The following is a 288,358-nucleotide window of genomic DNA, read 5'->3' on the forward strand; positions in this document are numbered from 1 at the left end:
CAACGAGCTCAGCATGCGTGCCGGAAGCAGCGCCAATGCAGTCGTCGATGTAGCGAAGGAAAAGTGGGGGACAGATACCAGAATAGGCACGGAACATAGATTGTTCCACAAACCCAACAAAAAGGCAGACATAGCTAGGACCCATACGGGTGCCCATAGCTGCACCTTTAGTTTGGAGGAAGTGGGAGGAGCCAAAGGAGAAATTATTAAGAGTAAGGACTAATTCCGCTAGATGGAGCAGAGTGGTGGTAGAGGGGAACTGATTAGGTCTGGAATCCAAAAAGAAGCGGAGAGCTTTGAGACCTTCCTGATGGGGGATGGAAGTATATAGGGACTGGACATCCATGGTGAAAATAAAGCAGTGGGGGCCAGGGAACTTAAAATCATCGAAAAGTTTAAGAGCGTGAGAAGTGTCACGAACATAGGTAGGAAGGGATTGAACAAGGGGGGATAAAACCGTGTCGAGGTATGCAGAAACGAGTTTGGTGGGGCAGGAGCAAGCTGAGACAATAGGTCTGCCAGGACAGGCAGGTTTGTGGATCTTGGGTAGGAGGTAGAAACGGGAAGTGCGAGGTGTGGGAACTATAAGGTTGGTAGCAGTGGATGGGAGATCTCCTGAGCGGATAAAGTCGGTGATGGTGTGGGAGACAATGGCCTGGTGCTCCTTAGTGGGGTCACGATCGAGGGGTAAATAAGAGGAGGTATCCGCGAGTTGTCGCTGTGCCTTGGCAAGGTAGAGGTCAGTCTCTTACTAATTCTTCCTTCAGTTAGCCCTGACGAAGGGTCTCGGCCTGAAATGTCGACTGTACCTCTTCCTAGAGATGCTGCCTGGCCTGCTGCGTTCACCAGCAACTTTGATGTGTGTTATTTGATCACATACATGAGCAAATTGCTGATGCTGGAAATCCAAAGCAACACACATCTTACTGAGTAGTATCTCCCTGCTGTAATACTTGGAGAACCCCATTACACTCCTCAGAATAGTCCCTCCAAATCTGCATGGTCACCTGCTAATCCAATTGATATTTTGGGCCTTCATCGGGACTGGAAAAAGGTGAGAAGTCAGGATAAGAAAGTGGAGGGAGGGGAGGAAGAGGTACAAGGTGGTAGGTGATCGGTGAAACCCTTAGAGGGTGAAGAAAAGAGCTGGGAAGTTGAGTGGTGAGAGTTAAGAGGCTGGAGGAGCGGGAAGCTAATGGGGAGAGGGTAGAAGGTCATGGGTGAAAGGGCAGGAGGAGAATCACCAAAGGGAGGTGATGGGCAGATAAAGATTTAATGTGAGAGAGGGAAACAGGAATGGGGAATGATGAAGCAGAGAGTGGCAATTACTGGAAGTTTGAGAAATCGATGTTCATGTTATCAGGATGGAAGCTACTCAGATGGAATATAAAGTGTTGCTCCTTCAACCTGAGTGTGACCTCATCACGGCTGCAACCTGATTTTCCCAATCTACTCTCATACCACTGTAATTTCCTTCACTCCACTGAAATACTGTTACATCAGACTTTATTTTCTCCCTAAACTTCAAGTTGAACTCAACCATATTGGGATCACCACATCCTAAGGGTTCCTTTACCTTAAGCTCCCTAATCGCATCCGGTTCATTTACATTACACCCAATCCAGTATAGATGATCCTAGTAGGCTGAAAGACAAACTGCTCCAAAATGCCATCTCGTAAGCATTCAACAAATTCACTCTCTTGAGAACCTGATTTTCCCAATCTACCTGCATGTTAGAATCTCTAATGACTTTCATAACATTGCCCTTTTGACAATCCATTTCTATTTCCCATTGTAATCTGCAGTCTACATCCCAGCTACTGTTTGGAGGCCTGTATATAACTGCCATCAGGGTCCCTTGCAATTTCTTAACTTGAACCATAAGGATTCAACACCTTCTGATCCTATGGCACACCTTTCTACTGATTTGATGTCATTCTTTAACAGCAGAGCCATGCCACCACCTTGGTCTACTTTCCTTTGATATATAATACTTTGATAACCCTTTCATTCCTTGAATCATTGTTGCAAACATCCTCTGAGCCCTCTTCAATGGCAGCACATTTTCCTTAAAACTGCTCACAATATTGCCTTATAAAGCCTCAATATTATGTCCTTGCTTTTATATTCTTTTCCTCTTGAGATGCAAGATAACATTGCATTTGCCTTGGTGAGACTAATATTCGGAGTTTCTCCCTGTTTAGAATATAGTCCATGACCGTATATCTTCTACCAAAGATATAAAGTGCATGACCATGCACTTTCCTACACTATATTCCTTCTGCCTAATTTGCCCATTCTCTCAATCTGTCCAAGTCCCTCTGGGGCCTCTCAACATCTGTAACATCTTTCCAACCACTGAAGTCAGTATAACTGGCCTATAATTTCATTTCTTCTGTCTCCCTTTCTTCTTGAAGAGTGGAGTGATTTTTGCAATTTTCTTGTCCTCTGGAACCATGCCAGAATCTAGTGATTCTTGAAAGAGCATTACTAATGCCTCCACTATCTCTTCAGCTACCTCTTCTAGAAACCTGATGTATAGTCCATCTGGTCTACATGATTTGTCTATCTTCAGACCTTTCAGCTTCCCAAGCATCTTCTCCTTAGTAATAACAATGACTTTCATTTCTGCCCCCTAACAATCTCAAACTTCTTGCATATTGCTAATGTCTTCCACAATGAAGAATGTGCAAAATACTTTTAAAAGTTTATCTACCATTTATTTGTCCCCAATTACTACCTCTCCAGCATCACTTTTCAGCAGTCCAATATCCATTCTCATCTCTCTTTTACTCTTTATTTATCTGGGAAAAACTTTAGGTATCCTCTTTTGTGTTATTGGCTAGCTTATCTTCATATTTCATCTTTTCTTTCTTTATGTTTGTAGCCCCCCCCCCCCCCCCGGCCACCCTCAGGTTCGCTCGGCTCGCTGTCGTCTAGGGAAACAGCCCTCGGCCCCGGCAAACTGGGTAATTCATTTGTGTGGATGCTGTGTGATGTACCCCATGCCACCCAAATAACAGACAATACACCAGATGCAATTAAATGATTTACAGTTTATAGATATTACTGGAACTATATAATTAAGAGAAAATAAAATATAAAAGGAAAGTAAAAGGTGCCACACTTATCAAAGTCCAATCTCTTTGTGCACAAAAACCGTTGGAGCTCAAGGACCTTCTTCTTCACCCTGCGACCCCTCGGACCACCTTGATCAGCTGCCTGGGACCAACAACGGTGGTCGACCAGACGCTCCACACAAGTCCGTCTCCGTCTCCTCGCCGAACGCCCTCCTCGGGGTCCGACCCCATTAGCGGACATCACAGCACATTGTCCATCCTCTGTCTCGCTCTCTCGCCTTCTGCCCCAAAACCCCGCGCATACAGTATCTTCAAATACACCAAAACCAGAACAACTATCCCAATTGGTTATTAGTACCCTCTTATCACCCTCTAAACCAAAACAAGCTGCTAGCGCAAACTTTCTCAGCATTTAACACAACAAAGCCGCATTCCCCACATTAACATAACAAAGACACCATTTTAATTAGCCTCCACAGTAACATAAAAGTCGAAACCCCCTTACACTCTCCCCCCACCAAATACAGTCATGTCCTCATGACTTCTAAATAACTCGCCAACCAGTCCTGCAGACACACAACACACACATACACAGATACACACAGTGACAGTGCTCCCCAAACAGTGGACCTTACTCTCGTCCCACGGGCGCTACATAGGCCAACCTATCTGGGAGCTTCTTAACCCTCCGAGATCTCCGTACCCCCTCAGCTAAACCCAAAAGGCTCAGACACTACTAGGGATACCTCGGGCCTGCTTGCCAACTCCTCTCTCACTCAGGCCACCACTACAGCTCGGAGCCCCTGTCCCGTGTCCGGGGCCCCGCCTCTCCTCCTTCCTGATCCTGCCGTAACTCAGTCTGCTAACAGCTAGTCCTCCCCACTACACCTGACTCAGTGGGAGAAGGGCCAAAAGTCTCTTCCTCGATCACGGGGAAGTTAGCGAAAGGCAGCATGTACCACATGTGCAGCACATCATCCTTCAAATCCATATCCTTCCTCATTCCCTCGATCGGTAGCTGCTGTTTAAGTTTCTCCAAACTGAAACATTTAGCCGGGGCTACCCCTTCAGCCTCCTGCAGTCGAGACGTCAGCTTCTTCGGGGACTCCTTCAACTCTCGCCACAGCCTCAGCAGTTCTGACTCAGGGTTCCTGGCCATCTCAGTCTGGGACTCAGTTACCCCACCAGCTTCTTCCACCCTGACCTGACAAGCAGCAGTTAAAGAACGTTCAGCCTCCGGTTGTTTCTTCCTGAGGACGTCTTCCAGGTCAACTTTCAGTTTTTCCACTTTATTTAAACTCGCGATAGTCATCTTCAGGTTCCTTTCAAGCGTCCGCCTCCCTTTTCCGAGATCTGTCCTCCATTTCTTCACCTCCTCGGGAGTGTAGTCAAACTCCCCTCCCTGGGCTCTCGGTTTTCTGTTGACCTTAGTCAGAACACTTCCTTGATCTTCCCCAACTTGTAAGTCTTCCAATCTGTTCTGAATGGACGTCTTGAGTTTCTGCTGATCCCTTTGAAGGTGGGTCATTGTTTCTTCTCGCTGGATTAATTCATCAGTACATGACCGCAGTGCAGTACAAATCCCCTCTCTTCCCTGTGTCTCATTCAGATTGACGACCTGGGTTTCCATCCCCCGGTCCACCACCATCTGTCCCAACACCAGGAAGTTCAACTGGTATGTTGGGTCATTTTCCTCACATTGCACCAAACTCCTCCGGCCAAAAACTCCTCCACATTTAACACTTCGCTTCGGTCGCCCGGGCTCAGCCACTCACCTCGCCTCATAGTCTCCCCAGGCCAATCCAAGCTCTAGGCGGTCATCCACATACGTCAAAACTCCACACACTTTTACTTCCCCCATGGTCTTCCTCATGTCCCGCGGGAAGGATGCAGGGGCTCCGGATATGCCCTTGGGCATCTTTTCGGATCGGAAGAATCCTAGGGAACTAGTAAAGGTCATCTTCAGCTCAACAGCCGCACTCCTCAGGATCTGGCAACATCCACCCCCCAGATGCAGCACATTAAACCACATCGCATCATCCCCACACACGCTGCCTTCATTTTCCACGCCGCTAGGGTCCAGTTGCCACGACCTCTCTCTCACTGAGGTGTCTTCAGCGGTCAACTCCCCTCCCTCGTGGTGGTTCGGAGCATCTACTAAGAGGGCCTCACCCTCAGCTACTTTCCCCAAGCCGTACCACCACTGGGTCTCGTTTAAATTCGGTACTGGCTCAAGGCTGCTACGCACGTCCTCAGAAGCAACTCGACACGCTGGGTGCCCAGACAATGCCTCCATGAACTCCAGGGTCATTAACCAATCATCGTCTTCTGGATAACTACTGCCACTAGTACCCAAAGTCTCCGGTGCCCTTGCGGTTGTCAGGGATAAATGCTTCAGACACCGGTTGTAAAACAAACTGTACAACAACTTGATCTGTGCCCAGGGGTCGAGGATAGCTTTAGCATCGCTTCCCGCTATCCATAATGACACCCTGGGGCGTAGCCCCTCTAAGCCTTCAGGAATAGGGTCTTCTCCTTTTGGAAGTACATTGGTACATTGCTGGGAACGTGCTTCCCCAGAGACCCCAAGCCGTTCCCCCACTGGGTCTCCACTAAGTTTCCCGACACCTCTCTGATCAGCTGAACAACTGAAGGAGGGGCTGATCCCCTGAAATGATCCCCCTGGCACTGCAAGCAATTTAGCTGCCCTCCTAGCCAGAGAAGACACACTGAAAACTTTCCCCCCTCTTTCAGATAACTGACAGCTGTCACTACGGTGTAAGTGAGCCTGACAGTTCTAACACCGTCACTAGCCCGCCTACTCAAACTTTCAACCAATCCCTGTCGCTCTCCCTCAACCGAGCACTGCCACTCATCTAACAACTGAGAGATCCACTCCGCCCACATCTCGCACGCCTCCGCCCCTCTTGGGGTGGACACTATCCCAAGTGCCAGGCGGAGCCTGCCAGAGCTAGAACATTTATTCGCAGACCCTACCTCCAAATCAGACCACTCTTCCCTCTCTCTCCCAACAACATGGGCGGCCCCGAATTCCACCTCCAACTCGTCAATGCCAGCCTGAACTCAAACAAAGACTGCACCCACAACACGTACAGCAATAACCAGCAAATACCCACAGAGACACACATTACAGATTTAAACAGGGCACCCACACAGCATACCAGCAGACTCAATCCCGGACAAAGCCCACACAATGTAGCCCCCCGGGCCACCCTCAGGGTCGCTCGGCTCGCTGTCGTCTAGGGAAACAGCCTCGGCCCCGGCAAACTGGGTAATTCGTTTGTGTGGATGCTGTGTGAGGTACCCCACCCCGCCCAAATAACAGACAATACACCAGATGCAATTAAATGATTTACAGTTTATAGATATTACTGGAACTATATAATTAAAAGAGAATAAAATATAAAAGGAAAATAAAAGGTGCCACACTTATCAAGGTTCAATCTCTTTGTGCATAAAAACCGTTGGAGCTCAAGGACCTTCTTCTTCCCCCTGCGACCCCTCGGACCACCTCAACCGGCCGCCTGGGACCAACAACGATGGTCGACCAGACGCTCCACACGAGTTCATCTCCGTCTCCTCGCCGAACGCCCTCCTCGGGGTCCGACCCTGTTAGCGGACATCACAGCACATCGTCCATCCTCTGTCTCGCTCTCCCGCCTTCTGCCCCAAAACCCATCGCATACAGTATCTTCAAATATGCCAAAACCATAACAACTATCCCAATTGGTTAATAGTACCCTCTTATCACCCTCTAAACCAAAACAAGCTGCTAGCGCAAACTTTCTCAGCGTTTAACACAACAAAGCCGCATTCCCCACACTAACATAACAAAGACGCCATTTTAATTAGCCTCCGCAGTAACATGAAAGTCGAAACCCCCTTACATGTCTTTTTAGTTGCCTTCTATTGGTTTTTGGAAGTTTTCTAATCCTCTACCTTTCCACTACTTTTGCTATATTATACATAGTATTCTCTTTTGCTTTTATGTTGGCTTTGACTTCCCTGTCAGTCACAGTTGCCTCATCCCCCCTTTAGAACACTTCTTTGGCACGTATCTGTCCTGTGCCTTCCAAATTGCTCCCAGAAGCTCCAACCATTGCTGTTCTGCCATCATCTGTGCCAGTGACCTCTTCCAATCAACTTTGGCCAGCTCATCTCTCATGCCTTTGTAATTCCCTTTACTCCACTGAAACACGGACACATCTAACTTTAGCTTCTCCTTCTCAAACTGCAGAGTGAATTTTATTATATCATGATCACTGTCTCCCAAGGGTTCCTTTATCTAAAGCTCCCTAATCAAATCTGGGTCGTTACATAACACCCAATCCAGAATTGCCAATCCCCTTCTGGGCTCAACTACAAGCTGCTCTAAAAAACCACCTCATAAGCAGTCTACAAATTCCCTCTCTTGGGATCCAGCACCAGTCTGATTTTTCCAATCTACCTGCAGAGTGAAATCCCCCATGACTATTGCAACATTGTCCTTTCTCATGCCTTTTCTATCTCCCAGTGTAATTTGTTGCCCACATCCTGGCTACTGTTAGGAGGCCTGTATATAACTACCATCAGGATCTCTTTACTCTTGCAGCTTCTTAACTCTAACTACAATGATTCTATATCTTTCAATCTTGTGTCACCTCTTGTGATTTGATTTCATTTTTTACCAACTGACCCACGCCACCCCCTCTGCCTACTTGCCTGTCCTTTTGATACAGTGTGTATCCTTTAGTTCCCAACTATGATCTTCTTTCAGCCATGATTGGGCAATGCCCACAACATCATGCCTGCCAAACTCTAACTGTGCTATAAGATCATCTACCTTATTCTGAATATGCATGCATTCAAATAAAACACCTTCAGTCCTATATTCATCACCCTTTTCAATTTTGGCTCCCTGTTACACTTTAATTCATCCCACTGACTGCAATTTTGCCCTCTCATCTCCCTGTCTTTCCTGACGGTCCCACGACACACTGCATCTAGTTGCATATCAGCTGCCCCATCCTCAGCCATATCACTCTGGTTCCCATCCTGTGACAAAACAGTTTAAACCTTTCCCAACAGCTCTATCAAACCTGCCCAAAAGTATTTTGGTTCCCCTAAGGTTCAGGTGCAACCCATCCTTTTTGTACAGGCCATTCCTTCCGCAGAAGAGATCCCAATGGTCCAGAAATCTGAATCCCTGACTCCTACACCAATTCTTCAGCCACAGATTCATCTGCAAAATCATCCTATTCTTACCCTCACTGGTGTGTTGCACAGGCAACAATCCAAAGATCACTACCCTAGAAGTCCTGCATTTCAGCTTTCTACTTAACTCCCTATAATCTCCCTCAGAACCTCCTCCCCTTTCCTACCTATGCCACTGGTACCAATGTGTCCCATGACTTTGAGCTGTTAAAACCTCCCCCTTAGAATGCTGTGGACATCCCTGTCCTTCCTTCTAACAGGAACATACCTTTCCCGTATGCCATGTTACTTTGAGTTAAAGGCTGTTGCTGCAGCTGACCTTATTCTTAATGGCTCCTATTTGTTGACAGGATAATAAAATGTTTTAAAAAAGCTCACTCAGACTCATCACTCTCCCTCTAACGTCAGTACAAGTGAGGCTTCAACAGCTTACAATCTCGGAGATCAGAGCTCTCACTATGTCTGGAGCAGTCTCTGCCACTGAAATAAATGAATGCTTCTTGACCATTCCACATTCTTTCCTGGTTTAGAAGGTGCAGAACTGAAAGCATTTGTCTCTTATGTACCCTCTACCATCCATATACATTATACTTTATTGTCGCCAAACAATTGATACTAGAACGTACAATCATCACAGCCATATTTGATTCTGTGCTTCCCACTCCCTGGATTACAAATCGATAGTAAATATTAAAAATTTAAATTATACATCATAAATAGAAAATAGAAAATGGAAAGTAAGGTAGTGCAAAAAAAACCGAGAGGCAGGTCCAGATATTTGGAGGGTATGGCCCAGATCCAGGACAGGATCCGTTCAGCAGTCTTATCACAGTTGGAAAGGAGCTGTTCCCAAATCTGGCCGTACGAGTCTTCAAGCTCCTGAGCCTTCTCCCGGAGGGAAGAGGGACAAAAAGTGTGTTGGCTGGGTGGGTCATGACCTTGATTATCCTGGCAGCACTGCTCCGACAGCGTGCGGTGTAAAGTGAGTCCGAGGACGGAAGATTGGTTTGTGTGATGTGCTGCGCCGTGTTCATGATCTTCTGCAGCTTCTTCTGGTCTTGGGCGGGACAACTTCCATACCAGGTTGTGATGCACCCTAGAAGAATGCTTTCTACGGTGCATCTATAAAAATTAGTGAGGGTTTTAGGGGACAGGCCAAATTTCTTCAGTTTTCTCAGGAAGTAAAGGCGCTGGTGGGCCTTCTTGGCAGCGGACTCTGCTTGGTCGGACCACGTCAGGTCATTTATGATATTGACCCCGAGGAACTTAAAGCTTTTTAAAGATTCTGATTTTTGGCTACCTCTTCCTCTAAAGATAACCAAGAACTCCCACCGGACTCAAGTGACTCAGTTGGGGGTTTCAATGGGAAATATGATCACACTGCTTTATGCACAAAGCCCCATTAAATTGATGCCTATACTGTTAAACAGAAACCCAATCTCGTGCACAGATGCCAGCTACAAAGGTGAGATTGAGTGTTATAATTTTATGCAACATGACAGCCTAGAGAGAAATCTGCACCATTTTCTTGCATTAAATATGATAGAAAACTCTCTAAAGATTTTTCAAAAATTAACTGTGAGGTATGGTATTAATGAGTTTTAACAAAAATTTTAACTTGCTTCTTTGAATTCAGATACAGGTTCTCATTTGAACTTTGCCATTTTCATGCTAACATTCCAATCCTCTGGTTTGTGGCAAATCTCACATTTTTAATGGCTGCTGGACTGACTTCAGAATTGCTCATTTCACATTCAGTTTAATGGAAACCATTCAGCTGTCTTAGTTCCAATGACTAGTGGTGCCATCACTCGAGTCGAGTATGATGTTCTCCTGAGGGGTTGTCTATTGGTAGGTACTCAGGTGGCTATAGTGGCCAATGTGGAATCCACATGTTCTGCTGCAGTGTGAGTAAGAGTAAGTGATGGCTGTGGTTACTGGTTAAGTTACCCGGTTGTTCAATCTCTCCTTTTGCAGCTCTCATGTAGAATGGAGAACAGCTATGCATGACTTTGTTAAATGTGAGGAGGCTGATGCATAGGCAACCACCACACAGTCCTTGACAGATTGAGGTTAGGGTCCAGTGGCACTGGAATACAGCTTGACTGGGGAGCCTTCATAGTAGTCATAGTCATAGTCATACCACCTTCATCATCTTTAGCCAGCTCTCTGTTGAGGTTTTAGTTAGATAGCTCTTTGAGTGAAACTTGCCCCTTGGCCTTACTGCCATTGGCGATCAGACCAGGAGCAAAACTCCAGACGCATCACTCTCGGGATCTCGGGAACGCACTACAACAAGGTGACAATCCTCAGAGAAGCAATTCCACTGATTCGTGATGCCTAAACTCCACGTGTAATTCTAATCTTCAGCACATATAGAAGTTGTTACTCAGAAATAAATCATGGTCTTTCCTGCCATGATCATCTGTGTTGCTCAACAGTTGGCCGGGATTTTATTTCATACAAATAAAATTGTTCATCTGCCATGACAATCTGTCATATTCAAAAAGATATTCCCATGCATACTCCTCAAACTTGCTGCTATTTTATCAGTGATTGGGTAGAATTTTTTTGTACACATTTCCAAATCTAAGGCACATGGAATCCAAGGGAAGCTGACCAACTGGATTCAAAACTGGCTTGGTGAGAGAGTAGGGTAATGTAATTGGTGGAAATGTAAATGATTTACAACCACCAACATTAAGCTGGGGTTCACTTTAAGAGGCTGGTCTGACGCGATGATGTAATTACATGAAGTTCTGTTACCACGCTTTGTGTTGAGTGTTTGGATTCCAATAAATGAGTTGTTATAGTTATTCTTAAACATAAAATGGCTCACATTATCTGCAAAAACCCGCACTGGTGACCCCAGTGCTCTAGGACATTCCAGATTTATTGAACCTGTCGCACAATGCAGTCGCTTTGAAACTGCCGGAGTTTCAGAGGCAATTCCACTATGTGGTAGCATCACTCAGAAGTTACACAGTGGTGAGTCTACTAAAACAACCACATGAACTCGATAAGTACCGATCGCTGAAAACTCACCTTTTACAGACTTTTGGAGTATCAGAGTCTGAGCACGCCAAATAGCTGCTTTCCTTGCCCCGCTAAGACATCGGAGATAACAGACCACACACTATCTCTCCTGGGATATCACCATCCTTGTTTTATTTTTAAAGAACTCTTTATGCTGCAAATGCCTGATCATATTTCGGCAGAGCTTAGCAATGATGGTGCTGAACAGTGACTCCTTTGCCCAGAAGCTCAGCATTTGGCTACATCACACCACAATGAATCACCTGCAGTGGAATTGGCCTATGCAAGTGGTTTCACCGTTCCTTAAAAGCTGCTCCAAGGGTTTCCCTGTCAGATGAGCGTTGGCATGGTTATCACCCATGGGTTCTGCTGGGGCTCAGTACTGCTCCAGAGAATCTACAGTCGTCTGTGGTTGAGTTATGAGTTATGAGGCAGCTGTTATGAGTGCCAGCTGATTTTATTCCTGACACTATTTCTGCCTGGTCGGCCTCTCAACAGCGTTCTACCCTCCTCAGTAAATTTGATTCCTTTGCACCTATTCCTACGTCCCATCATAGGTTCCTTTTGACCTACATTCTGCCTTCCGTGATGATGCACACCAACATCCCCTCGGCCCCTTTAAGGTGGCCCATTCTGAGTTTTGGATTTGAAGAGTTGGAGGATTTTGCTACTATGCCCATGCCATCACAACATGACCATGAGTGTGTCGACACTCCTCTGGACAAGCTCGCTGTTCCTCCACTTGTGGAACATAGGACAGCTTGTCCAAACACAACGCCAGTTTTAGTGAAATCTGGGGAGGGATGCGGAGTAGGATAATGTAATTGGTGGAAACGTTCTTGATTCACATCCACCAACATTGAGTTGAGGTTCACTTTAAGAGATGGTCTAACGTGGTGACATAATTACATGAAGTACTGTTACTGCACTTTGTTCAGTTTGTGGATTACAATAAATGAGTTGTTACAGATTTTCTTAAACATAAGATGCCTCATGCCATTTTTTTGCGTGAAAACCTACAGGAGCAGGTAGAGGATGGCAATGCAAGGCTTATAAGCTGTGTACTACTCTGACATTTCTTGCAGGCATTCATAGTGGAATAAAGAATTACAATAGAATCAATGACACACGAAGACCAATATGCAAAGGTACCTTTGGGTTTGAGCCCATAAATCTCTGAAAGTGGCAACACAGAGTGGTGAATGAGGCATATAGAATGCTTGCCTTTGTTGGTCAAGGCTTAGATTATAAAAACTTGGATTTAATTTTGCAACTTCACCAAATGGCATCCATAAATCTGTTGATGATATAACCATTGTTGGCAGAATCTCAGATGGTGACAAGAGGCCAAGCAGGAGCAAGATAAACTAGCTAGTTGAGTGATGCCGTGGCAACTACCTAGCACTCCATGTCAGTAAGACCAAAGAGCTCATGGAGAGTAAGATGAGGGAACACAAACCAATCCTCACAGAGGATCAGAAGGGCTACATCACCGTCTGGTACGGGCGGGGTGGGGTTAATCCGGCACAAGATCGAAGTTGCAGAAAGTTGTAAAATTAGTCATCTCCATCATGGGTACTAGCCTCCGTAATATCCAAAACATCTTCAAGAAGTGGTGCCTCTGGAAGGTGGTGTCCATCGTTAAGGACCCCCATCTCCCAGGACATGCCCTATTACCATCAGGAAAGAGGTATAGGAGCCTGAAGGCACACATTCAGGATTTAGGACAGCTTCTTCCCCTCTGCCATCCGATTCCTAAATGGACATTGAACCTGGGAATACTACCTCACTACTTTTTTTATTTCCGTTTTTGCACTACTTATCTTAACTTAGCTATGTGATATATACATACTGTACTTCAAGTTTTTTTCTAAAGTTATCATATATTGCATTGTACTGCTGCTGCAAAGTTAACAAATTTCACAACATATGCTAGTGATTTAAAACCTGATTTTGGTCTAATTATGAGGGGTATAAATAAGGAAAATGCAGCAGGCTTTTACTGGTTGAGGTTGGGTGAGACTAGGACCAGAGGTCATGGGTTAAAGGTGAAAGTTTAAGTGTTTAAGGGGAACATGAGGGGACTTCGTCATTCAGAGGGTGGTGAGAGAGCAGAATGAGCTGCCAGCACAAGTGGTGGATGCGGGATCAATTTCAACATTTAAGAGAAGTTAGGATAGGTATACGGATGGGATGGGTGCAGGGGGTATGGTCCAGGTGCAGATCAATAGCATTAGGCAGAATAATAAACAGGCTGAAGGTCCTATATCTGTGCTGTAGTGCTCTATAATTGTTTGACTCTATTTCTGTATAACTCTCATATGCCAGAAATTGGAGTGCAACAATTCAGCTACAATGTAAATATGCAATATTGTGCTTCATCCACAGCAAGATACTAGTTCAAAGTCATTTTCATCTCTACCTTCTAATACTGCAGTTTGTGACATTCCCAGCTTCCCACTTCCCCTTCACCCCTGGTTTTACCTATCATTTGTTAGCTTGTTCTTCCCCTTCCTTCTTATTCTGGCTTCTTCCATCTTCCTTTCTAGACCTGATGAAGAGTCTTGACATTGATTCATTTCAACTTCTGGAGCAACCTTTCTGGTCCAATGAGCCGTACTGGTCAGCAACACATATATTTAACACCAGCTTAATCACAGGACAATTTGCAATAATCAGTTAACTTACTGACTGGTATGTCTATTGAGGAAATCTTATGTCCCTTGTGGGTACCTGAGGAAACCCACGCACTCACAGGAAGGAGGTACAAACTTCTTACCTCCAATGTAATAATGTCGCACTAACTGCTATGCTACCCGAGTGCCTGTCCAATTCCCTAGTAATGAAACTTCTGCAGGCAGTCAGTCCCAGATCGCAACTGCTTTTTGATTCAATACATTGTTCTTACATTTTTATGCAATGTTTTAAATATTCTGAAAGTGATGGAAGTTAACAAAAACTTAAAAACAGGGAAAGCTACAGCAGAAGGGATAAGTCTTTTAGGTAATGTCAGAACTATAGTCAGGATGGAATGGCCGGGAAATCTGTGTGAATAAACAGAATGTTGTTTATTTGCTGACTTAGAGATACAGTGTGAAACAGGCCCTTCCTGTACCACCCAGCAACCCACCAATTTAACCCTCGGACAAGTAACAATGACCAATTAACCTACTAACTGCTATATCTTTGGACTGTGGGAGGAAACTGGAGCACCTGGAGGAAACTTACACACTCATAGGAAGGAGGGGCAAATTTCATACAGAAGATGCCAGAATTGAAGTCCGAACTCCGACTGTAACAGCCTGAGCTGTAACAGCATTGCACTAACCACTTACTGTCCTACACAAGGTTGGAACATTTACCCTATCAATATCCCTCATAATTTGAGAGTATTATGATTTAGAATGCAACCTCATTTTAATCTACATATTGCCATTTCTTTGGGTCAGCAGCACAACAGGCAAAACAAGGAGGGAGTCAGCTGGAAGAGAGGAAGATGTGTCTCCCAGCTGAAAAGGGGGTCTCTCTGGAGGGGAACTGAACACCAAGGTACAGAAGTATATTCATATATCCGTCTCCTTTGGAGAATGCATCAGGATTTCCTTCTTCCTAAAGAATGTGGTGACAGAGATGGAGCACACCTTGGAGTTAGGAAGAACGTTAAGGCTTGCCTTCCCTGTGAATGGGAATGGGGCTTTTTTGCTTAAGGCTCTTTCCAGTCTGGTGTTAAAAACAGGAAGTAGCACATTGTGGATATATTTGTAACATGTACATTTATAAGGCTCTTGAACAGACCATGAAGATGAACTCTTGATCTCAGTATATCTCATTGTGGCCCGTGCTCCTTAATTGTTTATCTGCACTGCACTTTCTCTGTAATTGTAACACTATGTTCTACATCCTGTTTTTTTTTTCTTTTGTACTACCTTGGTGCTTTTCTATAAGGGATGGACTGCCTGAATGGCATACAAATGAAGACCTTTGACCTTCATTAAAGCAGAGTCCCATTGGCAATGATTTGAGAAGGGCTATGTTGTTGTAGCTGAACTCACACTTCGGATAACCTCAAATGGAACTTGAGACATTGGCCATCAGGTACTGGACAATGGGGGAAAGTGGCCGCTCTTCCCTGCTGCACACGAGTGGCTCCAGATACTATATACATGGTTGGAACTGAACTGACCAGTGCATTCAGCCTTCAAGCAGAACTATCGATTCCAATTTTCTTGGTTGAACCTTTTCTCTCATCTGTGCTCATGTGATGACTGTACTGATCTCTAGGGCACTGACATCTGGGCCAGCCTTCTCCCACTGATTTGCTACTCACAGACCCCACCTCTAAGCTGACCACTAGAGTTTTCAAGGTATCTGTTTCTGTACAGTTGCCTGTCAGTGTTAGATTTCAGTGACTCACCACAGGCATTGACCTACAGATTAGGCAAAGTATCAAGTGCAGAGTGGTGGCTGTCAACGTTAGATTGCATGATGTGGACCTTTCACTGTTCCACTCTTACTGCTCACCAAGTTAAGAGGAAGGTTTCTGAAATGAGAACAATAGTATTCAAGATTCAAGTATTCAACATTATTTAATGTTATTTCCAGTACACAAGTGTAAAGGAGAATGAAATAATTGTTACGTCCAGATCCGATGCAGCACAACAAAAACACAAGATAAAGAACCCAACAATAAAAAATACAATAAATATAAATACATAAGATAGCTTGTTGTATGTCCATAAAGTGACGCTAGGCACAGGAATGTCTGTACATAAGGTGACTGACAGGAAATGATAAAATAGTGGTGTTGTCAGTGTGGTGGCATGGGTTAATGGATGGAAGTGTTGATCAGCCATACTGCTTGGGGAAAGGAACTGTTTTTGAAGCTGATGGCCCTGGTGTGGATGCTACGTAGCCTCCTCCCTAATGTGAGTGGGACAAACAGTCCATGAGCTGGTTGGATTGGATCCTTCACAGTACAGCTGGCCCTGTTTGACACCTTTCTGTACATTTCTCCTTGCTTGATGGTGGGGGGGGGGGTGTAGATGGGTACCAGTGATTATTGGGAAGTTTTGTCTGTCCATTATACAACCTTCCTGCAGTGCCATACTGCAGTTTCCATACCATGCAGTGATGCAGCATGTCAGGATGGAAATCTGTAGAATGATGTGAGTATAGATGTGTTTAGTCTAGCTCTCTTCAGCCTCCCCAGGAAAGAAGGATAAGATCGTGTTGGGGGTCAAATACTTGTGAGGCCCACAGTTAGAGTAGAGAGAACCTATAGTGACAATAAGAAAGTGGGATTAGAGAAAAAGGATTGGGCAACATCTTTTCTCTTGTTTTTCAACATCATCATTATGTGCCTTGTCATGTGATGTGGGTGACCATGGCCTCATGACCATGATAGTTCTTGACAATTTTTTTCTACAGTAGTGGCCTGCCATTATCTTCTTCTGGCCAATATCTTTACAAGACGTGTGACCCCAGCCATTATCAATACTGCTCAGAGATTGTCTGCCTGGTATCAATGGTCGCATAACCAAGACTTGTGATATGCACGGGCTGCTCCTATGACCATCCACCACCTGCTCCGTGGCTTCATGTGACCCTGATCAGGGGGCTAAGCAAGTGTCACAGCTTGCCCAAGGGTGAAATGCAGGTTGGCAGAAGGAAGGAAAGAGCACCTTACACCTCCTTTGATTGAGATGTTTCTCCACCCTGCCACCCTATTTCTGTTGTTACTTCAACCAAAAACTCTATCAACCACTTCATTCTGTCTTTGGGGTGAATAAGATGATGCCTTTGGAACCACATTTCTCCATGTTTGCTGCTGTTGATGATAATTAATCACTATCTTCTTTCTGGAGGACAGAGGGAAGACTGTGCAATGATTGAATCATTGGCCAACTGTGGTTGTGAGGACTTTTGGGCTATCTAAGCACAAGGCTCCATGCATCCCTACTTGGTAGAGGTATCTGTTCAGTGAATGTTGCCCTTGTATAACATAGAACATTTTGAGATAAGCAGGATGTTTAGTAATTAGACTTAGCTGTGTTTGGTGAGCTAAGTGTGACTATTTAGCATTTTTAGCCAGTTTGGATTCCCTGTAATAAATAACAAAATTGTCAAAAACTAGTTTAGAGCAATATTAATGTGACTTACACCTCAAAACAATTGCTAAAATGGAGTCTGCATAATCCAGTTTCACATATCTCCTGACTCAAGGTTCAGGTTGGGACAACAAACCTTAAGGGCACATTCTCTAGAACAGCATAAATAAGCCAATAGGCTGGTCCTGGACTTATTTCATATTTTACTGGCATAATTTACATATTACTATTTAACTATTTATGGTTTTATTACTATTTATTATTTATGGTGCAACTGTAACGAAAACCAATTTTCCCCAGGATCAATAAAGTATGACTATGACTATGACTAATAGACATTGATGTCCCCATGGAGGACACGGAGGAGGCAAACTGCAGGAGATTAAGAGGTTGGTTCTACAATCACGTAATTCCTGATCTTCATTGACTGAGGTAATAAAGAATACAGTAAATGTTGGTTAATCACTGACAGCATAGTACCAAGTTGAACATCCAATTTAATGTGTCCTTTACTGTATGAATTAATCAAGTGATTAACGCAACACTAGTACCCAGTATCATCCCTATAGTGCTATAGGACCACTCAAACTAAAACTTCACTCCATCTTAGAAGTTTCTTTCCCATAGGCAGTTAATCATTCTAGCTATGCACTCCCATCCCCCTCTATCTATTACCCCTGTAAGTGCACTGCAATGTAAACACTTTAAACCACTTTTTACAAAGCTGTTTACATTGTAAATACATGCTGGTATTTACGGTATCTATTTACACAACTTAACAGTGTCCACACTTTCTGAGGAGACTGGGGTGTACAGGGCTCCCCACCCCTATTCCAATAACTTTCAATAGGAGCACCACTGGCTGTATCATTATGTAATGTGAAGGCTGCAAGGCATCAGACCACAAGACCTACAGGATAAGATCACTGGGATCTTCCTCCCCGCTATTTGTGACATTTACCAGGAATGTTATAGATGAAGTGCCCAAACCATTGCTGAGGACTGCCGCCATAGATCCCTCAATCTCTTTGACCCACTCCAATCAGGAAGTATCAGGACTAGAACTGTCAGACTGCACTGTACAGCATACATTGTAAATATCTGTCTTGCACAGACTGGAACAGCATTGCAAACTTGTTGTCCTGAGCAATGACAAAAAAAGTTCTTTTCTAGTCTTTATATAATTCCTTATTCTGTATAATTGTTGAACGTTGTTTCATTTTGTTGCATGTCATGCCAATGCACAATGACAATTTCCAAATACATATAAGTAAAGTTGATCCTCCATTTTTGCACCCAGAGGAGTGTCCTTCCCAGCTCACTTGTGCAGGAATTAACAATTAAGCTTGATGGATTTTATGTCCTTATGGCAGAGATTCTCTTCTGTTTCATTGATATCTAAATTGTTTAATTACAAATGAAAATGGGATCTATTTGTGTACTGAAGCACAGTGATAGCATTTAACTCAGGATGGTACTGATCCATGGTATTTACAGTTTAGTTATTTAAAAAATTTTCAAAATGTAGAAAAGTAGAGCAATATCTAAAATGTTTTTCATCAAGATATGCTTATATCTTTGCCACTCCATAAATATGGAAAGTGACACGATGATGATAACATGCTTACAGCATATTGCGGTCAGAATTATAAACCATTTATAGTATGTAAACAGCTGTTTGCTTGTCTGTTAAGGTTACAGTTAGTACAGAGCTTTTTATAGCAATCTTCCTCCAGCTAAGTTCAGTACATCTCCTCAACTATCCATTCATATTTGCATCAAGTCACAGTGGCAATATTTTCCGAGAGCTAATTTCTTTGCAGTAGACAGCCAGCAGCTAGCCACAACCCACTCCCTACAAACTCCTGACACATTCTCCACCGCCTCTCCATTTGTAATAAAAGTCCAACATGTGCAGTGAATAATAGACCACCCAGCAATGGTCATACCTTCAACAACTCTCATTCGTGAATAGAAAGAGCTAGCACTTCATGAATGCCCAGCAGTCTTTGGGATCGGGAACAAACACATGCACATCAGTATTTGTATCACTGATAGAAACACTCATCTTTATCCAAGAGTAGTCAACAGTGTCACCTTCATTTAGAAGGCTGAGGAAATTCCAGTGATGTCTTTGGGGTGACCAATGATATTGCATGATTGTATCACCTGTAGAGAAAAGTGAGGTAAATCTTAAATAGGGGGGGAGCATCACAGTGAAAGTCGGATTTCTCTTTCAAGGTGGTCATTTGGGTGGCTGAGCAATGCTGTCTCTCAGCTTTAGTCACCCAGTTTCAATCAGATCACCATGGTCTGTACATGTTCTCATTTTGACAATGTGATTTTCTTCTGCGTGCTCCACTTTCCTTCCACATCGGAAAGACGTGCGGCTTAGGAGGATAATTGTTCACTGTAAATTGGTCCAGGTATGTCAGTGAGTGGTTGAGTGAGAGCTTATCGGAATAATATTAATTAGGATAAGATTACAGGCCATCCTCAGGTTATGGACACTCCTACATATGAACAGGCTCCCATAATATTAAATTGAAATGACCACCATACAGTATATTATTCTTATATAATTCCTTGCTATTTTATGTAAACATGTTTTATAAAATTCTTTATTCTGTATAAATGTTGATGTTGTTATTTTTTGTTACATGTATCACCAACACAGCACAGCAATTTCTTTATTCAACATGGTGAATAAAGTTGATCCTTAATCCTTGGTATGCAGACACACTCATTTCAATGAATGGCAGAACTATTTTACTCTCAGTCTTTACTTTTAGTAAACATCCTTCTATATCAGTCTTAGGTACTTTTGAGCTATTGATTACAATATTGTGAAGATGTGATTACCATATCAATTGATTTTGGGGTATTTTTTGACTTACAGTATACTCATGGATTTGTAAAAGCAGAACCGATTCCTTACCCAGGAACTACCTTTTCCTCATTATGATCTGGTGTTGGATGCTAACAGCAATACACAAGGCTGAGCTGATTTCCCTTCACGTGTCCACTGTCATGAACAACTGGTGTCAATTAACTCTGAAATATGCATTTATTTGCATTACAATGTGTTGTTGAGATGTTTGCCTGCTCCTTAGGTCCACTGATGTAGGCCAGCACCATGGTGCAGTTGTGAAGTCACAGCCTCACAATGCCAGAGCCTGGGTGCAGTCCTGACTATGTTGAGCTTGTTACAATGTAGGATTCTCCCACATTTCAAAGACCAGAAGATTGGAAGGTTCATTACCCATTGATATTTGACCCTAGTATGTAGGGGTGGTAAAACCTGGGATGAGAATAGAGTGGATTTAGTGTGTTTGATGGAGAGTGCAGATGGTGGATCAAAGGGCCTGTTTCCATGTTGTACCTCTTGAATTCTATGACCCTGAGGTATCATTTAAATCATGTGAAATATCTGACGTGATTCTTAAGCAGAGCCTAAAATTGTAAATCTAATACATAGCATTTAAAACTAATGGGTATTGATCACCAGTGATAGTTAAGTGGAAACTGACACTACAACACCAGCCATTTTCTAGGAGAGTTGATTCGAAAGGTGACATAATATTGCTGCAGGTAGTGATACTGTCCACAGTTCCCACAGCCTAGGTTCAATTCTGAGTTCAGGCATTGACAAGATGAAGTTTGCACCTTCAAAGTTCAAAGTAAATTTATTATCAAAGTACATTTATGTCACCATATGCTATCCCTGAGATTTATTTTCTTGTGGGCATTCACTAAATACAAAGAAAGTCAATGAAAAACCTCACAAAACAAAGATGGACAAACAACTGATGTGCAAAAGATGGCAAACTGCAAACATAGGATGAAAAATAATATAATAAATAAATATGCAATAAATATTGAGAACATGTGATGAAGAGTCCTTAACGTGAGTCCATAGATTGTGGAAATATTTCAATGATGGGGTGAGTGAAGTTCAGTGAAGTTATCCCCTCTGGTTCAAGACCCTGATGGTTGAGGGGTAATAACTGTTCCTGGAACTGGTGATATGTGTCTTGAGACTCCAGTATCTTCTTCCTGATGAGAGCATGGCCTGTGTGGTGATGGTCCCTGATGATGGATGCTCTTTTCCTGTGAAACCTTCTCCCTATGATCACATGGGTTTCCCTCTAGTCCAATTTCGTCCATTATCCCAAAACCATAATGGTAAGTTGATTGGCAGCTGCAAATTGCCTCTACCATTGGAGGTGACAAAAAACTGGGAGGAGTTGATGATCAGGTGAGAAAAGGGTGCGGTGAGGTAAGTGGAGGAATAGGACTACTGGATGTGCCCTGATAACCAGTGACCAGCATGTTGTTAGGAGGTATGAGATGCAGAAATATGCATAGATGTCTTTACAAGCTTTCCATTCAAACAAATCCAGGATTTTCTTTTACTGAAAGCAAATTGTTTAATACATGCTGATGAGAGGTCATTTTTGGCCTCTGGGTAGGAGCTAGAGTATTATTGTTGCTTCCCACATCTTCTTATTGGCATAAGAATTACTGCACTTGAAATGATGGCTAGCTAACACTTCGAGTATGCTGTCCATTTCTGGCCATCTCAGTACAGGAAGGATGTGCAAGCTTTAGAGAAGGTGCGAGGGAGATTCATTAGGGTGCTGCCTGGATTGGAGAGCATGTCTAATGAGGAAAGGTTGAGCAAGCTGGGGCTTTTGTCTCTGGACTGAAGGAAAATGAGACGTGATTTGATAGAGGTGTTCAAGATGATGAGAGGTATAGATTGAGTGGATAGCTGGAAACATTTTCTCAGAACAAAAATGGCTAATATGAGGTGGTATAATTTTAAAGAGATTGGAGGAAAGTATAGGGGGGATTGTCAGAGGTATATTTTTTATATGGAGAGTAATGGTTGTCTGGAGTGTGCTGCCAGGGATGAATGTGGTAGCAGATACATTAGGGGCATTTAAAAAAATCTAATTAGGTATGTGTAGATAGAACAATGGAGGACTATGTGGGAGGGAAGTGTGAGATTGATACTAGGGCTGGTTAAAAATCGGCACAACATCATGGGCTGAAAAGCCTGTACGATTCTGTAGCTGTTCTATGTTCTAACCATATAGAATATCTTCCTTTTATCTATGATTACTCCACCTACAATGTACAGTACACACCCTTTGGCCCACAATCTTTGGTGCCTCTACCACCATCCCATGCTGTATGTAAAAATACTTACTTCGGTTAACCCTCTGTACTTTCCTCCAATCACTTTGAAATTATGTCCCCTTGTATTAGCCATTTCTGCCCTGGGAAATATTCTCTGCCTATCCATGCCTCTTATCATCTTGTACACCTGTATCAAGTCACCTCTCATCCTCCTTAGCTTCAACGAGAAAAACCCTAGCTTACTCAATCTATCCTCATAAGACATGCTCTCTAATCCATGCAGCACCCTGGTAAACCTCCTCTTTAAGGTTTCCACATCCTCCATATAATGAGGCAACCAGAAATGAACAAAGTATACCAATTGAGTTAAGAGAATGCTGAAAATCCTAGAAGAAACAGGACTCCTGAAAAACTTCTGAAGTTCAGGTAGTATTTGTAGAGGGGAAGAGAGTGAACATAGAACAGTATGGCACAGGAACAGGCCCTTTGACCACAACATATTATACCCAATTAATTAAACTAGTAGTTAAATGCCTAACTAAACTAATCCTTTCTGCCTACACAGTGTCCATATCCCTTCAGTCTCAGCATATTCATGTGCCTACTTAAGATGCTCAGGAACATCTCTGTCACACTTGCCTCCACCACCATACCTGGCAGCACGTTCCAGGCATCCACCACTCTCTGTGTGAAAGAAAAACCTTCCCTGCACATCCCCATTGAAAGTAGTCCCTTTCATCTGAAGTACACAACCTGTAGAATTAGAAAAAGTGTTAACTCTTCAGGTTGATGACCTGTCTAAATGCACATTTACAACACATATTCTCATCGGGCAGTATACTAGAAAATTGATTAATCAGGATGAAAGGTTATGGGGAGTAAGCAGGAGAATGGAGTAAGGTTATGGGGAGTAAACATGGATTCTTGATTACCTGACTGGCAGACCACAGTACGTGTGCTTGCAACACTGTGTGTCCGACAGAGTGATCAGCAGCACTAGGGCTCCATAGGGGGCTGTCTTGTCTCCCTTTCTCTTCACCATTTACACCTCAGATTTCAACTACTGCACAGAGTCTTGTCATCTTCAGAAGTTTTCGGATCACTCTGCCATAGTTGGATGCATCAGCAAGGGAGATGAGGTTGAGTACAGGGCTACTGTAGGAAACTTTGTCACATGGTGTGAGCAGAATTATCTGCAGCTTAACGTGAAAAAGACTAAGGAGCTGGTGGTAGACCTGAGGAGAGCTAAGGTACCGGTGACTCCTGTTTCCATCCAGGGGGTCAGTGTGGACATGGAGGATTACAAATACCTCGGGATACGAATTGACAATAAACTGGACTGCTCAAAGAACACTGAGGCTGTCTACAAGAGGGTCAGAGCCATCTCTATTTCCTGAGAAGACTGTGGTCCTTTAATATCTGCCGAACGATGCTGAGGATGTTCTATGAGTCTGTGGTGGCCAGTGCTATCATGTTTGCTGTTGTGTGCTGGGGCAGTAGGCTGGGGGTAGCAGACACCAACAGAATCAACAAACTCATTCGTAAGGCCAGTGATGTTGTGGAGATGGAACTGGACTCTCTGACGATGGTGTCTGAAAAGAGGATGCTGTCTAAGTTGCATGCATCTTGGTCAATGTCTCCCATCCACTACATAATGTACTGGGTGGGCACAGGAGTACATTCAGCCAGAGATTCATTCCACCGAGATGCAACACAGAGCATCATAGGAAGTCATTCCTGCCTGTGGCCATCAAACTTTACAACTCCTCCCTTGGAGAGTCAGACACCCTGAGCCAATAGGCTGGTCCTGGATTTATTTCATAATTTACTGGCATAGTTTACATATTACTATTTAACTATTTATGGTTCTATTACTATTTATTATTTATGGTGCAACTGTAACGAAAACCAATTTCCCCCTGGGATCAATAAAGTATGACTATTCCTATGACTATGACTATGAATGGTGTTGAGAGGGGTAATAAATCAGCCATTGTAAAATTGCACAGCAGACTTGATGGACCCCAACGGCCGAGCCCTGCGCCTGTGGTCTAAATTAAATTTATACATCTCAGTGATTTATCTGCAATATGCATTCAAGATCCTGATACGCTTTGCTGACAAAAAAGAGAAAATCTGCAAGTGCTAAAAATCCAAGCAACACAAAATGCTGTAGGAACTCAGCAGGCCAGGCAGCATCGATGAAGACGAGTGAACAGTTGATGTTTCAGTCTGAGACCCTTCATCAGGACTGGAGAAATAAGATGAGAAGCCAGAGTAAGAAGGTGGGAGGAGGGGAGGAAGAAATACAAGGTGATAGGTGATAGGTGAAACTGGGAGGGGGAGGGGTGAAGTTAAGAGCTGGGAGGTTGATTGGTGGAAGATATAAAGAGCTGGAGAAGGAGGAATCTGATAGGACAGGACAGAAGGCCATGGAAGAAAGGGAAAGGGGAGGAGTACCAGAGGGAGGTGATGGGCAGGTAAAGAGATAAGCTGAGAGAGGGAAAAGGGGATGGGGAATGGGGAATGGTGAAGGTGGGGGGAGGGCATGTGTGGCCAATACTAGAAGTTCAAGAAATCGATGTTCATGCCATCAGGTTGAAGGCTATCCAGACGGAACGGTGCTGCTCCTCCAATCTGAGTGTGGCCTCATCCCACAGTAGAGGAGGCCATGGAGTGACATGTTGGACTGGAGATGGGAAGTAGAATTAAAATGGATGGGAGATTCTGCTTTTTCTGGCAGATGGAGCATAGGTTCTCGGTGAGGCGGTCTCCCAATCTATATCAGGTCTCACTGATATACAGGAGACCACATCAGGAGCACTAGGTACAGTAAATGACCCCAACAAGCTCACAAGTGAAGTGTTGCCTCACCTGGAAGTACTGCTCAGAGTTCTGAATGGTAGTGAGGGAGGAGGTGTAGGACCTGCCAACCTATCGATTTCTTGAACTTCTGGTAGTGGGTCCCCCTTCTCCTTCACTATTCCCCATTCCCATTTCCCTCTCCCAACCTATCTCCTTACCTGTCCATCACCTCCCTCTGGTGCTCCTCCCCCTTCCCTTCCTTCCATCATCTTCTGTCTTCTCCTATCAGATTCCCCTTTTTACAGCCTTTTACCAATCAACTTCCCAGCTCTTTTCTTCACCCCTCCCCCTCTCCTGGTTTCAACTATCACCTACTGCCTTGCATTTCTTCCTCCCCTCCACCCACCTTCTTAATCTGACTTCTCTTCTTCTTTCTCCAGTCCTGATGAAACATCGGCCACTTTACTGTTTTCCATAGGTGCTGCCTGGTCTGCTGAGTTCCTGCAGCATTTTGTGTGTGCTTTGCTGGCAGATGGGAAAGAAACTAGAAGACTGGTAATCAAACAAATTTTGTCAAGCTTATTGGCAGACTGTGATTATTTAAAAGGGACTTCCGATTAGTGCTCATGGTTGGGTGCTTGTGTTTCACGAATGAGTCATCTCGCGCTGTCTCTCGGTCAAGCCACTGATATTCTGTGGGAATTCCTATCAATAAACTCTTGTTTCTGTCTCTGCCTGGAGTCTGTTATTGCCCACACTCAGCTCAGTCTGACACAATTGGGTTAGACTTGGAATTAACAGAGCGAATTAAAATCTTGCAGAGAAAATCGCATTAAAACAAGTGCTTCCTCTACCTTATTGAAGCAGAAAATGCTGGAACTGCTCAGCCAGTTAGGCCGAACCTGTGGGAAGAGAAAATGTTTCAGAATCTTCGATGTTGAAGAATCTTTGTTAGAACAATCTGCTTTATTTCAATGTAAACAAATAGTTATACTTGCATACATTCACCCAGTTCCTACTTTCCATCAACTGCTCCTTCACCAATCCATGCTCTTTGTTTGTCAAACTTACTCATTTTGTATCTAATTTATCAAACAAATTAAATGAATTCAATAAAAAATCATTTACTTTTAATTTCATTTCTATGGGTCTTCATTTTGGACTCACTTTGACTTTAAAAAGCAACTGCTGGATGTTGAAATTTTTTAAAAGGTAATAATCTCAGAACTAGTTACCCAGGTGTGGGAAGTGGAACAAAGTAAATTATAACTTGACAACTGGCAACTGATAAGTTAACGAGACAACTGGCTTTCTGTTGTACTGTTAATGTCTGTGATTTTTATGAAGACTCTCAGTAACTTCTATTTTACTTTAATTGATCTAATGAGCTGCAGTCACCAAGTGAAATCAGATGTAATCTAATGGTTCCAGGAGTATGGAGAATTGTTTATTTTATTTTCCCTAATCATTCTTTCCAAGCTAACAGGAAGAGAAAGGCACCTTTAGTCACTAAGGGGTATCTCATACAGTGTGTGAGAAGGTTGGCCTTCATTTGAATTTACTTCCATTGCCTTCAATGGGACCATCAGATTAAAGAAACTGCATAGCAGGGCTTAATGGGCCAAATGGTCTTCTTTAGTGCCACAGTGCAATTATATTGATCCAGCACATTGACTTTCCAGCATTAAACTTTCCACTGTATTGATGGTGTATAAGGGTATCACTGTTTAATGCTTCTGTTGTCTCTGGGTATCTTTGAAAGTCATTTTCCTGAGACCTTCCACAGCTCAGCCATACCAGGAGCTGGAATATTGCACAGAAGTTGTGTAAGATGTTGATGAGGCCTAATTTGGAGTATTGTGTGCTTTTTGGTCACCTACCAGCAAGAAAGATATCAACAAGACTGAAAGACTGCAAGGAATTCACGAGGATGTTATCAGGACTTGAGGTCCTGAGTCACACAGAAATGTTGTAAAGGTTAGGACTTTATTCCCTGGAGCATGGGAGAATAAGAGGAAATTTGATAGAGGTAAACAAAGTTATGAAGTGTATACAAATAATAAATGTAAACAGGCTTTTTCCACTCAGGTTGGATGAGACAACGGCTCGTATGTTAAGGATGAAGGGTGAAATATTTAAGGGGAACATGACGGGGACCTTCATCACTCAGAGGGTGGAATAAGCTGCCAGTGGAAATGGTGCATCTGGGTTCGATTTCAGCACTTAAGAGAAGTTTGTTTAAGTACATGAATGGGAGGGGTATGGTCCAGGTTCAGCTCGACGGGACTAAGCAGATTATTAGTTCGGCACGGACTAGATGGGCCGAAGGGCTTGTTTCTGTGCCGTGGTGTTCTGTGACTTTAAAAGCTTCATCGAGGAACAAGTGCAGCTGTTACATTGGAGTTCTCACCTTATTCAAGATCTGTTAATATTTTTAAAAAATGATGGAGATGCCAGATTAAATCTGAAGAGTTCCCAGTGGGGAGGGTTACCAGGAATATCTCTCCGTCAACATGTGACAGAGTAAATTTCACAGCCCTAAACTATGCGATAACGCGAAGTGCCTCTCTCTCCGACTGTTTGGAAAAAATTGTTACGGAGCTGTGAGATTGAGACTAATCCAGGTAAACAATTATTAAGTGCAACAGGGGCAGTTCCAGCACTGCCGCCCTTGTAGGATCACTGAGGATATGTTTTATCCTGTGCCTATAGCGGACGACTTAATAGGTAAAGATGTTTTATATAAAACCATGAGTTCCGCTTTCAACCACACCTAGAATGGCAGAACACGAGGGAATCTGCAGATGCTGGAAATTCAAGCAACACACATAAAAAATGCTGGTGAACGCAGCAGGCCAGGCAGCATCTATAGGAAGAGGTACAGTCAACGTTTCAGGCCGAGACCCTTCGTCCCGAAACGTCAACTGTACCTCTTCCTATAGATGCTGCCTGGCCTGCTGCGTTCACCAGCATTTAGAATGGCAGAACACTGTTCTCCTTTAAGAATTCCGCATCAGTTAAAAACGAATTGGCCGTGGGCAGTGGAATGTCGAGACCTTTGCGAAGGGTCTGCTTTGATTGGTGGATATCTAAACACAGGGCGTGTCTTGTCATTCATGAAACTTGAAACTGTTTGCATGGTGGGTTCACATGGTGGAAATTTCCACTATCTGCTGTTAAATGCTGAGGATATCTCTTCCGAAATAGTAATTCTTCGTTGCCCTCGTCTAGTTACTTGATTCACATTGTAATTTTAAGGTGGGTTTGATTTACTCTAAAATGCTTTTAATTAAAACAGTATTTATTGCTTTATTCTCCAATTGTAGTACAATTCAAATGGTTTCAAACTGAGCAGTAGATTTTAAGCGGGAAAAGGGTTTTGTACTGTTTCTGGATACATTGCTGCTAGATGTTAATTAGTGGTTTAAAATGCAAATGAGTATTTATAAACGATTGCCAAATGTGTGAGTATAGACATTTAAAGCCACGTTGAACTCAATTATGTACGATAGCAAAGTAAGAATTGTAAAGCCAATATTGTATTTGGTTGTACTTGAAAAGAGTGCTTTAATTCACTTTCTATACATCTTATTCCATGTGCATCCGCGCGCTTGAAACACGCCTAGTGTATATAGCTGCTTTCACAGTTTCTGAGGAAAATTTAGGGATCTCCGCCGAAGCACTTTTATTTGTGAGAAAGGTTACCGCACCGTAATCGCCTTTGTTCGAAATACGATGATTATGAGTTTTTTTTTAACCAATTCTCTAGTGGATTCTGCCTAAGTGAGAACTGTTTATTGTGTCATGTAGGGAGAGGCTCTGTAATAGGGAGGTTGTCTTTTTTTTAAAAAAAAGTGTAGCGGTTGTCTTCTGAAGGTGTGGTTATAAATGTTTGATGTTTTAGTATATATGGATGCGATGCTAGGTTGTAGAAGACCGCAGTATTATTTTTGTTCCTCGATGACGGTTTGTCTTTGAAGGTTTGGAAGAACAACTTATCTCTTAGCAGCTGACCTCAGTGCGAGGCAGCGTTCTCCACTGCTTGATACAAGCCTGTACAACACAGGGCGGCGGCGAGCGTCCGTCCCGCGAATAGGCAACTCCTCTCGATGAATGTCCTTTCCTGTAGAAGGCAGAGCGCACAGGGTTGGTACTTTCCCGGAAAAGCAGCACTCGATATTTTCATCCAAGCTTTCAGTCGCTCCTCCTTCACTAAGTCTTTCTATTTGCTAGAGTTCGGCATTCTCCGTCATCCTGGAGTGTAAATGCACAATCCCTCACAGCTGGTTTAGGGTCCATCAGTTGCTCCCTAAACCCCTCCGCCTCGCTTTTCTCCTTTAAGATGTTCCTAGAACCCCACCTCTTTGTCACGTGCTCTAATATTCGATGAAAATCGAAAGGTTGCTGGGAATCTGAAATAAAAACAGTGTTTGAAATACTCAGAATCTGTGGGGGAGGGGGAAGAAACACAATTAACATTTCAGGACCGTGTTTTTGCTTAAAATACAGGTCTCACGCCTGATTCTAACACGAGATTCTGCAGATACTGGAAATCCAGAGCAACTGACACAAATGCCAGAGGGACTCAATAGGCCAGGCAGCATCTATGGAGAGGAATAAACTGTCCACGTTTTGGGCTGAGACCCTTCATCATGAAGGGATCGACCTGAAACATAAACTGTTCAAAGTAAATTTATTATCAAAGTGTCACCATGTACTACAGATATGCAGCCGTTCACAGGAGAACAAAGAAATACAATTGGGTCAATGAAAAACTACACACAAAGACTGATAAGCAACCAATATGCAAAAGACAAACTGCAATTATTTTTTAAAAGTAAATAAATAATTCTGAGTACGTGGCTTATTCCCCTCAATCGATGCTGCCCGACCTGCTGAGTTCCTCCAGCATCTTGTGTGTGTGGTCCTGAAACATTAACTGTTTCTCCCTCTGGAGATGTTGTCACCATCAATCCTGCTAATTTATCAGAGCAACTTCAGTCTGATGATCAGCTTGGGAAGCTCTGTTCTCTGAAATGCCCTGTCATAATGCAAGTTGCTGGTGCTCTCACCCACTTACCCTGAGATTTGTGATCACTGAACCTTGACAACAGAGGAGATCAGAAAGAAGCCAAGGAGGCTGTGGGTGTGGTCTCTGCTCCTCATTCATGTACCACACCCAACATGCCTCCACAACTCACCTGCAGCTGAAGAGATTGGAGAGAGGCTATTGATGTTGTGACCATTTGTTTCTGCTCCTCGTTCAGATACTCCCCCCCCCCCCCCCAATGTACCTCCACAACCCACCTGCTGCCAGGGGAGAGAGAAGCAATTGATGCTGTGAGACTGGATCTCCACCTCTCATTCATATACCACACCCCAACACACATCCGAAACCCAGCTGTAGCCAAAGGGGAAATCGGAGAGAAGCAATTGATGCTGTGAGTGAGGTTTCTATCCCCCGTTCATATACCACCTCCAACACGCATCCGAAACCAGCCTGGTTCCAAAGTGAGCTCGGGTTCATCTGCCCTGGTTGCCCACATCGGAGACAGAAGTGTCCTGCTTGGTTCACCCATATAGACCGTGATGGCATTCTATATTAATCCTATTCACCTGCATCAGGCCATATCCTTCTCCTCCTTTCCTATCAAGCAGCTTTCCCTAATATTAAATCTTTACTCTGTTCAGGTAGTTTATAATTTGAACCAAAACATGAAAAATATAAGGGGAAAACTAATTTCCACTTTTGCTAGGCATCTTTCCCCGATAGTGGAATCTGACCACATGGTGATTAGCGTAACACTTCATAGCGCAAGCTGTGGATTGGGATCCAATTCCCACCACTATCTGTAAAGAGATTATACGTTCTCCCTGTGACCAAGTGCTCCAGTTTCTTCCTACATAGACGTATGAGTTGGTGTTACTAAGTTGAGAGCATGCTATGCTGGTGCTGGAAGCATGGCGACACTTGTAAGCTGTTCCCTGGCAAATCCTTGATGCAAATGATGCATTTCACTATGTTTCAATGTAGTGTGACAAATGAAGCTGATCTTGCACGTCATTGCGTCAGTGGAATAGTGCTGCCTTGTTGCTGCATGCTCTGAGAAAAGTCATATCTAAATCTAATTGCACAGTTGGAGATAAAAGAACCTCTGGTATAATGTATGCAAGACTTGTAATATTTCTGATCTTACCAGGCTAATATTTTCTCCTATCCAAAATGGATCTATAGTGCTGTCGTGTGGAATTCAGTTGCCATTTTCAAAATACTTTGGCATATCTGCAGAATTTTGATGGTGACCCCTTTTCCTCATTCTTACTTGCATGTCACTGTTTGTTAACATAATGAAACCCATCGTTCTCTAGCATTGAATGGCTGCTGTACCTCGATTACACATTGTAGTTGCTTCATTAATCAAGAGGAAGGGGTAACCTGAGTGGCAGTATTCAGTGTTGTAGTTCTTCCCGAAGGATGCTGGATTTGCTATCCCCACAAGTAACTACTCGAACACTTCAATTCAACATGCTCTTTTGCACCAGGGAATGCTGCATTTGATTCCTAATCATCTAGGAGTGGTGAGATTTGCATGGTAAACACCGTGTGGACTTGAAATCAAAGATGGTGTGTTGACCAATCCATTCAACTGCCTCTGGAACTGAAGCCAACTCGGATTCTCTGCTCTTTCAGTGGGAATGCAAAAACAGAACTTCAACTGGGAATAAAAGCTCTGCTTGGGGGGGCATAAGGTAGGCATCCAGGTAACATGACCTACCCACCAGAGTTGGTGTTGCTTTATCATGATGGAAATGCTGTTCGTGTTCGCCTGCTCCAGTGTGTCTGTCCTTCCAGCTGATTCTCAATCTTTTGTAAGGTTCTGTGGTGGTTAGTCCAGGGCTTTTAGGTGTCTGTGGAAGACAACTGCTCTAAAGTTCAAAAGTTTTGTTTGGTTTTGTAGGTCATATTCTTCAGACCTTTTCCCCCTAATCTTGCATGGTGTGTGGAAATGATACCTCTGGTGAGCAGAGGCTAAGTTCTTTGATCTCCACTGCTTTATCCATTTCGACCAGCTATCCTGGAGGCTTCTATGTATGGCAAAGCTGACTTAGTCTAATAACACAAATGCAGGATTAAAATAGGCATGTATGGAATACCATTGAAACGTAAGTATCTCCAATGCACAGCTCCATACCATTACCTGCCATCGTCCCAGATGCTGCTAAATTCTTGCAGTTGCAGCATCAAGTTGGATAAGTCGCCAGGACCGGATGAGATGTACCCCAGGCTACTGTGGGAGGGGAGGAAGGAGATTGCTGAGCCTCTGGCGATGATCTTTGCATCATCATGGGGACGGGAGAGATTCTGGAGGACTAGAGAGTTGCAAATGTTGTTCCTTTATTCAAGAAAGGGAGTAGAGATAGCCCAGGAAATTATAGACCAGTGAGTCTTACCTCAGTGGTTGGTAAGTTGATGGAGAAGATCCTGAGAGGCAGGATTTATGAACATTTGGAGAGGTATAATATGATTAGGAGTAATCAGCATGGTTTTGTCAAGGGCAGGTCGTGCTTTATGAGCCTGATTGAATTTTTTGAGGATGTGACTAAACACATGGATGAAGGAAGAGCAGTAGATGTAGTGTATATGGATTTTAGCAAGGCATATGATAAGGTACCCCATGCAAGGCTTCTTGAGAAAGTAAGGAGGCATGGGATCCAAGGGGACATTGCTTTGTGGATCCAGAACTGGCTTGCCCACAGAAGGCAAAGAGTGGTTGGAGATGGGTCATATCCTGCATGGAGGTCGGTGAACAGTGGGATCTGTTCTGGGACCCTTACTCTTCGTGATTTTTATAAATGACCAGGATGAGAAAGTGGAGGGATGGGTTAGTAAGTTTGCTGATGACAGAAAGGTTGGAGGTGTTGTGGATAGTGTGGAGGGCTGTCAGAAGTTACAGCGGGACATTGATGGGATGCAAAACTGGGCTGAGAAGTGGCAGATGGAGTTCAACCCAGATAAGTGTGAAGTGGTTCATTCTGGTAGGTCAAATATGATGGCAGAATATAGCATTAATGGTAAGACTCTTGGCAGTGTGGAGGATCAGAGGGATCTTGGGATCCGAGACCATAGGACACACAAAGCAGCTGTGCAGGTTGACTCTGTGGTTAAGAAGGCGTACATTGGCCTTCATCAATTGTGGAATTGAATTTAGGAGCTGAGAGGTAATGTTGCAGCTGTATAGGACCCTGGTTAGATCTCACTTGGAGTACTGTGCTCAGTTCTGGTCGCCTCACTACAGGAAGGATGCGGAAGCCATAGAAAGGGTGCAGAGGAGATTTACAAGGATGTTGCCTGGATTGGGGAGCATGCCTTATGTGAATAGGTTGAGTGAACTCGACCTTTTCTCCTTGGAGCGACAGAGAATGAGAGGTATATAAGATGATGAGAGGCATTGATCGTGTGGATAGTCAGAGGCTTTTTCCCAGGGCTGGAATGGTTGCCACAAGAGGACACAGGCTTAAGGTGCTGGGGAGTAGGTACAGAGGAGATATCAGGGGTAAGTTTTTTACTCAGAGTGGTGAGTGCGTGGACTGGGCTGCCGGCAATGGTGGTGGAGGTGGATATGATAAGTTCTTTTTAACAGACTTTTAGATAGGCACATGGAGCTTAGTAAAGTAGAGCGGGGGTCCCCAACCTTTTTTGCACTGCAGACCGGTTTAATATTGACAATATTCTTGTGGAGCAGCCAATGGGGTGGGGGAGCACATGTTTAATTTCAACAGTGCCTGACGGAATGAGGAAAGGTGCAGCTGAATCATATCGTTTCATATCACCAAATCATATTGTTTCCTCACGGCCCGGTAGCACATGCTACCTGGTGGTTGGGGACCACTGAAATAGAGGGCTATAGGTAAGCCTAGTAATTTCTAAGGTAGGAACCTGTTCGGCACAACTTGTGGGCGGAAGGGCCTGTATTGTGCTGTAGGTTTTCTATGTTTCTATGCCTTTGTTACCTACCGATTGAATTACTTGCTTTCTCCAATATCTGCATCTTTTACTCTCTTCAGCTTACTGTCAAATTTGCTGGTTCTTCAATCCCAAGTCCTGCTGTACTAAAACTTGGACTGTGTTAACATCCATTTTTTTACAATTCAAGTACCATTGAGCTTTTCACATTCTTTATGAAGAAACTAGTAAACATCCCACAGCTAAAACCTTTGCCCCACAGTCTGGTTTCATAATGTCACTTGTGAAGGTCCCATTCACTGGAAAACTTTCTTCAATTTATTTTAGATAAACCTATTATATGACCAAAGTGCATGTTCACCTAGGTATATGACATTTACTAATTGCTGATAAACTCCTATTAATGAAAATTGCAATTGTTTTATGTTCATAGGTTCAGTGTAAATTTATTATTAAAGTTCATGCATATCACCATACACCACCCTAAGATTAATTTTCTTGCAGGCACTTACAATAGAAGACTGAAATACAACAGAGTTGATGATAATCGACACAAGATTGACAAACAACCAATGTGCAGAAGAAGGGAAACTGTGCAAAGTCAAAGAAAACTACAAATAAATAAAATCAGAACAGAAATTGTAGTATCTTTAGGTGATTATCTTTTAATTGCTGCAGAGAATCTCTGATTTCTTGTTAAGACATTAACATTTGATTGAACCATTTAAATGTTACATATATCATCCCCATACCCCACACACACCACGCACACAAAAATCAGAGGGCAGGGTACCCTGATGGCGATTGTATCAGCTTTGTCTAGCTGGCCTAGTATTGGCACAAGATATCAAGGCTATACAACAAGGGCCAAAGCATCCGTGACAATCAAGATGCCTTCCTCAGCTGATCCCATTTGCCTGCATTGGGCCCATATTCCTCTAAGCTTGCCCTATTCGTGTGTTTGTACAAATGTATTTTAAACACTATAATAGTACATGTCTATACAGCTTCCTCTGCTAGCTCAGACTTTTCCACACGTGATCAAAATTTTCATTTTTCACATTATGCAATGTATTTCTATTTTTCATTAACTTCTGTTCATTACACAAGCAAAGTCACTTCTCAGAACTTGCTGTGACACGCAGGTATCCACACATAGCTTGGGAATCTTCCCAGGCCTTGAGGAATTTTCCATTTGTAACATCATGTCTGTGCTCAAAAAAAATTTCAGATTTTGGATTTTCAGATGAGGGATAGTCAACCTATAGTTTAGTTAGTCTGGCCCAAAATTGTGAGCTGAAATGCTTGTTCCTGGGCTGTACTGTTCTATGCTCTAATTAATATATGAACAAATTTTATTAATGTTATTCAGCAGGTCAGACAGCATTCTAAAAGAGGTAGCTGAATAGATTGTAGAGGCATTCATAATGATTTTGCAAGTATCACTAGATTCTGTAATGGTTCCAGTAGACTGGAAAATTGCAAATGTCACTCTACTCATCAAGAAGGGAGAGGGGCAGGAGAAAGGAAACTATGGACCAGTTAATCTGAACGCAGTGGTTGGGAAGATGTTGGAGTCTATTATTAAGGATGAGGTGTCGGGGTACTTGGAGATTAATGATAAAATGGGCCATAGTCAGCATGGTTTCCTCAAGGGAAAATCTTGCTTGATAGACCTGTTGGAATTCTTTGAAGCAATAACAAGCAAGATGGACAAAGGAGAATCAGTTGATGTTTTGTACTTTGATTTTCAGAAGGACTTTGACAAGATGCCACACATGAGGCTGCTTAACAAGCTATGAGCCCATGGTATTACAGGAAAGATTCTGGCATGGATAAAGCAGTGGTTGATTGGCAGGAGGCAAAGAGTGGAAATAAAGGGGGCCTTTTCTAATTGGCTGCCAGTAACAAATGGTCTGTGTTGGGAAAGCTTTGTTTTTTATGTTGTATATGAATGATTTAGATGATGGAATTGTTGGCTTTCTTGCAAAGTTTGTAGATGATATGAAGATAGATGGAAGGGCAGGTAGTTTTGATGAAGTACAGAGGCTACAGAAGGACCTGGACAGATTAGGAAAATGGGCAAAGAAATGGAATACATTGTCAGAAAGTGTATTGTCATGGTAGAAGAAAGTAAAGGGTTTGACTATTTTCTAAATGGAGAGAAAATAAAAAAAAATACAAACTTAGGTGTCCTTGTGCAGGATTCCCTAAAGATTAATTTGCAGGTTGAGTCTATGGTGTGGGAGGCAAATGCAATGTTGACATTCCTTTCAAGAGGACTAGATATAAAAGCAAAGATGTAATGTTGAGACTTTATAAAGCATGGTGAGGATTCACCTGGAGTATTGTGAGCAGCTCTGGGCCCCTTGGAAAAGATGTGCTGAAACTGGAGAGGGTTCAAAGGAGGTTCATGAGGCAGAGGTTGATAGATTCATGTTGGTCAGAGCATGAAGGAATATGGGGAGAGGCAGGAGATTCTGGCTGAAAGGGAAATTAGATCAGCCATGATGAAATTTTGGAGGAGACTCGAAAGGCCATTTGGTCCAATTCTGCTCCTATTTCTTATGGTGTTATCTATGAAAAGGAGTAAAGGGTAGATGTTTTGGGCCCATCATGGTCCCTGAAGAAGGGCCTCGGCCCTAAACATTGATGGTTTATTCCTTTCCATTGATATTTCCTGACCTGAGTTCCTCCAGCATTTTGTGTGTGTTACTCTGCATTTCCAGCATCTGCAGAGCCTCTTGTGTTTATTGACTAATGTTATTCTTTCAAACTTTATCTACATATGCTAGAGTGCAGCTTCTAAGCAGGAAAATAAATAATCATTTTCAAACTTCAGTAAAGATTTCAGTAAGTCAACACTTTTTAGTTTTAATCGAATCACAAATGAGAAAATCTGCAGATGCTGGAAATCCGAGCAACACATACAAGATGCTGGAGGAACTCAGCAGGCCCTGCAGCATCTATGGGGGGGGCGGGGGGGGGGAAGGTACACCCAATGTTTTGGGGCAAGACCCTTCCTTAGTTTAAAAGTATGATCAAGTTTTAAGCAGAATTGTCATCTCAGCTGTTGCTATTTTGCACAACATTATAATTCACAAATGTTGATTACAAGTGCAGTATAGGGTTTGAATTAAGGAAGAGGCCCTTCTAATGGAATTATTACTGAAAACCGTATTTGAGTGCCTAGTGTTGACAGAAAAAATATCTATTTTGTTTGTTTTTTCTATCCAATAGTTATACAAATAATGTTGTATAGAAAGCAATTTCTTGCTTTAGTCTTCAGTACAAATAGTAAAATAAAATTTTTAAATTGCTTTCCTGTTTGAGAGATGAATTTCCTTCTGTGGCTTGATGCTCTGCAGATGCTGAAGTACTATTAAATAGAAGAAGATTTATTATTGTAATATAAGAATCAGACATTCAGTTTCCTGTTAATAACATATATTCTGCTTTATCTATGCTATTCTTTGTGGGATACATATTTTCCATGACTGAGAATGATTTTCAATGCAAAGCTTTGCTGAGCCACATTCTTGCATCACAGTTGCTAAGGTGTTCCCATAGTGCAGATGTACAGTATAGGCTTCCAGGATTTAGTCCCTTTGACAATAGCATATTTCTAAGTAAAGGCTGGTCGGGAAGTAAATTGGAGGGGAATTTTCAGGTAGTAGTGTTCTCCCTTGCCTGTCCTTGAATAAGATAAGATTAGCTTTATTTGTCATATGCACATCAAAACATACAGTGAAAAGCTTTGTTCATGTCAGCTGGGGGCAGTCCACAAGTGTCACTATGCTTCCAGTGCCAATGTAGCATGCCCACTACTTAATTTTTGGAATGTGGGAGGAAACCAGTGCAGTCAAAAGAAACCCATGCTGTCACAGGGAAAACGTACAGCTTCTTTGAACCTTGAGGCACATGAATTGGGAAAACCAGCCAGTACTGGACCTCAAGGGAATTTGTAGAATGTCTAAGGGATGACTTTTTAGAACAGCTTGTTGTTGAGTCCACTAGGGTATCAGCTGTGCTGGATTTGGTGTATTGCAATGATCTGGAGGTGATAAGAGAGCTTAAAGTTAAGGAACCCTTGGGGAACAGTGATCACAATATGATTGGGTTTACTTTGAAATTTGAGAAAGAGAAACTAAATTCTAATGTGTCGGTATTTCAGTGGAATAAAGGAAATTACAATGACTTGAGAGAACTGGTCAAAGTTGACTGGAAAGGGACTCTAGCAGGAAAGACAACAGAGCAGCAATGCTGGAGTTTCTGTGAAAAATGAGGGATATACAAGACAGATATATTCCAAATAAGAAGAAATTTTCAAATGGAAGAAGGACAACTGAAATCAGAGCCAAAGTAAAAACAAAAGAGAGGAAGCCAAAGCTAGTGGGAAGATAAAGGATTGGGAAGCTTTTTAAAAGAACTTCCAGATGGAAACTAAGAAGGTCATTATTAAGGAAAAGAAGAATTGTGAAAGGAAGCTGGCGACTAATGTCAGAGGCCACTAAAAGCTTTTTTAAAAAAGTGTATATAAAGGGTAAAAGAGTCGAGGGCAGATATAGGACCAATAGTAAACAACACTGGAGATACTGTAATGAGAGATGCAGAGAGGGCAGAGGAACTGAATGCGTATTTTGCATCAGTCTTCACTGGAAGACATCTGTTTCAGACATTCAAGAGTATCAGGGAAGTGAAGTATGTGCAGTGAAAATTACGACAGAGAAGGTGCTCAGGAAGCTTAATGGTCTGAGGGTGGATAAATCTCCTGATCCTGATGGAATGCACCCTCGGGTTCTGAAGGAAGTAGCTGGAGAGATTGCGGAGGTCTTTCAAGAATCGATCTATTCTGGCATTGTACCAGATGACTGGAAAATTGCAGATGTTACTCCGCTATTTAAGAAGGGCGGGAGGCAGCAGAAAGGAAACTGTTAGCCTGACATCAGTGGCTAGGAAGTTGTTGGAATGGATAGTTAGGGATGAGATTGTGAAGTACCTGGAGACACATGACAAGATAAGCCAAAGCCAGCATGGTGTCCTGAAAAGAAAATCCTGTCTGACAAACCTACTACAATTTTTTGAGGAAATTACAGGCAAGGTAGACAAAGGGGATGTAGTAAATGTGGTGTACTTGGATTTTCAGAAGGCCTTTGACAAGGTGTCGCACATGAGGCTGCTTAGCAAGATAAGAGCCCATTGAATTACAGGTAAGTTACTAGCAGGTCTCAGTCAACGTTCCCCTGCTAGCATGGGTGGAGCATTGGCTGATCGGCAGAAAACAGTGGGAATAAAGGGATCCTATTCTGGTTGGCTGCTGGCTGCCGGTTACCAGTCGGTGTTGGGACTGCTGCTTTTTAACTATGTATGTCAATGATTTGGACAATGGGATTTATGGAGTTGTGGCTAAATTTGCAGATGAATCAAAGATAGGTGGAGGAATGGGTAATGTTGAGGAAACAGAGAGCCTGCAGAGAGACTTAGATAGTTTAGGGGAATGGGCAAAGAAGTGGCAAATGAAAAACATCGTTGAAAAGTATATGGTCATGCATTTAAGTTAGAGATAGATAGGTCCTTGATTAGCCAGGGCAGTAAAGGGTATGGAAAGAAGGCAGGGGAGTGGGGATGACTGGAAGAATTGGATCAGCCCATGACTGAATGGCAGAGCAGCAGACTCAATGGGCTGAATGGCCTACTTCTCTTATATCTTATGATAACGCAGATGGTACATTCTACAGCCACAGAATGCCACTGGTGAGTGTGGTTTCAAGCTGAAGTCTTTATCCATGGAAAACTCTACAATGACACTCATGGCGGTGGGAATCAGCTCCCTGGAGTAGATGACGCAATGTAAAATTCAACAGAACAATTAAATAAGAGGATGAAACTTTGCTGCATAAACTAGTAGTTTTTTTACTGGCAGAATATTTGGAAACTGTGAAAAGGTGATTGGAATACATGGAATTTGTGACCCATTTGTAAAATGAAGGTTTTACAAGCAGGAGGAGATGGAAATTGAACACAAAGTTGGATGATGGTTTGTTTCCTTAACTATCTGTTCAAGTAAATAATAAATAATCTGTCTGAAGTAGTAGCTAGCCTGTATCAAAAATCTAAATCAAATTCATATATAAATTGCAATTGAGTTTAAAGGTGACTGTAACATTTTTAATTGTGTTATCAAAATAGTGTCTAGAAAAATTATGGAAGCTTTTGTAAGTAAATAATGAGTAGTAGTAACAGTAACATCAACTGAAGAGATGCACCGTAGAAAATGTACGTACCTAAGTTATACGGACACTGGTGTAGAAAGGAGGCGTGAGTATATGTGGACCATGAAGTGGATGAAGATTGGGGACTACAGTCAGGAATAGATGACTACAGCTCACTGATTGGGTTAACTATTAAACACAAAGTTCTGCAGTTGCTAGAAATCCAGAGCAACATTAAATGCTGGAGAACATAGTAGTCTGTTTACAGTGCATGAGACACCAGACTGTGCAAATACAAAAAGAAGCAGATGAAAAAGGAAACCCTAATAATAAATAAGCATTAAGTATTGAGAACTTGAAAGTGATTCCACAGTTTGGTGTTGTGGTGAGTGAAGTTGAATGAAATTATCCCCTCTGGTTTAAGACATGATTGTTGAGGGATAATAACTGTTTGAATCTGTTGTGAGGGTCCTGAGGCTCCTGCAGTCCTTCCTGATGGTAGCAGTGAGAAGAGAGCATGGCCTGGGTGGTGGAGGTACTTGATGAATGCTGCTTTCCTGCAATAGTGCACCGTGTAGATCAGGCAGGAGTTGCTATATTTCATCGTCAACATCTCAAAGCACTTCATCAGAGTGGCAGGTTACCATGTTCTTCTGGTGCACCGGTATAATTGATGCTTCCTTGAAGCAGGTGGGTACCTCAGACTGCCAAAGTGAGAGGTTAAGATATCGATGAAGACTCCAGTTGATCACCATAGATCTTTAGTACTTGGCCAGATATCCTGTCTGGCCAGATGCTTGTCATAGATTCGCCCTCCAGAAGGAAGGATGCTCTCACGTCGGCCTCAAAGGCTGAAATCGTAAGGTTATCGATCGGGTGCTGTGGGAGTTTGGGAAGGTGCCTCCATGTTTTGATAGTCAAAGTGAGCACAGAAAACACTGAGTTCAACTGGGAGTGAAGCCTTATTGTTACCTACGTCACTTGGTTTCACTTTGTGGGAAGAGATAGTATTCAAGCCCTGCCACAGCTGTTAAGCATCCTTCAGTGATTCATGTTTGGTCTGGAATTGCCACATCACATGTGAGATAGCTTTCTGGAGATCGTACCTGGACCCCTTGTATCTTATTTGGTTGCCAGACCTGAGTTCCACTGATTAGGCCCAAAGCAAATTGTGAATGTCATGGTTCATCCAGTGTTTCTAGTTGGGGAAGACTCAGAATGATTTTGTAGGGATACACACCTCTAGGACTTTCTAGCCATTCCTACTCGTAGTGTAACAGTAGTTGAGTGTGCAGCAGGTGATGTGTTGATGATGATTGAGCAGAGATTTTTTTTTCAAACAAGTCTGATTGAATTCTTCACCAATGATTTGAAAGACATCAGGGTAGGCTGTTTCTTGTCTGCTAATAACAACATTCAATATGTTGAGCGCTTTTTTTTTATAATGCCTGCTTTTGGTGGTATGTACTTGGGAAGTGGCTCATTTTGCAAGATTGCAGCATGAACTTTGTACAATACAGTACAGGCCTTTCAACCAACAATGTTGTGATGATCTGCTCTAAATTCACTCTAACCCTTTGCTCCTACATTACCTCCATTTTTCTATCATCCATGAGTTTCTTAAATGAACCAATTGTATCTGACTCTACCATATTTTCTTCCAATCGCCTTCAGATAATACCCCTCTCAACCATTTCCATTCTGGGAACATATCTCTGTCTATGCAGTTTATCTGTGCTGCTTATCTTGTACACCTCTATGAAGTCACCTCTCATCCTCCTTCGATCCAATGAAAAAAAGATCCAGACATCCCACTTCCGGGAGTTTCCCGTATATTAATAGTGGCTCCCTGATGCCTGCAAATTATATACAATATCACGGAAATCAATTTTTTTTGAGAGTGAGCGAGAGAGCGTGATAGCGACCACGAGAGAGAGAGAAAGCAAGAGCGCGCGAGCGACCACGAGAAAGAGAGCGCGAGAGCATGCCATGGCAGAGTGCTCCAGGAAAAAGAAAGTATAAAACGTACATCACCCCAGACTACAGTAAAGTGTACCCCTGCCTAATAGGGGTCAAAATAATGACAGTGTTGCTCGCTGCACTGTTTGCAACAGTGACTTTTCTATTGCCCATGGTGGGTTAAGACTGTAAAAGACACGTTGAGGTGAGTTTAACAGGTGTCATTTGTTCATTAGCATAGCTAACGTTATTTAAACTAGCTGGCTAGCTGCTAAGGAGCTACTCTATTGCAGACATCCCACCTCTCCCGGAAGTTCCGGGAGTCTCCCGCAAATTGATGGTGCTACTTCCCTGAAAAGAGTTTTTGCAGGGTGGGATGTCTGGAGGTCTCTCATGCTCAACCTAAGGTATGCTCTTGTCCTTCAATGAATGAGTTGACAGTAGCAGTATCTTGGAGCTCAGACTCCAAACATGCACAAATTACAAACTTCATCAACAACTCGACCTAGTGAGGTTGTCTGGCCTTGGTTCCAGAGTGAAGTCACTGAGTTGAACAGTTTACCAGTATATCACTCCAACAAGTGAGGGGAAAAAAACTGTTGGGATAATGACACCCAGAAAATGCTGGATGAACTCAGCAGATAGTGTTGAAATTGTGGGGGCCCTGGCAGAAATATTTAAAATGTTGCTGTCTACGGGTGAAGTGCCGGAGGATTGGAGAGTGGCTCATGTCCGTTGTTTAAAAAAGGATCGAAAAGTAATCCGGGAAATTATATGCCGGTGCGTTTAACGTCAGTAGTAGGTAAGTTATTGGAGGGAGTACTAAGAGACAGAATCTACAAGCATTTGGATAGTCAGGGGCTTATTAGGGAGAGTCAACATGGCTTTGTGTGTGGTAGGTCATGTTTGACCAATCTGTTGGAGTTTTTCGAGGAGGTTACCAGGAAAGTGGATGAAGGGAAGGCAGTGGATATTGTCTACATGGACTTCAGTAAGGCCTTTGACAAGGTCCCGCATGGGAGGTTAGTTAGGAAAATTCAGTCGCTAGGTATACATGGAGAGGTGGTAAATTGGATTAGACATTGGCTCGATGGAAGAAGCCAGAGAGTGGTGGTGGAGAATTGCTTCTCTGAGTGGAGGCCTGCCACAGGGATCAGTGCTGGGTCCATTGTTATTTGTCATCTATATCAATGATCTGGATGATAATGTGGTAAATTGGATCAGCAAGTTTGCTGATGATACAAAGATTGGAGGTGTAGTAGACAGTGAGGAAGGTTTTCAGAGCCTGCAGAGGGACTTGGACCAGCTGGAAAAATGACAGATGGAGTTTAATACTGACAAGTGTGAGGTATTGCACGTTGGAAGGACAAACCAACGTAGAACATACAGAGTTAATGGTAAGGCACTGAGGAGTGCAGTGGAACAGAGGGATCTGGGAATACAGATACAAAATTCCCTAAAAGTGTCGTCACAGGTAGATAGGGTCATAAAGAGAGCTTTTGGTACATTGGCCTTTATTAATCAAAGTATTGAGTATAAGAGCTGGAATGTTATGATGAGGTTGTATAAGGCATTGGTGAGGCCGAATCTGGAGTATTGTGTTCAGTTTTGGTCACCAAATTACAGGAAGGATATAAATAAGGTTGAAAGAGTGCAGAGAAGGTTTACAAGGATGTTGCCGGGACTTGAGAAACTCAGTTACAGAGAAAGGTTGAATAGGTTAGGACTTTATTCCCTGGAGCGTAGAAGAATGAGGGGAGATTTGATAGAGGTATATAAAATTATGATGGGTATAGATAGAGTGAATGCAAGCAGGCTTTTTCCACTGAGGCAAGGGGAGAAAAAAACCAGAGGACATGGGTTAAGGGTGAGGGGGGAAAAGTTTAAAGGGAACATTAGGGGGGGCTTCTTCACACAGAGAGTGGTGGGAGTATGGAATGAGCTGCCAGATGAGGTGGTAAATGCGGGTTCTTTTTTAACATTTAAGAATAAATTGGACAGATACATGGATGGGAGGTGTATGGAGGGATATGGTCTGTGTGCAGGTCAGTGGGACTAGGCAGAAAATGGTTCGGCACAGCCAAGAAGGGCCGAAGGGCCAAAGGGCCTGTTTCTGTGCTGTAGTTTCTATGGTTCTATTAGGCAACATTTACAGAGGGGAATAAGCACTTTGCCTGAACTGCTGACTATATATTCCTCTCCATAGATACTGTTTGACCTGCTGAGTTCCACGAGCATTTTGTGTGTGTTGAAAGGTTTTGGGCCAAAGTTTCAATTGTTTATTTCCCTGTGTACCCTCTGCCTGACCTGCTGAGCTCCCTGGTGGGGGGGCGGTTTGTGTGTGTCTCTGCATTTCCAGCATCTGCCGAACCTCTTGTCTTCAGGACAATGCCATAGCTTTGTTTAAACTAGTCTTCATGAAGATGTGCTTTATTATGGACTCATTGGTTAGTAACATGATTTGCAGATTAGCATGGAGCAAACATTAGACGGAGATTAATATAAGGAGGGTGTCCTCTAATACCAGGCCATTTAGAGTGGTTACGAAGGCTTTCTTAGTTTTTCTTGGTGTTGTTGTTCAATGAAGATCATGCCACAATAGCTCTAGATTAACACAATGAACACCTCTGATTCTGAGACCATCACACTTTGGCCATGCGGAGCAGACAGTGACTTTGACAATGACTTTCTCTGTGACTGAGAACCTCTTTTAAAAGTTACCGCAGTCAGAATTCTCCTTCCTAGAAGATGATCAGAGTTGTGGTATCTCTGGGGTCCTTTATTACATCTGCCTGTCCCCAGATGTGGAGAATAAGATTTTAATTGAAGCTCTTGCCTCTGTTTTACGATGTTATTAGGGATACCTACCATTTTGTTTCTAATGCCCTGTGATTGTTTTGGGACTTGGCTTTCTCAACTTTGTGTCGGCTTATGACTAATGATGTGCCACAGGGATTGGAGTTGGACCTGTTTTTGTTAACAATTTGCTGAGAATGTAGGTTGCATGATTAATATGTTTGCAGACAATGCCAAAATCATTGGTGTGGGAGGTGGTGAAAAAGGCCAAGGTTCAGATCAACTTGGAATGTGGACAAAGGAATAGTGGATGGAATTCAATACCAGCAAGCAGGAAGTGATGCCTTTTGGGAAATTAAAGCAGAACAGGGTGTATGCAGTACATGACGAGGCTCTGGGGGCAGTTGTAGAACATGGAGGCCAATGAGTACCAGTACGTAGTTCTCTATATAGCTAATCAGGATGGTGAAAACATATGGAATACTTGCTTCATGGGATGGGCACCAAGTTGGCACGTGTCACATCCTCAATCAGGTCCACTGCCCAAGGATAAAAGACAGTAGTGGGTTGCTTCAGAGAAAAAGGGCTTTGACCAGCAATAATTTGACGTTTGGGACCCTCAACACAGCTCCCAGGGCTGTGTCCTAAGCCCCCTCCTTTACTTTCTGTATACCCGTGACTGTGTCGACAGCTCCAATCTGCTAATTAAATTTGCTGATGATATTACAGTGATTGGCCTAATCTCAAATAATAACAAGGCAGCCTACAGAGAAGAAGTCATCACCCTGACACAGTGGTGTCAAGAAAACAGCTTTTTCCTCAATGTCACAAAAACAAAGGAGCTGGTTGTGGACTACAGGAGGAATGGAGACAGGCTCACCCTTATTGACATCAATGGATCTGGGGTTGAGAGGGTGAACAGCTTTAAGTTCCTCTGCATACACATCACTGAGGATCTCACGTGGTCCATACATACCGGCGGCTGTGTGGTGAAAAAAGCACAATGGCACCTCTTTCACCTCAGACTTTTAAAGAAGTTTGGCATGAGACTCCAAAGCCTAAGGACTTTCTATGGGGCACAATTGAGAGCATCCTGACGGGCTACATCACTGCCTGGTATGGGAACTGTACCTCCCTTAATCACAGGGCTCTGCAGAGAGTGTTGCGGACAGCCCAGTGCATCTTTAGATGTGAACTTCCCTCTATTCAGGACATTTACAGAGACAGGTGTGTGAAAAAAGGGCCTGAAGGATTAATTGGGGATCCAAGTCACCCCAAGCACAAACTGTTCCAGCTGTTACCATCCGGGAACCATACTGCAGCATTGAAGCCAGGACCAACAGGTTCTGGGACAGCTTCTTCCACCAGGCCATCAGACTGATTAATTCACACTGGCACAATTGTATTTCTAAGCTATATTGACTGTTCTGTTATAATAGTATGTACAGTAAGATGTATAATAAAATTACAAAAATTTGCACAGACAGCATAAAGATTTTTACTCCTCGTGTATATGAAGGATATAAGAAATAAAGTCAATTAAATTAGAGAGGGCAAATTACAGGAAGGCAGAGTGAGCACAGCAGCTGTCGTCTGGACGTAGTCAGAGAGGTAATCCTGTGGTTTTAGCTCTTTGAAGCTTCAGCAAAGAGGGGCTTCACTCTGAGAAAACAAGGAAAGAAAAGTTGAAGTTTTTTCCTTCTCTGCTTTATCTTCTCAGCTAGGACAGTAGAGATGGCAGACAGGATAGTGACATGCTCCTCTTGCGGGATGTGGGAAGGCAGGGAGACTGCAGGAAGAGCATCCGGCTGCTGCTTCTAACAAACAGCATTGAACTGGAGCTGGAACTGGATGAACTCTGGATCATTCAGGAAGCTGAAAGGATGATAGGTGGGACATGTATAGTTAACCCAAGGTACAGGAAGCTGTGTGGAAGTCAGAAAGGGGAAATGAGTTAAGGAATCAGTGCAGAGAACCCCTGTGGCTTCCCTATCAACAACAGGTATATCACTTTGGATACTGTCAGGGAGAATAACCTAACAGAGGAAAGTCAGTGGTCGGACCTCTCACTCAGAAGGGAAGGGGGTAGAAGAGTCATGCTGTGGTAATGGTGGATTCATTAGTTAGGGTAGATGGACAGGAGTTTCTGTGAGCAAGAATGAGATTCCAGGATGGTATGTTGCCTCCTAGCTGCCAGGGTCCAGAATATCTCTGATTGGGCCTCAGCACCTACATGTGGGAGGGTGAACAGCCAGAAGTTGTGGTCCATGTAGGTACCAATGCCATGGGTATGATGAGTGTCGCGGTTCTGCAAAGGGAGTTCAGGGAGTTAGAGGAGGACTTGCAGGGCTGTGATCTCAGGATTGCTACCCGTGCTAGTGAAGCCTGAACTAGGAAGGTTGTACAGTTTAATATGTGGCTAAGGAGTTATTGTAGGAGGGAGGGCATAAGATCTTTGGATCATTGAGTTCTCTTCCAGGGAAGGTGGGACCTGTACAGAAGGTACAGTTTATACCTGAACAGGATGCAAACTGTATCGTAGCTGGAAGATTTGTTCATGCTGCATGGTGGGGATTAAACTAGAGTTGCAGGGGGATTGGAACCAGAGTGCTAGAACAGTTAGTGGAGAGGTTGTGGAGGCAGACGTTGACCTCAGACAAAGATAGGAATCGTAAGGTTGAGCATGGTGTGACTGGTGTCCTGAGCTGCGTATATTTCTATGCATCATAGGAAAGGTAGATATTAGTGCTGAAGATGAGGCAATATGTAGTGAGGAGAAGCTGTTGATAGGGCAAAATTGCAGTCAACAGGAGGCAACGTAGACTAAATCAAAAAGGGTTAATACAGAACTGAAGGTGTTGTATTTAAATGCACGCAGTGTACGAAATAAGGTAGATGAATATGCATCACAGTTGGAGATTGGCAGGTATGATGTAGGCAACGCTGAATCATAGCTGAAAGATTACAGCTGGGAGCATGATGTCCGAGGATACACAATGTATCGAAAGGACAGTAGGAAGGCAGGGGAAATCAAGTCATTAGAAAGGTGACATGGGATTGGAAGGTGTTGAACTCTTGTGGATAGAGTAAAAGAACTGAAGGGTAAAAAGACCCTGAAAGGAGTTGTATACAGACCACCAAACAGTAATAAGGATGTGGCCTACAAATTACAACGGGAGATAGAAAATGTATGCCAAAAGGGCAATGTTACAATAGGCATGGGGGGTGGGGTGCTTCAATATGCGTGGAGATTGGGGAAAATCAGGTTCGTGCTGGATTCCAGGAGGGGTAGTTTCTAGAGTGCCTATGAGATGGCTTTTTAGAGTTGAGCCCAAATCTAAACTCATGGTTGATCCCACTAGGGGATCATCTATTCTGGATTGGCTGTTATGCAGTGAAGCAGAATTGATTAGAGAGTAAAAGAACCCTTGGAGTAAGTGATCATAACATGATCTATTTCTCAAATTTTAGGGTGAATTCGAAGCTAAAGTCAGATGCATCAGTATTACGGTAGAGTAAAGAGAATTACAGAGGCATGAGAGAGGAGTTGGCCAGAATTGATTGGAAAAGTACACTGGCAGGGATGATGGCAGAGCAGCAATGGCGGAAATTTCTGGAAGCAATTTGGAAGGCACAGGATATGTACATCCCAAAGAGTAAAGAGTATTCTAAAGAAAAGATGATACAACTGTAGCAAATGAGAAAATAAAAGCCAAAGAGAGAGCATCTAATAGAGCAAAAACTAGTGGGAAGTTAGCGGTTTGGGAAGTTTTTTTAAAAAAAAACAAAGTTTTTAAGAACGTAAAGATGGAATATGAAAATAAGCTAGCCAATAATATTAAAGAAGGAACCAAAAGTTTCTTCAGATACATAAAGTGTAAAAAGAGAGGCAGGAGTGGATCTCAGACTGCTGGAAAACAATGCTGGAGAGGTAGTAATGGGGGACAACAAAATGGCAGACAAACTGAATAAGTATTTTGCATCCGTATTCACTGTGGAAGACCCTAGCAGTATGGTGGAAGTTCCAGGTGTCAGGAGTCATGACGCGTGTGAAATTACCATAACTAGAGAGGTTTCTTTGGGAAAGTGAAAGGTCTGAGAGTAAATACGAGGGGTGATTGATAAGTTCATGGCCTAAGGTAGAAGGAGTCAATTTTAGAAAACCTAGCACATTTATTTTTCCTACATTTACACACTTAGTCCAGCGGCCGTGGAGCATACGGATCCCTTCTTTGTAGAAGTCGGCGTCTTGGACCAACAGAAGTGCTCCACAGCATGGGGTGATTGATAAGTTTGTGGCCTAAGGTAGAAGGAGATAAGGCAATAGGTGCAGGAGTAGGCCATTCGGCCCTTCGAGCCAGCACCGCCACTCACTGTGATCATGGCTGATTATCCACAATCAATACCCTGTTCCTGCCTTCTCCCCATATCCCTTGACTCTACTATCATTAAGAGCTCTATCTAACTCTTTCTTGAAAGCATGCAGAGAATTGGCCTCCACTGCCTTCTGAGGCAGAGCATTCCACAGATCCACAACTCTCTGGGTGAAAAAGTTTTTCCTCAACTCCGTTCTAAATGGCCTACCCCTTATTCTCAAATTGTGGCCTCTGGTTCTGGACTCCCCCAACATCGGGAATATGTTTCCTGCCTCTAGCGTGTCCAATCCCTTAATAATCTCGTGTTTCAATCAGATCCCCTCTCATCCTTCTAAATTCCAGTGTATACAAGCCCAGTTGCTCCAATCTTTCAACATGACAGTCCCGCCATCCTGGGAATTAACCTCGTGAACCTCCGCTGCACTCCCTCAATAGCAAGAATGTCTTTCCTCAAATTTGGAGACCAAAACTGTACACAATACTCCAGGTGTGGTTTCACCAGGGCCCTGTACAACTGCAGAAGGACCTCCTTGCTCCTATACTCAACTCCCCTTGTTATGAAGGCCAACATGCCATTAGATTTCTTCACTGCCTGCTGTACCTGCATGCTTACTTTCAGTGACTGATGAACAAGGACACCTAGATCTTGTTGTACTTCCACTGTTCCTAACTTGACACCATTCAAATAGTAATTTGCCTTCCTGTTCTTGCCACCATTCAAATAGTAATCTGCCTTTCTGTTCTTGCATTTATCCACATTAAACTGCATCTCCCATGCATCTGCCCGCTCACCCAACCTGTCCAAGTCATCCTGCATTACCTCAACGTTCTCCGCACATTTCACACTGCCACCCAGCTTTGTGTCATCTGCAAATTTGCTGATGTTACTTTTAAGGAGATGAGTTATTAACTTCAAACGTTCTGTATTTTCACTCAGAGTTGAACTGCACGTGCATGTAATGAGAGCTATATAACTCATCGCCTTCTACCTTAGGCCACGAACTTATCAGTCGCCCCTGCTGTGGACCATTTCTACAAAGAAGGGATCCATATGTTTCACGACCAATGGACTAAGTGTGTACGTGTAGGAGGGGACTACGTTGAAAAATAAATGTGCTACGTTTTCTAAAATTGACTCCTATTTTAGGCCACGAACTTATCAATCACCCCTCATAAGTCACCTGAACCAGATGGTGTACACCCCAGGGTTCTGAAAGAGATTGTGGAGGCATTAGTAATGATCTTTCAAGAATCGGTAGATTTAGGAATGGTTCTGGAAGACTGAAAAATTGCAAATGTCGCTTCACTCTTCAAGAAGGGAGAGAGGCAGAAGAAAGGAAACTATAGGCCAGTTAGTCTGACCTCAGTGGTTGAGAAGATGTTGGAGTCAATTGTTAATGACGTGGTTTAGGGGTACTTGGAGGCACATGATAAAGTAGACCATAGTCAGCATGGTTTTCTCAAAGGGAAAATTTTACCTGACAAATCTGTTGGAATTCTTTGAAGAAATAACAAACAGGGTAGAACAAAGGAGAATCGGTTGATGTTGTGTACTTGGATTTTCTGAAAGTCTTTGACAAGGTGCCACATAAGACGCTGCTTAACAGTAAAGTTTCTAGCATGGATAAAGCAGTCGCTAATTGGCAGAAGGTACAGAATGGGAATAAATTCTGGCTGGCTGCTGGTGACTAGTGATGTTCTAAAGGGGTCTGTGTTAGGACCGATACTTGTTACATTATATGTCAATGATTTGGATGACAGAATTGATGGCTATATTGTAAAGTATGCAGATGATATGAAGATAGGTGGAGGGCACTTGGAGGAAGTAGAGAGGCTACATACAGATTAACGAAATGGGCAAAGAGGTGGCAGATGGAATACAGTGCTGGGAGATGTATGGTCGTGCTCTTTGGCAAAAGAAATGAAAGGACTGACTATTTTCTAAATGGAGAGAAAATGCAAAAAGCTGAGTTGCTAAAGCACTTAAGAGTTCTTGTGCAAGATTTCCTGAAGGTTAATTTGTAGGTTGAGTCTAGTGACGAAGGCAAATGCAATGTTTACATTCATTTCAAGAGGACTAGAATATAAAAGCAAGGATGTAATGTTGGAACTTTTATACAGCGAGGTGAGTTCTCATTTGGAGTATTGTGAGCAGTTTTGGCCCCTTTTATCTTAGAAGGGATGTGCTGAAACTGGAGAGGCTTCAAAGGAGGTTCACAAAAATAATTCCAGGATTAACTGAAGAGTGTTTGATGGCTTTTGACCTATATTCACTAGAATTCCAAAGAATGAGGGTTGATCTCATTGAAACCTATCGAATGGTGAAAAGCCTTGTTAAAGTGGATGTGGAGAGGATTTTTCCTATGGTGGGAGAGTCAAAGACCAGAGGACACAACCCTCAGAGTAGAGGAACGTCCTTTTAGAGTGGAGATAGAGGAATTTCTTTAGCCAGAGAGGTGAATCTGTGGAATTCTTTCCACAAGCAGCTGTGGTGGCTAAGTCTTTCTGTATATTTAATGCAGAGATTTGTAGATTCTTGATTGGCCAGGGCAAGAACGGATACAGGGAGAAGGCAGGAGACTGGGGCTGAAAGGAATATTGGATCAGCCATGATGAAATGGTGGAGTAGACCCGATGGGCCAAACGGCCTAATTCTGCTCCTATATTTGTGTACATCATGTTGGCAATGTACATTAAATATTGTGTGCAATTCTGATTGCTATTCTATAGTAAGGATGTGATTAAGCTAGTCTGCTGGAAATATTTACATGATCACTGGGACCATACGACATGGGGGCATAATTAGGCCATTTTGTTAGTCTGCTCAGCCATTCCATCATGGCTGATTTATTATCCCTTTCAATCCCAATCACTTACCTTCTCCCTGTAATCTTTGACACCCTGACCAATAAAGAATCTATCAACCTCCACTTTAAATGCCATCTGTGGCAGCAAATTCCACAGATTCACTACTCTTTTTAGCTAAAGATATTCCTCTTTATCTCTGTTCTGAAGGGCTGTCTTTGTATTCTGAGGCTGCACTCACTAGTGCTAGTCTCCTCCATCATAGGAAGCATCCTCTCTGTCTCGGCCTTTTTGATATTACCAGGATTGAAGGATTTGGGTTTTGAGAAAGGATGGATAGGCTGGGACTGTTTTCCCCATGGAATATTGGGGACTGAAGGGTGCCTTATAAAAGATTATAATCAACATGGATGAGGTGGATGACTATAGCCTATTCTCCATAGTAGAGATAGGTAAAGTTACAGGGAAAGATTTCAAGGGAATGAGGGGTAAGTTCTTTCATATGGGGGGTGGGTAGGTGTAGCAGGCTGTTATTGGATGTGGTAGAGGTGGATACAGTTACGAAGTTTTATCCCCCCTGGGATAGGGGAGTCTAAAATAAGAAGGCATTCTGTAGGTTTAAGTTGCAGGCTATAAAGAGCACCTGAGAGGCAAGTTTTCACAGTGGGCCTATAGAATGAACTGCCAGTGGAAGTTCGAGATTTAAACATTGTAATAATGTCAAATACATTTGGACAGATATATAGAGTATGTTTAAAGGGATATAAGCAGTGTGACAGGCTCTAGGAACGGCCCTAATTGGCCTGCAGGCCACAGTGCCTTCAGAAGAAATCAAGACTATCAGGAAAGTCAAATTCATCCTGCTGTTAAATATAGTCAGGTCACCATGAGCACTACTACTTGTATTCCAATACTGACTGAGAATTTTAATAAAAGTGTCAACAGATTCTCTTGTCTATTTTTAGTTTTTAAAGCTGTTTTCTCTTTATTTAAAATTACAATATTCAAAAAAATAAGTAGTACTTCCCAAACATAATGGAAACAAGGGGAAAGATTATTACAGCTGCTTCCCAACAAGATTTACTATGGATCATAACTGAAAACTGAGGATGGGTGTTAGGTTTCAACCCTTAATTGGTTAATAGCTTCTTAGGAATTTGAAAAGCCCTGGCACTCACCTCTTTTGTGCTCAAACAGCAATTTGATCTGGTTGCTTCTTCCACCCCCACCGCCAAAAGACATCAAACTAGACCACAAGCTGGGTGGCAAGAAAAAAAAGTTGACAGAAGCAGGAAGCAGCTGAGCAAAAGAGGCCTCAGTCTCATGTAACAATAGGATCATTTATTACAGAGATCTTCAAGAAAATCTGTAAAGAATAAATAAGTAACTTCAATGTGAGGAAGCAGGTCTGTTACTGATCAGACTTGTCTAACTGATTCATTCTACAAAAGGAATGAAAGGCGCACCTGTGCATCTCCCAGATCCAACCTCACACATTTTTTTACCATTTTGTGCAACAAACATTGTAAATAAGCTTTTTCTATGTGTTGAGGAATTCTTTCTCCCTTTAAGTGCAATCAAACCAGTACTGCTTCATTCACTCTTCTGAAGGTAGTTGTGTACAGCCAGAGGAATAGCATCTGAGAAGTGGGGGGGGGGGGCACATTAAACATTCAGCTGCCCATACCCACCCACATTTTCTAATATAGCAATGCTAGCATGAAAGCAAGGTGCTCCTAAATTAGAGTATTCAATATAAATAGGAAGGTTTCTACTTAATTAGAGATGGGAATGCTCTTGGTGACATGCCTATATTTAACAGCAGGATGAATGTGACTTTCCTGATGGTCCTGATTTCTTCTGGAGGCACTGTGACCTGCAGGCCAACCAAGGTAGTTCCTAGAACCTGTCACATTGCTTACATTTGGTCCATATCCCTTTAAACATACTCTATATATCTATTCAAATGTATTTCAAACATTGTAATAACTTCCATTGGTAGCTGTGGGTCATAAACTTTAACTCATTAACTTGACAGCTCTTATCCTGATATTAACTTGGTGTTCAACTTTTATTGTGGAATGAATATCCGAGAAACTGCTTGATTCTGTATTTTAGCAAAATTAGGAAGGCATTTATCAGGGTGAACCACCATTCTACTGTCTGTATCATTAACGGTAACTATCCCAGTTTTTATAAACCATTCAACGCCCATCCAAGTTGCTGGTGAACGCAGCAGGCCAGGCAGCATCTCTAGGAAGAGGTGCAGTCGACGTTTCAGGCCGAGACCCTTCGTCAGGACTAACTGAAGGAAGAGTGAGTAAGGGATTTGAAAGGGGGAGGGGGAGATCCAAAAAGATAGGAGAAGACAGGAGGGGGAGGGATGGAGCCAAGAGCTGGACAGGTGCTTGGCAAAGGGGATACGAGAGGATCATGGGACAGGAGGTCCGAGAAGAAAGACAAGGAGGAGGGGGGGACCCAGAGGATGGGCAAGAGGTATATTCAGAGGGACAGAGGGAGAAAAAGGAGAGTGAGAGAAAGAATGTGTGCATAAAAATAAGTAACAGATGAGGTACGAGGGGGAGGTGGGGCCTAGCGGAAGTTAGAGAAGTCGATGTTCATGCCATCAGGTTGGAGGCTACCCAGACGGAATATAAGGTGTTGTTCCTCCAACCTGAGTGTGGCTTCATCTTTACAGTAGAGGAGGCCGTGGATAGACATATCAGAATGGGAATGGGATGTGGAATTAAAATGTGTGGCCACTGGGAGATCCTGCTTTCTCTGGCGGACAGAGCGTAGATGTTCAGCAAAGCGGTCTCCCAGTCTGCGTCGGGTCTCGCCAATATATAAAAGGCCACATCGGGAGCACCTCACGCAGTATATCACCCCAGTCGACTCACAGGTGAAGTGTTGCCTCACCTGGAAGGACTGTTTGGGGCCCTGAATGGTGGTAAGGGAGGAAGTGTAAGGGCATGTGTAGCACTTGTTCCGCTTACACGGATAAGTGCTAGGAGGGAGATCAGTGGGGAGGGATGGGGGGGACGAATGGACAAGGGAGTTGCGTAGGGAGCGATCCCTGCGGAATGCGAGGGGGGGGGAGGGAAAGATGTGCTTAGTGGTGGGATCCCGTTGGAGGTGGCGGAAGTTACGGAGAATAATATGTTGGACCCGGAGGCTGGTGGGGTGGTAGGTGAGGACCAGGGGAACCCTATTCCTAGTGGGTGGCGGGAGGATGGAGTGAGAGCAGATGTACGTGAAATGGGGGAGATGCGTTTAAGAGCAGAGTTGATAGTGGAGGAAGGGAAGCCCCTTTCTTTAAAATAGGAAGACATCTCCCTCGTCCTAGAATGAAAAGCCTCATCCTGAGAGCAAATGCGGCGGAGACGGAGGAATTGCGAGAAGGGGATGGCGTTTTTGCAAGAGACGGGGTGAGAAGAGGAATAGTCCAGATAGCTGTGAGAGTCAGTAGGCTTATAGTAGACATCAGTGGATAAGCTGTCTCCAGAGACAGAAAGATCTAGAAAGGGGAGGGAGGTGTCAGAAATGGACCAGGTAAACTTGAGGGCAGGGTGAAAGTTGGAGGCAAAGTTAATAAAGTCAGCGAGTTCTGCATGCGTGCAGGAAGCAGCGCCAATGCAGTCGTCGATGTAGCGAAGGAAAAGTGGGGGACAGATACCAGAATAGGCACGGAACATAGATTGGGAAGGGCTCCAAGAATTACAGAGGATTTATGGGGTTTTAATAATATTGAGGTAATTTAGTTAGAATGTTCACAAAGGTAAAATGAATATATTTGTGTATACCCAGGACATTGATTTTACCTCTGTTGTGGGACTCTTGGTGATCTCTGGGAGAGTCCCAGCTCCTTAATAAGCTTAGGCTATGATGTATTTAAGCATTTGGTGGTGCTGGTTATGAAATACATTTTCCACTAAATTTGAAAAGTAGGAGGTTCATTCAGGAACAACTGACCTAAGGTTTTAAAAACACCATCCACACCAGAATGAGAGATAATAGTATCAGTGAATGACATTAAAACTTCTGGTGCTAAGTCTGAGAGGAGTGCTGTGCTTTTCACTAAACAACACAGTTGGTTTTATATATGTATATATATAATATATATATAAAAAAAAATTATGGTAGATAGACCAGTACAGCATTGGATAAGGCCCTTTGGCTCACACATCTGTGACAACAATGCCAAATGAAACTGATCCCACCTGTCTGCACATGGTCCCTATCCCTCTATTCCCTGCTGGTTCATGCTCTTGTCTAAATTCCTCTTAAACATTTGCTATGCTATCTACTTGTGCCACCTCCTCTGTCAGCCCATTCCTCCACTTTCTCCGTGTGTGTGTGTGTGTGTGTGTGTGTGTGTGCGGGGGGAGGGGGGAGCTTTCCTCAATTCTCTTTTTGAACTTTCCCTCTCTCCCCTTAAGTTCTTACCCTTTTGGTATTTAACCTGGGGAAATTACTCTGAATTTACTCTGAGTAACTCTGAAAGTTACTCTGGAAAACAATACACATTTGTCTAAACTCTCCTTGTAGCTAATAGTTTCTAATCCATGTAACTTCTACATCCTTTACATCCTTGCTATAATGCAGTGACCAGAACTTCATACAACACTCCCTGTGTATAAACCCAAGCTTACACATCTATAGTGCATTTGTGCCTGTACTGTAGGGTGCCACAAAACAATGAATTTCACAACTTGTGTTTATGTTCAAATTTATTGTCAATCAATCTGGGGCCAGGATGCAAAACACAGTACAGACAGTAATACGTAGCACAAGGCACATATAACACATAAAGATAGCAGTAAACATCCAGTCGCACTGAATGTATTGCCTAAGTTCTGATAATAGATGGTGCATGGGCGGTTGTCAACAAGAGCAAGCCCTCAGCAGTTCATAGATGAATGTGCACAATGCACCTTGTCTTCCACTGAGTGAACACTAGAGGGCAACACGAACAGGAGACAGCATGGATACATGACACAGCCCCTCTGGTGTCTCATAACTAAGAGGCCACGCAGCTTCCCCACTGTGTGTCCCACCAATAAACCAATGGATTGGACCTGCAGTATTCTCCATTACCAATGTTCACCAGGGTTTTCCGATCACAAGAAAAATGTACAAGGCTCACTGTTAGATTGCACACCACCTTTGTGCATCAACTCTGACGCCTTTCTGTAGCAGGAACCAACATGGTCTGCACCAAGTTCAGATCCTCCAGCGCCAACATTGATGGCATCTCGCTGATGGGGTAGACTTGTAGTACCAGAAGTTAATGTTCAACAGTGTCTTGTGATCGTAAAAGAAACATTTTGAAAAAGACAAAAACAGATTTGGTTGGCCACAGAGAGGCCACTGCATCCAAGTGCCCTGCCATCTTACTGGAAGGAAAGACCCTGTTCTATGGCATATAGAACACATGATCCTGTATTACACAGCTATTTGTGAACATCAACAGACACAATTAGATTACATAGAAACATAGAAAACCTACAGCACAATACAGGCTCTTCAGCCCACAAAGTTGTGCCGAACATGTCCCTACCTTAGAAATTACTAGGCTTACTTATAGCCCTCTATTTAACTAAGCTCCATGTACCTATCTAAATGTCCCTTAAAAGACCCTGTCGTGTTCACCTCCATCACCGTTGCCGGCAGCCCATTCCACGTACTCACCACTCTCTGAGTAAAAAAACTTACCCCTGACATCTCCACTGTACCTACTCCCCAGCACCTTAAACCTATGTCCTCTTGTGGCAACCATTTCAGACCTGGGAAAAAGCCTCTTGACTATCCACACGATCAATGTCTCTCATCAACTTATACACCTCTATCAGATCACCTCTCATCCTCCATTGCTCCAAGGAGAAAAGGCCAAGTTCACTCAACCTATTCACATAAAGTATGCTCCCCAATCCAGGCAACATCCTTGTAAATCTCCTCTGCACCCTTTCTATGATTTCCACATCCTTCCTGTAGTAATGCGACCAGAACTGAGCACAGTTCTCCAAGTGGGGTCTGACCAGGGTCCTATATAGTGGCAACATTACCTCTCAGCTCCTAAATTCAATTCCACGATTAATGAAGGCCAATACACCATATGCTTTCTTAACCACAGAGTCAACCTGCGCAACTGCTTTGAGCGTCCTATGGACTTGGACCCCAAGATCCCTCTGATCCTCCACACTGCCAAGAATCTTACCATTAATACTATATTCTGCCATCATATTTGACTTACCAAAATGAACCACTTCACACTTATCTGGGTTGAACTCCATTTGCCACTTCTCAGCCCAGTTTTGCATCCTATCAATGTCCTGCTGTAACTTCTGACAGCCCTCCACACTATCCACAACACCTCCAACCTTTCTGTCATCAGCAAACTTACTAACCCATCTCTCCACTTCCTCATTCAGGTCATTTATAAAAATCACAGAGTAAGGGTCCCAGAACAGATCCCTGAACCACACCACTGGTCACCGACCTCCATGCAGAATATGACCTGTCTACAACCACTCTTTGCCTTCTGTGGGCAAGCCAGTTCTGAATCCACAAAGCAATGTCCCCTTGGATCTCATGCCTCCTTATTTTCTCAAGAAGCCTTGCATGGGGTACCTTATCAAATGCCTTGCTGAAATCCATATACATTACATCTACCGCTCTTCCTTCGTCAATGTGTTTAGTCACATTGATTAGATTAGATTCAACTTTATTGTCATTGTGCTGAGTACAGATACAAAGCCAATGAAATGCAATTAGCATCTAACCAGAAATGCAAAGAATAGTGTTATTTTCAAAATAACTGCAAATAAAAAGTAAGTGCCACAGCACACAAATATAAAAGTACTGAGACAGTACAATTTGGGTGCAATACTGCTTAGCACTGTGATGTGAGGTTCAGAAGTGTCACAGCCTCGGGGAAGAAGCTCTTCCTGTGCCTGCTGGTGTGGGAGCGGAGGCTCCTGAAGCACCTACCAGATGGGAGGAGAGTAAAAAGTCCATGGTTAGGGTGAGGTGCATCCTTGTTAAATGCTGCCTGGGCAGGGCGAAAAGCATTATGATAGATCTCAATGGTGGGCAATTGGGTGCCGATAATCCGCTGGGCAGTTTTCACCACACGCTGGAGTGCCTTGCAGTCCGGTACGGGACAATTGCCGTACCACACTGAGATGCAGTTGGTGATTATGCTCTCAATGGTACAGTGGTAAAAGTCTGTCAGTATCCTGGGACAGAGGTGAGCTTTCTTCATGCTCTGCAGGAAATAAAGGTGCTTTTGCACCTTTTTGATCAGGATGGAGGAGTTCAGAGACCAGGTGAGATCCTCGGAAATGTAGACACCAAGGAATTTGTTTTGTTGAGGATTTCCAGAATCTGCAGAATCCCTTGTGTTTATTCATTGTTTCTGAATACTTACAAACAAAACCATAAACCTCTCCAGAGGCAGCTTTCACCAGTCAAATCAAGACAACAATGGTTTGGCTGATATGAACAGAAAACAAGATGGTGGAGATGTATCTAATCATTGATTTCAGTGCAAATTAACAGGAAGCATTATGATCTTGCATGGTTGATGGTGATGAAGACACTCCCTGATAGATCCATCCAGATCTTCCTGGCAAATGTGCTTTAGCAAAGGTGGATTACAGAGTCTCACCCCTTCCCCACCCTGGTGGTCCTCGCGTTGTGTTATTCATACTATTCTAGTTGTGTCAGATGGATCTGTCAGGGATTCTGCAGATTCTGGAAATCCTCAACAAAACACAAAATGTTGGAGGAATTCCTTCCTAGTCTCTTCCACTTTTCAGCTGCAGCAGAAACGCTCTTCAATGAATTTGGCCGTCTCAGACCAAATTTTATCAATGCTCCAATTGTAGCTTGTAGCAATTCTACAATATCCGATGCTCCATTGTCCTATCTCACACCAACTCCCATTTGCCGATTAATCTGACTTTAATGATCCACCAACCATCAAAACCCGGCATTTGTGTTTAATGTTTTCAAGCTGTTTTGGTATGAATTTATTTCTTTATTTAAGATACTAACTTTTTATTTTAATTATTTTTAAACTTTGGTGAATGTTAGATATTTTCAGAAATCTTTACAGCACTATTTGATAGCTGGCAAAGTGACCATAATCTGTACTGGTTGTCAGAATTGCCAAGAAATCTGGGACAATCCTCTCCGTCCCATCCTTGCTGTTGATTAGATCCTCTGTGCCAGACCTCAGAATGTTCAGCAAAATTGGAGCTTATTATTCATACTTGGTTCAATAGGGATAATTAGTGGATGACAATTTTCGATGGTGGGTTCTTACCAATAAAGCCAGGCCAAATAAAGCCAGATCTTGAAGGGATGATAGTGTGTACAACAGTATGGCTCAGCAGTATATCAGTAGGTGTAATGCCACTACAGCTCCGTCCACCCAGGTTCAATTCCACCACTGTCCCAAAGAAGTTTGTGTGTTCTCCCCATGACCACATGGGTTTCCTCCAGGTGCTCTAGTTTCCTCCCACATTCCGAAGACCTACGTGTTAGTCAGTTAATTGGTCACATGGGTGTAAGGGGGCAGGCCGAAGGGCCTGTTACTGTCCTGCATTTCTAAATAAAATTTAAAAATGATAAGTACAGTTATTGAATTGGATTTTAGGCATAGCTATGTTATCTTCAGCATGAAGTTTCAGTGAACTGGATTCATTTTCTTTGCCTGTACAAATGCAACCAAAAATAAATGTACTTACATTTAGTTATTTGATCTTCACTTGCACTCTGACGTCCCACTGACTTCAGATGAATAACTAGAGGTGTCGTATCATTTATCCAACAATAATTCATTACAAGAACTTGGTCAATTTTTAGTCATTCTGACAACCACAACTTGCATAAACCTAAGAATTTAAAATGTCATGATATCCAAACGAGATGAGATCTCTATTAAAATGTTTCTTATTTTTAAGTAAACTTTTTATATTCAAGTATTGTTCAAAAACCATCCACTGTCTTGCACACATTGACCTTCATTTCTTCCTGGTTCATCTATAGATTTTTAAAAATTTATCATATATACAGTAAAATGCATCATTTTCTTTTGCCCCCTGTCTCTCTCACTCCTTCTCCCCCCCCCCCAACAAACGCAGGGTTTGTTGACCTCAAGGATTATTGTTTCTCACTCTTGGTACCATTAGATCTAAGATTGTCATCCTGGTGGACTGCGGGCCTCCATCTCCATCTTCAGAGCACTTCAACCTGAACTCTGACTTCTGCTCCTTTATTTACTGCCCCTGACCTCTCACTCCACTCATCCCTGTCCTACCCAAACCTGACCACTCAACTTCCAATGATATCCCCAAAATCTATCCCTACAATCTTGAAAAGAGTCTGAACCATGAGCCCAATAGACATCACAGCTCAGTACCATCTTTTCAAAAGAATGATCAATCTTTAATTAAAAGTCTAGGAATAAGAGTTTTGGATACTACGCCCATCCGTCCCTCTCCACTAATCTCCCTCCACTAATCTCCCTCCTGACACTTATCCCTGCAAGCAGCCAAAGTTCTCCAGCTGCCCATTCACCTTTCCCCTCACCTCCATGTAGGACCCCAAATAGTCCTAGGTGAGGCAGCAATTCACCTGTGAAACTGCTGGGGTCTTCTATAATGTCCAGTACTCTCAATGCAGCCTCCTCTATTCTGGTGAGGTATGTAGTAAATTTGGGGGGGGGGCGGGGGTGGTCACTTTGTCGAACACCTCTCCAAAATGGAACTTACCAGTAGCCCAACATTATAATTCTGATTCTCATTTGCATAGTGACCTTTTGGTCCATGGCCACCTCTTGTGCCATGATGAGGCCACCCTCGGGTTGGTGGAGCAACACACTGTATTCCATCTGGGTAGCCGCCAACCTGATGGCATGATGTGATTCATTTGATGTCTCCTTCCAGTAATAACATTTTTTCCCTCCCACTCCCCTCTTCTTCTATTCCCCACTCTGGCCTTTTATCTTCTCATCTACCTATCACCTCCCTCTGGGAACCCTCCTCCTTCCCTCTCTCCTATGGCCTACTCTCCTCTCCTATCAGATTCCTTCCTCTCCAGCCCTTTCACTTTACCTTTCCCACCCACCTGCCTTCACCTATCACCTTCTAGCTATCTTCCTTGCCAGCCACCACCCTTTTTATTCTGGTGTCTTCCCCACTCTTTGAGTCCTGAAGAAGGGTCTCGGCCTGAAACATCGACTGTTTACTCATTTCCATTGATGCTGCCTGACCTGCCGAGTTCCCCCAACATTTTGTGTGTGTTACTCTGTATTATGGCCTCAATCTTGAGTATTTCATTCTTGTGCTGTATTCAAATCTATAAAACAGCCTTTGCAACTTCCTCAGTCGATACAATGATTGAAGCTGTGCTTTCATCTAGGTAGTTCCTAAAGTCTATAATTTCTTCATTCTAAATTCTCCATTGTACTTTACATCCTTCAAGGCTGCATCTTCTATGAGTGGTATTTTTTACACATGACTTCCGCTACTTTTTAAATTCCTAGTCTCTTGGTTCAGACAAATTTAATTGAGGACATTGGTTCTTCATGATAAGTCAGTTCCTGTAGTCCAATATCTACTAATAATAGTCATGACTTAATCACCAGCATAGTTAAAGTGAAATTTACAACCCCTCTGAAAACTGAGATTTGTCCATGTCCCAGGATCCAAAATATAATTTCCTTCATCGTTGATGTAGGTTGATTAAAGAATTGGCCATTTTGAGAGAAGTGCTTGAGTAAATCTCTTCCTTTTCAACGTGTCTATGGAAGTAATTCCCTTTTGTTAGGGAACCCTGCATTCAGTCATATGACTATAAGACATAGGAGCAGAATTAGGCTATCTGGCCCATCAAGTCTGCTCCACCATTCAATTATGGCTGATCCTTCTTTTTCCCCCCTCCTGGCCTTCTTTACTTTACCTTATACTTTATTGTCGCCGAACAATTGATACTAGAACGTACAATCATCACAGTGATATGTGATTCTGCGCTTCCTGCTCCCTGGAGTACAAATCAATAGTAGATATTAAAAATTTAAATTATAAATCATAAATAGAAAATGGAAAGTAAGGCAGTGCAAAAAAACCGAGACAGGTCCGGATATTTGGAGGGTACAGCCCAGATCACAGTTGGAAAGAAGCTGTTCCCAAATCTAGCCATATGAGTCTTCAAGCTCCTGAACCTTCTCTAAGAGGGAAGAGGGTCAAAAAGTCTGTTGGCTGGGTGGGTCGTGTCCTTGATTATCCCGGCAGCACTGCTCCAACTGCATGCGGTGTAAAGTGAGTCCACGGACGGAAGATTGGTTTGTGTGATGTGCTGCGCCATGTTCATGATCTTCTGCAGCTTCTTTCGGTCATGGACAGGACAACTTCCATACCAGGTTGTGATGCACCCTGGAAGAATGCTTTCTACGATGCATCTATAAAAATTAGTGAGGGTTTTAGGGTACAGGCCAAATTTCTTTAGTTTTCTCAGGAAGTAAAGACACTGGTGGGCCTTCTTGGCAGTGGACTCTGCTTGGTTGGACCAAGTCAGGTCATTTCTCCCCATAACCTTTGTGATGCCATATCAAATCAAGAACCTATCAATCTCTGCTTTAAATATGCCCAATGACTTGGCCTCCACAGCTGCAATTGTGGCAACAAATTCCACAAATTCACCACCCTTTAGCTAAAGAAATTTAACCTAATCCCTGTTTTGAAAGGATACCCCTCTATCCTGAGGCTATGCTCTCTTGTCCTTGACTCCCACCTTGGGAAACATTCTTTCCGTATCTACTCTGTCTGGAACTTTCAGCATTCGAAAGGTTTCATTGAGATTCCCCCTTCATCCGTCTGAATGAACAGGTCCTGAAAAAAGACTACAGGGAGTTAGGAAGGTAGTTGAGAAACAGGACTGCAAAGGTAGTAATCTCGGGATTACTGCCCGTTCCACGTGACAGTGAGAATAGGAATAGAAAGAGGTGGAGGATAAATGTGTGGCTGAGGGATTGGAGTGGGGGAAGGAATTCAGATTTCTGGATCATTGCGACCTCTTTTGGGGCAGGTGTGACCTGTACGAAAAGGGCGGGGAGGTTTGCTAAGGGTGCTTGGAAAAGTTTAAACTAGAATTGTTGGGGGGTGGGAACCGAACTGAAGAGACTGGGGAAGAGGAGGTTGGCTCACAAATAGAGAAAGCTTGTAGACAGTGCGAGAGGGAGGATAGGCAGGTAATAGAGAAGGGACGCACTCAGACTGAAGGTTTGAGATGTGCCTATTTTAACGCCAGGAGTGTTATGAACAAAGCAGATGAGCTTAGAGCATGGATCAGTATTTGGAGTTATGATGTGGTGGCCATTACAGAGACTTGGATGGCTCAGGGACAGGAATAGTTACTTCAAGTGCCGGGGTTTAGGTGTTTCAGCAAGGACAGGGAGGGAGGCAACAGAGGTGGGGGCGTGGCACTGTTGATCAGAGATAGTGTCACAGCTGCAGAAAAGGTGGACGCCATGGAGGGATTGTCTATAGAGTCTCTGGTGGAGGTTAGAAACAAGAAGGGATCAATAACTTGGTGTTTTTTTTTTATATAGGTCACCCAATAATAACAGGAATATCGAGGAGCAGATAGGGAAACAGATCCTGGAAAGATGTAATAATAACAGAGTTGTTGTGATGGGAGATTTTAATTTCCCAAATATCGATTGGAATCTCCCAAGAGCAAGGGGTTTAGATGGGGGGGGGAGTTTGTTAGGTGATTTCAGGAAGGTTTCTTGACTGAATATGTAGTTAAGCTGACAAGAGGAGAGGCTGTACTTGATTTGGTACAGGTGTCCCCCGCTTTTCGAAACCTACATTAATACCATTTTCGCTAACAGAAGGTATTTTCACTGTTACGAAGAAAATCATGCGAAAAATTCAGTGCGTGAAAAAAATCAGCGCACGCCCTGAGCAGCCACTCTCCCCCGGATTCGGAATGGCATTCTCGCCGGCATTGCTTAATCAAATGCCTGTGAGCAGCCGTTTGCAAGATGAGTTCTATGGTATCGGAAAAGCCTGAAAGAGCTCATAAGGGTGTTACACTTAGCGTAAAACTAGACAAAATTAAGCATTTTGATAGTGGTGAACGAAGTAAGGACTAAGTGAGTTTGGTTTGTGGAAGATGATGAAGAGATTTTGGCGTCCCATGACCAAGAACTGATGAAGAGCTGATGCAATTGGAAGAGGAAAGGATAACAATCGAAACCTAATGAGTAACGATAAAGTACAACTTTAATTTTGAAAGGGTTCGTCAGTTCAGGGAATATTTGCAGGATGGTTTGAGTCCTTACAAAGAACTGTAAGATAGAAAAATGCGCGAGGCTCAGCAGTCAAGCAAGCCTTCCATATCAGCCACAGCAGACGACGAACCTCGACCTTCAACATCAAGGCGGACAGTCATAGGAGAAGATGACCTGCCTGCCCTAATCGAAACAGATGACACCCCAGTGTCCCACCACCCCAACACACAGGCCGTGGACAGATACCGATTTACGGAGAATGTAGCAGTAGCCAGGAGACACACAGCACATCTTTAAGAAAAAAACCAAAATAAACATGCTAATTAATTAGGTGCTGCCTGACACATAATTAATTAGCATGTTTATTTTGGCTTTTTTTCTTGAAGATGTGCTGTGTGCCTCCCAGCTACCGCTGTACCATTGCATGCTTCGCGGCAATGTATCGGTCGGCAGCCCGGAGGGTGGGGGCCACTGCACCACCCCAGTCTGCGACGACTCAGCCTAACACACCACCATTAGTGTGCTCCACGCTTTCCCAATTCTGGTAAGCGATACTACACTGTGCATACATTATTTCTACTTTATATCGGCTGTGTATTTTTACATGTTATTTGGTATGATTTGGCAGCTTCATAGCTTAACGGTTACTGGAGAGCGCTTGCGTTGTGTTTTTGCCAACAGCGCTTGCATGAGATTTTCGCTACGGAGAACAGTTCAGGCAATGATTGTGGAAAAGTATTTCTACTTTATATAAGCTGTGTATGTATCATATCATTCCTGCTTTTACTATATGTTACTGTTATTTTAGGTTTTGTGTGTTATTTGGCATGATTTGGTAGGTTATTTTTGGGTCTGCGAACGCTCACAAAATTTTTCCCATATACGGTAAATAAATGGTAATTGCTTCTTCGCTTTACAACATTCTGGCTTATGAACCGTTTCATAGGAACGCTCTACCTTCGGATGGCGGGGAAACCTGTATTGGGAAATGAACCTGGTCAGGCATCAGATCTCTCAGTGGGAGGGCATTTTGGAGATAGTGATCATAATTCTATCTCCTTTACAATAGCATTGGAGAGAGATAGGAACAGACAAGTTAGAAAAGCGTTTAATTGGAATAAGGGGAATTATGAGGCTATCAGGCAGGAAATTGGAGGCTTAAATTGGAAACACATGTTCTCAGGGAAAAGTATGGAGGAAATGTGACAAATATTCAGGGGATATTTGTGTGGAATTCTGCATAGGTACGCTCCAATGAGACAGGGAAGTTATGGTAGGGTACAGGAACCGTGGTGTACAAAGGCTATAATAAATCTAGTCAAGAAGAAAAGAAAAACTTACAAAAGGTTCAGAGAACTAGGTAATGTTAGAGATCTAGAAAATTATAAGGCTAAAAGGAAGGAGCTTAAGAATGAAATTAGGAGAGCCAGAAGGGGCCATGAGAAGGCCTTGGCCGGCAAGATTGAGGAAAACCCCAAGGCATTCTACAAGTATGTGAAGAGCAAGAGGATAAGACATGAAATAATAGGACCTATCAAATGTGACAGTGGGAAAGTATGTATGGAACTGGAGGAAATAGCAGGGATACTTAATGAATACTTCAGTATTCACTATGGAAAAGGATCTTGGTGATTGTAGTGATGACTTTCAGCAGACTGAAAAGCTTGAGCATGTAAATATTAAGAAAGAGGATGTGCTGGAGGATTTGGAAAGCATCAAGTTGGATAAGTTGCTGGGACCAGATGAGATGTACCCCAGGCTGCTGTGGGAGGTGAGGAAGTAGACTGATGAGCCTCTGGCGATGATCTTTGCATCATCAATGGGGACGGGAGAGGTTCTGGAGGATTGGAGTATTGTGGATGGTGTTCCTTTAATCAAGAAAGGGAGTAGAGATGGCCCAGGAAATTATAGACCAGTGAGTCTTACCTCAGTAAGTTGTTGGTGAAGATCCTGAGAGGCAGGATTTATGAACATTGGAGAGGCATAATATGATTAGGAATAGTCAGCATGGCTTTGTCAAGGGCAGGTCATGCTTTATGAGCCTGACTGAATTTTTTGAGGATGTGACTAAACACATTGATGAAGGAAGAGCAGTAGATGTAGTGTATATGGATTTCAGCAAGGCATTTGATAAGGTACCCCATGCAAGGCTTATTGAGAAAGTAAGGAGGTATGGGATCCAAGGGGATATTGCTTTGTGGATTTAGAACTGGCTTGCCCACAGAAGGCAAAGAGTGGTTGTAGACAGGTCATATTCTGCATGGAGGTCGGTCACCAGTGGAGTGCCGCAGGGATCCGTTCTGGGACCCTTACTCTTTGTGATTTTTATAAATGACCTGAATGAGGAAGTGGAGAGATGGGTTAGTAAGTTTGCTGATGACACAAAGGTTGGAGGTGTTGTGGATAGTGTGGAGGGCTGTCAGAAGTTACAGCAGTACATTGATAGGATGCAAAACTGGGCTGAGAAGTGGCAAATGGAGTTCAACCCAGATAAGTGTGAAGTGGTTCACTTTGGTAGGTCAAATCTGCTGGCAGAATATAGTATTGACGTTAAGGCTCTTGGCAGTGTGGAGGATCAGAGGGATCTTGGGGTCCGAGTCTATAGGACGCTCAAAGCAGCTGCGCAGGTTGACTCTGTGGTTAAGAAGGCGTACGGTATATTGGCCTTCATCAATCGTGGATTTGAATTTAGGAGCTGAGAGGTAATGTTGCAGCTATATAGGACCCTGGTCAGCCCCTGCTTGGAGTACTGTGTTCTGGTTGCCATAGAAAGGGTGCAGAGGAGATATACAAGGATGTTGCCTGGATTGGGGAGCATGCCATGTGAGAACAGGTTGAGTGAACTCACCCTTTTCTCCTTGGAGCGATGGAAGATTAGAGGTGACCTGATAGAGATGTATAAGATGATGAGAGGCATTGATCATGTGGATAGTCAGAGGCTTTTTCCCAGGGCTGAAATAGTTGCCACAAGAGGACACATGTTTAAGGTGCTGGGGAGTAGGTACTGAGGAGATGTCAGGGATAAATTTTTATTTAACTCAGAGTGGTGAGTGTGTGGAATGGGCAGCCACTAACAGTGGTGGAGGTGGATACGATTGGGTCTTTTAAGAGACTTTTAGATAGGTACAGGGAACTTAGTAAAATAGAGGCCTAGTAATTTCTAAGATAGGGACATGTTCAGCACAAATCTGTGGGCCAAAGGGCTTGTATTGTGCTGCAGCTTTTCTATGTTTCTATGAATTGCAGTGAGTGCAGACCCAGAGCCCTCAAACGTTCCTCGTATGATAACCTTGTATTCCTGGAATCGTTCTTGTGAACCTCCTCTGGGCCCTCTTCAATGCCAGCATACCTTTCCTAAGATGAGGGGCCCAAAACTGTTCACAGTATTCAAGGTGAGGCCTCACCAATGCCCTAGAGACTCAGCATCAGGTTAAGATTTACCTGCATATCAAATTTGCATACTTTTATTGTTTATACTATTTGTTTGCGGCACATCTTTTTTTAAAATGTTTTTTGTTTTGTGGCTGCCTGTAAGGAGACAAATCTCACAGCTGTACTGTATATAGTATAAAGGCTTTGATAATGTACTTCGTACTTCATTAACTTTGGCGATGAATATGATGTCTCAATTTGTTTTGAATGAAGTCTGCCGAGAGGTTGTGCATCACTCTATTGATATTTCATGAGATGGCTTTCAGCTTTTCCACTTTCACTCCTAACCTAATCTATTTTAGGACGTTATCCTGGGAAAATTGGTTTTACTGATTTGGTTTAGCTAAAAAATATTGAAATTCTGTTGAAAAGCCTAGATAGAGTGGATGTGGAGACGATGTTCCCTATAGCAGACATCCCACCCTACAAAAACTCATTTCAGGAAGGTAGCACCATCAATTTGCAGGAGACTCCTGGAACTTCCAGGAGAGGTGGGATGTCTGCAGTAGAGTAGCTCCTTAGCAGCTAGCCAGCTAGTTTAAATAACGTTAGCTATGCTAGTGAACGAATGACACCTGTTAAACTCACCTCAACATGCCTTTTACAGTCTTAACCCACCATGGGCAATAGAAAAGTCACTGTTGCAAACAGTGCAGCGAGCAACACTCATTATTTTTGACTCCTATTAGGCAGGGGTACACTTTACTGTAGTCTGGGGTGACGTATATTTTTTTTTTGGAGCACTCTGCCATGGCGTGCGTTCTCTCTCACTCTCACTCTCACTCTCACTCTCTCACTCTCACTCTCACTCTCACTCTCACTCTCACTCTCACTCTCACTCTCACTCTCACTCTCTCACACACATTGATTTCCGTGGTATTGTATATAATTTGCGGGCATCAGGGAGCCACTATTCATATGCGGGAGACTCCCGGAACTTCCAGGAGGGGTGGGATGTCTGCTATAGTGGGGAAATCTAGGACTGGAGGGCATAGCCTCAGGAGAGAAAGGACATCAATTTAGAACAGAGATTAGGAGGGATTTCTTTAGCCAGAGGATGGCGTGTCTAGGTGATTTCTGGTCTTGCCCTCCAGTATTTGCTGTAAGAACTGGCAACTTGTTCTAGATATCCACTGTTCTTTCAGAGAAAGACTTGTAACTATATTAAATATTTAGGAACAAGGCAGCATGGTAGCATGCAGCTAACATCATGCTTTACAGTGCTAGCAACAGAAGATTAAGATTCAATTCCCACATCTGTAAAGAGATTGTACATTTCCCCATGACTGTGTGGCTTTCCACTGGGTGCTCCAGCTTCCTTGCACATTCCAAAGAAAGTGCAGGTCACAGTTAGTAATTTGTGGGCATGCTATATTGATGGCTGATGAGCAGCAATTATTTTCAGGATGCTCCCAGCACGTGCTTGGATTGTGTTGGGTGTTGATGCAAACATGGCATTTTAATGTACGTTTCAATGTTTTGATATACCTGTGACAAATAAAACTAATATTTCTTTGTTTAGAATGCAAGAAAATGGGAGCAGGAGTAAGCCTTCATCAACTTTCCTGGTAACTTTCTCAAAAAACTCTTAAGATTGGTTAGACATGATCTAACATACACAAAGCCATGGTAACTATCCTTAATTAGTCTGTCTATCCAAAATTTATGTATCTGATCCCTCTGAATACCTTCCAATAACTTTCCCACTAATATCAGACTCACCAGCCTATAATTAACCTTTCTTGAACAATGGAACAACAAAGGTTCAAAGATCAATTTTATTATCAAAGTATGTATGCAGAATACAACTCTGAGATTTGTCTTATCCAGATGACCATAAAATACAGAAAACCATAGAGTATTTAAATGAAAGGTATCAACCAGCTCCCATCTCCCGCTAGTTGTAATCCCTCCCCACATGAAAAGAGAAAGAAAACAAAACTCGCAAACTCGAATCCCACACACTGCCACCATTCTTTCACACAAGAACTAACAGATCACCCACATGGAGAAACAACGAGCATATCAAATCCTTAGCCTCCTAAATGGCAAGAAAGAGTGGATGAGAACTTCAGGGGAAAGTTCAGTGAGAACTGCAGTGGACTGAAAAGCTTGAGCATGTAGGTATTAAGGAAGAGGATGTGCTGGAGCTTTTGGAAAGCATCAACTTGTATAAGTCACTGGGACCAGACGGGATGTACCCCAGGCTACTGTGGTAAGTGAGGGAGGAGATTGCTGAGCCTCTGGCGATGATCTTTGCATCATCAATGAGGATGGGAGAGGTTCCGGAGGATTGGAGGGTTGCGGATGTTGTTCCCTTATTTAAGAAAGGGAGTAGAGATATCACAGATGAGTGAGCCTTACTTCAGTGGTTGGTAAGTTGATGGAGAAGATCCTGAGAGGCAGGATTTATGACCGTTTGGAGTGGCATAATATGATTAGGAATAGTCAGCATGGCTTTGTCAAAGGCAGGTTGTACCTTATGAGCCTGATTGTGATATTTATCGATGACTTGGATGAGGAATTGGTGGGTTGGGTGTGTTGTGGATAGTGTGGAGGGCTGTCAGAGGTTACAGCGGGACATTGATAGGATGCAAAACTGGGCTGAGAAGTGGCAGATGGAGTTCAACCCAGATAAGTGTGAAGTGGTTCACTTTGGTAGGTCAAATCTGATGGCAGAATATAGTATTAACGTTAAGGCTCTTGGCAGTGTGGAGGATCAGAGGGATCTTGGGGTCCGAGTCCATAGGACGCTCAAAGCAGCTGCGCAGGTTGACTCTGTGGTTAAGAAGGCATACGGTGCATTGGCCTTCATCAATCGTGGGATTGAGTTTAAGAGCCGAGAGGTAATGTTGCAGATATATAGGACCCTGGTCAGGCCCCACTTGGAGTACTGTGCTCATTTCTGGTCGCCCCACAAAAGGAAGGACGTGAAAGCCATAGAAAGGGTGTAGAAGAGATCTACAAGGATGTTTCCTGGATTGGGGAACATACCTTATGAGAATAGATTGAGTAAACTCGGCCTTTTCTTCTTGGAGTGACAGAGGATGAGAGGTGACTTAATAGAGGTGCAAGATAATGAGAGGCATTGATCGTGTGGATAGTCAGAGGCTTTTCCCCAGGGCTGAATTGGCTACCACGAGAAGGCATAGTTTTAAGGTGCTTGGAAGTAGGTACAGAGGAGATGTCAGGGGTAAGTTTTTTTACGTAGAGAGTGGTGAGTGCGTGGAATGGGCATATGGTGGTGGAGGCGGAAATGAAAGGGTCTTTTAAGAGACTCCTTGGATGGCTACGTGGAGCTTAGAAAAATAGAGGGCCATGCATAAAGCCTAGGTAGTTCTAAGGTAGCGACATGTTTGGCACAGCTATGGGGGCTGAAGGGCCTGTATTGTGCTGTATATTTTCTATGTTTCTAAAAAAAACATAGAACTGAAAAGGCCAATATGAACTACAATTAGTTTGAACTACAATCCAATCCATAAATCTCAGGATTTCAATAACATAGAGATGAGCATTTAATTTTGCTGGTGGGGGAGGGGGGGGATTGTTGTTCTCTGCCGCTTACAGGCAGGAGTGGGGAGCTGGGGGGTACTTTGGGGTTCTCACGTTTAACTGTTGTTCATTCTTTGGGGCACTTCTCTGCTTTCGTGGATGTTTTGTGAATAAAAAGCATTCCAAGATGTAGATTATATACATTTCTCTGATATTAAATTTGACCTTTGAACATCTCAGAGAGCATCAGGACTTCACGGCCCCTCCGATGGCAGTGACACAATCCCAGCAGCCTCTCCGAGAACTGCTCACTCTGTGAACATTTGCCTCGATGTCTCAATCTTTGATGCTTTAACCAGTGAACAATGTAGTCAATCGTGGCCCCTCATCGCATCGCTGAGCTTCTCCTTGTGGTAGCTCGTGTTCACATTCCTCTCCTGGAGTTTTCTCGAGGACAGTACAACATTAGCTCACTCATTCGAACTACAGACAGTAAGTCACATGCTCCAACAGTTTCTAAAGCAAAAATTAAGATGAAAGGAATAAGTAGAAGACACAAAGTCTAAAATGACTTGCTATTTGGAAGATGTTACCTGAGGAATCATTGTTCACTGACATTATCTTGAACAGATGTTGCAACATTAGCTCTCCTGCAATCCTCTGGTACCTCACCTTTTGCTAATGATCTAAATACCTCTGCTAGGGCCCCAGCAACTTCGGCACTTGCCTCCCATGGGTCTGAGAGAGCACCTTGTTGGGCCCTGGGGATTTATCCACCCTAATTTGCCTCTGGACAGCAAACACCTTCTCTGTAACCTGTACAGCGTCCATGAATTTCTTTCTTTTTCAATCTTTTTATTAATTTCAAAATACAGAAACAGAACATAGCCATAATACAAATAGAAGGAGATGTAATGTTACACTTAAAAAAAAAAAAAAAGTAATTGCAAAACCAAGCAGTGGAAATTAACAAAGCTCCCAAACTTGTAGAACTAACCACGGATAATACAAAATAAAAAAAAAACTGGAAAAAAAATGAAAAAAAGAAAAAAAAAAACCCATCCCCAAAGAAAAACAAAATTAATCAACTAACCTAAAAGACTTGGGCAAAACTAACAACTTAAAAATGGAAAAGAAGAAAACCTTAGTGTCGACAACTCCAATCCCCTCCAACAACAGTACAGGGAGATGAAACAAGTTTGGAAATGATCAAATTACATCAAATGAAAATGCTGAATGAATGGCCTCCAAGTTTTTTCAAACTTAATAGAAGGGTCATAAACTGCACTTCTAATTTTCTCCAAATTCAAACACACCATAGTTTGTGAAAACCAATGAAATACAGTAGGAGGGTTGATCTCTTTCCAATTCAGCAAAATGGACCTCCTAGCTATTAAAGTAAGAAATGCAATCATCCTTCGTGATGGAGGTTAAACTATTTAAGTCTATCATTGGTAGTCCAAAGATAGCAGTAATTGGATGAGGTTGTAAGTCTATATTTAGGACCGTTGAAATAATATGGAAAATATCTTTCCAATATTTCTCCAACAAGGGACATGACCAGAACATGTGGGTTAAAGAAGCTATCTCGGAATGACATCTGTCACATATTGGATTAATATAAGAGTAATAACGAGCTAGTTTATCTTTGGACATGTGAGCCCTGTGCACTACTTTAAACTGTATCAACACATGTTTAGCACGTGTAGAAGATGAATTCACCAACTGAAGAATTTTTTCCCATTTTTCAATCGGTATATTAATCTCAAGTTCTCTTTCCCAGTCAGCTTTGATTTTATTAGAAGCATCAGGACATAGATTCATAATTATATTATATATTATTGCTACTACACTTTTCTGAGAGAGATTTAAATCTAAGATTTTTTCCAAAGTGTCCATTGGATATGGATGTGGAAAATTAGGAGAGACAGTAATTAAAAAGTTTCTAATCTGTAGATATCTAAAAAAGTGAGATCTGGGTAAGTTATATTTATTAGAGAGTTGATCAAAAGACATAAAACAGTTATCCAAGAATAAATCGCGAAAAGATATTATACCTTTGGTTTTCCAATCAAAGTAAGCTTGATCCATCGTAGAAGGTTGAAAAAGAAAATTTGATATAATAGGACTTGCTAGAATAAATTGATTAAACCCAAAAAATCTTCAGAATTGAAACCATATACGTAAAGTATGCTTAACTATTGGGTTGTTCATTTGTTTATATGATTTAAAAGAAGTAAAAGGAAGTAAAATTCCTAAAACCGAACCCAAGGAGAACTCTTGTAATGAATTAGATTCAAGATTTACCCAATGAGGGTTTAAAGATGCGTCCAAATCTTGTAACCAAAATTTTAAATATCGAATATTAATTGCCCAATCATAGAATCTAAAATTCGGGAGGGCGAGCCCACCCTCCTTTTTAGATTTCTGTAGATACCTTTTACCTAACCTAGGATTTTTATTCTGCCAAATATAAGAGGAAATTTTTGAATCTACGTTATCAAAAAAAGATTTTGGGATAAAAATTGGAACCGATTGGAATATATACAAAAATTTAGGCAAAATGATCATCTTAATAGCGTTAATCCGACCAATCAAAGACAAAGAGATTGGGGACCATTTGGTAAATAAAAATTTAATCTGATCAATTAAAGGTAAAAAAATTAGCTTTAAATAAATCTTTATACTTTTTCATAATTGTTATCCCTAAATATATAAATGAATCAGTAGCCAATTTAAATGGTAAACGTCCATAAATAGGTACATGCTTATTTAAAGGGAATAATTCACTCTTACTAAGATTCAATTTGTAACCAGAGAAGTTACTAAATTGAGCTAACAGATCTAGGATAGCAGGAATTGACTTCTCCGGGTTAGAGATGTATAACAACAAATCATCTGCATATAATGATAATTTATGTATTTCGTTTCCACGGGTAATACCAACAATATTTGGCGAGTCACGAATAGCAATTGCTAAAGGTTCAAGAGCAATATTAAATAGTAAAGGACTAAGAGGGCAACCTTGCCTAGTACCACGAAAAAGAGGAAAAAAAGGAGATCTATAATTATTTGTACAAACCGAGGCTACCGGGGAGTAATATAACAATGTAATCCAAGATATAAATGTCAAATTAAAATTAAATTTCTCAAGAACATTAAATAAATAAGGCCATTCAATTCTGTCAAAGGCTTTCTCGGCATCTAATGAGAAAATACATTCCAGGGTAGTAAATGAGGGGGTATAAACAATATTCATTAACCTCCTAATATTAAAGGATGAATAGCGATTTTTAATAAATCCGGTTTGATCCATAGTAATAATTTGAGGTAACACCTTCTCTAGTCTAGTTGCTAGAATTTTTGAAAAAATTTTAGAGTCTACATTCAGAAGAGATATCGGTCTGTATGACGCACAATCAGTAGGATCTTTATTCTTTTTAAGAATTAAGGAAATAGAGGCTTCATAAAATGATTGTGGTAATTTACCTAAGCTGATTGCTTCCTTGAATATTCTAGACAACTTAGAAGAAAGAATGGAGGAAAAAAATTTTAAAAATTCCACTGTAAACCCATCCGGACCGGGTGCTTTACCGGAATTCAATGATGAGATTGCAGTTATTACTTCTTCCTCTGAAATGGAAGTTTCTAATGATAGGCAATCTTCGGGTGATAGTTTCGGAAAACTCAATTTACTTAAAAAAAAAAAAAAATCATGCATGAAATTAGAATCATGAGGAAAATCAGTGATATAAAGAGGTATAAAATTCTTGAAAGGTTTGGTTTATCCCAACATGATCAACTGTGAAAGTATCATCCTGTTTGTGAATCTTAGTAATTTGATGTTTAGCCGAATCAAATTTCAATTGGTTAGCCAGTAATTTACCCGATTTATCGCTATGAATATAAAAATCACTTCTAGTTCTCATTAATTGATTTTCAATCGAGGATGTTAATAATAAGCTATGTTCCAATTGGAGTTCCACTCTGTGTTTGTACAGCTCCTTACTGGGAGAAATAGCATATTTTTTATCGACTTCTTTAATTTTATCAACCAACAGAAGTATTTCATTGTTAATACGTCTTTTCAAACCAGCCGAATAGGAAATAATTTGACCACGGATATAAGCTTTAAAGGCGTCCCAAACAGTTCCGTTGGAAACTTCTTCCGTAGTATTAGTTGAAAAGAAGAAATCAATCTGCTCCTTTAGAAATTTGACAAAGTCCTGATCTTGAAGCAAAATAGGGTTAAATCGCCATTGTCTGCTCGTACAAAAGGTATCCATTAGCTTGATGGAAAGTTTCATTGGAGCATGATCTGAAATAGCAATAATGTCATAATTACAATCAACTACATATGGAATCAACCGAGAGTCAATCAGAAAGTAATCAATACGGGAAAAAGAACGATGTACATGTGGGAAAAAAAGGAGAATTCCTTATCATTTGGATGTAGAAATCTCCAAATTTCTGAAATCCCAGAATCCAACATAAGAGTTAATAATAGTAGCCGACTTATTTGGTAAAGCCGGACTACCTATGGATCTGTCCAGCATGGGATTCAAACATAAATTAAAATCACCGCCCATTATCAACATATACTCGTTTAAATTAGGAAAGGAAGTGAGTAAGTGTTTAAAGAATTCAGGATAATCCACATTCGGAGCGTAAACATTAACCATAGCAACCTTTTTATTAAAAAGTACCCCAGTAATTAACAGAAATCTGCCGTTAGGATCTGAAATAATGTCTTGATGAATAAATGTAATTGAGGGATCAATAAAAATTGAAACACCTTTAATTTTGGCTTGAGCATTTGAATGGTATCGTTGGTCCTTCCAAAACTTAAAGAAGCGTTGATTGTCCTCTTTCCTTACATGACTCTCTTGTGCAAAAATACTATGAGCATTCAGTCTTAGGAACACTTTGAAAATCTTTTTCCGTTTTATTGGATGGTTTAAACCATTTGTATTCCAAGAGACAAAATTAATAGTATGAGCCATAACTAAAAATTAAGTAAGGGGTTAACCATAAAGTGAGCTCATGAAATCGGAAGAGGAATACATGATTAGAGAGGAACCAGAAATCTCGACACTGCGGACATCTTTGTAGTTCTGAATCAGCCCAATAGAAAAAATTAGAAAAGAAAAAGACATCCCCCTCCCCCAACCCCAAGTAGAACCCCGAACTAAGCCAGAGAAGGCTGAAAAAAAGCACTAATACTAACTTTAACCCCATTTCTGCAGGGGGCAACTCCAAAAATGTATGTTAAATAAGTGACCTCCCGAAGACTAATATATGTGAAAAATACAGTATTGTAAATTAGTCTACATAGTAAAAATTACTAAAATATATGAAATAAAAAAACAGTATCAGTGCATATAATTAGTTAATTATAAGTGAGTAAATAAAAAATCGCTTCCAAAATAAGAAAAATGGATTATGGGAAGAAGAAGCATAAGGACATGGCGTCCCAAAAAAAAAGGTTATAGAAAAAGAAAGACAAGTCGCCATTTTAATTATGCGAAAATCAAAAATAGGAAACATATAACTACAAATGACCGTCGGATCGGATCATTAGTAATAACGAAAAAGGATAAGTTAAAACAAAAGGTTAACTAAGGGAAAATGATGTTATTCGCAGGAGATAAATATTCTATATAAGTTATAGAATAATCACTATAGTAATAAACAAAGAACAAAAATCTTAGACATAAAAAACCTTCATCGCACAGTGGTAGAATGTTTATTTTGAAGAAAAACACCAGAGAGAAAAAAATTGGTGCTGGAAGCATCAGACACAAATTAAGATGGGAAGTTATCATCCAAAAAGCTTCGAGCGGCAGTTGTAGAATGGAAGACACAACGATTTCCATCGGGAAGAGAGATTCTGAGTCGTGCAGGGTACAGTAGTGCCGGTTTGAGATTTTTTTGATAGCATTCCAACATTAAAGGTTTAAAAGACAGTCGTTCCTTCATCACTTCAGGACTGTAGTCTTGAACTATCCTGAAGGAATGCTGACGATACTTGATCATCCCTTGTCGACGAGCGATCTGGAGAAGTTGTTCTTTAACATTAACATAATGGAAACGAAGAATAACTGGTCTAGGTTTGGAAACAGCCGCTGCCGACTTTACCCACGGTATACGATGGGCGCGGTCGAGTAATGGAGGATCGTTGGGAAAAACTGAACCGAACGAATCCTTTAAAAGTTGAGCAAAGAATATTACAGGATCTCCAACCTCAACGTCCTCGGGTAAGCCAATTAAACGTAAATTTTGTCTTCTCGATCGATTCTCAAGATCAATAACTTTGGATTTAAGTTGTTGGAGCTGTTTAGTAGTCGAAGCTAGATTCTTCTCTAAGATCTCAACTTTGGTATCCGTCTTCTGAGATTTAGTATCCAGCTCAGAAATTTTTGCATCGTGTTTTTGAACATCAGAATTCAGGGATTTCAAAGAATCCGTGATTGATTTTAAATCTTCATTGAGGCTTTGACGCCTCCCTGCAGAATCTCAGTGTCCATGAATTTGATGCCTCTTTGCCTTACTTCTATAGATTGTGTCTGTCTCCTGAGTAAATACAGATGCAAAAAAATTATTTAAAATCTCCCCATTTCTTGGTTCCATGCATGGATTATCATTCTGGTCTTCCAGAGGCCAAATTTTGTCCCTTGCGATCCTTTTGTTTTTAGACATATCTGTAGAATCCATTGGGATTTTCCTCCACTTTGTCTGCTAGGAAAAACACCATGCCACCTTTTAGCCCTCCTAAACACAAAAGAATCTGCAGATGCTGGGGTCAAAGCAACACTCACAACACGCTGGAGGAACTCAGCAGGTCAGGCAGTATCTGTGGAAAAGATCGGTCGACGTTTCAGGCCGGAACCCTTCGTCAGGACTGTAGAGGGAAGGGGCAGAGGCCCTGTAAATAAGATGAGGGGGAGGGTGGGAAGAAGGTTGGTAGGTTCCAGGTGAAAAACCAGTAAGGGGAAAGATAAAGGGGTGGGGGACAGGAAGCAGGGAGGTGATAGGCAGGAAAGGTGAAGAAGGAATAGGGGAAAACACAATGGGTAGTAGAAGGAGGCGGATCCATGAGGGAGGTGATGAGCAGCTGGGGGAAGGGGGCAGAGTGACATAGAGATAGAGGAAGGGAGGGGGAGGAAATTACCGGAAGTTGGAGAATTCTATGTTCATACCAAGGGGCTGGAGACTACCTAGACAATATATGAGGTGTTGCTCCTCCAACCTGAGATTAGCCTCATCATGGCAGTAGGGGAGGCCAACTCCTCCAACATGAGTTTAGCCTCATCATGGCAGTAGAGGAGGCTATGGATACTGCCTGTCCTGCTGAGTTCCTCCAGCGTGTTGTGAGTGTTGTTTTAGCCCTCCTGACTTCCTTAAGTTTTCTCTTGCATTTCTTGCTCTCCATAAGCACCTCATTTGTTGTGACCTTCCTACAGCTCCTTTTTATTTTCTTAACCGGAGCCTCAGTATCTCTTAAAAACCAAGGATCCCTACACCTGTTATCTTTACCTTTTATTCTAACAGGTACATACAAGCTTCGTACTCTCAAAATTTTACTTTTGAAGGCCTCTCACTTACAAAGAAACGTTTTGCTGGAAAACAGCAAGTGCCAATCAACACTTGCTAAATCTTTTCCGATATCTCCTCAGATTTTTTTTCTCCAGTCCTGCCAAATGTTCTTGGCCTGAGTCATCGACTGTGCTCTTTTCCATAGATACTGCTTGGCCTGCTGACTTCTTCCAGCATTTTGTATGTGTTGGTATCATCAAAACTGGCTTTTCTCCAATTTAGAATCTCAACTCCAGGACCAGACCTATCTTTTTGTATATTTGCTTTGAAAATAGTGGCATTGTGATCACTAGATACAATGTGTGCACCTACACAAACCTCTGTCACCAGTCCTGTCCCATTCTCTAACAGCATATCAAGTATTCCACACCCTCTTACTGGGACCTCTATGCACTGATTAAGGAAACTCTCCTGAACACATTTGACAGACTCTAATCCAACTGATCCTTTTATAGCATGGGAGCTCCAGTCAATATGTGTAAAGATAAATTCACCTACTAGTCTGCCCTGTTATTCCATATATAATGACTAATCTGCCTTAGACTAGATCTCCTCTTTCGCTCCAATTTCTCAGCCTCAATTTCCTCCAACTTTCAGAATTTTAGTCTATTTCCTTTTTAAACGCTTCCAGTGATCTTGCTGTAGAGCCGGCGAAAGATGTACCACACTCTGAGAAATTTCTCTCTTTTGGTAGAGCTGTCTAAAGATGCATCACCTCTGAGAGGAAGTTCCAACATGTCTCAGTGTTAAATGGCTACCCCTGTATGTCCCACGTATGAGAATGTCCCAACTGTGTAAACATCCTGACATCCACCCTTCTGGAACTTGCATATTTCAGCAAAATCAACCCTCTTTCTCTAAACTCCAAAACATATCATTTTATTTTTATCCACTCATGATTGGACAGCCTCTCATCCCAGGAACAATGTTCCCTCTAATTTTCAGTAGTCAGTGTGCGCAAAATTCTTACGTTATGCAAGTTGTTTTCCTATGACAAAAATATGTGCACACTGAATGCACACATGGGACAGTTTATGTGGGTTTACAAACTATTTGACATAAAGCTGCACAAAATAACAACAAAATAACATACATATTTAAGTCACACACAAAAAAAATTGCTGGTGAACACAGCAGGCCAGATAGCATCTATAGGAAGAGGTACAGTCGATATTTCGGGCCAAGACTCTTCGTCAGGACTAACTGAAAGAAGAGACAGTAAGAGATTTGAAAGTGGGAGGGGGATGGGGAGATCCAAAATGATAGGAGAAGACAGGAGGGGGAGGGATGGAGCTAAGAACTGGAAAGTTGATTGGCAAAAGGGATATGAGGCTGGAGAAGGGAGAGGATCATTGGACGGGAGGCCTAGGGAGAAAGAAAGGGCGGGGGGGTGGAAGCCCAGAGGATGGGAAAGGAGTAAAAGTAAGAGGGACAGAGGGAGAAAAAAGAGGAGGGGAAAAAGGGGAAAGAAAAATATCATGATAATAAGGGATGTGGTACGAAGGGGAGGAGGGGCATTAACGGAAGTTAGAGAAGTCAATGTTCATGCCATCAGGTTGGAGATGTTCAATTTTTATCATATTTAAGTCACTCAGTTATTTTTTCTCTCTCCTGTCTTTGGCATTTACCCATTCTTTGTAAACTCTATCTCGACTAATAGAACTTCCATTCCATTGATAGCTTTTGATTCTCATTAACATATCCAAATGACATTCACCTAAATGGTTTCTCAGCTTGTTTTTGAGTTGATTCATTAGGCTAAAACCTAGCTCACAGTCAGCACTAGGTGCAAGAAATGTCCATCAACTGTGCAAGGTCGCAAAACTGTTCATTTTGAAGTACAAATGCCACCATTTGTGTAAAGTTTGAAATCAATTTGGATTTACTTTTTTCTTGCATGGAAAATTTGAAATCATTAAACTGTCTAAATATTACAGTATTTTCAGCTAGAAAATCATGATATTTTAGACAAAAGGCATTAACGTGTTCATCACCAAATGTGAAGTCACAATCTGCAATTGCGGAGAAATCAAAAGCTGACCATTCTTGTACCTCAACTTTGATCTCCTCTGGGTTTGATCGTTTTTGCTCTCGCTCATCTGCACTCAACTGTAACATTCATAGCACTCCTGTAATGGGTAATGATGGGTTCTGTTGCCTGAGCTTTTGTACACTGTCCAAATGCGATTTACTTGCCAAATAATGCTTCAAAAAGTCAAGTTTCCAAATATCATCCCACTTCTTTCCACCAGCAAATTCTCCAGCAACTTTCACATCACAACAATACAAGCAGATAACTCCAGTTTTGGAATCATACATAAATATTTCTCATAGCTGAACATTCATGACCTCATGAGCTTTCGGTGTAACAGTTTCTACTATTTTGTTAAGGAATTCAACTTTAAACAAATTTACAGTTCTTTAGCCCTTCACACCCTTTGCTTCTTTCGAATTCGACATAGTGAATCAATATTTTTTCCAATAAAAACTTAGTAAGCTATCTACAGAATTTGAAACTGATCTTTGTAAACTTTACGATATGAATACTGTCTGCCAAACATGGCTGCCGCCATGATGCAGCTGTACAAACTGGAACAGGAAAAACGAGGTGCCATAAATTAGTGACGTGCATTGTGGTATTTGAAAAACCGACTAACTAGTTAACAGAAACAGTTAGCTGAAAGATTACTTTCAGTAAGTATAATTTTATTAACTACTACATTATTTTAGGTAACTAACCTTTTGTGCACATACTAATTTCCTTTGTGTGCTGGTTGAAAAATTTGTGCGCACACACGCACACAACTTAGAGGGAACTATGCCCAGGAATCTCTGGTGAATCTCTTTTGGACTACCTCCAATGCTGGTATGATTTTATCTAATGGACTTTGTGGCCTGTTCTTCTTTCAGACTTTTCTTTTGTGAAAACAAATTATCTTTAGACCTTCCTGATTATATTCCTAGGAAACGCCAAACATTCTGTTTGTAACTTCAGCAACTCCCGGGAGATTGTTAATATACTTGCATCTTTCTAGTGAATGTGGATTTCAGAACTTTGAGATAATCATCACAGGGTCATGCACTTTATGCAAATCACGTAAACCCATTTAAACACAATGGTTGCAATAGAAAGAATTGATAACCAAACCAACAAATATTACCCCTTCTCTCAGTTAGTTTCACAATTAGTGTTTCATTGTTTAACAAATAAATTGACATTGGTTCTTTCAATCGAAACTAGAAATCCCAAATCACTTCTAGAGTCCTCATGTTAACTTTCCACAATGTTTGAGTTCTAGCCTCATACCAATTCATCCCACATTCCTGGATAGTTTGTAAGAATAAGCAGATTGTTCAATGGAGAAGCTGTCTTAATTCCATCTTCCTACTTTTTAATCACCCAAAGTCTACTTACTTCCAACTTTCTGTTCCCATTTTCACATTAGCATTAGCATTGCCATCACTGTACCTCCTGTGTCCCGATGCATTGGAGCAAAACTCAATGTGCTGCCTTTGTGGCTGTTTCATTTTGCCTTCACTCCTTGAATACATACATCAGCCATTCCTCCCTCACATCTCAGGAAATTGAGATTAATGGAAAACAAGATTGACTTTTAAGCTCCTGAGATCCTAAGTAATCTTACTATTGCTGTTGGTAAATCTGATGGGTTAACATAGTGATTAGTGTAACACATTACACCACCAGTTGTAAGATCAGAGTTTAATTCCCACTGGTGTCTGTAGAGTCTATGTTCTCCCCATGACTGTGTTGGTTTTCTCCAGGTGCTCGGCTTTACTCCTGAATTCAAAGGCATACAAGTTAAGGTTACTAAGTAAGTGTGGTGATATTTGTGGGATTGCTCCCAACATATCCTTACAGTGTTGGGCCTTGACACAAAACAAAGCATTTCACTGTAGCTTTTGATGTTTCAATGTACATCTGACAAATGTGCTGACGTCTGGTGGCCTTTTCTACTTTGAGCTGTAATCTTTCCATGAGTGGTTTATTATTAAAACAGAAATTCTACAACTTCAATGTAGCAAAATTACTGTAAGAGATTCGGCCTGGTGTGAGAACACCAATGTGTGTGAATGGAAAATTCTATAAAAGATGGATTTGGTTTCGTACATCATGGGTAAAACCCTCCTAGCCAGTGATCACATCTACATGAAGTGTTGTTATAGGAAAGCAACATTTATCAACAAAGAACCTCATCACCCAGGCCATGCTCTTTTCTCACTGCTGCCATCAGGTAGAAGGTACAAGAGCCTCAGGATCTGCACCACCAGGTTTAAGAACAGTTAGAACCCCTCATCTGTCAGGCTCTTGAACAAGAGGATAACTACATTCATTTACTGAGTTGTTTCCCACAACAAATGATTGCACTTTAAGGACTTTTATCTTATTATTTCATGATTTCATTATTTATTGCTAACTATTTATATTTGGATTTGCACAGTTTGTTCTGCACTCTGGTTGATCTTTCATTGACCTTGTTATAGTTACTCTTCCATAGATTTGTTTAGTATGTGGCACGAAAATGAAACTTGGGGTTGAATGTGGTGACTTGTATGTGTGATAATAAAACTTGCTTAGAGCAGTGTTAACAAACAAAACAAAAATTAAGCAGTGTGAGAGCAGAAGATCAAAGGCTTCATGAAAGAATTGTGTTTTAAGGAGGAATTGGAATTGTTTTATTATCGTAAGATGTACAGTGAAAGCTTGTCTTCCATATTCATGAACACTAGGTACAGAGGGAATGTCAGGGGTAAGTTTTTTACGCAGAGAGTGGTGAGCGCGTGGAGAGGGCTACCGGCGACGGTAGTGGAGGCGGATATGATAGGGTCTTTTAAGAGACTCCTAGGTAGGTACATGGAGCTTAGAAAAATAGAGGGCTATGGGTACCCCTTGGTAATTTCTAAGATAAGGACATGTTTGGCACAGCTTTGTGGGCGAAAAGGCCTGTATTGTGCTGTAGGTTTTCTATGTTTCTTATATCAATTCATTATAAGGTACATTGAGGTGCTAACAGGTCAAATAAAGAAGTGAAATACTCTTCAGAGGTAATGTGGCCGCTATATAGGACCCTGGTCAGACCCCACTTGGAGTACTGTGCTCATTTCTGGTCACCTCACTACAGGAAGGATTTGGAAACCATAGAAAAGATGCAGAGAAGAATTACAAGGATGTCGCCTGGATTGGGGAGCATGCCTTATGCGAATGGTTTGAGTGAACTCAGCCTTTTTTCCTTGGAGCGATGGAGGATGAGAAGTGACCTCATACAGGTGTATAATGTCAACTGTACTCTTTCTCTATATATGCTGCCTGGCCTGTTGAGTTCCTCCAGCATTTTGTGTGTATTGGTACCATCAAAATTGGCTTTTATTGAAGTTAGAATCTCATCCCCAGGACCAGACCTATCTTTTTACGTATTTACTTTGAACTACTGACATTGTGATCACTAGATACAATGTGTGCACCTACACAAACCTCTGTCACCAGTCCTGTCTCATTCCCTAACAGCAGATCAAGTATTCCACACTATTGGGACCTCTATGCAATGATTTGGGAAACTTCCCTGAACACATTGGACAAACTCTATCCCATGTAACCCTTTTACTGTATGGGAGTCCCAGTCAAAATGTGGAAAGATAAATTCACTTACAATAACAACCTTGTGCCTTACAGCAGTCTGCAAACTCTCTACAAATTTGTTCCTCTAAATCCCTCAGAAGAGTGGGTGGTCTGTAATATAGTCCCGTTAAGGTAGTCGTACGTACCTTTCATATTTTTCGGTTTCAGCCATAAAGCCTCACTAGGCGTGTTCTCCAGTTTGCCCTGACTGAGCACTGCAGTGACATTTTCCCTGACTAGCATCACCCCACTCCTCCTGCTCTGTCACATCTAGAACAACAGAACTTCTGAAAATTGAGGTGTCAGCCCTGCCCTTCTGCAACCAAGTCTCACTACTGGCTACAATGTCATAATTCCTGGTGTTGATTCATGCCCCAAGCTTATCTTCCTTTTTTTGTGATGATACTTGCATTGAAATATACGAAGTTCAGGACATTAGTGACACCATGCTCAACTTTTGGTTCCTGACTTTGTCCGAGGTCTTAACAACATGTGTGTCCACAACCTTTTCACTAACTGTTCTGGACTCTGGTTCTCATGTCTCTGCAATTCTAGTTTAAACCCCACTGTGCAGCATTAACAAATGTTTCCTCTAGGATGTTCATCAACTTCCAGTTCAGATGCAAACCTTCCCTGGAATAGAGTCCAAAATCTGAAGTCCTCCCTCTTGCAGCATCACTTTGCCATGTGTTAATCTGTATGATCTTCCTATTTCTTGCCTCACTACCATGCGGCATGGGTAGCAATCCTGAGGTCGCAACCCTTGAGGTCCTGCCATTTAACTCAGGAACTACCTTCCTGAACTCCCTTTGCAGAACCTTGTCACGCTTCCTATCTATGTCATTGGTCCAGACTCTGGCACCCAGGAGACAACATGCCATCCACAGAGCCTCCTCTCTGTTCCTCTAACTAACAAATTCCCTATCACCACAGCTCTGTGCTTCTTCCCACCCCCCCCCCAACCTTTTGTTCTCAGTTGTAGAGTCAGGCTCAGTGCCAGCAACCTGACTGCTAAGACTTTCCTCTGCTAGATTTCACCACCGCCCCCCCCCCCCACCACCACCAACAGTATCCAAAGTGATATACATGTTGTTGAGGGAGATGGCCACAGGGGTATTGGGCACTGGTTCCCTAACCCCTTTTCCATTCCTGACTGTCACCCAATTTCCTTTGTCTTGAACCTCGGGTGTAACTTCCTCTCTGTATCCTATTCATCATCCACCCAGCACCTCCCCACCCAGCCTCCTGAATGATACAAAGTTCATCCAGTTCCAGCTCCAACTCTTTACTGTGGATTGTTAGAAGCTGCAGCTGGATGCACTGCTCACAGGTGTAGTGAGAGACTAGAGATCTCCCTGCCTTCCTACATCCTGTAAGAGGAGGATTACACTATCCTGCCTGGCAACTCCATTGTTCTAACTAAGCAAACATAAAGGAAGACTAATATACTGCTGTTGGCATGGGGTGGGGGGGGGGGTTCTCTACCTACAGCATTTTCTTTTCTTTTTTTTGCCTTCTCTGATTGAAGCCTCTACTTGCTAAATCCTTGAAGAGCTAATGCCTCAACATCTCCACTCTAATTCTGTCTGCTCCAATGATAGCCACTCTGACAATGCTGTTCCGCTTGCCCCTTCCTTGCTTTAATTTGTTCTTGTCGGTCAATTAGGTGCTGCTCAAAGCTGCAAACTGCCGCGAGTCACTGCCTCTTCAACTCATTTGGTGAATCTGAGTGAGTGAACTATGTCTTTTCAGGCTTCTGATCTCTCTGGGCACTTTTCAAAGCTCTTTTATATTTGTATTTACATTTGCACATTTCCGTGTCTTCTGCTGTCTGGTTGATCTTTCATTTATCCTGTTATAGTAACTACGCTATAGATTTTGAGTGTGCTCACAGAAAAATGAAACTTGTGGTTGTATATGGTGACATATGTACTTTGATAATAAAATTTACTTTGAATAAACTGTTAACAGCTACAGAGTGCAGTTCAGGTGAACAACAAGGTGCAAAATCATAATGTGGTGAAGAGTCCAACGTACTGGACGAGAGAACTATTTAATTGTCTTATAATGGTGGGGTAAAAACTGTCCTTGAGCCTGGTTGTATGGGCTTTCAGGCTTTTGCATCTTCTACCTTATGAAAGAGTGAGAAGGGAGAATGTTCAGGATGCGTGGGGTCTTTGATTATGTTCGCTGCTGCCCTGATGCAGTGAGAAGTATAGACAGTGTTCACAGAGAGGAGGCTAGATTCTGTGATGTGCTGAGATATGTTCACAGCTCTCTGCAGTTTCTTGTTGTCACATACAGTGTAGTTGCACTACCAAATTAATCAAGAGTACATGGAGGAGAAGAAGAAATAAAGGAGTACATATCCTAGAGTTATAGGACTTAGCAGAAGGTTGTGGGTGTTACGTTGGCACTGGAAGCAAAGCAACAGCTGCTAGCTGCCCTCCAGCACATTGCAAACCATAATGCCCATTTCACTATGTTTCATTAAACATGTGACCAATAAAGCTAATCTTCAAAAATCTTTAATTTTAGCAGGGGAGAAGCAAGGAAAGAGTTTGATTGTAACCATGGAATAATAGTGAAGTTGTATTACTATACAGAACTGTAGATTTCAGCTGATAGAAAGAAATTGATTATTATGCCATGGTTACGGTAAAGTTGTATTACTGTGCAGACTGGAATTCTACTGATGGCAGCTTGATAAGGTAAACAGTGATTTTTGGATCAGATATATTGTGCTTGGTGATATTGACATAAACAGTCCTTAAATGGAGGTCTTGGATTTGTTGATTTGATGATTGGCTCTCTTGTGTACTCACCTCTTTGGTCATCTGTTCGCCTGTCTACGTGACGCAATCAGTTCAAGGTCTTGTCTGCAATAGTAACCAAGTTGCTTTTGAGAGCCATCCTCCGGCACAGGCTGAGCGAGAACGTGTTCAGGTATATCAGTTTATGCAGTATATAACTGAATGAATGTATGTAGTCATATATATTTTAGATTTGCTATTGTTTTAAATATACTTGTGGGGTACACAATATTATCGAAAGCAATGTTAAATCCATTTTTATAAATTGAAATACTGAATGTTAGTTAATTTATTTCTTACGGTTTCTGCGAAACAGAGACTAATTTGAGAAAGGATTTTGTTAAGTAAATTGTTTCCTCTTAAAGAATTCCAATGCACTCCAGGTTTGCTTTTTCTGATAATATTCACATTTTTAGATATTTACATTGATCAAATGGCAACTTAGAATTACAAGGAATAACTTTCTTGCCTTTATTGCTTGCTCAAAGTGTAGGAATGATGGAAATGGATGTCAGAAATTTAAAATGGATTTAATAAACCAGTATATCATAAAGCACTTTGGAAAAAATAATATTGCTAAACTTAAACCTAATTAAATAAAACAGAACTAGTTATTGTAACTACCTTACACAAGGAGACAGCAGTTCTTTATCACAGAAAATAAAATATAAAAAGTAAAAAATAAGAACACCTAGACCCCTGCCCTGTGAAGGTGCTGCAAGTTGCCACAGATTTGTAAGGTTGGATTGTACTGATTCATGCGTACACCCACTGACCACTTTAATACTACTTGTACCTAATAAAGAAGCCACTGAGCATATGTTCGTGTCATTCTGCTGCTGTAGCTCATCCATTTTAACGTTCATGTGTTGTGCATTCAAAGATATTATTCTACACACTGTTGTAATATGTGGTTATTGTTGCCTTTATTGTCAGCTTGAACCAGTCTGGCCATTCTCCTCTGACTTCTCTCATTAACGAGGCATTTTCACCCACCAAACTATCACTTACTGTTTTTTGTTTTGTTTTTTTACACCATTCTTCGTAAACTCTAGAGACTTGTGTGTGTAAAAATGCCAGGAGATTAGCAGTTTCTGAGATACTCAAACCACCCCATCTGGCACCAACAATCATTACACAGCCAAAGTCACTTGGATCATGTTTCTTCCCTATTCGGATATTTGGCCTGAACAACAACTGAACCTCTTGACCATGTCTGCATTTTTTAATAATTAATTTGCTGTCACATGATTGGCTCTTTAGATATTTGCACTAATGAGCAGCAGTAAAGGTGTACATAATAAAGTGGTCGGTGAGTGTATACTGGGTAATTTTCCACGCAGGAATAGATTTTCTACCTGAAAATACTTGTGGCAATTCTAATTGTTGTGAAGCCAGTTAAGTTGTGTAGTATCTCACTGTCAGTGCCTCTGGAATTGTACAATAGTAAGAGCCAGTGACAAACCAGAATTGTCATATTCATGTAAGCTCAATTTTAAGGAAAATATTTTGCAGCCCCATCATGGGCACATACCATTTGATAAGGTACATTCATGAGAAAAAACAAATTAAAGCTACTTTATTCACTATGCTTATGACAATGAACACCATTCAATCATAAGTCATGCAAGCAGGGTAAGAAAAGAATTTTCCATTCATATGACCTTGGTGTATCTAATATTCACAGTTAATTGCTTCAGAAATTACTGTGGGGAAAATTGACAACCAATTTGCATATATTTTGCTTTCACAATAGTAAAGGGTGAAATGAACAATTGTATTGTATCGATGGTGTTGGATGAAAGATCAACATTGTGTAGGACATTGGGAGAACTCCTCCATTCTTCAAATTGTTCAGTGTGGGCTCTAACATTTGCCTGCAACACAACTTCATACTGAAGTTATGGTTAAAATGATCCAAGGTTGACATTTAGTAAAGCCTGTTAATAGAAAATACATATTTAATACAGGTTGTTCCTAATGTGTGCAGGTGCATGACAGAATCTGAGCGATATTATTGGATATATGTGTGGGGTGGGGTGGGGAATGCATTAGTGTAAGGCTGGTGGTCAGTAGTCTCAAGACTGAATTACTTAGCCTCCTAAACGTAATAAGTACATTAACGTAATGAGTACACAAGCTTGTGATCAGCCATTCAAATCCCCCAATCTGTGACCATTTTTCTTTCCAACAAACAGACAAAATTCCCAAGAAAGATTTATTGAGAAAAATGCTACAATAAAGTTTACTTCAAAAATGTTGCTTGCGTTCAGTAATTCATAATTGTTCAAGTTTTACTTAATAGAGAAGAAATTAATCTCATTAGAAATTATTCAATTCAATTCTTAAGCTAGGCAGGTGCAAAACCAAAACACTTTAGCCATAAACACATTATTTGTGTCTTGAAGTTTAAACCATCATCTTGCATTGAGCAATATAGAACAGAACGCAAGTACACAAGAATAGGCTCTTCAGCCCACCTTACTTTACCAACTATTATGCTAAATTAAACTAATTGCATCCCATCTTGCTACACATGATTGCTATCCCCACCCCCATTCTCTGCATGTTCATGGACCTTTGTAAATGCCTCTTAAAAGCCAGTATTATGATTTCTTCACTGCCTCTCCACCCTCAAAATTATCTATAGTACTCCTTGCATTCAGATAGACTCAACTCAAACATTTGTCCCAATGTGCTCAACCTTTCTGGTTCCATCTTTGCTGCTGTCTTAACATCTACAGTGATTCCACTTACTGTCCTGCCTCTGGTTTTCATCAGCCTGCAACCTCCCCATGCAGCACTAGTAAACTTTCACACAAGGGTATCAATTCCCCCTTCAGTTCAGGTGCAAATTTTCCAGTCTGTAAAAATCCCACCTGCCCTGGAAAAGAGCCTAATGATCCAAAAATGTTTAGCCCTCCCTCCTGCAGCATCAGTTGAACAATTGTTAAATTACACTATCTTCCTATTCTTGCCTGCCTCACTAGTGCTTGCAATCCAGAGATCCCAGTCCTGAAGATCCTGTATTGTATCCTAACTCCCGGAACTCACTTTGCAGGACCTCGCCACCCATCCTACCCATGCCATTAGTACCTATGTGCACCATGACCTCTGTTTGTTCATCCTCACTATTAAGAATGCTATGGACTTGATCCGAGATGTCCCTGACCATGGCACCTGGGAGGGAACGGATTATCTGATTTTTATTCTCCTCCACAGAGCTTCCTATCTGCCTTCTGAACCAATGAATCTCTGATCACCTCTGCTCTCCTCTTCTCTTCTTCCCGCGCCCCCCCCCCACTTCCCTTCTGAACCAAAGAGCCATACTCAGTGACTGAGACCTGATTGCTTGACTTTCCTCTGGTAGCTCATCCTCCCCAATACTATCTAAATCAATATAACTGTTACTGAGGGAAAGACCACATACTGCTTATTCTCTTTCCTGATAGTTGGCATCTGTCTATGTCAAAGGACAATGGGTGATGATGGTGATCATTATCACAACCCTGAATGGAAGCTATGGAAATCCCAATCATTGAGATTGCCCTCTTGGCCTCACCAGTGTAGTCCAAAGGAAAGCTGATGAAGCAATATGTTTGGTACCAACTTGGTTGCAGGAGCTGCCAGAAGGATGTTCAATGACATCCAGCTTCCTTGGGGGCACCACTCCAGATTTACTGTCCAGGTTTACTCCTGTAGCCTTCATCTCTCCCGAGGCTGCCCACAAGGCAGAGGGGCTATTTACCCACAAGTGGGGGTCTGATACATGAGCACCAGGGCCTGCACACACGGTGGTGGGCTTACATGCTACAGAGAACCTCCTCCCCATCCTCTGTAGTTTAGCCCGAATCTGAAAGCAGTTGAGTTTCCGTGTGTCACCAGCGAGGAGGCACTACATGAGACTTGCTGTTGGAGAGGCTATGTACCAGCAGGGAGAGACTTGCACATTCAACTTTTTTTTTGCAAGACCACTAGTCAGCTGAAAGTGAGAACTGCAAGCACTACCCACTACACTATCATACTAGATGCCTCATGGTTATATGTAACCTGTATCTCCAGTGTGATTGATTTTGAGGTAAGAGGGGATTTGAAAAAGAATATTTTCACCCTAGGGACTTGTGGGGTTGATGGAGGGAGGGGCAATCAAGTATTTGGATAAATGAAAAGCTAGGGTATAGAAGGTTGTAGCAGAAGCAGAGATAGTTGGCATAAACATGGTGAACCAAAGCACTTGTTTCTGTTCTCCACTTGATGGTGAATTCTTTAGAAATATGGGCTATTCTCTGGCCATAAAAGTTGCTAGTCAAATTCAAGTCTATCTGTTTTTGTTAGATTTTCGGAAGAATTATTTTCACTCCATGCCGTTCTTGAAGCACGGTTTCAATTATAAGGTGGGAAATGCCATAGTCAATTTTTGCAAAAGCTTCCATGGAAGTAATATGGTGATTAAATTGGATCCATTTTCATCAGAGGTTAAAGGATGGGGTCAATACTGAAAAGTTAACAGAAACAATGGAGCAAAATGTCAGAGTATGGGTTAATAAAGAACAGGAGTAGGCCATCCGGCCCATCGAGCCTGCCCCACCATTCGATAAGATCATGGCTGATCTGTCCGTAAACTCACTCCATCTACCTGCCTTTTCCCGGTAACCCTTAATTCCCTTACTATGTAAAAACCTATCTAACTGTTTCTTAAATATATTTAGTGAAGAAACCTCAACTTCCCTGAACGGAGAATTCCACAGATTCACCACTCTATGGGAATCATTCTCCTCATCTTCATCCTAAATCCTCTCCCCTGAATCTTGAGGCAATGTGCCTTACTTCTAGTCTCACCTACCAATGGAAACAACTTTCCTGCTTTTATCTTATCTATCCCTTCAAAATTTTGTATGTTTCTATCAGATCCCCTCTCATTCCTCTGAACTCCAGGGAGTATAGTCCCAGGCGACTCAATCCCTGCTCATAGGTTAACCCCTGGTCAACCTCCTCTGCACTGCCTCCAAAGCCAGTATATCCTTCCTCAAGTATGGAGACCAGAATTGCACACAGTACTCTGGGTGCGGCCTCACCAGTACCCTGTACAGCTGCAGCATGACCTCCCTGCTCTTGAATTCAATCCCTCTAGCAATGAAGGCCAACATTCCGTTTGCCGTCTTAATAACCTGTTGTGCCTGCAAGCCAACTTCTTGCGATTCGTGCTCAAGCACTGCCAAGTCCCTCTGCACAACGGCATACTGCAATCTTTCAACATTTAAGTAATAATCTACTTTCTATTATTCTTTCCAAAGTGCATGATCTTGCATTTACCAACATTGTATTCCATCTGCCAGACCATGGCCCACTCACTGAACCTATCTATATCCCTCTGCAGACTCTCCACATCCTCTGTACAATTGGCTTTTCCACTCAGTTTAGTGTCATCAGCAAATTTTGCTATGCTACATTCAGTCCCCTTTTCCAGATCATCAGTGTAAATGGTAAACAGCGGCGGGCCCAGCACCAACCCCTGCGACACCCCACTCACCACTGCCTGCCAACCGGAGAAACACCCAATTATACCAACTCTCTGCCTTCTATTGGTTAACCAATCCACTATCCATGCCAATACACTTCCTCCAACTCCATGCATCCGTATCTTATTTATAAGTCTCTTGTGTGGCACCTTATTAAATACCTTCTGGAAATCCAAGCAAATGACATCCACCTGTGCCCCTCTATCTACTGCACTCATTATGTCCTCAAAGAACCCCAGTATGTTTGTCAAACAGGACCTGCCCTTTTTGAATTCATGCTGTGTCTGTCTAATGGAACCACTCCTTTCTAAATATTTCACTATTTCTTCCCTAATGACAGCTTTAAGCATTTTCCCGACTACAGATGTTAAGCTTACTGGCCTATAGTAGCCCCTCTCTTGCCGATATCCTTTTTTTTTTAAAAATGTGGCCTGACATTTGCTGTCTTCCAATCTGCCGAGACTTGCCCAGAGTCTAGAGAGTTTTGATAAATGATTACTAACGTGTCTACTATAACCTCTGCCAATTCCTTCAGCACTCTGGGATGCATCCCATCAGGTCCAGGGGACTTGTTTACCTTCAGGGCCTCTAGTTTTCTCATCACTATCTGTTTAGTGACAGTGATTTTTATCGAGGTCCTCACCTCCCATTTTGTCTATAACATCCTTTTCTGGCATATTAGATGTTTTCTCCACCATGAAGACCAGTAGTCAAACAGGAGAAGAAGCAATTCAGGCTGATGTTTGGAATCTTGACTTCAAATTAAGTGAGGAACCAGAGACGAGGCTTCTGGATGAGCTGGTGAAGAAAAATAAATCTAATAAGATGCAAGAATGCAGAATAGAGGGGTGTCCATTTAGAATGGAGATGAGGAAGAATTTCTTTAACCAGTGAGTGGTAAATCTGTGGAATTGTTTGTGACAGGCCGATGTGGAGGCCAAGTCTTTATGTAGATTTATGGTAGAGGTTGATAGATTTTTGATTGGTCAGGGTATGAAGGTATTTAGGGTGAAGGCAGGAGATTGGGCCTGAGGGAAATTGAATCAGCCAGGAACAGATGCAATGGGCCAAATGGCCTAATTCTGCTCCTATCATGGTCTTATGATGAGGAGAAGGTAATGTTCCCCTGTCACTAAATTGATATGTTCTGTCACAACCTGCTTTATTTCTGAAGTCACTGGAAGTGAGCTGAAGCAAATAGGAGCTACTGCAAGGTGCAGATGGACCACAGATAATCTTTGAGAAATACCATTCTGGTAGAATGAGCAAGATGGGTCAAGCAACTGTCCTAGACTGAAATTAGAGGATAGGGATTATTCCATTTAGGATTCGATTAGCTCCCTGCCTTGTGGCTTCAGATCTCGGTAGTGGGATTTGAACACACAGGCAACCGCATCAGAATGAGCATAAATGGTTGGGAATCCATCAGTTAAAACTACTTCACATAGCAGAACTCTGAATAGAAAAATAGAAATGAAAGGCTATGAATCAATCTTTCCTACTGCCTTGACAAGTTTGTCTATGAGTTAGTGTCCCATTCAAATGTTCAGTGTAAAGGTTGAGGACTTTGGAAAAGATAAAGCTTCACTCTTCCTCTTAACTGAATTTCTTACACTAGAACTCAGGGAAGAAATATTGGTGCCACAATAGTTCAAGATGTAATTTCTATATGTAAAATTTGGGGTATGGACATTGTCTCTGGCCTGACATCTAGTCTCTACGCCCACCCAACCACTTCAGGAGCAAGGTCATTTCAGATTCTGTCCCAAACAAGTTGTAATCACATCTATCCTATTCATCTTGGCAAATAGTGCAGTGTGGCTATTAGCTGAATTCTTTTAATATCCCACCCCTTCCCTTTCACCACTAATACAGGAACTGTTCTTTCGGCATTTGCTTTGGAGCTTTACCTCATTGTAAATTTTGTTAATTTAGGCTGGAATTGGTAAGTATTTATTGAGTTCTTGTCAACTGATTTGAGGAGTTGCACTGAGTACTCGTGGGACGTATGTTCTGGTAACCAAAACAATGAGCTACGATACAGCTAAATTGCACAGTTGGGTTAAAACAAGTATGAAATGTTTTGTCTTTCATGTTTTTCATTTTAATGAAAAAACTTTTTGTGGTGTAGAAGGGTGGGATGGAGAAGAGGAGAGCTGTCATCATTGGTGACTCTTTTGTCAGGGGAGCATACAGGAGATTTTGTGGAAGTGAGAAGGACACCCGCATGGTTTGTTGCCTCCCGGGCGCCAGGGTCCAGGATGTCTCTGACCGGGTACACGATATCCTGGTATGAGAGGGAAAGCAACCAGAAGTCGTGATACATGTTGGTACCAACGACATGGGCAGGAAGAGGGATGAGGTCCTGAAGCGTGAGTTTCGGGAACTAGGCAGAAGGCTGAAGAACAGGACCTCAAGGGTGACGTTCTCAGGATTGCTGCTAGTGCTACGTGATAGTGATGGTAAGAATTGGAGGAGATGGCCGTTGAATGCATGGCTGAGGAGTTGGGGCAGGGGACAGGGTTTTAGATTTTTGGATCATTGAGATCGCTTCTGGGGAAGGTGGGACCTGTACAGATCGGATGGGTTGCACCTGAACAGAAGGGAGAGCAATATCCTTGCAGGTAGGTTTGCTGGCATGGTTTGGGAGAGTTTAAACTAATTTGCAAGATGGATGGGACCTGGAGCGATAGAGCAGTGGAAGGAGTGCATGGAGTAAAGCCAGATCTAACATATAGAGAGGCTTTGAGGAAAGAGAAGCAGAATAAAGGGTGTAAAGGTAGTAAGGTAGAAGGGCTAAAGTGGGTGTATTTCAATGCAAGAAGCATCAGGAACAAAGGTGATGAACTGAGAGCTTGGATACATACATGGAATTATGACGTAGTGGCCATTACAGAGACTTGGCTGGGACCAGGGCAGGAATGGATTCTCAATATTCCTGGATTTCAGTGCTTCAAAAAGGATAGAGGGGGGGAAAAGGGGAGGAGGGGTGGCATTACTTGTCAGGGATACTATTACAGCTACAGAAAGAGTGGGTAATGGAGCAGGATCCTCTTTTGAGTCAGTATTGGTGGAAGTCAGGAACAAGAAGGGAGCAGTTACTCTATTGGGAGTATTCTATAGGCCTCCCTGGTAGCAGCAGAGATACCGAGGAGCAGGTTGGGAGGCAGATTTTGGAAAGGTGCAAAAATAACAGGGTTGTTATCATGGGGTTGACTTTAACTTCCTTAATACTGATTGGCACTGGATTAGTTTCAATGGTTTAGATGAGGCAGAGTTTGTTACGTGTGTCCAGGACGGATTCCTGTCACAGTATGTTGACAGGCTGACTAGGGGGAATGCCATACTAGATCTAGTATTAGGTAACGAACTGGGTCAGGTCACAGATCTCTCAGTGGGTGAGCATCTGGGGGACAGTGACTACCGCTCCCTGGCCTTTAGGATTATCATGGAAAGGATAGAATCAGAGAGGACAGGAAAATTTTTAATTGGGGAAGAGCAAATTATGAGGCTATAAGGCTAGAACTTGCAGGTATGAATTGGGATGATGTTTTTGCAGGGAAATGTACTACGGACATCTGGTCGATGTCTAATGATCTCTTGCAGGATGTCAGGGATAAATTTGTCCCGGTGAGGAAGATGAATGGTAGGGTGAAGGAACCATGGGTGACAATTGAGCTGGAGAATCTAGTCAGGAGGAAGAAGGCAGCATACATGAGGTTTAGGAAGCAAGGATCAAGTGGGTCTATTCAGGAACATAGGGAAGCAAGAAAGCAGCTTAAGGGGCTGAGGAGAGCAAGAAGGGGGCATGAGAAGGCCTTGGTGAGTAGGGTAAAGGAAAACCCCAAGGCATTCTTCAATGTGAAGAATGTGTTCTTATGTGAAGAACAAAAGGATGATAGGAGTGAAGGTAGGACCGATTAGAGATAAAGGTGGGAAGATGTTCCTGGAGGCTGTGGAAGTGAGCGAGGTCCTCAATGAATACTTCTCTTCGATATTCACCAATGAGAGGGAACTTGATGACAGTGAGGACAATATGAGGTTGTTGTTCTGGAGCATGTTGATATTAAGGGAGAGGAGGTGTTGGAGTTGTTAAAGTACATTAGGATGGATGTCCCCAGGGCCTGATGGATTATTCCCCAGGCTGCTCCACGAAGTGAGGGAAGAGATTGCTGAGCCTCTGGCTAGGGTCTTTATGTCCTCGTTCTCCATGGGAATGGTACTGGAGGATTGGAGGGAGGTGAATGTTGTCCCCTTGTTCAAGAAAGGAAATAAGGAAAGTCCAGGTAATTATAGACCAGTGAGCCGTACATCTGTGGTGGGAAAGCTGTTGGAAAAGAGAGATAGGATCTCTGGGCATTTAAAGTATCCTGGTCTGATCAGGGACAGTCAGCATGGCTTTGTGAAGGGCAGATCGTGTCTAACAAGTCTGATAGAGTTCTTTGAGGAGGTGACCAGGCATATAGATGAGGGTAGTGCTTTGGATGTGATCTACAAGGATTTCAGTAAGGCATTTGACAAGGTTCCACACGGTAGGCTTATTCAGAAAGTCACAAGGCATAGGATCCAGGGAAGTTTGGCCAGGTGGATTCAGAATTGGCTTGCCTGCAGAAAGCAGATGGTTGTGGTGGAGGACGTACATTCGGATTGGAGGGTTGTGACTAGTGGTGTCCCACAAGGATCTGTTCTGGGACCTTTACTTTTCGTGATTTTTATTAATGACCTGGATGTGGGGATAGAAGGGTGGGTCGGCAAATTTGAAGATGGCACACAGGTTGGTGGTGTTGTGGATAGTATAGAGGATTGTCGAAGAATGCAGATAGGATGCAGAAGTGGGCTGAGAAGTGGCAGATGGAATTCAACCCGGAGAAGTGTGAAGTGGTACACTTTGGAAGGACAAACTCCAAGGCAGAGTACAAAGTAAATGGCAGGATACTTGGTAGTGTGGAGGAGCAGAGGGATCTCAGGGTACATGTCCACAGATCCCTGAAAGTTGCCTCACAGGTGGATAGGGTAGTTAAGAAAGCTTATGGGGTGTTAGCTTTCATAAGTCGAGGGATAGAGTTTAAGAGTCACGTGGTAATGATGCAGCTCTATAAAACTCTGGTTAGGCCACACTTGGAGTACTGTGTCCAGTTCTGGTCACCTCGTTATAGGAAGGATGTGGAAACATTGGAAAGGGTACAGAGGAGATTTACCAGGATGCTGCCTGGTTTAGAGAGTATGCATTATGATCAGAGATTAAGGGAGCTAGGGCTTTACTCTTTGGAGAGAAGGAGGATGAGAGGAGACATGATAGAGGTATACAAGATATTAAGAGGAATAGATAGAGTAGACAGCTAGCGCCTCTTCCCCAGGGCACCACTGCTCAATACAAGAGGACGTGGCTTTAAGGTAAGGGGTGGAAAGTTCAAGGGGGATATTGCAGGAAGATATCAGAGTGGTTGGTGCGTGGAATGCACTGCCTGAGTCAGTGGTGGAGGTAGATACACTAGTGAAATTTAAGAGACTACTAGACAGGTATATGGAGGAATTTAAGGTGGAGGTTATATGGGAGGCAGGGTTTGAGGGTCGGCACAATATTGTGTGCCAAAGGGCCTTCTGTGCTGTACTATTCTATGTCCTATCTATGTTCTATATAATGCAATCTCCATTAATTTTGGGACATGTTATTAATAAATCATCGAGCCACCTGCAGAGAAAGTCATCATTTAGCACAATATGCCTGCGCTGGCTCTTTCAAAGAAGTATGTAAGTGGCTCCACTTCACTATTCATTTCCTAATCTCCTGTAAATCATTACCTTCTCAATATTTATTCAATTCTCTCATGGAAGTGTGTGTTGACCGATGCTCCAGTGACCTTTCATCATTTCAACCAAATTATAAAAGTTCACTGTAAGTAAAAGTCATTTCTTATAACACCCCCTCCCTTATGCCCATACCACCATTGCATCTGAGGAACTCCAGACCTTGCAATCTACTGCATTATGACCTTTCAGTATATTGCCTACTTGCACTGCACTTCGGTAGCTGTCAGACTTTATTCTGCATACTGTTTTTTCTCTTGCCTTGTACTATAATTGTCTTGAATACTGTGCATACAGATCACATCATAAATACAACTGAAGATTTTCACTGATCTCAGCACAGTCCCAATAATAATAATCCAATTCCCTGATTCCAAAGATTCATGAGAATGTTGCCAGGACTTTGAGAGCCTGAGGTTACAGGGAGAGTCTGGGGCTTTTCATTGGAACATAGGAGACTGAGAGATGACCTTATAAAGGGTTATAAAATCATGCAAGGCATCAATAGGGTGAATGCACTGTCTTTTTCTCTGGAAACGGAATTCCAAAACTAGAGGGCATTGGTTAAGGTGTGAAGAGAAAGAGTTAAAAGGAATCCCTCCTTGTGAGTATTGGAATAAGCTGCCAGAAGAAGTGATTGTAGCAGATACGATATTTAAAAGACTGTTAGATAGGAAAGGCTTCGAGAGATTTTATTCAAATAAAGGCAACATTGGCAAGCTATATTGTGTGCTATATTGCTTAATAGATAATTTGGAAACCCTGTGTTTCAGTTAGCGATGACTATTCTGGTATTTGGTTATTTGACATCTATCCTTTACTAGGATTTACCCAATCTTTCAAATTGTTTAATACAATCTCAACAGCCACTGTAAAGAATTTCACAATTCACAATGAGGGAAACAAATTACTTAGTCATTGGAGATTATATTTTTTTCTGTCTTTATATGGTCATTAAATGGTTTAATTTTCTTGAAAATTCATAAAAATGGCTTGGATGTTGGGGAGAAAATGCACATATTTTCCCAGATAAGTATTACAGAGTTCAGAATTACAGTGAGTGTGTTCATTATGGTGAAGTTTGAAACTTGCTACCTGTTCTTTTCCAATTGCACTGAATCATTGGACAACGTGTAGTCCAATTGTGAAATGTAACAGTTTGATCAATCGCTGGAAGATTCACTCAAAAAACCCATGTGGTTAGAACTGCAAGAAACTGTTAAATGCTAAAGTTACACTTTACATTCACTACATTAGAAGTCTTCTGGTGTTTTCTTATTAAATTCTAACTTTTTTATTTTTGTGAGTGCTTTTGAATATCTGTTTATCCAGCTGTTAAGGTTATCTCAGTCATATCATTGGTATGACTTATCCAGGTTTCCATGAGCAATAAGATGTTTACACATGTAAAGACGAGCTATACATTTGCCAGTGAGGAACCAGCTCCGAACTAGTCATATCTAATGTAATGTTTAGACTTGGTACATAAGTCAGCAGCAAGAATGGCTAGCTCACTACTGGTAAAAGTAATACACAAAATGCTGGAGGAACTCGGCAGGTCAGGCAGCATCTATGGAAAAGAAAAAACAGTCAACATTTCAGGGTGAGACCCTTCATTAGGACTGGTGAAGTGTCTTGACTTGAAGCATCAACCATTTATTGCTTTCCATAGATGCTGCCTGATCTGCTGAGTTCTTCCAGCATTTTGTGTGTTACACTGAAGTTCCAGCATCTGTAGAATATCTTGTGTCACGGGTAAAAGTGTTGTGTCATGATAGACTGATAATATCACATTTGTAGCCTACTCTGGCTGTTAAATAATGAGATTGTTGACGTCAATGGAAATAACAAGTACTTTGACAAATATACAGTTGACCCTTTACTGATGTTTTACAAAGGAGTAAATGCGTATGGATAGGACTGCCAGCTATTACAAATAGTATGTTGACTCAATGAAATCTCTTTTTCCAGCTGTCTTTTAACAGAACACTGTCCAGGAGATCTCTGCAGACATTGAAACGATACATCAAAACTTCTAAAATATTTTTGCTGGTTTCTCTCTCTTACTGGTTTTGTTTTGACTGAAGATATGGATCGCATGGAGCTAGAGAGAGTAGGAAATGAGGTTGATGATGAGACCAACAGTGATGACAGTATGGATGACGGCTATACCCAATTACCAGATCTAGAGAAAGCTACAATTAGCAGGTAAGCATGGGATGAGGGAAGTTTGTATTTGATGCAGAAGTTGATCTCACTGACATGAAAGCTTCATTCATATTTTGGATTTAAATTCTTTACTTTGAAGTTTCAACTAAAGTGAACTATTTGTTCAGCTATGAGGGGTATAGATGGGGTAAATGCATCCAGGAATTTTCTCTTGAGTTTGGGTGAGACTACAGTTAGAGGTCATTGTTTAAGGGTGAAAGGTGAAATATTTAGGTAGAACGTGGTCACTCAGAGGGTGGTGCATGTGTGGAGTAAGCTGCCCGCAGAAGTGGTAGATGTGAGTTTGATTACAACATGTGAGAGGGGTTTGGATGAGTATATGGATGGGAGGGGTATGGAGAGATATGGTCCAGGTGTGGGTTGATGGGACTAGGCAGAAGAGCTATTTAGCATGGACTAGATGGGCTGAAGGGCCTTATTCTGTGCTGTAGTGCTGAGTCTGATTATTTAATGGGCAGTATGAGAAGAATTAAATTCATTTTAGTCATCTAGAGTAAAAGCTGAGCTTTTGTCTGCAGATGGCAGCAGTGTGCTTGTGTACTGAGTTGGAGAAATATGTGTTCAGGGGAACAGTGATATATATACACTGTACCATAGGGGTAGAAAACTATGAACCAAGTCTGGAAAATGAGATTAATAGGAATGGCTGCCCACTAGTCAGCAATGAACAAGTAGTCCAAATGCCTTTGACAATATTGCATCAGTAAATGGCTCAATAACATTGAATATATATATAAAAAAATGAATACCTTTTATTATCCACAAGTAATGTTATCCTAACAAAAGATGAATCTGAATGAATTTCACTTCATCCATCTACCTGAATATTCACTCTACAGGTATACTGTGGCTTCATTGTAGGCCATCTATAAAATCAATTGTTCTCCCATGCAAATCCCAAACCAGATTTTTGGCACCAAACAGGACAAGGGAATAACATACCTCTGCTCTAGATTCCTCTGTGAGTCACCCATTCCTTCCTCATCGCTGATTCTAAATCCAGGAACTCCCTTCCAGAGGGACTGCAGTGGTTCAAGAACATGGCTCAGCAGTACTTTGTGAAGTCTCAACATTATATCCTTGTTTTTATATTCCAGTCCTCTCAGAATGAATGCTAGCATTGCGTTTGCCTTCCTCCGTGCTGATTCAACCTGGAAAATAACCTTTAGGGAATCCTGCATGAGGACTCCCAAGTCCTTTTGCACCTCAGATTCTTGAATTTTCTCTCCATTCATTTTCCCTACCAAACTGCAGAACCATGCATTTCCTGACACTGTATTCCATCTGCCATTTCTCCATCCATTCTCCAAATCTAAGTCCTAGTCCTTCTCTTGCCTCTCTCCTTCCTCAACCCCACCTGCCCCTCCAGTCATCTTTGTATTTGGCATCAAAGCCATCAATTCTGTCATCCAAATCATTGACGTATAACTTAAAAAGAATCGGTTCCAACACAGACTTCTGTGGAATACCACTAGTCACCAGCAGCCAACCAGAAAAGGCTCTCTTTATTCCCACTCTTTGCCTCCTGCCAGTCAGCCAATGCTCCATCCATGCTAGTATATGTCCTATAATACCAAGGGCTCGTAGCTTGTTAAGCAGCCTCATGTGTGGCACCTTTTCAAAGGCCTTCTGAAAGTTCAAGTAAACAGCATCAACCGATTCTCCTTTGTCTATCCTGCTTGTCATTTCTTCAAAGATTTCCAACAGATTTGTCAGGTAAGATTTCCCCGTAAGGAAACCATTTTGACTTTTCAGCCTATTTTATCATGTACCTTCAAAACGCCAAAACCACATACTTAACAATTCACTCTAACTTCTTCCCAACCACTGAGTTCAGACTAACTGGCCTATAATTATCTTTCTTCCGCCTGTCTCACTTCTTGAAGAGTGGAGTAAAATTTGCATTTTTCTAGTCAACCAGAATCATGCCAGAATCTATTGATTCTTGAAAGATCATCACTAATGCCTCCACAATCTCTTTAGCCACCATTTTCAGAACTCTGGGGTATAGACAATCTGGTCCAAGTGACTTTATCTACCTTTATACCTTTCAGTTTCCCAAGCACCTTCTTCCTAGTAATGGCAACTTCACTCACCTTGGCCCCCTGACACATTCTAGCTTTCAACATACTGCTAGTGTTTGTCATAGTGAAAACTAATGCAAAATACTTATTCAATTTGTCTGCCATATTCTTGTCTTCCATTACTATCTCTCCAGTATCTTTATTTTGAGCGGTCCAATATCTACTCTTGCCTCTCTTTTACGATTTATATATACGAAGAAACAATTCAGTATCCTTTTTAATATTATTGGCTAACTTACTTTGTGTTCCATCTTTTCCTCCTCTAGGACTTTATTAGTTGCTCTGGTTTTTAAAAGCTTCAAATTCCTAACTTCCCACTAATTTTTGTGTGTGTGTGTATATACACATACATGTACATATGCCTCTGAAATTCCCTTTTCTTCACTTTACTCCACTGTGCTACGGATATATCTGACTTTAGCATCTCCTTCTCAAATTGCAGGGTGAATTCTATCAGATTATGATCACTTTCCTCTAAGGGTTCCTATACCTTAAGCTCCCTAATCAATTTGGTTCATTGCACAACCCCCAATCCAGAATAGCTGATTCCCTGGGGGGTGGGGGGGGGGGTCAAACATGAGTTGCTCTAAAATCCATCTCAAAGGCATTCTTCAAATATCTTCTCTTGGGATCCAGCACCAATCTGATTTTCCCAATCTACCTGCATATTGAAATCCCCCATGATTATTGTAACATTGCTCTTTTGACATGCATTTTCCACCTCCCATTGTGATTTGTAGCCCACATCTTTCCTATTGTTTGGAGGTCTGTATATAACTCCCATCAGGGTCTTTTTAACCTTAACGTTTCTTAGCTCTACCCACAACTATTCTACATATTTTGAACCAATGTCACCTCTTTCTAATGATCGCATTTCATTTTTTACCAATAGATCTGAGCTACACTCTCTGCTAACCTGCCCGTCCTTTCGATACAATGTATATCCTTGGACATTAAGCTCCCAGCTATAATCTTCCTTCAGCCATGATTCATTGATGCTCACAATATCATACATGCAAGTCTGTAAATGTGCTACAATGTTTAACTATTTTATTCTTTGTACTGTGTGAATTCAAATATAATACCTTCATTCCTCTATCCATCACCCTTTTTGATTTGTCCCTCTTTTACGCTGCAACACAACTTGTTCATTGCAATTTTGCCCTACCGTCAGACTCTTGTTGCTGACAGTGTCAGTACATGCTGCTTCGATTTGTAAACCAGCCGCCCCATCCTCGGCCCGTTCACTCCAGTTCCATCCCCTGCCAAATTAGTTCAAACCCTCACAAATAGCTCTAGTAAAACTGCCTGTAATGATGTTGGTCCTCCTCGGGTTCTGGTGTAGCCCATCCCTTAAATACACATTGTACCTTCCCCAGAAGAGATCCCAATGATTTATTCTGGGGTAGAGGAAGTTATCATAAATTGCCACAACTGGTCAAACCAAAACTTCATACTTTACCCTTGTCTGGTGTATCCTGCTACAAAACTGGATGTATTTTGTTCCACTCAAACCCTGTTTTAAACATTGGGAATATCTGGAATTATCCTTGGGCTTAGAAGATTGAAGGGAAGTGGTTAAGAAATGATCCATACTGAAGAAGATCCAAAGGACTCCAAGTTTTTAAATCTCATGTTGTCTCACTAACAAATGACTGCTCACGATGATTGCAGCCCACCAAACGTGCATTGAACTAGCATCCTATGTCTAGATCTCAGGATCTTTATTGAATACAACAGTATTCAGTAAATAAAACAGAACTGCTCGATACAATGGGAGATCATGAGCTCAAACTCGAATAGGAGCAATTTGGGCTGATGTTTGGAATCTTGACTTCAAGTTAAGTGATGAAGCTGAGAAAAGACTTCTGGATGAGCTGGTGAAGATAAATTAATATGATAAGATGTGTGTAATAGTAACTACACAACCTGCTTTGCTTCTGAAATCTGGTTCCACTGAAGTCAGTGGAAGTGAACTGAAGCAAATAGAAGCTACTGTGAGGTGTAGATGGACCACAGATTAAATTTTTAGCAAAAGCCATTCTGATAGAATGAGTAAGATGGACCAAATGGCCTCAACTAGAGTTAGCTGAAGGGTATGGGTTTAGGTTGGATTTGGCTCCCTGCCTTGTGGCTGAGATTCCACAAACTGTTGCCTCACTGATATTTGCTTCCTATCCCCAGTCAATTTGTTGATGAAGATGATGCCGAAAGTCAAAGGTTTTTAACAAGTGGATTTTTAAGGAAAACAAAATATGAAGAATATAAGGAAGAATATGTGAGTAATGTGTCCAACATTTCTTTTTCATTTTGGCTTTTTTTTTTGTGGTTGATTGCTTCTTGTAAGTACTAAGATTTGTGCTTGTTTTGTATGGAGATGCACTGACTTGGCATTGTATTCCTCGCAGCATCCTGGGATGATATCATTTGGTATGTCAGCATTTAATCTCAGCAATGCTATTATGGGCAGTGGCATCCTCGGCTTGTCCTACGCTATGGCCAACACTGGAATCTTACTGTTTGTGTGAGTATTGATGTCAATTTACTGACCAGGATTCAGTCTGAAGCACAACAGATACTGAGACAACTAGAATCCTGGCATTTCATAGAACTGCACTAGTTGACACAATAAGAGCAGTTAATGGATCACCTTACAGTCCCAGTCATCATCGAAGTGTGTTCAATTCCCACCATTGTCTCTAAGGAGTTTGTACCTTCCAAACGCCATGAGGGTTTCCTCCCACAGTCGAAAGACATGCATTTCAGGCTAGTGAGCTGTAGGCCTGCTATATTGGCACCAGAGCCGGCTGCCTCCACAACTCTCACTGATTTGATCTGACACAAAAGACACAATTCACTATGTTTTGATGTACTTGCGATGAATAAAGCCGATGTTTAAATTTTTAGTTTGGAATAAGGATGAAAAATAAATACTTGCATTTATTTTCATGGTAATTCAAATGCTCTACCATGCCACCCCAGCAACCTTTCAACCCCAATTTTACCTTAACCTAATCACAGGACAATTTATAATAACCAATTATCCTATCCTGCACATCTTTAGACTCTGGGAGGAAAGGGGAGGACTTGGGGAAGACCTATACATTCCACAAAGAGGACATACAGAAACTCCTTATAAAATGATGCCAAAATTGAACTCCAAATTCCAGAACATCCTGCCATTAATAGCATTATGCTAACTACTGTGGCACCATCAAAGTGTTAATATAGTAAATATGACAGATAATGTGGGCACAGAAAGCTTCCACAAACTAGAATATAGTGACAAACTGATTATCTGCTTTGGTGATGGTGATTGAGGAATAAATATTGCCAACAATAATTTTTCTTTGAAATAACAGCTAACATCTTTTCAATTCCACCTAAGAACTCGGGTGTAGACTCAGTTTATTGTACCTCTGCACCTGAAATAATGTGTAGATGTGTGATGTTTGACCAGTTAAATGCTGTTATACCTTGTACAGAAATTGCACACAGCAGAAAGACATTCATCAGATTGAATTTTCCATCAGGTAAAATTGCACATTATTGTGCCGAAATTAATGATTAGCTTTTTTTAATCAAAAGTACGTTGAAACATACAGTGGAATGCGTTGTTTCTGTCCATGACCAATATAGTCGAAGGATGTGCTGGGAGCATCCCATGAGCATCACCATGCTTCCAGCACTGTCTAGCAGAAATGGCATGTCCACAACTTGCTAACCCTAACTGGTAACACTTGCAAATATGAGAAACCTTACAGCAGCCAGAATTGAACTGTCATTGCAATTGCTGACACTGTTGAGTGTTACGCTAACCACCATGCTACTGTGCCTCCCTACATGTGTTTTGAAGTTCAAAGTAAACTATTATCAAAGTGCATCACCATACATAACCTTGAGTTTCATTTTCTTGTGGGCTTACTCAACAAGTAGCAACTATAACAGTGCAGAGGACAACAAGCTGTACAAATTCAAATAGAAGAAATAATAATATAAATGAATAAGCAATAAATACAGTATTAAGAACCAGAGATGAAGAGTTCTTGAAAGCAAATCTATTGATTGTGGGAACAACAGACTTGCTAAAGAGAAGGATCAGATTGCCAATGTTTCACTGTAGGTTCTTTCTGTAAAGAGAGTTACTGTATATCAGAGCTCTGGGCTGGCATTTCTAAATGTATATGAAGGTAACACTTATTTCCTGTGTCTATAATCTGTAATCTATTTACATTGGCAGGCACAGTGTTTAATTCAAGATTTAGAGGAAGGGGTCAAGATGTTATTGATTTACTAGGCAATCTTTTAAGTACAAAACCTTGAGAGTTTAGCAGATTTGTTCAGAACCAATACAATCTCAACTAGTTTTTAAGTTAGTTTTTACCAGTCCGCACCAAATTCTAATCTAGTCTTTTCGAGTTTGTTTGATTTCAAACAAATCATTTGTATCAATAAACATAATGGAAAACAAAGTTTTCATGACTTCTCAAAACCTTTGTTCACAATTGATCGTCCATTTAGAATATAGGTGAATGAGAGAAAACTATTAGGATGACCATTTGACGCTGGTTACATGTCTCACAAGACACAGCAGTAAACAATATATGGCATCAAAAATAAAATTGGGGAATTGTTCCAACATTTCGATGAAATCTAATTATTTTTATGGTTAATAAATATAATGGAGAAATTATAAATCCAAACGGATTGGCTAATCCAATTGGCATCCAGTGGCTCCAGAATCCTGGCCACTCTGATTTAGCAAAAGGAATGTCTGGAATCACTCTGAACGTTGATTTAAATTGCCAAGATGTGGAACTGGAATTTGTGCATCCTTCATGATAAATAAATTTATGCACATCAGAGCATATGATGCCTAAGCTGCTGCTGGTATTGACCAGTTACCGGTGACCTGAAGGACAAAGAGAAAAGAGAAGCTGGTGCTTCAGGAGTTGGTCCTGACTGGCTGTGGCATTTTCTGACTCAAATTTGGTTATTTAACCATCAGCATTGCCTGTGTTGTTTGCCTGGAACTGGTAAAAATCAAGTTAAATTGAGTTTATATTCCAAACCATCAGAATTAATTGAAGCATAAAATGCAGCATTCTGCAAATTGTTTCAAATGTTTACATAAATGTTTGTACTTATTTAAAGTTCAAAGTAAATTTATTATCAAAATACACATGTCACCACATACTACCCAGAGATTCATTTTCTTGTGAGTATTCATAGTAGATTTAAACTACATACAAACTGACAAACAACCAGTGTGCAAAAGACAACAAAATGTAAAAATACTAAAAAGTAAAAACAGTAATATGTTATAAATATTGAGAATGTGAGTTGTTGAGTCCTTGAGAGAGATGCTATCAATACTTGGAGAAACATAGTTATGTCCACCTTTTTATGTAAATCATCTTTTGTTTTCCAGGATCCTGTTACTTACAATGGCAATATTGTCCATGTATTCAGTTCATCTCTTACTAAAAACTGCAAAAGAAGGAGGTATGTGAGTAACACACAAAATGCTGGAGGAAGTCAGGCAGCCTCTACGGAGAGGAATAAGCAGTCGATATTTTGGGCTGAGACCTTCATTAGAACTGGCAAAGAAGGGGGCAGAGGCCAGAATAAGGTGGTATAGGGGAGGGGAGGAGTAAAAGCTGGTAGGTGATGGGTAAAACCAGGTGAGGGGGGAGGTGTGGGTGTTGGGGGTATGAAGTAAAAAGCAGAGAGAGGATAGATGGAAGAGGTGAAGGGCTGAAGAAAAAGGAATCTGATAGGAGAGGACGGTGGACCCATGAAAGAAAGGAAAAGAGGAGGTGAACCCGAAGGAAGTGACAGGCGGGAGAGGAGAAATGGAAGGGTAAACGATAGGGAATGGGGTATGTAGGTAGCTTTATACAGATGTTGCAGATGTCATTTAGCAAAATGAGCTAAGCTATGGATGTGTAAATTCAGCATGGGTGAGACCAGTACAATTCCTTCCTAGCTTACAAAGGGCAAACCTATACACAGACCATTCATGTGATCGAGGGGTTGGAACACTGTGGGGCCAGATAGATCGGATAGGAGCTGCAGATTTCTCTCCCTTCTATGAACTTGGTTCACGGCTGTGTTCGGACTTCGAATTGTGTGAGGTCGGGAACCTGGTAATGACCTGCAAATGGTGATTTGCATGACACACCAGTGTTATCCCCAGATTAATTTTCCAACGTAATGAATGACAGATTCTTTGGCAAAGAACATAACTGAGAAAATGACTCAAGCATTCCCTGTTTTAAACTACTATCCAAGTAGTAGTTTTCCCAGCAGGAAGGTTTGCTAGCATTGCACAGAGTAGGGGAGGGATGGTTTAAATTAGACTCGCAGGGAGATGGGGACCAGAGCTTCAGAACAGATATTGGACTGGATGTGGAGAAAGATGTTGTTAACAAGGTCAGGAATCAAAAGATGGGACTAATGTTCTAGGGTCCATTGTTTTAGATGTGATAGGGTGGGAGGGATTAAAGGAGGACAAGTGGCGTTACTAGTCAGGATATGTCACTGCAGTGCTCAGTCAGGACAGATTGGAGAGCTTGTCTAGTGGGGCTTTATGGTCATACCTTTCTTATTCCTCAGTTCTACCCGTGTTAATGGAGCTATATTTTGGACCTGCCAACAGTCCGCTAGATTTAGAAGAACAAATTTGTAGAGAGGAACATAGGTTGTGATAGTAGGTGTTTTTAACTTTCCACATATTGATTGGGACTCCAAGACTGTAAAGAGGGATGGATTGGAAATTAAAGGCTTATTGTATGAGGAATGATTGGCTCTGGGCCATTGCTCACTGGCATTTAGAAGACTCGGGGGAGGGGAAATATTTGAAACTTATTGAGTGTTGAAAGGTCTTGATAGAGTGGAGGTGGAGAGGTTGTTTCCTATGGTAGATGAGTCTAAGACCAGAGGACACAGCCTCAGAATAGAAGGATGCCCATTTAGAAAAAAGTTGAGGAGAAATTTCTTCAGCCAGAGGGTGATGAATCTATGGAATTCATTGCCACAAGTGGCTGTAGAGGCCTGGTCATTGGATGTATTTAAGGCGGAGGTTGATATGTTCTTGATTAGTCAGGGTGTGAAAGGTTATGGGGAGAAGGCAGGAAAAAATAGGGTTGAAAGGGAAATGGATCAGCCATGATGAAATGGTGGAGCAGACACGATGGAAAAATGGCAGATGGAATTTAATACAGATAAGTGGGAGGTGTTGCACTTTGGGAGAACAAACCAAGGTAGGTCTTACACAGTGAGCAGTAGGACACTGAGGAGTGTGGTAGAAGAAAGGGATCTGGGAATACAGATCCATAAAGTGATGTCGCAGGTAGACAGGGGTGTAAAGAAAGCTTTTGGCTCAATGGCTTTCATAATTCAACCTATTGAGTACAGGAGTTGGGATGTTATTTTGAACTTGTATAAGAAGCTGGTGAGGCCTAATGGTGAGTGTTGTCCCAGTCTGGTCACCTACCTACAGGAAAGATATCGATAATATTGAAAGAATGCAGAGAAAAGGATGTTGCTAGGACTTGACCTGAGGTACAGGGAAAGGTTGAATAGGTTCGGACTTCATTCCCTAGAACGTAGAAATTGAGAGGAGATTTGATGGAGGTGTACAAAAGTGAGGGGTTACAGATATGGAGGTCATGGGTTAAGGATGAAAGGTGAAATGTTTTTAATGGGAACATGAGGGGGGAGCTTCTTTACTCAGAGGGTGATGAGTGTGTGGAATGAGCTGCCAGTTTAAGTGGTGGATGTGGGGATGATTTCAACATTTAAGAGCAATTGAGGTGGGTACATAGATGACGGGTATGGAGGGCTACGATCTGGGTGCAGGTTGATGCGGCTAGGCAGATTAATGGTTTGGCCCAGACTATATAGGCTGAAGGCTGTTTCTGTGCTGTAGTGTTTCTATGACTCAATGACTCTGTCATATCTCAACTCTATAAAAACTGTGCAGTTACTACTTTGTTTAACAAGTGTTTTTTTTAAATCAGGCTCTTTAATTTACGAGAAATTAGGAGAGCGAGCATTTGGGTGGCCCGGGAAAATTGCAGCTTTCAGCTCTATTGCATTGCAAAATATTGGAGGTATTGACACTTATGAAAACTCTAGGTTCAATTTTTAATTATTTTTATCATATTGATTCATAATAAACTGTAAATCTATTTGTTTTTGTTTTGTTAATCTGACAACTAACTCTTAGACTTTGGGTTGTATGATACTGGATGGAAAAAATTATCTTGGGGTTTAATATTCGTTGCAGAGAAAGCTTTTATTTGCAATAAGCTAGGATAAAATTTATCGGCACTTAAGGAAAAACTTAATTAAGAACTAATACAGTTAGGACAAATCACATGGATGGCCCAACGCAGAGCTGGGACAAATTGTGTTGGACTGACTTGATTATTAACATTCTTTTACAAAAATTTCAAAAGGAATGGTCTTGTAGCTGAAATGATGTGCATGAAGTTTTAAATGGCTTTTTAGCTTGTTCATAGAAAAGAAGCCGATAAGGATGAAATGGGCAATGGCAGCATGAATGTAAAATTGACATGGATAGAAGCTAAGAGAATGAAAATTGTTCAAACTGGGGAAAGATCAGATTCCCAGGATTCTTAGAATCATTGCTTGGGTTTAAATTTGGAGATGCAAAATTAGTTGGAAAAAAAATATTCAGATAATACAATGCACAAGATGTTTCAGATGCTGGAAATCCAGAACAATGTTGGGGAAACCCGGCAGGTCAGGCTGCATCGATAGAAAAGGATAAATGGTCATTCTTTGTGCTGGGACCCTTCATTGGGACTCTGATACAATACAAGACATGGTCTGGTAAACAGTGAAGATGGCAAGAGAGTAACACTCCACCTGGTATACCATGTCCAATACTTGGCTCAGCATTTCGAGAGGGGTATGAAGGTTTTACAATTATAGAGTGGAGATTTAACAGATTGGTTATTCTATTAATTATTGGAAGAGGTTATAATGTAGATATTCTAGATTAGGGGTTCACAACCTGGGGTCTGTGGACCCTTGGTTGAAGTTAAGGCTCCATGGCATAAAAAAGGTTAGAAACTCCTGCTCTTGGTAAACTGGGATTCCTCCTCTTGTAGCAGCTGAGAGTCAGGAGATTTCAGAGAGCTGTTTGATTCCATAGTTTTAAGAAACAGAAAGGTCAGTAACCAGAGAGCACAGCTCAATATGAGGGGAAGCAGTAATGTATGGAAAAGTTAATGTTTAGCATGCAGTGCCTGACAGGTCAGGAATACAGATTCAGCAGTACTTCTCAATGGAAATGTTAGATATGCAGAGGGCTGTGGATAAAGAATGGAAAACTGGAACATTTTTGAAAGCAGCTGTACAAACTTTACAGGTCAGGTACCTTGTTACTGTGTTGTACATAAACATAAAAACAATTCCTTTCACTAGACACACATTTCAAGTTTTCAAATATGGCTAACACAAGTCTGTTTATTCCATTTGTCTTAATCATGCAGTTTAATTTCTACATCAAAATGTTATCTTGGTGTTGGTAATATATTTTATACATATCATAAATCATTGAAAATTGTATTCCTGCCAGCGATCAACAGAAGTTTGTGTGAGATTTGTAGGAATGTTCTGAAGGTTATCTGTAAAGACTGAAGCAGTAATGCTTCTAATTGTTTAAATTCCTATGTGGCACTGGAACGAGTAATTTCAATTCTTGCTTTGTACATTAACAAAGTAATACGTCTAATTTATTTAATTAAATATATGGACAATTTTGCAAGTTTCCTTCTCTGTGGGTGTTCTTTTCTACTTCATTCTCATTTTACGCAACCCAGAAAAACTAATACCACCAAGATGTACTCTAGAAAATGAAAAATCTATTGTATCATTTCAGATGACTTGACATTCCATTATCATCTAACAGCGATTTTTTTTTTAAACAGCGCTATGATGCAGCTGAGCCTTAGCAGGTCAACCCCAACCTCCAGCCTCTAACCACATTCAGAAGGAGAATGTTGCACAATGAAATTCACACAAAATATCAGAATATATTAGGAACAGATACCAGCCTGTAAAATATAGAAAATGTATCCTGCCATTTGCAAATTCCTTAGCTAATGGTAATTTTTTGCTGAAATTGAATTAAATGTATACTAATAAAACACTTCCTATTGCAGCTATGTCAAGTTATTTGTTCATTGTGAAATATGAACTGCCAGAAGTTATTCGGGCAATTATGGGAATTGAAGAGTTGAGTGGGTATGTATCTTGGCTTTTAAATTAACGTGTTTTTTGTCAGTTTTTTGAAATACAGTACCATATATCACAATGAATTTTGTATTTGGCCCACATTCAACCACTAGATGTGAGAAGCATTTATAATCTCGCGTATAGGTTAGCAATAAACCACAGCCTCTCAAGCCTGGCCGAACAGTTGTTAACATTTTCTCAGACTTGCCAGATCTTTGCCCATTCAGTTAACCTCTCTATATACATAGTTTGTGGCCTCCTTATGTGTTGTTGTTTTTTTGTTTTTTTTTTTTTGCAACTGACTTTCTTACTTTTGTGTCATCAGCAGATTTAGCAACTGTATTTTCAACACCTTAATTCAAGCCATTTTTATAAATTGTAAGATGTTGAGACCCCAGCATCTGTTTCTGTGGCAAACAGTCCACTCCCTCATACTACTAGTAATACACAACCTGTTTCCTGTGTTGGCCAGGCAATCTTCTTTCAGTACTAACACATTACCTATTACACCCAAGTATTTTTTGGCAAAACTTTTGATGCAACAAATTATCCAATGCTTTCCAGAAATGAACTACGAGCACCAATTTCCTCTTTATCCACAGCACATGTCACTTCTGTTATGTTTTGCAACTCTAGAAAGTAATTGGGGAAAAAAATGGAACCGGGAAATGTGTCTACTTATTTTAGTGAGGCACGCACGTATGGCGTAGTGGTGTAATTGCATATGCAATTATGTACAATGTTTGTAAACAAAATGCTTAATAAAACCATTTATTTTCACTATTAATCAAATATAACTGAAATATTAAATACACTACATTCCTCCCTGCTTAACTATAAACTCCAACGCAACAAAGAATGCATCCCCACTATACCTACATTTGTTCTGTAATACAACTACCATATAGACATCCACAGCACAATATATTTTAAATTGTCCCATTCAGGCCTAAAGATGTAATCACTAGGGAGAATTTCTTACTCTTGGGTGAAAACGTCCTTGCTGATGGAGGTTGGGGTTGGGAGGAGTGGTCACTCTGTTTGGCAGGTGTGACTTGTGGCTGTGAAACAATCTCTGTTTTTGGGCCTCCTCCAGGCTGGTTACAGGAGTTGACTCTGGGATTGCAGGAAGTGGTTCTGACCACTCCAGACAACTTTCTTCTCTAACAATGGATTATGCTCTCCTCAACTGATTGATGTGGTGTCTCCAGATGACATATTCCACTGTGTAGGAGAGTGGTCCAGTTCTGTCCTTAATCTTTCTGAGTACCCACTTTTGATCATCTCTGTAGTCCCTCACCAGGACTGCTTGTGCAGGAGTGAAACATCAAATCTTATTTAAGGAGCCCTCAATTTGTCTCAGCTGCTTCTCCTGCATACTCTTCTGAGATTTGGGTTTGAAGAGATCCGAGCATGAGCACAAGGAATGACCCAGGACCCAGAAGCCTGGTGAGTTGTTGGTTGTGGAGTGTGCTGCATTGTGATATACAAGGAAGAAATTGGTGAGTTTCTGATTCAGTGTCAGTGTAGTGCATTCTGCTGACGTTGCTGGCGATGCGTTCTTTAGACTCTGGAGAAACCTTTCTGCCAGCCATTTGTAAGCTGGGTGGTGGTACGGTGTGGGTGTAAATCATCTTATTCCATTCGTTTTCAGTAATGACTGAAACTGTTCTGCAACAAACTGTACTCCATTGTTCCTGACTAAGTGTTCTGGAACACCTGTACTTGAGAAGAGGCTTCTCAACACATCAGCAGTGTGTGAGGCTGTAGTGGAGACTATTGGGAACACTTCTGGCCACTTTGTAACTGCATCCACAACTGTTGTGCCCTTTGAACAGTCCAGTAAAATCCTCGTGATTTCTCTGCTTGGCAATACAGGCCATTCCCAGGGATGGAGAGGTGCTGTCTTGGCATCTTCTGCACATGTTAGCATCTCTAACAGTGACCGGCATGTAGCTCAGCTTGTGTAGTACAGCCACTCGCAAATAAGGCAACCCCTGTCAAGGGCAAGTTCCTCCCAGCACTGGTAAGAATGGGGGAGCTGGGATTTCTGCTGCACATTCCAGCTATTTTGAGCGGTCATTTAGACCTGAGACAGTGTGGGTCTTTTCTGGTTTCTTTTATCCCTACTATAAAAGGAAACTTTCCATTTGCATTAGGGAGAATATGTCAAGGAGAGTGTCCACTTTTGTAAATTTTTCTGGTATTTCCTTTTCCAAGGGTAAACAGGATAATCCATTAGCATTTCCATGATTAGTTACCCTATTGGATTCAATCTTTTAATTATGTCCTCCAAGAAGCAGAGCCTAACTCTGAATTGTGCTGCTGCTGTGAGCAGAACACACTCCTGAGCATTGAAAATAGACACCAGTGGTTGATGAGGGTAAACTCTCTTCCATACAAGTGCTGGTTGAAACGTTTTACACCCCAAACCAGATGCAAGGCCTCTGTCAATCTGTGTGGAATTTTTCTCTGCATGTGATGCCAAGGCTATGGGGCATTCACTTCCATTGCTCATAACGTGACATGACTGCGCCTGTACCATAAGGAGAGGCATCACAGACAAACTGGATCATAATGTGCGAGTACAGTGTCTGATGTCACCATTTCCTTTGTCTTTTGAAAATCACCTGATGCTGCTTTGCCCGTTGCCATTTCTTCCTGATCTGTAGCAATGAGTTCAAAGGGTGGGGCACAGTAACCAGGTTTGGTAGGAACCTGTTACAGTAATTAACAGAGCTTCAAAAGAACCAGAACTGTGACATGTTCTTTGGCTTTGGGGTATCCACCACTGCTTGAATTTTCTCAGCCCACTTGTGCAATGGTTGTGTGTCAATAAATGATGCTGATTTCAAGAATTCACACGTTGCAACATGCTGAGCCCATAATCATCTAATAGTTTGCCTTGAGATTTCGGAGATGTTCCTTGTCATCCTCCCCTTGCAATACCTGGTCTAAAGCTTTCTGCCAGAATGCAGGAGAAAATAAGCCTATTATAGTGCTTATGGTGAGAAACACTTTGGACCCTTCTTCCATCTCCCTCTGTAGGTAGGCCTTGGCTAAGTCCACTTTGCAAACCTTTCTGGAGGGAAACATTTAAGCAAAGATATCTTCTATCCTGGGCAGGGGATATTGATCTACTTTCAGTACTGGGTTGATGGTGATATTAAAGTCACCACAGATCCTAACAGACCCATTCTTCTTGGCTGCTGGGACCATTAATGTTGTCCATTTTACTTGTTTATGTATTATTATTATTTTTAATTTTATTTTTTTTCTCTCCATTAGGTATTGCACTGAACTGTTGCTGCTAAGTTAACAAATTTAACATCACATACTGGTGATAATAAACCTGATTCTGATTCAACCTTGGAAAGAATTCCTTCATCCTCCTTGCAAACTAGTTTACTGGTTACTTTACCATGGATGTTATAAGGAACTGGACTGGTTTTGTAAAACCTGGGGTGTAGCATTTTCATTTAGCACTATTTTACACTTTGTATGTTCCAGTTTTCCAGCGTCATCCTTGAACTTTGCTGTGGCATCATCCAGTACCTTTCTTCATTTGAGTTCAATTGACTTTTATAGCTGATGTGGCGTGCAAATAGTGGATAGATCTCCAATCAAGCTGCAGTTGTCTCAGCCAAATACAGTCCCACAATGCTGGCCCTCCTGTTTTTACCGCATACAAGCCCAATGTGGTTTGTTGGTTTTGTATTTCACTGTTATGGATGTCATTGCCACAGAAGTAAAAGTTCTTATTTGGATACCTGTAGGCTTCATTTCAGTATCTCTGAAATGCCGTTCACTCATTTTGTGGAATGACTGAAATTGACAAGCCGGTATCCAATTCCATTTTTATTACTTTCCATTCACTTCTGGTGGGAGCCATATTACTCGTCTCTTGTTAATTTTCCCATTGTAAATCTCAAGTCTATCTAGTCCAATGTCACTCTCATAATTATCAGATTTTTCATCAACAGAATGCAAATTAGTGTTCTTTTCGAAACTGCAGCTTGACTTTTTATTTTTATCTCTTGCCTGTGCAGTCAATTTATTACTTCTGGCCAAAATTCTCTGTTGGTTCTAAATGATTCTGCATTACGTTCACAATATCAACAAAACTCATTCCAGCAGGTTTGGTTGGAACAGTTAAACTTGCAAGCGAACTGTATATTTTTTCCACCCACCGCACTCAACATTGGCATTGCTTTTCAGCAATTTAATTTGCTTCAAAATACTGCTTAGTTTGTTTAATCCAGTGGCCCCCAACCACCAAAGCATGTGCGAGGAAACGATGTGATTTGGCGATATGAACCGATCTGAGTCAGTTGCACCTTTCCTCATTCCCTGTCACACCCACTGTTGAATTTGAATGCACGCGAGGTCATTACACACACGTCATCCATGTCAGCACGGGAAGAAGATGAGCTCCTCGAGCTTGCAAATGACGGCGGGCTGAAAAGGCATGCGCACATAGGTGCCTGCGCAAGACTTCATGGTCATGGTTGTCTTTCGGGGTAAACACAGTGAGAAAGTTGGCAACCCTATTCCACCCCCCCCCCGCCACCCCCGGCCGGCTGACCAGTCCGCAAGAATATTGTCAATGTTAAACCGGTCCGCGGTGCAAAAAATGTTTGAGGACTCTGGTTTAATCTACATCATCTGTTTATCTTTTGTGCACTCAAATCATCAATATTTCCTGGTACTCACTGTTTATGAACCCAAGAATTCCATCCATTTTCTACCTTTTTTTAAAAACAGAATATCTTTCTCCCCTTCCAAAGGAGGGGAAAAAATGTGCTGTGCTCTTTTTATTCACTCTAATGCCTCTCTGGACCCCTGCCCCCCCCCCACCCCCACTGACCACCTGTCTTTGTAAATGTCCTGAATAGTGGGAAGTGCATATCTACAGATGCGCTGGGCTGTCCGCACTACTCTTTGCAGAGTCCTGCGATTAAGGGAGGTACAGTTCCCTTACCAGGCAGTGATGCAGCCAGTCAGGTTGCTCTCAACTGTGCCCCTGTAGAAAATACCAAACTTCCTCAACCGTTTCTACTACATTAGTCTTGAGACATTCCTCGAATCTAACTTGGCTGATAACAATTTGCATGAGTCATTTAATGATCCAGTGATCAAGCCTTTCAATTTGCATGAGTCATTTAATGATCCAGCTTCCACTTCCTTTCTGAATTCTGAACTATTTGTCCTGTCAATGTCGTAGATGCTTATGTGTACAACACTGACATCATTCCACAGCACTTCAAATTAAACTTCAGCAAAATCCCAAATTCTAGCACGAAAGAAAATAACGTTCTTCTGCACTTGTTCCTTGTGCAGAGAATTGTTTCATTCCTGTCACTACTCTGTCTATTTTTGCTTGGTTTCTCCACTTCCTGGAGAAACTCAGTTCAATTGAAACAAGTTCAGACCCGTGGGATTTCTGTAAAGGCCGAGTCACCGGTGTCCCTGCCTGCCCCTGCGGATGGTGGCGCCCCTGTGCTCCTGACATCTGCATTTGTCTACCTGTTTCACTTCCTTTCCCTGACCAATGATAAAATTGGAAGAACTTGCAACTGAATATTTGATAATTTCCGGGGATTTTGTTGTCACACGGATCCAGGGAGATGTAACACTTGTATGTCTCAGAGTTATGGTTGAAAAATGTGACTGAAAAGGATTTGATGAATGAAAATGCAAGAAGTCTCTAATGAAATAATGACATCTCTTACAGACAATGGTATACAAATGGCAATTACCTTGTTGTGATTGTGTCGCTGTGCATCATCCTACCTCTGACGTTTTTAAAAAATTTAGGTAAGCTTTAATTTTAAACTTAAGTGAACTTGGAAGCATAAGTTGAAAACGAACGTTCTCAGGGAAACGTACGGAAGAAATGTGGCAAATATTCAGGAGATATTTGCGTGGGGTTCTGAGTAAGTATGTTCCAATGAGACAGCGGTGTACAAAGGCTGTTGTAAATCTAGTCAAGAAGAAAAGAAGAGCTTACAAAAGGTTCAAAAGACTAGGTAATGATAGGCATCTAGAAGATTATAAGGCTATCAGGAAGGAGCTTAAGAATGAAATTAGGAGAGCCAGAAGGGGCCATGAGAAGGCCTTGGTGGACAAGATTAAGGAAAACCCCAAGGCATTCTACAAGTATGTGAAGAGCAAGAGGATAGTGTGTGTATCCTCCGCTGGTCATGGTTGACCCTGGGTACTGCGTCTCTGGTAGTCACTGGTTTGTCGAGCAGCGTCAGCTGTGGCTATTGAGCCCAATCCTGGAACGGCAGGCTCTGCCACAGTTGCTGCATGTGTAGGGCATTGTGGAATTATTGCCCGCTGTGCTCTCCATTTAGCTTTCCACTCCTCAAACTGACCCAGGATCACTCTTTTGCCTTGCTCTAGGTGTTGCTGAAGTTGTTGCGGTCGTCTGCTGTATCCTCCCAGCACTCTGTTGATTTTTAAGGCACTTGCAGAGGTCCTTGAAGCGAAGCTGGGGTCTACCAATGTTCCTCTTGCCTGTTGCTAGTTCTCCGTAGGGGATGTCGTTTGGCAGTCTACCATCCTTCTTAGGATGGACATGGCCCAGCCAGCGCAGTCTGCGTTGTTTTAAAAGCGTGAACATTGTGGGAAGTCCAGCGCGGGAGAGGACTTGAGTTTGGGACTTTGTCTCTCCAGGTGATGCCAAGGATGCGGCGAAGGCTGCGCAGGTGAAAACTATTGAGCTCCCTCTCCTGCTTGGAGTCCAAGTCTCGCGACCATACAGGAGGGTGCTGATAACGCATGCATTGTGCACAGCAGTCTTGGTCTTTGTAGCGAGTTTTGGATTCTCCCAGACCCGCGAGGAGAGTTGAACAAGGATCGATGCTGCTTTGCCAATACGCCTATTGATTTCAGCATCGAGGGAGAGAGTGTCACTAATGATCAACCCAAGTATGTGAACTCGTAGACCACTTCTGGATCGTAATTGTCGATGGTAATGATTTGTGTCTCCACTACGTTCTGGGCAAGGACATGTGTTTTCTTCAGGCTGATGGTAAGCCTGAAGTCCTTGCATGCCTTTGAGAAGCGGCCCATGAGAGTTTGTATTTGCTGTTTGGTGTGCAAGTTGATAGTATCATTGGCAAAGAGCATGTCACGTATTAAGATCTTTCACACCTTTGTTCTTGCTCTCAGGCGCGCAGGGTTGAACAGCTGCCCATAAGACCTGGTGTGTATGTAGATGCCTTCTGTCAACATCCCAAAGGCGTGCTTCAATAGCAGAGAGAAGAAGATGCCGCATATTGTTGTGGCCAACACTCATCCTTGTTTGACAACACTACGAGTAGCAAAGGGTTCTGATGAGCTGCCATCGTTCTGAACAGTAGCTCTCATGTCATCGTGGAATGACTTGATGATACTTTGGAGTTTTGGGGGCAACTGATCTTGAGAAGAATCTGGAAGAGCCCATCCCTGCTGACAAGGTTGAAAGCCTTGGTCAAGTCGATGAAAGTAATATAGAGGGGTACCTAGCAACACACATAAAAATTGCTGGTGAATGCAGCAGGCCAGGCAGCATCTATAGGAAGAGGTACAGTCAACGTTTCGGGCCGAGACCCTTCGTCAAGACGAACTGAAAGAATAGATAGTAAGAGACTTGAAAGTGGGAGGAGAAGGGGGAGATCCAAAATGATAAGGGAAGACAGGAGGGGGAGGGATGGAGTCAAGAGCTGGACAGTTGATTGGCAAAAGGGATATGAGAGAATTATGGGACAGGAGGCCAACGGAGAAAGAAAAGGGGAGGGAGGGAAGCCCAGAGGATGGGCAAGGAGTATAGTGAGAGGGACAGAAGGAGAAAAAGGAGAGAAAGACGAAAAAAATTAATAATAAATAAATAAGTGATGCAGTACGAGGGGGAGGTGGGGCATTAGCGGAAGTCTGAGAAGTCAATGTTCATGCCATCAGGTTGGAGGCTACCCAGACGGAAAATAAGGTGTTGTTCCTCTAAACTGAGTGTGGCTTCGTCTTGACAGTAGAGGGGGCCGTGTATAGACATATCAAAATGGGAATGGGACGTGGAATTAAAATGTATGGTCACTGAGATCCTGCTTTCTCTGGGACAGAGTGTAGGTGTCCAGCGAAAGAGTCTCCCAGCCTGCATCGGGTCTTGCCAATATGTAGAAGGCCACATCGGTTGTTCCCTGCACTTCTGGAGTTGACAGAGGGAGAAAATCATGTTGACAGTTGACCTCCTTGCGTGAAAACCACATTGGGACTCTGGGCAGACCCGTTATGCCAGAGTTTGTAGACATGCCAGAGTTACATGAGCAAAGACTTTGCCGACAATACTCAGAAGGGAGATACCCCTGTAGTTGTTGCAGTCACTCCTATCACCCTTCTTGTACAAAGTGATGATTTTGGAGTCGCGCATATCCTGTGGTACGGCTCCTTCCTTCCAGCATTGACAGAGGACCTTGTGTAAAGGTTGGAGGAGTGAGCTGTTGCAGTGTCTGATCAGGTCTGGAGGGATCCCATCATTGCCAGGAGCTTTCCCTGGGGCCAGACCGTCAATTGCCTTGCTGAGGTCCTTAATGGTTGGTTCAAAGTCGAGTACATCCATGACTGGTAGACAATCGATGGCATCAATGGCTGAGCTAACAACAACATTTTCCCTCGAGTAGAGCTCAGAGTAGTGTTCTACCCTGTGTTCCATCTGCTTGCTTTTATCGGTGATTATTTCACTACTGGATGACTTCAGGGGTGCTGTCTTACTCTGTGTTAGGCCAAGGCCTTGATACCATCATACATCGATCTGATGTTCCACAGGGGACTGTTCCACTGGGGCTCCACAGGGGACTGTCTTGTCTCCCTTTCTCTTCACTATTTACACCTCGGACTTCAACTACTGCACAGAGTCTTGTCATCTTCAGAAGTTTTCTGATGACTGTGCCATAGTTGGATGCATCAGCAAGGGAGATGAGGCTGAGTACAGGGCTATGGTAGGAAACTTTGTCACATGGTGTGAGCAGAATTATCTGCAGCTTAATGTGAAAAAGACTAAGGAGCTGGTGGTAGACCTGAGAAGAGCTAAGGTACGGGCGACCCCTGTTTCCATCCGGGGGGACAGTGTGGACATGGAGGATTACAAATACTTGGAGATACGAATTGACAATAAACTGGACTGGTCAAAGAACACTGAGGCTGTCTACAAGAAGGGTCAGAGCCGTCTCTATTTCCTGAGGAGACTGAGGTCCTTTAACATTTGTCGGACGATGCTGAGGATGTTCTACGAGTCTGTGGTTGCCAGTGCTATCATGTTTGCTGTTGTGTGCTGGGGCAGCAGGCTGAGGGTAGCAGACACCAACAGAATCAACAAACTCATTCGTAAGGCCAGTGATGTTGTGGAGATGGAACTGGACTCTCTGACGGTGGTGTCTGAAAAGAGGATGCTGTCTAAGTTGCATGCCATCTTGGACAATGTCGCCCATCCACTACATAATGTACTGGGTGGGCACAGGAGTACATTCAGCCAGAGACTCATTCCACCGAGATGCAACACAGAGCGTCATAGGAAGTTATTCCTGCCTGTGGCCATCAAACTTTACAACTCCTCCCTTGGAGGGTCAGACACCCTGAGCCAATAAGCTGGTCCTGGACTTATTTCCTGGCATAATTTACATATTACTATTTAACTATTTATGGTTTTATTACTATTTATTTATGGTGCAACTGTAATGAAAACCAATTTCACCTGGGATCAATAAAGTATGACTATGTTGCCTGTCACAGTTGCTGTCTGAATGTCCTCACTGAGCTGGAGCCAGTACTCATTTGTACACTGCCTTGCAGTCTGTTGCACTTTGCTTCTAGCAGTTCGAAGTGCCTGGAGTGTTTGGTCGGATGGTGAGCTCTTGTACTCTGTGAGAGCTGCACGCTTGGCTTCGATGACAGGAGTCATGATGGACTTTGCCTCGAACCAGTCATTGCTCTTTGTGCTCTTTCTTCCAAAGATAGAATGTGCTAATTCGTGGATGGTGTCGCGAAGGTATGACCATTGTTCTGTTGCAGTATCTCCTTGTGAGGAGGTAGTCATAGCACCCTGTACTGACTTGGCAAACTGGTCGACCTTTCCTGACTGTTTCATCTCTGTTGTGTTGATGCGAGGTTTTCCAGTTTGTTTGGAGTGGTGGATTTTCTTCGGATGTAGTTTGATCTTCCAGCATACTAAAGCATGATCCATAACACTGTCTGCCCTGTGGTATGAGCCTGTGATTAATACAGAGCTGATGAACTAATGATGATGATCATGTCTAGTTGGTGCCAGTGTTTAACAGTGGGTGTCGCACTCAGACCTCGGACTGCGATTTCGTCTGAAAGTAGCAGTTAGTTAGACACAGGCCGTGATAGGAGCAGAAATCCAGGAGATGTCCATTGTCATTTATTTTGCCAATTCCAAAGTGGCTGAGACAAGACGGTTAGGAATCGTTATCGGTTCCCACTCTGGCGTTGAAGTCACCGAGGAGAACTAGGTGCTCATCACTGGGAATATTCCTGACAACAGCTTCTAATTTGTCGCAGAAGACGTGAGAGAATAGGACCAATCAAGTGTGACAGTGGAAAAGTGAGTATGGAACCAGAGGAAATAGCAGACGTACTTAATAAATACTTTGCTTCAGTGTTCAATACGGAAAAGGATCTTGGCGATTGTAGGGATGACTTACAGCAGACTGAAAAGCTTGAGCATGTAGATATTAAGGAAGATGATGTGCTGGAGCTTTTGGAAAGCAGTTGGATAAGTCACCAGGACCAAACGGGATGTACACTAGGCTACTGTGGGAGGCGAGGGAGGTGATTACTGAGCCTCTGGCAATGATCTTTGTATCATCAATGGGGAACAGGAGAGATTCTGGAGGATTGGGGGGGTTGCAGATGTTGTTCCCTTATTCAAGAAATAGAGTAGGGATAGCCCAGAAAATTATAGACCAGTGAGTCTTAACTCAGTTGATAGAGAAGATCCTGAGAGGCAGGACTTATGAACATTTAGAGAGGCATAATATGATTAGGAATTGTCAGCATGGCTTTGTCAAAGGCAGGTTGTGCCTTACGAAGCCTGATTAAATTTTTTTTTGAGGATGTGTCTAAACACATTGATGAAGGTAGAGACGTAGATGTAGTGTATATGGATTTTAGCAAGGCATTTGATAAGGTACCCCATGCAAGGCTTATTGAGAAAGTAAGGAGGCATGGGATCCAAGGGGATATTGCTTTGTGGATCCAGAACTGGCTTGCCCACAGATGGCAAAGAGTGGTTGTAGTTGGGTCATATTCTGCATGGAGGCCGTTGACCAGTGGTGTGCCTCGGGGATCTGTTCTGGCACCCCTACTCTTTGTGATATTTATAAATGACTTGGATGAGTTAGTTGAGAGTTAGGTTAGTAAATTTGCTGATGACGCAAAGGATGGGGGTGTTGTGGATTGTGTGGAGGGCTGTCAGAGGTTACAGTGGGACATTGATAGGATGCAAAACTGGGCTGAGAATTGGCAGATGGAGTTCAACCCAGATGAGTGTGAGGTGGTTCATTTTGGTAGGTCAAATATGATAATAGAATATAGTATTAATGGTGAGACTCTTGGCAGTGTGGAGGATCAGAGGGATCTTGGGGTCGGAGTCCATAGGATACTCAAAGCTGCAACGCAGGTTGACTCTGTGGTTAAGAAGGACAACGGTGCATTGACCTTCATCAATGGTTAGATTGAGTTTAAGAGCAGAGAGGTAATGTTGCAGCTATATAGGACCCTGGTCAGACCTCACTTTGCGTACTGTGCTCAATTCTGGTCGCCTCAGTACAGGAAGGATGTGGAAACCATCGAAAGGGTGGAGAGGAGATGTACAAGGATGCTGCCTGGATTGGGGAGAATGCCTTATGAGAATAGGTTGAGTGAGCTCAACCTTTTCTCCACAGAGTGACGGCAGATGAGAGGTGACCTGATAGAGGTGTACAAGATGATGAGAGGCATTGATCGTGTAAATAGTCAGAGGCTTTTCCCCAGGGCTGAAATGGCTAGCATGGGAGGGTATAGTTGTAAGGTGCTTGAAAGTAGGTACAGAGGAGATGTCAGGGGTAAGTTTTTTTTTATGCAGAGAGTGGTGAGTGTGTGGAATGGGCTGTCAGCGGTGGTGGTGGAGGCAGATACGATAGGGTCTTTTAAGAGACTCCTGGATGGCTGCATGGAGCTTAGAAAAATAGAGGGCGATGGGTAAAGCCTAGGTAGTCCTAAGGTAGGGACATGTTTGCAACAGCTTTGAGGGTCGCAGGGCCTGTATTGTGCTGTAGGTTTTGTATGTTTCTTTGTTTCTAAGCTGTCTATCTGATGCTGCTACACTTTCTCAGACTAGTAAAGCAAGGTTTATTCTGCTGGGTGTGTCGGCCATCTCACAACACCAACAAGACTACTCAAATTGACCTGTAGGCATCTGGCGGAATGGAGTTTGTTAGTTCCACATTAGATTAAAAACAAATATATGTGTCTTTCTGCTGTGGCACATCAGGAAATTGGCCTCAAGTTGTCAAGTGTCTTCTCTCCCTATACAGTACAGGAAAGTTAATTGTAAATTTTCAGAAGTTAACAGTTGTAAATTTCTCAGTGTCTTATTAGTAGCTTACTGACAGAAAAGCCTTAAACTGGCAGTGGAATGGTTGAGCTCAGATTAAATCATTTATTATACTTCATCCCATTTGAAATCATCTATCAAATTATATTTCATTTTATAGGCAGTTTTCTTGGAATGAAAATAATTAGCACAGAGCACATTACAGGATGAACAGACAAATCACTTCCACTGATAAAGGAAACTGAGGGTCTTCAAGTAGACCTCTAGAGAGTGCTGAAATATTTTGACAGGAAGGGGTGAAAGAATACTTCTGGACATGGACGTAACTGGATATCTTTAGTACACACTAGTTATTAAGAAACAGAATTCAGAAGGATAGAAAGTAGAACATGATATACTGTAGCACACTGGTCTTTTGGGCCACAGTGTTGTACTGATTTTTTAAACTACTCTACGATCAATCTAACTCCCTCTTCATACATAGCTTTCATTTTTCTTACATCCATCTGCCCATCTTAGAGTTTCTTAAATGCCCCTCATATATCTGCCTCTACCATCACTCCTGGCACCCACCTCTCTCTGTATATCAAAAAAAAACACTTACCTCTGACATCCCATCTATAGTTTCTTCCAATCACCTTGAAATTATGTTCTCTTGTATTAGCCATTTCCAACCTGGCGAGAGTCTCTGGCTATCCATAAGACATGGGAGCAGAATTAGGCCATTCATCCATTTGAGTCTGCTCCGCCATTCTATATGGCTGATTTATTATCCCTCTCCATCCCATTTACCGGCCTTCTCCCTGTAACCTTTGACACCCTGACTATTCAAGAACCTATCAACCTCCATTTTAAATATACTCAATGACTTGGCCTCCACAGTGACAATGAATTCAACAGATTCACTACTACCTGACTAAAGAAGTTCCTCCTCATCTCTATTCTAAATGGATTCCCAACTAGTTTGAGGCTGTGTCCTCTGGTCCTATACTCCCCCACTATAGGAAACATCCTCTCCACATCTACTCTGTCTAGACCTTTCAATATTCCATAGGTTTCCATGAGATCCCGCACTCCTCCTAAACTCCGGCAAGAATAGGTCCAGAGTTATCATGTGCTCCTCACAGGGTAAACTTTAATTCCTGAAAGCATTCTCATGAGGTACCTCTGGACCTCTGCAATGCCAGTCTATCTGCTCTATCTATGACTTGTACGCTTCCATGAAGTCACCTGTCATCATCCTTCATGCCAAAGAGAAAAGCCTGAGTTGGCTCAACCTCTGATGATCAGGCATGATCTCTAGTCCAGGCAGCATCCTCTGTATACAGACAATGATTGATATGAATGAATTTCAGGGGAACTTGGTTAAGATTGGAAAAGTAAAGTAACAGAAGTTAATGCTGGTGAAAACAGAAATATGAATGGTGACTAAGTGCTTGGAGAGTTTTCTGTTGCTGAAATTTCTGAATAATTTTGTGTCACTTGATGCTCAAATCATATGGAAATGAGTTTTTGTTTTAAAAGAGATTTTTCACCCATCATGAATGCAAGAAAAAAATCCTGATTTTATAATATTAATTCACTAAATTACTGCAATAAAATTAAAGAATGTCTAAGTATCTAATAGTTTCCTTTTTCTGAACAGGTTATCTTGGATACACAAGTGGATTTTCTCTTTCATGTATGCTGTTCTTTGTTGGAGTTGTGAGTATGGGCAGTCTATATTACAATTGCTGGTACTACAGGCAAATTTGTTCTCCATAAGTGAGAATATGAGGTAGAGATAATCTGAATTTGTCTTCACATCTGGGCATCACAGGCACAGAAGTCTAAAGTTATCAGAAACAGTGAACCACAAGTGGCCAATTACAGCTTTAATGCCATGGGTTCATTTCCATCTTCTGATAATTTCTTATCACCTCCTAGTTTGTACCAAGCCGAGCAGAGAGCTATTCGGCGGAGTTCTTATTAAAAGGTGAGGTCCTTAAAATTGTAATGTTCCTCCTCTGACCTCATGGGTTTTTGCAGGTGCTCCAATTTCCTCCCACGTCCCCAAATATATGTGGTTAGTTTGCCTCTGAAACTTGCCTTTTGTGTGTGCTAGAGTTAATGAGAAAGTTCTGAGAATATATATCGGGGAAATTAGTGGGGCACTGTGATTGCTCTGTGAGCCAGCAGAGACTCGATGGGGTGAAATGTCCTCTTGGCTTGAGTTAATGTACCTCTATCTGCAGCAAAGTAATACTTAGCCATTAAAGGATAGAAGAAAGTGCGTTTATTTCTGTCAATAAGCATTGGTGCAGATTGCACACCTCCTCTCTTGCCTACATAATTGCAGTGTGTAATAAGCCAGCATTAAATCATTGCAGTGACATGGCTCCCAATATATTTCTGACATCACTGCCATGATAACTCCACCAGGTACTACAGCCCACCAGTGGCAACCACATTGCAGAGCAAAAGGAACAGAGGCTTCCATTTGCCCTCTGACAGTTCCTACAGTCAAAGGCCTTTTTTACAGTTTCCAAATAGTTCTGATCATCAGAAACAGTTGGAATAAAATATAAGATGTTTAAAAATTATGAAGAAAAGGTGCAATGTAATGAATGTATTTAAAGATGCAGCATGGTAGCATAATGGTTAGTGTTTTGCTATTACAGTACCAGTCACCCAGATCCAATTTCACCAGTCTGTGCGGAGTTTGTACATTCTCCCCACAATGTGTGGGATTACTCCAGATGTTCCAGTTTCCTCCCATATTCCAGATGTATGGGTTAGTAGGTTAATTAATCGCACGGGTGAAATTAGACAGAATGTGATTGTTAGACTAGAAGGGCGATTACCATGCTGTATCTCCAAATATAAATAAATAAGAGTGAAACTGATTTAATTAATAAAAAAAACATTAAAATGTGGTGAAATAAACATTAACCTTGCAGAATCTCATCTTTTAACTGAAGGCCTTATTGCAATCAATTGGGACTATGCTTGGCTTGCCTGGTATCAAGCTGAAGGTCCAGATACAAACTATAATTTGCCCTCGTGGTCCAATAGCTTACAAAACACCACTACACACAATGGCCAATGCAAAGGAGAGTGAGGGGTCACGCGCATTCACATCTCTGACATTAACATTTCTGACTTCCACACTGCAGTGTATAGGCAGAGAAACCCATAACCCATTGGCATGTCTCTGGTGGTTCACTACAGATCTGCCATAATCAGACTAAGTGATTTGTTTCCCCTTACTGTGTACTATGAAGGATTGTCCTGTACTGTACATTTTGTACAAAGTGAGCTTCCATGATAAAGCTGCTGAAATATTCTTTCAGGTGATATACAAGAAATCTCAGACCCCCTGCCCATTGCCTGCATTTGGTTACTCTTCAGAAAATCAGACATCACTAGCAAACGCTACAGGACATGTTTTAACAGTGTATCCAGTTGTATTCAACAAATCCACTGATCATGATGCAAACCTCATGATTGCCACTATCAATGGACACACAGTGACGCAGAGCGAAGGTGATTCTTCCATCATCCACACTAATGGTTTCAGTTATGCTGCTCATGATGAAGAGGACATGTGCAAACCCAAGTACTTTGTATTCAACTCACAGGTACGCCAGAGTTTAAAAGTATTTAAAGGAAAGTTGCTTTGTGTACCAGACCACTATTAGATGAGGTTTTCTTTCTTTTTGTAGACAGCCTACACCATTCCCATTTTGGCCTTTGCCTTCGTGTGCCACCCTGAAGTACTCCCAATCTACAGTGAACTTAAAAAGTAAGTACTGCACACAGATCTTTATAGCATTGCAATTTGACAATTGCAAAGATGCACATAAAATATTAAAAGAAGATTGAGGTCTAAAGGGAGTTCTTTTGTATTGTAAATCACTTTATAACAAAAGGAGACAATTCTGATTATCATGAATTTCGAATCAATCCCACTTCCTATTTGTTGGTCTGTGACCCTGCAGGTTATGGCTCCTTAAGTGCTAATCTAAGTTGGGGGTGGGGTGTAGAGTGTCACTTCACAGCACCAGTGATCTGGGTTTGATCCCGAGTCAGGTGCTACGTGTCTCGCATCTTCATGTTCTTCCTGTAACTGCACGGAAGTCCTCTGGGTGCTCTGTTTAACTCCCACATCCTGATGGAAAAGAGCCTGTCTTCCCTATAATTCCAGTTTCAGGAAGGATAACCAGGATCCTGAAGAAATACTGGAGTAATACCATCCACAAACTCAAAAGGAAGTTCAAATCACAGCTTATGCAGGTCAAAGATGACCTGGGACTCTGGTAGGCAGGCATTTACAGGACTCCCTGTGAATGTGGAGCAGCATGTATCAGGTGGGGGACATGGTGAAAACTCGCATCAAGGAGCACAGGAGGTGTATCTGCTTGGCTTACCTGGAGAAATTGGTGGTAGCAGAACTCTGCATTTGCAATGGACTTGGGATTGACTTCGGCACTAAACTACTGTGCCACGACAATAGCTTTGGGGACTGCTTGATAAAGGAAGCCATTGAAATAAAACTAGAAAAAAGAATTTTGACAAAGACTGTCTCGCTCTCAGTAAGAACTGTAAACAAGGTAGGAGAGTGTAAACCTGATTGGATGAGGACTAACCAATTAGAAGGGACAGAATACAGGGATATAAATACCACCAGACTAGACTTGCCGAGGCATTATCCCTGAAGGATTTGGCAGAGCTTCCCATCAGAATGTTGGTTATAATAATAATAATGTGCTTTATTGATCCTGAGTGGGAAATTCTTACATTACAGCAATAACATTTAAAAACACTCTTAGCAGTGTGCCGACTTAATGAATAACATACACAATAACACCTGTACCCAGCTTGAAGCCTGAGAAGAGTTTATTCACGTTATATGTCAGGAAAGCACTAGATCCTTTTCATAATCTCTCTCGTCTATCTGAAGAAAACAACGCCAGTCTTTCCTCATTACTGTAACTTTCCTGCTTTGGCAGCATGCCCATTATATTGTCCTACACTCCCTGCTTAGGAACTTAAATCCACTTGTTCTAATTTCAAATTAAATTTATTATCATACTATATGTGTCACCATATACAACCCTGAGATTCATTTTCTCACAGGAATTCACAGCAAATACATAGAATCAATGAAAAACCACCCACAAGGTAAACAAACAACCAATCTTCAAAGAGCAGACTGTGTAAATACAACAAAAAAACAAAATAATAACTAAGCATTAGATGAGGAGCCCTAGAAAATGAGTCTACAGGTTGTGGGAACAGTACAGCGATAGGGTGAGTGAAGCTATCCCCTCTGATTCAAGAGCTTGATGGTTGAGGGGTAATAACTGTTTCTGAACCTGGTGGTGCAAGTCCGGAGGCTCCTGTATCTTATTCCTGAGGGCAGAAGCAAGGTGAGAGCGTGACCTAGGTGATGGTGGCCCTTGTGATCGATGCTGCTTTTTGCGACAACATTTTTGTGTAGATGTGCTCAGTGGCGGGGAGGGTGTTACCTGTGATGTACTGACTGTATCTACTACTTTATGTTGGCTTTTCCATACAAGGTTATTAGTGTTTCCATACCAGGCTGTGATGCAACCAGTCAATATACTCTCCGCTACTCATGCCAAATCTTCGCAAGCTCCTCAGGAAGTAGAGACACTCTCATGCTTTCTTTGCAATCGCACTTGCATGCTGGACCCAGGACAGATTCTCTGAAATTATAACACCAAGGAGTTTAAAGTTGCTGACCCTCTCTGCCTCCTGATCCTCCAATGAGGACTGGCTCATGGACCTCCAGTTTCCTGCTCCTGAAGTCAATAATCAGCTCTTTGGTCTTGCTGACATTGGGTAAGAGGTTATTGTTGTGGCAACACTCAGCCAGATTTTCAGTCTCCCTCCTATATGCTAATAAGTCACCACCTTCAATTTGCCCATCGGCAGAGATGTTGTCAGCACACTTCAAACTTCAACTCTAAACCTGGCATTGGAGCTGTGCTGAGTCTCAGTCATAAGTGTAAAGTGAGTAGAGCAAGGGCTAAGCACACAGCCTCATGGTGTATCTGTTCTGATGAAGATTGTGGAGGAGATGTTGCCAATCCAAACTGACTGGGGTCTGCAAGAGAGGAAAATGATTTGTCAATTTCTTGCCAAGCTGACATTTCAGGGTCTTAATTTACAATTTGGAGTCTGATCACCATTTGTTAGGCAAATAGCTAATGGTAGGTCCCTGGAACAGGAAAGGAATCTTTCATTCTATAACGAGAGTATCGGTGCTCACCCCAGCTTCCTGTGCCATAATGGAGACAGAGTCCCTCTTGTCTTTGCCTACCACCCCATCCAACCACTTATCCTCAGCGGCCCAAGTGCTACAGCTGCCCATACACCACCTCCCTCACCTCATTCCAGGTGAGGCAACACTTCCCCTGCGAATCCACTGGGGTCATCTATTGTGTCCAGTGCTCCCAATGCAGCCTCCTCTACGTTGGTGAGAGCGTTGTAAGTTATGGGGACCACTTCACCGATTACCTGCACGCCAATCGGCACAATAATCAAAATGTTTGACGTGTCGATCCATGGCCTCTAGTGCCATGATGAAGCCACCCTCTGTGGAAGAGCAAAACCTTATTCTGCCTGGGTACCCCCCAACCTGATGACATGAATATCAATTTCTCCTTCCGAGAACAAATTTCACCCCCCACCCCTACTGTTCCCCACACTGACCTTTCACTTCTCATCTGCCCCCTCCTCTTTGCTTTTCTCGTAAGGTCAACTTTTCTCTCCTATCACATTTTTTATTCTCCAGTCCTTGATCTTTCCCACCCATCCAGCTGTTCCTATCACTTTCCAGCTAGCCTTTTTTCCCCTCCACCGCCCCCCACACCACCTTTTTATTCAGGCATCTCCCCCCTTCCTTTCCAGTCCTGATGAGTGGTCTCAGCCTGAAACATCGGTTCTTTACTCCTTTCCATAGATGTTACCTGACCTGCTAAGTTCGTCCGGCATTTTGTTTGTGTTGCACAGTACTGAACTGAAAGAAATTTATTTTATTTTTCAGACGATCACAAAGGAAAATGCAGCATGTCTCCAATGTGTCGATTACTGCAATGCTTATCATGTACCTTTTAGCTGCTACGTTTGGCTATCTGACCTTTTTTGGTGAGTCTGAATTTAAGGAGTGGCGAACAAAAATCTCCTGTGTTGAGCTTGATGTAAATATTATCATTACATGCTACAAATTGTTGATGTGTGTTTTATTTTAGCTTTTTGGTCAATTGAATGCTGAATATATTAGTGGCAAATTAAGTTTGGATGGAAGGAGCCGTTCACTCAAAGGCTGAGTTAATGGTGTTGCTGTTTTTATTTTCTGCACAGGACAAGTTGAAACAGAATTGCTTCACACTTACACTAAAGTCTACCAATTTGACGTCGTGATTCTGTCTGTTCGCTTGGCTGTGCTGGTAGCTGTCACACTGACGGTTCCCATTGTCATTTTCCCGGTAAGCAATAATGTAGTTCTTGGGAACCAACAGCTTTCAAACACACCTGTATTACTGGTAAAAGAAGTACCTTGAAAGGGGGGCATCCATAATAAGAACCCTCTCCATCCAGGACGTTTTCTGCTCTCAGTACTACCATCAGGAACCTGAAAACCCACACTCAATGTTTCAGCAACTGCTTCATCCCCTCTGCAATCAGATTTCTGAACCATCCAAGAGCATCACCTTGTTAATCTTTTGCACGATTAATTTATCTTTTATTGTTACTAGCAGTAATCTGTCCTGTCTGCACTGTACTTTTGCAACAAAACAAATTTCACAACTGATGTCCATGACAATAAGTCTGGTTCTGATTCTGTAACCTTCCATCTTAAGGGTGTAAAAATGGGATGTGCTTTGAGTATGGGGACTCTACCAAAAGGGTTTCTAGGAGAGTGTCTGTTTAGCATGATGAATAAAGACCTGCTTTTTTTTTAAATATATAGTTACATTTTTTATACACATTTATATAGAAACTCATCACCTTTTGGTTAACATAATTTGCACAGCAGCGCAAGCTAAACAAGGCAGGTGAAAATTCAACTTTTTATTGAGCACTGATTGGGGATTAGTTTATTAGGGAAGATTAAGGATTAATTGATTGGCCAAAATTAAGAATTAGTTAATTAAGGAAGTTGATTAGTTGATTAAAGAAGATTAGGCATTAGTTGATTGGAGAAGTTGATTAGGAATTAGTTCATTAGGAAATGTTAAGGATTAGTTGGTTAGGAATTGATTAAGGAAGATTAGGTATTAGTTATTGAGCATTGATGATTAGGGAAGTTGGAGTTGTCAGATTAATTTTAAACATTCATAAGAGCAGTGTTTTTTTTAATTTTTGAAGGATGTGAGCATGGCCCATCGCTGTCATCCATCTTAAATCTAAAGTTCATGTAGGATGTGAAGATCCAAAAGATGATTCAAGATATTGTAACACATATCCTAAATTGGAATGAGGGTAAATGGTTGGCTGGAATAGGGAAAAGGAAATGAATCTCAATCAGCTTTCTTATCACTGGCATATATCATGAAATTTGTTGATTTGCAGTAGTAATACAATTAAAGTTACAAAAATTACTATAAGTTACAAAAAGCAGTAGATACAGCCCAGTCCAGCATGGGTAAAGCTTTCCTTTCCCCACCAACACTGAATACATCTGCAGGTAGCTTTGACACAGGGAAGTAGGATCCATCATCAAGGACCCCCATCACCCAGGACATGTTCTTTTCACACTGCTGCCATCAGGATGAATGTACAGGACCCTTAGGACCCACACCACCAGCTTCAGGAACAGTTATCAAGCTCTTGAACCAGAGGGGATAACTTCACTCATCCCCTTCACTGAACTGTTCCTACATCCTATGGACTCACTTTCAATGACTCCCTATCTCATGTTCTCTATATATTGTTCATTTATTTATTATTATTTCATCTTTTCCTTTCTCCTTGTATTTACAGTTTGTTGCCTTTTGCCCACTGGTTATCCACCCCTGTCAGTGTCGTCTTTCATTGATTCTATTATAGTTATTGGATTTATTGAGTATGCCTGCTAGAAAATTAATTTCAGGGTTGTATATGGTGACATACAGTATATGTATTTTGATAATAAATTTACTCTGAACTTTTTTGAACTTTAAAATTAAATAAATAGTGCAAAAAGATGAATGACAGGTAGTGTCATGAGTTGGTGGACAGTTCAGAAATCTGACGGCAGAGGGGAAGAAGCTGTTCATAAAATGTTGAGTGTGCATCCTCCGGCTTCTATACCTCCTCCCTGATGGCAGTAATGAGAAGACGGCATGTCCAAGACGTTGAAAGTCCTTAATGATTAATGTCATCTTCTTGAGCCACTGAATTTTGAAGATATTCTTGATAGCAGGGAAGTTTGTGAATGTGATGGAACTGAGTGTGTCTACAAACCTTTAGAGCCTCCATACTAACTGTGATGCAACCAGTCAGAATACTTCCCACCATACATGTGTTGCCTTTAATAATAAAAAAAAAATTGGAAGAGTCTTTGTGACATACCAAATCTCTCCAAACTCCTAATGAAGTAGAGTCACTGGTCTGTCTTTGTGAAGGGGAGGAAATCTTCTGACTTTATCATTTCTTGTCTGTGTGTCTGCAGGCTCACACCAATGTGGTTGATTGTACCGTCCTTTAAAATAGATAAGCAAGCTATTAATTCAAGGCCATTTGGGTGTGGGCAACAAATGCTGTGCAGACCCTCTGAATAATAAGAAAAAAATCTAACCCCTTCATTTTGACATGTAGCACTTTCTTGGACAGTGATAATTGGGTTGGATGCACAAGTATAAACTATGGCTAACTCTGCTGGGAGAGAAAGCTGTCTTCTACAAGCATCAAGGAAATGCCATCTGAAGTGTTACATTTCCAACTGTTCCTTTTATAATCATAAACTAAAATGAAGAGTCCAAAATGTACAGAGGAAAACCTTCCTTAAGTGGCTACAGAATTAGGATGAAGTATTAAAATTCTACCGAAGCATGAAGTTAAACTCAAGCCAACAATGGATGATCTGAACCCAGCCCAGTCCTGAGGACTCGAATTGTTTTCTGATGCCTGACCCAACCTGAATCTAGTTTTGGGTCAGAAAATCATGGATCTGCTCTTTAGGCTCCTGGCATGTCTAATCCAAACTTGGTTAGAAATGAATTTGTATCTTCGCACCCCTGCCAAAAAAAAAATATGCAGCAGAAATTGAAAATCTGAAATAAAAATAGAAAATGCTGGTATTGCTCAGCACATTATGTGGTACCTGTGGAGTTAATGTTTCATATCAGTGATCTGAGGAGAAAATACTTGCTTGGTTTTAATGTACTCTACTGCAACCTGTCCTGCTCAATTTTCCAGCTTGTATTTTTCCAAAACCTCTCAGCATAATTTCTATTTTGGTTTGTTAAATACAATGAGGGATATTGAAAGAGTTTACAACCCAGATGTTCTAAGAAACTAATCAGATGAGAGGACAGTTCAGCAAATCACTGTTTCAAATGCATTTTGTTTTCCTTCTTTTCCCTGTATCTAAGGATGTTGGTTCAACTCTTCACCATGATGAAATGAATCTAGCTAGTTTTGATGCCTTTTCTTATATGGAAGAACCTTTTTTTAAAAAAAAAAGGCAGTCCACTGCAATTTCTTATCAAATTGTTAACGCAATTGGGTAATGTTGGAAAAAGATTGGTATTTTGAAGTTGGAACTGAAAGATGATAGACTGAGTTAAGAAAGCTTTATTCGACAGTGAACTATTTCCACTTATCTGGAAGTGGCTGGAGCTGACAATATGAAATTATTCACTTCAATTTATATATAAAAAAAGAAACAGTTAGTTCCATTAAATATAGAATATTTTCTGAAAAATTTGTGTATGCAACTTATCATTCTCATTTAGTTTCCTGATTTGGAGTGCTGCTGCTTCTTTGGACGTGCCCAGCTCTCAACATGCTGCTGCACTACAAAGAACAAAGATAGTACTCCATAACCACAAGAGATTCTACAGATGGTGGCAATCCAGTGCAACAAGCACAAAGCTGAAGGAACTCAGCAGGTCAGGGAGCATCTCTGGAGGGAAATAAACAGTCTCTGTTTGGGCATGAGACCTTTTCCTCAAGACTGAAAGAGAAGGGGGGAAGACACCAGAATAACAAGGTGGGGGGGAAGGGAAGGAGTATAAACTGGCAGGTGATGGGTGAGACCGGGTGAGGATAGTATTCCATTGCTGTCCTTAATCTATCTATATACTACCAAAACTCTCATGCTCTCTCTCTGTTTGTGACCTCCAATTAGCACAAATGGTGCATTACAGCGGCACTTTTTTTTTGGCTAAATCGAATTAAAATGTGCTAACTTACAGAATGCAGGCAAAGTTCAGGGTTATATATTCATATAAAATTACTCATTCACCAAAAATCAACAGGCTGGCTTTCACCCGAGACCCGATCGGCCATCATGGAAATCAGGATGCGACAGCCTGACGCATGTGCATGGCCAGCCTCAGCAGCGACACCTACTGGAGCAAAAGGGCAGGGCAGCTCTATTTCAAGTGGTCACATTCTGCTAATCACCATCAGCATGTGCAGGATTGGGACAGATCTAACTGCCACCCATCAATAAGAGATAATTAAATCTTATTGTAATGACGTACTTCGAGACACCCATAAAACCCTTCGCTGCAGTCAAAGGACAGCGGTGACTATATCACATCCATTTAGGAGAGCGCCAACCACATCATCAAGAATAATCAGCATCCTTTGATGTTAGTGCTTCGTATCTTCTATCCAGCATTAGGGTAAAAAAAAAATGGTCAGCCTAATTATGCCACATGGAAAGGGAAGGGGGACATTATGATCAAGAGATGACGCCAAACGTCATTGGGAAGCAGCAAGGAGAGGGAGAGAACAAGAATCTGATGCGGCCAGGGCCCCACGACTCCAGGATCAAAGAGTCAGGACAAAAAAAGATGAGTGAAGAAGAGACAGAGGAGGAGAGGCATGCACTTCTCCAGGATCAGAGACAAAGAACAAACAGCAGAAGAGACGGGGAATGAAAGGACTGCACGTTTCCAGAATGACAACGAGAGGCACAAGGGTGGCAGATAAACCAGAAATGATGCCATTATAAGTGTCCTTTGGTAAATGAGGAGCTATATTTGCTTTGCTACGCGTCATTCTTCTTCAATAAACTAAAGTTTTCTACATCAGTTTCCAAAGCAAAGCGATACCAATAGCATTCAGGAAAATTTAATGTTCATTCTGGTCACATCAGATGCACTACCCTTCTCTCACAGGGTGCCCCAATGGGTCACCCCATTGTCTCGTGTAATCTAAAGGTCATCTCCTCTAATGTAAATGAACAAGCATATTGCCATGGCATGCATTCTCAGACTAATGACTTCATAACATGCTTTCTTAAAGGATTGCTCAACTAGCACTAATATTTCAGCAGCTAATTTATTCATACTGTTACGTACCCCATAACTGGGTTGCCAAACCAGCAGAAATGGATCACTCAGTTGGAGTCTGGATTACTAGAACTAAGAAAGTTTTATTAAAGAAACAAGCAACACAGTACTCTAATCAAAAGGATAATGAATGCAACAGTTCTGCAATGATAAACACACATGTACACAGAATTAAGATAACAGGATCAATCAAGCTCTATCGTCGTCTAGGGGTAAATGACCAGTTTCAAAGTGACGCAAAGTTCAGTTCAATTTAGTTCAGTTCACAGTAATCACTGCCATGGGAGCTGGACGGTGGGGGGAAGGAGAGGGAGAGCAAAACGAATGAATATTCAAAATGACTTCCACACAGACCTTCGATATTCTTCGCAGTCAGCTTTCGGGCGAGCCCTTTGTGATGTCTTCTGAGGTCACCGACCGTGACCCCTCCGTTTCCAGATACGATCGTTTCTCTGCGGTGAACCTGGCACCCAGGCAAGGGCGGACACACACACCAGGTTCCCGCCGATCGTGCCTTTCCACCCTGTGCGTCTATGGCTTGGTCCCGCGACCACTCCTCCAAAACTTCCCACCGACTTATGGGAGGCCCACCACTTCCAGGGTCTCGTTACCTCGTGGTGTCGTGTGTGTTGCCTTAGCGAACCTGTCCCTTTTTATCCCCCTGCTGGGGTATCACCTGTCCATCACTTCAAACAGTTCAGGGTTCAAAGGGGAAGCCGATCTTGACAGCTCTCCTTCCGTTAAACTCTCCCGTCCCTTCACTAACATCTCCAAATGCTGCTCCATTGTTTTCCTTATCTCACTTTCTCCTGAAGACAGGTGGCAGACCAACTGCTGATCCCACTGGTGCCAGCACAGGACAGCTAACATCTTAATCTATGTGTATTCTCGTCACAATACTGAGAGACAAGCAATTGTTTAAACAAAAATGAACAAACATAAGTTATGAGAAAGTAGTGAATGCATAATTGTTTAATGATGCTCTCATGGGGATCTGCACGTGAATGTTATGTGGCCAACTGCTTTATTTCTCTTCCACATAAACCTGAAGTCTTATTAATCTCAGAAACCCATGTCCTAATTAGCAGTGTCTTTCAACCCTGTGTTTGTTGGCCTACACTAGTTCATAGTTGAGCAAAAGGTCAATTTAAAAGTTCCATCTTTATTTTCCAATCCCTCTTGGTTTTACCTCTCATCATCTCCAGCTCTTGGAGGTGTCTATATATTCCTGCAGTTGTCATGGTCCGGTCCGTAAAGTCTGCATTCCAGTTCACGGTCCGGTCCATCGTTCCTTATTCCAGGTTTTCCCTTGTTCTGTTGGGTGCTCTAATTGAGTAACCTGATTCTCATTTTGGGCTGGCTCCATAAATAGCTCCTGGGTTCAGCTTCATTTGCTGGACTGTTGCCTTGCCTGCAACCTTTGCCTGAAGCCTCGCCTGTATCGCTGTCAAGTTCTACCGCCAGAGCAAGACCGGAGCCTTGCTGTGTCTAGATAAGGAACTGTCTTTCATTGTTTGGAACTGTCTCTCTGTGTCCACGCCTTCACTAGGTAGGTCCAGCAATTTGCCACTACCTTGTGTTGGGAACTGTCTCTCTGTGCCCTCGCCTCCTCTGGGTAGGTCTGGCCGTTTACTGCTACCTTGAGTGGAGATCTGTCTCTGTGTTCTGTGTATTAGTCCCGGCCCTATGTCCTGTTCCCAAGGAGGGGTCCTGGCTCTGTGTTCCATGTTCCTGTTCTGCCAAGACCAAGTCAAGGCTTCGAGTTCTCATCCTGTCCATGTGCCTCATCCTGTGCAGGAGTTCCACGTCCAGTCATGTCTTGTCCTCACCTATATCTGGGGTCCAAGCCAGAGTCAAGACCCAGTTTTCAGGTCCCTGTCCAGTTTCTGGCTCAGAGTCCTAGCCCAGGCTCCTAGTTCCCAATTCCTTGTCCTGGTTCCGCTTTCCTTGTCCATGTGCTAGCCCAGGCCCTGCATCCTTGTCTCATCCAGGCCTGTGTCAACGTCCAGCGTCCTTTCTTCCCCACTTCCCTTGCTTTCTTGTCTCACTGAGTGCTGTTCCTAGTACTTCAGTGTCTGTGTCTTGCATTTGGGTCCGCCACCAATGCCCCCGTTATGACAGCAGTTCAGAATACCTTGCAATATTACCACCACCATGTAGTATAGCAGTTAGTGCGATGCTATTAAAGATTTGGGGTGTTAGAGTTCGGAGTTCAACTTCAGTGTCATCTGTAAGGAGGTTGTATGCTCTCCCTGTGACTGTGTGGGTTTCCTCCAGGTGCTCTGATTTCCTCCCTCAGTCCAAAGATGTACCAGTTAGTAGGTTAATTTGTCATTGTAACTTGTCCTGTGACTAGGCTAGGGTTTTTTTTAATGGTGCAGCTTGTTGGGCTGGAATGGCATTGACAGCCAAGTGTTCAGTTGTCAGGGCCCAAACCTTAGTCGCTCTTCTTTGTTTACCTCGTTAAGATGTATGTTTAAGCCTTTTTTTTCCTCTAAAATCGTTTTCTGGAATCCAGTATCAAATCTGTGAAGCAGATTAATCTATTAACTATCCCATTTAGATGTAAATTATTGCTCGCATTTGTGGAGTTGGAGAAAGCGATCTGAGTGTAGAATATAAAAGGCATAGATTGAGTGGATGGCCGGAGATTTTTCCCCAATGCAAAAATGGCTAGTACGATGGAGCATAATTTTAAGGTGATTGGAGGAAAGTGAAGTTTTTTATGCAGAGTGTGTGAGTGTGTGAGTACCCTGCCAGGATTCATTGTAGAGGTGGATACATTTGGCACTGTTAAGAAACTTTCAATAAGCACGTGGACTCCAGAGCTGTGGCTCCTCGACAGGCATCACTTGCCCAAGTGCTGAACTGGCTCCATGACTGTGAGCTCATTTTTGAGAAACTCTTCAGTTCATGTTTTGTGTATTGTTTACTTGTTTAAATGTTTTGTTCTTTTTTCACACATTGGATGTTTGTCAGTAACTTGTGTGTTTTTGTGGATTCTATTGTGTTTCTTTGTTTTGTGGCTGCCTGCAAGATGACGAGTCTCAGTGTATATGGTATATGTACTTTGCCCTCCATTCTTCTATCACCTAGAGTTCAATGTAGGAAGGAAGAGTTAGATTGATCTTGGAGCAGGTTATAAGGTCAGCACCACATTGTGTACTGTGCTGTCGAGTTCTGTGCTCTGAGTTGCAGGGAGATCTGGAATATACAGTTATTAAATGTATAGCATTTTGAATACACAATTAGTCATAGTATGGAAGGCTGGAGAGCCTTTTCTGAAGGTTGCTCATTTTTAAATGTATGCCATATTTCTAACTCAGTTATATTTAAATATGACAAACTTTTTTGATTTGTAAATGTATGCAGTTCTGTTGAAGTTATAGTAACATGTTATTAGCTCGTAACTATTTAAAGCATATCCACACAGTTGCCATTTTATTAGGTACACCTTGTTAATACAAATATCTAATCAGCCAATCATATGCCAGCAACTCAATGCATAAAAGCATGCTGACAAGGTCAAGAGGTTCAGTTGTTCAGTAAACCAGAATGGTGAAGAAATGTGATCTAAGTGACTTTGACTGCGGAATGATTTCTGGTGTCAGATAGGGTGTTTGTGCATCTCAGAAAATGCTGATCTCCTGGGACACAAAACTCTCTGGAGTTTACAGAGAATGGCGCCAAAAAAAAACGCAAAAGGCATCCAGTGAGCGGTAGATCAATGGACAAAAATGCCTTATTAATGAAAGAGGTCAGAGTAGATAGGCCAGACTGGTACAAGCTGACAGGAAGGTGATAGTAACCCAAATAATCACGCATTACAAAAGTGGTATGCAGGAGAGCATCTCTGAATGCAGAACACATCGAACCTTGAAGTGGATGGGCTACAGCAGCAGAAGATCATGAACATACACTCAGTGGCCACATAATTAGATACCTCCTGTAGTGCAGATGAAATTCCATTTGCTTTGGAACTCCATCCAAATTAATGGAAGTCGACTACCTCATTGAGGTTTAACGTACGTGATTCAGTGATTATGATTACATTATAATTGCAGAGAGGATGTTCAAACAAGTCATTGCCTCAATATTTAGACAAAAGCAAAATGCACAAATTCTGGAAATGCAAAATAAAATCAAAGTTCTGTAAATTTCGGGCAGCATCTGTGGGAAGAGAAACAAATGATTCATGTTAGTACTTTCCACTCCTTGCATTCATAATTTGGATGAAGCATTTTTAGAACAAAAAGCCTATTTTGTATGATACAGATCTTTGAAGCATTTTTCTAAGATGGCAAGTTTACACAGAAAGCTATTCAGCAGTTGAACCTTTACTGCCAAATAGAAAAAGATTTCATTAGTCAATAGTATGTTTGCCAGACAAAATTGTTTCATCAGTCACCTCTGAAATATTTTCTTATGTCTCATTTTTGTGCTGAGGCCTTTGCACATTGCATTCCTGTGTATTCATTAAATTGATCCATGTTTCAAGATTCCGTCTTGGTACTCCTAGATTGTGGTATGAAAACACTCCTGTGTAATTTGTGTACTACATCCAGTAAGCAAATCTAGAAAATCTTATCTGCATAAATTTAAAAAAATACATCACATACAAGCTTTAGACCATTTTTATGAAGCTACTAGTGTACATTCTGTAAAATCTCCCAGTATTCATTAAAACCATGAACATAGCATTTTACCATAATCAATGAACTATTGACTGAAGTAATAGTGGTGAGAGGCCCTTCAAAATGTCAGGGATCCAATGTTTATTACAAATGGAGGCTCAACGCTACAGGGTTCTGACCAAAATGTTATGGAAGAGGCTGTGCATTGTACTCCAATTCTGACATTAGTTCATGATTTACAGATAAGTTTGTCCCCAGTGTCAGTTTTTAACAGTTCCTGAATAAATTAATTTGTGTGTGTATATTTCATTATTTTAGAGAGAGCCTAATGTATCTCAAGGATTAACATTGCTCTTTCACTGATGTGATTTTTTTTTAAAGTGAGGAAACACTGTTTAAAATAGATATTTCTGTCAGTGTGGACATCTTGTTGGCAATGAACACAAGTACATCTCAAGGAATCACACTTAGCCTGCTATTCTACAATCATGACTGCATGCCTAAACACAGCTCAGACACCAAATTTATAGAAGGCACCAAATGGGACCAGGAGCCATAATGGAGGGAGGTAGTTTGATGAGTTGAGTTGTGTTGCAACAGCAATCTTGCATTCAATGTCGTCAAGACCAAGGAATTGATTGTGAGCTTCAGGAATGGGAGGTCGGGAGAAAACATCAATAGGTCAGTGGCTTCAAGTCCTTGAGTGCCAGCTTCTCAGAGAATCTACCTAGGGCTAAACATATTGATGCCATCATGAAGAAGGCACACCAGTGGCTGTAATTCATTTGGAGTTTGAGGAGATTTGGTATACTGACAAACCAGATATCAGGTGAAGAACATTCTGGCTAGATTCATTCCAGCTTGGTATGAAAGCTCCCATAATACAGGATCATAAGAGAGTGCAGAGGATTGTAAACTCAGCCAGCTCCACCAAGGGAACAACACTCCCCCACCATCAAGTCCATCTTCAAAAGGAGGTGCCTCAAGGAAGTGGCTTCCATTACTCAGAGCCCTCACCATCCATGATGTCCCCTCTTCTGCTTGCTACCAATGGAGGCCTGCAGACCCACACTCAATGATTTAGGAACAGCTTTTTCCCCTCTGCTATCAGATTTCTGAGCAGTTCATGAACATTACTTCAATTTTTGCATTATTTATTTTTTACTTGATAGTAATTTTATATCTTTGTGACTATCCCCCTGCCACAAAACAACAAAATTCATGAGATATAAACAGACATCCCACCCTGCAAAAACTAATTTCAGGGAGGTACCACCATCAATTTGCGGGAGACTTCTGGGATGTCTGCAATAGAATAGCTCCTTAGCAGCTGGCCAGCTAGTTTAAATAATGTTAGCTATGCTAATGAACGAATGACACCTGTTAATCTCACCTCACCATGTCTTTTACAGTCTTAACCCACCATGGGTAATAGAAAAGTCACTGTTGCAAACAGTGCAGTGAGCAACACTGTCATTATTTTTGACCCCTATTAGGTAGGGGTACACTTTAGTATAGTCTGGGGTGACGTACGTTTTATATTTTTTTGGAACACTGCCATGGTGCGCGCTGTCTCTCATGGTCGCTCTCGCGCTCTCTCTTGCTTTTCTCTCGCTTGCTCTCAAAAAAATTGATTTCCGTGATATTGTACATAATTTGCGGGCATCAGGGAGTCACTATTAATACGCGGGAGACTCCCGGAAGTTCCGGGAGAGGTGGGATGTCTGTATAAATAAGAAATAATAAACCTGATTCATTCATTATAAAATTCAAATAGCCGATAGATGGAAACTCCTGTGACGACTTGCCTCCATTTCAGCAAAGCCTTTTTTTAACAATTGAAAATAATTAAGATCACAAAATTGTGTATCATATAGCTCTGACATGCCAATCAGAAAGCATTTCTTTCAATTTTATGTTTAGTTATTGTCAATACTACAAAATTAGTTGCAAAATCTTAGAGGCATTTTGTAATCTATTTCATCTCTGTAGATCCGAGCATCAGTCCAGGAACTATTATTTCCAAGAAGGTCTTTCAACTGGATACGACATATTGGAATTGCGGCAATCCTGTTGGTTCTAAACAACCTTTTAGTGATATTTGTTCCAAACATTAGGGATATTTTTGGCTTTATCGGTAAGCTCATGGGTACAACTGGGGTTATTTATATTTAGACTAGACAGAGAATCACAAACATCATGAATACTTATGGTTTTTGCTTGTATTGCAGGATCATCTGCAGCTACGATGCTCATTTTCATTCTCCCCTCAGCATTTTATATCAGACTGGTAAAGAAAGAGTCAATGAGATCTGTGCAAAAGATAGGGGTAAGTAAATGTAAAGTATGGCAACCCTACTGAGACATTCACTTACTTTGCTGACTGATGTTCCCTGTATAGTGCTGGAGATAATTTCTCTTTGTCGATCAGCCTGCAGCAGCGAGTCCATAAGACCATAAGATATAGGAGCAAAACTAGGCCATCTGGCCCATCAAGTCTGCGCCGCCATTCAATGATTTGGGGGGTGGGGTGTGTGACAGAGAGAGAGAGAGAGAGACTGAGAGACTAGGGTTGTGGATTGCATGCCACAGGATTCCCCAGCTCTCTAATATATACTGGTAAACTATCCACTTCTCTATCAATCTGCTTGACTCCACTCTTTAAGAAAGGAGGAAGGCAGCACAAAGGAAATTATAGACCAGTTAGCCTTACCTTAAGACCATAAGATATAGGAGCAGAATTAAGCCACCTGGCCCATTGAGACTGCTCTGCCATTCAATCATAACTGATCTTTTTCTTCTCTCCTCCTCAACCCTAGTTCCCGACCTTCTCCCTGTAACCTTAGGTGCCGTATCCAATCAAGAACCTATCAGTCTCTGCCTTAAATACGCCCAACAACCTGGCCTCCGCAGCTGCATTTGGCAACAAATTCCACAAGTTCACCACCCTTTGACTAAAGAAATTTCTCTGCATCTCTGTTTTGAAAAGGTGCCCCTCGATCCTGAGGCTGTGCCCTCTTGTCCTAGACCCCCCCCCCACCATGGGAAACATCGTTTCACATCTACTCTGTCTAGGCCTTTCAACATTCGAAAGGTTTCAATGAGATCCCCCCCAACCTTCTGAATTCTAGCGAATACAGACCCAGAGCCATCAAACGTTCCTCGTATGATAACCTTTTCATTCCCGGAATCATCCTTGTGAACCTCCTGTGGACCCTCTCCAATGTCAACACATCTATTCTAAGACAAGGGACCCAAAACTGTTCACAGTACTCAAGGTGAGGCCTCACCAGTGCCTTCTATAAAGCCTCCGCATCACACCCTTGCTCTTGTATTCTAGAACGCTTGAAATGAATGCTAACATGGCATTTCCCTTCCTCACCACCGACTCGACCTGCAAGTTAACCTTTAGGGAGTTCTGCACAAGGACTCCCGAGTCCCTTTTCATCTCAGATCTTTGGATTTTCTCCCCATTTAGAAAATAGTTCGCACATTTATTTCTACTACCAAATTGCATGACCATGCATTTTCTAACATTGTATTTCATTTGTCACTTTCTTGCCCATTCTCGCAATCTAAGTCCTTCTGTATCCTACCTGTTTCCGCAACACTACCTGCTCCTCCACCAATCTTCGTATCATCTGCAAACTTGGCAACAAAGCCTTCTATTCCATCAACTAAATCACTTATATACAGCATAAAAATAAGTAGTCCCAACACCGACTACTGCAGAACACCACTAGTCACTGGTGGCAGCCAACCAGAAAAGGATCCTTTTATTCCCATTGTAAAGGCCTCTTCTGTAATCTCTGCCTGATCTTGCCTCTCAATGGCTTGGGCTGCAGTGAATGGGAATGGCTGTGTTGGCAAAATCAAGGAGGACTGAGAAAAGGACTTGACTATGTTTGATGTAGTATAGATGCATCAAACCCTCCATTTTTCCCTTCTCTCTATGGCAAACTTCTGACCACATTACAGTAGCCAGGGCAATGATTCTTTAAGGTTTCCAGTGCTCACACTGTCAATCAAGTAGCACTTATGTCTGTTGGCGGTAGCCATTGAGTTCCATTTCAGTGCAGGACCACAGAGTTATTTTCATCAAGTAAAAAAGGGATCTAGTGCTTTCCCAGTGTATATGGTAAATAAGCTCTTCTCTGACTTCCAGCCGGGTACAGGTATCAATTTTAACCATTTTGATGACAAACTTTGCCATCTTCATCAGGGATGATGCCTGGGCATGTCTAGTCAGGTGGTATTTATACCCCCAACGTCTGTCCCTCCTGGTTGGCTTGTCTTCATCCAATCGGATTTCCATTCTACTGCATTATTTATAATCAAATTGCAATTCTCACTTAGAGCGAGACCTTCATCTTTTTTAAAATTCATTTTCTCTACTTTTATTTCAATGGCTTCCTTTACCACATGGTCCAAAAATCCATAGGCATGACAATAGTTTGGTGCTATCGAAGTCAATGCAATGTTCTGCTACCGCCGATTTCTCTGGCTAACCCAAATGATACAGCTCCTGTGCTGCTTAATGTGCCTGCTCATATCAGAAGTTAGAGGTTAGAAAAGAAGCTGAGTCCCTAGGTAACTGGATGTTGCTTCAAATTCCAACTAGTTCCCTGAGTCAAGCATGATCGTAAATCAACACTATTCTTTGATCCATAGGACATAGAACAGTACAGCATAGGAACAAGCCCTTTGGCCCACAATATCATGTCAAACCAATTAAATTAGTAATCAAATAGCCATCTTAACTAATCCTGACACAGGCCATATTCCTCCATATTACTGTTTCCACCACACTCCTTCTATATCCCTTAGTCATAGAGAAGTACAACACAGGAACAGGCCCTTTGGCAATCAAGACCATGCCAAAACCATTTAAACTGCTTACTCCCATCAACCAGCACCGGGACCATGGCCTGTATCAACCTCAGTGGAAAAAGCCTCTTTGTATTTACTCTATCTATACCCCTCATATTTTTGTATACCTCTATCAAATTTCATCTCGATTTTCGGTGTTCTATAAAATACAATCCTAACCTATTAAATCTTTCCTTATAACTCAGGTCCTCCAGACCTTTGTAAATTTTCTCTGTACTCTTTCAATCTTATTTACATCTTTCCTGCAGGTAGGAGACCAAAATTTCACACAGCATTCCAAATTAGGCCTGACCAACATCTGATACAACTTCACCATAACATCCCATCTCCTGTACTCAATGCATTTGATTTATGAAGGACAATATGCCAAAAGATCTCTTTACAACCCTATCTACCTGTGATGCCACTTTCAATGAATTATGGACCTGTATCCCAGATCCCTTTGTTCTACCACACTCATCAGTGCCCTACCATTCACTGTGTAAGACCTACCCTGGTTGGTCCTACCAAACTGCAACACCTTGCACACTCTGCTTTAAATTCCATCTGCTTGCTTTTTTTTTTAATCCTTTTTTCCAGCTGATCCAGGTCCCTTCACAAGCCATGATAGCCTTCCGCACTGTCCCCTACACCCCAGTCTTGGTGTCATCCACAAATTTGCTGCTCCAGTTAGTTACATTATCATCCAGATCATTGATGTAGATGACAAACAGCAATGGACCAAACTCTGATCCGTGCAGCACACCACTAGTCACAGGCCTCCAGTCAGAGAGGCAACCATCTACTACCACTCTCTGGCTTCTACCTCAAAGCCAATGTATAATCTAGTTTACTATCACATTTTGAATGCTGAGCAATGAAACCTTCTTGACCAGCCTGCCATTCAGTACCTTGTCAACTGCCTTGCTTATGTCCATGTAGCTAGCATCTACTGCCTTGCTTTTATTGATTTTCCTGGTAACTTCCTCAAAAAAAAAACTCTTAAGATGGTTACACATGACCTACCATGCACGAGGCCGTGCTGAGTATCCTTAATCAGTCATTAAATACTTGTATATCCAGTCTCTTGGAATACCTTCCAAAAACTTTCCAACAACTGACGTCAGACTCACAGGCCTATAATTTCCTGGTTTATGTTTAGAGCCTTTTATTAAATGGCAGAACAACATTGGCTATCCTCCAATCTCCTGTCATTAAGGATGATTTAAATATCTCTGCTATGCCCCGGCAATTTTTACACTTGCCTCCCACAGGGTCCGAGGGAACACTTTGTCAGGCCCTGGGGATTTATCCACCCTGATTTGTCTTGGGATAGCAAACACCACCTCCTCTGTAATCTGTACCGGGTCCATGAAATTCGTGCCACTTTGCCTCTCTTCTATAGACTGTGTCTGTCCCCTGAATAAATACGGTTGCCAAAAATTTATTTAAGATCTCCCCATCTCTTTTGCCTCCACACATGGATTACCATTCTGATCTTCCAGAGGACCAATTTTGTCCCTTGCAATCCTTTTGCTCTTAACATATCTATAGAATCCCTTGGGATTCTCCTTCACCTTGGCTGCTAGAGCAATCTCATGCATTCTTTTGGCCTTCCTGATTTCTTCCTTAATGTTCTCTTGCATTTCTTGTACTCAATACGCATCTCATTTGTTCCTACCTGCCTATAGCTGCTATGCACCCCTTTTTCTTTTAATTAGGGTCAATATCTCTTGAAAAGCAAAGTTCCCTACACTTGTTGTCTTTTATCTTTTATTCTGACAGGCACATACAAGCCTTCCACTCTCAAAATTTCACTTTTGAAGGCTTCCCTTTTACCAAGTATAACTTTGCCAGAAAACAGCCTGTCCCAATCCACACTTGCCAGATCATTACAAACGTAGCCTTTCTTCAACTTAGAATCTCAACCCACTGACCAGACCTGTCATTTTCCATATTTACACACAATGCCATTAGTTTCAAAGTGTTCTCCTACACAAACTTCAGTCACCTGCCCTGTCTCATTCCCAAATACCAGATGCAGTATCTCATTGGGACTTCTATGTACTAATGAAGGAAACTTTCCTGAACACATTTGACAAACTCTGTTCCATCTAGTCCTTTTCCACTGTAGGAGTCCCAGTCAATATGAGGAAAGATAAAATCACCTACTGTAACAACCTTGCATCTTGCAACTGTCCATGGTCTCTCTGCAGATTTGTTCCTCTGAATCCCTGGGACTGTTGGATGATTTGTAATATAGCCCTATTAACTTAATCATACCTTTCTTACTTCTCTGTTCCACCCATAACACCTCACTAGTTGAGTTCTCCAGTCTGTCCTATGGGAACACTGCCATAATATTTATCCATTCCACCGCTCCTTTAATCGCTCCCACTCTGTCACATCTAAACCAATAGAACCCCAAAAATTGAGCTGCCGGTCCTGTCCCTCCTGCTACCAGGTCTCACTAATGGCTACAACATCATAATGCCAGGTGTTGATCTATGCCCTGAGCTCATCTGCCCTTCCTATGAGACTTCTTGCATTGAAATATATGTAGCTCAGGACACTAGCTGCACCATGCACAACCTTTCAGTTCCTGACTTGGTCTGATGTCTTGCCAACATCAGCCTCCATAATCTCTGCACTAACTGTTCTGACACTCTGGTTCCCACCCTTGTGGTAACTTCATGACTTGGACCAATAGTTTGAATACTTGTCTGTCCAATAGTGTTCTTTAATGTGCTAATTCTCATTTTATGGAAGAATTGTTTTTGCAGTGGAATTATGAATGTTAATCTTTTGGTCTTGTTTTCTAGGCTACTATTTTTCTTGTAATTGGCATCATTTTTATGATTGGAAGCTTGACCCTTATTGTCATCGATTGGATTCACAATCCCCCAGGATCAGGTGGCCATTAATCTGCAAATTGGCGTTGCATCCTCAGAATCACCCTGGATATAGACAGTGCAAGTGGATGCCATTCCTTTTATTTCAACAGCAAAATTCCAGAGACTTGAGCATACCTTCACGTGAAGGCTAGATGCCAGCTGTAGATAAAAGGCTTATGTTTGCTCTGCTTAAATCAATTTAAAATTAATTTAAAATTAATTTAATAAAAGGAGGATTGTCCTTGCAAGGGAATTGTATTAACTTTGCTTAAATTAATTTTAGGTTTCAGAGAGGTTGGGGGAGGGTTAGAGATGGGGGAGATGGGTAACACTGGCTGTGAATATATACAGAACAACACCACAAGTATAATGTATATTAAATTGCTTTTTGCTTTTAACATGTGTTTGCTACTATAATACAGAAAACGTCTCTGAGGTTATGATAGTGTGTACATAGTTTTTAAATAGTTAAGCAATTGTGCATTTTTAAATTTACAAGTCAAGGGGGTTGACTGCTTCTCTCTTATTAAATACAGGAAGTGTAGTTAACTTGTGTAAGCTACTGAGCCAATGAAAAGAATGCCACACTCTCTCACCCCTACGAATTCCACTAAGTTGTTCAACTTTTCAGTTTTAAAAAAAAAAAATTACATCTGGAAATAACATCACCAGAAATGTATTTTGTGTTGGTAATCATGATCCAGATCCTATAGTACATCACTGTTAACTGAACTCGCACTCCCTCCCTCCCTAATTCTATGCCCTTAGTTCCAGTCAGACTCCTTAGTTGTGGATACAACTATACAACTCAAATTACCGAGTTTGGAAAGTAACCTGGCTTCATTCTGAACTTTAACCTGCTGAGATTTACGAAACCTTGTCGTTTTTGTATCCTTAATGAAACCAGGACTTTAGTATCATGACAACATTGTTTTGTACTTTACCGAGTAAATTCAGAGCTCAGCCTGAAACCTTTTATCCATTTCACACAATCCATTTATCTTCAGCCCTCCTCTGTGCAATAGTGCATTTGTATATATTTATCTTTTTATTACTAAATAGAATTTCTCTTCTAAATGGTGCTTTGCAAGTATTTAATTAAATGTCAAGGAATAAGTGTGGGTTTTATTAAACATATTGTCTTTCAAACAAAAGGAAGAGCAAAATGTTCTAATAATGAACTACATTTAGTTGAGCTGCTACTAGTGGTTAAGGCTGTTCTGCAATAGTCAATTATATTTGCATCAATGTACATAAATTACATTTTTAATGTGTTGATAATATTTGAGATTAAAATGTATAGGATTTTTTGTTTAGTTATTTTTAAAAAAAATTCTAGTGAGATAAATAATTCAAATTTATTTTTAGAAAACTGAGCAATAGCTAGTTTAATGCAGTTGTTTTACTTGTTGAGTTTAACTATATCTAAAATGTCAATGCAAGTCATTGGTTAGATGTACAAATTACATGTGGTGCTCAGAAGCAACTCTGGTTTCTGTCCTTATTGATCTTGTTTGAATTAATGTAAAATAAACTCAGATTTCCCTAACTTGCAGATAATAATTTGAAATGATACCAAACACATCTTTGCCTTGAAACACAGAGCTTCAATGTACTATAATTTTCTCCTCAGTTTTCAAATGCCATGTTTCTGCATTACTTCACAAATAAATGTATTATGATGCCAGGAGCTGTGGTGTTAGAGAAGAGGGGAAATGTCAGTGGAGTTCATTTTATTTAACGAGTCAGAATGTTTCTTATTTATAGATATGTTGTGGATCCAAGTGTGAGTGATAAGTAAATATCTCTGCTGATCTATGTGTACTAATGTGGTGATTGGAACTGAGTTTTATTTATTGTCAATAGGGATGTCCACTGTCAGGTTGTATAAGCTTTTGATTGGTGAAACTCAACTTTTGACCACTATGTTGTGTAACTTTTCTATTACACAAACCTTTAGTGGCTTGGTTTTGGATGATTACCATGTGGCCTTGATTGATTCCAAGGAGGAAAGTAGAAAGACAGGAAAGGGGAAAAGGCAGTATATCTCTATTAAGGCAAAGAGATTCCCTATTGACAAAGAGATCTATAATGCTTAGATATGTATGCATTTGTCTATTAGCACAGGCAAACAGCTTTTCTTGATAAGCATGGGTAAGCTTTGATTCCTTAACCCTCTCTGTGAGATGCTGGACAGCTGAGGGAAATAACTCAGCGGTCATGCTTTTAATTTGTGTACTGACTAAAGCTCCCTGTTATGAATGTTCTGTCCCTCAAGGTTTGATATTTGCCTAGCGACATAAGGCATTGTGCCATAATGTATATAATATATAATTACAATAAATGCCAGATTAGAGGAATGTCCAAAGATTGAAGTGCAAATATTTAGATAAACACTTTTGTAAGTCTGATGAACAGATGCTCTAAAGTTCCTACAAGGAATTTCTTTGGTTCAGCATTAATAAATTAGCTACAGAATGATGCTTAACATTTTCTACTGTGAGTTTTTATTTAATCCAACATGCGACCTTAATGTCTGTGATCTCAAGTGCCTCAGCAGTGTACCCTCAAAACAGTTTTGTTTTGTTATGAATTATTCACAGAGTTAGTGAAATGGAATGTGTTTATGTAGAGATAGCCAAAGCTGCTGGAAAAGGATTCGAATTGCATTTTGTTTACCTGGTAAACCCTTGTATGATTTAACTGTTTTTCGAACACTGGGCTCCTTTTCATCAGTAACAGTTGTGAGGAAATGTATACTGTGATGTTAAATAAAGCTGTAAAATGCAAAATGAAAACCCTTGTTCTCTTTTTGCCAGCCATCTTTAAAAGCAAAGAATAACAAATTTGCCAAAATATCACTTGCTGGGACATTGAGTTAACTAATGCAGGTAGACCCAACTTGTCATGGGTACCTTAAACTGCAGGTGCATAGGAAATGTAGAGCCATCCTACTATCTCTGTTCATCCAGAAGCTCATCAGGAGGACCTGCACAATGGGCTCTTTTCAACATATTAAGAGGGATATTAGCAAGAGCTTAAAAAGAAGCTTATTTTATTTATGAATCAGCACATAAACTGGCTCACCACGTCTTTGGAAAGTGGGAGGAAACTGGAGTATCTAGAGGAACCTCCTTACAATGTACAAACTACTTAACAGACAGCAGTATGAATTCAACCCAAATGACTGGTACTGTAAAAGCATTATGCTAACTGCTCTGCTACTCTGCTGTTCCGCTGTTCCCAGCACTGGTGATGGTGGGGGTGGAAAACACTTTTAACACTGGCTTCTCAATCTTGCTAGAGAAACCTAAATGATCACAAAGGCACTGGACAGGAGCTGAAGAATTGATCAGATACAGTTGACTCAATTACCTTTTCAGTCATACTGGGAAAGTCTTCCTGATAAGAGCTTGGAGGAAGTATCCGCGTATGTTGATTTCAGATTCAGATTTATTATCACAAGTACATCGAACCAAACAGTGAAATGTGATATTTGCATGAACAACGACACACCCAAGGTGTGCTGAGGCCAGACTATGTGTTGCCACACATTCTGGTGCCAACATAGTACGTCCACAATGCTTGGCAAAACAACACATAGCATGCCAAGCAACAACAGCATTCCTTCCTTCCTCCCAACCACCCACCTACCCATACACAATCAAAGCCCTTTAACCTCAGGCTGGGTTTCTTCAGCCTCCAGCAAACTTGTGTAGACTAAGCCCCAATCTCCATAGTTTCGAAAGTGGTGGGACCTACAGAAGGACCAGAAGCAACAGCTGGGACCACAGAAAGCTCAGGAGAGTGGTAACATAACATGCCATGGGATGAAGTTGCAGCTATTCAACTTCAGGGAACAGTGTTTGATCCTGACTTCTCTCTGAAGTATACAAGATCTACACTTGGTGTAGCCAAGATTTTTTTTTAATGAACAAAAGGGTGTTTATATAAAATATGAAGTGGTAGGGCTATAATGAACAAGGAGGAATTGGGCTGATAGGATTGTTCTGCCAGAAACACACATGAACTTGATGGATCAAATAATCTTTGGTGTTGTAGTAAGATGGTCAGCTTCGAGGAGACTATCTGCCACAGACATCCATGTCTCCATGATATGGCTGAAAAAGGCCATAGTTGTGAGCTTAACATCAAAGGATATACTTTGTATTGAAAAGACAGGCAGGAAGGCACAGGTGTGGTGTAGTGTGACTCTGTTGGTAAGAGTTAGAATTGCATCTTCAGAAAGAGGTGACGTAGATAGGGAATGTTAAATCTTTGTGGGTGAAATTAAGAAATTGCAAGGGTAAAAAAAACATTATGGAAATCATTTATAGCCCTCCAAATAGTAGCCAAGATGTGGGGTTAAGATTGCAAAGGGAGCTGGAAAAGGTAATGTCACAATTGTGATGGGGGATTTCAATATGAAAGGCGAGTGGGGAAAAATCAGGTTGGTCAGCCATCTGCTGACAATTGTTGGTGTTGCAGGGATAGAGACACCCCACCACCACTGTTAGCCAAAAACCCCTGTCTTTATCAAGAAAAACAAATACAAACTTCTAACTTATCGTAACACCACACAATATTTCTAAAATAATATTCTATTGGAATGTCTTACTCTGCATGAAGTTTGAACTGTTCAAGTTATAGGAAATGTGTCATTACCATAGAGAAAACTTTATTTTTCAGATATTCTTGAGCAGGGACCTGGTAAAGAGCTTATTAAATATTTTCCTTCAGTTTCTTAACATTAAAAGCAAAAATAGATCAATTCAAAAAAAGAGAATCAGAAGACACATGAAGCTTGAAAGCATGTACCGCCAGGCTCAGGGATAGCTTTCATCTCTCTGTTAGCAGACTCCTATACACTTGCACTCCTATAGACTCCCAGAGGCTTACCACCAGGATCAGGAACAGCTTCCAACCCTCTGTTAGCAGACTCCTATACACACGCACTCCTATAGACTCCCATAGGCTTACCACCAGGATCAGGAAGAGCTTCCAACCCTCTGTTAGCAGACTCCTATACACACGCACTCCTATAGACTCCCATAGGCTTACCACCTGGATCAGGAAGAGCTTCCAACCCTCTTAGCAGACTCCTATACACTTGCACTCCTATAGACTCCCATAGGCTTACCACCAGGATCAGGAAGAGCTTCCAACCTTCTGTTAGCAGACTCCTATACACTTGCACTCCTATAGACTCCCATAGGCTTACCACCAGGATCAGGAAGAGCTTCCAACCCTCTGTTTGCAGACTCCTATACACTTGCACTCCTATAGACTCCCATAGGCTTACCACCTGGATCAGGAAGAGCTTCCAACCCTCTGTTAGCAGACTCCTATACACTTGCACTCCTATAGACTCCCATAGGCTTACCACCAGGATCAGGAAGAGCTTCCAACCTTCTGTTAGCAGACTCCTATACACTTGCACTCCTATAGACTCCCATAGGCTTACCACCAGGATCAGGAACAGCTTCCAACCCTCTGTTAGCAGACTCCTATACACACGCACTCCTATAGACTCCCATAGGCTTACCACCAGGATCAGGAAGAGCTTCCAACCCTCTGTTAGCAGACTCCTATACACACGCACTCCTATAGACTCCCATAGGCTTACCACCTGGATCAGGAAGAGCTTCCAACCCTCTGTTAGCAGACTCCTATACACTTGCACTCCTATAGACTCCCATAGGCTTACCACCAGGATCAGGAAGAGCTTCCAACCTTCTGTTAGCAGACTCCTATACACTTGCACTCCTATAGACTCCCATAGGCTTACCACCAGGATCAGGAAGAGCTTCCAACCCTCTGTTTGCAGACTCCTATACACTTGCACTCCTATAGACTCCCATAGGCTTACCACCTGGATCAGGAAGAGCTTCCAACCCTCTGTTAGCAGACTCCTATACACTTGCACTCCTATAGACTCCCATAGGCTTACCACCAGGATCAGGAAGAGCTTCCAACCTTCTGTTAGCAGACTCCTATACACTTGCACTCCTATAGACTCCCATAGGCTTACTACCAGGATCAGGAAGAGCTTCCAACCCTCTGTTAGCAGACTCCTATACACTTGCACTCCTATAGACTTGCCACTAGACTCAGGGACAGCTTCCATCCCTCTATTTTCACAATCCCAGGTGCTCCCATACACTCACCACCAGGCTCCGGGACAGTTTCCGTCCCTCTGTTAGCAGACTCCTATACACTTGGGCTCTTGGCCTCACTATCCCTCATAATAATCTTGCACTATCGTTTGCCAGCAGTGCACATTTTTAGTAGATTTTACACTTTATTCTGCCTTATTGTTTTCCCTTATTCTAGCTGATTTCACGGTAATTATTTGATATGTATGAACAGTATGCAAGACAAGCTTTTCACTAGACCTTGCCACACAATTCAATAGTAAATCAGTTCCAATACCCATGGGATAATGATGCACTCACAGGGAGAAAACCAGAGTCACAGACTCGTACAGCAGAGAAAGAGGACATTCTGCCCACCAAATCCATGGTAACTCAAGTATTGATCTATACAAACCCCACTTGGTCCATAGTGCATTCTCCACACAGGCAGGCCTGGAGGTCACTATCAAATCCAGATTACTGGAACTGCTGAGTCACGGCTCCACCAAATCTGCTGCCATGTGTATTGACTTCATACACCTCATAAAGCTGGGAACAGAATTGGGCCATTAGGCCCATCGAGTCTGCTCTGCCTTTCCATTATGGCTGATTTATTATCTCTCTCAAACCATTCTCCTCCATCCTCTCTGTAACCTTTGACACCCTCAGTAATCAAGAATCTATCAACCTCCACTTTAAATAACACAATGATTTGACCTTGTGTATGTGGTAATGAATTACACAGATTTACTACCTCTGACTAAAGAAATTCCTCTTCATCTCTGTTCTAAATGGACGTCCCTCTCTTCTGAGTCTATGCCCTTTGGTCCTAGACTTCCCACTATAGGAAGCATCTTCTCCACATCCAGTCTTTCTAGGCCTTTCAATGTTCAATAGGGTTCAATGAATCCCCTCTCATCCTTCTAAACTCTGTGAATTCTGGTCTTAGTCTAATGGGATCCTGAATTACCCCTATGAACTGTGCTCGTTTACCCCTATTAGCAGTGCTTTTGAAAAGAGCGAGAGTTATTTAACATCGATATCTTGTTTTGAAGAGAGAGAGAGACGAAAACTAACTGTTGGACTGTCACTTTAAGGCACAAGGAAGAACTGGCTAACTTTTGGATTTCTGTTGAGTTGGAGAGAGATGGCATCGAGCAGCTCATAAGTTGCTATGGTGACCAAAGGTGGTGTTATTTGATGGACACTCGATGTTATGATTTTCAGCAGCGTGCTGATACTTCCCAAGGACATGGCATGCTTGTATATTTCTTACACAGACAAAGGAAGGAGGAGTTATTTCAATGACAGTTGGTGTTCAGTACAGGAAGATAAAATAGGAGGTCAAATGATAGACCTCAGACACATGTTTTGGACACTGAATGAGCATTGTTGTGCCCGCAGAAAAAGTGGGTTTTGGAGGATCGATCAGGCGGATCAATCAGTCGCCCTTGCAGTGAAAAGGAAAGGAGTTGACTGGTGGGGAGTTGTCCATGTGTCCACCCTCACCTGGGTGATAGCTCCACCACAGAAAACCGGTCCCCTTTGTTAAAGTCACAGTCAGTGACTTTTAAAGGATTCCGAAGGACAATAAGAAGATCGATGGCGTCAGCTCACCTGAAGACTCAAATCTCTCCCTCTCTCTCACTCCATCACTACTCAACTCAATACCATGAACTGAACTGAACTTTACTCACCATCGTAAGACAGTATCTTTTTACCCCTGGACTTAAAGAAGCTTGGTTTTTCATAAATATATTTCCACACTTACTGATATACTTACTTATATATATAATCATTGCTAACCTGTTTGATTTTTCTACATTTATATTACTATATTGCATAGTTACTAATAAATATTATTAGTTAATAGCAATACTGGACTCCAAATTGTTTTCTATTTCTGCTGGTTCTTTATTCCCTTCACAGGGTACATGACAAAATTGGGGCCTGCGTCCGTGAAATGAACAAATTGTGGGAGGCTTGTTTGAATTGATTGGGGAAAATCCCTTTTGATTTGGTTGTGTGGAAATACAGGAGAAGTGGATGTTAGTGTTGAGGAGTTTCTGTTGGAACCAACCTCGGAAGCGTTGGATGATGCTACGAGGAATGTGCTGTTGGCAATTGCTCAGAAGTTAAGACTAAAGGTGACACTATAATGAGAAGAGCTCAGATACAGACGGTAATAGCCCAGTGTTATATAGATAAGGGAACGTTTGATGAGGAGGCGTTGGAGTTGTTTGTTGGAAGGAAACCTACTGAGGCTGAGGCTCAGTTGAATTTGCAATTGAAATTAGAGCTTCTCCAGAGAGGCTAGAGAGGCAGCAAAACGAAGAGAAGGGGCAGAAAGACAAAGACAGCTCGAGAGGGAGAAACGGCAAAGTGAAGATCACGTGGCAGACAAGCAGAGGTGGTTTAAGCTGGAAAAGATAGAGAGGTTGCAGCAAAGAGTTTCAGTGTCGGACCCTGATGATTTTTGCAGCTCGGAAGGGCTTGTTTTGTGTGATGAATTTAAAAGTTGTGCTCCTGCTGATGTAAGGGCATACCCAGATGCAGAGGATGCCGCTACCCTGCAAGGGTCTGATAAGAGAGCAGATGAAGAAGTTTTAACCCACGAGGTTGAGCTTACTCTAGATGAGAGTTTGCCAGAAAATAGCTGGGAGGTTTGGGGTGACCTTGAATTTGAAACTGGGACAAGTGATGACAGCCCAAAAGAGGCAGCTGTCCTGATTGCCTGTGTTCAGGTTGTTGAAGTACCTGTGAGTTCACGGGATTCTGAACTTTGTGTTGAGACTCAGCTAAAATCTGAGGTGCCTGACTTGGTTGAAAAGGAATGCAGTTTTTTTGTGTCAGATGATCTTGGTTCAGTGAATAAGAGGTTAACCTTGGTAACAGTGGAATGTGAGGATTCTCAGTCACTTGTATTAGACTGTGTTTTAAAAGTTGGTGAAGAGGTGGAAATTGGTGAGGTCAGTGTTGCTGAAAATAATGGGAAAAGTGCTGTTCCTGGACTTTTGGATAAAGTGCTGGAAAGGTTGGATTGGTTACGCCACCTTTGACACTGCTTGCAGGACAAAGGCCTGCTGAGAAAGGACGTGCTACTCTGTTGAATTTTGTTTGGACATTTGGGCCCCTACAAGGTTACGATGTTGTGGAGGAGGAGGAAAATTGTTATGATTTTGGGGTGGAAGTTGTTATGGAAGCAAGTCGAAGTGAAGGCTGCAATCAGATGGAGGGATTGTTTGGTCTCTTCCATAATGTACACATGGTTCTTATAAGCCAGATGATGGTGCTAAGTTTAGTAAACAATGGAGGCATGTTGACACCTCTCCAGGATAAGGTTGATATAGCTGTTCAACTGATGAGCAAAGCTGCTGTTGCGGCCTATGATAGCAAAACCAGAGGCTTAAAGTATGATGATGTGACACAGACTTTTCTACCTTCCAGATTTCAGCAGGACTTAGAAGGTAGTACAGCTGATGAGAATAAAGTGTATGAGAAAGGTTTATCTTTATTGAGGAAGGAATTTATAGAGGAACAGAAGTGAGATTCCGGAATGGTGGTTTTAAGGGAGATAGCTCTCACAGGAGAGGAGGTTCAGAGACAGTCAGTAGGATATTATCTTAAAGATGGGGTGTTAATGAGGAAGTGGAGACCAGCCACTGTGCCTGAAAGTCATGTGGTGGTTCTGAAAGTTTACAGGGCTGAAATTTTAAACATGGCTTACAGTATGCCTTTAGGTGGACCTCATGGAGTGAGAAGGACAGTGAATAGGATTATGAAGGAATTTTACTGGCCTAGTTTAAGGAAGGACGTTGTGAATTGTAACAGGACTTGCTATACCTGTCAAATTGAGGGGAAATCTAATCAGGTTATTCAGGTAACACTGCTTAAACCAATATCTGCTTTTAGTGAACTTTTTCCTAGAGTCATAGTGGATTGTGTTGGCCCATTACAAAAGACTGCAGCTGGTTATCAGTATGTGTTAACAATTGTGTGTGCTGTGTCTAGGTCCCCTGAAGCAGAGTCTTTTGAAAATATCAAGGCCAAGACTGTGGTAACAGCATTCAGTAAGTTTGTCACACTGGTAGGTCTGCCCAAAGAAATTCAATTTGACCAGGGTAGTAACTTTACTTTGAGAACATTCCCGGGGCTAGTTAGAGATTTGGAAGCTAGGCACACGGTGTCATCTGCATATCACACGGAGTCCAAGGGAGGCTTGGAACAGTTCAACTCAATTCTTAAGTCCATGATTAAAGCATATGGTGTGAGAAATGGGAAAAATTGGGATGAGGGGGTTCCCCTCCTCTTATTTATTGTTGGAGATTCAATTCAGAAGGCATTGGAGGGTAGTTTGTTGGAACCTGTATTCAGTTACAGGCCAAAAGGACCTTTAATCCTACTCAGAGAACTATGGTCTGATTTAGAAACATGTGTCAGTGTGCTTAGTTATGTTTTAGAACTCTGGGAGAGATTTAATAGGATTTGTGTCCTTGCAAATGAAAGTTTACAAAATGGTCGAATCAAAATAAAACACTTGTTTGCTAGAATTTCAGCTGGGAGAATTGTTATGGAACAAAATGGAGTCGTGGAAGCTGATAATGGAGTGGAAAACATGTTTACCCACTGAATCTAGTCTCACCAAGATGTCAGAATTCCATTGTTTTGGAAAATATTACTGATAAGGTCCATCAGTTGGACCCTAGACCGCAAAAACAAGTGAAAGGACTAATTGGCATTTTGAAATGGTGCACAGGTGCAGTGCATCACATCATTATAAATTCAGCCCAGCCTATGAAACAGCAGCTTCACAGAGAGAACTTTGAGAAAAGTAAAATGGTTGAAGAAGAAATTAGAAACAAGAAAGAACAAGGAAAGAGAATGGATGACTGTATTGATAGAGTGGGGAAGGCTAAATGCCTTATTCAGATTGACCTGTTAAAAGGATACTGGGGTGTTCCTTTAACAGAGAGGGCTAAAGAGATATCAGCATTTGCATTTGTGACACTGTGTAGACTGTATGAATACAATGTTTTACACTTCGGGATGAAGAATGCTCCAGGGACATTTCAAAGAATGATCAATTCTGTGATTGGAGGGTTAGAAAGCACAGGGGTTTATATCAATGATTTAGTGGTCTGGAATGACACATGGGAAGAAGTGGATTGCAGCTGTAGAAAAACGGTTTGACAGACTTTCCAAGGCCAGTCTTACTGTGAACCTCGCTAGAAGTAAGTTTGGTCATGCTACTGTTATTTATCTTGGCTACGTAGTAGGCCAGGGCCACCTGGCTCCTGTACAGGCCAAGGTTCAAGCTATTGCTGAAGTTCCTGTTCTGACCAGCAAGGAAGATTTAAGGTTTTTTTGAATGGTTAGGTATTACTGTAAGTTATGTAAGAGCTTTGCTGACATCGCTCTCCCCTTAACAAAACTCCTGGGGAAGAGTGAAAGATTTGTATGTAATGACCTTTGCCAGGAGGCATTTGAACATCTGAAAACCATCCTGTGTTATCATCCTGTGCTCAAACCACCTGATTTTTCAAAGCCATTTTCTATAGTAACAGATGCTAGTGCCGAAGCTGCTGGGGCAGTACTGTTACAGGAAGGAGTAAATGACATTGAACATCCAGTAGCTTATTTCTCAAAGAACTTTAATGTATACCAGAAAAATTATTCAACTGTTGAAAAGGAATTATTAGCACTTATTCTGATCTTACAACATTTTGAAGTTTATAACTGTCCAGCTCAAAGACCCCTTGTGATTTACACGGATCATAATCCGTTGGTGTTTTTATCTAAAATGAAGGATAAGAATAGAATGTTGTTAAATTGGAGTCTGATATTGCAAGAATTTGATCTGACAATCAGATATGTGACAGATACTGATAATATTATAAGTGATTAGTTATCCCGATATTAAGTTGGAAATTGGACACATTTTTGCTCTGTCATCTGATGATTTTACCTGTATTGTTTCAAACTCTGTAATTTACATTTAGACAAAAAAAATTTGTCTTCATCAAATTTTTTTTTCTGAAGAAAGAGGATGTGACGGGATCCTGAATTACCCTATGAACTATGCTCATTTACCCCTATTAACTGTGCTTTTGAAAAGAGAGAGAGAGTTATTTAACATCGATATCTTGTTTTGAAGAGAGAGAGAGAGACGAAGACTAACTGTTGGACTGTCACTTTAAGGCACAAGGAAGAACTGGCTAACTTTTGGATTACTGCTGAGTTGGAGAGAGAAATGGCACCGAGCAGCTCGTAAGTTGCTATGGTGACCGAAGGTGGTGTTATTTTATGGACACTCGATGTTATGTTTTTTGGCAGCATGTTGATACTTCCCAAGGACATGGCATGCTTGTACATTTCTTACACAGACAAAGGAAGGAGGAGTTATTTGAATGACAGTTGGTGCTCAGCACTGGAAGATAAAATAGGAGGTCAGATGATAGACCTCAGACACATGTTTTGGACACTGAATGAGCATTGTTGTGCCTGCAGAAAAAGTGGGTTTTGGAGGATCGATCAGGCAGTTCAATCAGTCGCTTTTGCAGTGAAAAGGAAAGAGGTTGACTGGTGGGGAGTTGTCCAAGTGTCCACCCTTGCCTGGGTGATAGCTCCACCACAGAAAATTGGTCCCCTTTGTTAAAGTCACAGTCAGTGACTTTTAAAGGATTTTGAAGGACAACAAGAAGATTGACAGCGTCAGCTTACCTGAAGAATCAAATCTCTCCCTCTCTCTCTCTCTCCATCACTACTCAACTCAATATCATGAACTGAACTGAACTGAACTTTACATCATCGTAAGACTGTAACTTTTTACCCCTAGACTTAAAGAAGCTTGGTTTTTCGTACATATATTTCCACACTTACTTATATACTTAATTATATATATAAACATTGCTAGCCTGTTTGATTTAACTACATTTATATTACTGTATTGCGTAGTTACTAATAAATATTATTAGTTAATAGCAATACTGGACTCCAAACTGCTTTCTATTTCTGCTGGTTCTTTATTCCTGTCACGGGGTACGTGACATTAGACTCTCCCTCTACGGGAAATGTCCTCTCCATTTATACCTTTCAATATTTCCTATGTTTCAGAGATTTCCCCCTCATTCTTCTACACTCCCCACTATTGAAAACATCCTTTCCATGTCCACTCTATCCAGAGTATTCAATATTCGATAGAATTTAATGAGATCTGTCTTTCACCTCCATGTGGAGAGCTTAATAGAAAGAACCTTAATGATAAAAGTCCTACACATTACAAAGGGTGATAGAAAGTGCATGCCAAAAGGATAATGTTACAATAGGCATGGAGCACTTCAATATGCAGGTAGATTGGGAAAATCAGCTTGGTGCTCAATTACTGGAGGGGGTATTTTTACAGTACTTCTGAGATGGCTTTTTAGAGCAGCTCGTGGTTGAGCCCACTAGAGTATCAGCTATTCTGGAATGGATGTTGTGCAATGAACTGTAATTGATTAGAGAGCTTAAGGTAAAAAGAACTCTTAGGGGTAAGTGATCATAATATGATCAAATTCACCCTGAAATTTGGGAGGGAAAAGCTAAAGTCAGATGTATCAGTATTACAGCGGAGTAAAGGGAATTACAGAGGCATGAGAGAGGAGTTGGCCAGAATTGATTGGATAAGAACACTGGAAGGGATGATGGCAGAGCAGAAATGGCTGGAATTTTTGGAAGCAATTCGAAAGGTACAGGATACATACATCCCAAAGAGGAAGAAGTATTCTAATGGAAAGATGACATAACCATGGCTAGCAAGTGTAGTTAAAGTCAACACTAAAGCAGAAGAGAGGACATGCAATGGAACAAAAATAAGTGGGAAGTTAGAGGACTGGGAAGCTTTTAAAAACCAATAGAAGGCAACTGAAGAAGTCATTAAGAAGGTTAAAATGGAATTCGAAAGTAAGCTAGTCAATAATATTAAAGAGGATACCAAAAGTTTCTTCAGGTATGTAAAGTGTAAAAGAGAGGTGGGAGTGGATATCGGACTACAGGAAAATGATGCTGGAGATGTGGTACAGGGAGACAATGAAATAGCGGACGAATTGAATAAATATTTTGCATTAGTCTCTACTATGGAAGACACTAGCAGTATGATGGAAGTTCCAGATGTCGGGGCATGAAGTGCATGAAATTACCATAATTAGAGAGAAAGTTCTTGGGAAACTGAAAGGTCTGAAGGTAGATAAGTCACCTGGACCAAATGGTGTACACCTCAGAGTTCAGAAGAGGTGGTGAAGAGATCGTAGTTGCATTAGTATGATCTTTCGAGAATCACTAGATCTGGAATAGTTCCAGAGAACTGGAAAATTGCAAATGTCACTCCACTTTACAAGAAGTGAGAGAGGCAGAAGAAAGGAAATTACAGACCAGTTAGTCTGATCTCAGTGGTTGGGAGGATATTAGGGTCAATTATTAAGGATAAGGTCTCAGGGTGCTTGGCAGCACATGATAAAATAGGCTGTAGTCAGCATGGTTTCCTCAAGGGAAAATCTTGCCTGACAAATTTGTTGGAATTCTTTGAAGCAGTAACAAGCAGGATAGACAAAGGAGAATCTGTTGATAGAGGTGCAGTCGACGTTTCAGGCCGAGATCCTTCGTCCTGACGAAGGGTCTCGGCCTGAAATGTCAACTGCACCTCTTCCTACAGATGCTGCCTGGCCTGCTGCGTTCACCAGCAACTTTGATGTGTGTTGCTTAAATTTCCAGCATCCGCAGAATTCCTGTTCCTTGAGAATCTGTTGATGTTGTGTACTTGTATTTTCAGAAGGCCTTCAACAAGGTGCCACAGCGAGGCTGCTACAAGCCCATGGTATTACAGGAAAGACTAGCATAGATAAATTAGTGGAAGATTGGCAGGAGACAAGGAGTGGGAATAAAGGGATCCTTTTCTGACTGGCTGCCGGTGACTAGTGGTGTTCTGCAGAGGTCTGTGTTAGTTACAATTCTTTTTACACTATATGTCAATGATTTGGATGATGGAATTGATGGCCTTGTTCCAAAGTTTGCAGACAATATAAAGATAGATGAAGGAGCAGGTAGTTTTGAGGAAGCTGCCTACATCTGCAGTTCCGATGTCAAAATTAGTGAAGTATAGTTGAATTTCTGAGGTTCATACACACACACACACACACAGACAGACTCTCACACTCTCACACTCACACACTCAGACTCACATTAATACACATGCACACAAAAGCACGCACATTCACATACACACAGCATGTATGGTCCAAAACCTTGCATTGTACAATCGAATAAACACACCCAGACACACACGCACAGATGCACAGAAACATAGAAAATCTTTAGCACAATACAGGCCCTTCGGCCCACAAAGCTGTGCCAAACATGTCCTTACCTTAGAACCACCTAGGCTTACCATAGTCCTCCATTTTTCTAAGCTCCATGTATCCATCCAGGAGTCTCTTAAAAGACCCTATCATTTCCGCCTCCACCACCACCGCTGGCAGCCAATTCCATGCGCTCACCACTCTCTGTGTAAAAAAACTTACCCCTGACATCCCCTCTATACCTACTTCCAAGCACCTTGAAACTATACCCTCTCATGCTTACCATTTCAGTCCTGGGAGAAAGCCTCTGACTATCCACATGATCAATGCCTCTCATTATCTTGTACGCCTCTATCAGGTCACCACTCATCCTCCATCGCTCCAAGGAGAAAAAGCCAATTTCACTCAACCTATTCTCATAAGGCAATCTCCCCAATCCAGGCAACATCCTTGTAAATCTCCTCTGCACCCTTTCTATGGTTTCCACATCCTCCTTGTGGTGAGGCGGCCAGAATTGAGCACAGTACTCCAAGTGAGATCTGACCAGTGTGTGGTTCGCACGTGCACACACATGTGCACACAAACACCTTCACACAGTCCACACCAAGCAGACATTTACTCTAATACAGGCCCTTAGTCTCATGAGTCCACATCAAACACCCATTCACTCTCATCCAGGTCATTTGTCCTAAGTGAGTCCAAATCAAACATCTATTTACTCTCGTACAAGCTCTTTCACCTGCACAGTCCACACCAAGCACCCATTGACTCATATACATGTCCTTTGTTGAGTGGGTCCAAATCAAACACTCATTGACTCAAATACTAGTCCTTTGTCTAGTGAGTCCACACCAAATACACATTTACTCTATTACAGGCCCTTTGACCAAGTGAGTCAACACCAAACACCCATTTACTCTAATGGAGGCAATTGATCTCGTGAGTCCATACCCAACACCCATTTCTTCTACTACAGATCCTTTGCGTAGTGAGTCGACACCAAATACCCATTTACTCTAAAAGAGGTATTTGATTGAGTGAATACATACCATACACCCATTCACTCTAAAACAACCCATTTGTCCTCCTGAGTCCACACCAAACATCTAATGACTAATACAGGCCCTTAGTCTCATGAGTCCACATGAAACACCCCTTTACACTAATACAGACACTTTGACCTCGCGAGTCCACACCAAACACTCATTCACTCTAATACAAGCCATTTGTCTTACTGAGCCCACACCAAACACTCCTTTACACTAATACAGACACTTTGACCTCGCAAGTCCACACCAAACATCCATTTACATAATACAGGCTCTTAGTCTTGTGAGTCCACACAAAACACCCCTTTACACTGATACAGGCCCTTAGTCTCATGAGTCCACACCAAACACCCCTTTACACTAATACAGACACTTTGAACTCGTGAGTCCACATCAAACACACATTCACTCTAATAAAGACCCTTTGTCCTAGTGAGCCAATGCCAAACACCCATTGACTCCAATACAGGTCCTTTGTATAGAGAGTCCACAGCAAACACTCACTGACTCCAATCCAGGTCCTTTGTCTAGTGAATCTATGCCAAACCTACATTAATCCTGTGATCTATTCTCCCCACATTCTCAGGAGCTGCTCCTGGAAATTTTCTATTCACCTACCATTTTATTCTGTGAATTAATCTACCAATCAGCCTGTCTATGTAAATCTTCAAGGAAACCAGAGCTACTGGAGGAAATCCACACTATCACAGGGAGAAACACACACAAAATGCTGATGGAACACAGCAGGCCAGGCAGCATCTATAGGAAGAAGTACAGTTAACGTTCGTAAGAAGCCACACTTAGGTTGGAGGAACAACACCCTATATTCTGTCTGGGTGGCCTCCAACCTGATGGCATGAACATTGATTTCTCTAACTTCCGTTAACGCCCCTCCTCCCCTTCTTACCCCATCCCTAATTTATTATTTATTTATTTATGTTCTCTCTTTCCCTCTCACAATAACTCCTTGCCTGTTCTCCATCTTCCTCTGGTGCTCCCCTCCCCCTTTCTTTCTTCCAAGGCCTTCCGTACCATGATATTCCCCTTCTCCAGCCTTGTATCCCTTTTGCCAATCAACTTCCCAGCTCTTGGTTTCATCCCTCCCTGTCCTGTCTTCACCTATCATTTCGGGTCTCCCACTCCCCTCCCACTTTCAAATCCCATACTATCTCTTTTTTCTGTTTGTCCTGACGAAGGGTCTCAACCCGAAACGTTGACTGTACTTCTTCCTATAGATGCTGCCTGGCCTGCTCCATTCTACCAGTATTTTGTGTGCGTTGCTTGAATTTCCAACATCTGCAGATTTTCTCATGTTTGCTATCACAGGGAGAAATCTCCCATCCTACAAAGCCAGTAGCAAAGGTCAGAATTGAACTGGGATCTCTTGTAATGTAAAGTAACAGTTCTACCAGCTGTACCATTGTACTACCCCGCACTGTGTGAGTAAAATTTAATATCTGCAAGTGAAATAGCAGCAATGCATCGTGAGTATACTGAGAGATTTCACCAGCTGCTTAGGTTAGCAAAAAATTCAGGCGTTCATTGGATTTCTTCACTAACACATTAATTGGAGTGCAAGAGAATGGGCTGAATTTTTTCTCTGAGATCCATATGGATCTGTTGGTGAACAAGGAAGTGCTGTGCGGAAAGATGACACCAGAGGTTTTTGTAGACCCAGGCGACTTTTTCCAGTTCATCCACAAAACAACTTATCCTTTTTCTTTTCTGTCTTCCTTTTCTTTTCAAGGTGGCTTGGGTTCTGTCAGAGTCCATGATCTACGGTTCTTCGCAAGCAGAGGCTCTTCAGACCAGCTGCGCTATCTCCAGGAAGACATGCGCCTACGGGGATTGGCCCTGTAGATCATCCCGTTCCTCACTGTACAAGCTGTGGGAGACTGATGCATTGGGACAGCAGACAGTGTGCGCTGCTGTTAGAAGAAGGTCTCTTTTCTCGAGCAATTTTCTTTCTCTACCCCACCCCGCCCCTTTCAATGGTGAGTTAGATCCTGTCAGTCCTCAAATTAGGGTTGGAGAAGTAACACAGAAGACTGTAACATCAGGACAGCGAGCTACTGGTCTCTGCCCTTGTTGTTGCAGGAGCAACCTCTCTCTCTCTCGCTGGAGAGAAAAGCCTGTCTGAAATACCAGTGCTGGGTTATGGGCTGTAGTTTTTGATGGACTCTAGATCAAGGTCTCTCCTATTGCTTCCATGGTGGTGGGGGGCTATAATTTTGTGGTACAAGTTAGGGGAGGGGGAGGGTCAATGCTTGTGAATGGGAGGGGGAGGGGGGCTTTGGGATTATGATGTTTCTCTAAGGTTTCTTGTTTTGTGGATATCTGTGAAGAGTCAGAATTTTAGGTTGTGTACTGTATTAAATTGAACCATTTGACAAGACATCGAGCAGAGGTTGCTGCATGGTCACCACCCACTGCCCTAGGCTGCTCGATTTCTCATGACATTTGATATGGTGATGGGACTTCCCACAACGTTGTCAGCCATTAGGCTGGGAAGCTCCCCCATAGAATGCAAGTACAATGGATCCATGAAACAAAAGGGAATTTGCCCCCACTCTCCAATACACATTTGCCATCACCAAACTCTCTCCTAAAGTGTTTTTCCTTGTAATGTCGTTCCCTTCCTTCTCTAGCATCTCTGTCATGCAAGACTTTGTCTCTGCCATCCTGATCAAAGGTTCTTGATGTTATTATGTGTCCATTTCTAATTCTCTGCTGGCAACCCAACTGATGAATATTTTCAATCTCTTTACTTTCCAATGGGCTTCCAGATCATCGACTATCGGAGTAATTGGTCACATGACAGCCACCACCAAAACTTCGGCACAGAGGACTGAGTACAGCATCAAGATTTTCTTCCTTTATTCTCTCTCAAGGATCTGCAATTCTTTGCTTGAGATCTACTCTCTCCAAATCTGAAGCATAGTCCTTCTTTGTTCCTACTGTAGGTTTTCACAAATAAAACATGAGGCTGATAAAAAATGTACAATTCATTTATTGAACTCCAAAACAATGAACACAAAGTGTGATAAATGCCCTTTATGTAATTAGCTCATCATGTCGGACCAGCTGCTTAAAGTGAACCCCAACCCAATGTCGGTAGTTTTAAATTCTTACGTTTCCATCAATTAAATTACACTACATAGGCCCCACCTGGAATTCACTACAATCAGCATTGTAAGCCTGCCCGGAACTCAGACTAGCTGCCCAGCTCGGCTCCTCTGTTCCATGGGTGAAGGAGCAGCAGAAGCCTCTGGTTCATCCAGAGGAGTGCTGACACGCTCATGGTTATGTCGTGACGGCAGGGACGCGATAGCAGAATCCTCCAAATTTTGGTGGACTGGTTTAAAGCAATCTACCAAAACGCGTTCAGGTTTACCCCTCTTATCTATGATAGCAGTCTTTTCTCTCCATTCCAAAATGCAGAACGGACCATCATAAGGGGACGTAAGGGGATGTTGGTGTGCATCATGGTGGATAAACACGATGTGGAATGTAGATCGAGGGTGCTGTACACCGTGATGGGAGGTAGGAATAGGTGAAAAGGAATTGAATTTACTGAGGAGGGAGGACTACTGAGAGTCCAACCAGTCAGTCATGGGGTCAGGAATACCATCACCTAGCACTTAACAGCTGCCCGTATACTAACTCCACCACAGACAACTGCAGATCCTCTTTTGGAGCAGTTCTAAGTCCCAGCAGAATCCACATGAGACGATCATACCAACACTCATCAGTCAGGGAAGCCCTCAGAGCAGCCTTTAAGGAGCAGTGAAACTGCTCGCATGGGCCATTGGACTGCAGGTGATACACAGTGGTGGAATGTAGCCTAATGTCCAGGCCATTGTAGTCCAGAGATCTGATAGGAATAGGGGACTATGGTCAGAGGAAATATCAGATGGGGTGCAAAACCGAGCAGCCCAAGAGCTGATGAACACCCGAGCCACGTCTGCAGCTGTTGACCATGGTAGAGGGATGACCTCTGGCCACCTGGTGGCACAGTCTGCCATGGTAAGGAAGTGCATGAAACCACAGGAGGGGGAAGAGGATCAACAAGGTCCACATTGACATGGTCAAACCATCACTTGGGGACCTCAAAAGGCACCAATGGCACCTGAACATGACGGTTAATTTTTGCCGCCGACACTCCACACAGGCTGCAGTCCAATCACACACATCCTTCCTAAGGCCGTGACACACATACTTTAGTGCAACCAGTTTCGGGTTGGATGGGGGAGGCCGTGTATGGAGGCAGAAACAGTCCAGTTTGCGGACACTATGGAGCAGGGGCGACTGGCTGAGACTTCACACAGGAGAGTAACCCCAGCTTCACTGAACCTGATGTCAGCCAATCGCAGACTCTTGACTGCTGTTCAGTAAACCTGGACCTCTATGCCATGCTGGCTTAGTCAACCCCTATGCATTAACAGCCAGCCATGAGAGGTAATCAGCCATGGCATTATTTCTCCCCTTGATATCAGTTGTGAGCTCTGGTACGTAGACCAGTTAGCATTGCTGCCAAGCAGACCAAGAGTCTAATTTTTTTTTGGGGGGTGACCAAATGCACAAGGCGTTTATGATCAATAAATGCTGTGAATGGTGACCCTCTAGAAAAAAACAAAAATGGCAGACAGCCAGATAGAGACCAAAAAGTTTACGGTCAAAATGCTGTACTTCCTTTCAAGGAGGGTGGAGCTGCTGGATGAAGAAGGCAAGTGGCTGCCACGCTCCTCCGGCCAGCTGTTCGTGCACAGCACCCACAGCATGGTCCGGAGTGTCAGTAGTAATGGCTATGGGTGTCAGTAGAGTTGGCTAGAAAGAACTCATTTGGTATCAACAAATGCCCTGGTCATGTCTGCTGACCAGTCAAACACTTGGTTAGGGATATTGCCTTTAAGTGGAATGAAGCGGTGATAGAAATTCACCGTACCTAAAAGCTCCTGTCGTTTTTTAGCAGTGTGGGGCAGTGAGAATCTATAATAGCAGCTACTTTTGATGGGAGGGGTTTCACACCTCTGCTGAGATCCAATGGCTGAGATAGCTGACAATTCAAACTGACATTTAACAGGGTTAATAATCAACCCATTTTAGCTTAAGCACTCGAAAGGTGTGTGGAGATGAGATATGTGTTCAGGTTTGGATGCATTGGCGACAAGTGTGTCATCCAGGTGAACAAAAGGAAAATCTAACTCTTTTAGTACAGAGTCCATCAGCCATTGGAAAGACTTTGCTGCATTTTTCAGCCCAAACAGCATGTGCAGAAACTTAGAGGGCAGCCATTTTGGAAGTGCCCTCCAAGCACACAGGCACCTTATCGTAGCCCCTGACTAGATCGACTTTGGAAAAAAAATAACTTTCTGGCTAAACATGCCAAAAAGTCGAGGATATATCGGACTGGATAATGGTGGCCTCATTAAGAGATTGGTAATTGCCACATGGACAGCAACCACCAACAGACTTAGGGACCATGTAGAGGGTCAAAGCCCTGGGCTATTCAACCTGTGTGCAATGACAAGTCTTTCCATATTCTCAAATTCAGCCTTCATGGTTGCCAGTTTTCTGGGTCCAGCCTATGCGCGTGGGCATGGACTGGCAGGCCAGCTTTGGGAATGTGGTGTTTGACTCCACATTTCGTGACTGTAGTTGAGAATATGGGCTCAGTGAGGTCTGGGAATTCACCCAGCAGTCGAGTAAACTCACATGCAGTGGTGCACGCGCTTCACAGAGTCGTTGTGGGCAACTTACTGGGGGGAGCAGAGTAACGACTTACGAAAAGTTAAAAAAACTAGGTAATGATAAAGATCTGGAAGATTATAAGGCTAATAGGAAGGAGTTTAAGAAATAAATTAGGAGAGCTAGAAGGGGCCATGAGAAGGCCTTGGCAGAGAGGATTAAGGAAAACCCCAAAGGCATTTTCCAAGTACGCAAAGAGCAAGAGGATAAGACGTGAAAGAATAGGACCAATCAAGTGTGACAGTGGAAAAGTGTGTATAGAACCGGAGTTGATAGCAGAGGTACTTAATGAGTACTTTGTTTTTGTAAGTGGTAGTGATATATCTCACTGGAGGATAGTTGTAACACTCTGTTTCCCCAGTACTCCATAGTCCAGCCTCCAGCCTCTCTGGGGGTCTCCTGACTCTTTGAGACCTCCTTATCCCATCACCTATGTCTTCATTTTCAGACACTCCTTGGGATACTTTTGGTCCACATGGCAAGGCCTCCCCCGGTCTATCACTCATGCCCTCCTGCAACTCGGACCCCTCTGCCACTTGGCTGTGCTCAGCTTCATTCTCAGTTACTTCGGAGCCCAGCTGCAAGCCTGCCTGCCCACTGCTAATCCCCCCATTTCACATGCCTCAATATGAGAAGGGTTAGGAATCTCTTCCTCAGTCAGTGGGGAGTTAAGAAAAGGCAGCATATACCATACCCTGATATCCTCATCCTCCGAGTCTGTATCCCATTCAGTGGCGGAGGCTGGTCTAATCTCTCCTGCTGCTGGTCCTTCAGTCTCTCCATGTCACCGCAGAGTCCTCTTACGAGGTGTAGGGGCCAGGTCTGGCTCTGGGTCAACTCAAACCTCTTGCCCCAGAGGCAGAAGGTCATTCGGATGGAGAACCTTGACAGGCCCATTCCCATCCTCTGGTTTCACCAGGAAAACTGGTACGTTTCGCATCTGACTCTCCACTACGTAGGGCATAACTGTCCAGTGGACAGCCAACTTAGCTTCCCAGGTAGCTCCAAATTCTTATGAGGACTCCATCTCCAGGCATGAGTTCGGAGAACCTAACCTTGTGATTATACCTCCTCTTAGTTCCTTGATTCTGCTTGGTAGCTGAGACCTCAGCTAATTCATAAGCCTTTTTCAGCTCCCTTCTCATATCAGACACGTACTTCATGCAAGCATTCTCCTTAACAGCCTCACTCATGGGTATCTGGTAATATCACTCCTCAAGTCCAGCACACTGAACCACATTGCACCATTCAGGCAGGCCAGCGCATCCTCAATTCTCCGGACCGTATACTGGTCGGGGACTGTATGCCTGTTCAGAGTCCAATGGTCCACACACACACCCGTATCTTCCTATTCTTCTTCCTGGCCACCACTGTTGGGGATGTTTAAAGGCTTCTGGACTCAGTGATGATCCCAGCTTCCTTCAGCTTCCACAGATGCTACCGAATGTCTTCCACCTCTGCGGGCGCCAGTTGCCGCAACCTTCCTCTGTCACCCGGATGGTGTGGTGAGTGCTCTTGGAACAACTCACACCAAACCCGTCAGTAGCAAAGACATCTTCCAGCTTCAACATTTTCTCTCGTTTATTCTCATCGTCCAGCCCAGAGCAGCCACGCACTTCCTCAAAAGCAGCTCAGAACACAGGGTGCATGGACAATGTTTTCAGGAAGCTCTCTCCAATTTTCTCCTTGCAGGCTCCCACTAGCCTCCTCACAATAGGAGTATTCGTCCCCACGAGAATTGAAGCTTTGAGCCTCTCAACCGGGTCCAGACAAACCAGCATGAATATATCAAGGACCTCAGCTACTCCCACATCTGCCCCAGAAAACTCCAGCTTCAGTGACAAGTAACCATTGTACGGATAATCATCCGTACTAAGACTCCAGATCTCTAGTGCACTGAGTGACGTCAATGGTAAATGCATCAAATACCGGTTGTAAAACAAATGGTACAGCAGAGTAACCTGAGAGCCAGTGTCAAGTATAGCTCCAGCATAAGTACCCTCAATCTGTAGCAATACACTAAAACTTGGCCCCACTAAGCCTTCAGGAATAGGGTTTTTTGCTTTAGGGTTTTCCTAAATATATTGCTGGGAATGTGTTCCCCCGAGACACCAGGCCATTCCCTCACTGGGTCTCTCCACTTAGGTACCTGGGGGCTCACTCTCTGAGGGGTTTCCCATCATTCTCACTCCTGTCTTGTGTCCCTCTTCACCACAGTTGTGACAGACAATACTGACCTCTCCCCTCCTCGTGGGACCCCGGCCATTAGCAACCCTCTGCATAGTCTGTCCCCTTAGGGGGTCAACCTCCCTATCAGCTCAATCAAACAGGGGAGTGCACACCTGCTGATAACAACCTGGACATCTCAGTCCTAAACTCTGCCACCACTCCCCGGGGTGGATTATCAGTGGTCACCTAAATTCCACATGTAATGAACATGGATACAATAGGCTGAGTGCCAATAGATCCTTCCAAGAAAAAAAATCCATGCTGTTGTAATTAAAATAGGAGACCAATATACAAAGACATAGATGTAGTGTAGAGGTAGAAGTACATAGATTAGAGGTCTAAAGCTGAGATGCCATGTACACGCAGTGGACACTTTATTAGGTACACCTATACACCTGCTCATTAATGCAAGTATCTTAACAGCCAATCATGTGGCAGCAACTCAATGCATAAAAGCATACAGACATTCTCAAGAGGTTCAGTTGTTGTTCAGACTAAGTGTCAAGGACAGAGCCAATTAAACATTCAAAGTAAAATTATTATCATCACCATACACTCCTTTGAGATTCATTTTCTTGCAGGCATTCACAGTAGAGCAGAGAAATACAATAGAATCAGTGAAAAGCTACACCCAAAGGCTGACAAACAACCAAAGTGCAGAAGAAGACAGACTGTGCAAATTAAAATAAATGAATAAATAATATTGTGAATATGAATTCTAGATTCTTCGAAAGTGAGTCCATAGTTTGTGAAATTAGTTCAGTGCTGAGGTGAGTGAAGTTATCCACACCAGATTAGTTGAGTTAATTTTCATTTCTTTTCATATTTTGATGTTACATCAAGACAGAAATTTAAGTTAATCTGCTCTATAATCTCTTGATTGCCCCACACTTCTCCCCTCAAGTGGCCTACATGAGACATAGAGGCAGTGTCTTATTTAACCCTATTCTCCTGCTTTCTACCAGTGACCTTTGACACCCTTACTAATCAAGAACCTATCAATCTCCGCTTTAAATATACCCAATAACAGCCTCCACAGCTGTTTGTAGCAATGAATTCCACAAATTCACTACCCTCTGGTTAAAGATATTCCCTCTCATCTCAGTTCTAAATGAGTTTCCCTCTAATCTGAGGCCGTGCCCTCTGGTCCGCCTCTTTTGGAAATCCTTCCCAAATTCTTAAACACTCTTGCTTCACAGCCATTACTGGAAGTATCTACCTCTGTAGATACAACTTTACTTACAGTTGAAGGCTGGTTTCTCATTTGTTTGTATTAATCAGACTCTAAGATTCTCTGTTATGACTCTACAAAGCTGGAACTCCTTCTAGTGGTAGAAGTACAGATATTATCCTTGTGCTTAAAGACTCAAGATTGTGTATTGTCATTCTTTGGTACACGAACATAAAGGAGAACAAATGACTGAGAGTTCAGCAGCACCGTATTTTCAAAACGATGGTTGACCGAATCCCTTGAATGGAAACTTTGAAACACTAACAATTTAAACCTAGCTCCATTATAGAGGGCTGGAGAAGCTGCTGCAACTCTGCGTGCAGCCATCTTAAAAGTCTTACTAGAAAGATCAAGATTAAAGCTATTTATTTAAGTAGCAAGAGAAAAAGGCCATTGTCATAAAATATCTTCTCTCTCCCTGAGTGACTGGTTATTTCAAATAGATGAATCATTCTTTCCAGGAAGTTAGCATGAATCAGCAAACCAAGTTGCTCCACTGGATATGTGGCTATGCTTTTTTCAGATGTTCTTTCTCAGCTTGCACTAGTGTCATTGTGATTATTTTCACATATAATTTATGTTAACTTATGTGCATAATGGTGCTCCAAAAGGATCACTATCATGGCATTTATACCCTCTGTACATATGCCGGTAAAATAAATTTCAACTTCCTTTGGATTGTTACAAATATTAACCCTCAATAATAGTGATCAGAATGAGAATCAAATCAAACTAAGTTGCTTCACTGGATATGTTGTTCTGTACTTTCTCAGATTTCTTGGTTTCTATTAATATTTTCTAAATTATTTGACCAGAATAAAAAGTCAAGCTCCACAGAATTGAATGTGGACACAATATTGTTGGCCAGATAGAACGAAAATCTACAAATTATAAATAGGAATGAGGCAAGTAAAATAAACAAACCAAAACCCTTTGTTTTTGCCATATGGTCACAGGAATGGAGGTGATCATTTTGTGAGGCTAGTCTTGCAGCCGCCAACTTGTGAACTGTTGAATGAACTGGTTCTTGCTCAAGAATAACTTAATCATAGCAACTGAACACGGACTCAGTGAGTTTTCTGCTGATGACCTGAGACTATTTTCAGATGAGAAACTTTTTATTATGTAAAATTGCAGGATTGTAGAAGGATTGTGATTGTGCTGTCTGGGCCCAGCATTTGGCTGATCTGGTTGAACCGATTTGAACTAGGCCGGGTTCAAAGGAACAAACGACGCTGAAACATTATCCCCACACAGGAGATTAGTGTGCAAACTTAAAGCACACGGTATTGGGGGTAAGGTATTGGTGTGGGTGGAGAATTGGTTAGCAGACAGGAAGCAAAGAGTGGGAATAAACGGGACCTTTTCAGAATGGCAGGCGGTGACTAGTGGGGTACCGCAAGGCTCAGTGCTGGGACCCCAGTTGTTTACAATATGTATTAATGACTTGGATGAGGGAATTAAATGCAGCATCTCCAAGTTTGCGGATGACACGAAGCTGGGTGGCAGTGTTAGCAGTGAGGAGGATGCTAAGAGGATGCAGGGTGACTTGGATAGGTTGGGTGAGTGGGCAAATTCATGGCAGATGCAATTTAATGTGGATAAATGTGAAGTTATCCACTTTGGTGGCAAAAATAGGAAAACAGATTATTATCTGAATGGTGGCCGATTAGGAAAAGGGGAGGTGCAACGAGACCTGGGTGTCATTATACACCAGTCATTGAAAGTGGGCATGCAGGTACAGCAGGCGGTGAAAAAGGCGAATGGTATGCTGGCATTTATAGCGAGAGGATTCGAGTACAGGAGCAAGGAGGTACTACTGCAGTTGTACAAGGCCTTGGTGAGACCACACCTGGAGTATTGTGTGCAGTTTTGGTCCCCTAATCTGAGGAAAGACATCTTTGCCATAGAGGGAGTACAAAGAAGGTTCACCAGATTGATTCCTGGGATGGCAGGACTTTCATATGAAGAAAGACTGGATGAACTGGGCTTGTACTCGTTGGAATTTAGAAGATTGAGGGGGGATCTGATTGAAATGTATAAGATCCTAAAGGGATTGAACAGGCTAGATGCGGGAAGATTGTTCCCGATGTTGGGGAAGTCCAGAACGAGGGGCCACAGTTTGAGGATAGAGGGGAAGCCTTTTAGGGCTGAGATTAGGAAAAACTTCTTCACACAGAGAGTGGTGAATCTGTGGAATTCTCTGCCACAGGAAACAGTTGAGGCCAGTTCATTGGCTATATTTAAGAGGGAGTTAGATATGGCCCTTGTGGCTACGGGGGTCAGGGGGTATGGAGGGAAGGCTGGTGCAGGGTTCTGAGTTGGATGATCAGCCATGATCATAATAAATGGCGGTGCAGGCTCGAAGGGCCGAATGGCCTACTCCTGCACCTATTTTCTATGTTTCTATGTTTCTATTATAGATTGATCTGATAAGGAAAGCAATAAGAATGGAGGATTTTAGGAGCACAAGCAGCAACAACCATCACAGAAGGGATGACCCCATGTTGAAACTGTGGAGACTACATTGGGATCAAGAGGAATGCCTGGACTCCTTTTCCTGGGTAATAGCGTTTCTCTTCTTTGACTGTTCATGGAAGGTCAGGGAAACCTAGTGAATGTGCATACAAGTACTTTGTTGTGTAAATCATGTGTTTGTTAACTGAGCCAACAATAAATACAGGTTCTTTCTGTGCCTAACTGATTATTATTGTTGAGGATTGATATTGTAACAATCCAAAGGCAGTCCAAGTTTATTGTTGCCAGCATACATACAAGGGGTATAATGCGATGGAAAATATCTTTTTCCAGCAGTCTTACACATACAAGTTAAACATAACCATAATGACACTAGTGCAAGCTGAGTGAGAAAAAAGTATCATCTGATGTAGTGTTAGGGTTTTTCAAATTGGGTTAAGAACCTGATAATGACGTGTCAGGTACACACAGCCCCCTAATGAGGTTCAAATCACTGAGATTTAAATTTAGATGCCCAAATATATCTTGCCCTCAGTTCATTTATTGCTAAATCCATGACTTAGTTACCTCCAGATCATTTCTTGCTAAATCTTTGACTTGGCTATCTCCAGATATGACAACTCCAATGCTCTCCTAGTCTTTGACATTCCTTCTGCTTTCTGCTTATGTGCGGGAGAGAGGAGTACTTTGGGGTTCTAACATTTAACTGTCATTTATTCCTTGGGGCACCCCTTCTTTGACATTCCTTCTCTCTAAATGAGGTAATCTTTTCTTGAAGCTCCGTTTAGCATCAATGCACTATGACAACTCCCTCATTTTTAAATTTCTTAAAATGGCAGTCTTAAATTTTGAATTCTCATGGGTGTTTCCAAGTTCTCTGTCATGCCATCCCTCCCTATTTCATAATCATTTCATTTCTTGCAGATCTCTGATTCATCAGTGTACTTCCTGTTCTAATCTATTCTTATCCACAGTTTAGTATTTACTGCCCACCTCTTCAGCTGCATCGAGGAAAATTTACGAAATTCTTCCTTGAAACCTATCCTGCTTTCTAAGTCTCTTTTCTGCTTTAAGATGGGAATTAAAATTTGTCTTGTTAGCCAGCCTTCTGTTCCAATGTGAATTAATATGTTTCAAATTTTTTCCATTCTTCAGAAATCTAGTATTTAGCCTGACTTCAGTGGCTGGGAAGATGTTGGAGTACATTATTAAGGATGAGGTTTGGGGCTACATTGAGGCACATGATAAAATATGTCAAAGCCAACATGGTTACCTTGAGGGGAAACTTTGCCTGACAAATCTTTTGGAATTCTTTGAGGAAATAACAAGCAAGACAGACAAAGGAGAAGCAGTGGATGTTGGGTTTTGGATTTTCAGAAGGCCTTTGACGAGGTGCTACACATGAGGCTACTCAACAAGATAAGACCACATGGTATTACAGGAAAGAGGGATAGAAGAATAGCTGACTAGCAGGTGGCAAAGAGTGGGAATAAATGGGACCATTTCCGGATGGCTGCGGGTGACTGGTGGTGTTTTGCAGGGGTTGGTGTTGTGTCACTTGTTTTCACATTTGCAGATGATAAAAGGATTCTGAGTGTGGGGGTGGGAGGAGATAGTGTTGAGCAGGCAGCTACCTTAGTTGTGCCTTGTGCTGTGTATGACTGTTAGTACTGTGTTTTGCACCTTGCCCTGGAGGAACACTGTTTTGTTTGTCTGTATTCATGGGTATTCATGCATGATTGAACGATAATTAAAACTGTCCTCCCCTTCCAATAAAAGAAACAGAATACTGGAAGAACTTAGTGGCATTTGTGAGGGAAAAAGCACATGTCAAGACTTGACATCAGGACTGGCCCAATCAGTTCTACCAGCATACTGCTTTTATTCCAGACTCAAAATGGAATTAATATGCTGATTTATATGGTGTGACATTCCAGGATCCATGGTTTCTTTTGACTTTATCTCTGCTTCCACGATCTTTTCAGTTAGTGAATTCCTGAGTCTCACTACTCTTTGAGAGAAGAAGAGAATTTCGCTCTGATCCTTCTATGCATTTGCCTTTATCTATGTCCTGTAGTACTGACTCTGGGCGAAGGGAAGTAAGTCATCCCAATTTATCTGACCTTGAATTTATAACTTCATAGATTTGGATGAAATTTCTTCCCAGCCTCCTCTGTTCTGAAGGAAACAATTTTGGTTCCATCCATTATTACTAAAGCCTCCAATGCCCGGAACATCTTCTAAAGTCTCCCTACGTCCTTTCTTCTGTATCACCAACTGGTCATATGCTGACGAGCACTGTTAAGTCATGGAGTCAGGCTTTTTGACTTATTTGAGCCCATTCCTAACTTCAAACACTTCTCTCAGTTTATTCTCCCAACACAGGTTCCCCCGCCATCTAAACGCAGAGCATTCCTATGAAACGGTTCGTAAGCCGAAATGTCGTAAAGCGAAGAAGCAATAACCATTTATTTTTATGGGAAAATTTTGTGAGCATTCGCAGACCCAAAAATAACCTACCAAATCATGCCAAATAACACATAAAACCTAAAATAACAGTAACAAATAGTAAAAGCAGGAATGAGATGATAAATACACAGCCTATATAAAGTAGAAATACTTTTCCACCATCATTACTGAACTGTTCTCCGGAGCGAAAATCTCACGCAAGCGCCGTCGGCAGAAAATCTCACACAAGCGCTGTTGGCAAAATCACGGCGCCGAGCAGACTGATGATAGTGTGTTAGACTGAGTCATTGGGAGTTTGGGTGGTGCAGTGGCCCCCCATCCTCCAGGCCGCTGAGCGATACATTGCCGTGAAGAACGCAGGGGTCCAGCGGTAGCCAGGAGGTACACAGCACATCTTTAAGAAAAAAGCCGAAACAAACATACTAATTAATTAGGTGCCGCCCGTAATTGTTGGCCCAGATCAGTGCCGATTTCCGATTGCGTCGTCTCTGATCTGGGCTGACAATTATGTATCGGTGGCACCTAATTAATTAGCATATTTATTTCGGCTTTTTTCTTAAAGATGTGCTGTGTGTCTCCCGGCTACCTTTGTATTCTCCGCAAATCGGTATCTGTCCGTGGCCTGGGGGCTGGGGTGGTGGGACACTGGGGTGTCATCTCGTCGCCTGTTTCCATTAGGTCAGGCAGCTCATCTTCTTCTATGACTGCCCGCCTCGATGTCGAAGATCGAGGTTCGTCGTCTGCTGTGGCTGATGTGGAAGGCTTGCTTGACTGCTGAGCCTCGCATATTTTTCTATCACACAGTTCTTTAATAAGGACTCAAACCATCCTGCAAATATCCCCTAAACCGACGTACCCTTTCATAATTAAAGTCGTACTTTATCATTACTCATTCGGTTTCGATTGTTATCCTTTTTTCTTCCAATTGTATTAGCTCTTCATCTGTCAGTTCTTGGTGATGGGATGCCAAAACCTGCTCAACATCATCTTCGTCACCTTCCACAAGCCAAACTCACGTTGTCCTTACTTCGTTCGCCATGATCAAACGCTTAATTATGTCTAGTTTTACGCTAAGTGTAACACCCTTACGAGCTCTTTCAGGCTTTTCCGATACCATAGAACTCATCTGGCAAACAGCTGCTCACAGGCTCGTGTTTAAGCAATGCCGGCGAGAATCCGGGGGAAAGCCGCTGCTCGGAGCGCGCTGAATTTTTTTTTGTCACAGTGAAAACACCTTCTGAAAGCGAAAATAGGGTACTAATGTAGGTTTTTTGTAACAGTGAGGTTTCGTAAAGCGAACGTTCGAAAAGCGGGGGACACCTGCATTCCCATCAATGTCTCTCCACTTGCTGGGAAAATGGAGACACCTCTTTCTCCCTTATTAGGGAGAGAGAGAGCCTGTGGTATGTCGAATACCGGGTGAAACGTGAAGTCTTTGGGGTAACTGCAGCTTTTGTCTTTGCTATTGCTTTGCTCACGATTGAGTGCTCAGTAGCGGGCGCCGATGCTTTTTTTTGCCGGTGGGGGGAGGGGGTATTGTTGCTTGCTGCCACTTACGCGCAGGAGGGAGGGGAGCTGGGGGGCGGAATTCGGGGTTCTAACTTTTAACTGTCGTTCGTTCTTTGGGGCACCCCTCTGCTTTCATGGATGGTTGCAAAGAAAAAGCTTTTCAGGATGTATATTGTATACATTTCTCTGACACTAAATTGGACCTTTGAACCTTTGAATTCCTGCTCCTCCAGATTCGGGCACTTGTCTGCACGCTACAAATTATTTACAATGGTCAATTAATGAACCAAACTGCATATCTTTGGGATGTAGAAGGAATTCTGAGCACCTGAAGGAAACCTGGATTGTCACAATGAGAATGTGCAAGTTCCACACAAAAGCACTGGAGTATAGGATTCAACCTGGATCACATTTGGATTTACTTCGAATTTTTGAACTTTTTGAACTTTCAATTTTGGCCCTGAATTCTGATGCAGCAACTCTACAGCTCTAGCACTGTGACTATAAGACATAAGAGCAGATTTAGACAATTCGGCCCTTCAAGTCTGCTCCTCCATTCTATCATGGCTGATTTATTATCCCTCTCAACCCCATTCCCCTGCCTTCCTCCTGTAAAATTTGACACCCTGATTAATCCAGAACCTGTATATCAGCCTTAATAATCAAGAACCACTTTGCTACCATAGATTAGCTCAAACCTCCACATTGAAATATTTTGCCCCTTCAGCCAAGTAAATATCTAATATGCCTCTTTATCTACATCATCTATGTACAGTGGTTACACCCAAGGTGCAAGACATAGGAAATTGGGTGACAGGAAGGTAAAACAGTTAAACAGCCAGCACAGAGTACCCCTGTGGCCATCCCCCTCAACAATAGGTGCCCCCTCATCAACACTTTGGATACTGCTGGGGTGAATGACCTAGTAGAGGACAGTCACAGCGGTCAGATCTCTGACACTAAGTGTGACTCTGTGACTCAGAAGGGAAGGAGGGAGGAGGTGAGCTGTGGTGATAGGGGATTCATTAGTTAGGGGAACAGAAAGGAGGTTCTGTGGATGAGAACAAGATTCCTGGATGGTATGTTGCCTCCTGGGTGCCAGGGTCCATGAGGGTCTGATCAAGTCCTCAGCATTCTTTAGAGGAGGGTGAACAGCCAGAAGTCATGGTCCATGTAGATACCAATGACATGGGTAGGACAAGCAATGGGGTTCTGCAAAGTGAGAAGGGAGTTGGATGTTAAGTGAAAGGACAGGACCTCCAGGATTGCTACTTGTGCCACGTGGTAGTGAGACCAGAACTAGGAAGATCATACAGTTTAACATGTGGCTAAGGTGTTGGTGTAGAAGAGAGGGTGTCAGATTTTTGGATCATTGTTTCTCTTCAAAGGAAGCTGGGTCCTGTACAGAATAGATGGCTTGCATCTGAACTGGAAGGGGACTAACATCCTAATGGGAAGGTTTGCTCTGCTGCATGGGGGTGGGGGGGAGGGGTTAACCAAGAGTTGCAGGGGAATGGGAACCGGAGTGCCAGAACAGATAGGAGAGAGGTTGTGGAGACAGGTATCATTAAGACTTCAGACAAAGTCAGGAATCAGAAGATTTATCATGGTACGACTCATGTCCTGAGGAACATATACTTCAATGCAAGAAGCTCAATGGGGCGGCACAGTTGCATAGTGATTAGCACGGTGCTTTACAGTACCATCGACCCTAGTTCAATTGCCTCCACTCCTGTCAGGAGTTTGTACATTCTCCTCATGGCTGTGTGGGTTTCCTCCAGGTGCTCTGGTTTCCTCCCACAGTCCAAGGACAAGACCTACTGTTGGGTTAATTGGTTAATTAGTCATTATAATTCGTTAGGGAATTCCTGGGTGGCGTGGCTCTATCGGCCAGAAAGGCCATTCCATGCTGTATCTTGATAAACAATAAATAAATAAATAAATAAATAAAAGGTGGACTAGCTTGGGGCTTTGAACAACATGTGGAATTATGATGTTGTAGCCAGTCATGTGATTTGGTTGCAGGAGGGGCAGGACTGGCAGTTCAGTATACCGGAGTTCCATCATTTTAGACATGGTAGAGTGGGAGGTGTTATAAGTTACACTGGCACACCTCAAGGATGTGTGCTTAGCCCACTGCTCTACTCTCTCTACACCCATGACTATGTGGCTAGGTATAGCTCAAATGTCACCCATAAATTTGTTAATGATATAACCACTGTTGGCAGAATCTCAGATGGAGATGAACAGGTGTACAGGAGCAAGATATACCAGCTAGTTGAGTGGTGTCACAGCAACAACCTTGGACTCAATGTAAGTAAGATGAAAGAGCTGATTATGGACTTCAGGAAGGTTAAATGAAGGAACACAAACCAATCCTCATTGAGGGATCAGAAGTGGAGAGAGTGAACAATTTCAAGTTCTTGAGCACCTAACCTATCGATGCAGCTATAGAGAAGGCAAGACAGTAGCTATATTTATTAGGAATTTGTGAAGGATTGTTTGGTCATCTAAAACACTTGAAACTTCTACAAATGTATAGTGGAGAGCATTCTGACTGGCTGTATCACCATCCAGTATATAGGGGTTACTGCACAGGATCAAAGTAAGCTGCAGAGAGTTGTAAAATTAGTCAGCTCCATCATGTGTACTAGCCTCTATAGTATCCAAGACATCTCAGGGAGCGGTGTCTCAGAACCCCACCACCCACTCTTCTCATTGTTGCCATCAGGAAGGAGGTACAGAAACCTGAAGGTGGTTCAGGAACAGCTTCTTCCCACCCATTGTCTGATTTCCAAATGAACATTGAACCAATGAACACTCCCTCAATGTCTTTTTTTTAATTTCTGCTTTAGCAATACTTATTTAACTTAACTATTCAGTATAGATACACATTCTTACAGTAATTCAGTTTTTTCTCTGTATTTATCATACATTTTACTGCTGTTGCAAAGTTAACAGATTTCACAATGTACGCCAATGATATTAAACTTGATTCTGCTTTTGGAAAAGGATAGGTCTAGTCCGCAGTTTGAGCCACTAAATTAGAGAAAGGACAATTTTGATGATATTAAAAGGTTCTGGCAAGTGTGGATGGGTCAGGCTATTTCCTGGTAAATGTATACTTAGTAAGTGGAATTTGAGAGTACAAAGTATATATGTGCTTGTCAGAATAAAAGGTAAAGATTACAGGCTTAAGGAACCTTGATTTTCAAGAGATATTGAGGCCCCAGTTAAGGAAAAAAGGAGGTACATAGCAGGTATGGGCAGATAAGAACAAATGAGGTATTCAAGGAATATAAGAAATGCAAGACAACACTTAAGAAAGAAATCAGGAGGGCTAAAGGAAGGCATAAGGTTGCCCTAGCAGACAAGGTGAAGGAAAATCCCAAGGGATTCTACAGATACGTTAAGAGCAAAAGGATTGTAATGGACAATATTGATTCTTTGGAAGACCAGTATGGTAATCCATGAGTGGAGCCAAGAGAGGTGGGAGAGGTTTTAAATGAAATTTTTGCATTGTATTTACTCAGGAGATGGACAGAGAGTCTATAGAAGTGAGGCAAGGAAGCATCAACTTCATGGACCCTGTACAGATTACAGAGAAGGAGGTGTTTGCTGTCGAGGCAAATTAAGGTGAATAAATCCTCAAGGTCTGACAAGGTGTTCCTTTGGACCCTGTGGGAGGCAAGTGCTGAAATTGCAGGGCCCCGAGCAGAGATACTTAAGTCATCCTTAGCGACAAGTGAGGTAGTAGAGCAGTGGAGGATAGCTAATATTGTTCCGCTGTTTAAGGAAAGCTCTAAAAATAGACCAGGAAATTATAGGCCAGTGACCCTGACATCAGTAGTAAGAAAGTTATATTTGGAAAGATATGGAATGATTTGGGATAGTCAGCATGGCTTTGTGCATGGTAGGTCATGTCTGACCAATCTTATAGAGTTTTTCAAGGAAGTTACCAGGAAAGTTGATGAAGGCAAGGCAGTGGATGTTGTCTACGTGGACTTTAGTAAGCCATTTGATAAGGTACCACATGGAAGGTTGGTCAAGAAAGTTCAGTTGCTCAGCATTCAAGATGAAGTAATAGATTGTATTAGACACTGGATTTGTGGGAGAAGCCAGAGAGTGGTAGTAGATGGTTGCCTCTCTGACTAGAGGCCTCTGACTAGTAAAGTGCAGCAGAGAACGGTGCTGGATCCATTGTTGTTTATCATCTATATCAATGATCTGGATGATAATGTGGTTAACTGGATCAGCAATTTTGTGGATGACACCAAGACAGTGGACGGCGAGAAAGACTGCCAGAGTTTGCAGTGGGATCTGGACCAGTTGTAAACATGAGCTAAAAAATGGCAGATAGAATTTAATGCAGACAAGTTCAGGGTTTTGCACTTCAGTTGGACAAACCAGGGTAGGACTTACACAGTGAATGGTAGGACACTGAGGAGTGCTGTAGAACAAAGGGATCTGGGAAGACAGATTGATAATTCATTGAAAGTGGTGTCACAGGTAGATATGGTCGTAAAGAAAGCTTTTGGCACAATCGCCTTCATAAATCAATGTATTGAGTACAGGAGATGGGATTTTATGTTGAAATTGTATAAGATGCTGGTGAGACCTCATTTGGAATATTGGAAGTTAGTCCTGACGAAGGGTCTCGGCCTGAAACGTCGACTGCACCTCTTCCTACAGATGCTGCTTGGCCTGCTGCGTTCACCAGCAACTTTGATGTGTGTTGCTTGAATTTCCAGCATCTGCAGAATTCCTGTTGTTTGGAATATTGTGTGCAGCTTTGCTGGGATTGGAGGACCTGAGTTATAAAGAAAGGTTGAATAGGTTAGGACTTTATTCCTTTGAATGTAGAAGATTGAGGGGAGATTTGATAGAGGTATACAAAATTTGACAGAGGGACATAGATAGGGTAAATGCAAGCAGCCCTTTTCCACTGAGATTGGGTGGGACTACAACTGGAGGTCAAGGGTTAAGGATGAAAGGTGAAAAGTTTAAGGGGAGCATGAAGGGAAACTTCTTTATTTAGAGTGTCAAGAGAGTGCGGAATCAGCTGCCAGCGCAAGTGGTGCATGTGAGTTTTATTTCAACATTTAAGATAAGTTTGGATAGGTACAGGGATGGGACTGGTATGGAGGGCTATGGTCCCAGTGCTGGTCGATGGGTGTAGGTATTTTAAATGGTTCAGCACAGACTAGATGGGCCAAAGGGCCTTTTTCTGTGCTGTACATTTCTATGACTCTATGACACTACTGTAGCTATCAATGAAAGTAACTTATAAAATTAGATCTCAGTCATATTTGTGTGGAGCTCTCAGTTTCTTTAAATAAGGTTTGTTCCTCGAAATAAAAGAAGCCTTTAATTAAATGATTGTACGTAACAGGAAGTATGGTCTTTTCTAGTAATAATAACATTCATAACAAGAAGGACACAACCTCTAAGGTGTGGCACTTGGAATTACAGTGGATTAATCTTGGCACAGTAATGATTTGATTAAGTTTCAGTTTTAGAATGATTTCAAGGCATTTGTATAGCATATGTTGATATGGTATGATGCAGTGAGCCCGCACTGTCCACAGTGTGACCAATTAACCTACTAACCTGTACGTCTTTGGAATGTCGGAAGAAACTAGAGCACCTGGAGAAAAGCCACACAGCTTCAGGGAGAACAAACAAGCTCCTTCCAGAATGTGGCAGACTTGAACCCGGGTTGCTGGCATTGTAATAGCATTACACGAACCACTTTGCTACAGCTCCATCCAAAATTTGTTTTACTTTTCACCATGGAACAGCAAGAATGTTGTACTTGCATGTCAACTTTAATATTCCCTGAATGCTTTGTGTAATTAAAAGTAATTTTCAGGACATTTGAATGGAAGATATTTGGAGGAGAATTGGGTTGTTATCTGGTCCCAAAGATATTGATATATTCCAGTGTTTGGAATTAGAATGCTCTCTGATCCCAACGATATTGGTATTTTCCAGTATTTGGAATTGGAATGTTGTCTGATCTCAAGGATATTGATATATTCCAATGTTTGGAATTGGGATGTTGTCTGACACCACAGGATATTGATATTTTTCCAGTGTTTGGACTTGGGATGTTATCTGGGCTCAAGGATAATGTGTGATGTTTTGTGTTACTGTCTCTTTCCTATCAACTTGAACCAGTGTGACCCTTCTCCTCTGACATCTCTCATTAACAAGGAGTTTTCTCCCACAGAACTGCTGCTCACTGGATAGGATAATGTGTGATGATTTGTGTTACTGTCTCCTTCCTGTCAACTTGAACCAGTGTGACCCATCTCCTCTGACCTCTCTCATTAACAAGGAGTTTTCTCCCACAGAACTGCTGCTCACTGGATAATTTTATTTTCATTTTTTGCACCATTCTGTATAAACTCTAGAGACTGTTGTGCATGAAAATCTCAGCAGATCGGCAGTTTCTGATATACTCAAACCACCACATCTGGCACCAACAGTCATTCCACAGTCAAAGTCACTTAGATACCTATGTCGGGATGCTGTTTATTTATTACAACTCAGTGTTTAACTCAATCATTCCTACAGTTCTGATTGGAAAGTTCCAAAACCTGGGCCTCAGTACCTCCCTCTGTAAATGGATCATTGACTTCCTAACCAGAAGACTATAATCTGTGAGGATTGGAAATAACATCTCCACCTCGGGTGTGTGCTTAGCCCACTGCTCTACTCTCTCTACACCCATGACAGCTCAAATTCCATCTATAAATTTACTGATGGTACAACTATTGTTGGCAGAATCTCAGATAATGATGACAGGGTGCACAGGAGTGAGGTATGCCAACCAGTCACAGCAGCAACTTTGCACTTAATGTCAGTAAGACCAACGAAATGATTGTGCACCTCAGAAAGGGTAAGATGAGGGAACAGACACCAGTCCTCATAGAGGGATCAGAAGAAGAAAGAGTGAGCAATTTCAAGTTCCTGGGTGTTAACATCTCTGAGGATCTATCCTACGTCCAACAGATCAATGCAGCTACAAAGAAGACATAACAGTGGCTATATTTCATTAAGAGTTTGTGGAGATTTTGTATGTCATCAATGAAACTCGCAACTTTCTACAGATGTACCAGGGTGAGCATTCTAACTGGCTGCATCACTGTCTGGTATGGGGGTGGGGGGGGGGGAGCTACTGCAGAGGATAAAAATAAGCTACAGAGAGTTGTAAATATAGTCAAAACCATCTTGAGCATTAGCCTCTGTAGTATCCAGGACATCTTCAAGGAGCGATGCCTCAAAAAGGTGACATCCATCCTTAAGGATCCCCATGTGCTGTATTTAATATTTTAGTTATATTTGAATAATCTTTCATATATAGATAAAGCATTCTTGTTTATTTAAATAACTAATTATGTGTTATATATAGAACTACATTAATTGCATACTTCATCATGCTACCACGTGATACGTGCGGTACTTGCTTAAAGTAAAAGGTGAAATTAGACCCATATCCCTGGACTGCTCTGTCTTCCTTTGAATTGGTTTAATGTTTTAAAGCTACAAAACATAAAATTGGTGATGTGGTGTTTTTAAAATGAACCCAAGAAGGCTACTGACCTATTAAAATGGAGCAAGATATTCGAACTGAAAAATAACACTACGAGGAAGGGTCAAATTTAAAAGAAACAGCCCAGCATGTATAGACTGTCTAGTTGAAAAAAAAGTCAGTAAACAAAAAAATTCAGGGTTCATAAAGAATGAGTACCAAGTGATAAAAATCATAAATAAAAGCAGAAATGGCTGGCTGCATCAGAAAGATTGACGAGTTTGATTTCAGAATGGGTAACTGGCTCATGTGTGCTGAGCTATTGGAACAGTATTTGGAAGCAAATGAAATAGCCAATGAGAACATCATGGCTCACAGCCTGAGCATCATGAAGAGAGGAGCCCCCAGAGTATTTGGGCTGGCATTTAAGTTGTCTAGACCTCGCACTAGGACCCGACCCTGCCATGGCAAATCACTCCATGCCTTGAATTCTCTGCCGCAGAAGCCACTCACGACCTTTCCAAATCAGCTTGGCACCCAGAGAGATCCAGCCTCACCTGGCACCCTGTCTTCCAGTCTATCTGGGCCGGCATTTAGACTGTCTGAGCTAGCTATTGTACCTCGCATTAGGACCTGGGCCTCACCTCAGTGAATCACCCCAGGCCTAGAATGAGCTGTCCAGTGATCGGCATTGGTCATAGATTTCAATGCCAAAGGAGCTGTTCTTGACTTCTCCAGATCAGCTCAACAGTTAGAACGATGCCCCATCGCACCTGGGCCAGCTGGATGGGCATCATACCTTCTCTGACCCATCTCCTCCTCTCCAAATTGTTCACTCCAACCAGCGCAGCTCCAATTCCAAGCACCATCAGGGAGGAGATACAGGAGCCTGAAATTACACACTCAACAATTCAAGAACAGCTTCTTCCCCTCCACCATCAGATTTCTGAATGGACATTGAACCCATAAACACTAGCTCACTAATTAATTCATTTAACTATTTAATATTTATATACTTAGAAACATAGAAAACCTACAGCACAATACAGGCCCTTCGGCCCACAAAGCTATGCAGAACATGTCCTTACCTTAGAAATTACCTAGGGTTACCCATAGTCCTCTATTTTTCTGAGCTCCATGTACCTGTCCAGGAGTCTCTTAAAAGACCCTATCACATCAGCCTACACCACCGTCGCCGGTAGTCCATTCACGCACTCACCACTCTCTGCATAAAAAACTTACCCCTGATATCTCCTCTGTACCTACTTCCAAGCACCTTAAAATTGTGCCCTCTCTTGTTAGCCATTTCAGCCCTGGGAAAAAGCCTCTGATTATCCACACAATCAATGCCCCTCATCATCTTCTACACCTCTATCAGGTCACCACTCATCCTCTGTCGCTCCAAGGAAAAAAGGCTGAGTTCACTTAATTTATTCTCATAAGGCATGCTCCCCAATCCAGGCAATATCCTTGTAAATCACCTCTGCACACTTTCTATGGTCTCCACATCCTTCCTGTAGTGAGGCAACAGAACTGAGCACGGTACTCCAAGTGGGGTCTGACCAGGGTCCTATATAGCTGCAACATTACCTCTTGGCTCCTAAACTCCATCCCACAATTGATGAAGGCCAATGCACCGAATGCTTTCTTAACCACAGAGTCAACCTGCGCAGCAGCTTTGAGTGTCCTATGGACTCAGACCCCAAGATTCCTCTGATCCTCCACACTGCCAAGAGACTTACCATTAATACTATATTCTGCCATCATATTTGACCTACCAAAATGGACCACCTCACGCTTATCTGGGTTGAACTCCATCTGCCACTTCTCAGCCCAGCTTTGCATCCTATCAAAGTCCTGCTATAACCTCTGACAGCCCGCCACACTATCCACAACACCCCCAACTATGGGATACCTTGTCAAATGCCTTGCTGAAATCCATATACACTACACCTACTACTCTACCTTCATCAATGTGTTTACTCATATCCTCAAAAAATTCAATGAGGCTCGTAAGGCATGACCTGCATTTCACAAAGCCATGCTGACTATTCCTAATCATATTATGCCTCTCCAAATGTTCATAAATCCTGCCTCTCAGGATCTTCTCCATCCACTTACCAACCACTGAAGTAAGACTCACTGGCCTATAATCTCCTGGGCTATCCCTACTCCATTTCTTGAATAAGGGAACAACATCTGCAACCCTCCAATCCTCCGGAACCTCTCCCGTCCCCATTGATGATGCAAAGATCTCATCTGGTCCCGGTGACGTTTTCAACTTGATGCTTTCCAAAAGCTCTGGCACATCTTGTTTCTTAATATCTACATGCTCAAGATTTTCAGTCTGCTGTAAGTCATCACTACAATCGGCAAGATCCTTTTACAATATACTTATTGTAACTTGGTTTATTTCTCTCTGTTATTATGTACTGTTATGTGTTATGTATTGAACTGTTGCCATAAAACAACAAATTTCACGACATTCGCCAATGATATTAAACCTGATTCTGATTCATCAGCACTTGTAGTATCTTATTTAGAAAAACAAATCTCTCTGTCTATGTGCTAAGCAGTGAGTTTAGCCAAGTCAGCTGGTAACTGGCTACACATTCCTCTGGGGTGGGATAAGGAATTAGCTTTGTGCTAATTGTTGGAAGAATACAGGAATTTCAGTTACAGGACTGAAGCCAATTACATGGATAGCGGCAAACTCACAGTGAAGTGGATAAGTTCATTGCCTGCTGTAAGCTGCTGTCAGTAGGTAGGTGAATAGTGAAACCTGTGGAGGAGAGGGAGCTGATGGTAATTGTTACAACTTTTAACCCTCAATCATAATGATCAATTAGGCACAGAGAGAATCTATATTTACTGACAAATACCTTTATTGCCTCCACTAACAAACACCTGAATTTGCACACAAAATATTTGTGTGTACAGCCACCAGGTTTTCCTGACCTTCTTTGACCAATCAAAGAAGAGAAAAGATAATGGCTGGAAAAAGGAGTCCATGCTGGCTGGACGTACTTCATGATTCCAATGTAGTCTCCACATTCCTGATATGGGTCAACTATTTTGCAATTGTTAGTCTCCACAGAGTTTTCAGTGCCTGTGCTCCCAAAGACCTCCATTCTTATTCTTTTCCTATTCAGATGAATCTATGATTATTCAATTTCTTTGGCTCAAGGTCATCAGACTGAACAGAGGCAGCTTCTCATTGAATGTGGCTCAAGGCTACAAGCAGTACTGCTTTATGGCTCACTCCCCCAGACTTGTGCACCAGGCAATTCCTTTTTTTCTTTCCATTTCAGACTTGTTCAAAATACGAATGTTTGTAGTTCAACCAGGTCAGCCAAACACTGCGCCAGCCAATCAGATCACAGGCTGCATTTTGCATAATAAAGAGGTTCTCACCTTAAAATAGTATCAGGCTTATCAAATCATCAACAGAAACTCATTGTGTCCATGTTCACTTGCTGTGATTGTTATCTCTGAGCAAGAACCAATTCACAAGATGGCGGCTGCAAGAACAGCCTCGCAAAATTAGTACCTCCATTCCTGCAGTCACATGCAAGAACAAAGAGTTTTGTTTTGTCTGTTTACACCACCATTGCCTGTTCACTGATTTGCAGATGTAGTTCTTTCTGGCCAACAAGATATTAGGAGAGTAGGGTCACAGCAAAATTAGTGGAGGATGGTGGATATCTGTGAAATATCCTTCTATTCCTTAAGGAAAATGAAAGAAAACAACAACATTTTATAGGCCTATTATCTTTTATTGAACCAATCAAAAGTATTAGTACATCGAGTCCTCATGATATTTTTTTGTTTACTGTCTGCAGGTCCATGTAATCTCAGCTATATATTACTGGAAGTCTTGCTAAACACCACATGTTCCACTGCATCCCTTTCCACTGGTGTCCAGTCAATCCTGTTTGTCACGAGGTGAATTGAATTTGGTGCCTTGTTCTGGCAAATGGTGGTGAGTGAGACTGGCACCAGAGCATGGACAGGAACACCACGAGTGCAGAGTGCAGAAAGCAGAGCGCAGCCCTTACGAACATTGAACATGTGCAGGGTAGTAAGGCCAAGCTAGAGTTTTTCTTCCCCCTCTTGGGTGTTGCTGGTAAGCCTGCATTTATTGCCTATTTCTGAATACTCTTGCACAAGGTCAGGATCTGGATAGGGAACTCAGGAGTCCATAATGTGGGCTGGGTGAATGGCTGGACTAGGGTTTGGAACAGTATAGGAACATGGAACCATATCACACAGGAACAGAGTCAGAATCTACTCTAACATCATGACATACAAACACACATAAAAGATGCTGGTGAATGCAGCAGGCCAGGCAGCATCTCTAGGAAAAGGTGCAGTCGACGTTTCAGGCCGAGGCGAAGGGTCTCGGCCTGAAACGTCGACTGCACCTTTTCCTAGAGATGCTGCCTGGCCTGCTGCGTTCACCAGCAACTTTTATGTGTGTTGCTTGAATTTCCAGCATCTGCAGAATTCATGTTATCATGACATACAGTCATGACATACAGTATGTCATGAAATTTATTGTTTTACAGCAGCATTATAGTGCAATACATTAAAAAGTACTATAAATTACAATAAGAAATATTATATACAAGTTAAAATAATTAAGTAGTGCAAAAAGAGAACACAAATACTGAAGTAATGTTCATGGCTTGGTTCACTGTCTGATGGCAGAGGTGAAGAAGTTGTTCCATAACACCATAAGACATAGGAGGAGAATTAGGCCACTCAACCCATCGAGTCCACTCCACCATTCCATTATGGCTGATCCCTGATCCCATTTAACCCCATACACCTGCCCTCCCACCATATCCTTTGACACCCTGACCAATCAGGAATCTATCAACTTCTGCTTTAAGTACACCCACGGACTTGACCTCCAGCACAGTCTGTTGCAGAGCATTCCACAGATTCTCTGCACTATGACCAAAAAAAATCCTCCTTTCCTCTGTTCCAAAAGGCCACCCTTAAATTTTGAGGCTTTGCCCTCTAGTTCTGGATACCCTCACCAGAGGAAACATCCTCTCCACATCCACCTTATCTGGTCTTTCCAACTAGAGGTTTCAATAAGATCCCCACACATTCTTCTAAATTCCAGTGTACAAGCCCAAAGCTGCCAAACGCTCCTCATATGTTAACCCCCTTCATTCCAGGAATCATCCTCGTGAACCTCCTCTGGACTCACTCCAATGCTAATACATCCTTTCTGAAATAAGGGACCCAAAACTATTGACAATACTCCAAGTGCTGCCTGACCAGTGCCTTATAAAGCTTCAGCATTATCCCTTGGTTTTTATGTTTCAATTCAAGACTCAAAGATTCAAAAAACTTTATTGTCATTCTAACCGTACATCAGCTCTGCAGGGCAGAATGAGACAGCGTTTCTCAGGAGCAGTGCAATCATAACATAACAAACGCAATACTAAATAATAAACATGACAATAAATAGTAAAACACAACAGCCACATGTCAGTTAAAATCAAGTTATAAGTGTCCAGTGCAAGTTAAAAGTGTCCAAAGCAGAGTCAGGTAGAGCAGCTATTTAGCAGTCTGACTGCCTGTGGGAGGAAGCTGTTTAGTAGCCTTGTGGTTTTAGTTTTGATGCTCCTGTAACGTTTGCCTGATGGCAGAAGAACAAACAGTTCATGGAGAGGGCGTGAGGGGTCTTTAATCATGTACCGTGTCTTCTGGAGGCATCGACTCTGAAAGAGGTCTTGGACAGAAGATAGATTCTCCTTGTTCCTAAAAAGATCAGTGTGTGTCTTAAGACAAAGGCATTAAAACATCCTAAAAAGCTGAGTGTGCGTCATCAGACCCTGCAGTCCACAATGCCTAAACTAATCTCCTTTGCTTGCATACGGTCATAGCCATCCATTCCTTGTGTCTGTCTAAATGTTGTTATTGTATCTACTTCCACTACTTCCCTTGGCACCTGCCATACTCCCTGTAAACACAGGAGATTCTGCAGATGCTGGAAATCTTGAGTAACACACACAAAATTCTGGAGAAACTCAGCAAGTCAGGCAGCATCAGTAGAGGGAATAACAGTCAATGTTTTGTCCATTCATAAAGCTGACTTCCTGAGTTCCTCCAGCACTTTCAATGTAAAACTCCATATAAAAACTTACCTCATAAATCTCCATTGAACAATTTCTATCAATGCACCATAGAAAGTATCCTAGCTGGATGCATGTGGCTTGGTATGGCATCTGCTAGCAAGTGACCACAAGAAACTGCAGAGAGTTGTGGACCCTGTTCAGCATCTCACCAAACCAGTCTCCTCTGCATAGACTCTGTCAGTACTTCTTGCTGCCTCAATAAAACAGCCAGCATAGTCAAAGACCTCACCGCCACCGCCCCCCCACCCCAGACATTCTGTCTTCTCCTTCCTTGCTTTGGACAGAAGATACAAAAGCCTGAAAGTATGTTGTGCCAGGCTCAAGGACAGCTTACACACTGCCGTTATCAGACTCTTGAATGGTTCCTAATACGAGAAGGTGGACTCTCAAACTCACAATCAACCTCATTATGACTTTGCACCATATTTTCTCCTGCATGGCACTTTCTCTGTAGCTGTTACACTTCATTCTGGCTTGTTATTGTTTGACCTTGTAAAACAATGAATTGATCTGTATGAATACTACGCAAGACATGATTATCACCGTACCTTGGTACACGTAACAATAATAAACCAATTTTAATACCAAGACCAATCCTTCAAGCATTATCATCAGTTTCACATTTTTTTTTTCCAAGTCAATGGTCTCTTTATAAATATGCAACATTAAAATTAGGGATGCGTAAAATCTGAGCTCTTTATTATATCCCATCCATGGTTTTAAATTAATGGCTTACATCACTGGTACAAATACTGCATGGCAGGGTGGAAATGCATCTCTACCAAAGGAGGTGTAAGCTTCTCCTTCCCTCTGCTAGCTTGCAAGTCACTCTTGGGCAAGCTGTAGCACCTGCTCGGCCAGCATCTCTGATCAAGATCATATGAAGGCATGGGAGCAGGCCATGGATACTCGTATATGCAGCTGGGAGATATGACTATAATACCAGCAAACCATTAGACATAGGATCAGAATTAGGCCATTTGGCCCATCGTTTGCTCCGCCATGTAGTCATGGTTGATCATTTTTTTCACCCTCCTCAGCACCACTCCCTGGCCTTCTCAACGTAACCTTTGATGATCTGTCCAATCAAGAACTTATCAAGCTCTGCCTTAAATACATCTAATGACATGGCCTCCATGGCTGCCTGTGGTAATAAATTTCACAAGTTCACCACCCTCTGGAGAAAGAAATTTCTCCGCATCTCTGTTTTAAATGGACAACCCTCTATACTGAGGCTGTGCCCTCTTGTCCTAGACCCACCACCCCCCACCGTGGGAAACATCCTTTCCACATCTACTCTGTTTTGCCTTTCAACATACAAAAGGTTTCAATGAGATCTCCCCTCATCCTTCTAACATCCAGCAAGTACAGACCCCAAGCTATCAAACATTCCTTGTATTCCTCCCTTTCATTCCTGGAATCATCCTTGCGAACCTCCTCTGAACCATCTCCCATGCCAGCACATCTTTTCTGAGATGAGGCGCAGAAAACTGTTCACAATACTCAAGGTGAGGTCTCACCAGGCCTTATAAAGCTTCAGCATCACATCCTTGCTCTTGTATTCTAGACCTCCTGAAATGAATGCTAACATTGAATTTGCCTTCCTCACCACTGACTCAACCTGCAAGTTAATCACAAGGATGTCCAAGTCCCTTTGCATCTCAGATTTTTGGATTTTACCCTCATTTAAAAAATAGTCTGTACATTTATTTCTTCTACCAAAGTACATGGCCATGCATTTTCCAACATTGTATTTCATTTGCCATTCTCTTGCCCGTTCTCCTAACCTGTCTGTCCATCTGCAGCCTACCTGTTTCCTCAACACTACCTGCCCCTCCACCAATCTTTCTATCATCTGCAAACTTGACAGCAATGCCATTTATCCCATCATCTACATCATTTACAGTATATACAGCATAAAAAGAAGCCGTCCCAGCACCAATCCCTCCAGAACACCACTACTCACTAGCTGACTTTGGAGAGGGTCCAGAGACGGTATGTTGTATATAAATGATTTAGATGATGGAATAGATTGCTTTGTTCCCAAGTTTGCAGATGATATGAAGATTAGTGGAGGGGCAGGTAGTGTTGAGGAAACAGGTAGGATACAGAAGGACTTAGATTAGGAGAATGGGCAAGAAAGTGACAAATAAAATACAATATTAGAAAATGCATGGTCATGCAATTTGGTAGTAGATATAAATATGCGAACTATTTTCTAAACAGGGAGAAAATCCAAAGATCTGAGATGCAAAGGGACTTGGGAGTCTTGTGAAGAACACCCTAAAGGTTAACTTGCAGGTCAGTTGGTGGTGAGGAAGGGAAATGCCATGTTAGCATTCATTTCAAGAGGTCTAGAATACAAGAGCAAGGATGTAATGCTGAGACTTTATAAGACACTGGTGAGGCTTCACCTTCAGTATTGTGAACAGTTTTGTGCTCCTTATCTAAGAAGAGATGTGCTGGCATTGGAGAGGGTTCAGAGGAGGTTCACAAGGATGATTCCGGGAATGAAAGGGTTATCATACGAGGAACGTTTGATGACTCTGGATCTGTACACACTGGAATTTAGCAGAATGGGGCGGGTTGGATCATTGAAACCTTTCAAATGTTGAAAGGCCTAGACAGAGTGGATGTAAAAAGGATGTTTCCCTTGGTGGGGGGAGTCTAGGACAAGAGGTCACAGCCTCAGAATTGAGGGGCATCCATTTAAAACAGAGATGCAGAGAAAATTCTTTAACCAAAGAGTGTTAAATTTGTGGAATTTATTACCACAACTCGCAGTGGAGGTCAGGTCATTGGGTGTACTTAAGGCAGAGATTGACAGGTTCTTGATTGGACATAACATCAAAAGTTATGAGGAGAAGGCCAAAGAATGGGGTTAAGGAGGGAAAAAAATGGATCAGCCATGATTGAATGGTGGAGTAGACTTGGTGGGCCAATGGTCTAATTCTGCTCCTATGGTCTTTTGTGTTGAACCAATTAAATTAATCTAAACTAATCCCTTCAGCCCACACAATGTCTATATCCATCTCTTAAAAGTCCCTGATGTGTCTGCATCCACTCTATCACTCCACACAGCAAATTCCAGGCACCCACGACTCTCTTTGTACAAACTTTGCCCTTCATATCTCCTTTGAAATTGCCTGCTCTCACTTTAAATGCATGCCCTCTGGTATTAGACATTTCAACCCCGGGAGAAAGATACTGTCTTTCTCTTTATCTATGTCTCTCATAGTGTTATAAAGCTCTCTCAGATCCCCCTCCTCCCAGCCTCGAGGTAAGTTCTTAACCTGAAACTTCTCTTTTATAAATTATTTCTTCTTTTTGTTGCACTAATATTAATTCCATGAAATAATTTTTACATGTGTAATGTATGTAGTTATTTCTTTTAGGGCAATGACTCCACTTAACACTATGTATGGACTGATAACTTACCTACGCACATTGATCTGTTGTCTACACTTGCACATTGCTCTCTCTCACTGCAATGTGAATATACCAGTTAACTTCATCTCCCATGTGCATGCTGTTACTTTAGTTGATCTGTTTTATTCTAATTGAACAGACACAACAAATTGGCGACTAGTATGAACCTAAATGTTAGTCAATATCACCAACTGCATAAGTGGTTATGGGATGACAGATTTCAGAGGAAAGGAGAGAGACAGCGAGAGGAAAGAGTTAATCAGTATCTAGAAGGCAGTCATGGAGTCACGGACGTGAAGGAAGGGATGCATGAATAAGAGTGCATGGTACAGGGTGAAAGACGCACAACTAGCAAAGTTAAAGTGAAAATATGATGATGGCCTTAGTCAGGAAAGATGAAGAATTTAATAATGCTAATAATGACTGGGAATTGTAGAGGATCGAACCGTATGCCAATGACGTGGATGAGGAAAAGAACGCATCTATGCTTCTTAGTTTAATAGGTGCTAAAATATACAGGACTTTATGCAACTTAATAAATCCTAAAAAACCAGCTAGCAACATGTTTGATGAAATTGTTGCAATTTTACAAATTCACTTGAGCCCTAAACCACTGGTAATATCTGAGAGATTTAGATTTTACATAAGGAAGCAGTCAAACAATGAAATCATTCCTGAATACGTTGCAGAACTGTGCAAACTTTCCCAGTACTGTGACTTCAGAGATGGATTTTCAGATGGATTAAGGAACAGACTTGTATGTGGTATACATAGACAAAGCACTCAAAAGAGGCTACTGTCAGAAAGAGACCTAACCTTAGAATGGGCATTGACCATTGCAATATCGTTAGAGACTGCTGCTGCTACAGAGAACTACAGGGGAAAAAAATTAGAATGTAAAATGCATGAAAGGTCCCTGAATGGTGCAAAAAGCCAAAAATATTATCTATGTGGCAAAACCTTCTATGTTGCAAATTACTGTTGATTCAAAGAAAAAGTTTTCTGGGAATGCCACAGACAAGGTCACACAGAGAGAAAGTACAACCAAAGAGAAAAGCAACACAGAGTGATAAGTTTCAAACATAAAACGAAAGAAATTCACAAAATTATCAGATGTGAAACGGAATCAGAGAACTTGACAAAAGTGAGCTGTCATGACTAGAACTAAAGCAAATCACAAAATCATATGAATCACAACAGATGTATCTGATATAAAACTGAAAATGGAGCTGGAGACAGGACCAGCTTTATCTACAATTTCAGAGGCTGAATACAACAGACTGTTTTCTAAGCTGCCGTTAGAAAAGACCTCAGTGATGCTAAAGACCTACACAGGTGAAAAAGTGTCTCCCAAAGGCAAACTAAAACTGAACATGACATTTGGAGGCCAAACACAGCAGATAGAGCTTTATGTGTTGAAAAGTGGTGGGCCAGCACTTTTAGGACGTGAATGATTGAGAAAAATCCAACTAGACTGGCACACAATCAAAGCTGTCAATGTGTCATCAACAGGCAACTGCAGCCCCAAACAGTAGCACTAACCAGAGACTGTCACAGCTGCTTAATGCTAATGAGAAGGTGAAATAGATGAAGCAGCAACACCAAGATTCTATAAAGCACACTACGTCATAAAGTGGATGCTGAACCACAGAGCCTGGAGGCATCTGGCATTCTCTCTAAGGTTGAATGGAGTGACTTGGACCCATTGTCCCAGTGATCAAGAAAAGGAAGGCCAGAGCTGTTCGCATATGTGGGACTCCAAAGTGAGCATCAACCCTGTGCTGCGTACTGTGCAGTATCCCACGCCATAGATACAATACATTCTTGCATCTTCGGCAGCTGGGGAGATATTTTTAAAGATTAACTTGTCACAAGCCTATGTGCAAATGGAAATTGAGAAATCAAGCAGGAGGTTCCTCACAATCCATGCTCACAAGGGACTTTTCCAATATAATCATCTCGTCTTTGGCGTCACATCAGTTCCAGCATTTTGACAAAGAACAATGGACCAAGTGCTCCAAGATATCCCAGAAACACAATGTTACCTTAATGACATCATCATGACTGGCAAAAATGATAAAGAGCACGTCCAGACCCAGGCTTAGTGAGTATGGTCTGCACACAAAGAGAGAGAAATTTCAAGAATGAAATCACATATTATAGACATGTCACTGACAAGCAGGGCCTGCATAAATCACAAGAGAAGATTGAAGCAATGCTGCCAGCACTCAAACTGGAAAATGTGTCACAACTCAGGCCATACTTGGGACTGGCGAACTACTACCATTAGTTTCTCTCAAACGTTGCTACAGTTCTGCACCCATTGAACGCTCTGTTGCAGACAGGAGCAAAGTGCGAATGGTCAGAGAGATGTGAAAGTGCATTCAAGGAAACAGAGACTAATAACATCCGATGAACTGCTCACCCATTATGACCCATCCCTGCCCATCAGACTGGCGTGTGAAGCATCCCCTTATGGCATTGGAGCCGTTTTGTCACACATTATGAAAGATAGATCTGAATGTCCAATTGCGTGTGCTTCAAGATCACTGACGTGTGCAGAGCACAACAATGCACAGATCAACTGAGAGAACCTTAGTCTACAATGGGGAATAAATAAGTTCCACTGCCACCTCTATGGACAAAAGTTTATACTAGTGACAGATCACCAACCCCTTGTGACCATTTTCAATACCAGGAAGGGAATCCCAGTAATGACTATTACCTGGTTGCAAAGTTGGGCACTTTTCCTAGGAGCCCACTTTAATGATACAGAGTTTAAGGCTACCAAGCAACACAGCAACGCTAACTGCTGTCATGTCTTCCACTGTGGGCAACTGAAGAAGAAAGGCCTTCATTCTGTGACCCAGCAGACTCAACATTTTCAAAAGTCTATCACATCACCACACAAGGACGGCCAGTTCAGGGTAATCGTATGTTTCCAGAGTTCTCAGTGAGACAAGACCAACTGTCGATATGTCAAAGATGTATGGATCTTACGTTGTGGTTCCCTCTAAATTGTGCACCAGTGTGTTAGAGAATCTGTATAAAGGACACCTGGGTACACAGTCAAGATGAAGCTCGGAGCTACGTGTAGTGGCCAGGAATAGACAGACAGATCGAAGACGTGACCAAAAGCTGTTTGGGATGCCAAAAAGTTCAAAGTGAACCCCCATAGGCATCGTAACAGTTGTGGGAGTGGCTGTCTTCACCATCACAAAGAGTGCATATTGACTTGGCTGGGCCATTCATGATGCTCATTTGAAAGATTATACCAATGAAGTCAACCACGTTAGAAAAGACTGTTTTCCCTCTGAGGACCATCTTCTCTAGAAATGGCTTACCCGAACAAATTGTGAGTGACAACAGACCACAATACCCATTAGAAGAGTTCAGACTATTCATGAAAAAATGGCATCAAACATTTCAAGTCAGTTCTTCACCACACAGCTGAGATGTTTGTCCAAACCTTCAAGAAGTCCATAAAAGCTATGGACTAGGAGGACATTTCTCTGCAGCACAAGGAGCACAACTTCTTTTTTGTGTATCGGGAGTCTGTTCATGCGACAACAAATGAAACACCTGCAATGCTGTTCATAAGCATGGACCTGAGATCTCGCACGGACTTCCTGAAACCAGATCTACAAAGGGAAGTGCAAAATAAACGGTTTAGCCAGTTTCCTAGTGAATCAGCAAGGAGGTTAGACAGGAAGTCCTGGCATGTGATTACCAAGAAGACGAGTGGACACCCGGGAGGACAGCTCCAAAAACTGGACCACTGATGTACACAGTGAATGTTGGAGATCAGACATGGAGACATCATGTGGACCAGACACTGGATGCTGATCCAAAGAACACACAAGATGGACTTATTACGGCCACCAGAATTACTTCTCAGTGATGATCACGTCACTAACAGCAACGTGATGCTAGCAGCAGAGAAAGTTGTCTTTGACAAGACACCAGCCAAACCTGATGCTACTCCATAGGCCCAAAGGTGCTATCCTGAAAAAAAAAACAGAGTGCCACCCAAAAGACTGAATCTTTAGAACAGTGAAGTTAGTTATGGACTGTTGTGAAAACATGTTTATTTGAATATGGTTTTTAAAGGGAAGTTGAATATTTTGTTACCTATACAGTTTTATGTTACATTAATCTAAAGGGAGAGGAAGTGTAATGTATGGATCTACTTTTGGAGCAACGACTCCCCTCAGCACTACATATGGACTGATAACTTACCTACATGCATGACATGCGCATTTCTCTCTCACTCTCTCTCACTGCAATGGGAATACACCTGTTAACCTCATCTTCCGCATGCATTCTTTTATTTTAATTGATATGAGGTTGTACAGACACAATATGGAACTGTAGAACACATTCAGAGATTGCACTGTGAATTATACTTCATAATGTGTAAAAATGAAATTAAACAAACATAATACTGATTAACAAGAGGAAAATCAGTTTTAGCTGCTCCAAGTCTTGGGAAAATATCTCTCCAAAGTTCCTCACCACATTTCCTGGTGAATCTGGTTCAAAAGGGGATATTGAGTGAATGCAGCGGATTCACTGAATTAATGTTAACATTTTTATTAGCTCTGTGTTTGAGAAGATAATGCTATAGAGAGGCAATATTTTCAGTATCAGATACACCAGTGCCAAAAGCTATTGACTTATGTTTCCTTTTGTAATTGTTTTAAAAAGTACAGTTCAAAATTCTGAGAACTTGTACAGTATTACATCAATATATAAACAAATAATCTTATGCTTATAAACTAACCTTGTGAATTATATAGGTTACAAAGTCCTTTCAGAAATAACTTCTAAAGTTGGAATCTGACCAAATGCAGCTTGTGGATGATGCCACTGATTAAAAATAACCACTCCTTCTAAGAGCTCTGGAGGCTGAGGGAACAAAACAGTATCCAGTTATGTCAAGCTGAGTGGAAATTTCCATAACTGGCAATTGGATCAGAAATATGTTTGGAACAGTCGCCCGATGAACGTTTGGTAAATTCCATGGAAGAAATGTAATTCAGTAAGAACATTAACTTGCATGTTGCTCCAAACCGGATGATGTCACTTTTTCATGAAAAAGCCGGAAACATCAATTCCAAGGACACTCTAAAAAACCCATAATGAAAACCAGCTGTGACATTTTCATTCCAAATATGATCATTCCGGTTTCAAAATTTTATTTCAATTATTTATGTATGATTATGTTGTGTTTTTTGTATTTGCACTATTTGTTGTTTTTTGTACATGGCTTGTTTGTCCATCTATGTTTGTGTCCCTTCATTGATTCCATTGTGTTTCTGTGTCCTACTATAAATGCCTGCAAGAAAATGAATCTCAGGGTTGTATATGTACTTTGGTAATAAATTTGCTTTGAACTTTGAAATTTACTTACAACACATTAGGGAGCATAATTCAAAGAACACAGCCCTGAATGTTGGGTAGTTCCATGTAATAATGCACGGAATTAATATTACTGCAACAACGTTTAAAGTTCAGAGTAAATTTATTATCAAAATATATATATATTATCATATACAACCCTGAGAACTGAATTAAAGAAGAAACATCCAGACATCCCACATCTGACACCCAGAACAGAAAACTGGCCTCACAGTCATACCCACTATTCTACTGTGCCAAGCCCAGCAAGACGCTCCATTTTTAAACTCTTCTCCCTGATCTGTGCGAAGCTCTCTTTCTCCCTCTGAATTGATTAGTCCGTCGCTAATGCACGGCGGTATTAGCATAATTTACCATAATTTTTTACAGAAGTGTTATTAATAAAGTATTTAGTTGTATTTCTTGCTTTGTTAATCGGCAGTAAGTTGTTGCAGCACGATCGTAAACCTCTGGGACTGGATAATTTACAATGATCAATTAACCTCCTAACTGGTATGACTTTGAACTGCGGGAGTACGCAGGAAAAACCCACATATTCCACTGCCAGGGCATACAGACTCCTTACAGATGATGTTGAAATTGAACTCTGAACTCCGATGCCCTGAGCCATAATAGCACCTCACAAATAATATAATGCAAGAGATAGATTGTGAGGTCGTGAGTCCGCCTTATTGTAATAGTCTTATAAAGCAGGGTAGAAGCTGTCCTTGAGCCTGGTGATACATGCTTTCAGGCTTTTGCATTTTATAACATAGAACATAAAAAACCTACAGCACAATACAGGCCCTTCGGCCCACAATGTTGTGCCGAACATGTACTTACTTTAGAAATGACCTAGGGTTACCCATAGCCCTCTATTTTCCTGAGCTCCGTGTACCTATTCAAGAATCTCTTAAGAGACCCTATCGTATCCACCTCCACCACCGTCGCTGGCAGCTCATTCCACACACTCACCACTCTCTGGGTAAAAAACTTACCCCTGACACATCCTCTGTACCTACTTCCAAGCACCTTAAAACTATGCCCTCTTGTGTTAGCCATTTCAGCCCTGGGAAAAAGCTCTGACTATCCACATGATCAATGCCTCTCATCATCTTATACTTCTCTATCAGGTCACCTCTCATCCTCCGTCACTCCAAGGAGAAAAGGCCAAGTTCACTCAACCTGTTTTCATAAGGCAATCTCCCCAATCCAGGCAACATCCTTATACATCTCCTCTGCACTCTTTCTATAGTTTCCCCATCCTTCCTGTACTATGGTGACCAGAACTGAGCACAGTACTCCAAGTGGGGTCTGACCAGGGTCCTATATAGCTGCAGCATTGCCTCTCGGCTCTTAAACTCAATCTCACGGTTGATGAAGCCCAATGTACTGTAAACCTGCTTAACCACATAGTCAACCTGCACAGCAGCTTTGAGTATCCTATGGACTCGACCCCAAGATCCTCCTGATCCTCCACGTTGCCAAGAGTCTTACTATTAGTACTATATTCCACCATCATATTTGAACTTCCAAAATGAATCACCTCACACTTATCTGGGTTGAACTCCATCTGCCACTTCTCAGCCCAGTTTTGCATCCTATTGATGTCCCACTTTAACCCTGACAGCCCTCCACACTATCTACAACACCCCCAACCTTTGTGTCATCAGTGTGACAAAAGAACCAGTTATCAGAAGATTGATGCCGATAAGAGGACAATGGGGGAACATGCAAGATGCTAATAAAAGAGAGACAAGAGGGATTAATGAAAAGGAGACACAGATCCAAGTATTGTCAGAGACCGGTGGCTTTGAACCCTGAACTGTTTGAAGTTTGATGGACAGGCGATACCCCAGCAGGGGGATAAAAAGGGATAGGTTCGCTAAGGCAACAGACACACGACTCCATGAGGTAACGAGACCCTGGAAGCGGTGTGCCCCCACAAGTTGGTGAGAGTTTTGGAGGTCTGATCGCGGAATCAGCCATAGACGCACAGGGTAGAAAGGTACGGGTCGGCGGGAACCTGGTGTGTGTGTCTGCCCTTGCCTGGGTGTCGGGTTCACCGCAGAAGAACGATCATATCTGGAACAGAGGGGTCACAGTCGGTGACCTCAGAAGATATCACAAAGGGCTCGCCCGAAAGCTAACTGCGAGGAATATCGAAGGTCTGTTTGGAATCCGTTTTGAATATTCATTCGCTTTCGCTCTCTCTCTTCTCCCCGCCCCAACGGCACAACAGCGATTACTGCGAACTGAACTGAACTAAATTGAACTGAACTTCGCGTCACTTGAAACTGATCATTTATCCCTAGACTGCGATAGAGCTTGATTGATCCTATTATCTTAGTTCGGTATACATGTGTGTTTTATCATTGCTAAACTGTTGCATTTATATCCTTTTGATTAGAGTACTGTGTTGCTTATTTCTTTAATAAAACTTTCTTAGTTCCAGTAATCCAGACTCCAACTAAGTGGTCCATTTCTGCTGGTTTGGCAACCCAGTTACGGGGTACGTAACATGAGCAAATTTGTTAGCCCATCTCTTCACTTCCTCACTCAGGTCATTTATAAAAATAAGGTGTCAGGTCTCACAGGGGGAGAACGTTTTGGAGATAGTGTTCATAATTCTATTTCCTTTCCCATAGCATCGGAGAGGGATAGGAACAGACAAGTTAGGAAAGTGTTTAATTGGAGTAAGGGGAAAAATGAAGCGATCAGGCAGGAAATTGGAAGCATAAATTGGGAACAGATGTTCTTAAGGAAATGTACGGCAGAATTATGGCAAATGTTCAGGGGATATTTGCGGGACGTTCTGCATAGGAACATTCCAATGAGACAGGGAAAGGATGGTAGGATACAGGAACCATGGTTGAAAATCTAGTCAAGAAAAAAAAGAAAAGCTTATGAAAGGTTCAAAAACCAGGTAATGATAGAGATCTGGAAAATTAAGGCTAGCAGGAAGGAGCTTAAGAATGAAATTAGGAAAGCCAGAAGGGGCCATGAGAAGGCCTTAGAGAGTAGGATTAAGGAAAACCCCAAGGCATTCTACAAGTATGTGACGAGCAGGAGGATAAGATGTAAGAAATTAGCACCAATCAAGTGTGACAGTGGAAAAATGAAAAGTCTGCCCGATGGAAGAGGGGAGAAAAGAGAACGGGCATGGTTGCTGTGATCTTTCTCTTGTATAATATTATTTACCTATACCACACTTTCTCTGCAGTTGTTACACTCTATTCTGCATTGTTATATTCTACCTTGTTCTAGCTCAAAGCCTGTGTAGTGATCTGAATTGTATGAAGAGTATACACGTGTGGGCACGTGGCCAAGTGGTTAAGGCAATGGACTAGCTACCTGAAGGTCGTGAGTTCGAGCCCCAGCCGAGGGAACATATTGTGTCCTTGATCAAGGCACTTAATCACACATTGCTCTGCAACGACACTGGTGCCAACCTGTATGGGTCCTAATGCCCTTCCCTTGGACAACATCGGTGTCGTGGAGAGGGGAGACTTGCAGCATGGGCAACTGCTGGTCTTCCATACAACCTTGCCCAGGCCTGTGCCCTGGAGAGTGAAGACTTTCCAGGCACAGATCCATAGTCTCGCAGGACTAATGGATGCCTTTATTTTATTATACAAGACAAGATTTTCACTGTATTTATTATTGTCTCAGTACGTGAGACAATAATAAATCAGTTCCAATTCCAGTTGTTAAATATTGTGAGTAATTTCATTGCCCCCTGGAGCTTCTGTCAAGAGTGCACAGATGATCCTAATAGGTTATTAATATCACTGATAAAATAATTATACCTCACCACAGGAAACTATTGTCAGTTACATTAAGACAATGGTTCTGCACCATCAATGTGTTCCCAATCCATCCAAGGCAATTAGTGGTTAGTTAAAAGACGCATTGATTTTGTCAATCACTGCCAGCACTGGACAAGTTTGGAGGAAATAATTTAGAGCTAGAAGCTCTAGAACTTCATGGTGCTGAGTTGTTACCATTTATAGTATTGCCAGATCACCAAACTTTTTCTAGCTGAAATTATCCTGATATGGGCTCTGCTCTGCACTAGACTGATGGAACCTACAGAAAATGGTAATATAGCCTAATCCATAAGACTGTAAGAACATAAAACACAGGAACAGAATTAGGCCATTGGGCCCATCAAGTCCGCTCCACCATTCCAACATGGCTGATTCATTATCACTCTCAATCCTATAACCCACAGTCCGTCACAATGTCGCTTCCATTCATCCAGTCCATATCCCCGGTGCACTGATTGAGGAAACCTCATGAGACCTGCCACCACTGCCATTCCCTTTTCTCTCTCCTACTCTCTACAACAAGATACCGGATCTTGAAAGACCAGATGTCTAGAACGAAGAGCAGCTTTGTCCCCATCGCTATCAAACCTTTCATATGCCCTTTCTGGTGGTTCTAGCACAATCTCAGGCTCTTAATTCTACCCCTCTCAGTCAGCCTTTCTTTTGGCACGGCCTCATTGTAGCATGAGTGGAGCATATTGCAGCATTTTGTTTGTTCAGATTGCACTGTAACTGTTATTTATTATGACCATATATATTCTGTGAGCTTCATGCCAGCAAGGACCCGGGTGTATATGACAGTAAACTGGTGTGATTTAATCTGGTTTTTAATTCTTGGAAAGAAAGTGCCTTGGCACCAAAGGATATACAAAGCAATCTTCTGTAGTTTCAGATTGCGATTTTTCTTTTAAACTGTACAAACTATCTATTGTTTCCCAAAGGAAGTTTGCATCTGTAAAAGTAATATCCATGACTGATTGTGCAATTCATTCAGCAGCAGCCTTGTTATTACCAGGTGCCTTATTTCCGGTAACAGGAGGCTGAATTTATCATTCTATAAAGCAGTGATATTGGATGAAGCTCCTTAAAATTTTGCCAACTAGTTAAACCAGTTTTCCCTGTCATGAGCTCTCAATAATGGCAGCCAATCCATAGGCAGAAGCTTTTTGCAGCATATCTTTTACCTCCTTTGCAAAGGTCAGCTGAGAGATTGGCTAATTAGTTTAACAATTTTGTTGTTGCAAATTATACACTCAGTGGCCACTTTATTTAGTACAGGAGTGAAACCTGGTGTGGTGTTGGGCTACTGTAGCCCATCTATTTCAAGGTTCAACATGTTGTGCATTCAGAGATATTGTTCTGCACAACACTGTTGTAAGATTCAAGATTCAAAGAGTCAAAAAACTTTATTGTCATTCTAGCTGTACATCAGCTCTGCAGGGCAGAATGAGACAGCGTTTCTCAGGAGCAGTGCAATCATAACATAACAAACGCAACACTAAATGATTAACATAACAATAAATAGTAAAACACAACAGCCACATGTCAGTTAAAATCAAGTTATAAGTGTCCAGTGCAAGTTAAAAGTGTCCAAAGCAGAGTCAGGTAGAGCAGCTATTTAGCAGTCTGACAGCCTGTGGGAGGAAGCTGTTTAGTAACCTTGTGGTTTTAGTTTTGATGCTCCTGTAACGTTTGCCTGATGGCAGAAGAACAAGCAGTTCATGGAGAGGGTGTGAGGGGTCTTTAATCATGTACCGTGTCTTCTGGAGGCATCGACTCTGAAAGAGGTCTTGGACAGAAGGTAGGGAGACCCCAATGACCTTCTCTGCTCCCCTAACCACCCTCTGCAAGGCTTTTTTGTCGACAGCACTGCAGCTGGAGTACCAGGTTGTGATGCAAAAGGTCAGCACACTCTCAACCTCGCCTTTGTAGAATGTAGTTAAGATGTTAGTGGGGAGTGATACTTGTTTAAGCTTCCTCAGAAAGTGCAATCTCTGCTGGGCCCGTTTCACAATCCCTGTGGTGTTCCTGGACCAGGTGAGACTGTCCGAGATCTGCACCCCAAGGAACTTGATGTTTTCCACTCTCTCCAATGTGGAGCCGCTGATGCTGAGGGGTGTGTGCTCAGGCTGAGACCGTCTGAAATCGACAATCATCTCCTTGGTTTTGGTGACATTAAGCATCAAGTTGTTATCCTTGCACCAGTTCTCTAGGTGTTTGACCTCCTCCCTGTACATAGTTTCATCATTTTTGCTGTTGAGCCCCACCACTGTGGTATCATCTGCAAATTTAATGATCAGGTTCTCCTTGAATCTGGCTGCACAGTCATGTGTTAGCAGTGTAAACAGCAATGGGCTAAGCAGACAACGCGTGGTTATTTGCATTACTGTTTGCCTTCTTATCAGCTTAAACTAGACTGGCTATTCTCCGCTGACCTCTCACAGTAACAAGGCATTCTCACCCACAGAACTGCCATGCACCGGATGTTTTTCGGTTTTTTTGCACCATTCTGTGTAATCTCTCAAGACCGTTGTACATGAAAATCCCAGGAGATCAGCAGTTTCTGAGATACTCAAAGCAACCCATCTGGCACCAACAATCATTCCCTGGTCAAAGTCACTGAGATCACATTTCATCCCCATTCTGATGCTTGGTCTGAACAACAACTGAACCTCTTGACCAAAGTGGTTATGCACTTTGGTAGAAGAAATAAACAGGCAGACCATTATTTAAATGGGGAGAGAATTCAAAGTTCTGAGATGCAACGGGACTTGGGAGACATCGTGCAGGATACCCTTAGGGTTAACCTCCAGGTTGAGTTGGCGGTGAGGAAGGCGAATGCAATGTTGGCATTCATTTCTAGAGGAATAGAGTATAGGAGGAGGGATGTGATGTTGAGGATCTATAAGGCACTGGTAAGACCTCACTTGGAGTACTGTGGGCAGTGTTAGGCTCCTTATTTAAGAAAGGATGTGCTGACGTTGGAGAGAGTTCAGAGAAGATTTACTAGAATGATTCTGGGAATGAGAGGGTTAACATATGAGGAACGTTTGTCCGCTCTTGGACTGCATTCCTTGGAGTTTAGAAGAATGAGGGGAGACCTCATAGAAACATTTCAAATGTTGAAAGGCACGGACAGAGTGGATGTGGTAAAGTTGTTTCCCATGGTGGGGGAGTCTAGTACGAAAAGGCATGACTTAAGGATTGAAGGGCGCCCATTCAGAGCAGAGATGCGAAGAAATTTTTTAGCCAGAGGGTGGTGAATCTATGGAATTTGTTGCCATGGGCGGCAGTGGAGACCAAGTCATTGGGTGTATTTAAGGCAGAGATTGATAGGTATCTGAGTAGCCAGGGCATCAAAGGTTATGGTGAGAAGGTGGGGGAGTGGGACTAAATTGGAGAATGGATCAGCTCATGATGAAATGACGGAGCGGACTCGATGGGCCGAATGGCTGACTTCTGCTCCTTTGTCTTATGTCTGCATGCTTTTATGCATTGAATTGCTGCCACATAACCGGTTGATTAGATATTTGCAATTAACAAGCAGCTGTACAGGTGTACCTAATGAGGAGGCTACTGAGTGTAGTTTCTTTATTTGAAAAGTATCCTCATGAATGGGAGGGACATTGCGGCAGTATAGTCTTAAAATAACTGTATTACAGCTCCAGCCACCTGGATCAATTCCTGAGGGCGTGGGGACAACATGCTGCTTCTTCCCTTCACAGTCTGTAAGACATTTCTACTACTTGTTCTCCTTCTGGGTTTTCTACTATTGCTCCAGTTTCCTTACTCAATAAATGAGACATCATTTTAAAAATGATCTTCTTCCTGTCAATTAATCTGATCAAACTTTCTAGTAGATCCCCCACCCCATCAATTCACAACCCCCATCACTGTACTGCTGTGTAAACACTTTAAACCACTTTTTATGAGGCTGTTTGCATTGTAAATACTTGCTGGTATTCTTGTATTAATTCTATTTTTTCTATTTCTGTACTTTAGCCTCTAGCATTATATTTTATATAATTCTTCTTCATAATTGCTGAAGGTTGGTGTTCTTTGCTGCATGCCATTTTGTTGCAAATTGAAAATGTACAGTATATGGTGAATATATGTATATCTACAGTGTATGGGGAATAAAGTTGATCGTTGATCCTTGGTAAAGAATGGCAATCAAATGAATGTAAAGTATTACTTGGCATTTTTTTCCAAGGAGCAAGGGAGTTTTCCCTTGTATCCTTGTCCTTGTTACCAGCACCATTATCACAAACCATGGTGTTGTCAAACTACTGTTTGCAGGGGAGTGTGGTTAATGTAGATTCCATAAAAAGTGACTATACTTCATACGTATTTCTTGGCCACAAAATGCTTTGGGGTGCACAAAAGGAATAAAAAGGCACTATACAAATCCCGAACTTCCTTCCTTTTCTTCTATTAATTTGGCACATTTTGATAATCTCAGTGGAGAATTAATTTGGAATGACTGGCACTAAATTAAAGGTAATATTTATTTAAGTTAAGCATAGAGTCATTGTTCACTGACTAAATAATCATTGTGTACTCTGCAAATATTCACCGTTATGATATTTATACACAGAAATTTGTCCCTAGGTAGTTACATTAAATACCATGTATAGTAAACAGTTCAAAGATTAGCTTTATTTGTCACATGTACATTGAAACATGCAGTGAAAAGTGTCATTTGTGTCAAATCAAATTAGCGAGCTCTGTACTGTGGGTAGCCTACAAGTGTTGCCACACTTCCGGCGCAACATAGCATTCCCACAGCTCACTCACCCTAACTGGATGTCTTTGGAATGTGAAACAAATCAGAAAAACAAACATGGTAATGGGGAGGATATACAGACAGTGGCGGGAGGTGAAGCTTATTCGGTGATCACTGGAGCTGTTAGGCGATTGTGCTAATCATTACTCTACTGTGGCACCCAGAATGGTTGTTCTGTGTCCGTTGTCTTGGAATTTGGAGTTGCAATATAACTCTGTGCTGTCACTGTATAGAAAGTCTAGAGCTGCTGATGTGGGATAAATAGCTGGACATTATTGTTCATTTCTTCTACAAATTAGTTGTTTTATTATACACATTGAACAAGATTAATGAATCAATTGGATATTCTGCTTATTTTCTATTTTTATTTTATTTAGAGATACAGCACAGTAACAGGCCTTTCCAGCTCAATGAGCCCAATTGCACTCACATGACCAATTAACCTACAAATCCATACATTGTGGGAGGAAACTGGAGCACCCGGAAGAATCCCAAATAGTCACAAGGAGGACAAGGAGTATAAACGCCTTACAGACTGGCAGGAAGTTGTACATTCTCCGCGGGACAGTGTGGGTTTCTTCTGAGTGTCCTGGTTTCCTCCTGCATACCATAGATATATGGGTTAGGGTTAATAGGATATATGGGTTAGGGTTAATAAGTTGTAGACCTGCTATGTTGGCATCGGCAACACTTATGGGCTGCCCCCAGCACATCCTCGGACTGTGTTGGTCGTTGACTCAAATTGCATTTTTCACTGTATGTTTCAATGTACATGTGGTAGATAAGACTAATCAATAACTATAGTGTTGGCAGAGATAGGTGATGTTTGAGGAGAAAACACTTACAATGTCCATTGTGAAGATCCACAAGCCTGACTGCCCCGGTAGACCCATAGTTTCTGTCTGCTCCTGACTTGTATCTGCCTACCTGGACTCCATTTTGTCACCCATAGTTCAGTCCCTCCCCACCTACATCCGGGATACATAACATGCCCTCCACCTCTTCAATAACTTCCAATTCCCCAGTCCCAACCGCTTCATTTTCACTATGGATGTTCAATTCTTATACACCTCCATTCCCCATCAAGAAGGCCTCACAGCCCTCTGCTACTTTCTGGATAATAGACCTCACCAGTTCCCCACCACCACTACCCTCCTCTGGTTGACGGAACTGGTTCTCACACTTAATAACTTCTCTTTTGGCTCTTCCCACTTTCTTCAGACTAAGGGTGTAGCTATGGGAACTCGCATGGGCCCTAGCTATGCCTGCCTCTTCGTTGGTTATGTGGAACAGTCTGTGCTCCAAACCTATTCTGGTACTGCTCCCCAACTTTTCCTTCGGTACATTGACGACTACATTGGTGCTGCTTCCTGCACCCATGCTGAGCTCGTCAATTTCATTGACTTTACTTCAAACTTCCACCCAGCCCTCAAATTCACTTGCTCTATCTCGGACACTTCTCTCCCCTTTCTCGATGTCTCAGTCTCCATCTCTGGAGACAGACTGTCCACTGACATCTTCTACAAGCCAACTGGTTCTCATAACTACCTCAACTATACCTCTTCCCACCCAGCCACATGCAAAAATGCCATTCCCTATTCCCAGTTCCTCCGTTTCCGCCGCATCTGCTCCCTGGATGAAGTTTTCCGTCCCAGGACATCTTTCTTTACGGATCATGGTTTCCCTTCTGCCATCATCAATGATGTCCTCACCCACATCTCCTCTATTTCCCGCACTTCGGCCCTCACCCCATCCTCCTGCAACCACAACAGGGACAGAGTTCACCTTGTCCTCACCTACCACCCCACCAGCCTTCGGATCCAGCACATTATCCTCCGCAACTTCCGCCACCTTCAACAGGACCCCACCGCTAAGCACATCTTTCCCTCTCCACCCCTCTCCACTTTCCACAGGGATCAGTTCCTCCGCGACTCCCTGATCCACACGTCAATCCCCACTGATCTCCCACCCGGCACTTATCCCTGTAAGTGCAAGTGCTAGTCCTGTCCCTACACCTCCTCTCTTGCCACCATTCAGGGCCCTAAACAGTCCTCCTAAGTGAGGCAACACTTCACTTGTGAGTCTGTTGGGGTCATCTATTGCACTTCACTTGTGAGTCTGTTGGGGTCATCTATTGCTCCCGGTGCGGCCTCCTCTACATCGGTGAAACCAGACGCAGATTGGGGGACCGCTCCGTCGAACACCTCCGCTCCGTCCGCCACAACAGACAGGATCTCCCAGTAGCCACCCACTTCAACTTCGCTTCCCACTCCCATTCAGATATGTCCGTACAAGTCCTCCTCTACTGCCATGATGAGGCTAAACTCAGGTTGGAGGAGCAACACCTCATTTACCGTCTAGGTAGTCTCCAGCCCATTTGTATGAACATAGAATTCTCCAACTTCCGGTAATTCCCTCCCCCTCCCTGTCTCTATCCCTATGTCACTTTGCCCCCTCCCCCAGCTGCCTATCATCTCCCTCATAGTTCCGCCTCCTTCTACTACCCATTGTGTTTCCCCCATTCCTTCTTCACCTTTCCTGCCTATCACCTCCCTGCTTCCCCTCCCCCACCCCTTTATCTTTCCCCTTACTGGTTTTTCACCTGGCACCTACCAGCCTTCTCCTTTCCACTCTCCTCCCACCTTCTTTATAGGGCCTCTGCCCCTTCCCTCTTCAGTCCTGACGAAGGGTTCCGGCCCGAAACGTCGACTCATCGTTTCCACGGATGCTGCCCGACCTGCTGAGTTCCTCCAGCGTGTTGTGAGTGTTGCTTTGACCCCAGCATCTGCAGAGTATTTTGTGTTTACTTACAATGTCTTTGCGCAGGGCAGAGAGGAAAGAAATTAGGTGGTCAGTAGTAGTAACAGATGAATTTCAGTAGTAACAGATGAATAGGACAGAGGCCTAAAGGAAAGTAGAGCTAAGACAGAAGGAGTGAAGGTGAGGATTGTCCAACAGGGTAAGGAAAATCTACATAGGAAGCTCAAAAGTTGGCTTGAACCATAAAATTCAAGATCACATCTCATCACCTTGTATCTTTCTGAGGCAAACGGGGTCTAGGTGAGGATCGTCTTATGGGGAAAGGGAAAGAACTCACATAGGAGGCTCAAAGGTTGGCTTGAACCATAACGTTTATGATCACTTCTTTCGAAGATGAGGCGTTCTTCAATTATGTGAAGAATAAAAGGATGACAGGAGTGAAGGTAGGATCGATTAGAGATAAAGGTGGGAAGATGTGCCTGAAGGCTGTGGAAGTGAGCGAGGTCCTCAATGAATACTTCTCTTCGGTATTCACCAATGAGAGGGAATTTGATGATGGTGAGGACAATATGAGTGAGGTAGATGTTCTGGAGCATGCTGATATCAAGGGAGAGGAGGTGTTGGAGTTGTTAAAATACATTAGGATGGATAAGTCCCCGGGGCCTGACGGAATATTCCCCAGGCTTCTCCACGAGGCGAGGGAAGAGATTGCTGAGCCTCTGGCTCGGATCTTTATGTCCTCATTGTCCACGGGAATTGTACTGGAGGATTGGAGGGAGGCGAATGTTGTCCCCTTGTTCAAAAAAGGTAGTAGGGATAGTCCGGGTAATTATAGACCAGCGAGCCTTATGTCTGTGGTGGGAAAGCTATTGGAAAATATTCTTAGAGATAGGATCTATGGGCATTTAGAGAATCATGGTCTGATCAGGCACAGTCAGCATGGCTTTGTGAAGGGCAGATCGTGTCTAACAAGCCCGATAGAGTTCTTTGAGGAGGTGACCAGGCATATAGATGAGGGTAGTGCAGTGGATGTGATCTACATGGATTTTAGTAAGGCATTTGACAAGGTTCCACATGGTAGGCTTATTCAGAAAATCAGAAGGCATGGAATCCAGGGAAGTTTGGGCAGGTGGATTCAGAATTGGCTTGCCTGCAGAAGGCAGAGGGTCGTGGTGGAGAGAGTACATTCAGATTGGAGAATTGTGACTAGTAGTGTCCCACAAGGATCTGTTCTGGGACCTCTACTTTTCGTGATTTTTATTAACGACCTGGATGTGGGGGTAGAAGGGTGGGTTGGCAAGTTTGTAGACGACACAAAGGTTGGTGGTGTTGTAGATAGTGTAGAGGATTGTCAAAGATTGCAGAGAGACATTGATATGATGCAGAAGTGGGCTGAGAAGTGGCAGATGGAGTTCAACCCGGAGAAGTGCGAGGTGGTACACAGTTTCCATGATCTCACTACTTGTTTCCCTTAATTCCATAGACTTCATGCCAGTTTCCTTAGTAAATACAGGCGCAAAAAAACTTAAGATCTCCCCCATTTCCTTTGGTCCCACACATAGCCGACCACTCTAATCTTCAAGAGGACCAATTTTATCCCTTACAATCCTTTTGCTCTTAATATACCTGTAAAAGCTCTTTGGATTACCCTTCACTTTGACTGCCAAGGCAATCTCATGTCTTCTTTTAGCCCTCCTGATTTCTTTATTAAGTATTTTCTTGCACTTCTTATACTCCTCAAGCACCCCTTATTTATTCCCTGCTTCCTATACATGTCATACAACTCCCTCTTCTTCTTTATCAGAGTTGCAATATCCCTTGAGAACCAAGGTTCCTTATTCCTATTCACTTTGCCTTTAATCCTGACAGGAACATACAAATTCTGCGATCTCAAAATTTCTCCTTTGAAGGCTTCCCACCTACCGATCACATCCTTGCCAGAGAACAACCTGTCCCAATCCACGCTTTTTAGATCCTTTCTCATTTCTTCAAATTTCGCCTTCTTCCAGTTAAGAACCTCAGCCCTAGGACCAGATCTATCCTTGTCCATGATCAAGTTGAACTAATGGTGTTATGATCACTGGAACCAAAATGCTCCCCTACACAGACTTCTGTCACTTGTCCTAACTCGTTTCCTAACAGGAGATCCAATATTGCATCCCCTCTAGTTGGTCCCTCTATATATTGATTTAGAAAACTTTTCTGAACATGTTTTACAAACTCTAAACCATCTAGACCCCTAACAGTATGGGAGACCCAATCAATATATGGAAAATTTAAATCCCCTACCACCACAACTTTATGTTTCCTGCAGTTGCCTGCTATCTCTCTGCAGATTTGCTCTGCCAATTCTCGTTGACTATTGGGTGGTCTGTAATACAATCCCACTAATGTGGCTATACCTTTCCTGTTTCTCAGCTCCACCCATAAGGACTCAGTAGACAAGCCATCTAATCTGTCCGGCCTGAGAACTGCTGTAATATTTTCCCTAACAAGCAGTGCTACTCCCCCACCTTTCATTCCTCTGCCTCGATCACATCTGAAACATCGGAACTCTGGAATATTAAGCTGCCAGTTCTGCCCCTCCTGTAGCCAAGTTTCACTAATTGCTATAACGTCATAATTCCACGTGTCAATCCACGCCCTCAATTCATCCACCTTCCCCGCAATACTCCTAGCATTGAAATATATACACCTCAGAAGATTTTTACCACCACTCACAACCTTTCCATTAGCAGATTTGCTTGAACTTTTAACATCATTTATTTTCACCCCAGCCACACTGTCAGCTCTGGCACTCTGGTTCCCATCCCCCTGCAAATCTAGTTTAAAGCCTCCCCAATAGCATTAGCAAACCTCCCTGAAAGGATATTGGTCCCCTGTAGTTCAAGTGTAACCCATCTCTCTTGTACAGGTCCCAGCTGCCCCAGAAGAGGTCCCAATTATCCTGAAATCTGAAACCCTGCCCCCTACACCAGTTCCTCAGCAATTTGTTCATCCTCCAGAGCATCCTATTCCTACCCTCACTGGCACGTAGCACAGGTAGCAATCCTGAGATTACCACCCTCGAGGTCCTGCTTTTCAACTTCCTACCAAGCTCTCTATACTCACTCTCCAGGACCTCCTCACTCTTCCTTGCTATGTCATTGGTACTGATGTGCATCACGACATCTGGCTGATCACCTTCCCACTTCAGAATGTCATGCAATCGATCAGAGACATCCTTGACCCAGGCACCCGGGAGGCAACAAACCATCCTGGATTCTCTGTCACGACAACAGAACCTCCTATCTGCACCTCTAACTATCGAGTCCCCTATCACTACCACTCTCCTCTTTCCCCCCTCCCTTCTGCACTGCAGAACCATCCTATCCAAGCACAACAATTTGAGAGCCAACATGGACAAGACCAAAGAAATGATTTAGCATGGTGCAAGCTGACCACTCCTCACTGCACGTACATGACTCCTCCAAAGAGAGAGTAAGTGGTGAAGGTTCACTTGGTAGGTTCGATTGAGATGCTGAGAGTCGTGAGGGCCATGGATAGGATGGTTAGTTACAGGCTCTTCTCTAAAGTCTAAAACTAGAGAGCAAAGGTTCAAAGGGAAGGATGTCAAAGGAATCTGAAGGGCATGTTTTCCACACAGAGAGTGGTGGATATGTGACATGAGCTGCCAGAGCGGGTGGTAGAGGCAACTGTAATTACAATATTTAAGAAACATTTGTACAACTACATAGATAGGAAAGACTTATAGGGATAAGAGGCAAATCAGGTTAGTATAGAGAGGCATTTTGGTGGGTATGGGCAAGTTGGTTGAAAGACCTAGCTTCATGCTGTTTAACTCCGTGACTATAGGGCACCTCAACACCAGAGGTCAGAATCAGGCCTTAGGCAGTGAAGCTATAAGCCCTCTTCAGGACTTGGAGTACCACCATTTGTTGCTCCTTAAGCTTGCTGTGTGGACATTCATTGGCTGCACCACTCCTTAAGATGCCCAGAGATACCAAAAGGTGCTGTACATATGTGGTTCCAAACTCTTTATTTCTCCATCTACAGATATGTGAGAGTTTGAAAGGTTTTTGCACTGAAGTTACCTCAGATAAGCAATCTGAACCAAAATGGTGTAATGTAACTGATGAGTAAATCTTTGACATGGTCTAGTTAAATTCTTGATCTACAGCCAGAGGGTGTTGAGGCTCAAGGACAGAATCGTGGGCACGGGAGTCTGAGGGGCTGGAGAATAGGTAGAGGCCAGGCTGTACTAGTGTACTGTATATCCCGGCAGCTTATAACCAAAGAATACACTTCAACGTGAGTTGGGATAAAATTCCAACCTTTGTCACATGTGCTGAGCTGTCTTTTGCAGGCTGAATTCTTTATTAAAATTCAGTTTCATAGCCTTCAAAGAAATCAAATCTTGCAAGCACACATAAGCACCAAAAGTAAATACAACCAAGGACACATGCCTACCTAAAAATGTTTAACAGTGTGGCTGCTACATTAAAGAAGGACAACAGTTGGCCAAGTATAGACCATCACATATTCTCCTTAGAGTGTTCACATTTGAAAACAGAGTCATTACATTTCAGATACATATTTAAAATGAGTAATTTTAGACTGCTAACAGCACAGAAACAGGCCCTTTGGCCCATCTAGTCCGTGCTATGAACCTGCCTAGTCCTATTCACTTGAACTTGGACCACAGCCCTCCAAACCCCACCATTCTATGTACCTCTCCGCATTTCTCATAAATGTTGAAATTAAGTCTGTATCTACCACTTCTTCCGCATCTCATTCCACACTCATATCACTCTCCCCCTCATGCTACGCTTAAACATTTCACCTTTCACCCTTAACCCTCTAGTCTAGTCTCACCAAACTTTAGTGGAAAAAGCCTGTTTGTGTTTACCCTATTGATACCCCTCATTCTCTTATGCGCCAGGAAATAAAGTTCAGATCGAATCAGCCTCTCCCTGTGACGCTAGTCCTCAAGTCCTGCTAACATCCTTGTAATGTTTTTCAGCACTTTTCTAATTTTATTGCTATCCTTTCCTTATGCAGGTAACCAGAACTGCACACAGTACTCCAAATTAGGCCTCACCATTGACAAATCGTCCACCATTGTCCCTGTACCTAAGAAAACCACGGAAGCATGCCTGAACCATTGGCGCCCTGTCGCACTCATCTCAATCATAAGCAAATGCTTTGAGAGGCTGGTTAAAGACTACATCTGCAGCATGCTACTGCCCACACTGGACCCCTACAATTCACTTACTGACAGAACCAGTCTACTGATGACACCATAGCCACAGCACTACACACTGTCCTCACTCAACTGAAGAAGAGGGATGCATACGTTAGAATGCTGTTCCTGGACTACAGTTCAGCATTCAACACCATAATTCCCTCCATACTTGACAGGAATCTCAGAGAGCTTGGCCTGTAACCAACCTTGTGCAGCTGGATCCTAGACTTCCTATTGGATCATCGACAGGTGGTAAGGATGGGCTCCCCAACCTCTGCCCCTCTGACCCTCAACCCAGGTGCCCCCCAGAGTTGTATTCTGAGTCCCCTGCTCTACTCCCTTTACATCCACAACGGTACTGCCACACACAGCTCCAATCTGCTGATCAAGTTCGCAGATGACACAACTTTGATTGGCCTTATTTCTATCGGTAATGAGAGAGCCTACAGAAGAGATGTTGACACCCTGACACAGTGGTGTCAGGATAACAATCTCTCCCTCATATCCAAAATAACAAAAGAGCTGATTGTAGATTACAGGGGGAACGGAGACAGGCTCGCCCCAATCAACATCAGTGGGTCTGCATTTGAGAGGGTGAGTAGTTTTAAGTTCTTCGGTATACACATCAGCGATGATCTCACCTGGACTCTACACGTTGGCTTTGTGGCAATAAAAGCACAACAGCGTCTCTTCCACCTCAGGTGACTGAAGAAGTTCGGCATGGGCCCCCAGATCCTCAAGACTTTCTACAGGGGCACCATTGAGACCATTCTGACTGTCTTACTGCCTGGTACGGAAACTGCACCAACCTTGATCACTGGGCACTGCAGAGAGTGATACAGACAGTCCAGTGCATCTGTGGGTGTGAATTTCCCTCCACTGAGGCATTTATAGCAGCAGGTGCAAAAAGAAGGCCTGAAAGGCCATCAGGGACACCATTCACCCCAACCGTAAACTGTTTCAGCTGCTTCCGTCTGGCAAACGGTACCACAGCATTAAAGCCAGGACTAACAGGCTATGGGACAGATTCTTTCTACAAGCCATTAGACTTTCAAATTCACATGTCTGTACATTGAAACGGAGTGATACTGCAAAGATTTTTACTCCGTCACGTTGTGGGATGGATGTAAGATTTAATTAAATTCTAATTCTAATTCTAAATCTAATTATGAAACTTCAACATAATATCCCAAATTATCACTCAGTATGATTGAGGTATTTCCTTTCTTGTCATATCTAAAAAGATTGTGGGGTCCTGGAATAAGAATATCGAACCATCAGGTGGGAAGCAGAATTCACAGGAGGTGGATGCAATAACATTGCCCAATCAACACAAGTACAGGCTGTTTTTCTCAGTTTGTCGTACTTTGATCAATACCTTGCCGTACCAGACTGTCAAGTCCTTTATCTCCAAAACTGCGAATATTTCTTTGCAATAAGACCACAGAACCAATGCTTCTCCTGTTTTTAGGCACATGATCATAACCTGTCATTGACCTTCAGATTGACATTCAATCATACAGCATTCTGCCTTTAGTTGTCAAGACCAAAACTACATTTTGTTGTTCGCACTTCTTCATATTGACTGTTTCTTTTATTTTGCACACTACCATTGTTCATTAGCTAGACGTCTCTGGACTACAGGAGGTGGCCGCTGAGTGTATGCTTGTGATCTTCTCCTGTTGTCTATCTTCTCCTCAGCCTCCAGGGAAAAGGGACCCAATTTACTCAATCTCTCCACATAGATTAAAAAAATCTGTTCTTGTTGAAAAAGTGTTGGAACAGTGTAAGAGGGCAAATTCAGAGGAATCCGATTTAGAGAGGGAGTGAGAGAGATGGAGAATCAATGTGACAGGAATGGGTCACTATTGTGAACAATATTGTTCTGCAAATGGGTTACCTAACTTAAGTTTGGTAGTGCCGATGCCAAGGAGATTGCAAACTAAATTGTAGGACTAATGAGAGGCAGGAGTGTGTGCATCATTTTTCCTTGACAATTACTCTGAACTTTGTCAAGGTCTTCAAATACTTTCAGATTCATGGAACACTTCACAGCCCAGAGACGTAAGCTGATAGCTTGCTCCGAGTCAGCGAGTTGTTGCCTGGTTCCCGAGTCAAAATTTCATGCGGACTAGAGAAACAAGTTTGATGAGTGGGATCTGGGATCAGCCATGATGGAATGGTGGAGCAGACTCGATGGGCTGAATGACCGAATTCAGTTCCCATGTCTTATGGTCTTATGGACCCTCTAGGTTCACAGGCCAGTGAGAATGGAGTTCGAGGCCGAGTAGTAGTATTCAGGATCCTGTCATCGGCATGTGCAGAGTTTGAGACTTGTCTTTGGTGATCATTGAGTTGATGTCAAGGATCAGGGTGCAAGGGTCGAGTTGAAAGTCTGGAAGTTGAGGCCCATCAGCCAGAGCCACAGGTCTACAAGTCTCTGCAAGTCCACCGGGCTAGTTGTAGGTCCAATGTTTGCAAATCTTCTTCAGAATCCAAATTTGCTGCAGACCAAAGAAGGCTGACTAGCAAGAATTGATTGGGAAAAAAACACTGCATTCGAGCAGCAATGGCTAGAATTTCTACAAGCAATTCGGAAGACTCAGGATATGTATATCCCAAAGGTGAAGAAATGTTCTAAAGGATAAGATGACACAACCGTGGCTAACAAGAGAAGTCAAAGCCAATATAAAAGCCAAACAGAGGAAGTTAGAGGATTGGAAAGCTTTTAAGAATTAACAGAAGGCAACTAAAAAGTCACTACAACACACACAAAAATTGCTGGTGGAACGCAGCAGGCCAAGCAGCATCTATAGGAAGAGGTACAGTCGACGTTTTGGGCCAAGACCCTTCGTCAGGACTAACTAAAAGAAGAGATAGTAAGAGATTTGAAAGTGGGAGGGGGAGTGGGAGATCCAAACTGATAGGAGAAGACAGGAGGAGGAGGGGTGGAGCTAAGAGCTGGAAAGTTGATTGACAAAAGGGATACGAGGCTGGAGAAGGGAGAGGATCATGGGACGGGAGGCCTAGGGGGAAAGAAAGGGGGAGAGGGAAAAACCCAGAGGATGGGCAAGGAGTTATAGTGAGAGGGACAGAAGGAGAAAAAAGAGAGGGAAAAAAGGGGGAAAGAAAAAAAAAAGATAGATAAATAAATAAATAAGGGATGGGGTACGAAGGAGAGGTGGGGCATTAATGGAAGTTAGAGAAGTCAATGTTCATGCCATCAGGTTGGAGGCTACCCAGATGGAATATAAGGTGTTGTTCCTCCAACCTGAGTGTGGCTTTGTCTTGACAGTAGAGGAGGCCGTGGATAGACATATCAGAATGGGAATGGGACGTGGAATTAAAATGTGTGGCCACTGGGAGATCCTGCTTTCTCTGGTGGACAGAGCGTAGATGTTCAGTGAAATGGTCTCCCAGCCTGCGTCCAGTCCCACCAATATATAGAAGGCTGCATCGGGAGCATTGGATGCAGTATATCACCCCAGCCGACTCACCTGGAAGGACTGTCTGGGGCCCTGAATGGTGGTGAGGGAGGAAGTGTAATGGCATGTGTAGCACTTGTTCTGCTAAGAAGTCACTAAGAAGGTAAAGGTGGAATAGTTCCAGAAGACTGGAAAATTGCAAATGTTACTCCACTCTTCAAGAAAGGAGAGAGGCAGAAGAAAGAATACTATAGGCCAGTTAGTCTGATCTCAGTGTTTGTGAAGATGTTGGAGTCGATATCATGCATTTGGAGGCGCATGATAAAATAGGCCTCTTTCTTGCCTGACAAATCAGTTGGAATTCTTTGAGGAAATAACAAGCAGGATAGTCAAAGGAGAATTAGTTTGTGTTGTGTATTTGGATTTTCAGAAGGCCTTTGACAAGATGCTACACATGAAGCTGCTTAACAAGCTACGAACCCATGGTATTACAGGAAAGTTTCTAGCATGGATAAATTAGCAGCTGTTTGGCATGAGGCAAAGCGTAGAATAAAGGGAGCCTTTTCTGGTTGGCTGCTGTTGACTAGTGCTGTTGCACAGGGTCTGTGTTAGGCTCAATTTTTTTTACATTGTATGTCAATGATTTGGATGATGGAATTGATGGCTTTGTTGTATATTTTGCAGACGATATGAAGATAGTTGTATGGTCATGCACTTTGGTAGAAGAAATGAAAGGGTTAACTATTTTCTAAATGGAGAGAAAATACTAAAAACTGAGATGTTAAAGGGACTTGGGAGTCCTTGTGCAGAACACCTTAAAGGTTAATTTGCAGGTTGAGTCTGTGCTGAGGAAGGCAAATGCAATGATATTATTCATTTAAAAAGGACTAGAATATAAAAGCAAGGATGTAATGTTGAAACTTTTATAAAGCACTGGTGAGGCCTCACTTGGAGTATTGTAACCTGTTTTGGGCTCCTTATCTTAGAAAGGATGTGCTGAAACTGGAGATGGTTCAAAGGAGATTGACAAAAATGATTCCAGGATTGAATGGCTTGTCATATGAAGTGCATTTGATGGCTCTGGGTCAGTATTCACCAGAATTCAGAAGAATGAGGGTATCCTCATTGAAACTTACCGAATGAAAGGCCTTGATAGAGTGGATGCGGAGAGGATGTTTCCTGTGGTGGAGGAGTCTAAGACCAGCGGACACAGCCTCAGAATAGAGGGTGTCCTTGTAGAACAGAGATGAGGAGGAATTTCTTTAGCTCGAGAGAGGTGAATTTGTGGAATTCTTTGTCACAGACAGCTGTGGAGGCCATCTTTATGTATATATAAGGCAGAGCTTGACAGATTCTTGATTGATCAGGGCACGAAAGGATATTGGGAGAAGGCAGGAGACTGGGGGTAAGAGGAAAATTAGGTCTGCCATGATGAAATGGCAGAGCAGACTTGACGGGCCTAATGGCCTCATTCTGCTCCTATTTCTGATGGTTACTGGCCGTTTTCCAGCATATTTCTATGTATTTATGTCCTTGATGGCAGTAGACTGGTGCCGTTGTTGCTTTGGCCAGATTTGATCACCCATTGCAGAGCCTTCCTGCAGTTCTGTACCATGCAGTGATGCAGTTGTAATTTTAGTAGTTGTATCATTGATAACTTCCCTCCCAGTTGTTACTAGTGGGAGTGATTCCTGCTAAGCCACAGTTCCTTAAACATGGGAACAAAAGTAAGTTAATTTTTTTAAACTGCGAAGGGTGGACATGTGAAGAGAACAAACAGTGGAAACACTCGCTGATATCAGGCAACATCTGTGGAAAGAGAAACAGTGTTAACATTTCAGTTCAAAGATCCTTCATCAGAACTAGTGGATATTCTGCCCCCTCAACAGGCATGTAAGATCTGTTGCTGCCAAACATCTGTTACAAATCAAAGAAGGTTGGTTCATGCGTTAACAATCTTCAGAATTCTGCTGCATGTGGGAGGGGTCCATAAAAGGGAAGTTAATAAATAGAACTCCTTTGGTATATAAACAAATCAACTGCATATTGTTAAGCAAAGGCATACAAATATTCATATTTACAGTTGTAGAATACAGCTCTTGCACCTTTGCTGTTTGGTCACATATTGCTTGTATTATTGAACTGATGTCCATGACCCTGGACAATTGTTTGAGTTCTAACCACACCACCAGTCTGTGACTGGCCATTGCTGGTTATGTGCAATCATCTCAGACAAATATTTCGCCATAATGTTTGAATTAGATAGTATTGATACAGTAAATAAACTGCTTGTTGCATAGAGAGAGGTCAGCAGAGAGAGAAACACATGTGCAGAAGAAATATTCACAAGAACAACTCAGTTGCATAGTTCAAAATTGAGCACTAAACTCAAGGTGTACAATGTCAAACAAACAGACACTTGTGAGCATTGCCAGTAACCCTGGCTGTATCTTTGACAATTAAAAAAGCTAATTTAGAATCTGCACAACCATACTCCTCAAGTCTAAATCTATATTCTGACTTACTAGATTTTCTTTCCATTCACATAAAGGTAACTGCTTTAATATTGTGGCACTCGACGGGAGGCGGGTGGGGGGGGGGGGAGTTGTGGGAGGTGTGGTCAACAGCTCACACCAGCATTCCTAGTAACCAGCACTTTTTATTGTTCTTGTTGTAAAATGCGTTCATGAGATTATGCTTGGATGTTCAAGTTAATTTATTGTTACATTTTATCTTCAGTTATAGAGTTATTCGCTTGTGTGTTTGTGGGTCACCCTGACTGTAACCAGGGTGTGTGATCATCATCTCCCCTGTCTGAATGAGACTGATGGGTTCTATCCTCAGTCATAGTGCTCGATTTGTGTTTGTGCTTGTCCCAATAAAACCAGCAGTTGAGTTAAACAAGTTAACTCATCTGTCATCAGGGACCGAAAGCTCGCTACAATGGTGTCAGGAGTGGAATTAGAAGTTGACAGTGAGATTGAAGAGCTATGATGTCAGATGGAGCACCTTAAAACCAGGAAATAAGTTGAGGGACCAAGCAGTATGCACCCCTAGCAGTCCTGGGCCGGGCTCATGAAGGCAAGACCCGAAGGGAGGACTGGGAAATGAGCAGTGTGCTTTCCCAGGGATCCCCGATGGGATGAATGTAACCAGACTCTCCAACCCAGGGGATGCAGCGGACTGCATCACCTGCCTCCCTCGCGGCCTGCACCAGGGAACCCAAGATACTGCAGCCATGGGAGTACGGGCAACATGGCAGACACCACTGATGCGGCCAGAGCAAGAGGAAGATCAGCAGGCCCCAGCAATTCACACCCTAAAGTCCACACTGAAGCTCCCCAGATACCACAGTGCCAGCCTTCTACAGCTTTTCCTGGTACAAGTCAAGCTTGCTGCATGGCACAATGGGTGGAGCCCTACTGAGACACAGTGCACCTTGCTCTGGTGCTAGAGATGGATGCCCTGCAGGCCCTCCTCGACCTACTTCCGACTGAGCAGTGTGACTACAGGGCCCTCGTAGTAGCACTGGAGCAGTGTTTCACCCAAAGCCCACTGGAGGAAACAATGAGGGAAGAACTGGGCAACTGGCAGCACCACGTAGGAGAAAGCCTGGGGCGTTCACAGCAGGTCTCCGCCACTGTGCTCAGCATGGCTGCCCTCAGTTCACTCCCGTGGCCCAGGAAGAGTTTGCCCTCCACGCCTTTGTAAAGGCACTGATGCTGTAGCACCTTCGGCGGTATGTTTACCTGACATCACCATCATCGCTGGCCGAGGCACTGGCAGAGGCAGAAAGGACAAAGGTAATTTAAAACTCCCAAGGCTTTCCAGCATCGCCCCACAGGCCACAAGCCCAGGTTGTGTCACTGAGGCAGAGCAGGACACTGAAAGGGAGAAACTCGTGAGACAGGTACAACCAGTGCTGCGCCAGTCCCGTTGCATGCTACGGAGTGATCTTGGCTATCAGTGTGGCAAGGCAGGCCATGTGACCTGTGACTGCCCCGCACCAGCACCACACCATCGCCCAGCACACCCATTGGGAAACGACAAGCAAATGGTGCCGCCCGAGGCCTCCAGGTGAGGGGGAAGAGGAGGCAGTAGGAGTAAACACAGTGCAGTGTGAGGTACGTCTTGCTGACTACCCCCAAGCTTAGCCTGGACCTGCTGCCCCAATGGATTTGCCGGGGACAACACTCTACCTCAGCACTGAAGCCATAGCTTTCCAGTAGAGCAGCTCAGAAAGCAGACCCAGTGGGGACAGCAACCACCGCTGACCTCACAGTGGCCCACAGCAGTGCAGTGTACCCGGCATCAGCCCAACACAACACAGCTGAGCCATCAGCAAGCGACGGTGGCGGCTCTTCAGGTGACAGCCGGCGACAACCTCCCCACCATGGACCAGCAGCTGCATAGTGAACAGGTGAACAGTTCTGTGTTGGCCAAGTGAGGGAGCGGGTGTGGATTGGTGGCCGGAGTGTGCAGAGGTCTCTGCACGGGATCCAGAGACCAAAGCCTTACACTGTCAATGGGGCAGGCTGGAGATGCTCGTCCTTTGGTGGCAGCATTCCAGCAGCGACAGGTGTCTCCTGCAACTGGTGGTGCTGCAGTCGGGGCACGGGCTAGTGGAGGCCGACCATTTCAGAGTTACAAAGACATTGGTCAGGCTGTGCGAACACTTCTACTGGCTTGGGTACAGGCAGGACGTGGAGCTGCTTGTGCACTGCTGTGACACTTGGAGGTCCCAGAGGGAGCCAGGCTGCCAGTCTCAGGCACCAATGCAGTAGTACGCGGTGGGGGCCCCAGTATAGGTCTACCACCCCTCCCTGAAGAAGGGACTATCCCCAAGCCTGGAAGTTGTTGGAAGGGGGTCGATCGCATCTCCGTTGTGGCACACCGGATGTGGGTGCCTGAGCGGTGGAAGGCAGTCATGCTGCACTGGGATCGGCTGGCATTGTATCGGCCCTCAGCCACCACTGACCCAGCAAGGCTGAAGGAAGGAAGTGACACGGTGGGTGCCCTGCCTCTTGCCTCACCAAACTGTGTCTTCCATTGTGGGGAACAGGCTACAGACACCCCACAGTGCCCCAGGTGGCAGCATCAACCACCACCAGGAGTTTTGGACTTTGCTGTGGACCCTGAGATTGTGGAGGCCAGCTGAATCCTCGGATGGGGCAGTGTAGTGGTCTGGTATGGGAGTCATTGTCAACAGCCCACATCAGCACTCCCAGTGACCCATTATTGAACTTATTGTTCTTGTTTTAAAATACATTTGTGGTATTATTATAAGATGTATTGCCATTCCTTTAACACTCTTGTTAACACTGAGTAGTTCTCACCCCCACCCCATGGAACAGGACGATAATAAGAGATGAATTAAGGTCTAGGAGCAGAATGTTGAATCCATCTGGATAGAGATTAGGAATAGTAAAGGGAAAAAAATCACTGGTGGGAGTTGTCTATCAGCCACCAAATAATAATATTACAATGGCACAGGCAATAAACAGAGAAATGTCTGAGACATATAAGAATGGAACAGCAGTTATCATGGGGGACTTTAACTTGCACATAGATTGGGTGAATCAAATTGATCAAGGCAGTCTTGAGGAGAACTTCATAGAGTGCATTCATGGTAGCATTCTTGAACAGCATGTCGCTGAACTTACAAGGGAACGTGTTATCTTAGATCTGGTCCTGTGCAATGAGACAGGTAAAATTAGCATTCTTGTAGTTTGGGATCTTCTTGGAAAGGATGTTCACATTGTGACTGAGTTTCCCTCTCATCACCTGTCAAAAAGCTCAATCAAGTTTTCAAGGCATGATCTGCCATGCATAATGTCATGCTGGCTCTCCCTAATTAGGCCATGGGTTTCCAAATACTGAAATATCCTATCCCTAAGAACTTTCTCCAGAAATTTCCTGACAACTGACGTGAGAATTACTGGTCTACAGTTTCCAAGATCTTCTCTTGTTCCCTTCTTAAATAGAGGCATAACATTAGCTACTCACCAGTCCACCGGGAGCCCGCCTGTGCCTAGAGGGGATATGAGGATACAGGTCAAGGCCCCAGCAATCTCATCAGTTGCCTTCTTCAATAAACCTGGGTTAAATCTCACCAGGCCCTGGAGACTTATCCACCTTAATATTGATTAGGAGACCCAAAACTCCTCCTTGACCTCTAAACACCTTAACACATTATGCACTTAGCACTGATGTCCTAGTGCTCCATGTCCTTTCTCTTGCTAAATACTGAAGCAAAGTACTCATTAAGTACCGCACTCATATTCTCTGCATCTGAGCAAATGTTCCTCTTTATTCTTGAGTGGCTCTATCCTCTCCCCAGTTATCCTCTTTCTTTTGATGGATGTACAAAATGCCTTAGGATTCACCTTAATTTTCATGGCCCCTCCTCGCATTCCTTCTTTAGTTCTTTAGTCCTTTTCTGACTTCTTCATAATCCTCACATGCTCTGTTTGATCCTAACTTCCGAAGCTTTGCATACTTTTCCTTTTTTTTTGACTAAATTCATCACCCCTCTAGACATTCAAGCTTCTCTTATCTTTCCATTCTTGCCCTTCCTTTAACAGGAACATACTCTGTGCAACTGATCTTTAAACACCCTCCTGATGTCTGATGTGGACTTGCCAGAAAAGAGTATTCCCAATTAACTCATCTTAGTTCCTGAGTAATGCCCTTGTAATTTTCCCCAGTCCAATTGAAGACTCTCCCACAAGGACCATACCTATCCTTGTCTATAGCTGTCCTGAAAGCTAAGGAGTTGAGGTCACCATTCCCTAACCGCTCACCCACTGAAAGATCAGAAACCTGGCCAGTTTCATCAGTCAACACTATCCATTACAGGCCCTCCCCTAGTTGGACTGTCTGCATATTGATTTCAGAAACCTTCCTGGATACACTTAATAAATTCTGCCCCATTTATATCCCCTGCAGTAAGAAGATCCCAGTTTATATTTGGGAAGTTGAAATTCCCCATGACAACCTTATTATTTTTACTCATTTCCTTAAACTGTTTACCTATCTGTTCCTCAAAATTACCTTCCCTGCACAGAATATTGTTCTTGGTTCCTAATAACACTTCATACCCAGATGATTAAACATAAAAAATACACTTCCCTTTTTTGAACAGCTTTCTACTTGAAGGTAACATTGTAGCCTCCTAGAATTGCAACTCTCTCACTACATCTACTTTTAGCTCCCTCCAACTTCATGCTTGCAGCTAGTGAACAGTGTGCATGGACTGCACACAGCAGTAATGAAAGTAAGCATGAATCAGAGTTTTTTTTCCAACAGCCCAATCAAATCAAGAGAGGAGGCTACACACATGTTGGGGTGAGAGATTTAAAAAGGAGTGTTCATAGGCTTTCAGCTTTTTCTAATGGTCTAACCAAATTGTGATGCATTAGCAAGTGCAAATAAAAATATGGCAGGAACAAGCAGAGCGGTGATTGTGTGAGAGAACCAGTGTTAGAATGTGGAGGATTTGGCTCAACAGGCTTTGGCGACTATAGGCTTGGACGAGATAAGTTTTGGTAAGTTTCTTCTTCTTCATTCTTCATCTGTTACTTCGGGGGCTGTGTTGTGCTCCATGTGTGATATGTGGGAATTCTGCAACACCTCCAGCCTCATGGATAACCACATCTGCACCAGGTGTACCAAGCTGGAGGTCCTCAGAGAATGTGTTAAGGAACTGGAGCTGCAGATTGATGACCTTCAGCTCACATGGGAGAATGAGGAGATGATAGATTGGAGCTACAGGGAGGTAGTCACCTGTAGGGCTGAGGAGGCAGGGAAATGGGTGAGTTTCACAGAAACATAGAAAACCTACAGCACAATACAGGCCCTTCGGCCCACAAAGTTGTGTCGAACATGTCCCTACTTTAGAAATTACTAAGATTACCTATAGCCCTCTATTTTTCTAAGCTCCATCTACCTCTCCAAAAGTCTCTTAAAAGACCCTATTGTATCTGCAGGGGAGGGAAAGGAAATGGGGAGCCAGTGCAGAGTAGCACTGTGACCACTCCCATCAATAATAAGCATACCATTTTGGATATTGATGGGGGATGGGGGGGGCGGGGATGAACTGCCGGGAAGGGACACAGCAGCTGGGTCTCTGGCACTGAGTCTGGCACTATGGCTCAGAAGGGAAGGATGGGGTGTGAAGGTGACTGAAGCAGTGACAGGGGATTCCATAATTAGACGAGTAGACATGATATTCTGTAGATTTGAAAGAGACACCCGGATAGTCTGTTCCCTCTCAAGTGCCAAGGTCAGGAGCATTTCAGATTCGATCCATGGCATTCTAAAGGGAGAGGGGGAGTAGCCAGAAGTCGCGGCACATATTAGCACCAATGACATAGGTAGGAAAAGTGAGGAGATCCTGAGGAGAGAATATAGGGAATTAGCTAGAAAGCTGAAAATCAGGACCTCCAGTGTAGCTATCTCTGGATTTTTTAGATTATGAGGACACTCAGTCCTCGTTTACTGTCATATAGAAATGCATGCATGCATTATGAAATGATACAATGTTCCTCCAGAGTAATGTCACAAAATAAACAAGACAAATCAAAGACTAACACTGACAAGACCACATAATTATAACATATAGTTACAGCAGTGCAAAGCAATACCATAATTTGATAAAGAGCAGACCATGGGAAGGGTAAAAAAAAAGTCTCAAAGTTCCAATCGACTCCCGATAGCAAGCGGCAGAAGGGAGAAACTCTCTCCACCATAAACCTCTAGGCACCGACAACTGTCGATGCATTGGAAGCACCCGACCACAGCTGACTCTGAGTCCATCCGAAAACTTCGAGCCTCCGACCAGCCCTTCGACACCGAGCACCGAGCACCATCTCTGCCGAGCACTTTGATCCCCGTCCCAGCCGCTGAGCAACAAGCAAAGCCGAGGATTCGGGGCCTTCCGCTCCAGAGATTCTGGATCACATAGTAACAGCAGCAGCGAAAAAGGCATTTCAGAAGTTTCTCCAGATGTTCCTCCATTCTCTCACGTCTGTCTTCATCAAATCAGGATTGTGCACGGCACCTTACTTGACAGATTACAGATTACAGATTGTTGCCTGTGCCATGCATCAGTGAGGGTAGGAATATGTGTGGCTGAGGAGCAGGGGACGGGGCTTCAGATTTCTCGATGGCTGGGATCTCTCCAGGCAAAGGTATGATCTGTACAAAAGGGATGGGTTACACCTGAACCCAACAGGGACCAATGCCCTTGTGGGCTGATTTGCTCAAACTATTTGGGAGAGTTTAAACTAATTTAGCAGGGGAATGGGGAACTGAGTGATAGGGCTGAGGATGGGGCATTTGGTAGACAAACAGAGGCAGTGTGCAGTAAGACTATCAGGAAGGATAGGAAATGGCAAAACTGCAGTCATTTATATACAAGCCTCCAAACAGTAGCCAGGATGTGGGCTACAAATTACAATGGGAGATAGAAAATGTAAGTCAAAAAGTTAATATTATGGTAGTCATGGTGGATTTCAATATGCAGATAGATTGGAAAAATCATCTTGGTGCTGGATCCCAAGAGAGAATCTGTAGCATGCCTTTGAGTTGGCTTTTTAGAACAGCTTGTGGTTGAGCCTACTAGGAGAAAGACAATTCAGGATTGGCTGTTGTGTAATAAACTGGATTTGATTAGGGAGTTTAAGCTAAAGGAACCCTTAGGAGCATGTGATTATAATATGATAGAATTCACCCTGCAATTTGAGAAGGAGAATCTAAAGTCAGATGTATGAGTATTAAAGTGAAGTAAGGGAATTATAGAGGCATGAGAGAGGAGCTGGCCGAAGTTGATTGGAAGGAGACACAGCAGAAAAGCAATGGCTGGAGTTTCTGGGAGCAATTTCGAAGGTGTGGGATAGATATATCCCAAAGATGAAGAAGTATTTTAAAGACAGGATGATGCAACCATGACTGACAAGGAAAGTCAAAGTTAACATAAAAGTAAATGAGAGGGCACATAATAGAGCAAAAATGAGTGGGAAATTAGAAGATTGGGAAGCTTTTAAAAACCAACAGAAGACAACTAATAAAAACCATAAAGAGGAAAAAGAGTACAAGGGAGGCAAGCGTTGATATTGGACGAAACGTAAAATGATGCGGGAAAGGTCGGAATTGGAACAAGGAAACAGAGGATGAACTGAATAAGTATTTTTCATTCATCTTCACTGTGGAAGACACAGGTAGTATGCTGGAATTTCAAGAGTGTCATGAGTCATTTGCTATTACTAGGAAGAAGGTGCTTGGGAAGCTGAAAGATCTGAAGGTGGATAAATCACCTGGACCAGATGGACTACACTGAGGGTTCCAAAAGACATAACTGAAGACATTGTAGAGGCATTAGCAATGATCTTTCAGGAATCACTAGATCCTGACACTGTTCTGAAGGAATGGAAAATTGCAAATGTCACACCACTCTTCAAGAAAGGAGAGAGGTGGAAGAAAAGAAATTATAGGCCAATTAACCTGACCTCTGTGGTTGGGAAGATGTTGCAGTCGATTGTGAAGGATGAAGTGTCAGGGTACTTGGAAGCACATGATAAAATGGGCCAAAGTCAGCATAGTTTCCTAAAGGGAAAATCTTGCCTGACAAATCTGTTAGAATTCTTTGAGGAAATAACAAGTAGTGTAGACAAAGGAGGGTCAGCGGTTTTTGTGTCCTTGGATTTTCAGAAGTCTTTTGACAAGGTGCTGCAAGATAAGAGCCTGTTTTATTAAAGGAAAGAATCTAACATGGATAGATGATTGGCAGGAGGCATAGAGTGGGTATAAAGGGAGCCTTTTCTAGTTGGCTGCTAGTGATTGGTGGTGTTCTGCAAGAGTTGTTGTTGGCTTCTTTTTACGTTATATGTCAATGATTTGAATGAGGAATTGATGGCTTTGTGGCCAAGTTTGAGGACAATATGAAGATAGGTGAAGGGGCAGGTTGTGTTGAGGAAGCAGAGAGACTCCAGAAGGACTTAGACAGATTAGACAAATGGGAGAAAAAGAGACAAATGGAATACAATCACCACACACAAAATGCTGGATGAACGATTTTCTCTTGTTTGTAAATGGAATACAGTGTTGGGAAGTGCATTTTCAAGCACTTTGGTAGAAGGAACTAAATCATAGGCTATTTTCTAAATGGGGAGAAAATTCAAAAATCCAAGATACAAAGGGACTTGGGAGTCCTCATGCTGGATTTCCTAATTGTTAACTTGCAGGTTCAGTCAGTGGCGAGGAAGGCAAATGCAAAGTCAGCTTTCTTTCTGAGTGAACCGGCTGTAATGCTGAGGTTTTATAAAGCACTGGTAAGGGCTCACTTGGAGCATTGTGAGCATTGGAGAGAGCTCAGAAGAGGTTCATGAGAATGATTCTGGGTACGAAAGGGTTATCATATGATGAGCATCGTTGGGTCTGGGCCCATACTCGCTGGAGTTTAGAGGAATGAGAGGTAATCGCATTCTAACCTATCAAAGGTTGAAAGGCCTGGATAGAGTGGATGTGGAGACAATGTTTCTTTTTGTCGGGGAGCCTAGCACCAGAGGGCTCAGCTTCAGAATAGAGGGACTTTCACTTAGAACATAATTGAGGAGGAATTTGTTTAGCTGGAGGGTGGTGAATCTGGGGAATTCATTGCCACAGGTGGCTGTGGAGGGTATTTGGTCATTGGATGTATTTAAGGCAGAGCTTGATAGGTTTTAGATTGGACACAGCATCAAAGATTATGGGGATTGTGAAGGGGCATGGAGCTGAGGAGGGGGAGATAAGGATCAACCATGATCGGATGGTGGAGCAGACTTGATGGGCCAAATGGCCTAATTCTGCTCCTATGTCTTATGGTCTTATGTGTGTATTTAAGGCAGAAGTTGACTGCTTCTTGATTATTCAGGACTTGAAGGGTTACAGGGAGAAGTCATGAGAATGGGTTGAGAGGGAAATGGATCAGCCATGATAAAATGCTGGAGCAGACTCACTGGGTTGAGTGGGCAAATTCAGCTCCTATCTCTTAGGTCTCTTTTTATCAGTTGCTTTCAAGCAGTTTGAAGCCTGTGCATCAGAATTCCTTTGACAAATAATGTCAAACAACATATATTGAATTTTATCAATGGATTCATGACCTTTGTGTTACCATAACGCAAAGTATGGTCAATAGGTGATGGCATAATTCCAAATAAGAGCAATGCATCAGGATGTGAACAAATAATCCGCCCCTCTTCCCAGCTCAACAGAACATTGATCCCAAAGAATATTCTCCAGGGTCATGGAAAACAATTTTCACAGCAAAACAAGCACCAACGTCTATTAACGTCATGCACAGGTCAAAGGAACAATCTATCAGCAGTTGTTTTCAAAAGATGAATCCTGCTAATGACCTGCATATTGTGACACATAGAAGGAACAGGGCATATCATGTAAAATGTTGAATTTCACACTCCCAAGGTGTACTTCTGCATCTTATTGAGGACAGAAAGGATCAAGAATAATTATTTGAATGGAAAAAAGTCTGTTGTTTACAAATATAAACTGGAGCCAGCTTGAGATTTTGAATAGGCTTTCCTTTTTCCGCATTCCGAACAGGGGCATTTCCACAACATTTAGGTGGACATCGAAAGTTGCGCTTCAATGGATTGGAATATATTCTATGTTCAAAAGAAAATTGTCTACGATTGCTGTAAATCCAGAACAACACACAAAATATTGGAGGACCTTGGCATCTATAGAAAGGAATAAAGAGTTGACAACAGGCCAAGACATGAATCCAAGCATTTCTGGCAAAGGAATTTAATACCCATCCCCAAAAGAGGGGACAATGAGTTGTCTGCTTGAATTGTGGCATAGTAAAAGGGAAACTGCAACCTCAGGGCCATTGGGTAAAACATCATCTGATTATATGTCTCCTGATGAAGAGTCTGAAATCCAGGAGTCAGGCAGTCAGGATAGAAATAAACAGAAATGTCTTCATGCACAGTGGAGTGAATCTTTGGAGTTCTGTCCCAAGGGGCCATGGAGTCTCAGCTGCAGAGTTTACTTAACAGTGACAGACCATTGCAACACACTGGAAGCACTGGAGGAACTCAGCATCTATGGAGAGGAATAAACAGCTGACATTTTGGGCTGAGACCCTTTGTCTTGCCCAAAACATCAGCTGTTTATTACCCTCCATAGATGCTGCCTGACCTGCTATCCCCAGCATTTTGTGTGTGTAGCTCTGGATTTGCAGCATCTGCAGAATTGTGAAACTGCACAATTTCATGAACTTCTTGAAGGACTTGGCGGACATAAATCTCAAGAATGCAGGTACAGCACCTTCTAGCAGACAAAGGTACACTGGCATGGCTGTAAGAGAGGGAGAAGAGGCTGCACTCAGAGCCAAATTTCATCTACCCAGCATCTTGTTAGTAAATGTGCAGTCATTGGAGAACAAGATTGAGCATCTAAGGGCAAGATTGCTGTACTGGAGGGAATTGCATCTATGTTTCAAGGAGACGAATTTGGCAAACAGACCGGAAGATTTCTTGATACACAGAATGGCTGCTGATTCATAGAAGGCAAAAGGTAGAGGTTTTGTGTTTCACAACTAACTCTTCAGTAGTCGAATGCAGTGGTCTTATTGCACGCTTGTACCCCACCATGGAACATTTAATGATGAAGTAACGAGTGTTCTACTTACCAAGAGAGTTGTCTACCATGATCCTGACCACAGTTTACAGATGGGCAAAGGCAATTGTTAAGAAAGTACTCGGATACTGAGTGCTACTGTCAGCAACCAAAAAACATCCTATCCCAACGCCTTTCAAAACATTCTCAGCAACTCCAAATTTCAAAATAAAGTAAATTTATTATCAAAGTCAGGTCACCATATACAACCCTTCAATTTATTTTCTTGTGGACATAAACCATAATAGAATGATAACAATAATCAATGAAAGATTGCATAAACCTGGACATTCAACCAGTGTGCAAAAGACAACAGCTGTGAAAATACAAAAAAAAATAATGAGTAAATAAGCAACAAATATCGAGAACATGAGGAGAAGACTCCTTGAAGATGAGTGAAGTTATCCCCACTGGTTCAAGAGCCTGATGGTGTCATAAGGAGGTGGGTGGGAAAGAGGCCCAAGTACAAGACACAGACACTGAAGGACTAGGGACAGGACTAGGATACAGGGCGAGGGCAAGGACATGGACACGAAAACAGGGAACCTGGAACAGGACTGGACAAGAGAGCTAGGAGCCAGGGCTTGGACTCCAAGCCAGAGACTGGACGAGGACCCAGAACCTGGGTCTTGCCTCTGGCTCAGACCCCAGAACTAGGCAAGGATGTGACTTGGCTGGCAGGCAGGACGAGGCTGGAGATTTGAGACTTGAGACTGGAGGCGAGGCTTGAGATTGAAGGCCAGGCTTGAGACTTGGGGTCTTGAAGCTTGGCTTGGGGTGAGGCTCGAGGCTTGGGGTCTTGAAACTCCTCCTGGGCAGGGCGCGGATCGCCTGGGCAGGGCGTGGATCTCCACCCAACAGAGGCAAGGGACAGAAAGGGACAGAGCCAACCACAGGGTAATGGCAATACGGCCTGGCTTACCCGACGGAGGCAAGGGACAGGAAGGGATAGAACCAACCGCAGGGTAACAGCAAGACAGCCTGACTTACCCAGCGGAGGCAAGGGACAGGAAGGGAGCTAGGTACAGGGTGGCTCCAGGACAAGACTTCAGGCGAGACGAGGTGAGGGTTACCAGCAAGACAAGGCAAGGCTTCAGACAATGCAATGCAAGGCAAGACAAGAACTTCAGGCGAGGCGAGAGTTACCGGCAAGACAAGGCAAGGCTTCAGGCGAGGAAACAGAAGTCAGGGGAAGAGATACAAGGAGTAAGGACAAGAACAATCCAGCAGCCACGCCCTGGTCTCTGAAGGTATTTATGCAGCCAGCCCCAACGAGCATCAGCTGCCTCAATTAGCTCAACAGGAACAGAAACAGGGTAGATAGGAAAACCTGGAGCAAGGGTCGATGGACCGGATCGTGAACTGGAATACGGACTTCATGGACTAGACCATGACAGATGGTTAAGACCATAAGACACTGGAGCATAATTAGGCCATTCAGCACATCGAGTCTGCTCTGAAAACTCCATCATGGTGATCCCAGATCCCGCTCAACCCCATACATCCTTCGATGATCAGGAAACAAACAACTTCCACCTTAAATAGACCCATGGACATGGCCTTCACTGCAGTCTGTAGCAGAGCATTCCACAGATTCACTACTGTAGCAAAAAAAATTTCCTCCTTACCTCTGTTCGAAAAGGACACCACTCAATTTTGAGGCTGTGTCTTCTAGTTCTGGATACTCCCACCATAGGAAACATCCTCTCCACATCCACCCTATCTAGTCCTTTCAACATTCGGTAGGTTTCAATGAGATCCCCACGCATCCTTCTAAATTCCAGTGAGTAAAGGCCCAAAGCTGCCAAATGCGCCTCATTTGTTAATCCCTTCATTCCTGGAATCATCTTTGTGAACCTCCTCTGGACTCTCTCCAATGACAACACATCTTTTCTGAGATCTGGGGCACAAAACTGTTGACGATACTTCAAGTGCTCCCTGACTAGTGTCTTAAAAAGCCTCAGCATTATCTCCTTTCTTTTATATTGTATTCCCCTTGAAATAAATGCCAACATTGCATTTGCCTTCTTTACCACAGACTCAACCTGCAAATTAACCTTCTGGGAGTCTTGCACAAGGACTCCTAAGTCCCTTTGCACCTCTGATGATTGAATTTTCTCCCCATTTACTGTAGATAATAGTCTGCACTATTGTTCCTTTTACTAAAATGCATTATCATACATTTCCCATTGTATTCTATCTGCCACTTTTCCACCCATTCTTCCAATTTGTCTAAGTTCTGCTGCAATTGTATTGCTTCCTCAGCACTATCTACCCCTCAACCTATCTTTGTATAGAAACATAGAAACATAGAAAATAGGTGCAGGAGTAGGCCATTCGGCCCTTCGAGCCTGCACCGCCATTTATTATGATCATGGCTGATCATCCAACTCAGAACCCAGCCTTCCCTCCATACCCCCTGACCCCTGTAGCCACAAGGGCCATATCTAACTTCCTTTTAAACATAGCTAATGAACTGGCCTCAACAGTTTGCTGTGGCAGAGAATTCCACAGATTCACCACTCTCTGTGTGAAGAAGTTTTTCCTAACCTCGGTCCTAAAAGGCTTCCCCTCTATCCTCAAACTGTGACCCCTCGTTCTAGACCTCCCCAACATCGGGAACAATCTTCCCGCATCTAGCCTGTCCAATCCCTTTAGGATCTTAATCCTTCAATTCCATTATCCAAATCATTGCCAACGTGAAAAGTATCAGTCCCAGCACTGATCCCTGAGGAACACCACTAGTCACCGGCAGCCAACCATAAAAGCCTCCTTTATTCCCACTCGCTGCCTGTTGCCTGTCAGCCATTCCTCTATCCATGCCAGTACCTTCCCTGTAACACCATAGCATTTTATCTTGTTAAGCAACATCATGTGCGGCACCTTATCAAATACCTTCTGAAAATCCAAGTAAATAACATCCACCACCTCTCCTTTGTCCACCCTGCTTGTTACTTCCTCAAGGAACTCTGGGTAACAGATTTGTCAGGCAAGATTTCCCTTCACTGAAAACATGCTGACTTTAACGTATTTAATCATTAGTCTCCAAGTACCCTGAAACCTCATCCTTAATAACAGAGTTCAACTCTTTCCCAACCACCAAGGTTAAGCTAACTGGCCTATAATTTCCTTTCTTTTGTCTTCCTCCCTTCTTAAAGAGTTGAATGACATTTGCAATATTTCCTTCCTCCAGGACCATGCCAGAGCCAGGTGATTTTTGAAAGATCGTGACCAATGCATCCATTATCTCTTCAGCAACCTCTTTCAGGACTGCAATGTAATTCATCAAGTCCGGGTGACTTATCCACCTTAAAACCTTTCAGTTTGCCTAGCACTTTTTCCTTTGTAATAGCAACGGTACTCACTCGTGTTCCCTGACACTCTCGGACCTCTGGCACACCGCTAGTGTCTTCCACAGTGAAGACAGATGCAAAGTACCCATTTAGTTCATTTGCTATTTCTTTGTTCCCCCATTACTACCTCACCAGCATCATTTTCCAGTGGTCCGATATCAGCTCTCACCTCCATTTTATTTTTTATATAACTGAAAAAAGCTTTTAGTACCCTGCTTGATATTATGGTCTAGTTTCCCCTCATATTTCATCTTTTCCCATCTTATAGCTTTTTAGTCACCTTTTGTTGGATTTTAAAAGCTTCCCAATCGTCCAACTTCCCTCTCACTTTTGCTACCTTATATGCCCTTTCCTTGTCTTTTATACAGTCCTTAACTTCCCTTGTCAGCTACAATTGTCTACCCCTGCCATGTGAGAACTTACATAGAACATAGAACATTGAGATCTACAGCACACTACAGGCCCTTCAGCCCACAATGTTGTGTCAACCATGTAACCTACTCTAGAAACTGCCTGGAATTACCCTTTTGCATAGCCCTCTATATTTCTAAGCTCCATGTACCTTTCTAAGAGACTCGTAAAAGACCCTATTGTATCCACCTCCACCACCATCGCCAATAGTGCATTCCATGCAACCACCACCTTCTGTGAGAAAAACTCACCCCTGACATCCACTCGGTACCTACTTCCAAGCACCTTAAAACTATGCCCCCTCGTGTCAGTCATTTCACCCCTGGGAAAAAGTCTCTAACTGTCCACATGATCAATGCTCCTCATCATTTCTTACGCCTCTATCAGTTCACTCAAACTATTCTCATAAGGCATGCTCTCCAATTCAGGCAACATCATTGTAAATCTCCTCTGCACTCTTTCTATACTATCCACATCCTTCCTGTAGTGAAGTGACCAGAAGTGAACACAGTACTCCAAGTGGGGTCTAACTAAGGCCTTATATAGTTGTAACATTACCTCCTGGCTCTTGAATTCAATCCCACGGTTGATGAAGGCCAAAGCACCGTATGCCTTCTTAACAACACTGTCAACCAATTTCCCCCTGGGATCAATAAAGTATGACTATGACTATGACTACTATGACTAACCTGCACAGCAGCTTTGAGTGTCCTATTGACGCTGACCCTAGGATCTCGCTGATCCTCCACAATGCCAAGAGTCTTACTATTAATACTATATTCAATCTTCAAATTTGACCTACCGAAATGAACCACTTCACACTTATTTGGGTTGAACTCCATCTGTCATTTCTCAGCCCAGTTCTGCATCCTATCAATGTACCACTGTAACCTCTGACAACCCTCCAGATTATCCACAACACCCCAACCTTTCTGTCATCAGCAAATTTACTAACCCACCCTTCTACTTCCTCATCCAGGTCATTTATAAAAATCACAAAGAGGAGGGGTCCGAGAACAGATTCCTGTGGAATACCACTGGTCACTGACCTCCATGCAGAATACGAGCCACCTACAATCACGCTTTGCCTTCTGTGGGCAAGCCAATTCTGGAACCACAAAGTAAGGTCTCCTTGGATCCCATGCCTCCTTACTTTCTGAATGAAAGTAAGAAGCTTCTTCTTCTATGGGATATATCTATCCTTCACCTTATGAACTATTCCTAGAAACTTCAGCCACTTCTGCTGTGCTGTCATCCCCACCAGTATCCTCCTGCAATCCACCGGAGCAACCTCCTCGCTCATGCCTCTGTAATTCCCTTTATTCTATTGTGATACTGATATATGTGACTTACACTTCTCCCTCTCAAACTGCAGCATGAATTCAATCATATTATGATCACTGCCTCTTAAGGGTTCCTTTCAATTAATCTCCCTAATAAGATCTGGGTTATCATGGCATGCATCTCAAATAACCTCTGACAAACAAGTCCAACTCCTGGACTTCTCGTGTGACTTAGCCTCTAAGCCCGGCGGAACTGTTTCTACTGACAGGAGAAGGGGCAAAGGCAGGTCCTGGCACCTTAAAACCAGTGCTTCAGGTAGATGGAGCTCGTCAGCCTGGGAAGACAGTCTATCTAAGAGAGGGAAAACTCTGATTTCAAACCTCCGCTGCCTTGCGGCCATGCCCACTTATGGGAAAGGCTTCAGGAGTAAACCCTGAGGACAAATCCAGAGCTGGAGTCCCTAAGACAGTCCGATGTTGCTTTCAATCTCACTCTGGCAACTCTTGCGATGACACTGGTGCCAAGCTGTATCGGCCCTTGCCCTTCCCTTGGACATCGGTGGTGTGGAGAGGAGAGACTTGCTTCTTGGGCAACTGCCGGTCTTCTATACAACCTTACCCAGGCCTGCACCCTTGAGAGAGTGAAGCAAGATTTTCCAGGCACAGATCCATGGTCTCGCGAGACTAACGGATGCCATCCAGTGTACTATGTAACACCCGATCTAAGATAACATTTCCCCAAGTAGGCTCAAGCACAAGCTGCTCTAAAAAGCCATCTCGAAGGCATTCAACAAATTCCCTCTCTTGCCATCTGACACCAACTTTATTTTCCCAATCCCCTTGTCCATTGAAATCGCTATTACAATTGTGATATTATTCTTATTACATGCCTTTTCCTGCTCCCTTTACAATCTCAACCCCACATCTTGGCTACTATATGAAGACCTATAGATGATTCCCATAATTTTTTTTTACCCATGCAGTTTCACTTTTTTGTAATTTATTTTTATTGAATTTCATCATCAAACAAACATTTCCATAAGATGTATTTCAGATACTGTACATATATATCATATAATCATATTTCTCACAAATCTCCACATAATATTTATCTGAGGTATACACTTATAGAAAGGAGAGGAAAGCAAGAACAATCAAAAGAAGAAAATTATGTACATAGTAGGGAGTGATTTTTTTTACAACATATTCATTGAGTTGTGAGAATAAAATCAGGCCTATGAGGTGTTATGTAGTTAAACCATTTTTTCCAGCATGAATAAAATTGTTCCAACTTGTGATTAACAGATGCTGTTATCTTCTCCATTTTATAAATGTCCATTGTAATTTCAATCCATACATTTAAAGTTGGGCTCTCCTGTGATAACCATTCCCTGGTAGGAGTCTTTTTACCAGCCATCAGCAGTACATTATACCCAAAATATATGGTCTTACTCTCTAAGGGTATTTCACATTTAAAGATGTCTTGTAGGGCATTATGTATCCCACTCCAATGGTCTTTGATAACGGGGCATTCCCAGAAAATATGATAATGGTTTGCAATTTGATTTCCACAATTTCTCCAGCAAACGGGGGGTTGTTACCATAATGGGATTTCTGAGAGGGTGTAATAAAATATCTTATCAAGTTTTTCCACCTGAACTCCCTCCATTTCTGTGAACTGGTACACTTCCATTGATACCTCCATATTATTGTCCAGTCTTCCTCAGATATTATTATCCCTCCTTCCTTCTCCCATTTTGTTTTAATGTATGAAGTTGAATGTGTTTTAAGATTTGACAAACCCTTATACACGCTTGAAATGATCTTACTACCGTTGTCTGAATTATATGCTTTTCTAAACAGCTCTATCAGACATGCACTTCCCCTTGGTTACATTTTTAACCATCTTATTAACATACTGCCGCATCTGTAAATACCGGTAAAAGTCTTGTTTTTCTAACAAGTGTTTCTCTTTGAGCATTTCAAAACTGAACAGTGTTCCTTCTTTCATTATATTGCAGATAGCTGTTATTCCTTTAGCCGTCCAGTCCTTAAATCTAGCATCCAGTTTATTCGGCGTAAAATCCGAGTACCCATGCATTTCCTTAACTCCACCCACAAAGATTCAACATTCTCTGACCTTATGTCACCTCTTTCTAAAGATGTAATTCCATCTCTTACCAGCTATAGCTCCCAGATATAGTCTTCTTTCAGCCATGACTCAGTGATCCCCACAACGTCATACGGACTAATCTCTAATTGAGCCATGAGTTCATCCATCTCATTCCAAATGCTACACATATTTAAATACAGCACCTTCAGTCCTGCATTCTTCGCCCTTGGTTGAGGGATAGTAACTGTTCTTGAATCTGGTGGTGTGAGTCCTGAGCCTCTGATACCTTCCTCCTGATGGCAACAGCACAGAGAGCTTGTTGTGGGTGGTGGGGGTCCCTGATGATGGATGTTGTTTACCTGTAACAGCGTTTCAGGTAGATGTGCTCAGTGGTGGGGAGAGCATCACCCCCCACTACTTTTTGTAGAATTTCTGTTCAAAGGCATTGGTACTTGCATAGCAGGCTATGGTGCAGCCAGTCAATATACTCCCCATGATACATCTATAGACCCAGGACAGATCCTCTGAAATGATAACACCAAGGAATTCAAAGTTTCTGACCCTCTCTGCAGGGTGTACAGGAGTGAGCTCAAGATCTCTGAGGAACTAACCTGGTCCCAACATATTGATGTAGTTATAAAGAAGGCAAGACAGCAGCTATACTTTATCAGGAGTTTGAAGAGATTTGGCATGTCAACAAATACACTCAAAAACTTCTATAGTTGTACCATGGAGAGCATTCTGACAGACTGCATCACTGTCTGTATGGAAGGGCTACTGAACAGGATTGAAAGAAGCTATAGGAGATTATAAATCTAGTCAGATCCATCTTGGGCTCTAGCCTACAAAGTACCCAGGACATCTTTAGGGAGCGGTGTCTCAGAAAAGGCAGCGTCCGTTATTAAGGACCTCCAGCACCCAGGGCATGCCCTTTTCTCACTGTTACCATCAGGTAGGAGGTACAGAAGCCTGAAGGCACACACTCAGTGATTCAGGAACAGCTTCTTCCCCTCGGCCATCCGATTCCTAAATGGACATTGAATCTTTGGACAGTACCTCACTTTTTTATATATATAGTATTTCTGTTTTTGCATGTTTTTAAAAACCTATTCAACATACGTAATTGATTTAATTGTTTATTTATTATTTTTTTATTTTTTATTGTTATTTATTTTTCTCTCTCTGCTAGATTATGTATTGCATTGAATAGCTGCTGCTAAGTGAACAAATGTCATGTCACATGTCGGTGATAATAAACCTGATTCTGATTCTGATTCCCCAGTGAGGACTGGCTCATGTATTTTTGGTTTCTTCCTCCTGAATTCAATAATCAGTTGCTTGGTCTTGCTGACATTGAGTAAGAGGTTGTTGCTATGACACCACTCAGACAGATTTTCAATCTCACCTCCTATATACTGATTTCTCACCACCTTTGATTTGGGCAATGACAGTAGTCTTGTTAGCAAACTTGAATATAGCTTTGGAGCTGTGCTTACCCACAGCCATAAGTGTAAAGCAAGTAGAGCAGGTGGCTAAGGTGCTCCTGTGCTGATAAAGATTGTGGAGGAGATGTTGTTGCTAATCTGAGTTGACTATGGTCTGCAAGTAAGGAAATCAAGGATCTGATTTTATGAGGAGGTATTGAGGCCAAGGTGAAACTTATTGATCAGTTTTGAGGGAATGATAGTATTGAACGCTGAGCTGTAGATACTGAACAGCATCCTGATGTATGCATCTTTGCCGTCCAAATGTTCCAGCGTTGAGTGAAGAGCTAATGAAATCACATCTCCTTTCGACTTGTGACATCAGGCAAATTGTAGTGAATCCAAGTCACATCTGAGGCAGGAGTAGATAAGTTTCATCTCCAACCTGTCAAAGAACTTCATCACAGTGGATGTAAGTGCTACTAAAGGACAATCATTGAGGCAGATCACCATGTTCTTCTTGGGCACTGGTATAACTGATCCCTGCCTGAAGCAGGTGGGTACCTCAAACTGCAGAAGCGAGAGGTTAAAGATATCAGTGAATACTCCAACCAGTTGATCAGCACAGGACTTTAATACTCAACCTGAGTTTGATGCTTTCTGTGGGTTCATTCTCCTGAAGGATGTTCTCACATCAGCCTCAGAGACTGAAGTCAGAGGGTCATCGGGGCTTATGGGAGTTCATGAAGATACCTCCATGTTTTGATCAAAGCGAGCATAGTAGGCATTGTCTCTTCCGTTTCTTGGTTTCACTGTAGGAGGTGATAACATTCAAGCCCTGCCACAGTTGTCAAGCGTCCTCAGTGATTCAAGTTTGGTCCAGAATTGCCACTTTGTATGTGAGATGCTTTCTGAAGATTATACCTGGAACTCTAGTATTTTACTTGTTTACTGGTCTGTACGCTACTGATCTGACCATCACCAGGTTGCAAGTCTCGTGGTTGATTCAGGGCTTCTGTTTGGGGAAGACTCTGAATTATTTTGTTGGGCCACACTCATCTACGACTGTTTTTATGGTCTGTGACAGCCATGGTGTATTTGATTCAGAACACAGATGTGTCCTTGACCTTGGCATAGTTCACTGACTCAAGGCGATCATGTAGCCACCTCTTCTCTGCCCTTATTCCTGAAGCCTTGCTGTTTTGCCCTGCCAGTCTGCAGATAGGAGGGGGACAGCCAAATGATCAGAATGCGGTCTAGGGATCGAACGTCTTACGACAAGCACCCATCCGCACAAGCTTCCTAGGTTTAGATGCTCTAACACCCTAGAGTATTGATAGCTGGCACAGCCCCTTTAAAGATCCAGGACAGTCTAATTGGCAATCATGTTTTGGGCACCAAGGATGGAGCATTTGAGGAGCACCTGAACTGTGATTCAGTGCTCAGTCATAAGCCCATTTGTGATTTTGTCTAGTATTGTGCTCAGATTCCCAATCCTGTTTGAAACTGTGTCTTGATCCTGGCCTTGGATACTCCAGCATTTGGGTCTAAGCCACTCTCGTCAGGAACTCTCATCACAGTACGAATGAGCCAGCATGGACCCAGTGATATATCAGAGTCTTTCATACGCTGTGACTAGCCACAGCAAGGATATTTCCCGACAGAGCCCGGAGATACACAATCTCCAGGTAGCCATGGGTCAACTTTTTGCAAGGAAGAGGACAGAGTCGCTTGGGAGGACCACCAGGTAGCACTCCAGAGCCAGTACACCTTCCAACCCTGGAGAGATTCAACAGTGACCCGGGTTCTTGCCACAGCTTCCTCTTCCAGTGCTTGGTAGTGTTTGAGTTCCATGTCCCAGTTCCCTTCATTGCGTGTAAAGGTGGCCTTCATTATCTCTCTTCTGACTGGGAGAGCCCTGGCCTGGGCCACCGCGCATTGGGAACGCAGGTCGGAGATTTGCTTGGACTCTGAGGAATTGATGGCCGCCATGAGGGAGGTGATTCATCATCCCGCCAGATCCAGCCAAGCTTCGGACTGCCTGATGAAGTTTCAACGGCGGGGGGGTGGGGGGACAGTCAGTGTCTGACTACACAATCAACTTTCAGACCTTGGCCCAGGAGAGTGGTTGGAATGGGGAGGACTTGGGGTCTTGGCCATGCTATAGCTCCTTGGTACCCTTGACTTGGGAAAGCCAACAGAAAACTTCGATGTTCTTATTGACCAGTTCATCCAGTTTCATAATCGCCTGGCAGAGCATAAGGGGGACTACATCATGAGGTTGAAGAGGGCTAGCCCGTGCCCAGACTCAGTGCATTGTTGTTCCACTTCCCAACCTCAGACCATGACCATCACCTGCTCACGATCCAGCTGAACCCGTGCAGATTGGTTGCACTAGACTCTGCCAATAAGAGGTCCTGGCAGCTGAGTCAAGGTTGCTGCTTTTACTGGAGGGAAGCAGGACACCTGCAGCCCAAATGTCTAAAATTGGAGTTACTAAGACTGTCCAAAGCTGGGAGGACTGTGATTGTAGCAGCCACTACGCCTAACCCTATGGATTCTGGTTTCACGTTGAAGGTGGAGCCTACCTGGGGTGAAAACCTGAGGCAGGTAAGGCTTTTCCGGACACTGAGGCAGTGGGTAATTTTCTAGATAGAGGAACCACCCATCGGTTCGACATATCACTGCGAGAGTTGAGTCAATCTTGGCCCACAACTGTCTTGGACGGCCGCCCACTAGGTTCTAGGCAGATCCAGCAACAGACTGTGGTGTTGCAGATGTGGATAGGGTCAGGTGGAAGACATTAGTTTCTACATTATTGACTCTCCACTCATACCCCTGATCCTCAGGTACCCTTGGCTGCCCCAGCATAACCCATCTGTGGAGTCTGCTTGGTCCAGCCATTGTAAGAGGGTTTGTTTTCGATTTGGTGTAGTGACCCCAGACTCTCCCAAGACCAGCAGCTAATGAGGGGACAGACCTATGCTCAGGGTAACTTTGAACCTTCAGGAAACCCAGTCCTACCTTCAAAGGAAGACAATCCCATATGAGTCCCAATCCAGCCCAGTTAGGGGGGTGCTGGAATGAGATCCCTAGTTCAGGAACAAACTAAGGAGGTGCCCAAGCAGTATGGAACTCAAAGGGCTCCAGTTGCCAGGTCCTGTCCAAGGGGAGAGCTCCAAGATAGAGATCCTTGAAGCCTAGTCCCAGGAGCACAAGGATCACTTGTCGCACCTTGCTGCTGATGTCTGAGATGGTCGAGGATTTGGACTGTGATTTGGATTTTGTTTTCATTAAAGACGCTTATGGACCTATGGGGGAGAATCTGGGGTCTGCTGAAGCACCCCCACTATCGATGAGGTCTCAGAAGTCATCCTTGGAGGAAGATTCAGGGATAATTGCAGCACCCAAGCAAGTAGAAACCCCTTCTGTCTACAATGATGTGGAAGAGGTCTTAAGTAAGGGAAAGGGCTCGACCCTTCCATCGCACCGACCCTATGACTGTGCAATAGATCTACTGCCAGGAAAGTGACCTCTGCATGGTCGATTAGTATTTTGCTCTGGGTGTCAGATAGAACCATGAAACCATAGAACACTACAGCACAGAAAACAGACCATTCAGCCCTTCTAGTCTGTGCCAAAACATTATCCCACTAGTCCCATTGACCTGCATCCAATCCATAATCCTCCAGACCTCTCCCATCTATGTACCTATCCAATTTATTCTTAAAACTTAAAAGTGAGCCTGCATTTACTATGTCAGATGGCAGCTCGTCCCACACTCCCACCACTCTCAGAGTGAAGAAGTTCCCCCTGATGTTCCCCCTAAACCTTTCCCCTCTCACCCTAAAGCCATGTCTTCTCGTATTTATCTCTCCTAATCTAAGTGGAAAGAGCCCATTCACATTTACTCTGTCTATACCCCTCATTATTTTGTAAACCTCTATTAAATCTCTCCTCTTTCTTCTACGCTTCAAAGAATAAAGACCTAACCTGTTCAATCTTTCCCTGTAACTCAACTCCTGAAGATCCAGCAACATCCTAGTAAATCTTCTATGCACTCTTTCAATCTTACTGATATCGTTCCTATGGTTAGGTGACCAGAACTGTACACAATATTCCAAATTTGGCCTCACCAATGTCTTATACAACCTCCTCATAACATCCCAACTCCTATACTCAATACTTTGTGTTATGAATGCCAGGATGCCAAAAGCCTTCTTTACAACCCTGTCTACCTGTGAGGACACCCAGCAGGACTGAAAAAAACAAGACCTGACAAAGGGTGGATGAGCTCCTTGTGAGCCAACGGCCATCTTCTGTGAAAGAGATTAAAGCCTCACCACATATCCACAAATCGTATGCTATGCACTTAGTTAGAAGAGACATGATGAACTTGGGCGCTGCATCGTGTGCCTGGACCTGCCCAAGGCTTTTGCCTAAGGAAGGGCCGAGCTCGAAGAAGCGGCCGTGGCTGGAGGCCAACACGGCCTCGGGCTCGTGTTCAGTGGGGGAGGCGGTGGGCGGTGCCAAGGCGGCCAGCGAGAACAAACTGAAGGAGCGGCTGTACTCAAAGCTGTCACAAGATCGAAGGAGATGGAGGTGCATAGCCGCCAACCCCAGATTCGGGACGGCACCCACTGACTGACTGACTACCTGTGATGCCACTTTCAGGGAATTATGTATCTGAACTCCCAGATCTCTTTGTTCCTCCGCACTCCCCAGTGCCCTACCATTTACTGTGGATGTACTACCTTGATCTGTCCTTCCAAAATGCAACACCTCACACTTGCCTGCATTAAATTCCATCTGCCATTTTCTGGCCTATTTTTCCAGTTGGTCCAGATCCCTCTGCAAGCTTTGAAAGCCTTCCTCGCTGTCCACAATGCCTCCAATCTTAGTGTTATCAGGAAACTTGCTGATCCAATTTACCACATTATTATCTAGATCATTGATATAGACAACAAACAACAATGGTCCCAGCACAGATCCTTGAGGATCCTTGGGAATTCTGTGAACCTTCCAGTCACCCAGATGGCCACACCTGCGCCAGGTGCACCGAGATGCAGCTCCTGAAAGACCGGGTTAGGGATCTGGAGTTGCGGCTTGATGACCTACAGCTTTTTAGGGAAAGTGAGCAGGAGATAGATAAGAGCTACAAGGAGTTAGTCACCCCAAGGCTGCAGGAGTTAGTTAAGTGGGTGACTCTCAGGGAAGGGATGGGAAGAGCTCAGATAGTAGAGAGTACCCCTGTGGCCATCCCCCTGAGTAATCGTTATCTCGTTTTGGATGCTGTTGAAGGGGGTGACCTGACAGAGGACGACCATGACAATCGGGTCTTTTGCACTGAGCTTGGTTCTGTGGTACAGAAGGGTGACAAAATGATGAGGAATGCGGTAGTAATAGGGGATTCCATAGTGAAGGAAACAGACAGGAGGTTCTGTCAGCCTGATGGAGATACCCACATGGTGTGTTGCCTCCCAGGTGCCAGGATACGGGATGTCTCGGATTGGGTGCAGAGTATTCTGAAGGGAGAGGGTGAACAGCCAGAAGTCTTGGTACACATTGGTACCAATGACATAGGTAGAAAAAGGGAGGAGGTCCTGAAGAGAGAATTCAGGGAGTTGGATAGGAAGCTGAAAAGCAGGACCTTCAAGGTAGTAATCTCAGGGTCGCTGCCTGTGCCACGTGTAAACGAGTGCAAGAATAGCAGGATCAGGCATATTAATGTGTGGCTGAGACTGGTGTAGGGGGCAGGGCTTCGGGTTCCTGGATCCATGGGGGAGGTACGACCTGTACAGAGGGAACGGGTTACACCTGAACCCAAAGGGATCCAATATCCTAGCAGGCAGAGCTGTTAGGGAGGGTTTAAACTAATTTGGCGGGGGAATGAAAACTGGAGTGATAGGGGTGAGGAAGGGGAAAACAGAAATACATCAAAGATAGCGTGAAACAGATGAGAGAAAGGACAGGCAGGAGGTGAGGCTTAATCACAGCCAGTGGGATGAGTCACAGGGCAACAGGGGTGTAGTGCAGTTGAAACAAAAAGTGACAAATACTGGACTGAAGGTGTTGTATTTGAATGCACGCAGCATAAGAAATAAAATGGACGATCTTCAGATTCAGCAACAAATTGACAAGTATGACCTTGTGGCCATCTCTGAAACTTGGCTAAAGGTTGGCTGCTATTGGGAGTAGAATGTCCAAGGACATACAATGTATCAGAAAGAGGGTGTGGTGTGGCCCTGTGTATAAGGAATAATATTATAATCATTAGAAAGGAATGACATAAGATCGGAAGGCGTAGAATCTCTATGGGTTGAGTTAAGAAATGGCAAGGGTAAAAGGACTCTAATGTCAGTTGTATACAGGCCTCCAAACAGCAGCCAGGATATGGATTACAAATTACAGCAGGAGATAGAAAAGCCATATCAGAAAGGCAATGTCATGATAATCATTGGGTATTTTAACATGAAAGTGGATTGGAAAAACCAGACCAGTACTGGACCTCAAGAGAGAGAATTTGTAGAATGTCTAAGGGATGGCTTTTTAGAACATCTTGCTGTTGAGCCCACTAGGGGATCGGCTGTGCTGGATTGGGTGTTGTGCAATGATACGGAGGTGATAAGTAAGCTTAAGGTTAAGGAATCCTTAGGGAACAGTGACCACAATATGATCGAGTTCACTTTGAAATCTGAGAAGGAGAAACTAAATTCCAAAACACAAAATAATCTGTCGAGCACCTCCGCTCCGTCCGCTAAAACAGACAGGATCTCCCAGTAGCCGCCCACTTCAACTCTGATTCCCACTCCCATTCAGATATGTCCATACATGGCCTCCTCTACTGCCATGACGAGGCTAAACTCAGGTTGAAGGAGCAACACTTCATATACCATCTAGGTAGTCTCCAGCCCCTTGGTATGAACATAGAATTCTCCAACTTCCGGTAATTCCCTCTCCCTCTCTTCCCCTATCCCTATGTCATTTTGCCCCCTCCCCCAGCTGCCTATCACCTCCCTCATGGTTCCACCTCCTTCTACTAACCATTGTGTTTTCCCTTATTCTTTCTTCACCTTTCCTGCCTATCACCTCCCTGCCTCCCCTCCCCCGCCCCTTTATCTTTCCCGTTACTGGTGTTTCGCCTGGAACCTACCAGCCTTCTCCTTCCCACCCTCCCCCACCTTCTTTATAGGGCCTCTGCCCCTTCCCTCTACAGTCCTGATGAAGGGTTCCGGCCCGAAACATCGACTGATCTTTTCCACGGATGCTGCCCGACCTGCTGAGTTCCTCCAACTAAATTCCAATGTGTCGGTGTTTTAGTGGAATGAAGGAAATTACAATGGCATGAGAGGGGAACTGGCCAAGGTTGAATGGAAAGGGACACTGGCACGAAGAGCAGCAGAGCAGCAGTGGCTGGAGTTCCTGTAAAAAATGAGTGAAGTGCAAGACAGATATATTCCAAATAAGAAGAAATTTTCAAATGGAAGAGGGACACTACCCTGGCTGACAAGTGGAGTCAGAGCCAAAGTAAAAGCAAAAGAGAGGGCATACAAGGAAGCCAAAGCTAGAGGGGAGATAGAGGATTAGGAAGCTTTCAAGAACTTGCAGAAGGAAACTAAAAAGGCCATTAGAAAGGAAAAGATGAATTATGAAAGGGAGCTGAAGACTAATATCAAAGAAGATACTATACCCCTTGCCCATCCTCTGGGTTTTTCCCCCCTCCCCCTTTTCCTTCTCCCTGGGCCTCCTGTCCCATGATCCTCTCATATCCCTTTTGTCAATCACCTGTCCAGCTCTTGGCTCCATCCCTCCCCCTCCTGTCTTCACCTATCATTTTGGATCTCCCCCTCCCCCTCCCACTTTCAAATCGCTTACTAGCTCTTCCTTCAGTTAGTCCTGATGAAGGGCCTCAGCCCGAAACGTCGACTGTACCTCTTCCTAGAGATGCTGCCCGGCCTGCTGCGTTCACCAGCAACTTTGAAGATTGTCCTGCAGCAGGTTTTCAGGATCCAGGGTTTTCCGGCGGACGTTACGTAGGATCACAGCCCACAATTCACATCATGTTTCTGGAGGAAATTCTGCAAACTGATTGGGGCAACAGTGAGCCTTTCCTCTGGGTTTCACCTGCAGTCCAATGGTCGGACAGGACAGGTGAACCAAGATATGGAAGGTACCCTCAGTGGCCTGGCCTCTGGAAGACTGATCAATGGGAGCAACCATTTGCTGAGGGCAGAGGTCACCCACAACACTTAATGGTATTCAACGCAGGGACTTCTCCTTTCAAATGCCATTTGGGTATTCTCTGCCACTCTTCACTGAGAAAAAAGGCAAAGGTTGGGCTTCCCGCAGCTGAAGATCTCATGTAACACTATAAGGAGAGATGGACTAGAGTAAGGGAGATCTTGTTAGCTTCCACCTCAAAGACTGAAGTAAAAGCTAACTGAAAGGGAAGGCAGCAACCAGTTTTGCAGCCTGGGCAACAGAACTGCTGTTGACGCAGGATTTGCCTCTCCGAGTGCAGTCCAGGAAATTGCCACTCAAGTTCATTGGGCCCTTAGCATTCTCTGGAAAGTAAGTCCAAGGGTCTACACCTTGCAGCTTCCCAAGACTCTCAAGATCAACCCCACTATCCATATTTCCAAGATAAAGCCTATTAACCCCACCACCATCAACCCTGCCACCACCCAGTTTTGCTGATGGGAACAAGTTTTCACCATGAGAAGAATTTTGGACTCGTGTACTGTTCAAGGTGTTTGGTAGTATCTCATGGACTGGGAAGGATTCGGATTGGAGCACAGCCCCTTTAAAGATTGAATTGAATTAAATTGACTTTATTACTTACATCCTTCAACTACATGAGGAGTAAAAATATAAATGCGCAATGTTCAATTTATAGTATGTATAACAGGACAGTCAATATAACATAGAAATACAATTATGTCAGCATGAATTGATCAGTCTGATGGCCTGGTGGAAGAAGCTGTCCCAGAGCCTGTTGGTCCTGGCTTTTATGCTGCGGTACTGCTTCCCAGATGGTAGCAGCTGGAGCTGTTTGTGGTTGGGGTGACTCAGGTCACCAATGATCCTTCGGGCCCTTTTTACACACCTGTCTAAATCAGGCTTATATTTATAATATGGTATGGTTTCTTTTATAAGTTTGTATTCTAAAGCAAGATTTTGGCCATTTGATTGTGTCTGTGTAAGTCATCAGATTCAGTTAAATCAGGATCCTGTAACATATTGTGTTGTTTCTGGTTTCTCTGTCAGTATTTTCTGTATTTATTAGCTTGAACTTGTTGGTCTTTTATGATGTATTTTTGATAAAGGTCTCCAACTCTGAACCTGGCTTTTGATGCTTGCTTGTCAACATCTAGATCATGGGGATGTCTTCCATGGAGTGCAATGCTCTTCCATCAGTTAACTTTTTCTTCAGTAGTGATAATTTCTTCATTTTTCTGGGTTGTGCTTTCATTAAAGTTTAATGGTGTGAACTTCTTATCAGAAATGACTGTTGTATAATTTTTTTGTCCGCAATTCCTCTTCCACCTTCTGCTCTAGGTAGTTTTAAACTAAGTGCTTTTGAGTGTATATAGTGTTTTCTAAAATTTGTTATTTCAGTTCTTACTTTTCTTTGTAAATTTTCCAGATGGGTTTCAGACCAAGATATTATGCCAAAAGAATGTGTTTATATGGATATAGCGGAAGTGTTTATTGCCTGTATTATATTTTTATTGTTGAGCTCTGTTTGACAGATTTTCTTAAGTCTGGAAGTCAATTCTGTCGAACATCTTCACTTTATTGCACTATGATCTATTTTTTTGCTTGTTGATATCCCAGTTACTTACGTTTCATATTAATCCATGGGTTGTATTGCATTCTGCTGCTCTGTTTTGTATTCTATTACTCTGTTGCACCTTTCTTGTTTTTGCCCAATTCAGTAAATTAGAAAGCAGGTTGAAAGTGTGACAAAACTATATTGGGCCTTAGAGTCACCCTGAAAATCAAAGCCAGTCTTCATCTGAGAATCAGAGGTGGACAGTGTTATGGTTATTATTCCATAGATTTATTGAGTATGCCCACAGGAAAATGAATCTCAGAGTTGTAAGTGGTGACATGTATGTACTTTGATAATAAATTTACTTTAAACTTTTTTGAACCTTCAAAATGGCTTGCTAATTTTGATAACAATGGTTGTTCTTTTTTGGTAGTTAATAGAAAGGGTGAAGCTAATGCTTCATCAGATGTTGTAGGAATTTCTCACCAGTATTGGATGTCGTTTATATACATTAAGAGCTTCTATTAACCTTGAGTGTGGGACAGAATCAAATGCTTTTTGATAGTCAATATAACAACATGAAAAACTTCTGCTTTTCTGCCGGATTTGATTTAGAATTGCAGAATCTATTCTCAGTTGCTCTTCACTTCCTTTCATACCCTTACGGCATCCTTTCTGCTCTTCTAGTATATTGTGGTTATCTAAGGCTACGTCCACACTATGCTGGATAATTTTGAAAAAGAAGCTTTTTCTCTTCGTTTTGACCCTCTGTCCACATTGAAATGGCGTTTTCATCCCCCGAAAACGGAGCTTTTCTAAAACACTCTCCAGAGTGTGTAAATTTGAAAACGATTGTTGCGCGTTGTAATGTGGACAGGATAAATGGAGATATTTAAAATCGCTGTCATGACAACACCACAACAACAATGGTTTTTCTGCTTCTGCTTGGTACTGTGCAAGCACTGCCGGACGGCTGTTATAACGCGCAGTCAGTGTGAACGGCGTGAGAGTTAAATTGTAAAGTGAGCTTTTTTGACTAGATCCCCTAAATTGATTTGATTGAGTCTATCTTTTAAAATACTAATGTCAGAAATACTGCACAGGTCTGGCGGCAGAAGATTCCACTCTCTTGTTGATCTTGGGTAGAGGACGGCTTCATACGTGTGTGGTTTACTTTATTGTCTACGTTAATAGTTTGTTTGGAATTAAACATCTCCACATTCTCCACTGCTTTGCTGACTTTGTAGTCATTTGTAACTCGCAGAAACAGCTCAACTTCATCGTCTGTCTAAACGAAGTCCGTTCTGCTTTTTCCAGCTGAGGTTTTCTTTGTATTCCTCGAAGATATTGTTGAAAACTTTCTTCGCTGTTGTTGTTGGTACTCTCGTTTTTGACCAATGGAAATAGCATAACACCGCCATGGAAATGTAAAAATTATACCATTTCCTCTTCGTTTGTTTTCTGTAGATGTGTCTGCGCATGCCCAGTAGGAGTAGATTCGCCCAAATATCCGTTTTAGTGTGGACAGAGATATTTTGAAAAACGCCTAGTGTGGATGCCTGTCGTTTTTACTCAAAACCGGCGTTTTCAAAATTATCCGGTCTAGTGTGGATGTAGGGTGGTGATTCGTTGTGAGATGCACAATGTTGCAACTTATATATAGTTTGTAACCAAGTAACAGATGATATTTTGACTAGTGACTTAAGGCTTCTATAAGTAAGCGATGTTTACTCTTCTGCCAAAAATCAGGTAATTTTCAAGGTTTTAAAGAAAATCGTTAATGTATTAAGAGATATGGAAGAAGGCAAGCACTAGTCACCAGCAGCCAACCAGAAAAGGCCCCCTTTATTCCCACTCTTTGCCTCCTGCCAATGAGCCACTTCTTTATCCATGCCAGAGTCTTTCCTGTAATACCATGACCTTGTAGCTTGTTAAGCAGCCTTATGTGTGGTACCTTGTCAAAGGCTTTTTGAAAATCCAAGTTCACAACGTTAACCCATTCTCCATTGTCTATCCTGCTTGCTATTTCTTCAAAGGATTCCAACAGATTTGTCAGGTGAGATTTTCCCTTGATGAAACCATGCTGACTACAGCCTACTTTATCGTGTGCCTCCAAGTTCCCTGAGATATGATTCTTAATAATCGACTCCAACACCTTCCCAATCACTGAGATCAGACTAACAGGCCTATCATTTCCTTTCTTCTGCTTCTCTACCTTCTTGAAGAGTGGAATGACATTTGCAATTTTCCAATCTTCAAGAGCCATTCCAGAAGGTAATGATTCTTGAAAGATCATTACTAATATCTCCACAATCTCTTCAGCCACATCTTTCAAAATCCTGGGATGTACACCATCTGGTCCAGGTGACTTATCCACTTCAGACCTTCTAGTTTCCCAAGAACCTTCTCTTTAGTTATGGTAACTTCACACATTTCATGACTCTTGACACCTGGAACTTTCACCATACTGCTGGTGCCTTCCACAGTGAAGACTAGATAGAGTTAGATAGAGCTCTTAAAGATAGTGGAGTGAAGGGATATGGGGAGAAGGTAGAAAAAGGGTACTGATTGTGGATGATCAGCCATGATCATAGTGAATGGTGGTGCTGGCTCGAAGGGCTGAATGGCCTACTCCTGCACCAATTGTCTATTGTCTATTGACTAATGCAAAAATACTTATTCAGTTCATCAACCACTTCATTGTCTCCCATTACTACCGCTCCAGCATCGTTTTCCAGCAGTTCGACATCCACTCAACATTAGTGTCTTAATGTCTTTTGCCATTTAGGTGTTCTCAATTTCATTGCTCAATTTTGTGTTTTTATGGAGGAGTGCTTCCATTTTGGAGCCATTGTGTGTAATTCTTCAAACGTTTCAAGTTTTCCTATATATTGTGGTAATATAATATTGTTGAGGCTATTAACAATTATTAACATTATTATTTCTTTTTTTCCTTTCTTTTTGTATTTGCATAGTTTTTTGTTTTTTGCACATTGTTTGTTTGTCCATCCTGTTGGGTGCGGTGTTTCACCGATTTTACTGCATGTCCTGTATTTACTGTGAATGCCCACCATAATGGAAGGGAGGAATTGATGAAAAGGAATTAAATTTACAGAGGAGGATGGAACGCTTCTGAGAGACCAACCAGGCAGTCGTGGTGTCAGGAATGAAATCACCTGAGATTTGTAACGGCTGTCCATATACCAACTGAACCACAGATTACTGCAGGTCCTCTTCAGTGGCTGTTCTGAGCACCAGCAGGAGCTAAGGGAGCTGACAATGCCAACACTCATCTGTCAGAACAGCCTTTAAGGAGCAGTGAAACTGCGGGTGATATGATGTGGTGTGATGTATCCATACGCCAAGGTTCTGAGCCGTCACAGCCTGTCTGAAATGAACTGGGGACCGCTGTCAGATGGGATGCCAAACCAAGCAAACCAGGTACTGATGAACACCTGAGCCTCACCTGCCGTCACCGATGGTAGACGGATGACCTCTAGCCACCCAGTAGCACGGTCTACCACGGTAAGAAAGTGCGTCAAACCGCGGGAGAGAAGAAGAGGACCAACAAGGTCCACATTGAAATGGTCCAACCATCGTTCAGAGACCTCCAAAGGTGCCAGTGGCACCTAGACATGATGGTTAGTTTTTGCCCACTGGAACTCCACACGGGCTGCAGTCCAATCACACGTGTCCTTTCTGAGGCTGTGCCAAACAAACTTCAGTCCAATCAGTTTCTGTGAGGCTTCTGGATTGGAAGTGAGAGGCCATGTATGGGGTTAAAAATAGTTCATCTCCAGTTTGTGGGCACAGTGGGATGAGAGTGATCAGTTGATTCATCGCACAGAAGAGAAACCCCAGCTTCCCCAAACTTAATGTCACCAAACCACAGGCCTGTGATGATAAGATTATGAGAGTCATAGATAAAGTAGACTGTTTCCCACGGTTGAAGTCTAATACCAGAGGGTATATGTTGAAGGTGAGACGGGGTAGGTTCAAAGAGGATGAGAGGGGCAAGTTTTATTCGGAGTTGTGGATCCCTGGACTGTGCTGCCTACGAGGGTGGTAGAGGTAAATACATTAGCGGCTTTTAAGGCACTTTTGGATAGGCACATGAATATGAGGAAGATGGAAGGATATGTGTAGGTAGGAGCAATTAGTTTCTGTGGTTTTTTAAATTTACTTTTTTGCTGGTTTGGCATAGCATTGTGGGCCAAAGGGCCTGTTCTTGTGCTGTACTGTTCTACGTTCTATGTAGCTCGTGTTCTCAATGTTTACTACTTTAATTATTATTATTTTTCTTCTGTATATTTGTACAATTTGTTGTCTTTTGCATGCTGGTTGTTTGTCCAGTTTTTCATTGGTTCGATTGCGTTTCTTTGTATTTACTGTGAATTCCCACAAGAAAACGTACCTCAGGTTTGTGTATAGTTATTATGTATATTATGTACTGTGATAACAAATTTACTTTGAACTAATGGGATGTCTGTAGAAATTTGGTAACAGACCAAATCTCCACAAACTCCTCTTTCTGTGATCAGATTTCTGAAGGATCGGTCGATGAACACATGATCACTACCTCACTATTTTTACTCTCTGTTTGCGCCTCTTATTTAATTTTATATATGGGTGTATTACATTATAGATGTGGGACTTTCGAGAAACTTTGAACTTTTTTACTGTGCCATGGACTGTTCTTCATCAAGTTATGGTATTGTTGCACTGTTGTAACTATATGCTATAATTATGTGGTTTCGTCAGTTTTTCAGTCTTGGTCTGTCCAGTGTTTCTGTGATATCACACCGGAGGAATATTGTATCATTTCTTAATGCATGCATTACTAAATGACAATAAAAGAGGACTGTGTGTCCTCATAATATAATATAATATATGTATTTCTTATTGGAATTTAAAGTACATTTTCCCTATTACACTATACTGTTGCTGAAAAACAAATTTCACAGCCTATATCAATGATAATAAACCTGAGTCTGATTCTAATGAATGTTCTAATTTATTGCAGCACACACAAAATGCTAGAGGAAATCAGCAGGCCAAACCAATATTCGTGCAAACATGAGGAAACCTGCAGATGCTGGAATTTCAATTTCAAGAATATTCGTGCAGGCAGGTTTAATAGAGCTGTTGGGAGTGGTTTAAACTAGTATGGCAGGGGGATGGGAACCAGTATGATAGAGCTGAGGATGAGCCAGCAGGTTTACGAGTAGATGATGGGTGTAACATGACCGTAAGGAAGGACAAGCCAATAACTGGGTACAAATGCAGACAGAGCAAAAGAGTTACCTTGTACCACAGAGGCAAAATGCAATAGCCTGTCGGCATAAAATAACAGATCATACACTGCACACAATTATGAAGAAGTATATTTGTCAACATTATCTTAACCAGAGTTCGGAAAGAAAAGAAAGAAAGAAACTAAAAGGGACCATTATAATTAAACAGTCAAATGTGCACAGGTTGGAGCTCAACTCTTCCAAAAGCCATTTTCAATTGATCCTTGGTAGACTTCTCGGTCTTGTCTCCAACGAATCGCGTTTTCCCAATGGATCGAATCCTGCGACCAGTTCTCTCCAGTGTCTTCTCTCACTGAACAAAGACAAAGACCCACACCATTTCAGTCACAAAGGCACCCCCCACCCCAGCCTTCTCCCCACTCCACTCTCCTGATTGGATGGCCCACATTCCTAAGCATCCCTTATCTCCAACAGTAACTCAAACACTGCTTCTACAGAAAGACCATTAAATGAAGCACCCTACAACGTTAGTAGTAAACCTTTACCAGGACGTTATGTATAGTACTGTAGAGGGATTGATAGTCCTCTAAGTAGTTCTGTATTTCAATGAAATACATATGTTGTTACTCAGTTAAATGGTAGTTTGGCTTTTTTATACTTTTGAACTATTTCCATAAAACTTCAGCAAATTGGGGTACATGCTTAATTGGACCAAAATGTACAGGTCCTAATGTGTCCCAATTAAGCAGAATCCACTGTACTAGTTATCAGTAATGAATAAAATATAACATGCATTAAAGCACTCTTTGAAGTTTGATTAAAATAATAATGATCTTGTGGATCGATTCAGATTGGTATCCTCTGATCACACTGGTTCTGTGTTTATGTGGTAAGTTAATGTATTTTTGTCACAGCCTATTACAAAGCCCGTAATCTATTGTAAAGATCTATTCAGGATCTTTACAATCTTTGTAATATTCTTTGAATTATGAAATGAGTATCATATCACATACACAATAACATGTCTTATACATTAAGACAATGCAGCTTGCTTAATAGGGCTAAATTATTTTCTCCTACCATATCCCACCAGCCACGCTATTCTGATAATCCTCTGTGACTCTGAATGTACCATCATCAGGATAAACTATAGCCAATCACCAGGTTTTCTTCAACACCCTAATGGGCTGGAGATAGTAACAACCAGCCACACTGACCACATGAAGTAAATTCAATAGTTTGGAGTGAAATTATGCATTTCTGTGAATAAATGTTGAAGTGGATGTGTAAGTATTCAACACACTCTTCACTCTTCAATGACATCATAGCTGATTGTCTATTTTTAATACACATCCCTTTTCCGTAGCCATTCTCCTTGTTTTTCTCATATGAATATTTAGATATGTTGACTTAATTCATAAAAAAATGTTGTTCATATGTTTTATTTTGTTTGCCTAAGAATTATTTGCTTTATTACACAAGACCTTTGAGATAATTACAGAACATCAGTCACCATATCAATAGACAGGAAAGCCATGAACTGATTAGTTGTTGTTTTAATATTACATACTTTAGCTTTACATTCATTATTGCATTCCGATGCATAATAAAAACACATAAATATTAACTAGTACAACCTTTGACTAAACACTCATTAAGTTTATTTGCATCATTTTGATTGGGGCTACCTCGAGCTTTAGCACAATACATATTTCTGATGGCTTTCAAGTGTAAGCAAGTGATAATGTTGCTTAATGTCACAACATATTGGGTTCATATATTTTCTGGGAAAAGAGCAATATGCCAGATTACCTCTGACAAAGATCTCATGTAAATAAAAGAGGTTAATATAATTCAGGACTTGCTAAAGGGAGTTGAGTTATTAAATAATGTTAGGCAATGAATTAGAACAAGAGAAAATCTGCAGATGCTGGAAATCCAAGCAACACACACAAAATGCTGAAAGAACTCATCAGGCCATACAGATGTACGGAAAAAGAGTAAGCTGTCAACATTTTGGGCCTAGACCATTCATCATGTTTACTCTTTTCCGTAGATGCTGCCTGGCCACAGGACCATAAGACATAGGAGCAGAATCAGGCCATTCAACCCACTGAGTCTGCTCCGCCATTCTGTCATGGCTAATCCCAGATTACACTCAACCCCATACACCTGCCTTCTTGCCATATTCTTTGACGACCAATACTAAACCCTGAGGAACGCCACTAGTCACTGGCAGCCGACTAGAAAAGGCTCAAACACGGGGAAATCTGAAGATGCTGGAAATTCAAGCAACACACACACACAAAATGCTGGTGAATGCAGCAGGCCAGGCAGCATCTATAGGAAGAGGTACAGTCGACGAAGGGTCTCTGCTCGAAACATCAACTGTACCTCTTCCTATAGATGCTGCCTGGCCTGCTGTGTTCACCAGCATTTTTTGTGTGTGTTGCTAGAAAAGGCTCCCTTTATTCCCACTCACTGCCTCCAGCCTGTCAGCCATTCTTCTATCCATGCCAGTATCTTTCCCGTAACGCCATAGGATTTTAGCTTGTTAAGCAGTCTCATGTGTGGCACCTTATCAAATGCCTTCTGAAAATCCAAGTAAGTGACATCCACTGCCTCCCCTTTGTCCACCCTGCTTGTTACTTCCTCAAAGAACTCTAACAGATTTGTCAGGCAAGATCTCCCTTAACAGAAACCATGCTGACTTTGACTTATTTTATCAATAGTCTCCAAGTACCCTGAAACCTCATCCTTAGTAATAGACTCCAACACTTTCCCAAACACTAAGATTAGGCTAACTGGCCTATAATTTCCCTTTTTTTGCTTTCCTCCCCTCTTAAAGAGTGGAGTGACATTTGCAATTTTCCCTTCCTCCATGACCATTCCAGAATCAAGTGATTCTTGAAAGATTATGACCAATTCATCAGTTATCTCTCCAGCAACCTCTCTCAGGACTCTGGGATGTAGTTCATCAGGTCCAGGTGACTTATCCACTGTAAGATCTTTGAGTTTGCCTAACACTTTTTCCTTTGTAATAGCAATGGCATTCACTCCTGCTCCCTGACAATTAATGGACCTCTGGCACACTGCTAGTGTCTTCCACAGTGAAGACAGATGCAAAGAACCCATTAATTTCATCTGCCATTTCTTTGTTTCCTATTACTACCTCACCAGCATCAATTTCCAGTGAATAAACCACTACTTTCCTTTTCCTCTTTACATAACTGAAAAAAAAACTTCTGGTATCCTGCTTTACATAGTGGTGAGCATTTGGTCCATAATGACAAACGAGGAAGCTTGTTGAACTCAACAATCGTTTTATTGTGATAAACACAAAACAGACCAGGCACCATGACCCAGAGAGTGAACCCAACCAGTCTCATACCAACAGGGGAGGTGACCATCACACACCCCGGTTACAGTCAGGGTGACCCACAACTACACAAGCAAATAATTCTATAACCCAAACTAAAATGTAACAATAAATGAACTGGAACTTCCCACCATGATCCCTCAAAAGCATTTTAACACAAGAACAATAAACAGTACTGGTCATTAGAAATGCAGGGGCGGGTGGGCTGTCCACTGTTCCCACCCCCCCACCCCAGAGCATCACTACCCCCATCTGAGGGGTCAGCCATCCCCGGCAACCCCAGAGTCCATAGCAACACCTTATATTCTGTCTGGGCAGCCTCCAACCTGATGGCATGAACATTGATCTCTCCAACTTCCGTTAATGCTCCTCCTCCCTTTCTTACCCCACCCTCATTAATTAATTAATTAATTAATCGATTAATTTATTTATTTTCTCTCTTTTCCTCTCACAATAACTCCTTGCCTGTTCTCCGTCTTCCTCTGGTGCTCCCCTCCCCCTTTCTTTCTTCCAAGGCCTTCCATATCATGATACTCTTCTCCAGCCTTGTATCCCTTTTGCCAATCAACTTCCCAGCTCTTAGCTTCATCCCTCCCTCTCCTGTCTTCTCCTATCATTTCTGGTTTCCCCCTCCCCTTCCCACTTTCAAATCTCTTACCATCACTTTTTTCTGTTAGTCCTGACGAAGGGTCTTGACCCAAAACATTGACTGTACTTCTTCCTATAGATGCTGCCTGGCCTGCTGCGTTCCACCAGCATTTTGTGTGTGTTCCATAGCAAGGCTGTCTGTTCGCATGAGACAAGAGGCAGGGCACTCGTAGTCTCACTTCCTTCCTTCAGCCTCGCTGGGTTTGTGGTGGCCAAGGGCTGACACAGTGCCAGCCGGTCCCGGTGCAGCACGACTGCCTTCCGCTGCTCAGGCAACCGCACCCCGTATACCACATTGGAGATGTGGTTGAGCCTCTGTCCCGGCCCCATCCAGTGGCTTCCAAGCCTGGGGGATTGTCCCTTCTTCCGGGAGGGGTAGCAGACCCATACTGGGGCCCCCACCATGTTCTGCTGCATTGGCACCCCAGACTGTCGACCCAGCCCCTTCGGGGAGCTGCAGGTGTCGCAGCAGTGCACCAACAGCTCCACATCCTGCCTGTACCCAGGCCAAGAGAAACGTTCACACAGCCTGCCCAACGTCTTTGCAACTCCAAGATGGCCGGCCCCCACCAGCCCGTGCACCGACCGCAGCTGAGCCCCCCGGGGGACCACCAGCTGCAAGAGTCTGTCATCATCAGACAACTGCCACCGCCAAAACAGCAACCCGTCACACATCTCCAGTGTTCCCCACTGCGAGTATAGGGCTCTGGTCTCTGGGTCCAGGGCAGAGACCTCTGCCCACTCCGGCCGACGTCCCACACTCAGCCATTCCCTCACCCGGGCCAACTCGGGATTGCTCACCTGTTCACTGCGCAGCTGCTGGTCCATGGTGGGGAGGTCGTCGCTGGCTGTCACCTGAAGCACTGTCATGGTCTCTTGCCTGTGGTTCAGCTGTGTTGCCCAAGTGCTCTGCACTGCCACAGGCTGCTGTGAAACCGGTGGTGGTTGCTGCCCCTGCTGGATCTGCTTCCTGGAACTACCGTTCTGGAGAGCCATGGCTTTGGCACTGAGGTAGAGTGTTGCCCTTGACACATCCACACGGGGCTCCCAGTGTAACAGCAGGTCCAGGCCACTGATGCAGGGCTCTCGGGTGTCGGCGAGCCACAGCTCGTGTTCCACTGTGTTTCTCCCCACTGCGATATGCAGCCTCCTCTTCCCTCGCATTGCCGCACAGGCGCCAGTGACCGTCGCCATTTGGACTGCTGTCATTGTCCACCCAGGCAGGGATGGCTGGTCCGTGTTGGGGAGAACACCAGGATGGATGATAATGATGGTTGACCCCGTGTCCACCAACGCACAGCATCTGATGCCCTTCACCACGCAGTCCACTTATAAGCCTTGCTCTTTCCCAAAACGGTCCACCGGGAGAGGTGACAATGGAGGGATTCTGCGGGAGGACTTGGGCAGCACTGTTTGCTCAGTACTTCCCGATGACTGCGCTGGGCTATGGTGTGGTGCTGGTTTAGGGCAGGCCCGGGCCACATGACCTGCCTCACTGCACAGGTAGCAGAGGTGGTTTCGTGGCCCGCGGTGTCGTCGGGCCTGTCTCACTGGCTCCTCCTCATCAGCTTCCTCCTCTGCCTCATCTCGGGGCAACGCTAGAACATCTTGGGGGCTAAAATTTCTTTTGCCCTCTCCGGCTCAGTCAGCGCCTCATCCAGTGATGATAGTGATGTCAGGCAAACATACTGCCAAAGGGGCTCCAGCATTAGCACCTTTACAGATGTGTGGAGGGCAAACTCTTCCTGAGCCGTGGAAGGGAACTGGAGGTAGCCATGTTGAGCACAGTGGCGGAGACCTGCTGCAAATGCCCCCAAGCTTTCTCCCATATGGTGCCTTCCCTCATTGCTTCTGCCAATGGACTCTGCTCGAAACGCCACTCCGACGCCACAACGAGGGCCCTGTACTCATGTGCTCTGCTGGCGTTAGGTCAAGGAGGGCATCCATCTCCACTGCCAAGAGTCTTACCATTGATACTATATTCTGCCATCATATTTGACCTACCAAAATGAACCACTTCACACTTATCTGGGTCGAACTCCATCTGCCACTTCTTAGCCCAGTTTTGTATCCTATCAATGTCCCGCTGTAACTTCTGACAGCCCTTCATACTATCCACAACACCCCCCACAGTGAAGACAGATGCAAAGTACCCATTTAGTTCATTTGCTATTTCCTTGTTCCCCCATTACTACATCACCAGCATCATTTTCCAGTGGTCCAATATTAGCTCTCACCTCCATTTTATTTTTTATATGACTGAAAAAAACTTTCAGTACCCTGCTTTATATTATTGGTTAGTTTCCCCTCATATTTCATCTTTTCCCTTCTTCCAGCATTTTAATCACCTTCTGTTGGATTTTAAAAGCTTCCCAATCATCCAACTTCCCTCTCACTTTTGCTACCTTATATGCCCTTTCCTTGTCTTTTATACAGTCCTTAACTTCCCTTGCCAGCTACAGTTTCCTACCCCTGCCATTTGAGAACTTACATAGAACTTTGAAATCTGCAGCACATTACAGGCCCTTCGGCCCGCAATGTTGTGTCAACCATGTAACCTACTCTAGAAGCTGCCTAGAATTACCCTTTTGCATAGCCCTCTATTTTTCTAAGCTCCATGTACCTTTCTAAGAGACTCTCTAATTCAGGCGACATCATTGTAAATCTCCTCTGCACTCTTTCTATAGTATCCACATCCTTCCTGTAGTGAGGTGACCAGAAGTGAACACAGTACTCCAAGTGGGGTCTGGCCAAGGTCTGATATAGTCGTAACATTACCTCCCAGCTCTTGAATTCAATCCCACGGTTGATGAAGGCCAATGCACCGTATGCCTTCTTAACAACACTGTCAACCAATTTCCCCCTGGGATCAATAAAGTATGACTATGACTAACCTGCACAGCAGCTTTGAGTGTCCTATGGACACTGACCCTAAGATCTCACTGATCCTCCACAGTGCTAAGAGTCTTACTATTAATACTATATTCAATCTTCAAATTTGACCTACCAAAATGAACCACTTCAAACTTACTTGGGTTGAACTCCATCTGTCACTTCTCAGCCCAGTTCTGCATCCTATCAATGTACCACTGTAACCTCTGACAACCCTCCAGACTATCCACAACACCCCCAACCTTTGTGTCATCAGCAAACTTACTAACCCACCCTTCTACTTCCTCATTCAGGTCATTTATAAAAATGATAAAGAGGAAGGGTCCCAGAACAGATCCCTGCAGAACACCACTGGTCACCGACCTCCATGCAGAATACAAACCACCTACAACCACTCTTTGCCTTCTGTGGGCAAGCCAATTCTGGATCCACAGAGAAAGGTTTCCTTGGATCCCATGTCTCATTACTGTCTGAAGGAGCTTTGCATGGGGAACCTTATCAAATACCTTGCTGAAATCCATATACACTACATCTACTGCTCTACCTTCATCAATGTGTCTTGTTACATGCTCAAAGAATTCAATCAGACTGGTAAGTCGCAATCTGCCCTTGACCATGCTGATTATCCCTAAGCAGCCAACTCTGCTCTGCTGTCATCCCCGCCAGTATCCTCCTGCAATCCACCTCATGCCTCTGTAATTCCCTAATATTCTATTGTGATACTGATACAACTGACTTATGGTTCTCCCTCGCAAGCTACAGTATGAATTCAATCATATTATGATCACTGTTTCTGAAGAGCTACTTCATGTTAAGCTCCCTCGTAAGATCTGGGCTGTTACACAACACCCAATCTAAGATAACCTTTCTCCAAGTAGGCTCAAGCACAAGCTGCTCTAAATAGCTATCTCGTAGGCATTCGACAAATTCCCTCTCTTGCGCTCCGACACCAACCTGATCTTCCCAATCCCCTTGTATATTAAAGTCCCCCATTAAAATTGTGACATTACTGTTATTAAATGCCTTTTCTAGTCCCTTTGCAATCTCAACCCCACATTTGGCTACTATTTGGAGGCCTATAGATGATTCCCATAGTGTTTATTTTTAATGTTTACTGGAGTTTCTTAACTCCACACACAAGGATTCAACATTCTCTGACCCTGTCACCTCTTTGTAAAGATATAATTCCATCTCTTACCAACAGATGGGCACGTGGCCAAGTGGTTAAGGCGTTCATCTAGTGATTTGAAGGTCGCTAGTTTGAGCCTCAGCTGTGGCAGTGTGTTTGTCTCCATGAGCAAGGCACTTAATCACACATTGCTCTAGTGTCTGTGTGAGGAGTGGCGCCCTACACAGACTTCCAATCTGCACCTTGTAAGGCATGAAAATGCCCGACGCAGGCCTCTCATGGTCTGAGTCGATGTTCCCTCCCTCCCCTACCAACAGAGCCACACCACCGCCTATGCCTTTCTGCCTTTGCTTTCAATACAAAGAATACTCTTCGATGTTTGCCACAAGTCGTCCAACTTATTCCAAATGCTATGCACATTTAAATACAACACCTTCAGTCAAATTCAAAGAGACTGCTTGCAGCTGATTCTTGTGTTCTAAGTGGGGAAGATATCCTCAGCCCAGATGAATTGTTGATTAGGGTTTTAAGCACTGTTAAATCACTAGGAAAAGTTACACTCATGGAGCGGCAATTTGACCAAATGGAGGAGAAAGATGTAGTATTAGTTCAGACCAGCACTGAGGTAATGGGAGTGGGTCTGGCGGCTACCACTGGGGTTTCGGGAGAGGCAGGACCATGGGCCATCCATTCTTTTCAAGGAAATGGAGTGTAGACGAGAGTGCTGAATTAGTCGCCGAGTTTCGTCTAGCCAAGGGCAGAGACTTCAAAGACAGTTGCTCTCGTTTCTGCGGAGCGAGGCGCAGGGGTGGTCTGATATGGAAAGTATATTAAGTCCTCCAGTGAGAGGTGAAAATTCTGAGTTGGTATTGCCCTTACATCCCTGATGAATAAAAGGCAAAATGCACTGGCGGAGATTCAAAGTTATCATAGGCTGAGGATTTTCTTGGGAGGGAAGCCCACCCCCAAGGGGGAAGAGGAATATGAGACTTGGGCAGAGCAGACTTCTTAGATGCTGGATGAGTGGCAGTCTCTGAGAATGGGCCCTTTTCTTTACTAACTCTTTGGTTAAGTTAACGTTCACAAATGTACTTTATAATTGTATGCAGTGTGGGATCTGTTATTCCATGCCAATGGGCTATTGCAGGCTAGTAAATCACACAGCATTCACACAAACCAGGGCTTGAGCGGGCGAGACATCCCAACCCCATAGATTTGGTGGGACAAAAGTCATGTACATCCCCAATGTACGAAGCCTGAGAAAGATGGGTTCTCACCATGGAATCCAGTGGCTGTTAGCAAGGGGCTAAGGAGATGTATTTCCAGAGACACCCAGTAAAAGGGGTTTTCATATAAAACTCTATTAGGTTCTGATAGTTATTGACAGGAAAATTCAGCTGCCATGTTCTTTTGAATGACTGTAAATGAATAAAATCAGTGCAAACACCTAATGTAGAAAATGAACTTCCTTCATACAATGCTTTAGGTGATTGCTTCCTCCAAATCTTTATTTTCATTGTAACATTCAGGATGATTGTCAATCCCTTCGTAATTCCTAACTTCTTAAAGTAGTGAAGTTGTTTCAAAAGTTCAAAGTAAAATTTTTTATCAGAGTACATGCATGTCGCCACATACAACCCTGAGATTCTTTTTGGGCTCTTATATTAGCAAATCTATAGGACAGTAACTGTAAACTAAAAACATAAGACATGTAAACAAACTGTGCTAACACAGATAATAAATAAATAGCCATAAGTAACGAGCAAAAGTAACAAACTAAGAGTCCTTAAATGAATGTAGTTATCTTCTTTTGTTCAAATGCCTGATAGTTGAGGAGTAGTAACTGTTCATGAACCTGTTGGTGTGAGTCCTGAGGCTCCTGTACATTCTTCCTGATGGCAGCAGTGAGATAAAAGCATGGCCTGGCTGGAAAGGATTTGTGATGATGGATTCTGATTTTCTACAGCAACATTTCATGTGGCTGTGCTCAGTGGATAGGAGGGCTTTACCTGTGATGTATTAGGGCAAATCCACTACCTTTTATAGGATTTTCTACTCAAAGGCATTGGTGTTCCCATACCAGGTTGTAATGCAGCCAGTCTGCACACTTTCCAGCACAGATCAGTAGGTTTGCCGAGGTTTTTGATGACATGCCAAATCTCCGCTGACTTCTGAGAAAGTAGAGACACTGTTGTGCTTTCACCACTAACATATTTATATAATGAGTCCAGGACAGGTCCTCTGAGATAGTGACACCCAGGAATTTAAAGTTACTGACCTGCTCTACCTCTGATTCTCCAATGATTACTGGCTCATTGACCTCTGGTACCCCTGTCCTGAAGTTTACAATCAGTTCCTTGGTCTTATTGACATTGAGTGAGAGGTTGTTGTTATGACAACACTCAGCCAAATTTTTAGTCTCCCTCCTGTATGCTGATTCATCACCACATTTGATACAGCCCACACCAGTGGTGTCATCAGCAAACTTGTATATGGTGTTGGAGCTGTACTTAGTCATCGGTGTAAAGCAAGTGGAGCAGAGGGCTAAGTACACATCCCAGCAGTGATCTTGTGCTGATGGAGATTGTGGGGGAGATGTTTTTGCCAATCCAAACTGACTGGGGTCTACAAGTGAGGCAATACAGGATCCAATTGCACAAGGGGGTATTGAGGCCCAGGTCTTGGAGTTTATTGATTAGTTTTGTGGGGATGATGATGTTAAATGCTGAGCTGTAATCGATAAGGACCATCCTGATGTATGGATCTTTGCTGTCCAGATGTTCCAGGGTTGTGTGAAGAGCCAATGAGATAGCACCTGCTGTAGACCTGTTGCTTTAGAAGGTGGATTGGAGCAGATCCAAGTCACCACTCAGACAGTTGATGTGCTTCTCAAAACATTTCATCACTGTGGATGTAAGTGCCATTGGGCAATAGTCATTTAGACAAGTTACCACACTCTTCTTGGGCACAGATATGATTGAAGCCTGTTTGAAGCAATTGGATACCACACACTGCCGGAGCGAGAGGTGGAAGATGTCCATGAATACAGCTCATCTGGAAGTGAGGCTCTGCTGTTCCCTATGTTGCAAGATTTAACTTTGTAGGAGGTTATGGCATTCACTTCCATAAGCTGTTGAGCATCCCTCGTTGATTCCAGGATCTCCACTTTGCCTAAGAAGTGGCTTTCTGGAAATCATACCTGCACCTTTTGTAGCATTCTTGATCTCCAGACTTGAATGCCTCTTATCTGGCTCTCAACAGGTTCTGGATTTCATTGTTCATCCAGGACTTCCGATTGGGGAAAACCCTTGAACAATTTTGTGAGGACACACTCATACACAGCTGTTTTAATAAAGTCTGTAACGACTCTGGTGCAGTCATTCAGGTCCTTAGGAGAGTTCTTGAACATGGCGCAGTCCACTGCTCAAGGCAATCCTGTAACAATTCATAGAACATAGAACATAGAAAATCTACAGCACATTACAGGCCCTTCAGCCCACGATGTTGTGCCAGCCTTGTAACCTACTGGAGAGGCTGCCTCGAATTTCCCTACTGCATAGCCCTCTATTTTTCTAAGCCCCATGTACCTACCTAAGAGCCTCTTAAAAGACCCTGTTGTATCTGCTTCCACCACTTTCACTGGCAGTGCATTCCATACACCCACCGCTCTCTGTGTGAAAAACCTACCTCTGACATTTCCTCCACTTCCCACAACCACCTCTTAGTTGTCTTGATCTCTGAAGCCTTTATCTTTAGGTTCTATCTGTATGCAGGTAGTAGGTAGGATTGAATATTAAATTCATCTTCATTTTCATTTCTGACCATTTCTAGCATCTCCAAGCCTGAAACCACAGTGAACAAAACAGTTCTGAAGTCTTACTGCATATTTCCCACCAAATACCAGTGACAAAGTTCTCTGCTTTTTGAACACAAATACATGCAAATTACACGGTTTAAAACTGATCATTCTAAGCACTCTGTACTGTCCAATAGCTTCTCAATTTCATGCAACTGATGCTAAATGGCAGCTCCAATTAACTTATGGCCCAATTAAGTGGAATCCACTGTATTGCAGCTATAAATACAGCAAAGATTAGTAAAAACAGAAATATTAGTACAAGATGAGAAGAATGGTGACTGTGCACTGAAGGTCAGTCACAGTGAAAACTAAGCACAAACTTGCTTCCTTTCAGCTCTATTCCCCCACCTTCTTCTTCCCTTTGGCATTTACTTCCTGCAGAGGTTCAATCACTGGATCAGTTCTGAGAGTCTTTTCATATTCTGTGACCAGTGGCACAGAACATGCCACTGAGCTGACTGTGGTGACACTGGTGGCGTTCTGCTGACCGAATACCCTGCTGACAACAACCAGAACATTAGAACTGGAACCAAGGTACAATGAAACTATGGTTGGATTAGTGGGTTTATTTAATTGATTCAAGGGATACGGATGTTGCAGAGTGATCCAAGATCTAATGGCTTAATTCCCTTGGGAAGGTGGTAGTGAGCTGCCTTCTTGAACCACTGCAGTCCTTCTGATGTACATATACCAACAAAGCTGTTAACGAGAGAATTCCCAGATTCTGACCCAGCAACGATGAACAAATGGTGATATATTTACAATTTAAGATATTGCGTAGCTTGGGGGGGGGGGGGCAGCGCAGAAGGACAACTTCCAGGTGTCATAGTTTTATGCGTTAGCTGACTAGTTCATCCAGCTGGGTTTTACTGACCTGGTCAAGATGGTAGATATCCAGCTGGGTTTTGCTGACCTGGTCCACTGAGCAGGTAGAGATCCTGGTTTTAGACATAAGATAAAGGAGAAGAATTAGGCCTTCTGCTCCACCATCCCATCATGGTTGATCCCGGATCCCACTCAATATCACACACCTACCTTTTTGCCATATCCTTTGATGCCCTGACCAATCAGGAAATGATCATCTTCCACCTTAAATATACCCATAGAGTTGGCTTCCACCACAGTCCGTGGCAGAGCATTCCACAGATTTACTACTGTCTGGCTAAAAAAAAATCTTCCTTACCACTATTCTAAAGGGTCGCCCATCAATTTTGAGGCTGTGCCCTCTAGTTCTGGATACCCCCACCATAGGAAACATCCTCTCCACATCCACCCTACCTAGTCCTTTCAACATTTGGTAGGTTTCAATGGGATCCTCCTGGATGGTGCTGTATAAGAGTGTTGCTGTATTGAGCCACTTCTACTGTGAGTGTGTGTGAATACATGTGGATCATATACCTGTCAAGTTGGTTGTTGTATTGGTGTTGAGTTTCCTGAGTGCTTTTGAAACAACATCCATCCAGGTAAGTGGAGAGTATTCCATTGCACTTCTGACTTGAGCCTAATAGATGGTGGATTGATATTAAGAAGTTAGGAGGTGAATTCCTCAGTGCCAAAGTCCTAACCCCCAACTTGTTCTTGTAGCCATGCTATGTCTATTCTAGTTCCTGATGAATGCTAAGCCCCAGAATATTAATACAACAGGGGGAATTCAGTGATAGTAATATCATTGAATGTCTGGGAGGGGCATGAATATCTTGTTGGATATCACTATTGCCCATCACTTGAGCAGCCTGAATGTTGCTACCACCTATCAGCCCCAACCTGGATTTTGTCCAGGTTTTCATGCATTTGGATGTGATCTGACTCATCACCTGTGCAATCATCAGTGAGCTTATCTTTGATGTTACAAACGAAGAGAAGTCATTGATAAGCAACTGAAGATGATTGGGCTTAGGGCATCATCCCAAAGATCACCTGTGGATGAGATGATCGGCCTCAACTCCACACCTTTGTGCTTGGTTCAATCGCAACCAGCAGAAGCCCCTCCCACTTCTCATTGACTCCACTTTACCCAGGGCTTCTTTATGGCTTACTTCACCAAATGCAGCCTTGATGTGAAGAGAAGATACTCTCACTTCACCCTGGCAGCTCAGCTCTCTTGGATCAAAGTCATGGGTTGATTGACTAGGAGTCACTGTCCTAGCTGTGAGTTGAAGTCCAATCATACATTCAGTGGCCACATTACAAGATACCTCTTGTACCTAATAAAGTAGCCACCAAGTGTACATTCGTGGTCTTCTGCTATGTGAGCCCATCCACCTCAAGGTTTGATGTGTTGTGCACATCACTGTTGTAATGCATGTTGAATTGAGTTACTGTTGCCTTCCCATCAGCTTGAACCAGTCCAGCCATTCTTCCATGACCTCTTTCATTTTCAAAGCATTTTTGCCCATAGAACTGTCGATCATAGATTATTTTTTGTTTTATGCATCACTCTCTGTAAGCTCGAGAGACTGTTGTGTGTGAAACTTCCTGGAGATCAGCAATTTCAGCAATACTCAAACAACTCCATCAGCATCATAGAAAACATAGAAACATAGAAAATAGGTGCAGGAGTAGGCCATTTGGTCTTCCATGGTCAAAGACACTTAGATCACATTACTGCCCTATTCTGATATTTGATCTGAATAACAACTGAACCTATTGACTATGTCTGCATACTTTTACGCCACCTGGTTGGTTGATTAGATAATTGCATCTACAACCAACCGCACAGGTGTGCCTAATAAAGTGGCCACTGAATATAATTAGTAAAGGAATTTAACTATAAGTGATTAAATAAACCTGGAATTGTTTGAACACACTAGGACTTCCTGCTGGCGGTGGATGGAATAACAGCATTTTATAGCTGCTCCTAGTTTACTTTTCTTACTCTCCAACCTGATTTGACACTATGACTACAAGAACTGCTAAAAGGAAAAAAGAAGATTCTTCTACATCTTTGGATTCTATTATTGAATTGACGCAAAAGCATAGAAAGGAAGCGTCCGAGGAATTGCAGCAATTCAGCAAAGAATCCTCCGAGGAATTTTCAGCAATTCAGAAAGGAATCCTCCAAACAGCTTCAATAATTTGGCTCTGAAATTAAACAATTAAGTACAAAACTGGATTCTATTCAAGAAACCTTAACTGAGCATGATAAACGAATAAAAGAGAATGAAGAAATCCTAAAGGTTCTGGATGATAAAATGGATGACCTGCAAAAGTGTTATGAAAAACAATCCAAGGTTAATGACGAACTAAGACAGAAGATTACTGAGTTAGAAAACAGAAGTAGAAGGAATAACGTACGAAGGGAACGTGCTAAGTTTAAAAGCATCATGTCAGAATTCTACAACAAGGATTTTAAACCTTCTCTATGGTATCTGGCAAAGCTCAGAATTACACTGCAAGATGGATCGCAAAAATAGTTCTGTTCGAGTCTCCAGGCTCAGGAGTATTTAGAATCAAAAAAGTAATTGCTTATTATTTGTTACACGAATAACTGTTTATTTTACCTTTGCTAAACTTTGTACTTAACTCTTTCTTTTTGAACTTTTTAAGGATTTATTTTGAGAATAAGACTTTAATGTGCTATTACTTTGTCTGCTAAGTTTAAAAGTGTTGTGTTAGAGCTGTTTAACAAAAACTTACATGAACAATTGTGTATTTTGCCTCCGGTGAATCTTGTAGTCAATTTTCTTTTAGAACCTCTTAAGGTTTTACTTTGAGAATAAGATTTTAATGAGCCAATATTCTATGTGTCCATATTATTTCATATTATACTTATTTTCTAGAGTTTTCAATATCAGAATTAACTGTCTCTTTATTATCTGTTGTTTTGACTAGGTTGGAATATTCTAACCTTGTAATTTATTCAGAGCTAAGCCAGAAGGATTATTGGGGGGATGTCATTATTAGTGGTAGGCGTTGACTTTCTTTGGTTGACTTTCTCTCTTTGGGGGAGAGGGTGCTTGGGTTTTTTTTCTTGGAAGCTGTTTGGGATTTTTAGTCAAACGTGTTGTTTGGTTTCCTTATCTCATAGGTCATTGTTTAGTTTTATTAAACTTCTTAAGGATTACCCTTTTAATTTTTCTTTTAAATAATAAAATGGATTATAATATTAAGTTACTTAGTCTTAACGTGAAAAGATAAAATCATCCTTTGAAATGAAATAAGATTTTTGCCTATATTAAAAAATTTAAGGTTCCAATTATTTTTTTACAAGAAACCCATGGATTCAATTCTGATAACTCACGCCTTTTTAGCCAATGGAGAGTATACACTTTCATTCAAGTTTTCAGGCCAATGCTAGAGGATTTTCGATTTTTATAGAAAATACAGTTCCCTTTGTTCAACACAAGGTTGTTTCTGATACTATTGGACGATTTGTTATAGCATCAGGGAAATTACAGAAAAAATTGTTGGTATTTGCTGATGTTTATGCCCCAAATATAGATGATCCAGGATTCTTTGAGCATTTTTTTTTCATTTTTGCCTGATCTAAGTTTGTATTCATTGGTGATGGCAGGAGGCTTTAATTGCTGGTTAGATCCAGTTTTAGATCAGTCTTCTTCTAAACCAGTGACACTTAATAAACCAGCTTTGTTTATCCATTCATTTATGTCACGTGACCGGCAACAACGAATATAGAATTGAATTGAGTCAGGTTTTATAAAAACATTCAAACATTTATTCAACTCTGCTCAATATAAAAAAATAAACAAACTAAAATCTTAACCGGAAGTAAACTGCTATGCGGCCACTTAACAAACCACCACTCAGTACTGGTTCTTAAAGCGACAAATGCGAAAACAGTTCTTAAAGTGGTAAATTCAAACACAGTTCATAGAATGGTAAATTCGAAAGTCCAAGAGATTTATACAGTCAATTAGGAGAGACTTTCCTGAAGTAAAGAATTCCTCGAAGACATGACGTCATGCCGGTCCCAGCCAGATCCTTCCTTGTCCGTAGGATTCACGACGATGGAAGTAAAATGGTTTAAAGGCACTGACTTTTCCCTTTTAAATACTAGATCCTGCACAGCCTTTTCTGCCACTTTTAGCAGAGGCTATCTCATGCAGATCACTGTTTCTTGCATGAATTCAATAATGGTCAATCCTTTCAACCATCGAATGACTCCTTCAGGTTCCTGTCTTCACTCTCCAATACTACTGAAAAGATACACCAACAAACCTGGCAGCGATTGATTAAACTGCCAGCCCAACACTGTTGTACCTTTCAACAGAATGTAAAACTCCGTTTTGAATTGAAACTGCATCATAAAGCAAATACTCAGCAGAGCGGAGTATCTGGCTAATGTTCTAACTGGAAAACTAACTGCGTCACCGGAGTCTACACTTATATACCTGGTGAGAACAGGTCATCACGTGACCTCACAACGGTGGGAAAATTACATCAGGTGACCTCCAAACGACCATTACATCATCCTCAATAGCCGAGGTTGTCTGTTCACTGCGTTCAGGAATTTCTGGCGTTCATGGATTTTCTGGAGCATTCTATAAGGCTTTTTTTTCTTTGCTTATACCTCATTTATGCTTGGTTTTTCCAGATTCTTTTAAGTCAGGTAGGATGCCGCAATCTTTTTACGAAGCTTCTATTTCACTTGTCCTTAAAAAAAATAAGAACCCAACTGAATGTTCTTCATATAGACCAATACTTAATGTTGATACTAAAATTGTATCTAAAGTTCTGGCCCGTAGGATGGAAAACATCTTACCATCTATCATTTCTGACAATCAGACTGGTTTTATTAAAAATCGATATTCTCATTTTAATATTCGTTGATTATTATATGTTATCTATTCTCCTTCTAAGGAGATATCGAAATATGTGATATCCTTAGACACTGAGAAGGCTTTTGATCGGGTTGAATGGCATTATTTATTTAAAATCTTAGAAAAATTTAATTTTGGGTCCAACTTTATTCAATGGATTAAATTACTGTATTTATTCCATTTTGCTCGGGTTCTTACTAATTCTCAGAATTCTAAACAATTTAAACTTCAATGTGGAACCAGACAAGGTTGCCCTTTGAGCCCTTGCTTTTTGACCAGGCTTTAGAACCTTTAGCTATTGCTTTTTGAGAATCTAATGATATCACTGGTAATTTACGAAGGGTACTATCCACAAAGTTTCACTTTATGCAGATGATTGATTGCTTTACATTTCTAATGTCGAAACTTCATTACCTTCTGTGTTTTCTTTACTCTCTTGTTTTCTCAGTTTTCTGGATATAAACTGAACCTACACAAGAGTGAACTTTTTCCTTTGAATATTTTGCCATTAACTGATATTAACCTTCCTTTTAAAATCGTAAGAAACCAATTCACTTATTTGGGTGTAACAATTACTAAGAATTATAAATACCTATTTAAAGAAATTTTCTTACTTTATTAAATTATATAAAAAGAACATTATCAAATTGGTCGCCCCTTTCATTATCATTGATTGATCGAATTAATTCTATTAAAATGAATGTTTACCTAAATTTACATACCTCTTCCAGGCTTTACCCGTTTTTATTCCTAAATCCTTTTTTGACTCTCTGGATTCTATTTTATCCTCCTACATATGGAAAAATAAACATCCTCGATTGAATAAAGTCCATCTCCAGAAAGTTAAAAAGAATGGAGGTTTAGCCTTACCAAATTTTAGGTTTTATTACTGGGCAGCTAATATATGGAATCTCACGTTTTGGTTATATTATATTAATCATGAGGACTGTCCCAGGTGGGTTTCTTTAGAAGCTAACTCAGTTAATAAATTTTCTATTATCTCTCTTTTATTTCACTTCCTTTATCCTTAAGTAAGATAACTGAAAATGTGGTAGTCAAACATACTTTGAGGATTTGGATACAATTTAGAAAACACTTATTGGTTTATTGAGATTCTCCCTTTCTAGACCCATTTTTTAAATTTTTTTTAAGCCTTCTACGACTGATGTAGTTTTTAAACAATGGGAAAGATTGGGCATTATATGTTTCCGGGACCTGCTTGTTGGAGGAAGTCTTTCTTCGTTCAAACAATTGTCAACTAAATATAGTTTACCAAAATCTCATTTTTTTCGGTACTGACAAATTAGAGATCTTCTGCGATCTCAATTATATACACTTGACCCAAAACAGGAGTGTGTGGGGCATGGCAGTCAAATCTCAAACTGGGCATGGCACCTGATGATGGTGATGATGATTATACACCAGTGATAATACACCAGTGTCACTCTCATTGATTATACAGCAGTGATTTTACACCAGTGATTACACACCAGTGTCACTCTCATTGTGTCATGTGACCATAAGAAGCATTTTTCTTTTGTCCAATAACCCCTTGTATCTGTGCTTTAGGTACTTCTGTTTTAGAAGCTATGGAGCAAAACAAAAGAATAAAATACATGTGTTTTAAGGTTGTACGTCACAAAATTCCCACCACTCAGAAAGTTTCTCGTGACCACAAGACTTAATCCAAAGGATCTCTGTTTGACTTGTCAAAAAGAGAACTATTCCAGAAAGATGTTTTTCTAACTATTACCTGCAACATACAGTCAATGAATTTAGGATGTAACTCTGAAGAAGGATTCACTTATGCATGAACAATTTTACCAAATTATGAGTGAATAAACTTCCAAAGCATGATAGTAAACTATGCAAACAAGAGAAAATCTACAGATGCTGGAAATTGAAGTAACACACATAAAATGCCGAAGAAACTCAGCAGGCCAGGCAGCATCCATGGCAAAGACTAAACAGTCAACGTTTCGGGCTGACACCCTTCATCAGGACTAATGTCCCCAGTGGCCACTTTATTAGGTACACCTGCACATTAATGCAAATATCAAATCAGTCAATCATGTGGCAGCAACTCAGTGCATAAAAGCATGCACATGTGGTCAAGTAGTTCCGGTGTTGTTCAGACCAAACATCAGAATGGGACAAGAAATGTGATCTAAGTGAATTTGACCGTGGAATGATTGTTGGTGCCTGACAGGGTGTTAAGGTATCTTAGAAACTGCTGATCTCCTGTGATTTTCATGCACAACGGTATCTAGAGTTTACATAAAATGGTGTGAAAAATAAAAAAAAATCCAGTGAGTGGCAGTTCTGTGGGCAAAAACACCTTGTAAATAAGAAAGGTCAGAGGAGATTGGCTAGACCGGTTCAAGCTGACAGGAAGGTGATAGTAACTCAAATAACCGTGCATTACAATAGTGGTATTCAGAACAGCATCTCTGAATGCACAGTATGTCAAACCTTGAAGTGGATGGACTACAGCAGCAGAAGACCACGAATATACATTCATTAGCCATTTTATTTGGTACAGGAGGTAACTAATAAAATGGCCACTGGGCAAGTTCCTTTCTGCTTTTACAAACAGAAAGTGAAGTGTAAAAATGTGTTTTTTTCAGGAGATATTATGACATTCCATATCCTGCAGCACCAGTCCACAAATTCCAAACTTCATATTATTTTACAACACCCTTTCCAAAATGAGTGGGTTGAGAATTTTTCATTTTGGCACATATTTTTAGCACAGTTTGGCTGCTAAAGTGTCAATCAGACTGCCTAATGGAGCAGCATTTTCTGCTCCTGAACATCATGATCCATGATATAAAAAACCAGAGCACCAGAGTGTTAATAAGCATATTTCTGGAACTGTGAGTTCTGCATAAACCTGTGGGTAAGCCATACAGCAATGTACACTTGAGATTGAGAATGATGTAGGAGTGAATTCAGGCATCTGCTGTGGAAGTCACATGCCAGGTGAGAGCAGACACAGGACGCTGGTGTAAAACTCTTATATAAACTGAACAATGTTTCTATTGTTGAAGATGTCTTATCTATGTCAGTATACTATTTCAAAACCATAAGCTTTATTTAATTGTCTGATCTTTTTGAATGTGGTCACTGAAAGTATTTTAAGACTCTTATTTATCTCAGCCCACCTTAAAGAGAGATCTTTTTAGTCAATCTGAACAAATTGAAATCAGCATTAACTTTGAGATCCTCTCACTACATATGCACTCAGTGGCCACTTTATTAGGTACCTCCTGTACGTTGAGTGAACTTATGAGGCTGATTTTCCAAAGGAGTTGGATCAATTACTTCTGACATAGCAAGCTCACATTATACGAGGGGTGATTGATAAGTTTGTGGCCTAAGGTAGAAGGAGTCAATTTTAGGAAACCTAGCACATTTATTTTTCAACATAGTCTCCTCCTACACTTACATACTTAGTCCAGTGGTCGTGGAGCATGTGGCTTCCTTCTTTGTAGAAGTCGGCATCTTGGACCTCCAGAAAGTGGTCCACAGCAGGGGTGATTGATAAGTTTGCGGCCTAAGGTAGAAGGAGATGAATTATACAGCTGTCATTACATGCACATGCAGCTCAACTCTTTGAGTGATTATGCAGAAAGTTTGAAGTTAATAACTCACCTCCTTCTACTCTAGGCCATGAACTTATCAATCACCACTGTGGCCCAGGCCCACTTTCTGAAGGTCCAAGACACTAACTTCTACAAAGAAGGGATCAGTATGCTCCACAACCGCTGGACTATGAGTGTAAATGTAGGAAGGGACTATGTTGAAAAATCAATGTGCTAGGTTTTCAAAATATGCTCCTTCTACCTTAGGCCACGAAATTATCAATCACCCCTCATATAAACTAAAAGGGCTACTTTGATATTTTAAACACGTTTATGCTGTTTTTTGTACATATCAAGCTAAGGAAGAGATTTTTTCCATTGTAAGGACCTACCCACCACAGCAAGTAGTGTAGCAATTAGCATGACACTATTACAGCTCGGGCCATCAGAGTTCAGAGTTCATTTCTGGTGTCATCTGTAAGAGGTCTGCATGTCCTCCCTGTGGGTTTTCCCCGGGTGCTCCGATTTCCTCCCACAGTCCAAAGGTGTACCAGGCGGGTTAATTGGTCATTGTAAATTGTACTATGATTATGCTAACCTGAAATAAAGTTTGCTGGGGTGGTGCGACCTACTCCATGCTGTATTGCTAAATAAAGTATTCCACGTAATTAGGATTTGCATTTTGGGTATACCTTTATTTATTAGTTTGTTTGTTTATTTACTTACAGCCCAGTAACAGGCCCTTCTGGCCCAGCAAGAATGCACTACCCAGTTACACCCATGAGACCAGTTAACCTACAAAGCCGCACATCTGAAATGTGGGAGGAAACCGGAGCACCCGGATGAAACCCATGTAGTCTCAGGAAGAATGTAGAAACTCCTTATAGACAGTGGCAAGAACTGAACCCAGATTGCTGGCACTGTAATGCCATTACACTACCCGTTACGGTACTGCAGGTTGTGATTATAAGCATTCATTATAATGACCTTTTTTCAATTTTAAGGAGCAGCTCAAACCAAACAGGCACATTCACAGATTCAATCTAGTGATGTCCCATTAATAACATTAGCTTGTCAATTTTCTGTAATAGTATGGCTTAATCCTTGATTGATTGACAGTTAAAAGTACTGGTTACACAGTTAAAAGGATGCACAGACTTTACCCACTATTATTGGAAAGGTGGAAATGAGTGTAATCACATCACAGAAATGTTGCTTGCTCCCGGTCCAGTTTTCTAATGGGCACAATTGGGTTAAACCAGTTACAAAACAACTTTCATCTGTACTTTTCATGTAAAAATGAGTGTAAATGTATTCAATCTTCCTTTGATCTGTTGTGAGTTTTATCACAGGCTTCAATGCAAAATAAATTGAAGAAAAATTTGAATAATGCAACACAAATGCCTTATCATTTGTAAAATAATGAGCATTGATGCTTGGATAGCAGTGTCAATGAAGGCAGCCTTACAATTGAATGTTGTAAAATTATCTAGTAAATTATGGTGGGATTATTGCCACTTCATTCATTGTTTTTCTATGATATGAAAATTAGAACACCATCAAACTCAGATCCAAATCCAAAATTAATTAACACAGTCCTAAGTCCACCATGCAAATTTACAAGTATGTCAGATGCATTATCAGTGTAGAATGAATGCTTTGAAAATTAATGGTTAAGTTCATGTTATTAGCGTTGAAGTATCTCCCATTTTAGTCCAAATGCAGTGTGTCAAGGGCTCAATGGTATTTCCTGTGAACGTCACTGTAAGTGTGTTTCTGCTTCATATTAATGGGGTTTCCTGATGCCTTCTCGCATCAATAAATTCTTTTCATTGGCTTTCCAAACACATTTTCAATGATAACAATATGAAAAACAAGAAAACAGACTTTGAATTTGCCTCAAATAACAGAACAAGTTGCACACTTATCATGAAATTTTAAGAAAAAGCTATTTGATCAACTCACTGGAATTGTGACCAAAATAATTAGTGTTCTCCTTCTTGGCTACAGCAATGAAAATTGTATTTTATTGCTTTGACAGGGATTGTATTCTGCCTTTATTTCAATTATTCTCTGTAGGTAATCATGTATTAACTGTTGGATCTATTAAATTTGCTTTGGGGCAGTAAAAGAGTCAACATTGAATGACTAAGCACTGATAAGATAACAACTTAGCAAATCACCTACGTTCTGTTCACTATGGCCATCTGAACCTCTCAGCTGTGAACTATTTTAATTCTTCTCCCCATTTCCACATTGACCTGTCTGTACTTGGCCTTCTCCACTACATAGTGAGACCAAACTAGAGTAACTCTCCACTCATCTTCCATATGGGTGGTCTACAAGCTAACGGCATGAACATTAAAAACGCAAACAAGAGGAAATCTGCAGATGCTGGAACTTCATGCCACACACACAAAATGCTGGTGAAATGCAGCAGGTCAGGCAGCATCTATAGGGAGTGGTACAGTCAACGTTTCAGGCCGAGACCCTTCGTCAGGTCTCTGCCTGAAACGTCGACTGTACCTCTCCCTATAGATGCTGCCTGGCCTGCTGCGTTCTGCCAGCATTTTGTGTGTGTGGCATGAACATAAATTAGGTAACCTTTCTCTACATTTCTAATGTATCTAGGTCTTCTCACACCCTTCTTTCCAAAACAACTACCCCTCCCTAGACCTCTCTGCTCAGTTGCTTCCCTCTCCTTTAATGCAGGCAGACCTTTCGTGCTGGCGTTGGATAAGATGAGACTAGAAGCCATGATTTAAGGGTGAAAGGGGAAATATCTCCAACGATAGGTGGAGGAGCAAGTGGTGTTGAGGAAGCAGGAAAGCTACAGAAGGACATAGATAGATT

At 42.5% G+C, this 288,358-nt stretch overlaps 1 protein-coding gene across 2 annotated transcripts; it reads left to right on the forward strand.

The window, feature by feature from the left end:
- Positions 1-28,504: 28,504 nt before the first annotated feature.
- Positions 28,505-153,604, forward strand: slc38a4 (solute carrier family 38 member 4). 2 transcript variants are annotated; one of them, XM_063058499.1, is made up of 16 exons: positions 28,505-28,646; positions 102,071-102,307; positions 106,597-106,690; positions 106,821-106,936; positions 109,844-109,917; positions 112,437-112,529; positions 114,612-114,693; positions 120,419-120,501; positions 128,925-128,983; positions 130,612-130,899; positions 130,984-131,063; positions 134,334-134,434; positions 134,651-134,775; positions 146,424-146,568; positions 146,663-146,760; positions 152,123-153,604. In XM_063058499.1, the coding sequence occupies exons 2-16, from the start codon at positions 102,189-102,191 to the stop codon at positions 152,222-152,224; spliced, it is 1,659 nt and encodes a 552-aa protein (XP_062914569.1). In that variant the 5' UTR covers positions 28,505-28,646; positions 102,071-102,188; the 3' UTR covers positions 152,225-153,604. The 2 variants fall into 2 exon arrangements, with proteins under 2 accessions (XP_062914569.1, XP_062914568.1); XM_063058498.1 differs by lacking the exon at positions 28,505-28,646 and adding an exon at positions 88,802-88,905.
- Positions 153,605-288,358: the final 134,754 nt, after the last annotated feature.

Source organism: Mobula hypostoma, chromosome 9 (genome assembly GCF_963921235.1).
Source record: "Mobula hypostoma chromosome 9, sMobHyp1.1, whole genome shotgun sequence".
Classification (NCBI taxonomy): domain Eukaryota; kingdom Metazoa; phylum Chordata; class Chondrichthyes; order Myliobatiformes; family Myliobatidae; genus Mobula; species Mobula hypostoma.

Coding starts and splice junctions, on each gene's coding strand:
- slc38a4 (XM_063058499.1), top strand. CDS start 102,189: ATGGATCGCATGGAGCTAGAGAGAGTAGGAAATGAGGTTGATGATGAG. Junction 112,530..114,611: donor TGCATTGCAAAATATTGGAG/GTATTGACACTT, acceptor TTCCTATTGCAG/CTATGTCAAGTTATTTGTTC. Junction 134,776..146,423: donor TTCCCATTGTCATTTTCCCG/GTAAGCAATAAT, acceptor TCATCTCTGTAG/ATCCGAGCATCAGTCCAGGA.